Source organism: Primulina tabacum, chromosome 3 (assembly GCF_025594145.1).
Source record: "Primulina tabacum isolate GXHZ01 chromosome 3, ASM2559414v2, whole genome shotgun sequence".
NCBI lineage: Eukaryota > Viridiplantae > Streptophyta > Magnoliopsida > Lamiales > Gesneriaceae > Primulina > Primulina tabacum.
Genome location: NC_134552.1, coordinates 9,199,518 through 9,429,148, shown reverse-complemented (window position 1 = coordinate 9,429,148; position 229,631 = coordinate 9,199,518). Strand labels below are relative to the sequence as shown.

General features: G+C 41.2%; 12 protein-coding genes, 2 long non-coding RNA genes and 1 pseudogene across 33 annotated transcripts; 11 read left to right on the top strand and 4 right to left on the bottom strand.

Moving 5' to 3' along the window:
- The first annotated feature begins 2,858 nt into the window (after positions 1-2,858).
- On the top strand, positions 2,859-7,571 carry LOC142538379 (uncharacterized). Its single transcript, XM_075643710.1, has 6 exons — positions 2,859-3,297; positions 3,520-4,142; positions 4,242-4,478; positions 4,589-4,643; positions 4,690-6,560; positions 7,125-7,571. Exons 1-6 carry the CDS (start codon positions 2,859-2,861, stop codon positions 7,569-7,571), a joined length of 3,672 nt encoding a protein of 1,223 aa, XP_075499825.1.
- A 4,349-nt stretch (positions 7,572-11,920) lies between these two features.
- Positions 11,921-15,448, top strand: LOC142538378 (uncharacterized). Its single transcript, XM_075643709.1, has 2 exons — positions 11,921-14,935; positions 15,125-15,448. The coding sequence occupies exons 1-2, from the start codon at positions 11,921-11,923 to the stop codon at positions 15,446-15,448; spliced, it is 3,339 nt and encodes a 1,112-aa protein (XP_075499824.1).
- A 55,200-nt stretch (positions 15,449-70,648) lies between these two features.
- On the top strand, positions 70,649-75,425 carry LOC142538376 (uncharacterized). Its single transcript, XM_075643708.1, has 8 exons — positions 70,649-71,087; positions 71,310-71,423; positions 71,531-71,919; positions 72,019-72,255; positions 72,366-72,420; positions 72,467-74,337; positions 74,896-75,006; positions 75,117-75,425. Exons 1-8 carry the CDS (start codon positions 70,649-70,651, stop codon positions 75,423-75,425), a joined length of 3,525 nt encoding a protein of 1,174 aa, XP_075499823.1.
- A 3,091-nt stretch (positions 75,426-78,516) lies between these two features.
- Positions 78,517-81,638, top strand: LOC142538375 (uncharacterized). Its single transcript, XM_075643707.1, has 5 exons — positions 78,517-79,031; positions 79,284-79,482; positions 79,588-80,819; positions 80,914-81,013; positions 81,120-81,638. Exons 1-5 carry the CDS (start codon positions 78,517-78,519, stop codon positions 81,636-81,638), a joined length of 2,565 nt encoding a protein of 854 aa, XP_075499822.1.
- A 17,655-nt stretch (positions 81,639-99,293) lies between these two features.
- LOC142540037 (uncharacterized) lies at positions 99,294-106,058 on the top strand. Of its 4 annotated transcripts, none has more exons than XR_012819012.1 (9): positions 99,294-99,607; positions 100,855-100,942; positions 101,959-102,072; positions 102,424-102,506; positions 103,614-103,728; positions 103,932-104,023; positions 104,411-104,476; positions 104,824-104,957; positions 105,736-106,058. XR_012819012.1 is itself a non-coding variant. In XM_075645894.1 (9 exons), the coding sequence occupies exons 1-9, from the start codon at positions 99,303-99,305 to the stop codon at positions 105,844-105,846; spliced, it is 1,047 nt and encodes a 348-aa protein (XP_075502009.1). In that variant the 5' UTR covers positions 99,294-99,302; the 3' UTR covers positions 105,847-106,058. The 4 variants fall into 4 exon arrangements, 3 of the variants coding, with proteins under 3 accessions (XP_075502009.1, XP_075502008.1, XP_075502010.1); XM_075645894.1 differs by having other exon boundaries at positions 101,980-102,072; positions 104,864-104,957; XM_075645893.1 differs by having other exon boundaries at positions 104,864-104,957.
- A 2,309-nt stretch (positions 106,059-108,367) lies between these two features.
- Positions 108,368-143,914, bottom strand: LOC142540036 (mediator of RNA polymerase II transcription subunit 14-like). Of its 3 annotated transcripts, none has more exons than XM_075645889.1 (8): positions 143,559-143,914; positions 139,838-140,917; positions 133,835-133,932; positions 131,803-131,977; positions 130,175-131,054; positions 129,061-130,073; positions 110,307-111,388; positions 108,368-109,360 (listed from the first exon to the last, which is right to left on the bottom strand). In XM_075645889.1, exons 1-8 carry the CDS (start codon positions 143,766-143,768, stop codon positions 108,580-108,582), a joined length of 5,319 nt encoding a protein of 1,772 aa, XP_075502004.1. In that variant the 5' UTR covers positions 143,769-143,914; the 3' UTR covers positions 108,368-108,579. The 3 variants fall into 3 exon arrangements, with proteins under 3 accessions (XP_075502004.1, XP_075502007.1, XP_075502005.1); XM_075645892.1 differs by lacking the exon at positions 143,559-143,914 and adding an exon at positions 143,465-143,485; XM_075645890.1 differs by lacking the exon at positions 143,559-143,914 and adding an exon at positions 141,022-141,359.
- Positions 143,915-147,147: 3,233 nt separating this feature from the next.
- LOC142540035 (uncharacterized) lies at positions 147,148-148,704 on the top strand. 3 transcript variants are annotated; one of them, XR_012819011.1, is made up of 3 exons: positions 147,148-147,181; positions 147,262-147,385; positions 147,911-148,704. It is a non-coding gene; the product is annotated as an uncharacterized LOC142540035 (long non-coding RNA). The 3 variants fall into 3 exon arrangements; XR_012819010.1 differs by having other exon boundaries at positions 147,239-147,385; XR_012819009.1 differs by lacking the exon at positions 147,148-147,181 and having other exon boundaries at positions 147,188-147,385.
- Positions 148,705-148,925: 221 nt separating this feature from the next.
- On the bottom strand, positions 148,926-158,949 carry LOC142540033 (protein LONG AFTER FAR-RED 3). Of its 4 annotated transcripts, XM_075645885.1 has the most exons (16): positions 158,778-158,928; positions 158,550-158,701; positions 158,184-158,285; positions 157,962-158,031; positions 157,651-157,757; positions 157,454-157,577; positions 156,404-156,598; positions 156,095-156,180; positions 154,645-154,752; positions 154,393-154,488; positions 154,203-154,301; positions 150,988-151,062; positions 150,305-150,436; positions 150,097-150,212; positions 149,662-149,881; positions 148,926-148,972 (listed from the first exon to the last, which is right to left on the bottom strand). In XM_075645885.1, the coding sequence occupies exons 1-15, from the start codon at positions 158,860-158,862 to the stop codon at positions 149,686-149,688; spliced, it is 1,743 nt and encodes a 580-aa protein (XP_075502000.1). In that variant the 5' UTR covers positions 158,863-158,928; the 3' UTR covers positions 148,926-148,972; positions 149,662-149,685. The 4 variants fall into 4 exon arrangements, with proteins under 4 accessions (XP_075502000.1, XP_075502003.1, XP_075501999.1 ...); XM_075645888.1 differs by lacking the exon at positions 148,926-148,972 and having other exon boundaries at positions 149,632-149,881; positions 158,839-158,949; XM_075645884.1 differs by lacking the exon at positions 148,926-148,972 and having other exon boundaries at positions 149,632-149,881.
- A 9,255-nt stretch (positions 158,950-168,204) lies between these two features.
- On the bottom strand, positions 168,205-178,275 carry LOC142540032 (uncharacterized). Its single transcript, XM_075645883.1, has 4 exons — positions 177,762-178,275; positions 177,565-177,658; positions 177,285-177,389; positions 168,205-168,718 (listed from the first exon to the last, which is right to left on the bottom strand). Exons 1-4 carry the CDS (start codon positions 177,962-177,964, stop codon positions 168,449-168,451), a joined length of 672 nt encoding a protein of 223 aa, XP_075501998.1. The 5' UTR covers positions 177,965-178,275; the 3' UTR covers positions 168,205-168,448.
- Positions 178,276-178,806: 531 nt separating this feature from the next.
- LOC142540031 (uncharacterized) lies at positions 178,807-191,516 on the top strand. Of its 3 annotated transcripts, none has more exons than XM_075645881.1 (3): positions 178,807-178,947; positions 179,018-179,095; positions 179,499-189,895. In XM_075645881.1, exon 3 carries the CDS (start codon positions 179,852-179,854, stop codon positions 181,250-181,252), a length of 1,401 nt encoding a protein of 466 aa, XP_075501996.1. In that variant the 5' UTR covers positions 178,807-178,947; positions 179,018-179,095; positions 179,499-179,851; the 3' UTR covers positions 181,253-189,895. The 3 variants fall into 3 exon arrangements, 2 of the variants coding, with proteins under 2 accessions (XP_075501996.1, XP_075501997.1); XR_012819008.1 differs by lacking the exon at positions 178,807-178,947 and adding an exon at positions 190,728-191,516 and having other exon boundaries at positions 179,025-179,095; positions 179,499-182,372; XM_075645882.1 differs by lacking the exon at positions 178,807-178,947 and having other exon boundaries at positions 179,025-179,095; positions 179,499-180,695; positions 180,986-189,895.
- Positions 189,811-198,133, top strand: LOC142538374 (phospholipid-transporting ATPase 1-like; annotated as a pseudogene).
- Positions 198,134-199,709: 1,576 nt separating this feature from the next.
- LOC142540029 (histidinol dehydrogenase, chloroplastic) lies at positions 199,710-205,263 on the top strand. 4 transcript variants are annotated; one of them, XM_075645876.1, is made up of 15 exons: positions 199,710-199,785; positions 199,879-199,973; positions 200,909-201,030; positions 201,186-201,238; positions 202,129-202,201; positions 202,306-202,407; positions 202,493-202,594; positions 202,693-202,764; positions 202,840-202,902; positions 202,994-203,035; positions 203,251-203,310; positions 203,411-203,521; positions 203,874-204,044; positions 204,317-204,407; positions 204,741-205,263. In XM_075645876.1, exons 2-15 carry the CDS (start codon positions 199,889-199,891, stop codon positions 205,022-205,024), a joined length of 1,431 nt encoding a protein of 476 aa, XP_075501991.1. In that variant the 5' UTR covers positions 199,710-199,785; positions 199,879-199,888; the 3' UTR covers positions 205,025-205,263. The 4 variants fall into 4 exon arrangements, with proteins under 4 accessions (XP_075501991.1, XP_075501993.1, XP_075501992.1 ...); XM_075645878.1 differs by having other exon boundaries at positions 199,738-199,785; positions 199,879-199,955; XM_075645877.1 differs by lacking the exon at positions 199,710-199,785 and having other exon boundaries at positions 199,792-199,955.
- A 73-nt stretch (positions 205,264-205,336) lies between these two features.
- Positions 205,337-206,709, top strand: LOC142540030 (uncharacterized). The gene is made up of 2 exons (XR_012819007.1): positions 205,337-205,772; positions 206,356-206,709. It is a non-coding gene; the product is annotated as an uncharacterized LOC142540030 (long non-coding RNA).
- Positions 206,389-210,674, bottom strand: LOC142540027 (putative inactive leucine-rich repeat receptor-like protein kinase At3g03770). The gene is made up of 7 exons (XM_075645875.1): positions 209,022-210,674; positions 208,184-208,317; positions 207,721-207,961; positions 207,437-207,642; positions 207,219-207,268; positions 207,011-207,122; positions 206,389-206,757 (listed from the first exon to the last, which is right to left on the bottom strand). The coding sequence occupies exons 1-7, from the start codon at positions 210,430-210,432 to the stop codon at positions 206,521-206,523; spliced, it is 2,391 nt and encodes a 796-aa protein (XP_075501990.1). The 5' UTR covers positions 210,433-210,674; the 3' UTR covers positions 206,389-206,520.
- A 5,196-nt stretch (positions 210,675-215,870) lies between these two features.
- LOC142540026 (flowering locus K homology domain-like) lies at positions 215,871-227,837 on the top strand. Of its 5 annotated transcripts, XM_075645874.1 has the most exons (8): positions 215,914-215,992; positions 216,981-217,007; positions 217,279-217,676; positions 223,328-223,580; positions 225,062-225,210; positions 225,303-225,581; positions 226,192-226,386; positions 227,327-227,837. In XM_075645874.1, the coding sequence occupies exons 3-8, from the start codon at positions 217,284-217,286 to the stop codon at positions 227,501-227,503; spliced, it is 1,446 nt and encodes a 481-aa protein (XP_075501989.1). In that variant the 5' UTR covers positions 215,914-215,992; positions 216,981-217,007; positions 217,279-217,283; the 3' UTR covers positions 227,504-227,837. The 5 variants fall into 5 exon arrangements, with proteins under 5 accessions (XP_075501986.1, XP_075501985.1, XP_075501987.1 ...); XM_075645871.1 differs by lacking the exon at positions 216,981-217,007 and having other exon boundaries at positions 215,871-215,992; XM_075645870.1 differs by lacking the exon at positions 216,981-217,007 and having other exon boundaries at positions 215,871-215,992; positions 217,274-217,676.
- The last annotated feature ends 1,794 nt before the right edge of the window (positions 227,838-229,631 follow it).

The window sequence follows — 229,631 nt, the reverse complement described above, 5'->3', positions numbered from 1 at the left end:
ACCCTAAACCCTAAACCTAAACCCTAAACCCTAAACCCTAAACCCTAACCTACACCCTAAACCCTAAACCCTAAACCCTAACCCCTAACCATAAACCCTTAAACCCTAACCCCTAAACCCTAAACCCTAACCCCTAACCCTAAACCCTAAACCCTAAAACCCTAAAACCCTAAACCCCTAAACCCTCAACCCTAACCCTAAACCCTAAACCACTAAACCCTAAACCCTAAAAACCCAAACTAAAACCCTAAACCCCTAAAACCCTAAACACCTAAACCCTAAACCCTAAACCTAAACCCTAACCCTAAACCCTAACCTAACCCTAAACCTAAACCCCAAACCCCAAACCCTAAACCCTAAACCCCTAAACCCTAAACCCTAAACCCTAAACCCTAAACCCTAAACCAATTGCCCCCAAAAAAATTTTCTCTGAAAAAACACACAGTAAAAGGTGAGAAAAACACACACTAAACCCGTCACTATTCACGCCATACCCGCGCCATGCCACCGCCGCGGATCCCGGCCGGCAAACCACCCCATCCGAACCGCCACCTCACGACGACCCTCCCTACCAAATTTCAGCTCAAATGGAGTCCGATTACCCACTCATTTCTCCGGTCAAAATCGCGGCGGTTTCTTCACCGTCGTCGGCGCCGGCAACCGTCGCTCCTCCTGGTACGGGCCATACATCATTCTCTTCGCCTCACCCTCCCCTTTCATTTCCGGCACCTGCGCGACCGTCCAGTTTCCCCGTTCCGGCGTCATCTCCGTTCAAAGCTCCGCAGTTACTGTTCACTGCGCAGCCGTCGCTTGTTTCGTCGATTCCGGCCAACTCCGACATCCAATGTTCCATCCCGACCCCGATCTGTGACCCTCTCGTCCAGACGATTCCAATGGTTCAGGAATCACTCCAATCGGAGTTCAAATCAGCCGTGGATTTCAGATCTAAGAACACGCCGTTCGACGCCTCACTGCCGTCTTTCTCACCGCCGATTTCAGGCACTATTCCGGCTTCTTTCTTCAATTCCTCTTTAGGGGTTGATCGTCCAGGTATGGGTCGCATTTTGCCATCTTCAATTTCTGGTTTCCGGCCACCGGTCGGAAACGCCCAATTCGTAGGGCAAAATCGAGTTTCTTCACATCCTTTGGTTAAATCGGACCCTCCAATGCCCGAGTCTGCACGAATTGGTCCCGGTTCTGGACTCCCCTCACCGTCGCCGGTCCATGGTGGTGCTCCGGTAGGTGACTCACGAGTCAACTCGGTCGAGTCGAATCACCGTGAAGGACGAGTTGACTCGGCAGTCAACCCTTGTGCTGAAACGGTCAAACCAGGTACGCGTGTTCCTATTCCGCTTACTGTCTCATTTCGTGATATCCTGACTCCACCATCCCCTCGGACGGCCAAAAAAAGCTTTGATGAGTTGCACAACTCTATGAATGACATGCCTGTGCCGACTCTTCGAAATGGAAAAACCGGGTATTCTCTTCCCGGATGAGGTTATTTCTACCCTCGCAGAACCTTTCAAATTTGCTTTGGTTGGAAAAATTTCAGGGAATCGATCTCTAGTTCCAAATTCTGGTATTTCTGCGGCTTTTGCTAAATTGGGACTAGTTAGATCTTTTGACTTAAAGTTCATGCCTCGGGGTTTTCTTGTTCTCACTCTTGCTTGTGAAGAAGACTATGCGTTCTTTTGGACCAAGGGGGTTATGCAGGTTGGACCTCTGTCGGTCCGCTTCTCTAAGTGGACGCCAGAGTTTAATCTTCAGGAGGAGTCACCCATTGCCCCAGTTTGGATCCGCTTCCCGGGTCTTCCCCTTCATTTGTTTTCTAAGCAAAGTCTCTTTGCTTTGGCCAAAATTGTGGGGAAACCGGTGAAGATGGATGATCATACTGCAGATTCTTCTCGAGGCGCTTTTGCTCTCGTATGTGTTGAAATTAATGTGCTCGAACCGCCGGTCAAAGAGATTTGGGTGGGTTGGGGTGATCATGCTCAAGAAATTGAAGTCATTTATGAGCGAATCCCCGGGTACTGCATGGATTGCAAAATGCTGGGTCATTCGACCAGTGTTTGTTATTCCCATGGAAAAAATCCCAAACCTGTTCGTCCTAAGCCTGCTGACCGTGCTTCTGGCCAGTCTCCCCCATCTACAGAGTCTGCCCCTCCAGGGGGTGTTAATTCTGGTTTTAATCTGGGGACCCAGCCTCAGCTTCAGAAAACTGGCACGGGTCCCAGACGTAGAGGGAGAAAGAGGCCAGTTCGGCAGGTTCTTCCAAGAAAGAATCCTCTTGAGTTGAATCCTTTTGAGGTGCTCTCGCATGGGCAGGATGCGGAGCCTGATCCTGTTGGATTAGATTGTGTTGATATGGACCCTCCATGTGGTCATCTGGAGGATGCCGGTGTTGGGTCTTCTGGAAAGGATCCTTTGGAGTCTGTTCTTGTTGAGGGTGTGATCCTCAGTGATGAGGTTATTGATGGAGGGTTACAGTTGGATGATTGTGTGGATGGTATTGGGGTCCCGTCTACTAGTGAGTTGCCTGTGTTTGGCTCTCTGGGGCCTTGTACTTTGAATCACAGTAGTCATTCCATCCCCTCTGTTCCTTTGTCTCCTGATGATGCTTCCTCTACGGTAGAGGAATTGGTTGCTAGGCAGGGTCCTTCTGTCAGTGAGCTGGTCTTCCGGCTGGAATCTGCTGGAGATACTGATCAGGAATTCGATCGGCATTCTGAGTCGGGTGATGGCTGTAGGTCTGAAGGTCGTATTCTGGATGCTGATATGGGGGATATTAAGAAAAGGAAGGAGAATGCTTTTCATAGGTCGCGTAAAAAGCGACAGGGCGGTTCTGGTGCCCATTCTCCATGAATTTTCTCATATGGAATGTCAGGGGGCTCCGGAGCTCGGAGTCTCAACAAAGGCTACATGCCCACGTTAAAGATAAGAGAGTCAAGATCTTGGCTATTTTGGAACCCATGATTGATCTGGATGTTCGTTTTATGACTCGTCGTTTTGGTTTTTCTCGAGTTATATCGAACTCCTCGGGTCATATCTGGGTTTTCTTTGCTGAGGATGTCACGGTTGAGTGTCTTTTTGATCACACTCAATTCCTTCACTTCCGGGTTTCTGCTACTTTTTTGCCGACCACTGTCTTTTGTTCCTTTGTTTATGCTAAGTGTGACTACATTGAGCGCAGACAGCTTTGGAATTCTTTGCTTCAGGTTAAGCCTGCTCAGGGTCCTTGGCTTGTTGGTGGCGACTTTAATGTAGTCAGGAATTCGTCGGAGTGTTTGGGTTCTTCTGGTGGGCGGTTGCTTCCCATGGAAGAATTTAATCACTTTATTTTGGATTCTGGGTTAGTAGATGCTGGTTTTGAGGGGTCTTCGTTCACGTGGACGAACAAGACCATTTGGAAGCGTCTTGATCGGGTTTTTGTGTCTGTTGATTGGGGGGACCATTTTCACTCTATTCGTGTGGAGCACCTCATTCGTACGGTCTCTGACCATTGTCCTCTTTTTGTGTCAGTCCCGGTCTTTGCTAGTGGGCCGAGTTCTTTTCGCTTTCAGAGCATGTGGCTCAAGCACCATGGTTTTTTGCAGACGGTGAGGCTTAATTGGAATTTACCGTGTCATTTGAACGGTATGCCCCGTCTTTTTGTGAAGTTGAAGCGCCTCAAAAGCCATCTGAAGTGGTGGAATAAGAGTGTTTTTGGTGATCTTTTTGCCAAACTTGCTGAGGCGGAGCAGGCTGTCCGGATTGCTGAGGCAGATTGCGAGGCTGCTCCTTCGGATTTGCATTGGACTAGTTTGTCCAATTGCAATGCTGATCTTGCTAGGGTTACCGCCATGGAGGCGGATTTTTGGCGGCAAAAAGCCGCTTGTAGGTGGTTAGAGGATGGTGAGAGGAACACCAAACTCTTCCACAATATGGTCAAGAAAAAAAGGGTGGCTAATAAAATCTTTCGTATTTGGGATAATGGCTCTTGCATTACTTCCCCTGAGCTTATTCAGCAGTCTGGGGCCGCCTTTTTTCAAAACCTGCTTACTGGGGATCCTTTTGTGCTTTCTTGCCCGGATTTTTCTGATTTCCCCTTGGTGATCTCGGATTTGGAGAACGCAAATATTGCTGCCCCTCCTTCTTTGGAGGAGGTGCGGGCGACTGTTTTCTCCATTCACCGTGATAGTGTGGCGGGGCCTGATGGATTCTCTTCGGCCTTCTTTCAGCATTGCTGGGAGATTGTCCATCAGGATGTTTTTGATGCGGTCCTGGATTTCTTTCGGGGTAGTCCCTTGCCACAGGGGTTTACTGCCACCACGATCACATTGATTCCCAAAGTCATGGGAGCTCAGGCTTGGTCGGACTTTCGTCCTATCAGCTTGTGTAATGTGACTAATAAGATAATTTCCAAACTTTTATATTCTCGGCTGAAGGAGGTGGCGGAGAGGCTGGTTTCGTGGAATCAGAGTGGCTTTGTTCCAGGGCGGGTGATTTCGGATAATATCCTCCTTGCTCAAGAGCTCACTCATAGTCTTTCTCTCCCCACCCGTGGTGGCAATGTTATTTTGAAACTGGATATGGCGAAAGCTTATGATAGGGTCCAATGGTCTTTTCTGTTGGATGTCTTGAGGCATTATGGCTTTTCAGAGCAGGTAGTGTCGATGATATCTGCCTGCATTTCTCATTGCCAATTTTCAGTTAATATCAATGGTTCACTCACTGGATTCTTTGGATCCACTAGGGGTCTCCGGCAGGGCGACCCTTTGTCCCCACTTCTTTTCATTTTGGGGGCAGAGTACCTTTCGCGTGGTCTTGATCGTCTTTATCGTCAGTATCCTGCGATTAGGTACCGATCTGGTTGTGATCTCCTTCTTTCCCACCTGGCCTATGCTGATGATATCATTATTTTTGCCAATGGTGGGAATCGTGAGATGAACAGTCTCATGGATTTTTTGCATCACTATGAAAACTGCTCGGGGCAGTTGGTGAATGCAGTTAAGAGTGTCATTATTTTGCCTCCGAGGTGTTCTGGTCGTACTCGTTCCCGTCTCCTTCGTATCACTGGGTTTGGGGAGGGTTGTTTTCCTATCAAATACCTCGGAGTTCCTTTGTTTCGTGGGAATAGAGTTTGCTCTCTTTTTGATCCCCTTGTGCAGATGGTGAGTAAGAAGTTGGAGGGTTGGGAGCTTAAAACTCTTTCCCCGGGGAGCCGTATGACTCTCCTTAGGAGTGTCCTCCTTTCGGTTCCCATTTACATGTTCCAGGTAGTCCAGCCACCTCTGGCAGTTATGGAGAGGCTTGAGAATGTTTTCAATGGTTTCCTGTGGGGATCCAGATCCTTGGATAAGAAATGGCATTGGGCGAGGTGGTCTCGTGCATGTCTTCCTGTCTCTGAAGGGGGTCTTGGATTTCGCAGGCTCAAAGATATTGTGGATAGCTTCTCCATTAAATTATGGTTTCGTTTTCGTCAAGGTTCATCCCTATGGGCCAAATTCATGATGAGAAAATACTGCCAGTTGGTGCATCCAGCTTATGTTTCATCTGCTGGGTTCATTTCTCCCACTTGGCGTCGTTTGCTTAAGATTAGGGCTCGTGCTGAATCTGGCATTCGATGGAGAATTGGGGTGGGAGATGTTGCTTTTTGGGATGACATCTGGTGTGGGGATGTTCCCTTGTTTAGTCAGGTCCTGCTTAGGGGGGATCGGGGTGTCCGTGTTTCTCACTTTCTTTCAGATGGGGCTTGGGATTTTGACCTTCTCTGCTCAGTTGTCCCACCCTCTGTTGCTGAGACTATTACTCTGATCCCTATTGCATCGGGGGAGCCCGATTCGGCTATTTGGGTGCATAGTTCTGACGGTGTTTTTTCGCTGAAATCCGCATGGGAGCTTGTCCGCTTGAGAGACCAAGTTTCTGATATCTTCACTCCTTGCTGGGGCAGTTGGCTGAGGCCTACTATGTCTTTCTTCCTCTGGAGGTTTTGGCATCAATGGCTTCCAGTTGACGATGTGCTCCAGCGTCGTGGTTTCGAGCTGGCGTCTAAATGTCAGTGTTGTGAGATGCCTGAGACATTCACGCACATTTTCATTGATAGCCCTCTTGCCAGGTCTGTATGGCATTACTTTGGGGCTGTTTTTCATGTCCGTATTCCCCTTACCAGTGATTTCAGACTCTTCCTCAGTGCTTGGAAGAGGCATCCGGGGTGGACTCCTAGGGGCCACGTGAAGGAGTTTTTGCCTTTCATTGTTTTATGGTTTCTCTGGACGGCTCGTAACGATGCGAAACACCGTCATTTGCACATTTCCGCGGAGACTGTTAAGTCTCAGATTTTGTCTTATTTGCGCCTCGCTCACGCTGCGTCTACTGTTAAGCCCATGCACTGGCGGGGTGTTTTGCAGGCTGCGAGGGCTATGGGGATTTTTGTTCAGTTGCGTAGGGCTCGTAAACTGACGATTGTTCGTTGGTTGCGGCCGCCGTTCGGGTGTTTTAAATTGAATGTAGATGGGAGTTCGAGAGGTAGTCCTGGGGACTCTACTGTTGGTGGGGTTGTTCGTGACTCTTCTGGGCATGTGGTGGTTTCTTTCAGTGAGTTCATTGGAGTTGGGACCAATGTCCGGGCAGAATTATGGGCTATTTGGAGGGGTCTTCTCATTTCTTCTGATCTTCATCTCTTCCCTCTTTGGATTGAGACTGACTCTTGGATTTCCATTCTTTTACTTCGTTCTCGTCGGTGCTGCTGGGATCTTGAACATTTTGTTACACGGATTCTTTTGTTGATGAGGGGGCGATCTGTTCATTTATCGCATATTTACCGGGAAGGGAATTCTGTGGCGGATGCCTTGGCGGCGAGGGCTCATACTTTTAGGCAGTACACCTTAGAGTTAGGTCCTTCCCTACCTCCAGACATCTCCACCCTTGCTAGATCTGATCATTCTGGGCTTCCATACCTCAGAAACAGATCCTCTTAGCCATTTGCAGCCCCTTCTTCTTTTTTGGATCTCTTTCTTTATGGTCTCTGGCTCTATATCTATTTATATCTATATACATATATATATATATATATATATATTTTATTGCAGGTTAGTGTACTTGGAGGTTGTTTTTCACTTCCGTATGGTCTGTGCAAGTGGGTCCAGACACTTGCACATGATGTGTGTATTCTTGTTTGTTCTGAGTGGGTCTCTGCCCTATTTCTGTTGGTGCTTTCCTTTGGCACATTCATGGTTCCTGGAGGGCGTTTACTGCTGGTTCTCCTTGGCCGCCGTATCAGTTATTGTAGAGGTGTTTGCTGGATGTCATGGTGGATTCATGGGGTGCTTTCTAAAGGATCCTCTGCTTCGTATGACATGTTCGTCAGACTCCTACTTCATGGGATCGAGATCTCTGCTCTTTTGATTCAGATGCTAGATATCTTTTGTTCTGGCGGGATTGCGATCTATATATTACTCTGTGATCGCCATTATTGGACTCTCCAGGATGATAGCTCCGGGATGAGAGCTTTTGCATGGACTCTGCGATCATCTCGCCATTATCATTTTGTCTTCCTCAGCATGCGGTTCATAGCGCTTCTCCTTTTTGATTAGTTGTTGCCGCTTATTTGGTAGTCTTCTAGGGTTCGTTTTGCTTTTGTAATTCCTTCCCTAGGTTGCTTTGTATTTATGTTTCTACTGCTTTAGCCTTTTTGAGGAGGTTATGGTTTTATCCACCTCCTCTTTTAGGTTTTTTTTCTGTATTCTGTATTTTATTACTGTTTATTTTGTGGATATATACAGGTAGGGGTCTGCCTAACCCCCCCGCATCCGGCGGTGTTTTCCGGAAAAAAAAAAAAAAAAAAAAAAAAAACCCTAAACCCTAAACCCTAAACCCTAAACCCTAAACCCTAAACCCTAAACCCTAAACCCTAAACCCTAAACCCTAAACCCTAAACCCTAAACCCTAAACCCTAAACCCTAAACCCTAAACCCTAAACCCTAAACCCTAAACCCTAAACCCTAAACCCTAAACCACCAAACCATTCGCCCCCAAAACATTTTCTCTCAAAGTGAATAGTGAAATAAAAAGCCAAAAAATCTCCAAATTTTCGCCTCACATGCCGGAGCCGGTTCCCGGCCGGTTCACCGGACCATCTGAACCGCCACGACGAGGCGATGCTGCTGTCAAACTTTCAAAGCAAACGGAGTCCGATTGCCCGACCAAAAGCTCATCCGAAAATCTGCAAATTCCGGCCAAAATCTCCTCTCCGGCGATTTCAACTCCGTTTTTTACAAATGAGGTACCGTTGGATTCGTCTCGTCAAGGCGAGGCTACTGTGAAAATTTCAAGTCATTCAGAGTTGATTTGCCCGTCCGATTTCACCACGAAAGTTCCGCCTGCACTGTTCACGCAGGAGCCGTCCGCGTTTTGCTCGATTCCGGTCAGTTCCGACGTCCTTTCTCCGATCCAAGCCCCGATCTGGAATGCCCGTCCTCAGACGAATAAGTTCGTCCATGGCCCGTTGCCCGAATCGTTCACATTCACCGGGAATTTTAGATCTACTCCGGCACCGCCTGTAACCCTCGTCGCGCCTGCTTCTTCTGTCAATTCCGCCGGCGTCCGAGCTCCTTTGGGAAATTCCTCTTCAGGTTATGTTCGTCCGGTCTTGGGTAATATTTCCCCACCGTCAATTGCAGGTTCACAGCCGTCGGTCGGAAACGCCCAATTTGGCGAGTTGCGGCCGAGTCAACCAACGATTTCCGTCAAATTATCTCCTGTTTTGGCCGATTCTTCTCGTTCTCTCACCGGTTCCATGCTCCTCCCTTCTTCGCCGGCCGACGGTGGTCCTCCGGTGGTACCGTTCCGGGTTGACTCGGTCGAGTCACCCATTCAACCCTTGCGGGTTGACTCGGCAGCAAGTCAATTGCCTTCTCCTAATCCCGTTGCTCCGGCAGTTGTTTTTCCTCGCTCTGTCCCTCCTGCGGTGTCTTTCAGGGATGTTTTGCGTCGTTCATCTCCACCGTCGCAGGCTCAGAGTTTTGCTGATGTTGCTGCATCGATGGATGAGGTGCCCGCTCCGATTGTTCGAGATGGGATTCCCGGAATTTTGTTCCCGGATCAGGTTATTTCGTCCCTCTCTGCTTCTTTTAAGTTTGCTCTGGTAGGGCGTATCACTGGGAACCGGGGTTTGACTCCCAATTCTGATATATTATCTGCTTTCTCTTGTATTGGTTTGTTGGGTTCTCATACTGTTCGTTTTCTTCCTCGTGGGTATATGGTTCTCACCCTTTCCTGTGAGGAGGATTATTTGAGGTTTTGGACTCAGCCTCTTGTTTCGATTCGGTCTGTAGTGATTCGTTTTTCGAAATGGACTCCCGAATTCAAGTTTGAGGCGGATTCTCCTATTGCTCCTGTTTGGGTCAGATTTATTGATTTGCCATTGCATCTTTATGCTAAACAGAGCTTGTTTCCTATTGCTAAGATTTTAGGTAATCCAGTTAAGATTGATGAGATTACCGCTGATGGGACTAGAGGATCTTTTGCTAGAGTTTGTGTTGAGATTGATGTTCTTCAGGCTCGTCCGGAGCGTATCTGGGTGGGTTGGGGTGATCATAGTCAGGTTGTGGAGGTGGTCTATGAGCAAGTTCCCCATTATTGTTCTCATTGCCAGTTGTTGGGCCATTCACTTGATTTTTGCTCTCGTAATGGAAAGTCTTCTCGCCCGCGCCGGACCCGACCTCATGGTAAGGGTGTTGCATCGGATTCCCCGCTTCCGCCTCCTTCCGAGCAGCCTCAGGGTGTTGCGTCTGACCCGCCACAGTCCGATGATACTGATTTTATAGGACATGTTTCCAAGCGTCCCCGACGCCGACCTGTTGTGAGGAAAGATCCGGCTCGGCCCATTTCGACGAAGAATTACTATGAGATACTGCAAGATTTACCCACTGCTTCAGGTCCTGGTGCTTGTGGGTAAGCCTGTTAAGATGGACGACCACACCGCTGATGTCTCTCGAGGCGCTTTCGCCCGAGTATGTGTGGAAATTGATGTTTTACAGCCTCCCATTCAGCAGGTTTGGGTTGGTTGGGGTGATCACACACAGGTTATTGATGTCATTTATGAGAAGATCCCCGCATATTGCATTGACTGCAAGATGCTGGGACATTCAGTTACCGTGTGTTATTCTCACGGGAAGAATCCTAGGCCGTCGAGGCCTAAACCCGTTTTTCAAAAATCTCAAGATCCAGTTCCTCCCAAAGCACAAACACCCCAAGAGGGTGCTGTTCCTGTCTTTAATCCTGGACCACAGCCTCAGCTTCATTTAAATGGCGATGGCCCTAGACGTAGACGGAGGAGGCGGCCTGTGCACAGGGGTCATCCTGCTGGAGCCCCCCCTACAGTTCCTGATGTTCCGCATCAAGTTACTTCCTCAAATGCCTTTGAGGTTTTGTCACCCTGGCATGATGAGGCTCAGCGTTGCGACGCTACTGAGTTGGTTGGTCTTAATCCTGATCTTGGATCCCACTTGGAGGTTGTGGGTGATGGTTTACTTGGAGATGCTCCTTTGGATCAGGCCCCTGTTGTTGATGTTGACCCGATTAGTTTGGGTCTGCCCATTGTTGACGCCTTACCTTCGGGTACGGCTTGTGTGTCTGTTCAGTCTTTGGTTCATCAGTTTGAGGAGGGGGGTTTTGGCACTTCTGTTCAGTGCATGGAGAATCACAGCTGCCATTCGATTCCTTCCATTCCTTCTTCTCCAGATGTTTCCTCTCATCTTGAGGAACTTGTTGCTCAACAGGGGTCTCCTGTTTGTGAGCGGATTGTCGAGCGTATGTCTGCTGATGACCTCGACACGGGGTTTGATCGACATTCTGATTCTGGTGCTCAGGATACTGATATGTCGAACGTGAATAAAAGGAAAAAGGAAGCGTTGGGAGTTTCGTTTAAGCGGCGGCCGGGTGCTTCTGCTCATCGATCTCCATGAATTCCCTCATTTGGAATGTTCGGGGACTTCGGAGTTCGGAGTCCCAACAGCGGCTTCATGCTTATGTGAAGGCGCATCAGATTAAGATTTTGGCCATTTTGGAGCCGATGATCATGTTGGACCAGAGATTCATGACTCGCCGTTTTGGTTTTTCTAGAGTCATTTCGAATCTTTCTGGTAATATTTGGGTTTTTTCATCCGCGGATGTGCAGACTGAGTGTGTTTTCGATCATGCTCAGTTCCTGCACATCAAGGTGTCCGCCTCTTTTTTACCGACTGAGGTGTTTTGTTCATTTGTTTATGCCAGCTGCGGCTACGTTGAGCGCAGAGATCTTTGGTCTTCCCTTCTTCAGGTCAAGCCTGCTCTGGGTCCTTGGCTTGTTGGGGGTGATTTTAATGTAGTCAGAGATGCATCTGAGTGTTTGGGCACCCGTGGTGGTAGGCTTCTACCCATGGAGGAGTTCAATACTTTCATTTTGGATTCTGGTCTGGTTGATGCCGGTTTTGAGGGCTCTTCGTTCACCTGGACGAATAAGACCATTTGGAAGCGGTTGGACAGGGTTATGGTCTCCGTTGATTGGGGTGATCATTTCAGCTCCATTCGTGTTGAACATCTTCCCCGTACTTTCTCTGACCACTGTCCGCTTTTGGTCACCGCTCCGGTTTTTGCCCGTGGGCCGAGCTCGTTTCGCTTCCAGCGTATGTGGCTTCGGCATCATGGTTTTTTGCAGACTGTTCGGCTTAATTGGTTTCTGCCTTGTAGTTTGAGTGGTATGCCTCGCCTTTTTGCTAAGCTTAAGCGCCTCAAACATCACCTCAAGTGGTGGAATCAGGATGTTTTTGGGAACCTTTTCGATAAAATCATTGAGGCTGAGAGGGCTGTTCGGTCCGCTGAGGTTGTCTGTGAGGCTGATCCTTCTGAGTTGAATTGGACTTCTCTGTCTGATCGCAATGAGGATCTGGCCCGTGTCACCGCCATGGAGGCGGATTTTTGGAGACAGAAAGCTGCTTGCCACTGGTTAGAGGATGGTGAGAGGAACACCAAACTCTTTCACAACATGGTGAAGAAGAAAAGGGTGGCGAATAAGATTTTCCGCATCTGGGATAATGGGGTATGCCTGACGTCTCCTGAGTTGATTCAGCAGTCGGGAGCCTCGTTTTTCCAGCATTTGCTTACTGGTGACCCCTCTGCGCTTGCGAGTCCTGATTTTTCGGGCTTCCCCTCCGTTATCTCTGCTGTGGAGAATGAGGGTATTGTTGCGACCCCTTCTTTGGAGGAGGTTCGTGCGACCGTCTTCTCCATACATCCTGATAGTGTGGCTGGGCCTGATGGCTTCTCCTCGGCGTTCTTTCAGCATTGTTGGGAGATTGTTCATCAGGATGTTTTTGATGCTGTCCTGGATTTTTTCAGGGGTTCTCCCCTCCCCCAGGGTTTTACCGCCACCACAATCACTCTGATCCCCAAAGTCGCGGGTGCTCATGCTTGGTCGGACTTCCGTCCGATTAGTCTGTGCAATGTCACTAATAAGATCATCTCTAAGCTGTTGTACTCTCGGCTGAGGGTTGTGGCGGAGAGACTTATTTCACCGAATCAGAGTGGCTTTGTTCCGGGTCGGATGATCTCCGATAATATTCTCCTAGCCCAGGAGCTCACTCACAGTCTCACTCTCCCCACTCGTGGCGGTAATGTTATCCTGAAGTTGGATATGGCCAAGGCCTATGACAGGGTCCAGTGGCCTTTCCTCTTCGAGGTTTTGAGACACTTTGGTTTCTCGGAGCGGGTTGTGGAGATGGTCTCGGCTTGCATATCTCATTGTCATTTCTCCGTGAACATCAATGGCTCTCTCTCGGGGTTCTTTGGTTCCACTAGAGGCCTCAGACAGGGCGATCCCTTGTCCCCCATGCTTTTCATTTTGGGGGCGGAGTACCTATCGCGCGGCCTTGACCGCCTCTACCTGCAGCATCCTGAGCTCAGGTACCGCTCTGGTTGTGATATCCTGATTTCCCATCTGGCTTATGCTGATGATGTCATTATTTTCGCCAATGGTGGGTCTCGTAGTTTGCGGCGCCTTATGGGTTTACTGCATCATTATGAGAATTGTTCGGGTCAGCTGGTGAACGCTGTCAAAAGTTCTGTTATCTTGCCTCCGAGGTGCTCTGAGCGACTTCGCTCTCGGATTTTGCGCATCACCAGGTTTGCGGAGGGTCATTTGCCCCTCAAGTACCTCGGAGTCCCCTTGTTTAGGGGTAACCGAGTATGTTCCCTTTTTGAGCACCTCCTACAATCTGTTCGTAGGAAGTTAGAGGGTTGGGAGATCCGGACGCTCTCTCCGGGTAGCCGCATAACCCTTATCCGCAGTGTGCTCCTCTCCATGCCGATTTATCTGTTTCAGGTGGTACAGCCACCGCTTGCTGTCATGGAGAAGCTTGAGCTGGTTTTCAACGCTTTTCTCTGGGGGTCGCGGACACTGGAGAAGAAATGGCACTGGGCCAAGTGGTCTCGAGCCTGTCTCCCAGTGATGGAGGGTGGTCTTGGCTTCCGCAGATTGAAAGATCTGGTGGATAGCTTTTCTATTAAGTTGTGGTTCCGGTTTCGGCAGGGCTCCTCTCTCTGGGCGAGATTCCTTTTACGGAAGTATTGCCAGATGGATGCTCCTGCCTCTGTTCTCCCTCGTGGTTTAATATCCCCCACCTGGCGTCGTCTCCTACGGATCAGACCTCGCGCCGAGCCCGGCATTCGCTGGCGCATTGGCCTTGGAGACGTGTCCTTTTGGGATGACATATGGTTTGGGGATACTGCTCTGTCCAGCCAGTGTGAGGTCCGTGGGGGCCGTGATGTTCGGGTTTTTCACTTTTTGTCTGAGGGGGCTTGGGATTTCGATCTTCTTTGTGCTGTGGTGGCCCCTTCTGTTGCTGAGGCGATTACTTTGACCCCGATTGCCTTTGGCGAGCCTGATTTGGCGCTTTGGATTCACAGTTCTGACGGTGCTTTTTCGATTAGGTCTGCTTGGGAGCTTGTCCGATTGAGAGACCCTGTTTCTGATATCTTGACTCCTTGTTGGGGCCGTTGGTTGAGGCCCACGATGTCTTTTTTTCTTTGGAGATTTTGGCATCAGTGGCTCCCGTTGGATGATATGCTCCAACGTCGTGGCTTTGAGTTGGCTTCTCGATGCCAGTGTTGTGATATGTCGGAGACATTTACACATGTCTTCATTGATGGCCCGATAGCCCGTTATGTCTGGCATTTCTTTGGGGCCATATTTCGTGTCCGGATCCCCTGCACAGGGGATCTCAGGTTGTTCCTTAGCGCTTGGAAGAGAAATCTTCATTGGGCACCTGGGGGCCACGTCAAGGAGTTTCTGCCCTTCATTGTTTTGTGGTTTCTCTGGATGGCTCGTAATGATGCGAAGCACCGTCAGTTGCGTATTTCTGGGGAGACTGTGAAGTCTCAGATTTTGTCTTATCTGCGTCTTGCCCATGCTGCTTTCATTGTTAAGCCCAAGCACTGGCTTGGTGCCTTTGAGGCGGCGAGATCGCTGGGAATTTTTGTTGCCTTTCAGCGGACCCATAGGTTAGCGATTGTCCGGTGGCTCTGTCCACCACCTGGGTGCTTTAAGCTGAATGTTGATGGGAGTTCGAGGGGCAATCCTGGGGAGTCGTCTGTCGGTGGTGTTGTGCGTGATTCTTCTGGCAGGGTGGTGCTCTCCTTCAGCGAGTTTATCGGAGTCGGGACCAATGTCCGGGCGGAGCTTTGGGCGGTTTGGAGGGGCCTTCTTATCTGTTCCGATCTCGGTCTTTTTCCCCTTTGGGTTGAGACCGATTCTCAGATTTCTCTTCAGATCCTGCGTTCTCGTCGGTGTCATTGGGACCTTCATCATACAGTCACTCGGATTCTGTTTCTTTTGAGGGGGCGGGCGGTTCATTTTTCACATATTTTTCGGGAGGGAAATTCGGTGGCGGATGCGTTGGCGGCGAGGGCTCATACCATTAGGGTTTATACCTTAGAGTTAGGTCCTTCACTACCCAGACACATATCCATACTGACCCGCTCGGATATCTCCGGGCTTCCCTACCTTAGATACAGATGTTCTTAGCTATTTGCAGCCCCTTCCTTTATTTGGATCTATTTCTATATATATATATATATTTATATATATCTATATGTATTTTTTCCTTTGCAGGTACTGTCTCTTTGGAGTGCTTTGTTTCTTTGGATCTGGGTGGACTCTCGCACCTTCTCCATTGGTGCTTTTATTTGGACCACCCTGTTCTCTGGCGGTCGCTCTCTGCAGGCTTCTCCTTGGCCGCCGCTTTCTATATTTTGTGTTCTCTTGCCGGGTTTTATGGTGGCTTTGGATGATCTCTCTCAGTGGTTTCTCTGGCCCAGAGCTCCATTCATGTCGGGATTTATATGTTCTCTGCTTTTGCTACGTGCATTGGTGGCTCTCCATGTTATCTCTTGGCTACCTCTTATATCAACGTTCCAGTCACGCTTGGATTTATGACGTTATGAGCTCCATACGTTTTCACCTTCTTCTGGGGATTTGAAGTTTCTCTTACTTCAGCTGGATTGCGACCGATCTCGGACTAGGACGTCATTTTCATGTTGGACTTACAGCGACAGACGGCTCAGAGATGGGTACAATTGGTTGTCTTTTGCACCTACATCTGAGTCGGATCTTTACAGTTTAGACATGTTTCGATTTGTTTTGATGTATTTAGCGCTGCTCTTATATGTTCATTTTTATTAAAAAAAAAAAAAAAAAAAAAAAAAAAAACCCTAAACCCTAAACCCTAAACCCTAAACCCTAAACCCTAAACCCTAAACCTCTCTGGGGGTCGCGGACACTGGAGAAGAAATGGCACTGGGCCAAGTGGTCTCGAGCCTGTCTCCCAGTGATGGAGGGTGGTCTTGGCTTCCGCAGATTGAAAGATCTGGTGGATAGCTTTTCTATTAAGTTGTGGTTCCGGTTTCGGCAGGGCTCCTCTCTCTGGGCGAGATTCCTTTTACGGAAGTATTGCCAGATGGATGCTCCTGCCTCTGTTCTCCCTCGTGGTTTAATATCCCCCACCTGGCGTCGTCTCCTACGGATCAGACCTCGCGCCGAGCCCGGCATTCGCTGGCGCATTGGCCTTGGAGACGTGTCCTTTTGGGATGACATATGGTTTGGGGATACTGCTCTGTCCAGCCAGTGTGAGGTCCGTGGGGGCCGTGATGTTCGGGTTTTTCACTTTTTGTCTGAGGGGGCTTGGGATTTCGATCTTCTTTGTGCTGTGGTGGCCCCTTCTGTTGCTGAGGCGATTACTTTGACCCCGATTGCCTTTGGCGAGCCTGATTTGGCGCTTTGGATTCACAGTTCTGACGGTGCTTTTTCGATTAGGTCTGCTTGGGAGCTTGTCCGATTGAGAGACCCTGTTTCTGATATCTTGACTCCTTGTTGGGGCCGTTGGTTGAGGCCCACGATGTCTTTTTTTCTTTGGAGATTTTGGCATCAGTGGCTCCCGTTGGATGATATGCTCCAACGTCGTGGCTTTGAGTTGGCTTCTCGATGCCAGTGTTGTGATATGTCGGAGACATTTACACATGTCTTCATTGATGGCCCGATAGCCCGTTATGTCTGGCATTTCTTTGGGGCCATATTTCGTGTCCGGATCCCCTGCACAGGGGATCTCAGGTTGTTCCTTAGCGCTTGGAAGAGAAATCTTCATTGGGCACCTGGGGGCCACGTCAAGGAGTTTCTGCCCTTCATTGTTTTGTGGTTTCTCTGGATGGCTCGTAATGATGCGAAGCACCGTCAGTTGCGTATTTCTGGGGAGACTGTGAAGTCTCAGATTTTGTCTTATCTGCGTCTTGCCCATGCTGCTTTCATTGTTAAGCCCAAGCACTGGCTTGGTGCCTTTGAGGCGGCGAGATCGCTGGGAATTTTTGTTGCCTTTCAGCGGACCCATAGGTTAGCGATTGTCCGGTGGCTCTGTCCACCACCTGGGTGCTTTAAGCTGAATGTTGATGGGAGTTCGAGGGGCAATCCTGGGGAGTCGTCTGTCGGTGGTGTTGTGCGTGATTCTTCTGGCAGGGTGGTGCTCTCCTTCAGCGAGTTTATCGGAGTCGGGACCAATGTCCGGGCGGAGCTTTGGGCGGTTTGGAGGGGCCTTCTTATCTGTTCCGATCTCGGTCTTTTTCCCCTTTGGGTTGAGACCGATTCTCAGATTTCTCTTCAGATCCTGCGTTCTCGTCGGTGTCATTGGGACCTTCATCATACAGTCACTCGGATTCTGTTTCTTTTGAGGGGGCGGGCGGTTCATTTTTCACATATTTTTCGGGAGGGAAATTCGGTGGCGGATGCGTTGGCGGCGAGGGCTCATACCATTAGGGTTTATACCTTAGAGTTAGGTCCTTCACTACCCAGACACATATCCATACTGACCCGCTCGGATATCTCCGGGCTTCCCTACCTTAGATACAGATGTTCTTAGCTATTTGCAGCCCCTTCCTTTATTTGGATCTATTTCTATATATATATATATATTTATATATATCTATATGTATTTTTTCCTTTGCAGGTACTGTCTCTTTGGAGTGCTTTGTTTCTTTGGATCTGGGTGGACTCTCGCACCTTCTTCATTGGTGCTTTTATTTGGACCACCCTGTTCTCTGGCGGTCGCTCTCTGCAGGCTTCTCCTTGGCCGCCGCTTTCTATATTTTGTGTTCTCTTGCCGGGTTTTATGGTGGCTTTGGATGATCTCTCTCAGTGGTTTCTCTGGCCCAGAGCTCCATTCATGTCGGGATTTATATGTTCTCTGCTTTTGCTACGTGCATTGGTGGCTCTCCATGTTATCTCTTGGCTACCTCTTATATCAACGTTCCAGTCACGCTTGGATTTATGACGTTATGAGCTCCATACGTTTTCACCTTCTTCTGGGGATTTGAAGTTTCTCTTACTTCAGCTGGATTGCGACCGATCTCGGACTAGGACGTCATTTTCATGTTGGACTTACAGCGACAGACGGCTCAGAGATGGGTACAATTGGTTGTCTTTTGCACCTACATCTGAGTCGGATCTTTACAGTTTAGACATGTTTCGATTTGTTTTGATGTATTTAGCGCTGCTCTTATATGTTCATTTTTATTATGCGCTTTTCCTAGGGATTAGATTTTGGCACGTGTATTTGCCACCCTAGGTTTTATGTCTTTATGTTTTATGTGTTGTCAAACTCGCTTTTAGAGAGGTCTTGGTATACATCCCCTCTCTTTAGGCCTAAAAAAAAAAAAAAAAAAAAAAAAAAAAACCCTAAACCCTAAACCCTAAACCCTAAACCCTAAACCCTAAACCCTAAACCCTAAACCCTATTCGCATGGGAAGAATCCCCGCCCAGTCCGGACTAGACCTGCTGGTCCTGTTCCCCCGCTTCAGGTTGATACTGTGGGCATGACACACCAGGAGGGTGTGGCACCTAATGTTGCTCACCTCCTGCTGCGCATGTTGTCCCGGTGGGTACCTCGAACGCTTTTGATGTCTTGTCGCCTTGGCAGGCGGAGGCGGAGCGAGGTAGTGATTCCAAGGTAGTTGGTGACAGTCCTGATGATGTTCTTCCTTTTGGGGATGAGGGTGTTGGTTGTCATGGAGAGGCGCCCTTGGCGCCGAGTTCTCCTGTGGGTGTTGGTTTTGATCATTCGAGTACTTCCATTGTTGAGGTGCTCCCTTCGAGATCAGTTGGTGTGCCTGCTCAGTCTTATGGTCAGGTTCTGGAGGAGGATGAGTCTATCCCTTTTGAGGATTGTATGGATGAGTTGGGATCTTCAAAAGATGGGGTGGCTGTGTTGTTTGGTGATTCCGTTCTGTGCTTGGAAAATCACAGTAGCCATTCTATTCCTTCCCTCCCTGGTTCTCCGGAGGTTTCTTCCATGGTGGAGGAATTGTTTGTTAGACAGGGGCCCCCTGTTTGTGAGTTGGTTGCCAGACAGGTGTCTGAGGAGGATCCTGATTCGGGGTTCGATAGACACTCTGCGTCTGCTGTTCCGGACATTGGTATGTCTGATGTGAAGAAGAGGAAGCAGGACGATCTTGAGGATTCGTCCAAGAGGCGGCAGGGTGATCCTGATGCCCACCCTTTATGAATTGCATGATCTGGAATATCCGGGGACTTCGGGGTTCGGAGTCCCAGCAGAGGCTGCATGCCTTTGTGAAGGAGAAACAGGTTAAGGTTTTGGCTGTTTTGGAGCCGATGATCGATTTAGATCAGAGATTCATGACTCGTCGTCTTGGTTTTTCTCGAGTCATTTCGAATCTTTCTGGTCACATTTGGGTGTTTTTTGCTGCTGATGTGCAGGCTGAGTGTGTCCTTGATCATGCTCAGTTCCTTCACATTAAGGTTTCTGCCCCTTTTTTACCCACATCTGTTTTTTGTTCTTTTGTTTATGCCAGATGTGATTATATTGAGCGTCGGGACCTCTGGTCTTCCCTGCTTCACGTCAAGCCTGTTCTGGGTCCTTGGCTGGTTGGTGGGGATTTCAATGTTGTTCGTGATGCGTCTGAGTGTTTGGGCACCCGTGGTGGTAGGTTGCTACCCATGGAGGAGTTCAACACTTTCATTATGGATTCTGGTTTGATTGATGCTGGTTTTGAGGGGTCTTCGTTCACTTGGACGAATAAGACCGTTTGGAAGCGGTTGGACAGGGTTATGGTTTCTGTTGATTGGGGTGATCATTTCAGCTCCATTCGAGTTGAACATCTCCCCCGTACTGTTTCTGACCACTGTCCGCTTTTGGTTACCGCTCCGGTTTTTGCCCGTGGGCCGAGCTCGTTTCGCTTCCAGCGTATGTGGCTTCGGCATCATGGTTTTTTGCAGACTGTCAGGCTTAATTGGAATTTGCCTTGCAGTCTGATTGGTATGTCGCGTCTTTTTGTTAAGTTGAAGCGTCTTAAGAATCACCTCAAGTGGTGGAATCGGGATGTTTTTGGTAGCATCTTTGATAAAATCACCGAGGCTGAGAGCGCAGTTCGTTCCGCTGAGCTTGCTTGTGAGGCCGATCCTTCTGATTCGAATTGGACTGCCCTGTCCGATCGTAATGCGGATCTGGCCCGTGTCACCGCCATGGAGGCGGATTTTTGGAAACAAAAAGCTGCATGCAACTGGCTAGAGGATGGTGAGCGGAACACCAAACTCTTTCATAACATGGTTAAGAAGAAGCGTGTGGCTAATAAGATTTTCCGCATATGGGATGATGGGGTTTGCCTGACGTCTCCTGAGATGATTCAGCGGTCGGGTGCTTCATTTTTTCAGCACTTACTCACTGGGGATCCCTTTGTGCTTGATTGTCCTGATTTTTCGGGGTTTCCTTCGGTGATTTCTGATGAGGAGAATTATGGGATTACTGCTACCCCCTCCCTTGAGGAGGTGCGTGCGACTGTTTTCTCCATTTCTCCTGACAATGTGGCAGGCCCTGATGGCTTCTCTTCGGCGTTTTTCCAGCATTGCTGGGAGATCGTTCATCAGGATGTGTTGGATGCGGTTTTGGATTTTTTCCGAGGCTTTCCCCTGCCCCAGAGCTTTACTGCCACCACGATTACTTTGATCCCAAAAGTCGAGGGTGCTCGGGCTTGGTCGGATTTCCGTCCGATCAGCCTGTGTAATGTCACGAACAAAATCATTTCTAAGTTGTTGTACTCTCGTTTGCGGGCTGTGGCGGAGAGACTCATTTCTTTGAATCAGAGTGGTTTTGTTCCGGGACGGATGATTTCTGATAACATCCTCCTTGCTCAGGAGCTCACTCATAGTCTCACTCTTCCCACTCGTGGTGGTAATGTTATTTTGAAGTTGGATATGGCTAAGGCCTATGATCGGGTCCAATGGCCTTTCCTTTTTGCTGTTTTGCGCCATTTTGGTTTCTCTGAGCAGGTTGTGGCGTTGGTCTCGGCCTGTATTTCTCATTGTCATTTCTCCGTTAATATCAATGGTTCTCTTTCGGGGTTCTTCGGTTCTACCAGGGGCCTCAGGCAGGGAGACCCATTGTCCCCCCTTCTCTTCATCTTAGGGGCGGAGTATCTTTCGCGTGGCCTTGACAGACTCTACTTGCGTCATCCTGCTTTCAGGTACCGTTCTAGTTGTGATCTTTTGATTTCCCATCTGGCCTATGCTGATGATATCATTATTTTTGCCAATGGTGGGTCTCGTGGGATGCAGCGTCTTTTAGATTTTCTGCATCACTATGAGAACTGTTCGGGACAGCTGGTGAATGCTGTCAAGAGTTCCCTGATTCTTCCTCCGCGATGCTCTGAGCGCCTTCGCTCTAGACTTTTGCGTATCACTGGCTTTGCGGAGGGGCATCTGCCGATCAAGTACCTAGGAGTTCCCTTATTTCGAGGAAATAGGACGTGTTCTCATTTTGAGCCCCTCTTACAGTCTGTTAGGAGGCGGCTGGAGGGTTGGGAGATTCGTACTCTTTCTCCGGGGAGCCGCATGACCCTCATTCGTAGCGTGCTCCTCTCGATGCCCATATATTTGTTTCAGGTTGTTCAGCCTCCGTTGGCTGTCATGGAGAAACTTGAGAGAGCCTTTAATGCCTTTCTTTGGGGGTCTAGGCCCTTGGAGAAGAAATGGCATTGGGCTCGTTGGTCTCGGGCTTGCCTCCCCGTGGAAGAGGGGGGTCTTGGCTTCCGCAGATTGAAAGATCTCGTGGATAGCTTCTCCATAAAACTGTGGTTTCGGTTCAGGCAGGGATCTTCCCTCTGGGCCAAATTTTTGATGAGGAAATATTGCCTCTTGGCGCACCCAGCTTGTGTCTCTTCTCGTGGTTTTATCTCTCCCACTTGGCGGCGTTTGCTCCAGATCAGGCCTCGTGCGGAGAGTGGTATTCGCTGGCGTGTCGGCCATGGAGATCTTTCATTTTGGGATGATTGTTGGTTCAGGGATGTTCCCCTGTCCAGTCAGACTGAGGTCTGTGGAGATCGTGGTGCCCGGGTTTCCCATTTTCTTTCGGAGGGAACCTGGGATTTTGACCTCCTTTGTTCAGTAGTTGCTCCTTCTTTTGCGGAGCAGATTGTGTTGGTCCCGATTCTCTTGGGAGAGTTGGATTCGGCTCGATGGATTCATAGTTCCGATGGTGCTTTTTCTGTGAAGTCCGCTTGGGAGTTGATCCGTTTGCGCGCCCCGATCTCTGGCATTAATCGCCCCTGTTGGGGTAGCTGGTTGAGGCCTACGATGTCATTCTTTCTTTGGAGATTTTGGCATCAGTGGCTCCCAGTTGATGAGGTGCTTCAGCGCCGTGGCTTTGCGTTAGCGTCTCGTTGTCAGTGTTGTGATATGTCTGAGACATTCACGCATGTGTTTATTCGCAGCCCGGTGGCTCGCCCTGTTTGGCATTTTTTTGGTGCTGTCTTTGGGGTTCGTATCCCTGACACTGAGGATTTCAGGTTATTCCTTAGTGCGTGGAAGAGGGATCTGGTCTGGGCTCCAGGGGGCCATGTGAGGGAGTTTCTCCCTTTCATTATTTTGTGGTTTCTCTGGACGGCTCGGAATGATGCGAAGCACCGCTTGCTCTCCATTTCTGGAGAGACGGTGAAGTTCCAGATCTTGTCTTACCTGCGCCTCGCCCATTCTGCGCGTACTGTCAAACCCAAGCATTGGGTGGGTTATTTCCAGGTGGCGCGTTCGCTAGGGATTTCGGTTTGCTTTCACAGATATCATCGGACGGCGATTGTTCGTTGGCTTCGGCCGCCGTTCGGTTGTTTTAAGCTTAATGTGGATGGGAGTTCGAGAGGGAATCCTGGGGATTCTTCGGTTGGTGGCGTCGTTCGTGATCATTCTGGGCGGGTCTTGCTTTCGTTCAGTGAGTTCATTGGAGCTGGGTCTACTATCCGGGCGGAACTCTGGGCGGTCTGGAGGGGTCTTATCCTTTGTTCTGATCTTTCTCTTTTCCCTCTTTGGATTGAGGTTGATTCCCAGATTTCTATTCAGATCCTCCGATCTCGTCAGTGTTGTTGGGGGTTGGATCACATTATGTCTAGGATTTTGGTTCTCTTGAGGGGGCGTATGGTTCATATCTCGCACATATACAGGGAGGGTAATTCGGTGGCGGATGCTTTGGCGGCTAGGGCTCATGACCTTAGGCAGTTTACCTTAGAGTTAGGTCCTTCCTTACCCAGACACATCTCCATCCTTGCCCGTTCTGATCATTCAGGGCTTCCATACCTCAGATCCAGATATTCTTAGCCATTTGTAGCCCCTTCTTCCTTTTGGCTCTCTTTCTTTATCTATATATGTATATTTTTTTCTTGCAGGTCTTTTGTGCTTGGAGTTTGTTTTTTATATCACATTTGAGCGGTGCAAGTTGGCCCAGACACTTGCACTCTTCATATTTTGTTCCTTTGGATTTGGGTGGGTCCCAGCACTTTCTCCGTCGGTGCTTTTCTTTGGACCATTCCTGTTATTCGGCTGGCGCTCACTGCAGACTTCTACTTGACCGCCGCTTTCTTACTTTTATGCTCTCTTGTCGATTTTTATGGTGGCTCTGGATGATATATTTCGGTGGTCTCTTTAGCCCGGAGCCTCATTCATCTCGGGAGTTATATGGTTTCTACTTCTGCTCCGTGCATTGGTGGCTCTGGACGTTCACTATTGGTTGCCTCTTATTTCAGAGTTACAGTCATGCTTGGATTTCTGATTTTATGAGCTCCGTCAGTTGTCCCCCTCTCCTTGGGTCTTTGAGATTTTCTGACTTGAGCTGGATTACGGTCCTCCTTTTGTGTTTCGACCATTTTTGCACAGTATCTTTCCAGCTGCATATTATTTTGACGGCCAGATCGTGTATAGCTGCCCGTTCTTGGATTAGGATGTACTTTTCAGATTGGCATTACATCGACAGACGGCTCAGAGATGGGTACCATCGATGGTCTTTTGCACCTACTTCTGAGCTGGATCACTACTGTTTAGATATGTTTCGCTTTGTTTTCATATATTTAGCGCTGATCATTTGTGTTTATTTGTATTATGCATTTTACTTAGGGATTAGTTTTTGGCTTGTGTATTTGCCACCCTAGGTTTCTGTTTTTCTATTTGTATGACTAGCCTTTTGAGAGGTGTTGATTTTATCCTCCTCTCTTTGGGTTTTATCTTGTATTTTGTGTTTGATGATATATACAGGTAGGGGTCTGCCTAACCCCCCCGCTTCCGGCGGTGTTTATTATTAAAAAAAAAAAAAAAAAAAAAAAAAAAAAACCCTAAACCCTAAACCCTAAACCCTAAACCCTAAACCCTAAACCCTAAACCCTAAACCCTAAACCCGAAACCCCAAAACCCTAAACCCTAAACCCTAAACCCTAAACCCCAAACCCCAAACCCCTAACCCCTAACCCTAAACCCCTTACCCTAAACCCTAAACCCTAAACCCAAAACCCTAAACCCTAAACCGGGATGAAGGGATTTGCCTGACGTCTCCTGAGATGATTCAGCAGTCGGGTGCCTCATTTTTTCAGCACTTACTCACTGGGGATCCCTTTGTGCTTGATTGTCCTGATTTTTCGGGGTTTCCTTCGGTGATTTCTGATGAGGAGAATTATGGGATTACTGCTACCCCCTCCTTAGAGGAGGTGCGTGCGACTGTTTTCTCCATTTCTCCTGACAGTGTGGCTGGCCCTGATGGCTTCTCTTCGGCGTTTTTTCAGCATTGCTGGGAGATAGTTCATCAGGATGTGTTGGATGCGGTTTTGGATTTTTTCCGAGGCTCTCCCCTGCCTCAGAGCTTTACTGCCACCACGATTACTTTGATCCCAAAAGTCGAGGGTGCTCGGGCTTGGTCGGATTTCCGTCCGATCAGCCTGTGTAATGTCACGAACAAAATCATTTCTAAGTTGTTGTACTCTCGTTTGCGGGCTGTGGCGGAGAGACTTATTTCTTTGAATCAGAGTGGTTTTGTTCCGGGACGGATGATTTCTGATAACATCCTTCTTGCTCAGGAGCTCACTCATAGTCTCAATCTTCCCACTCGTGGTGGTAATGTTATTTTGAAGTTGGATATGGCTAAGGCCTATGATAGGGTCCAATGGCCTTTCCTTTTTGCTATTTTGCGCCATTTTGGTTTCTCTGAGCAGGTTGTGGCGTTGGTCTCGGCCTGTATCTCTCATTGTCATTTCTCCGTTAATATCAATGGTTCTCTTTCGGGGTTCTTTGGTTCTACCAGGGGACTCAGGCAGGGAGACCCATTGTCTCCCCTTCTCTTCATTTTAGGGGCGGAGTATCTTTCGCGTGGCCTTGACAGACTCTACTTGCGTCATCCTGCTATTAGGTATCATTCTAGTTGTGATCTTTTGATTTCCCACCTGGCCTATGCGGATGATATCATTATTTTTGCCAATGGTGGGTCTCGTGGGATGCAGCGTCTTTTAGACTTTCTGCATCACTATGAGAACTGTTCGGGACAGCTGGTGAACGCTTTCAAGAGTTCCCTGATTTTACCTTCGCGATGCTCAGAGCGCCTTCGCTCTAGACTTTTGCGTATCACTGGATTTGCGGAGGGTCATCTGCCGATCATGTACCTCGGAGTTCCCTTATTTCGGGGTAATAGGACGTGTTCCCTTTTTGAGCCCCTCTTACAGTCTGTTAGGAGGCGGCTGGAGGGTTGGGAGATTCGTACTCTTTCTCCGGGGAGCCGCATGACCCTCATTCGTAGTGTGCTCCTCTCGATGCCCATATATTTGTTTCAGGTTGTTCAGCCTCCGTTGGCTGTCATGGAAAATCTTGAGCGAGTCTTTAATGCCTTTCTTTGGGGGTCTAGGCCCTTGGAGAAGAAATGGCATTGGGCACGTTGGTCTCGGGCTTGCCTCCCCGTGGAAGAGGGGGGTCTTGGCTTCCGCAGATTGAAAGATCTCGTGGATAGCTTCTCCATAAAACTGTGGTTTCGGTTCAGGCAGGGATCTTCCCTCTGGGCCAAATTTTTGATGAGGAAATATTGTCTCTTGGCGCACCCAGCTTGTGTCTCTTCTCGTGGTTTTATCTCTCCCACTTGGCGGCGTTTGCTCCAGATCAGGCCTCGTGCGGAGAGTGGTATTCGCTGGCGTGTCGGCCATGGAGATGTTTCTTTTTGGGATGATTGTTGGTTCAGAGATGTTCCTCTGTCCAGTCAGACTGAAGTCTGTGGGGATCGTGGTGCTCGGGTTTCCCATTTTCTTTCGGAGGGAACCTGGGATTTTGACCTCCTCTGTTCAGTAGTTGCTCCTTCTATTGCGGAGCAGATTGTGTTGGTCCCGATTCTCTTGGGAGAGTTGGATTCGGCTCGTTGGATTCATAGCTCCGATGGTGCTTTTTCTGTCAAGTCCGCTTGGGAGTTGATCCGTTTGCGCGCTCCGATCTCTGGTATTAATCGCGCCTGTTGGGGTAACTGGTTGAGGCCTACGATGTCATTCTTTCTTTGGAGATTTTGGCATCAGTGGCTCCCAGTTGATGAGGTGCTTCAGCGCCGTGGCTTTGCGTTAGCGTCTCGTTGTCAGTGTTGTGATATGTCTGAGACATTCACGCATGTGTTTATTCGCAGCCCGGTGGCTAGGCCTGTTTGGCATTTTTTTGGTGCGGTCTTTGGGGTTCGTATCCCTGACACTGAGGATTTCAGGTTATTCCTTAGTGCGTGGAAGAGGAATCTGGTCTGGGCTCCAGGGGGCCATGTGAGGGAGTTTCTCCCTTTCATTATTTTGTGGTTTCTCTGGACTGCTCGGAATGATGCGAAGCATCGCCAGCTCTCCATATCTGGGGAGACGGTGAAGTTCCAGATTTTATCTTACCTGCGCCTCGCCCATTCTGCGCGTACTATCAAACCCAAGCATTGGATGGGTTTCTTCCACGTGGCGCACTTACTGGGGATTTCGGTTTGCTTACACAGATATCATCGGACGGCGATTGTTCGTTGGCTTAAGCCGCCGTCCGGTTGTTTTAAGCTTAATGTGGATGGGAGCTCGAGAGGGAATCCAGGGGATTCTACAGTTGGTGGCGTTGTTCGTGATCATTCTGGGCGGGTCTTGTTATCGTTCAGTGAGTTCATTGGAGCTGGATCCACTAGCCGAGCAGAACTTTGGGCAGTCTGGAGGGGTCTCCTTATTTGTTCTGATCTTTCTCTTTTCCCTCTTTGGATTGAGGTTGATTCCCAGATTTCTATTCAGATCCTCCGCTCTCGTCAGTGTCGTTGGGGATTGGATCACATTGTGTCTAGGATTTTGGTTCTCTTGAGGGGGCGGATGGTTCATATCTCGCATATATACCGGGAGGGTAACTCGGTGGCGGATGCTTTGGCGGTTAGGGCTCATGACCTTAGGCAGTTTTCCTTAGAGATAGGTCCTTCCTTACCCAGCCACATCTCCATCCTTGCCCGTTCTGATCGTTCAGGGCTTCCATACCTCAGATCCAGATATTCTTAGCCATTTGCAGCCCACTCTTCCTTTTGGCTCTCTTTCTTTTTATATATATATGTATTTATTTTTCTTGCAGGTCTTTTGTCCTTGGAGGTTGTTTTTTATATCTCATTTGAGATGTGCAAGTTGGCCCAGACACTTGCACTCTCCTTGTTTTGTTCTTTTGGATTTGGGCGGGTCCCAGCACTCTCCGCGTTAGTGCTTTTCTTTGGATCATTCTTGTTATCCGGCCGGCGCTCACTGCAGGCTTCTCCTTGCCCGCCGCTTTATTACTTTTATGCTCTCTGGCCGATTGTTATGGTGGCTCTGGATGATCTTTTTCTATGGTCTCTCTGGCCCGGAGTCTCATTCATGTCGGGATTTATATGGTTTCTACTTTCGTTCCGTGATTTGGTGGCTCTGGTTGTTCTCTATTGGTTGCATCTTCTTTCAGAGTTACAGTCATGCTTGGATTTCTGATTTTATGAGCTCCGTCAGTTTTCTCCCTCTCCTTGGGTCTTGGAGCTTTTCTGACTTTCGCTGGATTGCGGTCCTTCTTTTGTGCTTCGACCGTTTTAGCACAGTGACTTTCCAGCTGCATAATATTTTCATTGCCAGATCGTGTACAGTGGACCGATCTCGGATTAGGATGTATTTTTCAGTTTGGCATCACACTGGCAGATGGCTCAGAGATGGGTACCATCGGTGGCCTTTTGCACCTACTTCTGAGCCGGATTTCTACTGTTTAGATAGGTTTCGATTTATTTTCATGTATTTAGCGTCGCTTCTGGACGTTCATTTCTATTATGCTCCTTACCTAGGGATTAGTTTTTGGCTCTCATATTTGCCACCCTAGATTTTGTTTTCTGTGTGTTGTGTGGTAGCTTTTCGAGAGGTCTTGGTATAGTCCCCCTCTCGTTAGGTTTTATGATGTATTTTTGTTTTGATGATATATACAGGTAGGGGTCTGCCTAACCCCCCCGCTTCCAGCGGTGTTTTATTTAAAAAAAAAAAAAAAAAACCCTAAACCCTAAACCCTAAACCACCAAACCGACCCTTTTGCCCCCAAAAAATTTTCTCTGAAAAAACACATAGTAAAAGGTGAGAAAAAACACACTAAACCCGTCACTATTCACGCCTACACGCTGCCATGCCGCCGCCGCCGGATCCCGGCCGGCCAACCACCCCACCTGAACCGCCTCCTCACGGCGACCACCCTGTCCAAGTTTCAGTCCAAATGAAGTCCGGTAACCCCTCTAATTTCCCGACCGAAAACTCGCCATTTCCGTCCAAAATCGCGTCGTCGCCGTGCACTGTTCCTCCCGGCGCCAACTACCAACCATCTGACTCGCCTCGAGCAGACGGTTCCATTGGTACCAGCCCCACTATCAATAACTCAGTATTTTCACCGGAATCTTCATCACAAGTTGCGCCAGCACTGTTCCCCGCGGCGGCGAGTTCTTCTCTGCTTCGTCCGGCCGATTCTGGTCACCATTTTCCACAACAAGCCCCGATCTGGAATCGTGGGGTCCAGACGATTCCACTGCCACAGGCCCCGTCGTCAACGGTGTTCCCCTCCGGCGACAATTTCAGATCTACTGATTTCCACCCTCAAACCCTAGCTTCGTCGGAATGTTTCTCAAATTACTCCGGCGTGGCGGTTCCTTTGGCTAATTCCTCTCTACCGTATACTCCTCATTCCATGGGCTCTCCAATCCTTCCATCAATTTCAGAAAATCCGCCGCCGATCAAAAAAACCCAAATCGGTGAGTTTCCGTCCACTTCACCGCCGATTTCAGGTACTGTTCCGGCTTATTTCTTCGATTCCTCTTTAGGCTATAATCGTCCAGTCATGGGTCGAGTTTTGCCACCTTCAATTTCAGGTTTCCGACCACCGGTCGGAAACCCCCAATTTCTAGGTCAAAATCGATTTTCCTCCCCTTCTTTGGTTCAATCGACCCCTCTTATGCCCGGTTCTAGTGGATTGAAGACCGGTTCTATGACCTCCTCGCCGTCGCCGATCTTCGGTACATCTCCGGTGGTCAACTCGCCGGTCAACTCGCCGGTCAACTCGCCGGTCAACAACTCAGGTTCGGCTTCTAAATCTGATTCTCGGGCGACTAAGACGTTTCCGGTGTCATTTAGGGATGCTCTGGCTCCTACTTCACCTCGCTCGGGGAGGAATGGCTTTGGAGATGTAGTGAATGCTATGGATGAAATGCCTCTGCCGACTCTTAAGGATGGGAAACCGGGTATTTTATTCCCGGATGAGGTAATGTCTTCTCTGACCGAACCTTTTAAGTTTTCTTTAGTTGGGAAGATTTCTGGTAATAGATCCTTAGTCCCTAACTCGAGTATTTCTGCGGCATTTGCTCGTTTGGGATTGAAGCGATCTTTTGATTTGAGATTCTTGCCTAGGGGTTTTCTGATCCTGTCACTTCAGTGTGAGGAGGATTATGCGTTCTTTTGGACGCGTGGGCAGATGATGGTTGGACCTCTCGGGATCCGTTTTTCCAAATGGACCCCGGAATTTAATCTTCAGGAAGAATCTCCCATTGCCCCGGTTTGGGTGCGTTTCCCGGGTTTGCCCATTCACCTGTTTAACAAGAAAAGCCTTTTTGCCCTTGCCAAGATTTTGGGCAACCCGGTGAAAATGGATGACTTTACTGCTAACTCCTCTCGGAGCGCTTTTGCTCGTGTCTGTGTGGAGTTGAATGTGTTGGAATCACCCGTTAAGCAAATTTGGGTGGGCTGGGGTGATCATACTCAGGAGATTGATGTTGTCTATGAGAAAATCCCTGGGTATTGCTTGGATTGCAAAATGTTGGGTCATTCGACAGATGTTTGCTATTCACATGGGAAAAATCCAAAACCTGCTCGATCCAAGCCTACTGATCGAGACGCTCCTCAGCCACAGGCCCCTCCTGCTCCGGCACCTCCTCAGGGTGCTGTTCCTGTCATTGTCCCGGGACCACTGCCCCAGCTTCATGTCAATGGCCATGGTCCCCGACGTAGACAGAGGCGGAGGCCTGTTCGTCAGGCTCTCCCGAGGGATGATCCTCTTGCTTCGAACTCTTTTGGAGTTCTTTCCCATTTGCAGGAGACAGAGGTAGGCTCTGAGGAGCTTGGATTAGGTGTTCCTGATCCCTCTGTCGTTTTGAGTTCTCATCAGGAGGCCCCTATTTCTGACCGTCCTGAGGTCACGGTGGCTGAGGACGATGAGAGTGTTCCTTTTGTGGACTGCGTGGATGATCTTGGATCTCCACGCCCGGACGTGGTGCCTGTGTTTGCCTCCACGGAGGTATGTATTGAAAATCATAGCAGTCACTCGGTCCCATCTTTTCCTGCATCCCCTGCTGATGCCACTTCTATGCTGGACGAGTTGATTGCTCGACAGGGACCCCCTATTCTTGAGATGATTCCCAGTCACATGTCGGCTGATGATCCTGATCAGGATTTTGATCGACATTCTGTGTCTGGGGTTAGCTGTGGGTCTGAGTGTAGTATTCTGGACACTGACATGTCCAATCCCAGAAAAAGACCACAGGATGATGGTCGGCGATCGCGTAAAAAGCGATCGGAGCCTTCTTCCACCCGTTCCCCATGAATTGCTTAATCTGGAATATCCGGGGACTTCGAGGTTCGGAGTCCCAGCAGAGGCTTCATGCCTTTGTGAAGGAGAAACAGATTAAGGTTTTGGCTGTTTTGGAGCCCATGATTGATCTGGATCCGAGATTCATGACTCGCCGTTTGGGGTTTTCTGGAGTCATCTCTAATCTCTCCGGTCATATCTGGGTTTTTTTTGCTGCTGATGTGAGGGCGGAGTGTGTTTTTGATCATGCTCAGTTCCTTCACATCAAAGTCTCTGCCTCTTTCTTGCCGACAGAGATATTTTGTTCTTTTGTCTATGCTAGATGTGATTATGTTCAGCGTAGGGAGCTTTGGGCTTCTTTGCTTTTGGTTAAGCCTGTTTTGGGTCCCTGGCTGGTTGGGGGCGACTTTAATGTCGTTAGGGATGCGTCTGAGTGTTTGGGCTCCCGTGGTGGTAGGTTGCTACCCATGGAGGAGTTCAACACTTTTATTCTTGATTCTGGCCTGATCGATGCTGGTTTTGAGGGGTCTTCGTTCACTTGGACGAATAAGACCATTTGGAAGCGGTTGGACAGGATCTTGGTTTCTGTTGATTGGGGAGATCATTTCAGCTCGATTCGGGTTGAACATCTCGCTCGTACTGTCTCGGATCACTGTCCGCTTTTGGTTACCGCTCCTGTTTTTGCCCGTGGGCCGAGCTCGTTTCGCTTCCAGCGTATGTGGGTTAGGCACCATGGTTTTTTGCAGACTGTGAGGCTTAATTGGAATCTGCCTTGCAGTCTGAGCGGCATGCCTCGGCTTTTTGCCAAGATGAAGCGTCTCAAGCATCACCTCCGGTGGTGGAATCGGGATGTTTTTGGTAACATCTTTGATAGACTCACTGAGGCCGAGAGGGCTGTTCGTTCAGCCGAGGCTGTGTGTGAGACCGACCCTTCTGACGTGAATTGGACTTCGTTGTCCGATCGCAATGAGGATCTGGCCCGTATCACCGCCATGGAGGCGGATTTTTGGAAACAGAAAGCGGCTTGCCATTGGCTTGAGGATGGTGAGCGGAACACCAGACTCTTCCATAATATGGTGAGGAAAAAGCGCGTTGCGAATAAAATTTTCCGCATATGGGAGAATGGGGTCTGCCTGACGTCTCAGGATTTGATTCAGCAGTCAGGAGCCTTGTTTTTCCAGGATCTTCTTACCGGGGAGCCCTCTGCGCTCGATTGCCCTGATTTTTCGGGTTTTCCCTCGGTTATCTCTGACGTGGAGAATGATGGTTTTGCTGCGATTCCCTCTTTGGAGGAGGTCCGCGCGACCGTCTTCTCCATTCACCCTGATAGCGTTGCTGGCCCTGATGGATTTTCTTCGGCGTTCTTTCAGCATTGCTGGGAGATTGTCCATCAGGATGTTTTTGGTGCTGTTCTTGATTTTTTTCAGGGATCTCTTATGCCTCAGGGTTTTACCGCCACCACGATCACTCTAATTCCCAAAGTCGAGGGTGCACGCGCCTGGTCGGACTTCCGTCCGATCAGTCTGTGCAATGTCACGAACAAAATCATCTCGAAGCTGTTGTACTCTCGGTTGAGGGATGTGGTGGAGAGACTTGTTTCCCCGAATCAGAGTGGCTTCGTTCCGGGTCGGATGATCTCTGATAATATTCTTCTTGCCCAGGAGCTCACTCACAGCATTACTCTCCCCACTCGTGGTGGTAATGTCATCTTGAAGTTGGATATGGCCAAGGCTTATGATAGGGTCCAGTGGTCTTTCCTCTTTGATGTTTTGAGACATTTTGGTTTTTCTGAGCGTGTTGTGGCTTTGGTCTCGGCCTGTATTTCCCATTGTCATTTCTCCGTGAACATTAATGGCTCTCTATCGGGGTTTTTCGGTTCCACCAGAGGCCTCCGGCAGGGCGATCCATTGTCTCCCCTTCTTTTCATTTTGGGGGCGGAGTATCTTTCTCGTGGCCTTGACCGACTCTACCTGCAGCATCCTGCGATTAGGTATCGGTCTGATTGTGATATTTTGATTTCCCACCTGGCTTACGCTGATGATGTCATTATTTTTTCCAGTGGTGGGTCTCGTGGTATGCAGCGCCTTGTTGATTTTCTGCATCACTACGAGAATTGTTCGGGGCAGCGTGTGAATGCTGCTAAGAGCTCTTTGATTTTGCCTCCGAGGTGCTCTGGGCGCCTCCGCTCCCGGCTTTTGCGAATCACCGGGTTCGCCGAGGGTCATCTGCCCCTCAAGTACCTCGGAGTTCCCCTTTATCGGGGTAATCGCACGTGCTCCCTTTTTGAGCCCCTCCTACAGTCTGTTCGTAGGAAGTTAGAGGGTTGGGAGATTCGGACCCTCTCCCCGGGTAGCCGTATGACCCTGATACGTAGCGTGCTCCTCTCCATGCCGATTTATCTATTTCAGGTGGTTCAGCCACCTCTGGCTGTCATGGAGAAGCTTGAGCGAGCCTTCAATGCCTTCCTCTGGGGGTCGAGGCCCTTGGAAAGGAAGTGGCACTGGGCCCGGTGGTCCCGGGCTTGCCTCCCCGTGCTTGAGGGGGGCCTTGGATTCCGCAGATTGAAAGATCTCGTGGAATGTTTCTCTATAAAATTATGGTTCAGATTTCGGCAGGGCTCCTCTCTATGGGCGAGATTCCTTTTCCGGAAGTATTGCCGGCTGGATGCTCCTGCCTGTGTCCCCGCCCGTGCTTCTATTTCCCCCATTTGGCGTCGTCTCCTCAGGATCCGCCCTCGCGCGGAGCCTGGCATTCGTTGGCGTGTTGGTCTCGGAGATGTTTCCTTTTGGGATGACACTTGGTTTGGGGACGTTCCTTTGTCCTCCCGGTGTGTGGTCCGCGGGGGTCGTGATGTTCGGGTCTCTCATTTTCTGTCTGAGGGGTCCTGGGATTTTGATCGCCTTTGTGCGGTTGTTGCTCCTTCGGTTGCCGAGGAGATTGTTTTGATTCCTGTTCTTTCGGGAGACCCTGATATGGCACGATGGATCCATAGCTCCGATGGTGCTTTCTCTGTGAGATCTGCTTGGGAGCTGATTCGTCAGCGTGCTCCGTCTTCAGATATTTTCCGCCCGTGTTGGGGCAGTTGGTTGAGGCCTACCATGTCGTTCTTCCTTTGGAGATTCTGGCATCAGTGGCTCCCAGTTGATGAGGTGCTTCAGCGCCGGGGTTTTGCGTTAGCCTCGAGATGTCAGTGTTGTGATATGGCTGAGACATTCACACACATTTTTATTCGTAGCCCGGTTGCTCGGTCTGTCTGGCACTTCTTTGGTGCCGTGTTTCGGGTTCGTATTCCCGACACTGAGGATTTCAGTTTGTTCCTCAGTGCGTGGAAGAGAGATTTGGTCTGGTCCCGGGGGGGCCATGTGCGGGAGTTTCTCCCCTGCATCGTTCTGTGGTTCCTCTGGACTGCGCGGAACGATGCTAAGCACCGTCATCTCCCTGTTTCTGGGGAGACGGTGAAGTATCAGATTTTGTATTACCTGCGTCTTGCCCACTCTGCGCGTACTGTCAAGCCCAGACATTGGCTGGGTGTGTTTCATGTGGCGAGATTGCTGGGTATTTCGGTTGCTCTCCGCAGATTCCATAGGACGGGGATTGTTCGCTGGCTGCGACCGCCGTCCGGGTGTTTCAAGCTTAATGTGGATGAGAGCTCGCGTGGTACATCTGGGGACTCCTCTGCTGGTGGCGTTGTTCGGGATGATTCCGGGAGGGTTGTGCTCTCATTCAGCGAGTTCATCGGAGCTGGGTCTTCTCTCCGGGCTGAGCTTTGGGCGGTTTGGAGGGGTCTTCTCCTTTGTTCTGATCATTCTTTTTTCCCTCTTTGGATCGAGCTTGATTCTCTGACTTCTATTCAGCTCATTCGTTCCCGTCGATGTTGCTGGGGTCTTGATCACATGGTATCCAGGATTCTGGTCCTTTTGAGGGGGCGGTCTGTTCATATTTCGCATATATTCCGGGAGGGTAATTCGGTGGCTGATGCATTGGCGGCGAGGGCCCATACCCTTAGGCACTTTACCTTAGAGTTAGGTCCCTCCCTCCCTAGGCACATTTCCATACTTGTACGTTCGGATACCTCCGGACTCCCCTACCTGAGATATAGATGTTCTTAGCTGTTTGCAGCCCTTTCCTTCACTTGGATCCATTTCTTCGGTATATCTATATGTATATCTTTATTTTTTCTTTGCAGGTACTGTTCTGTTGGGGGTTTCTCTTTTTCCCCGGTTTGCCAGTCTGGTGTGAGTGGGCACAGACACTCGCACACTACATGTTTGGTCTCCTCGGGATTGTGTGGGCTCTTGCACTATCCCTATTGGTGTTTTTCTTGGCCCTCTCATATTCACTGGAGCGCTATCTCTATTTGTGCTTCTCTTTGGTCTATTTCTGGTCCCTGGCGGGCGTTTACTGCAGGCTCTCCTTGCCCGCCGTATCAGTTCTTTTACAGGAGTTTACTGGATGTCGTGGTGGTTCCAGGGATTATTTCCGGACGATCCTCTTCATTGTTATGATACCTTCGTCAGATTCATACTTCAGATGCTGGACCTTTTTTGTTCTGGCTGGATTGCGATCTTCATTTTGCCTTTTATCGTCATTGTACAGTGATTTCCAGGCCAGCTCTTATTTTGACTGCCGGGATTCATACAGTTATCCGGTCTCAGATTAGAGTCGTTTTGACAGATTGGATTCTTCAGGGTGATGGCTCAGAGATGAGAGTTTCTTCTTGGATACCGCACTCATCTCCCAGTTATCATTTGGTCTTCCTCGCCGTGTTGACTCTTAGCGCTGCTCGTATTTGATTAGTTTTTGGCTCACTTTTGGTCGTAGTCTAGGGTTTTTTCGCTTTTGTATTTAGGTCCCTAGGCTACTTTGCATTTATGTTTCTACTGCTTTAGCCTTTTTGAGGAGGTCTTGGTATAGTCCCCCTCCTCTTTTAGGATTTCTTTCTGCTGTTACTTTTTATTTTGTGGTTATATACAGGTAGGGGTCTGCCTAACCCCCCCGCATCCAGCGGTGTTTTCCGGAAAAAAAAAAAAAAAAAAAAAAAAAAAAAAAACCCTAAACCCTAAACCCTAAACCCTAAACCCTAAACCCAAACCATTCGCCCCCAAAACATTTTCTCTCAAAGTGAATAGTGAAATAAAAAGCCAAAAAATCTCCAAATTTTCGCCTCACATGCCGGAGCCGGTTCCCGGCCGGTTCACCGGACCATCTGAACCGCCACGACGAGGCGATGCTGCTGTCAAACTTTCAAAGCAAACGGAGTCCGATTGCCCGACCAAAAGCTCATCCGAAAATCTGCAAATTCCGGCCAAAATCTCATCTCCGGCGATTTCAACTCCGTTTTTTACAAATGAGGTACCGTTGGATTCGTCTCGTCAAGGCGAGGCTACTGTGAAAATTTCAAGTCATTCAGAGTTGATTTGCCCGTCCGATTTCACCACGAAAGTTCCGCCTGCACTGTTCACGCAGGAGCCGTCCGCGTTTTGCTCGATTCCGGTCAGTTCCGGCGTCCTTTCTCCGATCCAAGCCCCGATCTGGAATGCCCGTCCTCAGACGAATAAGTTCGTCCATGGCCCGTTGCCCGAATCGTTCACATTCACCGGGAATTTTAGATCTAGTCCGGCACCGCATGTAACCCTCGTCGCGCCTGCTTCTTCTGTCAATTCCGCCGGCGTCCGAGCTCCTTTGGGAAATTCCTCTTCAGGTTATGTTCGTCCGGTCTTGGGTAATATTTCCCCACCGTCAATTGCAGGTTCACAGCCGTCGGTCGGAAACGCCCAATTTGGCGAGTTGCGGCCGAGTCAACCAACGATTTCCGTCAAATTATCTCCTGTTTTGGCCGATTCTTCTCGTTCTCTCACCGGTTCCATGCTCCTCCCTTCTTCGCCGGCCGACGGTGGTCCTCCGGTGGTACCGTTCCGGGTTGACTCGGTCGAGTCACCCATTCAACCCTTGCGGGTTGACTCGGCAGCAAGTCAATTGCCTTCTCCTAATCCCGTTGCTCCGGCAGTTGTTTTTCCTCGCTCTGTCCCTCCTGCGGTGTCTTTCAGGGATGTTTTGCGTCGTTCATCTCCACCGTCGCAGGCTCAGAGTTTTGCTGATGTTGCTGCATCGATGGATGAGGTGCCCGCTCCGATTGTTCGAGATGGGATTCCCGGAATTTTGTTCCCGGATCAGGTTATTTCGTCCCTCTCTGCTTCTTTTAAGTTTGCTCTGGTAGGGCGTATCACTGGGAACCGGGGTTTGACTCCCAATTCTGATATATTATCTGCTTTCTCTTGTATTGGTTTGTTGGGTTCTCATACTGTTCGTTTTCTTCCTCGTGGGTATATGGTTCTCACCCTTTCCTGTGAGGAGGATTATTTGAGGTTTTGGACTCAGCCTCTTGTTTCGATTCGGTCTGTAGTGATTCGTTTTTCGAAATGGACTCCCGAATTCAAGTTTGAGGCGGATTCTCCTATTGCTCCTGTTTGGGTCAGATTTATTGATTTGCCATTGCATCTTTATGCTAAACAGAGCTTGTTTCCTATTGCTAAGATTTTAGGTAATCCAGTTAAGATTGATGAGATTACCGCTGATGGGACTAGAGGATCTTTTGCTAGAGTTTGTGTTGAGATTGATGTTCTTCAGGCTCGTCCGGAGCGTATCTGGGTGGGTTGGGGTGATCATAGTCAGGTTGTGGAGGTGGTCTATGAGCAAGTTCCCCATTATTGTTCTCATTGCCAGTTGTTGGGCCATTCACTTGATTTTTGCTCTCGTAATGGAAAGTCTTCTCGCCCGCGCCGGACCCGACCTCATGGTAAGGGTGTTGCATCGGATTCCCCTCCTCTCTTTGGGTTTTATCTTGTATTTTGTGTTTGATGATATATACAGGTAGGGGTCTGCCTAACCCCCCCGCTTCCGGCGGTGTTTATTATTAAAAAAAAAAAAAAAAAAAAAAAAAAAAAAACCCTAAACCCTAAACCCTAAACCCTAAACCCTAAACCCTAAACCCTAAACCCTAAACCCGAAACCCCAAAACCCTAAACCCTAAACCCTAAACCCTAAACCCCAAACCCCAAACCCCTAACCCCTAACCCTAAACCCCTTACCCTAAACCCTAAACCCTAAACCCAAAACCCTAAACCCTAAACCGGGATGAAGGGATTTGCCTGACGTCTCCTGAGATGATTCAGCAGTCGGGTGCCTCATTTTTTCAGCACTTACTCACTGGGGATCCCTTTGTGCTTGATTGTCCTGATTTTTCGGGGTTTCCTTCGGTGATTTCTGATGAGGAGAATTATGGGATTACTGCTACCCCCTCCTTAGAGGAGGTGCGTGCGACTGTTTTCTCCATTTCTCCTGACAGTGTGGCTGGCCCTGATGGCTTCTCTTCGGCGTTTTTTCAGCATTGCTGGGAGATAGTTCATCAGGATGTGTTGGATGCGGTTTTGGATTTTTTCCGAGGCTCTCCCCTGCCTCAGAGCTTTACTGCCACCACGATTACTTTGATCCCAAAAGTCGAGGGTGCTCGGGCTTGGTCGGATTTCCGTCCGATCAGCCTGTGTAATGTCACGAACAAAATCATTTCTAAGTTGTTGTACTCTCGTTTGCGGGCTGTGGCGGAGAGACTTATTTCTTTGAATCAGAGTGGTTTTGTTCCGGGACGGATGATTTCTGATAACATCCTTCTTGCTCAGGAGCTCACTCATAGTCTCAATCTTCCCACTCGTGGTGGTAATGTTATTTTGAAGTTGGATATGGCTAAGGCCTATGATAGGGTCCAATGGCCTTTCCTTTTTGCTATTTTGCGCCATTTTGGTTTCTCTGAGCAGGTTGTGGCGTTGGTCTCGGCCTGTATCTCTCATTGTCATTTCTCCGTTAATATCAATGGTTCTCTTTCGGGGTTCTTTGGTTCTACCAGGGGACTCAGGCAGGGAGACCCATTGTCTCCCCTTCTCTTCATTTTAGGGGCGGAGTATCTTTCGCGTGGCCTTGACAGACTCTACTTGCGTCATCCTGCTATTAGGTATCATTCTAGTTGTGATCTTTTGATTTCCCACCTGGCCTATGCGGATGATCTCATTATTTTTGCCAATGGTGGGTCTCGTGGGATGCAGCGTCTTTTAGACTTTCTGCATCACTATGAGAACTGTTCGGGACAGCTGGTGAACGCTTTCAAGAGTTCCCTGATTTTACCTTCGCGATGCTCAGAGCGCCTTCGCTCTAGACTTTTGCGTATCACTGGATTTGCGGAGGGTCATCTGCCGATCATGTACCTCGGAGTTCCCTTATTTCGGGGTAATAGGACGTGTTCCCTTTTTGAGCCCCTCTTACAGTCTGTTAGGAGGCGGCTGGAGGGTTGGGAGATTCGTACTCTTTCTCCGGGGAGCCGCATGACCCTCATTCGTAGTGTGCTCCTCTCGATGCCCATATATTTGTTTCAGGTTGTTCAGCCTCCGTTGGCTGTCATGGAAAATCTTGAGCGAGTCTTTAATGCCTTTCTTTGGGGGTCTAGGCCCTTGGAGAAGAAATGGCATTGGGCACGTTGGTCTCGGGCTTGCCTCCCCGTGGAAGAGGGGGGTCTTGGCTTCCGCAGATTGAAAGATCTCGTGGATAGCTTCTCCATAAAACTGTGGTTTCGGTTCAGGCAGGGATCTTCCCTCTGGGCCAAATTTTTGATGAGGAAATATTGTCTCTTGGCGCACCCAGCTTGTGTCTCTTCTCGTGGTTTTATCTCTCCCACTTGGCGGCGTTTGCTCCAGATCAGGCCTCGTGCGGAGAGTGGTATTCGCTGGCGTGTCGGCCATGGAGATGTTTCTTTTTGGGATGATTGTTGGTTCAGAGATGTTCCTCTGTCCAGTCAGACTGAAGTCTGTGGGGATCGTGGTGCTCGGGTTTCCCATTTTCTTTCGGAGGGAACCTGGGATTTTGACCTCCTCTGTTCAGTAGTTGCTCCTTCTATTGCGGAGCAGATTGTGTTGGTCCCGATTCTCTTGGGAGAGTTGGATTCGGCTCGTTGGATTCATAGCTCCGATGGTGCTTTTTCTGTCAAGTCCGCTTGGGAGTTGATCCGTTTGCGCGCTCCGATCTCTGGTATTAATCGCGCCTGTTGGGGTAACTGGTTGAGGCCTACGATGTCATTCTTTCTTTGGAGATTTTGGCATCAGTGGCTCCCAGTTGATGAGGTGCTTCAGCGCCGTGGCTTTGCGTTAGCGTCTCGTTGTCAGTGTTGTGATATGTCTGAGACATTCACGCATGTGTTTATTCGCAGCCCGGTGGCTAGGCCTGTTTGGCATTTTTTTGGTGCGGTCTTTGGGGTTCGTATCCCTGACACTGAGGATTTCAGGTTATTCCTTAGTGCGTGGAAGAGGAATCTGGTCTGGGCTCCAGGGGGCCATGTGAGGGAGTTTCTCCCTTTCATTATTTTGTGGTTTCTCTGGACTGCTCGTAATGATGCGAAGCATCGCCAGCTCTCCATATCTGGGGAGACGGTGAAGTTCCAGATTTTATCTTACCTGCGCCTCGCCCATTCTGCGCGTACTATCAAACCCAAGCATTGGATGGGTTTCTTCCACGTGGCGCACTTACTGGGGATTTCGGTTTGCTTACACAGATATCATCGGACGGCGATTGTTCGTTGGCTTAAGCCGCCGTCCGGTTGTTTTAAGCTTAATGTGGATGGGAGCTCGAGAGGGAATCCAGGGGATTCTACAGTTGGTGGCGTTGTTCGTGATCATTCTGGGCGGGTCTTGTTATCGTTCAGTGAGTTCATTGGAGCTGGATCCACTAGCCGAGCAGAACTTTGGGCAGTCTGGAGGGGTCTCCTTATTTGTTCTGATCTTTCTCTTTTCCCTCTTTGGATTGAGGTTGATTCCCAGATTTCTATTCAGATCCTCCGCTCTCGTCAGTGTCGTTGGGGATTGGATCACATTGTGTCTAGGATTTTGGTTCTCTTGAGGGGGCGGATGGTTCATATCTCGCATATATACCGGGAGGGTAACTCGGTGGCGGATGCTTTGGCGGTTAGGGCTCATGACCTTAGGCAGTTTTCCTTAGAGATAGGTCCTTCCTTACCCAGCCACATCTCCATCCTTGCCCGTTCTGATCGTTCAGGGCTTCCATACCTCAGATCCAGATATTCTTAGCCATTTGCAGCCCACTCTTCCTTTTGGCTCTCTTTCTTTTTATATATATATGTATTTATTTTTCTTGCAGGTCTTTTGTCCTTGGAGGTTGTTTTTTATATCTCATTTGAGATGTGCAAGTTGGCCCAGACACTTGCACTCTCCTTGTTTTGTTCTTTTGGATTTGGGCGGGTCCCAGCACTCTCCGCGTTGGTGCTTTTCTTTGGATCATTCTTGTTATCCGGCCGGCGCTCACTGCAGGCTTCTCCTTGCCCGCCGCTTTATTACTTTTATGCTCTCTGGCCGATTGTTATGGTGGCTCTGGATGATCTTTTTCTATGGTCTCTCTGGCCCGGAGTCTCATTCATGTCGGGATTTATATGGTTTCTACTTTCGTTCCGTGATTTGGTGGCTCTGGTTGTTCTCTATTGGTTGCATCTTCTTTCAGAGTTACAGTCATGCTTGGATTTCTGATTTTATGAGCTCCGTCAGTTTTCTCCCTCTCCTTGGGTCTTGGAGCTTTTCTGACTTTCGCTGGATTGCGGTCCTTCTTTTGTGCTTCGACCGTTTTAGCACAGTGACTTTCCAGCTGCATAATATTTTGCATTGCCAGATCGTGTACAGTGGACCGATCTCGGATTAGGATGTATTTTTCAGTTTGGCATCACACTGGCAGATGGCTCAGAGATGGGTACCATCGGTGGCCTTTTGCACCTACTTCTGAGCCGGATTTCTACTGTTTAGATAGGTTTCGATTTATTTTCATGTATTTAGCGTCGCTTCTGGACGTTCATTTCTATTATGCTCCTTACCTAGGGATTAGTTTTTGGCTCTCATATTTGCCACCCTAGATTTTGTTTTCTGTGTGTTGTGTGGTAGCTTTTCGAGAGGTCTTGGTATAGTCCCCCTCTCGTTAGGTTTTATGATGTATTTTTGTTTTGATGATATATACAGGTAGGGGTCTGCCTAACCCCCCCGCTTCCAGCGGTGTTTTATTTAAAAAAAAAAAAAAAAAAACCCTAACCCTAAACCCTAAACCCTAAACCTAACCAAACCGACCCTTTTGCCCCCAAAAAATTTTCTCTGAAAAAACACATAGTAAAAGGTGAGAAAAAACACACTAAACCCGTCACTATTCACGCCTACACGCTGCCATGCCGCCGCCGCCGGATTCCCGGCCGGCCAACCACCCCACCTGAACCGCCTCCTCACGGCGACCACCCTGTCCAAGTTTCAGTCCAAATGAAGTCCGGTAACCCCTCTAATTTCCCGACCGAAAACTCGCCATTTCCGTCCAAAATCGCGTCGTCGCCGTGCACTGTTCCTCCCGGCGCCAACTACCAACCATCTGACTCGCCTCGAGCAGACGGTTCCATTGGTACCAGCCCCACTATCAATAACTCAGTATTTTCACCGGAATCTTCATCACAAGTTGCGCCAGCACTGTTCCCCGCGGCGGCGAGTTCTTCTCTGCTTCGTCCGGCCGATTCTGGTCACCATTTTCCACAACAAGCCCCGATCTGGAATCGTGGGGTCCAGACGATTCCACTGCCACAGGCCCCGTCGTCAACGGTGTTCCCCTCCGGCGACAATTTCAGATCTACTGATTTCCACCCTCAAACCCTAGCTTCGTCGGAATGTTTCTCAAATTACTCCGGCGTGGCGGTTCCTTTGGCTAATTCCTCTCTACCGTATACTCCTCATTCCATGGGCTCTCCAATCCTTCCATCAATTTCAGAAAATCCGCCGCCGATCAAAAAACCCAAATCGGTGAGTTTCCGTCCACTTCACCGCCGATTTCAGGTACTGTTCCGGCTTATTTCTTCGATTCCTCTTTAGGCTATAATCGTCCAGTCATGGGTCGAGTTTTGCCACCTTCAATTTCAGGTTTCCGACCACCGGTCGGAAACCCCCAATTTCTAGGTCAAAATCGATTTTCCTCCCCTTCTTTGGTTCAATCGACCCCTCTTATGCCCGGTTCTAGTGGATTGAAGACCGGTTCTATGACCTCCTCGCCGTCGCCGATCTTCGGTACATCTCCGGTGGTCAACTCGCCGGTCAACTCGCCGGTCAACTCGCCGGTCAACAACTCAGGTTCGGCTTCTAAATCTGATTCTCGGGCGACTAAGACGTTTCCGGTGTCATTTAGGGATGCTCTGGCTCCTACTTCACCTCGCTCGGGGAGGAATGGCTTTGGAGATGTAGTGAATGCTATGGATGAAATGCCTCTGCCGACTCTTAAGGATGGGAAACCGGGTATTTTATTCCCGGATGAGGTAATGTCTTCTCTGACCGAACCTTTTAAGTTTTCTTTAGTTGGGAAGATTTCTGGTAATAGATCCTTAGTCCCTAACTCGAGTATTTCTGCGGCATTTGCTCGTTTGGGATTGAAGCGATCTTTTGATTTGAGATTCTTGCCTAGGGGTTTTCTGATCCTGTCACTTCAGTGTGAGGAGGATTATGCGTTCTTTTGGACGCGTGGGCAGATGATGGTTGGACCTCTCGGGATCCGTTTTTCCAAATGGACCCCGGAATTTAATCTTCAGGAAGAATCTCCCATTGCCCCGGTTTGGGTGCGTTTCCCGGGTTTGCCCATTCACCTGTTTAACAAGAAAAGCCTTTTTGCCCTTGCCAAGATTTTGGGCAACCCGGTGAAAATGGATGACTTTACTGCTAACTCCTCTCGGAGCGCTTTTGCTCGTGTCTGTGTGGAGTTGAATGTGTTGGAATCACCCGTTAAGCAAATTTGGGTGGGCTGGGGTGATCATACTCAGGAGATTGATGTTGTCTATGAGAAAATCCCTGGGTATTGCTTGGATTGCAAAATGTTGGGTCATTCGACAGATGTTTGCTATTCACATGGGAAAAATCCAAAACCTGCTCGATCCAAGCCTACTGATCGAGACCCTCCTCAGCCACAGGCCCCTCCTGCTCCGGCACCTCCTCAGGGTGCTGTTCCTGTCATTGTCCCGGGACCACTGCCCCAGCTTCATGTCAATGGCCATGGTCCCCGACGTAGACAGAGGCGGAGGCCTGTTCGTCAGGCTCTCCCGAGGGATGATCCTCTTGCTTCGAACTCTTTTGGAGTTCTTTCCCATTTGCAGGAGACAGAGGTAGGCTCTGAGGAGCTTGGATTAGGTGTTCCTGATCCCTCTGTCGTTTTGAGTTCTCATCAGGAGGCCCCTATTTCTGACCGTCCTGAGGTCACGGTGGCTGAGGACGATGAGAGTGTTCCTTTTGTGGACTGCGTGGATGATCTTGGATCTCCACGCCCGGACGTGGTGCCTGTGTTTGCCTCCACGGAGGTATGTATTGAAAATCATAGCAGTCACTCGGTCCCATCTTTTCCTGCATCCCCTGCTGATGCCACTTCTATGCTGGACGAGTTGATTGCTCGACAGGGACCCCCTATTCTTGAGATGATTCCCAGTCACATGTCGGCTGATGATCCTGATCAGGATTTTGATCGACATTCTGTGTCTGGGGTTAGCTGTGGGTCTGAGTGTAGTATTCTGGACACTGACATGTCCAATCCCAGAAAAAGACCACAGGATGATGGTCGGCGATCGCGTAAAAAGCGATCGGAGCCTTCTTCCACCCGTTCCCCATGAATTGCTTAATCTGGAATATCCGGGGACTTCGAGGTTCGGAGTCCCAGCAGAGGCTTCATGCCTTTGTGAAGGAGAAACAGATTAAGGTTTTGGCTGTTTTGGAGCCCATGATTGATCTGGATCCGAGATTCATGACTCGCCGTTTGGGGTTTTCTGGAGTCATCTCTAATCTCTCCGGTCATATCTGGGTTTTTTTTTGCTGCTGATGTGAGGGCGGAGTGTGTTTTTGATCATGCTCAGTTCCTTCACATCAAAGTCTCTGCCTCTTTCTTGCCGACAGAGATATTTTGTTCTTTTGTCTATGCTAGATGTGATTATGTTCAGCGTAGGGAGCTTTGGGCTTCTTTGCTTTTGGTTAAGCCTGTTTTGGGTCCCTGGCTGGTTGGGGGCGACTTTAATGTCGTTAGGGATGCGTCTGAGTGTTTGGGCTCCCGTGGTGGTAGGTTGCTACCCATGGAGGAGTTCAACACTTTTATTCTTGATTCTGGCCTGATCGATGCTGGTTTTGAGGGGTCTTCGTTCACTTGGACGAATAAGACCATTTGGAAGCGGTTGGACAGGATCTTGGTTTCTGTTGATTGGGGAGATCATTTCAGCTCGATTCGGGTTGAACATCTCGCTCGTACTGTCTCGGATCACTGTCCGCTTTTGGTTACCGCTCCTGTTTTTGCCCGTGGGCCGAGCTCGTTTCGCTTCCAGCGTATGTGGGTTAGGCACCATGGTTTTTTGCAGACTGTGAGGCTTAATTGGAATCTGCCTTGCAGTCTGAGCGGCATGCCTCGGCTTTTTGCCAAGATGAAGCGTCTCAAGCATCACCTCCGGTGGTGGAATCGGGATGTTTTTGGTAACATCTTTGATAGACTCACTGAGGCCGAGAGGGCTGTTCGTTCAGCCGAGGCTGTGTGTGAGACCGACCCTTCTGACGTGAATTGGACTTCGTTGTCCGATCGCAATGAGGATCTGGCCCGTATCACCGCCATGGAGGCGGATTTTTGGAAACAGAAAGCGGCTTGCCATTGGCTTGAGGATGGTGAGCGGAACACCAGACTCTTCCATAATATGGTGAGGAAAAAGCGCGTTGCGAATAAAATTTTCCGCATATGGGAGAATGGGGTCTGCCTGACGTCTCAGGATTTGATTCAGCAGTCAGGAGCCTTGTTTTTCCAGGATCTTCTTACCGGGGAGCCCTCTGCGCTCGATTGCCCTGATTTTTCGGGTTTTCCCTCGGTTATATCTGACGTGGAGAATGATGGTTTTGCTGCGATTCCCTCTTTGGAGGAGGTCCGCGCGACCGTCTTCTCCATTCACCCTGATAGCGTTGCTGGCCCTGATGGATTTTCTTCGGCGTTCTTTCAGCATTGCTGGGAGATTGTCCATCAGGATGTTTTTGGTGCTGTTCTTGATTTTTTTCAGGGATCTCTTATGCCTCAGGGTTTTACCGCCACCACGATCACTCTAATTCCCAAAGTCGAGGGTGCACGCGCCTGGTCGGACTTCCGTCCGATCAGTCTGTGCAATGTCACGAACAAAATCATCTCGAAGCTGTTGTACTCTCGGTTGAGGGATGTGGTGGAGAGACTTGTTTCCCCGAATCAGAGTGGCTTCGTTCCGGGTCGGATGATCTCTGATAATATTCTTCTTGCCCAGGAGCTCACTCACAGCATTACTCTCCCCACTCGTGGTGGTAATGTCATCTTGAAGTTGGATATGGCCAAGGCCTATGATAGGGTCCAGTGGTCTTTCCTCTTTGATGTTTTGAGACATTTTGGTTTTTCTGAGCGTGTTGTGGCTTTGGTCTCGGCCTGTATTTCCCATTGTCATTTCTCCGTGAACATTAATGGCTCTCTATCGGGGTTTTTTGGTTCCACCAGAGGCCTCCGGCAGGGCGATCCATTGTCTCCCCTTCTTTTCATTTTGGGGGCGGAGTATCTTTCTCGTGGCCTTGACCGACTCTACCTGCAGCATCCTGCGATTAGGTATCGGTCTGATTGTGATATTTTGATTTCCCACCTGGCTTACGCTGATGATGTCATTATTTTTTCCAGTGGTGGGTCTCGTGGTATGCAGCGCCTTGTTGATTTTCTGCATCACTACGAGAATTGTTCGGGGCAGCGTGTGAATGCTTGCTAAGAGCTCTTTGATTTTGCCTCCGAGGTGCTCTGGGCGCCTCCGCTCCCGGCTTTTGCGAATCACCGGGTTCGCCGAGGGTCATCTGCCCCTCAAGTACCTCGGAGTTCCCCTTTATCGGGGTAATCGCACGTGCTCCCTTTTTGAGCCCCTCCTACAGTCTGTTCGTAGGAAGTTAGAGGGTTGGGAGATTCGGACCCTCTCCCCGGGTAGCCGTATGACCCTGATACGTAGCGTGCTCCTCTCCATGCCGATTTATCTGTTTCAGGTGGTTCAGCCACCTCTGGCTGTCATGGAGAAGCTTGAGCGAGCCTTCAATGCCTTCCTCTGGGGGTCGAGGCCCTTGGAAAGGAAGTGGCACTGGGCCCGGTGGTCCCGGGCTTGCCTCCCCGTGCTTGAGGGGGGCCTTGGATTCCGCAGATTGAAAGATCTCGTGGAATGTTTCTCTATAAAATTATGGTTCAGATTTCGGCAGGGCTCCTCTCTATGGGCGAGATTCCTTTTCCGGAAGTATTGCCGGCTGGATGCTCCTGCCTGTGTCCCCGCCCGTGCTTCTATTTCCCCCATTTGGCGTCGTCTCCTCAGGATCCGCCCTCGCGCGGAGCCTGGCATTCGTTGGCGTGTTGGTCTCGGAGATGTTTCCTTTTGGGATGACACTTGGTTTGGGGACGTTCCTTTGTCCTCCCGGTGTGTGGTCCGCGGGGGTCGTGATGTTCGGGTCTCTCATTTTCTGTCTGAGGGGTCCTGGGATTTTGATCGCCTTTGTGCGGTTGTTGCTCCTTCGGTTGCCGAGGAGATTGTTTTGATTCCTGTTCTTTCGGGAGACCCTGATATGGCACGATGGATCCATAGCTCCGATGGTGCTTTCTCTGTGAGATCTGCTTGGGAGCTGATTCGTCAGCGTGCTCCGTCTTCAGATATTTTCCGCCCGTGTTGGGGCAGTTGGTTGAGGCCTACCATGTCGTTCTTCCTTTGGAGATTCTGGCATCAGTGGCTCCCAGTTGATGAGGTGCTTCAGCGCCGGGGTTTTGCGTTAGCCTCGAGATGTCAGTGTTGTGATATGGCTGAGACATTCACACACATTTTTATTCGTAGCCCGGTTGCTCGGTCTGTCTGGCACTTCTTTGGTGCCGTGTTTCGGGTTCGTATTCCCGACACTGAGGATTTCAGTTTGTTCCTCAGTGCGTGGAAGAGAGATTTGGTCTGGTCCCGGGGGGGCTATGTGCGGGAGTTTCTCCCCTGCATCGTTCTGTGGTTCCTCTGGACTGCGCGGAACGATGCTAAGCACCGTCATCTCCCTGTTTCTGGGGAGACGGTGAAGTATCAGATTTTGTATTACCTGCGTCTTGCCCACTCTGCGCGTACTGTCAAGCCCAGACATTGGCTGGGTGTGTTTCATGTGGCGAGATTGCTGGGTATTTCGGTTGCTCTCCGCAGATTCCATAGGACGGCGATTGTTCGCTGGCTGCGACCGCCGTCCGGGTGTTTCAAGCTTAATGTGGATGGGAGCTCGCGTGGTACATCTGGGGACTCCTCTGCTGGTGGCGTTGTTCGGGATGATTCCGGGAGGGTTGTGCTCTCATTCAGCGAGTTCATCGGAGCTGGGTCTTCTCTCCGGGCTGAGCTTTGGGCGGTTTGGAGGGGTCTTCTCCTTTGTTCTGATCATTCTTTTTTCCCTCTTTGGATCGAGCTTGATTCTCTGACTTCTATTCAGCTCATTCGTTCCCGTCGATGTTGCTGGGGTCTTGATCACATGGTATCCAGGATTCTGGTCCTTTTGAGGGGGCGGTCTGTTCATATTTCGCATATATTCCGGGAGGGTAATTCGGTGGCTGATGCATTGGCGGCGAGGGCCCATACCCTTAGGCACTTTACCTTAGAGTTAGGTCCCTCCCTCCCTAGGCACATTTCCATACTTGTACGTTCGGATACCTCCGGACTCCCCTACCTGAGATATAGATGTTCTTAGCTGTTTGCAGCCCTTTCCTTCACTTGGATCCATTTCTTCGGTATATCTATATGTATATCTTTATTTTTTCTTTGCAGGTACTGTTCTGTTGGGGGTTTCTCTTTTTCCCCGGTTTGCCAGTCTGGTGTGAGTGGGCACAGACACTCGCACACTACATGTTTGGTCTCCTCGGGATTGTGTGGGCTCTTGCACTATCCCTATTGGTGTTTTTCTTGGCCCTCTCATATTCACTGGAGCGCTATCTCTATTTGTGCTTCTCTTTGGTCTATTTCTGGTCCCTGGCGGGCGTTTACTGCAGGCTCTCCTTGCCCGCCGTATCAGTTCTTTTACAGGAGTTTACTGGATGTCGTGGTGGTTCCAGGGATTATTTCCGGACGATCCTCTTCATTGTTATGATACCTTCGTCAGATTCATACTTCAGATGCTGGACCTTTTTTGTTCTGGCTGGATTGCGATCTTCATTTTGCCTTTTATCGTCATTGTACAGTGATTTCCTGGCCAGCTCTTATTTTGACTGCCGGGATTCATACAGTTCTCCGGTCTCAGATTAGAGTCGTTTTGACAGATTGGATTCTTCAGGGTGATGGCTCAGAGATGAGAGTTTCTTCTTGGATACCGCACTCATCTCCCAGTTATCATTTGGTCTTCCTCGCCGTGTTGACTCTTAGCGCTGCTCGTATTTGATTAGTTTTTGGCTCACTTTTGGTCGTAGTCTAGGGTTTTTTCGCTTTTGTATTTAGGTCCCTAGGCTACTTTGCATTTATGTTTCTACTGCTTTAGCCTTTTTGAGGAGGTCTTGGTATAGTCCCCCTCCTCTTTTAGGATTTCTTTCTGCTGTTACTTTTTATTTTGTGGTTATATACAGGTAGGGGTCTGCCTAACCCCCCCGCATCCGGCGGTGTTTTTCGGAAAAAAAAAAAAAAAAAAAAAAAACCCTAAACCCTAAACCCTAAACCCTAAACCCTAAACCCTAAACCCTAAACCAAAAACCCTAAACCGCGAAACCAGCGAAAATGCTCTCTTCCAAAAAAAACCCCAAATTCACCCCAAAAATCGCCCTACAATGACCCTACCCTCGTCGCCGCCGCCGCCGCCGGTTCACGGCCGGTTCACTTTACCATCGGAACCGCCTCTCTTGGGCGACCATCATATCAAAAAATCAGCTCAATCGGAGTTCGGTAGCACCTCCAAATCGCAGATCGAATTTACGCCGCTACAGTGCTCTTCTTCGTCGCCGGCCACCGCGGCTCCTTCCGGTGCCGGACCTACTCAGGCAGACTCGCCTCAACTCTCTCGTCACTTTCCGACACCTGCGCGACCAGACAACTCAGCCGTTCAGGTGCCATCTCCGGTTGAAGTTACGGTAGCACTGTTCACCGAGGAGGCTACTGGTTTTTCCCAGATTCCGGCCACCTCCGGCAATGTTTGTTCAATCCAGACCCCGATCTATGATCCTATGGTCCAGACGATTCCAACCATCCATGAATCGGTCCGAACGCCGTTCATTCCCGCCGGGAATTTTAGATCTAAAATTCCGGCTGAAATCGTACCTTCTCCGTCAATTTCATCGTCGATTTCTAGCCCGAATCCGGCGTCTTTTGTCAATTCCTCTTCAGCGTCTGATCGTCTAGTCATGGGCAATTGTGTAACACCTTCAATTTCGGAAAAACCGCCGGTGATCGGAAATCCCCAAATTCCGGTTTTTCCTCAATTTTCGACCACTGTTTCAGTTGATTTCCCCTCTCTGCCGCCCGGTTCTGCCGTGTTTGGGTCCGGTTCCTTGCTCCCTGGGGCGTCACCGTTCACTGCTGGTTCATCGGTCGGAAAGTCAACGGGAAAGTCAACGGTCAACCATCATCAGTCAACTCTGCGGAATCGGCGTTTGAACTCAGTCAATACAGGTAATTTTGTGGGCTCTACTCGCACGATTGCACCTGTTACTCCTTCTCTGTCATTTCGTGATATTTTGGCCCCGTCGTCCTCTCGGACGACCAAGAACAGTTTCGAGGATGTTCTTGGGTCAATGGATGAGATGCCCGCACCGTCCTTTAGGGACGGTAAACCGGGCATTCGCTTTTCGGATGAGGTCATCTCATCTTTATCTGCACCATTTAAGTTTGCTTTGGTCGGTAAGATTTCTGGCAACCGATCGATTGTGCCCAATCATGCTATTTCTGCGGCTTTTGCCAATTTCGGGTTTGCGCGACCATATACCTTGAAATTCTTGCCACGGGGATTTCTGGTGATTGTTCTCTCTTGTGAGGAGGACTATGCCCGTCTCTGGACTAGGGGCAGTCTGTTTATTGGTCCACTGGGTATCAGACTCTCCAAGTGGACCCCGGAGTTCAATTTCCAGGCGGAGTCTCCTCTAGCCCCGGTTTGGGTCCGACTTCTGGAGTTACCGCTCCATCTTTATGACAAGAAGAGCCTTTGCGCTCTTGCTAAGCTTTTGGGCAATCCCATTAAAATTGATGATCACACAGCAGATGGCACTCGGGGGTCCTTTGCCCGCATTTGTGTTGAGATCAATGTCTTGGAGCCCCCTGTCCAGTCCATCTGGGTGTCATGGGGGGCTCACCTACAGGAGATTGAGGTAGTTTATGAGAAGATTCCAGCATATTGTACTGATTGCAAGATGCTGGGACATGCTACCAGTGTGTGTTATTCGCATGGGAAGAATCCCCGCCCAGTCCGGACTAGACCTGCTGGTCCTGTTCCCCCGCTTCAGGTAGATACTGTGGGCATGACACACCAGGAGGGTGTGGCACCTAATGTTGCTCAGGGTCCTCAGGACCAGAATCCTGATCAGTTCGTTGGCCCTAAGCGCAGGAGACGGAGGCGGGCTGCGCCTCGTGTTCCTCATGTGAGGGCACCTCCTGCTGCGCATGTTGTCCCGGTGGGTACCTCGAACGCTTTTGATGTCTTGTCGCCTTGGCAGGCGGAGGCGGAGCGAGGTAGTGATTCCAAGGTAGTTGGTGACAGTCCTGATGATGTTCTTCCTTTTGGGGATGAGGGTATTGGTTGTCATGGAGAGGCGCCCTTGGCGCCGAGTTCTCCTGTGGGTGTTGGTTTTGATCATTCGGGTACTTCCATTGTTGAGGTGCTCCCTTCGAGATCAGTTGGTGTGCCTGCTCAGTCTTATGGTCAGGTTCTGGAGGAGGATGAGTCTATCCCTTTTGAGGATTGTATGGATGAGTTGGGATCTTCAAAAGATGGGGTGGCTGTGTTGTTTGGTGATTCCGTTCTGTGCTTGGAAAATCACAGTAGCCATTCTATTCCTTCCCTCCCTGGTTCTCCGGAGGTTTCTTCCATGGTGGAGGAATTGTTTGTTAGACAGGGGCCCCCTGTTTGTGAGTTGGTTGCCAGACAGGTGTCTGAGGAGGATCCTGATTCGGGGTTCGATAGACACTCTGCGTCTGCTGTTCCGGACATTGGTATGTCTGATGTGAAGAAGAGGAAGCAGGACGATCTTGAGGATTCGTCCAAGAGGCGGCAGGGTGATCCTGATGCCCACCCTTTATGAATTGCATGATCTGGAATATCCGGGGACTTCGGGGTTCGGAGTCCCAGCAGAGGCTGCATGCCTTTGTGAAGGAGAAACAGGTTAAGGTTTTGGCTGTTTTGGAGCCGATGATCGATTTAGATCAGAGATTCATGACTCGTCGTCTTGGTTTTTCTCGAGTCATTTCGAATCTTTCTGGTCACATTTGGGTGTTTTTTGCTGCTGATGTGCAGGCTGAGTGTGTCCTTGATCATGCTCAGTTCCTTCACATTAAGGTTTCTGCCCCTTTTTTACCCACATCTGTTTTTTGTTCTTTTGTTTATGCCAGATGTGATTATATTGAGCGTCGGGACCTCTGGTCTTCCCTGCTTCACGTCAAGCCTGTTCTGGGTCCTTGGCTGGTTGGTGGGGATTTCAATGTTGTTCGTGATGCGTCTGAGTGTTTGGGCACCCGTGGTGGTAGGTTGCTACCCATGGAGGAGTTCAACACTTTCATTATGGATTCTGGTTTGATTGATGCTGGTTTTGAGGGGTCTTCGTTCACTTGGACGAATAAGACCGTTTGGAAGCGGTTGGACAGGGTTATGGTTTCTGTTGATTGGGGTGATCATTTCAGCTCCATTCGAGTTGAACATCTCCCCCGTACTGTTTCTGACCACTGTCCGCTTTTGGTTACCGCTCCGGTTTTTGCCCGTGGGCCGAGCTCGTTTCGCTTCCAGCGTATGTGGCTTCGGCATCATGGTTTTTTGCAGACTGTCAGGCTTAATTGGAATTTGCCTTGCAGTCTGATTGGTATGTCGCGTCTTTTTGTTAAGTTGAAGCGTCTTAAGAATCACCTCAAGTGGTGGAATCGAGATGTTTTTGGTAGCATCTTTGATAAAATCACCGAGGCTGAGAGTGCAGTTCGTTCCGCTGAGCTTGCCTGTGAGGCCGATCCTTCTGATTCGAATTGGACTGCCCTGTCCGATCGTAATGCGGATCTGGCCCGTGTCACCGCCATGGAGGCGGATTTTTGGAAACAAAAAGCTGCATGCAACTGGCTAGAGGATGGTGAGCGGAACACCAAACTCTTTTATAACATGGTTAAGAAGAAGCGTGTGGCTAATAAGATTTTCCGCATATGGGATGATGGGGTTTGCCTGACGTCTCCTGAGATGATTCAGCAGTCGGGTGCTTCATTTTTTCAGCACTTACTCACTGGGGATCCCTTTGTGCTTGATTGTCCTGATTTTTCGGGGTTTCCTTCGGTGATTTCTGATGAGGAGAATTATGGGATTACTGTTACCCCCTCCCTTGAGGAGGTGCGTGCGACTGTTTTCTCCATTTCTCCTGACAGTGTGGCAGGCCCTGATGGCTTCTCTTCGGCGTTTTTCCAGCATTGCTGGGAGATCGTTCATCAGGATGTGTTGGATGCGGTTTTGGATTTTTTCCGAGGCTCTCCCCTGCCCCAGAGCTTTACTGCCACCACGATTACTTTGATCCCAAAAGTCGAGGGTGCTCGGGCTTGGTCGGATTTCCGTCCGATCAGCCTGTGTAATGTCACGAACAAAATCATTTCTAAGTTGTTGTACTCTCGTTTGCGGGCTGTGGCGGAGAGACTCATTTCTTTGAATCAGAGTGGTTTTGTTCCGGGACGGATGATTTCTGATAACATCCTCCTTGCTCAGGAGCTCACTCATAGTCTCACTCTTCCCACTCGTGGTGGTAATGTTATTTTGAAGTTGGATATGGCTAAGGCCTATGATCGGGTCCAATGGCCTTTCCTTTTTGCTGTTTTGCGCCATTTTGGTTTCTCTGAGCAGGTTGTGGCGTTGGTCTCGGCCTGTATTTCTCATTGTCATTTCTCCGTTAATATCAATGGTTCTCTTTCGGGGTTCTTCGGTTCTACCAGGGGCCTCAGGCAGGGAGACCCATTGTCCCCCCTTCTCTTCATCTTAGGGGCGGAGTATCTTTCGCGTGGCCTTGACAGACTCTACTTGCGTCATCCTTCTTTCAGGTACCGTTCTAGTTGTGATCTTTTGATTTCCCATCTGGCCTATGCTGATGATATCATTATTTTTGCCAATGGTGGGTCTCGTGGGATGCAGCGTCTTTTAGATTTTCTGCATCACTATGAGAACTGTTCGGGACAGCTGGTGAATGCTGTCAAGAGTTCCCTGATTCTTCCTCCGCGATGCTCTGAGCGCCTTCGCTCTGGACTTTTGCGTATCACTGGCTTTGCGGAGGGGCATCTGCCGATCAAGTACCTAGGAGTTCCCTTATTTCGAGGAAATAGGACGTGTTCTCATTTTGAGCCCCTCTTACAGTCTGTTAGGAGGCGGCTGGAGGGTTGGGAGATTCGTACTCTTTCTCCGGGGAGCCGCATGACCCTCATTCGTAGCGTGCTCCTCTCGATGCCCATATATTTGTTTCAGGTTGTTCAGCCTCCGTTGGCTGTCATGGAGAAACTTGAGAGAGCCTTTAATGCCTTTCTTTGGGGGTCTAGGCCCTTGGAGAAGAAATGGCATTGGGCTCGTTGGTCTCGGGCTTGCCTCCCCGTGGAAGAGGGGGGTCTTGGCTTCCGCAGATTGAAAGATCTCGTGGATAGCTTCTCCATAAAACTGTGGTTTCGGTTCAGGCAGGGATCTTCCCTCTGGGCCAAATTTTTGATGAGGAAATATTGCCTCTTGGCGCACCCAGCTTGTGTCTCTTCTCGTGGTTTTATCTCTCCCACTTGGCGGCGTTTGCTCCAGATCAGGCCTCGTGCGGAGAGTGGTATTCGCTGGCGTGTCGGCCAGGGAGATGTTTCATTTTGGGATGATTGTTGGTTCAGGGATGTTCCCCTGTCCAGTCAGACTGAGGTCTGTGGAGATCGTGGTGCCCGGGTTTCCCATTTTCTTTCGGAGGGTACCTGGGATTTTGACCTCCTTTGTTCAGTAGTTGCTCCTTCTTTTGCGGAGCAGATTGTGTTGGTCCCGATTCTCTTGGGAGAGTTGGATTCGGCTCGTTGGATTCATAGCTCCGATGGTGATTTTTCTGTAAAGTCCGCTTGGGAGTTGATCCGTTTGCGCGCCCCGATCTCTGGCATTAATCGCCCCTGTTGGGGTAGCTGGTTGAGGCCTACGATGTCATTCTTTCTTTGGAGATTTTGGCATCAGTGGCTCCAAGTTGATGAGGTGCTCCAGCGCCGTGGCTTTGCGTTAGCGTCTCGTTGTCAGTGTTGTGATATGTCTGAGACATTCACGCATGTGTTTATTCGCAGCCCGGTGGCTCGCCCTGTTTGGCATTTTTTTGGTGCTGTCTTTGGGGTTCGTATCCCTGACACTGAGGATTTCAGGTTATTCCTTAGTGCGTGGAAGAGGGATCTGGTCTGGGCTCCAGGGGGCCATGTGAGGGAGTTTCTCCCTTTCATTATTTTGTGGTTTCTCTGGACGGCTCGGAATGATGCGAAGCACCGCTTGCTCTCCATTTCTGGAGAGACGGTGAAGTTCCAGATCTTGTCTTACCTGCGCCTCGCCCATTCTGCGCGTACTGTCAAACCCAAGCATTGGGTGGGTTATTTCCAGGTGGCGCGTTCGCTAGGGATTTCGGTTTGCTTTTACAGATATCATCGGACGGCGATTGTTCGTTGGCTTCGGCCGCCGTTCGGTTGTTTTAAGCTTAATGTGGATGGGAGTTCGAGAGGGAATCCTGGGGATTCTTCGGTTGGTGGCGTCGTTCGTGATCATTCTGGGCGGGTCTTGCTTTCGTTCAGTGAGTTCATTGGAGCTGGGTCTACTATCCGGGCGGAACTCTGGGCGGTCTGGAGGGGTCTTATCCTTTGTTCTGATCTTTCTCTTTTCCCTCTTTGGATTGAGGTTGATTCCCAGATTTCTATTCAGATCCTCCGATCTCGTCAGTGTTGTTGGGGGTTGGATCACATTATGTCTAGGATTTTGGTTCTCTTGAGGGGGCGTATGGTTCATATCTCGCACATATACAGGGAGGGTAATTCGGTGGCGGATGCTTTGGCGGCTAGGGCTCATGACCTTAGGCAGTTTACCTTAGAGTTAGGTCCTTCCTTACCCAGACACATCTCCATCCTTGCCCGTTCTGACCATTCAGGGCTTCCATACCTCAGATCCAGATATTCTTAGCCATTTGTAGCCCCTTCTTCCTTTTGGCTCTCTTTCTTTATCTATATATACGTATATTTTTTCTTGCAGGTCTTTTGTGCTTGGAGTTTGTTTTTTATATCACATTTGAGCGGTGCAAGTTGGCCCAGACACTTGCACTCTTCATATTTTGTTCCTTTGGATTTGGGTGGGTCCCAGCACTTTCTCCGTCGGTGCTTTTCTTTGGACCATTCCTGTTATCCGGCTGGCGCTCACTGCAGACTTCTACTTGACCGCCGCTTTCTTACTTTTATGCTCTCTTGTCGATTGTTATGGTGGCTCTGGATGATATATTTCGGTGGTCTCTTTCGCCCGGAGCCTCATTCATCTCGGGAGTTATATGGTTTCTACTTCTGCTCCGTGCATTGGTGGCTCTGGACGTTCACTATTGGTTGCCTCTTCTTTCAGAGCTACAGTCATGCTTGGATTTCTGATTTTAAGAGCTCCGTCAGTTGTCCCCCTCTCCTTGGGTCTTTGAGATTTTCTGACTTGAGCTGGATTACGGTCCTCCTTTTGTGTTTCGACCATTTTTGCACAGTATCTTTCCAGCTGCATATTATTTTGACGGCCAGATCGTGTATAGCTGCCCGTTCTTGGATTAGGATGTACTTTTCAGATTGGCATTACATCGACAGACGGCTCAGAGATGGGTACCATCGATGGTCTTTTGCACCTACTTCTGAGCTGGATCACTACTGTTTAGATATGTTTCGCTTTGTTTTCATATATTTAGCGCTGATCATTTGTGTTTATTTGTATTATGCATTTTACTTAGGGATTAGTTTTTGGCTTGTGTATTTGCCACCCTAGGTTTCTGTTTTTCTATTTGTATGACTAGCCTTTTGAGAGGTGTTGATTTTATCCTCCTCTCTTTAGGTTTTATCTTGTATTTTGTGTTTGATGATATATACAGGTAGGGGTCTGCCTAACCCCCCCGCTTCCGGCGGTGTTTTCCGGAAAAAAAAAAAAAAAAAAAAAACCCTAAACCCTAAACCCTAAACCCTAAACCCTAAACCCTAAACCCTAAACCCTAAACCCTAAACCCTCAACCCTCAACCCTCAACCCTAAACCCTAAACCCTAAACCCTAAACCCTCAACCCTAAACCCTCAACCCTAAACCCTCAACCCTAAACCCTAAACCCTCAACCCCGGAACCCGGAACCCTGAACCCTAAACCCTAACCCCTAACCCTGACCCCTAACCCCTAAACCCTAAACCCTAAACCCTAACCCCTAACCCCTAACCCCTAAACCCCTAACCCCTAACCCCTAAACCCTAAACCCTAAACCCGAAACCCTAACCCCCAAACCCCAAACCCCAAACCCCAAACCTAAAAAAAAAAAACCCTAAACCCTAAACCCTAAACCAAACGCTCTCAAGAAAAAAAAAATTCCAAAATTACCCCAATTTGGCACTATTCACGTCATTACCGCCGCCATGTCACCGCCGCCGGATACCGGCCGGCGACCACCCCTATTAGAACCGCCTCCCCTCGCCGATCAACATACCAAAATCTCAGACCGATTGGATTCCGGCAACGTCCCCGATTTTCAGATCGAAATTTCGCCTGTTTTTACTTCTTCTTCGTCGTCGGCGGCCGCTGCTCTTCCCGGCACCGGAGGTACTTCTCCTGTATCGGTTTTTAGTCAGCTTTCCAGTGATACCCATGCGCGACCGGATTATTCACCTCAGCCGCCGTGTTCTTCGTTTTTGTCCTCGGCGGCACTGTTCACGTCTGCGCCGTCTGGTTTTCTCCAAATTCCGGCCATCTCCGGCAACCTCGTTGCTAATGGAACCCCGATCTTGAATCCCCTCACCCAGACGATCAGTTTGCCTCTGGTATCAGCCCCAACGCCGTTCGTATGCGAGGGCAATTTCAGATCTACGATTTTCAGTCACTGTTCACCGATCGCGACGGCTTCCTTGCTCAATTCCTCCGGCGTCGCACCTCCATTTCTCAATTCCTCCATGGCGTTTACTCCCCCTGTCATGGGCAATATCCCGGTATCTTCAATTTCTGGTTTCAGTCCGGCAATCGGAAACGCCCAATTTCCGATTTCTTCACCGTTTCCGACTACTGTGTTTACCGAGTTCACCCCTCCGCCGCCCGGTTCTGCTGGTTCCGACACCGGTTTCATGTTCGCTGCTACGTCGCCGGTCCTCGGTGGTGGTCCGGTGGGTAAGGGCCGAGTCAACTCGGTTGAGTCTCTTAGTCAAGTGTCGTGGGTCAACTCGGCAGTCACATCTGGTGCTTCTGCGGTCAATGTAAGTTCGAAAGTTGTTTCTCCTCATGTGTCTTTTAAGGACGTTTTGGCTTCCCCGTCTCCTCGTACGTTGAAGAATAGCTTTGATGATGTTCTCAACTCGATGGAGGAGATTCTCGAGCCTTCTTTTTTGGATGGGAAACCGGGTATTTTATTCCCGGATAAGGTAATTTCATCCCTTATTGAGCCATTTAAATTTGCATTGGAGGGTAAAATTTCTGGGAATCGGTCTGTGGTGCCCAATTCGATGATTTCTGTTGCCTTTGGCAAAGTGGGTTTGGTCAGACCGTTCAATTTGAAATTTTTACCCCGGGGTTTCATGGTCATTAGTCTTTCTTGTGAAGAGGATTACGCACGGCTTTGGGCGCGTGGTAATATGATGGTTGGCTCACTTGGTATCCGTTTTTCTAAATGGACACCAGAATTCAAAATTCAGGCGAAGTCGCCAGTTGCGCCATTTTGGGCTCGACTTCCGGAATTACCTTTGCATTTATATGAGAAAAAAAGCCTTTGTGCTATTGCCAAGCTCTTGGGAAAGCCTATCAAAGTTGATGACCACACTGCTGAGGTGTCTCGTGGGGCCTATGCTCGCGTGTGTGTGGAAATTAATGTGTTGGAGCCTCCCGTAAAGCACATTTGGGTGGGCTGGGGTGATCACACTCAAGAGATTGAGGTTGTGTATGAGAGGATCCCGGCTTATTGCACTGATTGCAAAATGCTGGGACATGCGACGAGTGTTTGTTACTCTCATGGCAAGAATCCCCGGCCGATCCGGGCTAAGTCATTTGGTCCAGTCCCTCCATCTCAGACTGCTGCTTCGGGTCCGTCATCCCAGGAGGGTGTCATTTCTGGTGAGGTCTAGGGTCATCAGGACCCTAATGCTGAGACTTTTGTTGGCCCTAAGCGTCGTAGAAGGAGACGGCCTGCGCGTCGAGTTCCACCTGCTGCTGTTCCTCCTTCAGGGCAGGCTCCTTCACAGTCGAAGAGTACTTCGAATGCTTTTGATGTCCTTTCTCCTTGGCAGAAGGAGGCGCAGCTCTTTGATTCTAGTGCGTTAGTTGGTTCCACTTCTGAGTCTGGGCCTCGCTTTGGGGATGTGGGTGTTGATTTCACCGGAGGTCCTCCTTTGGAGCATGCTCCATCCGAGGGTATGGATACTGTTGGTTTGAGTTCACCCACCGTTGTTGTTTCCCCGTTGGCATTAGGTGGTGTGTCAGCCCAGTCTGGGGCTAAAGATTTGGAGGAGGAGGATGTTATTCCTTTTGTTGATTGTGTGGAAGTTTTGGGGTCTCCGCATGCTGGTATTGACACGGTGTTTTCTGAACCCGTCTATTGTTTGGAGAATCATAGTTGTCACTCGATCCCTTCAGGCCCTTCGTCCCTGCTGATGCGTCTTCTTTGTTTACTCAGCTGGTTGATAGACAGGGTTCTCCTATTTCTGAGAGGGTTGTCCGTGAGAGGTTTGTTGAGGATCTTGACCAGGTTTTTGATAGACTTTCTGAACCAGGTGATGGCCGTGCATCTGAGGACGGCGTCCTGGACTCAGATATGCCAGATGTTAAGAAAAAGAGGGGGAGGGATGATCCCCCTGGGTCGCTCAGGAAGCGATCGGGCATTTCTGCTGCCCGTTCATCATGAATTTCCTAATCTGGAATATCCGGGGACTCCGGGGTTCGGAGTCCCAACAGAGGCTTCATGCTTTTGTTAAGGAGAAACAGATTAAGATTTTGACTGATTTGGAGCCGATGATTGATTTAGATCAGAGATTCATGACTCGTCGTCTTGGTTTTTCTCGAGTCATTTCGAATCTCTCTGGTCACATTTGGGTGTTTTTTGCTGCTGATGTGCAGGCTGAGTGTGTCCTTGATCATGCTCAGTTCCTTCACATTAAGGTTTCTGCCCCTTTTTTACCCACATCTGTTTTTTGTTCTTTTGTTTATGCCAGATGTGATTATATTGAGCGTCGGGACCTCTGGTCTTCCCTGCTTCACGTCAAGCCTGTTCTGGGTCCTTGGCTGGTTGGTGGGGATTTCAATGTTGTTCGTGATGCGTCTGAGTGTTTGGGCACCCGTGGTGGTAGGTTGCTACCCATGGAGGAGTTCAACACTTTCATTATGGATTCTGGTTTGATTGATGCTGGTTTTGAGGGGTCTTCGTTCACTTGGACGAATAAGACCGTTTGGAAGCGGTTGGACAGGGTTATGGTTTCTGTTGATTGGGGTGATCATTTCAGCTCCATTCGAGTTGAACATCTCCCCCGTACTGTTTCTGACCACTGTCCGCTTTTGGTTACCGCTCCGGTTTTTGCCCGTGGGCCGAGGTCGTTTCGCTTCCAGCGTATGTGGCTTCGGCATCATGGTTTTTTGCAAACTGTCAGGCTTAATTGGAATTTGCCTTGCAGTCTGATTGGTATGTCGTGTCTTTTTGTTAAGTTGAAGCGTCTTAAGAATCACCTCAAGTGGTGGAATCGGGATGTTTTTGGTAACATCTTTGATAAAATCACCGAGGCTGAGAGTGCAGTTCGTTCCGCTGAGCTTGCTTGTGAGGCCGATCCTTCTGATTCGAATTGGACTGCCCTGTCCGATCGTAATGCGGATCTGGCCCGTGTCACCGCCATGGAGGCGGATTTTTGGAAACAAAAAGCTGCATGCAACTGGCTAGAGGATGGTGAGCGGAACACCAAACTCTTTCATAACATGGTTAAGAAGAAGCGTGTGGCTAATAAAATTTTCCGCATATGGGATGATGGGGTTTGCCTGACGTCTCCTGAGATGATTCAGCAGTCGGGTGCCTCATTTTTTCAGAACTTACTCACTGGGGATCCCTTTGTGCTTGATTGTCCTGATTTTTCGGGGTTTCCTTCGGTGATTTCTGATGAGGAGAATTATGGGATTACTGCTACCCCCTCCCTTGAGGAGGTGCGTGCGACTGTTTTCTCCATTTCTCCTGACAATGTGGCAGGCCCTGATGGCTTCTCTTCGGCGTTTTCCAGCATTGCTGGGAGATCGTTCATCAGGATGTGTTGGATGCGGTTTTGGATTTTTTCCGAGGCTCTCCCCTGCCCCAGAGCTTTACTGCCACCACGATTACTTTGATCCCAAAAGTCGAGGGTGCTCGGGCTTGGTCGGATTTCCGTCCGATCAGCCTGTGTAATGTCACGAACAAAATCATTTCTAAATTGTTGTACTATCGTTTGCGGGCTGTGGCGGAGAGACTTATTTCTTTGAATCAGAGTGGTTTTGTTCCGGGACGGATGATTTCTGATAACATCCTCCTTGCTCAGGAGCTCACTCATAGTCTCACTCTTCCCACTCGTGGTGGTAATGTCATTTTGAAGTTGGATATGGCTAAGGCCTATGATCGGGTCCAATGGCCTTTCCTTTTTGCTGTTTTGCGCCATTTTGGTTTCTCTGAGCAGGTTGTGGCGTTGGTCTCGGCCTGTATTTCTCATTGTCATTTCTCCGTTAATATCAATGGTTCTCTTTCGGGGTTCTTCGGTTCTACCAGGGGCCTCAGGCAGGGAGACCCATTGTCCCCCCTTCTCTTCATCTTAGGGGCGGAGTATCTTTTGCGTGGCCTTGACGGACTCTACTTGCGTCATCCTGCTATTAGGTACCGTTCGAGTTGTGATCTTTTGATTTCCCACCTGGCCTATGCTGATGATATCATTATTTTTGCCAATGGTGGGTCTCGTGGGATGCAGCGTCTTTTAGATTTTCTGCATCACTATGAGAACTGTTCGGGACAGCTGGTGAATGCTGTCAAGAGTTCCCTGATTCTTCCTCCGCGATGCTCTGAGCGCCTTCGCTCTAGACTTTTGCGTATCACTGGCTATGCGGAGGGGCATCTGCCTATCAAGTACCTAGGAGTTCCCTTATTTCGGGGAAATAGGACGTGTTCTCTTTTTGAGCCCCTCTTACAGTCTGTTAGGAGGCGGCTGGAGGGTTGGGAGATTCGTACTCTTTCTCCGGGGAGCCGCATGACCCTCATTCGTAGCGTGCTCCTCTCGATGCCCATATATTTGTTTCAGGTTGTTCAGCCTCCGTTGGCTGTCATGGAGAAACTTGAGAAAGCATTTAATGCCTTTCTTTGGGGGTCCAGGCCCTTGGACAAGAAATGGCATTGGGCTTGTTGGTCTCGGGCTTGCCTCCCCGTGGAAGAGGGGGGTCTTGGCTTCCGCAGATTGAAAGATCTCGTGGATAGCTTCTCCATAAAACTGTGGTTTCGGTTCAGGCAGGGATCTTCCCTCTGGGCCAAATTTTTGATGAGGAAATATTGTCTCTTGGCGCACCCAGCTTGTGTCTCTTCTCGTGGTTTTATCTCTCCCACTTGGCGGCGTTTGCTCCAGATCAGGCCTCGTGCGGAGAGTGGTATTTGCTGGCGTGTCGGCCATGGAGATGTTTCTTTTTGGGATGATTGTTGGTTCAGGGATGTTCTTCTGTCCAGTCAGACTGAAGTCTGTGGGGATCGTGGTGCTCGGGTTTCCCATTTTCTTTCGGAGGGAACCTGGGATTTTGACCTCCTCTGTTCAGTAGTTGCTCCTTCTATTGCGGAGCAGATTGTGTTGGTCCCGATTCTCTTGGGCGAGTTGGATTCGGCTCGTTGGATTCATAGCTCCGATGGTGCTTTTTCTGTCAAGTCCGCTTGGGAGTTGATCCGTTTGCGCGCCCCGATCTCTGGTATTAATCGCGCCTGTTGGGGTAGCTGGTTGAGGCCTACGATGTCATTCTTTCTTTGGAGATTTTGGCATCAGTGGCTCCCAGTTGATGAGGTGCTCCAGCGCCGTGGCTTTGCGTTAGCGTCTCGTTGTCAGTGTTGTGATATGTCTGAGACATTCACGCATGTGTTTATTCGCAGCCCGGTGGCTCGCCCTGTTTGGCATTTTTTTGGTGCTGTCTTTGGGGTTCGTATCCCTGACACTGAGGATTTCAGGTTATTCCTTAGTGCGTGGAAGAGGGATCTGGTCTGGGCTCCAGGGGGCCATGTGAGGGAGTTTCTCCCTTTCATTATTTTGTGGTTTGCTTTTACAGATATCATCGGACGGCGATTGTTCGTTGGCTTCGGCCGCCGTTCGGTTGTTTTAAGCTTAATGTGGATGGGAGTTCGAGAGGGAATCCTGGGGATTCTTCGGTTGGTGGCGTCGTTCGTGATCATTCTGGGCGGGTCTTGCTTTCGTTCAGTGAGTTCATTGGAGCTGGGTCTACTATCCGGGCGGAACTCTGGGCGGTCTGGAGGGGTCTTATCCTTTGTTCTGATCTTTCTCTTTTCCCTCTTTTGATTGAGGTTGATTCCCAGATTTCTATTCAGATCCTCTGTTCTCGTCAGTGTTGTTGGGGGTTGGATCACATTATGTCTAGGATTTTGGCTCTCTTGAGGGGGCGTATGGTTCATATCTCGCACATATACCGGGAGGGTAATTCGGTGGCGGATGCTTTGGCGGCTAGGGCTCATGACCTTAGGCAGTTTACCTTAGAGTTAGGTCCTTCCTTACCCAGACACATCTCCATCCTTGCCCGTTCTGATCATTCAGGGCTTCCATACCTCAGATCCAGATACTCTTAGCCATTTGCAGCCCCTTCTTCCTTTTGGCTCTCATTCTTTTTCTATATATATGTATATTTTTTTCTTGCAGGTCTTTTGTGCTTGGAGGTTGTTTTTTATATCACATTTGAGCGGTGCAAGTTGGCCCAGACACTTGCACTCTTCATATTTTGTTCCTTTGGATTTGGGTGGGTCCCAGCACTTTCTCCGTCGGTGCTTTTCTTTGGACCATTCCTGTTATCCGACTGGCGCTCACTGCAGACTTCTACTTGCCCGCCGCTTTCTTAATTTTATGCTCTCTTGTCGGTTTTTATGGTGGCCCTGGATGATTTATTTCGGTGGTCTCTTTGGCCCGGAGCCTCATTCATCTCGGGAGTTATATGGTTTCTACTTTTGCTCCGTGCATTGGTGGCTCTGGACGTTCTCTATTGGTTGCCTCTTTTTTCAGAGTTACAGTCATGCTTGGATTTTTAATTTTATGAGCTCCGTCAGTTGTCCCCCTCTCCTTGGGTCTTGGCGCTTTTCTGACTTGAGCTGGATTATGGTCCTCCTTTTGTGTTTCGACCATTTTTGCACAGTAACTTTCCAGCTGCATATTATTTTGACGGCCAGATCGTGTATAGCAGACCGATCTCGGATTAGGATGTATTCTTCAGTTTGGCATTACACTGGCAGATGGCTAAGAGATGGGTACCATCGGTGGTCTTTTGCACCTATTTCTGAGCCGGGTATCTACTGCTTAGAGAGGATTCGATTTATTTTCATGTATTTATCTTTGTTTCTTGCTGTTCATTTGTATTATGCGCTTTATCTAGGGATTATTTTTTGGCTCATATACTTGCCACCCTAGATTTTTGGTTTATGTGTGTTTTGTGGTAGCTTTTCGAGAGGTCTTGGTATAGTCCCCCTCTCGTTAGGTTTTATGTTGTATCTCTATTTTTGATGATATATACAGGTAGGGGTCTGCCTAACCCCCCCGTCTCCGGCGGTGTTTATATTAAAAAAAAAAAAAAACCCTAAACCCTAAACCCTAAACAGTCGGCGCCGGTTTTTGGCCGGCCAATGGTGCCATCAGGTGCGCCTCGAAGAGACGAGGCTACTGTCAAAATATCAGGTCAATCGGAGCAAGTTTGCTCGGCCAATTGCACGTCCAAAAGTTCGAAAATAGCGCAAATTCCGGCGAATTCGATCGCCCCGGCTACCGCTCATCGTCCGGCCTCGATTATTACACCATTGGAATTGCCTACTCAAGTCGCACCTTGTGTCCAATTTTCATCTCAATCGGAGTCCGACAGCCACCCCAAATCGACCCGTAAATTCGCGACGCCACTGTTCACCGCGCCGCCGTCTACGTTTTCGTCGATTCCGGCGGTTTCAGGTAATCTTTCTACGATCCAAGCCCCGATCTGTAATCCTCATGGAAAGGCGCTTCAACTGAACCAAGGCCCGTTACCTTTAAATCCCGGTAGTGGCCGGAATTTCAGATCTACTGATGGAGCTCATGTTGCGCCGGTTGTTTTCTCTAATTACTCCGGCGTTCGACCTCCGATATTCAATTCCTCTTTACCAAGTACTCAACAAACCATGGGCAATCTAATGGTTCAATCAATTTCTGGAAATTCCATGCCAATCGGAAACGCCCAAATTTGTGGTGTTCGGCCGAGTCAAGCGTCAAAAATCGTCAATTTCGCCCCGTGTTTGACCGATTCTAAGTGTTTGGCCACCGGTTCTGTGGTCTCCTCCTCGTTATCGACCTTCGGCATTGCTCCGGTCAGCCACTCGCAGGTGAACTCGGCCGAGTCCCCGAGTCAACTCAGCGGCAGTGACACGGCAGTTGCTTCTTCTTCTGATGCTGTTCCGTTTGTTCTGGCGGGATCGGTCGTTGCTCCGGTCTCCACTCATATCTCCACGACGCTTCCATTGGTGTCTGTCTCGTCGTCTATTTCTTCCCCAGTGACTGGGCAGTTTAGATCTCAGGTGCGTTCCACAGTTCGTTCGCCTTCTCAGATGAAACTGCCGGCTCATGTGGAACACTTAGGTACTATTATGCATAATGGAGTCGAAATACCTTTTGGTTTCTTTAAGTCGAGTGGATCACCATTGTCATCGACTGGTTCGTCTCCTTTGGTCACCAGTTCTGTGCTCCCATCGTCATCCCTGGTCGATAGTGGTGTTCAGGTGGTCACCTCGCCATCTTTGTCCGGTGGTCAAACCTTCTGGTTCTTCTGATCCTGCTGTTTCGACCACTGTTCCGGTTTCTACAGCCCCTTCTTTGGCTTCATTTCGAGATATCACTGCTCCTCCTCCAGCCAAACAGAGCTTTGCAGGGTTTGTTGACTTGTTGGGGGGGCCTGCTGAGGCGACTCTTGTTGATGGCATCCCGGGTATTTTATTCCCGGATCAGGTTATTTCTTCACTGTCAGTGCCTTTTAAATTTGCGTTGATTGGTCGTGTTACAGGGAACAGGGGTGTTACACCCAATAGTGCTATCCTGACTGCTTTTTCCCATTTTGGATTCATGGACTCGTTTACTGTGAAATTTCTTCCTCGAGGCTTTTTGGTTATTATTTTTTCTGTTGAGGAAGATTTTCTGAAGTTATGGTCTCAGAAGTTGGTTTCTATTGGGAAAGTTTCGATTCGTTTTTCCAAATGGACACCGGAGTTTATGTTTGAGGCCGAGTCATCGATTACTCCGGTTTGGGTTCGGATTCTTGATTTACCTCTGCATTTATATGACAAGCAGTGTCTTTATCAGATCGGTAAGATTCTAGAAAACCCTCTTATGGTGGATGAGATTACAGCTGATGGTTCTCGAGGTTCTTTTGCCCGCATTTGCATTGAGATTGATGTGTTGCAACCTCGTCCGGATCAGATCTGGGTGGGGTGGGGTAGTTACAGACAGACTTTGAGGGTGGTCTATGAGACAGTCCCCTATTTTTGTACGGAATGCCTGATGTTAGGTCATTCTGTGCAGCGCTGTTCTCGTTCCGGTTACAAGTTTTCTGACGGCCGTTCCAAAGCTCAGGGGAAGCGGCCTCAGACTTCTTCGACTACTGATCCAGGGTCTTCGGGTCAGCTTCAGGGTGTTCCGCATGGCTCGGTTCCTTCTAGTGGCCCTTGTTCTGGGAGTGCTGTGCCAGGATGGGTTCAGCAGAGACGTAGGCGCCGCCAGGCTTCTAGTCAGGTTACTCCTCAGGCACCTCCTTCGAGTAATCAGTTTGAGGTTCTTCACTCCATTACAGGAGATTCCTTCCAAGGCGATGGTTCTGGTGTTGGTTCATCTTCATGTCCATCATCTTCTTCTCATGCTTTAGAGGATATTGTTGAGGATGTTCCATTGGTGCCTCAGGTTGTCGTGGCTCCGATGCATATTCCTCCCGCTATCTCTGTGGTTTTTACTTCCGTTATTGCAGGTGATGCTCATGGGTCTAGTTCTGGGGCAAGCTCTTCTCCGGTTGAAGTTGTTCCAGTTGTGACAGACCCGATGATTGTTTCCACTTCTCCGGCACAGTTCGTTGTTCCTACAGCTTGTGGTCCCATTACTCCGTTTCAGATCGACCCTGGGAGTGGTTCTTGAGAGGCTAATTTGACTCTTCCTCCTACTACTGCTTGTCAGTCCTTGCCACTACCAGGTCGTACGCGCTCTCAGAAGCGCCGGTTTTACAGGACTCAGAAGAGTCAGGTGGGGTTACCTTACGGGCGACCGCCTGATTCAGGTTGATATGTATTGCTGATATATTCAGGGGTGCCCCGTTGGTCTTTGCGTGTTTTTTGTTGTTGTCTGGGCTCTCTGTTGTAGTGTGTCTTTATTTTGCTATGATGTGATTACTGAATAAGCTTTTCGGAGGTCTTGGTCTAGTCCCCCTCCGATAGGTTTTATTTGTACTGCTCTTTTTGTTGTATATAGACTGGTAGGGGTCCGCCTAACCCCCCGCTTTTGGAGGTGTTTCTGTTAAAAAATAAAAAAAAAAAAAAAAACCCTAAACCCTAAACCCCTAACCCCTAACCCCTAAACCTAAACCCTAAACCCTAAACCAAAACCGAAACCAAAACCAACCAGTTACAAACGCTCTCAAAAAAAAAATATTCCAAAAATTTCCTAAAATAGTACTATTCACGCTCAACCGCCGCCATGTCACTGCCGCCGGATCCCGGTCGGCCACTTACACCATTAGAACCGTCTTTCCCTGCCGATCATCATACTAAAATTTCAGAGTCATCGGAGTCCGGCAACCTTCCTATTTTACCGACTGAAATCGCGCAAATTCCGTTCAAATTCGCTACTTCGCCGTCCACTGTTCATATCGGCGTCGGGTACCTACGGTAGATGCGCCTCGACCAGACGAAGAGATTGGTACCAGCCTCACCTCAAACAACTCCGTAGAACCGCCGCAATCGGTGTTCAAAGTGCCGCCTGCACTGTTTTCAAACTCACCGGAATTTATTTCTTCGATTCCGGCCGATTCGTCCAACATAACGTCAATCCAAGGCCCGATCTGTAATCTACAATCCAAAGCGAGTTCAATGGCACCGGTTTCATCCAAAATGCCGTTCGTAATCGACGGCAATTTCAGATCTGAGATTTCCGCACCGGCCGACGCTGTTTCGTCACATTCATCTCCGATTTCCGGCGTCGTGCCACCGTCTTTCTTCAATTCCTCTGGCCATTGTGATCGTCCAGTCATGGGTCGGGTTCTACCCTGGTCAATTTCAGGTTTCCGGCCACCGGTCGGAAACCCCACAATTTCTTGAGCCAACTCGGTTTTCTTCATCTTTTGTAGTCCAATCGATCCCTCCATTGCCCGGTTCTAGCTCAATTGGTCCCGGTTCTGGGCTCCCCTCACCGTCACCGTTCCAGGGTGGTGCTCCGGTAGGTGACTCGCGAATCAACTCGGTGGGGTCAAACAGCCGAGTGGGGCGAGTTGACTCGGCAGTCAACACTTGTGATGTTTCGGTCAAACCAGGTACGCGTGTTCCAATTCCACTTTCTGTGTCATTTCGTGATATTCTGACTCCACCGTCCCCTCGAACGGCCAAAAAAAGTTTTGATGAGTTGCACAATTCGATGAATGACATGCCTGTGCCGACTCTTCGAAATGGAAAACCGGGTATTCTCTTCCCGGATGAGGTAATTTCTACCCTGGCAGAACCTTTCAAATTTGCTCTGGTTGGAAAAATTTCAGGTAATCGATCTCTAGTTCCAAATTCTGGTATTTCTTCTGCTTTTGCTAAATTGGGACTAGTCAGATCTTTTGACTTAAAGTTCATGCCTCGGGGTTTTCTTGTTCTCACTCTTGCTTGTGAAGAAGACTATGCGTTATTTTGGACCAAGGGGATTATGCAGGTGGGACCTCTGTCGATCCGCTTCTCTAAGTGGACGCCAGAGTTTAATCTTCAGGAGAAGTCACCCATTGCCCCTGTTTGGATCCGCTTCCCGGGTCTTCCCCTTCATTTGTCTTCTAAGCAAAGTCTCTTTGCTTTGGCCAAAATTGTGGGGAAACCGGTGAAGATGGATGATCATACTGCAGATTCTTCTCGGGGAGCCTTTGCTCGCGTCTGTGTTGAAATTAATGTGCTCGAACCGCCAGTCAAAGAGATTTGGGTGGGTTGGGGTGATCATGCTCAAGAAATTGAAGTCATTTATGAGCGAATCCCCGGGTACTGCATGGATTGCAAAATGCTGGGTCATTCGACCAGTGTTTGTTATTCCCATGGAAAAAATCCCAAACCTGTTCGTCCTAAGCCTGCTGACCGTGCTTCTGGCCAGTCTCCCCCATCTACAGAGCCTGCCCCTCCAGGGGGTGTTAATTCTGGTTTTAATTTGGGGACCCAGCCTCAGCTTCAGAAAACTGGCACGGGTCCCAGACGTAGAGGGAGAAAGAGGCCAGTTCGGCAGGTTCTTCCAAGAAAGAATCCTCTTGAGTTGAATCCTTTTGAGGTGCTCTCGCATGGGCAGGATGCGGAGCCTGATCCTGTTGGATTATATTGTGTTGATATGGACCCTCCATGTGGTCATCTGGAGGATGCCGGTGTTGGGTCTTCTGGAAAGGATCCTTTGGAGTCTTTTCTTGTTGAGGGTGTGATCCTCAGTGATGAGGTTATTGATGGAGGGTTACAGTTGGATGATTGTGTGGATGGTATTGGGGTCCCGTCTACTAGTGAGCTGCCTGTGTTTGGTTCTCTGGGGCCTTGTACTTTGAATCACAGTAGTCATTCCATCCCCTCTGTTCCTTTGTCTCCTGATGATGCTTCCTCTACGGTAGAGGAATTGGTTGCTAGGCAGGGTCCTTCTGTCAGTGAGCTGGTCTTCCGGCTGGAATCTGCTGGAGATACTGATCAGGAATTTGATCGGCATTCTGAGTCGGGTGATGGCTGTAGGTCTGAAGGTCGTATTCTGGATGCTGATATGGGGGATATTAAGAAAAGGAAGGAGAATGCTTTTCATAGGTCGCGTAAAAAGCGACAGGGCGGTTCTGGTGCCCATTCTCCATGAATTTTCTCATATGGAATGTCAGGGGGCTCCGGAGCTCGGAGTCTCAACAAAGGCTACATGCCCACGTTAAAGATAAGAGAGTCAAGATCTTGGCTATTTTGGAACCCATGATTGATCTGGATGTTCGTTTTATGACTCGTCGTTTTGGTTTTTCTCGAGTTATATCGAACTCCTCGGGTCATATCTGGGTTTTCTTTGCTGAGGATGTCATGGTTGAGTGTTTTTTTTATCACACTCAATTCCTTCACTTCCGGGTTTCTGCTACTTTTTTGCCGACCACTGTCTTTTGTTCCTTTGTTTATGCTAAGTGTGACTACATTGAGCGCAGACAGCTTTGGAATTCTTTGCTTCAGGTTAAGCCTGCTCAGGGTCCTTGGCTTGTTGGTGGCGACTTTAATGTAGTCAGAAATTCGTCGGAGTGTTTGGGTTCTTCTGGTGGGCGGTTGCTTCCCATGGAAGAATTTAATCACTTTATTTTGGATTCTGGGTTAGTGGATGCTGGTTTTGAGGGGTCTTCGTTCACGTGGACGAACAAGACAATTTGGAAGCGTCTTGATCGGGTTTTTGTGTCTGTTGATTGGGGTGACCATTTTCATTCTATTCGTGTGGAGCACCTCATTCGTACGGTCTCTGACCATTGTCCTCTTTTTGTGTCAGTCCCGGTCTTTGCTAGTGGGCCGAGTTCTTTTCGCTTTCAGAGCATGTGGCTCAGGCACCATGGTTTTTTGCAGACGGTGAGGCTTAATTGGAATTTACCGTGTCATTTGATCGGTATGCACCGTCTTTTCGTGAAATTGAAGCGCCTCAAAAGCCATCTGAAGTGGTGGAATAAGAGTGTTTTTGGTGATCTTTTTTCCAAACTTGCTGAGGCGGAGCAGGCTGTCCGGATTGCGAGGCTGCTCCTTCGGATTTGCATTGGACTAGTTTGTCCAATTGCAATGCAGATCTTGCTAGGGTTACCGCCACGGAGGCGGATTTTTGGCGGCAAAAAGCCGCTTGTAGGTGGTTAGAGGATGGTGAGAGGAACACCAAACTCTTCCACAATATGGTCAAGAAAAAAAGGGTGGCTAATAAAATCTTTCGTATTTGGGATAATGGCTCTTGCATTACTTCCCCTGAGCTTATTCAGCAGTCTGGGGCCGCCTTTTTTCAAAACCTGCTTACTGGGGATCCTTTTGTGCTTTCTTGCCCAGATTTTTCTGATTTCCCCTTGGTGATCTCGGATTTGGAGAACGCAAATATTGATGCCCCTCCTTCTTTGGAGGAGGTGCGGGCGACTGTTTTCTCCATTCATCGTGATAGTGTGGCGGGGCCTGATGGATTCTCTTCGGCCTTCTTTCAGCATTGCTGGGAGATTGTCCATCAGGATGTTTTTGATGCGGTCCTGGATTTCTTTCGGGGTAGTCCCTTGCCACAGGGGTTTATTGCCACCACGATCACATTGATTCCCAAAGTCATGGGTGCTCAGGCTTGGTCGGACTTTCGTCCTATCAGCTTGTGTAATGTGACTAATAAGATAATTTCCAAACTTTTATATTCTCGGCTAAAGGAGGTGGCGGAGAGGCTGGTTTCGTGGAATCAGAGTGGCTTTGTTCCAGGGCGGGTGATTTCGGATAATATCCTCCTTGCTCAAGAGCTCACTCATAGTCTTTCTCTCCCCACCCGTGGTGGCAATGTTATTTTGAAACTGGATATGGCTAAAGCTTATGATAGGGTCCAATGGTCTTTTCTGTTGGATGTCTTGAGGCATTATGGCTTTTCAGAGCAGGTAGTGTCGATGATATCTGCCTGCATTTCTCATTGCCAATTTTCAGTTAATATCAATGGTTCACTCACTGGATTCTTTGGATCCACTAGGGGTCTCCGGCAGGGCGACCCTTTGTCCCCACTTCTTTTCATTTTGGGGGCAGAGTACCTTTCGCGTGGTCTTGATCGTCTTTATCGTCACTATACTGCGATTAGGTACCGATCTGGTTGTGATCTCCTTCTTTCCCACCTGGCCTATGCTGATGATATCATTATTTTTGCCAATGGTGGGACTCGTGAGATGAACAGTCTCATGGATTTTTTGCATCACTATGAAAACTGCTCGGGGCAGTTGGTGAATGCAGTTAAGAGTGTCATTATTTTGCCTCCGAGGTGTTCTGGACGTACTCGTTCCCGTCTCCTTCGTATCACTGGGTTTGGGGAGGGTTGTTTTCCTATCAAATACCTCGGAGTTCCTTTGTTTTGTGGGAATAGAGTTTTCTCTCTTTTTGATCCCCTTGTGCAGATGGTGAGTAAGAAGTTGGAGGGTTGGGAGCTTAAAACTCTTTCCCCGGGGAGCCGTATGACTCTCCTTAGGAGTGTCCTCCTTTCGGTTCCCATTTACATGTTCCAGGTAGTCCAGCCACCTCTGGCAGTTATGGAGAGGCTTGAGAATGTTTTCAATGGTTTCCTGTGGGGATCCAGATCCTTGGATAAGAAATGGCATTGGGCGAGGTGGTCTCGTGCATGTCTTCCTGTCTCTGAGGGGGGTCTTGGATTTCGCAGGCTCAAAGATATTGTGGATAGCTTCTCCATTAAATTATGGTTTCGTTTTCGTCAAGGTTCATCCCTATGGGCCAAATTCATGATGAGAAAATACTGCCAGTTGGTGCATCCAGCTTATGTTTCATCTGCTGGGTTCATTTCTCCCACTTGGCGTCGTTTGCTTAAGATTAGGGCTCGTGCTGAATCTGGCATTCGATGGAGAATTGGGGTGGGAGATGTTGCTTTTTGGGATGACATCTGGTGTGGGGATGTTCCCTTGTCTAGTCAGGTCCTGCTTAGGGGGGATCGGGGTGTCCGTGTTTGTCACTTTCTTTCAGATGGGGCTTGGGATTTTGACCTCCTCTGCTCAGTTGTCCCACCCTCTGTTGCTGAGACTATTACTCTGATCCCTATTGCATCGGGGGAGCACGATTCGGCTATTTGGGTGCATAGTTCTGATGGTGTTTTTTCGCTGAAATCCGCATGGGAGCTTGTCCGCTTGAGAGACCAAGTTTCTGATATCTTCACTCCTTGCTGGGGCAGTTGGCTGAGGCCTACTATGTCTTTCTTCCTCTGGAGGTTTTGGCATCAATGGCTTCCAGTTGACGATGTGCTCCAGCGTCGTGGTTTCGAGCTGGCGTCTAAATGTCAGTGTTGTGAGATGCCTGAGACATTCACGCACATTTTCATTGATAGCCCTCTTTCCAGGTCTGTATGGCATTACTTTGGGGCTGTTTTTCATGTCCGTATTCCCCTTACCAGTGATTTCAGACTCTTCCTCAGTGCTTGGAAGAGGCATCCGGGGTGGACTCCTAGGGGCCACGTGAAGGAGTTTTTGCCTTTCATTGTTTTATGGTTTCTCTGGACGGCTCGTAACGATGCGAAACACCGTCATTTGCACATTTCCGCGGAGACTGTTAAGTCTCAGATTTTGTCTTATTTGCGCCTCGCTCACGCTGCGTCTACTGTTAAGCCCATGCACTGGCGGGGTGTTTTGCAGGCTGCGAGGGCTATGGGGATTTTTGTTCAGTTGCGTAGGGCTCGTAAACTGACGATTGTTCGTTGGTTGCGGCCGCCGTTCGGGTGTTTTAAATTGAATGTAGATGGGAGTTCGAGAGGTAGTCCTGGGGCCTCTACTGTTGGTGGTGTTGTTCGTGACTCTTTTGGGCATGTGGTGGTTTCTTTCAGTGAGTTCATTGGAGTTGGGACCAATGTCCGGGCAGAATTATGGGCTATTTGGAGGGGTCTTCTCATTTCTTCTGATCTTCATCTCTTCCCTCTTTGGATTGAGACTGACTCTTGGATTTCCATTCTTTTACTTCGTTCTCGTCGGTGCTGCTCGGATCTTGAACATTTTGTTACACGGATTCTTTTGTTGATGAGGGGGCGATCTGTTCATTTATCGCATATTTATCGGGAAGGGAATTCTGTGGCGGATGCCTTGGCGGCGAGGGCTCATACTTTTAGGCAGTATACCTTAGAGTTAGGTCCTTCCCTACCTCCAGACATCTCCACCCTTGCTAGATCTGATCATTCTGGGCTTCCATACCTCAGAAACATATCCTCTTAGCCATTTGCAGCCCCTTCTTCTTTTTTGGATCTCTTTCTTTATGGTCTCTGGCTCTATATCTATTTATATCTATATACATATATATATATATATATTTTATTGCAGGTTAGTGTACTTGGAGGTTGTTTTTCACTTCCGTATGGTCTGTGCAAGTGGGTCCAGACACTTGCACATGATGTGTGTATTCTTGTTTGTTCTGAGTGGGTTTCTGCCCTATTTCTGTTGGTGCTTTCCTTTGGCACATTCATGGTTCCTGGAGGGCGTTTACTGCTGGTTCTCCTTGGCCGCCGTATCAGTTATTGTAGAGGTGTTTGCTGGATGTCATGGTGGATTCATGGGGTGCTTTCTAAAGGATCCTCTGCTTTTTATGACATGTTCGTCAGACTCCTACTTCATGGGATCGAGATCTCTGCTCTTTTGATTCAGATGCTAGATATCTTTGTTCTGGCGGGATTGCGATCTATATATTACTCTGTGATCGCCATTGTATAGTGGCTTCCTGGCCAGATTTTATTTTGACTAGTGGGTTTGGTACAGTTGACAGCTACCAGATTATATTTATATTGACAGATTGGACTCTCCAGGATGATAGCTCCGGGATGAGAGCTTTTGCATGGACTCTGCGATCATCTCGCCGTTATCATTTTGTCTTCCTCATCATGTGGTTCATAGCGCTTCTCCTTTTTGATTAGTTGTTGCCGCTTATTTGGTAGTCTTCTAGGGTTCGTTTTACTTTTGTAATTCCTTCCCTAGGTTGCTTTGTATTTATGTTTCTACTGCTTTAGCCTTTTTGAGGAGGTTATGGTTTTATCCACCTCCTCTTTTAGGTTTTTTTTCTGTATTCTGTATTTTGTTACTGTTTATTTTGTGGGTATATACAGGTAGGGGTCTGCCTAACCTCCCCCCCCCCCCCCCCCCCGCCTCCGGCGGTGTTTTCCGGAAAAAAAAAAAAAAAACCCTAAACCCTGAACCCTGAACCCTCAACCCTCAACCCTGAACCCCCAACCCTGAACCCCAAACCCCAAACCCCAAACCCCAAACCCTAAACCTTAACCCCTAAACCCTAAACCCTAACCCCCAAACCCCCAAACCCCTAAACCCTAAACCCTAACCCCCAAACCCCGAACCCCCAAACCCCTAAACCCCAAACCCCTAAACCCCAAACCCTAAACCCTAAACCCGAAACCCCAAACCCGAAACCCCAAACCCCTAACCCCTAACCCCGAAACCCCTAAACCCCCAAACCTAAACCCCTCGCATCCGGCGGTGTTTTCTGGAAAAAAAAAAACCCTAAACCCTAAACCCTAAACCAAAACCCTAAACCAAACCAGACCCAACTTGCAAAAATGCTCTCTACTAAAAAAAACCCAAAAATTAACCCCAAAATCGCCTAATTTTCTTGCCCCCATCGCCATGTCGCCGCCGTCGGTTTCTGGCCGGTTCACCACATCATCGGAATCGCCTCAACTTGGAAAACAACATATCCAAAAATCAGCCTCATCGGAGAATGTTTGCCCGTCCAAATCGCCTCTTCAAATTCCGCAATTTCCGGCCATATCTACGTCGCCGAAATCCACTGCTCCGATCGGCGCCGTTTCTACTTCAAAAGATTCTTCTCTTTCAGGCAATCCTTGTGCTAAAATATCAGCTCGATCGGAGTCTATTTGCTCGGCCGATTTAAGCTCCAAAGTCTCGCCTCTACTGTTCACGGCGAACCCATCCACGATTTTGTCCACGGCGGGCGATTCCGGCAACCTCATTTCAATCGGGACCCCATCTGGAAAGCCCATGACCAGACGATTCCAATGCTTCAAGCCCCGTCGTCATCGGTGTTAAGTGCCGACGGGAATTTCAGATCTACGTTTTCCCCTGCAGAAACCCTAACGCCGACAGATTTCTTCCTCAATTCCGGCGCCGTCGCCACTCCGTTGGTCAATTTCTCTGGACCGTATACTCCATTTGTCATGGGTAAACCAACGATATCTTCAATTTCAGATAATTTATCGCCTATCGGAAACTCCCAAATTTGCGATTTTCAATCGATTTCATCTAATTCTCGTCTTCAATCGGCCCCTCCGACGTCCGATTCTCGTTCTTTGGACACCGGTTCTGTGCTCCCCAAGGCGTCGCCGGCGATCGCTGCTACTCCGACCGGTAACTCGCGGGTCAACTCGGGCAAGTCAAACCGTCGTGTTGACCGAGTTGACTCGGCATTCAATGGTTCTGACTCAGCGGTCAAACCCGTCCTTCGTGCTGCGGTTCGGCCTACAGTTTCTTTTCGTGACGCTTTGGCACCTCCGTCTCCTCGAACGGTGCAGAAAAGTTTCGATGATGTGAGCGAGTCGATGGAGGAGATGCCTGAGCCGTCTTTTCTGGATGGTAAGCCGGGTATACGATTCCCTGTTGAGGTAATTTCTTCACTGATCGAACCTTTTAAATATGCTCTAGTCGGTAAAATTTCGGGGAACCGGTCCTTAGTCCCTAATTCTTCGATTTCTGTGGCTTTCGCAAAAATGGGACTAGTGCGATCGTTTGACTTGAAATTCTTACCCAGAGGTTTTTTGGTCATTTCTCTCTCCTGTGAAGTAGATTATGCGCGTGTTTGGTCGAGAGGGAATATTTTTGTGGGACCACTTGGGATCCGTTTTTCTAAGTGGACCCCCGAATTTAATCTGCATGAGGAATCCCCCATTGCGCCAGTCTGGATCCGTTTTCCAGGCTTACCCTTGCATCTGTTCAACAAGCGTACTCTTTTTGCTCTTGCGAGTCTTGTAGGTAAGCCTGTTAAAATGGACGACCACACCGCTGATGTCTCTCGAGGCGCTTTCGCCCGAGTATGTGTGGAAATTAATGTTTTACAGCCTCCCATTCAGCAGGTCTGGGTTGGTTGGGGTGATCACACACAGGTTATTGATGTCATATATGAGAAGATCCCCGCATATTGCATTGACTGCAAGATGCTGGGACATTTAGTTACCGTGTGTTATTCTCACGGGAAGAATCCTAGGCCGTCGAGGCCTAAGCCCGTTTTTCAAAAATCTCATGATCCTGTTCCTCCCAAAGCACAACCACCCCTGGAGGGTGCTGTTCCTGTCTTTAATCCTGGACCAGAGCCTCAGCTTCATTTAAATGGCGATGGCCCTAGACGTAGACGGAGGAGGCGGCCTGTGCAGAGGGGTCCTCCTGCTGGAGCCCCCCCTACAGTTACTGATGTTCCGCAGCAAGTTACTTCCTCAAATGACTTTGAGGTTTTGTCACCCTGGCATGATGAGGCTCGGCGTTGCAACGCTACTGAGTTGGTTGGTCCCAATCCTGATCTTGGATCCCACTTGGAGGTTGTGGGTGATGGTTTACTTGGAGATGCTCCTTTGGATCAGGATCCCGTTGTTTGTGTTGACCCGATTAGTTTGGGTTTGCCCATCATTGACGCTTTACCTTCGGGTACGGCTTGTGTGTCTGTTCAGTCTTTGGTCCATCAGTTTGAGGAGGGGGTATTGGCACTTCTGTTCAGTGCATGGAGAATCACAACTGCCATTCGATCCCCTCCATTCCTTCTTCCCCAGATGTTTCCTCTCATCTCGAGGAACTTGTTGCTCAACAGGGGTCTCCTGTTTGTGAGCGATTTTTCGAGCGGATGTCTGCTGATGACCTCGATACGGGGTTTGATCGGCATTCTGATTCTGGTGTTCAGGACACTGATATGTCGAACGTGAATAAAAGGAAAAATGAAGTGTTGGGAGATTCGTTTAAGCGGCGGCCGGGTGCTTCTGCTCATCGTTCTCCATGAATTCCCTCATTTGGAATGTTCGGGGACTTCGGAGTTCGGAGTCCCAACAGCGGCTTCATGCTTATGTGAAGGCGCATCAGATTAAGATTTTGGCCATTTTGGAGCCGATGATCATGTTGGACCAGAGATTCATGACTCGCCGTTTTGGTTTTTCCAGGGTCATTTCGAATCTTTCTGGTCATATTTGGGTTTTTTCCTCTGCGGATGTGAAGACTGAGTGTGTTTTTGATCATGCTCAGTTCTTGCACATCAACGTGTCCGCCTCTTTTTTACCGACTGAGGTGTTTTGTTCATTTGTTTATGCCAGCTGCAGCTACATTGAGCGCAGAGATCTTTGGTCTTCCCTTCTTCAGGTCAAGCCTGCTCTGGGTCCTTGGCTTGTTGGGGATGATTTTAATGTAGTCAGATATGCATCTGAGTGTTTGGGCTCCCGTGGTGGTAGGCTTCTACCCATGGAGGAGTTCAACACTTTCATTTTGGATTCTGGTCTGGTTGATGCCGGTTTTGAGGGGTCTTCGTTCACCTGGACGAATAAGACCATTTGGAAGCGGTTGGACAGGGTTATGGTCTCCGTTGATTGGGGTGATCGTTTCAGCTCCATTCGTGTTGAACATCTTCCCCGTACTGTCTCTGACCACTGTCAGCTTTTGGTTACCGCTCCGGTTTTTGCCCGTGGGCCGAGCTCGTTTCGCTTCCAGCGTATGTGGCTTCGGAATCAAGGTTTTTTGCAGACTGTTCGACTGAATTGGTTTCTGCCTTGCAGTTTGAGTGGTATGCCTCGCCTTTTTGCTAAGATGAAGCGCCTCAAACATCACCTCAAGTGGTGGAATCAAGATGTTTTTGGGAACCTTTTCGATAAAATCATTGAGGCTGAGAGGGCTGTTCGGTCCGCTGAGGTTGTCTGTGAGGCTGATCCTTCTGAGTTGAATTGGACATCTCTGTCTGATCGCAATGAGGATCTGGCACGTGTCACCGCCATGGAGGCGGATTTTTGGAGACAGAAAGCTGCTTGCCACTGGTTAGAGGATGGTGAGAGGAACACCAAACTCTTTCACAACATGGTGAAGGAGAAAAGGGTGGCGAATAAGATTTTCCGCATATGGGACAATGGGGTCTGCCTGACGTCTCCTGCGTTGATTCAACAGTCAGGAGCCTCGTTTTTCCAGCATTTGCTTACTGGGGACCCCTCTGCGCTTGCGTGTCCTGATTTTTCGGGCTTCCCCTCGGTTATTTCTGCTGTGGAGAATGAGGGTATTGTTGCGACCCCTTCTTTGGAGGAGGTCAGTGCGACCGTCTTCTCCATACATCCTTATAGTGTGGCTGGGCCTGATGGCTTCTCCTCAGCGTTCTTTCAGCATTGTTGGGAGATTGTTCATCAGGATGTTTTTGATGATGTCCTGGATTTCTTCCAGGGTTCCCCCCTCCCCCAGGGTTTTACCGCCACCACAATTACTCTGATCCCCAAAGTCGTGGGTGCTCATGCTTGGTCGGACTTCCGTCCGATCAGTCTCTGCAATGTCACGAATAAGATCATCTCTAAGCTATTGTACTCTCGGATGAGGGTTGTGGTGGAGAGACTTATTTCACCGAATCAGAGTGGCTTCGTTCCGGGTCGGATGATCTCCGATAATATTCTCCTCGCCCAGGAGCTCACTCACAGTCTCACTCTTCCCAATCGTGGCGGTAATGTTATCCTGAAGTTGGATATGGCCAAGTTCTATGACAGGGTCCAATGGCCTTTCCTTTTCGAGGTTTTGAGACACTTTGGTTTCTCGGAGCGGGTTGTGGAGATGGTCTCGGCTTGCATATCTCATTGCCATTTCTCTGTGAACATCAATGGCTCTCTCTCGGGGTTCTTTGGTTCCACCAGAGGCCTCAGACAGGGTGATCCCTTGTCCAACCTCCTCTTCATATTGGGGGCGGAGTATCTCTCGAGAGGCCTTGACCGTCTTTACCTGCAGCATCCTGCGCTCAGGTATCTCTCCGGATGTGATATTTTAATTTCCCACCTGGCTTATGCTGATGATGTCATTATTTTTGCCAATGGTGGGTCTTGTGGTTTGAAAATTCTTATGGATTTTTTGAATCATTATGAGAATTGCACGGGGCAGCTGGTGAATGTTGTTAAAAGCTCTGTGATCTTGCCTCCGAGGTGCTCTGCGCACCTCCGCTCTCGGATTTTGTGCATCACCAGGTTTGCGGAGGGTCACTTGCCCCTCAAGTACCTTGGAGTCCCCTTGTTTAGGGGTAATCGGGTCTGTTCTCTTTTTGAGCCCCTCCTACAGGCTGTTCGTAGGAAGTTGGAGGGTTGGGAGATCCGGACACTCTCTCCGGGTAGCCGCATGACCCTTATCCGTAGTGTCCTCCTCTCCATGCCGATTTATCTGTTTCAGGTGGTCCAACCACCGCTTGCTGTCAGGAGAAGCTGGAGCTGATCTTCAATGCCTTTCTCTGGGGGTCGCGGCCCTTGGAGAAGAAATGGCATTGGGCCAGGTGGTCTCGGGCTTGCCTTCCAGTGTTGGAAGGTGGTCTTGGCTTCCGCAGATTGAAAGATCTGGTGAAAAGCTTTTCTATTAAGTTGTGGTTCCGGTTTCGGCAGGGCTCCTCTCTCTGGGCGAGATTTCTTTTACGGAAGTATTGCCAGATGGATGCTCCTGCCTGTGTTCTCCCTCGTGGTTATATATCTCCCACCTGGCGTCGTCTCCTACGGATCCGCCCTCGTGCGGAGGCTGGTATTCGCTGGCGCGTTGGTCTTGGAGACGTGTCATTTTGGGATGACATTTGGTTTGGGGACACACCTCTGTCCAGCCAGTGTGAGGTCCGTGGGGGCCGTGATGTTCGGGTATCTCACTTTTTGTCTGAGGGGGCTTGGGATTTTGATCTTCTTTGTGCTGTGGTGGCCCCCTTTGTTGCTGAGTCGATTACTCTGACCCCGATCGCCTTGGGTGAGCCTGATCTGGCTATTTGGATTTATAGTTCTGATGGTTCTTTCTCGCTTCGATCTGCTTGGGAGCTTGTCCGATTGAGAGACCCGGTTTCTGATATTTTGACTCCTTGCTGGGGCCGTTGGTTACGACCGACTATGTCTTTCTTCCTTTGGAGGCTTTGGCATCAATGACTCCCGGTGGATGACGTGCTCCAGAGTCGTGGCTTTCATTTGGCTTCTCGATGTCAGTGTTGTGATATGTCGGAGACTTTCACACACATCTTTATTGATGGCCCGATTGCTCGTACTGTTTGGCATTTTTTTGGGGCGATCTTTCGTGTCCAAATACCCTGCACTGGGGATCTCAGATTATTTCTCAGTGCGTGGAAGAGAAATCTTCATTGGGCACCTGGGGGCCACGTCACGTTTTGTGGTTTCTCTGGATGGCCCGTAATGATGCGAAGCACCGTCAGTTACATATTTCAGGCGAGACTGTGAAGTCTCAGATTTTGTCCTACTTGCGTCTCGCTCAGGCTGCTTTCATTGTTAAGCCCAAGCATTGGCTTGGTGTCTTTGAGGCGGCGAGATCGCTGGGTTTTTTTGTTAGCTTTCAGCGCTCCCATAGGTTAGCGATTGTCCGGTGGCTCTGTCCACCTCCGGGGTGCTTTAAGCTGAATGTTGATGGGAGTTCGAGGGGCAATCCTGGGGAGTCTTCTGTTGGTGGTGTTGTTCGCGATTCTGCTGGCCGGGTGGTGCTCTCTTTCAGCGAGTTTATCGGAGTTGGGACCAATGTTCGGGCGGAGCTTTGGGCGGTTTGGAGGGGCCTTCTTATCTGTTCCGATCTCGGTCTTTTTCCCCTTTGGGTTGAGACTGATTCTCAGATTTCTCTTCAGATCCTTCGATTGCGTCGGTGCCATTGGGATCTTCATCATACAGTCACTCGCATTCTGGTTCTTTTGAGAGGGCGGGCTGTTTATTTATCACATATTTTCCGGGAGGGAAATTCGGTGGCGGATGCGTTGGCGACGAGGGCTCATACCGTTCGGGTTTATACCTTAGAGTTAGGTCCTTCCCTACCTAGCCATATATCCATCCTGACCCGCTCGGATATCTCCGGGCTTCCCTACCTCAGATATAGATGTTCTTAGCTATTTGCAGCCCCTTCTTATTTGGATCTATTTCTTTTTATATCTATATATATATGTTTTTTTTCCTTTGCAGGTACTGTCTCCTTGGGGGATTGCTTTTTATTCTTGATTCTGGCTTGATCGATGCTGGTTTTGAGGGGTCTTCGTTCACTTGGACGAATAAGACCATTTGGAAGCGGTTGGACAGGGTCTTGGTTTCTGTTGATTGGGGAGATCATTTCAGCTCGATTCGGGTTGAACATCTCGCTCGTACTGTCTCGGATCACTGTCCGCTTTTGGTCACCGCTCCTGTTTTTGCCCGTGGGCCGAGCTCGTTTCGCTTCCAGCGTATGTGGGTTAGGCACCATGGTTTTCTGCAGACTGTGAGGCTTAATTGGAATCTGCCTTGCACTCTGAGCGGCATGCCTCGGCTTTTTGCCAAGATGAAGCGTCTCAAGCATCACCTCCGGTGGTGGAATCGGGATGTTTTTGGTAACATCTTTGATAGACTCACTGAGGCTGAGAGGGCTGTTCGTTCAGCCGAGGCTGTCTGTGAGGCCGACCCTTCTGACGCGAATTGGACTTCGCTGTCCGATCGCAATGAGGATCTGGCCCGATCACCGCCATGGAGGCGGATTTTTGGAAACAGAAAGCGGCTTGCCATTGGCTTGAGGATGGTGAGCGGAACACCAGACTATTCCATAATATGGTGAGGAAAAAGCGCGTGGCGAATAAAATTTTCCACATATGGGAGAATGGGGTCTGCCTGACTTCTCAGGATTTGATTCAACAGTCAGGAGCCTTGTTTTTCCAGGATCTTCTTACCGGGGAGCCCTCTGCGCTAGATTGCCCTATTTTTCGGGTTTTCCCTCGGTTATATCTGCAGTGGAGAATGATGGTATTGCTGCGATTCCCTCTTTGGAGGAGGTCCGCGCGACCATCTTCTCCATTCACCCTGATAGCGTTGCTGGCCCTGATGGCTTCTCTTCGGCGTTCTTTCAGCATTGCTGGGAGATTGTCCATCAAGATGTTTTTGGTGCTGTTCTTGATTTTTTCCAGGGTTCTCATATGCCTCAGGGTTTTACCGCCACCACAATCACTCTGATTCCCAAAGTCGAGGGTGCACGCGCCTGGTCGGACTTCCGTCCGATCAGTCTGTGCAATGTCAGGAACAAAATCATCTCCAAGCTGTTGTACTCTCGGTTGAGGGATGTGGTGGAGAGACTTGTTTCCCCGAATCAGAGTGGCTTCGTTCCGGGTCGGATGATCTCAGATAATATTCTCCTTGCCCAGGAGCTCACTCACAGCATTACTCTCCCCACTCGTGGTGGTAATGTCATCTTGAAGTTGGATATGGCCAAGGCCTATGATATGGTCCAGTGGCGGTTCTTATTTGACGTTTTGAGACATTTTGGATTTTCAGAGCGTGTTGTGGCTTTGGTCTCGGCCTGTATTTCCCATTGTCATTTCTCCGTGAACATCAATGGTTCTCTATCGGGGTTTTTTGGTTCCACCAGGGGCCTCCGGCAGGGTGATCCATTGTCTCCCCTTCTCTTCATTTTTGGGGCGGAGTATCTTTCTCGTGGCCTAGACCGCCTCTACCTGCAGCATCCTGCGCTCAGGTGCCGTTCTGATTGTGATATTTTGATCTCCCACCTGGCTTATACTAATGATGTCATTATTTTTGCCAGTGGTGGGTCTCGTGGTATGCAGCGCCTTGTAGACTTTCTGCATCACTACGAGAACTGTTCGGGGCAGCGTGTGAATGCTGCCAAGAGTTCTGTGATTTTGCCTCCGAGGTTCTCCAGGCGCCTCCGCTCCCGGCTTTTGCGCATCACCAGGTTCGCCGAGGGTCATCTGCCCCTCAAGTACCTCGGAGTTCCCCTTTATCGGGGTAATCGCACATGCTTTCTTTTCGAGCCCCTCCTACAGTCTGTTCGTAAGAAGTTAGAGAGTTGGGAGATTCGGACCCTCTCTCTGGGTAGCCGCATGACCCTGATTCGCAGCGTGCTCCTCTCCATGCCGATTTATCTGTTTCAGGTGGTTCAGTCACCTCTGGCTGTCATGGAGAAGCTTGAGCGGGCCTTTAATGCCTTTCTCTGGGGGTCGAGGCCCTTGGAAAGGAAGTGGCACTGGGCCCGGTGGTCCCGGGCTTGCCTCCCCGTGCTTGAGGGGGGCATTGGATTCCGCAGATTGAAAGATCTCGTGAAATGTTTCTCTATAAAATTATGGTTCAGATTTCGGCAGGGCTCCTCTCTATGGGCGAGATTCCTTTTCCGGAAGTATTGCCGGCTGGATGCTCCTGCCTGTGTCCCCGCCCGTGCTTCTATTTCCCCCATTTGGCGTCGTCTCCTCAGGACCCGCCCTCGTGCGGAGCCTGGAATTCGCTGGCGAGTTGGTTTCGGAGATGTTTCCTTTGGGGATGACACTTGGTTTGGGGACGTTCCTTTGTCCTCCCGGTGTATGGTCCGCGGGGGCCGTGATGTTCGGGTCTCTCATTTTCTTTCTGAGGGGTCCTGGGATTTTGATCGCCTTTGTGCGGTTGTTGCTCCTTCGGTTGCAGAGGAGATTGTTTTGATTCCTGTTCTTTCAGGAGACCTTGATCTGGCACGATGGATCCATAGCTCCGATGGTGCTTTCTCTGTGAGATCTGCTTGGGAGCTGATCCGTCAGCGTGCTCCGTCTTCAGATATATTCCGCCCGTGTTGGGGGAGTTGGTTGAGGCCTACCATGTCATTCTTCCTTTGGAGGTTCTGGCATCAGTGGCTCCCAATTGATGAGGTGCTCCAGCGCCGGGATTTTGCGTTAGCCTCGAGATGTCAGTGTTGTGATATGGCTGAGACATTCACACACATATTCATTCGCAGCCCGGTTGCTCGGTCTGTCTGGCACTTCTTTGGCGCCGTGTTTCGGGTTCATATTCCCGACACTGAGGATTTCAGTTTGTTCCTCAGTGCGTGGAAGAGAGATTTGGTCTGGTCCCGGGGGGGCCATGTGCGGGATTTTATCCCCTGCATCATCCTGTGGTTCCTCTGGACTGCACGGAACGATGCTAAGCACCGTCATCTCCCTGTTTCTGGGGAGACGGTGAAGTATCAGATTTTGAATTACCTGCGTCTTGCCCACTCTGTGCGTACTGTCAAGCCCAGACATTGGCTGGGTGTGTTTCATGTGGCGAGATTGCTAGGTATTTCGGTTGCTCTCCGCAGATTCCATAGGACGGCGATTGTTCGCTGGCTGCGACCGCCGTCCGGGTGTTTCAAGCTTAATGTGGATGGGAGCTCGCGTGGTATATCTGGGGACTCCTCTGCTGGTGGCGTTGTTCGGGATGATTCCGGGAGGGTTGTGCTCTCATTCAGCGAGTTCATCGGAGCTGGGTCTTCTCTCCGGGCTGAGATTTGGGCGGTTTGGAGGGGTCTTCTCCTTTGTTCTGATCATTCTTTTTTCCCTCTTTGGATTGAGCTTGACTCTCTGACTTCTATTCAGCTCATTCGTTCTCGTCGATGTTGCTGGGGTCTTGACCACATTGTATCCAGGATTCTGGTCCTTTTGAGAGGGCGGTCTGTTCACATTTCTCATATATTCCGGGAGGATAATTCAGTGGCTGATGCATTGGCGGCGAGGGCCCATACCCTTAGGCACTTTACCTTAGAGTTAGGTCCCTCCCTCCCTAGGCACATTTCCATACTTGCTCGTTCGGATACCTCCGGACTTCCCTACCTGAGATATAGATGTTCTTAGCTTTTTGCAGCCCATTCCTTCACTTGGACCCATTTCTTCGGTCTTTCTATATGTATATGTATATTTTTTCTTTGCAGGTACTGTTCTTTTGGGGGTTTCTCTTTTCCCCCGTTTTGCCAGTCTGGTGTGAGTGGGCCCAGACACTCGCACGCTACATGTTTGGTCTCCTCGGGATTGGGTGGGCTCTTGCACTTACCCTATTGGTGTTTTTCTTTGGCCCTCTCATATTACCTTGAGCGTTTTTTCTGTTTGTGCCTCTCTTTGGTCCATTTCTGGTCCCTGGCGGGCGTTTACTGCAGGTTCTCCTTGCCCCCGTGTCAGTTCTTTTACAGGAGTTTACTGGATGTCGTGGTGGTTCCAGGGATTATTTCCGGACGATCCTCTTCATTGTTATGATACCTTCGTCAGATTTATACTTCAGATGCTGGCTCTTTTTTGTTCTGGCTGGATTGCGATCGTCATTTTGCCTTTTTATCGTCATTGTACAGTGATTTCCTGGCCAGATCTTACTTTGACTGCGGGGATTCATACAGTTACCCGGTCTCAGATTAGAGTCGTTTTGAAAGATTGGATTCTTCAGGGTGATGGCTCAGAGATGAGAGTTTCTTCATGGATTCCGCACTCATCTTCCAGTTTTCATTTGGTCTTCTTCGGCGTGTTGACTCTTAGCGCTGCTCGTATTTGATTAGTTACTGGCGCACTTTTTGTTGTAGTCTAGGGTTATTTTTGCTCATGTATTTATGTCCCTAGGCTACGTTGTCTTTATGTTTCTACTGCTTTAGCCTTTTTGAGGAGGTCTTGGTATAGTCTCCCTCCTCTTTTAGGTTTTCTTTCTGCTGTTACTTTTTATTTTGTGGATATATACAGGTAGGGGTCTGCCTAACCCCCCCGCATCCGGCGGTGTTTTACGGAAAAAAAAAAAAAAAAAACCCTAAACCCTAAACCCCAAAAACCCTAAACCCTAAACCCCAAACCCAAAAACCCTAAACCCTAAACCCTAAAAAAAACCTAAACCCTAAACCCTCTAAACCCTAAACCCTAAACCCCCTAAACCCCAAACCCCAAACCCCAAACCCTAACCCCTAACCCGAAAACCCAAACCCTAACCCCTAACCCGAAACCCTAAACCCTAAACCCTAAAGATGTACCGTCACCCCGATTGGGAGGGTAAGTGGCAGACTGTGACGTCTTATTCACACCGGGATCCCTAGAGTTAGATACGAGTCGAGTCCAAGATCTGAATTGATTTCAGTTGCATGCTTATATTGATTTGGTTTCATAGATTATGGAACCTGTTACTATTGATTTTATTCATGATGGTATGTTTCATGATTTATATTGTGTATATACTTGTATACCATGCTTTATACTGGATTTGTTCTCACCGGAGTTTCCGGCTGTTGTTGTGTCTGTATGTGTGCATAACGACAGCTGGGATAGGATCTGGGTCGCGACAGAGATGAGAGATCGATATCGCGTGGAGATTACGGGCCAAGAAGAAGGACTAGTGATGTAATACTAGACATGTATTAGATCATAAACACTAGTAGAATACTTGTAGTTGAACATGTGAATGTTATTTGGAGTTCAATAATATGACAACATTATGTATGGTGTATGATTTATATACATTAGTTTATAATGTTTAAAAGAAATTTTTTTATGACCCACATTTTCTAGCAAAGATCCAATTAATCCCAAAAAGGAATTGAGTTAGAGCCCGGGTCCCCACAACAGGTGGTATCAGAGCGATAGATCCTTTAGAATGAGATATAGTAGAATGAGCGGGGTAGATCGAATTTTCTTCCTTGGTTTTGTGGTGCTAGCATGATTTATTGCTTTCCCTATTACATGTTGTCTCGTTATCTGAGTTGATTTACAGCATGTTCGCAAAGACTGAATCAGAACCGATTCTGGATCAAAGGTATATGATCAGAGGAGTGCTGAGACAGATTATATAGATTGTGTACTAATCTGTTTGATAATCATATATGCCGCCTCGACGAGTACCGCAACCAGCAGCAGGTCGAGCACCAGAACAGGGCAGTACATCCAATGATCCGATGGATGTGACCGCTACACCGATGGAGACCTTGCTGAAAAGGTTTCAGTCATTTCGACCACCGACACTGAAGGGCACAGAAAATTCAGTTGAGTGTGAAAGTTGGCTCGATGATATAGAGATGTTATTTGAATCTCTCGACTACCCCCGACGAGCGACGAGTGAAATTGGTTGGACATCAACTGCAAGAAGTAGCAAAGAATTGGTGGTTGACTACGAAAAGAGCATTGGAGCACCGTGGCACGCAGATTACTTGGAAGGTGTTCAAGACTGAGTTTTATCAGCGATTTTTCCCCGTGTCCTACCGAAAAGACAAAGGTGCTGAATTTGCCAATTTGAGACAGGGACAGCTGAACATTGAGGAGTATGTTTCTAAGTTCTCTGCATTGCTCCGATTTGCTCCTCATGTTGCAGAAAATGATGAAGTCGTTGCTGATCAGTTTATCAATGGCGTGAATCCAGAAATCTTTACCTTGGTGAATACCGGTAGGCCCAATAATTTTGCAAAAGCATTGAATCGAGCCAAGGGGGCAGAAGCTGGATTGCTTAGGCAACGAAGCACTTCCTATATCGCTCCTACTCCGAGACCGCCACAACCCTCAGTTCAACCCCCTCCCAGATTTGAGAGCGGTGGTAGCAGCAGCGGAAGGAAAGACCAGTTGAAAGCAAAGGGAAAAAAATTTAAGAGATCAGGGAGCAGTTCGTCGAGCTCCAGTGGGTCTCGACAGAGAGGTCCTGGCCAGAGTACAGAGTATACAGGTGTATATTGCAGTTCCTGTGGAGGCCGACATGCCACCTAGCAGTGTTAGGGTGTTATGGGTCGCTGCAACATCTGCAAACATCAGTGACACTTTGCCAGAGTTTGTCCCCAGAGAGGTGTACAGCAGGCTCAGAGTGTAGGAGCATCTGGTTCAGTAGCTCAGCCTGAGAGGCAAGCTTCATCTGTCCATTCCTTTCAGCCCACTCCTACACAGACACAACCCAGAGCCAGAGGTAGCCAGACTGTGAGCCAACCTCCCAGACAGCAGGCTCGAGTATTTGCACTTACTGAAGAACAGACCCAAGATGCACCAGATGATGTGATTGCAGGTAACTGTTTTCTTTGCGGTTATCCTGCCTATGTATTGATAGACACGGGTGCATCTCATACTTTCATATCTGAGCATTTTGCATTGTTGCATTCATTGCATGTCGAGTCATTATCTGCTGTAGTGTCTATTTCTTCTCCGTTGGGAAGTGGTCTTATATCTGTGACTTCAGTTAGACATTGTATACTACAGTTTGAGGGTCACGAGATTGATTTAGATTGTATTGTGCTTGGGTTAGCTGATTTTGACTGTATTGTCGGTATCGATATGTTAACCAAGTACAGAGCTACTGTAGATTGTTTCCAGAAGATTGTCAGGTTCAGACCAGAGATGGCTGATGAGTCGAAATTCTTCGGTAAGGGTTCCAGATCTCGGATTCTCTTAGTATCTGTTTTGACGATGACTAGATTATTGCAGAAAGGAGCAGAGGGGTTCCTTATATATTCAGTAGATCTACTGAAACCGAGTCCGTCATTGGCAGATCTGCCAGTGGTACCTGACTTTGCGGATGTATTCCCAGACGAGATTACAGGGTTACCTCCAGCCCGAGAGGTTGATTTCAGCAATGATCTTATACCAGGTACAGTCCCTATATCTCGAGCTCCCTATAGAATGGCGCCTATTGAATTGAAAGAATTGAAAGAACAGCTCGAAGATTTATTGGCCAAGGGTTACATCAGACCGAGTGTATCTCCTTGGGGTGCTCCGGTATTATTTGTTCGAAAGAAAGACGGTTCGATGAGATTGTGTATTGATTACCGACAACTGAACAAGGCAACAGTGAAAAACAAATATCCATTGCCTCGTATCGACGACTTATTTGATCAGTTGCAGGGATCCTCTGTCTATTCCAAGATCGATCTGAGATCTGGATATCACCAGCTGAGAGTCCGAGATGTTGATATACCGAAGACAGCGCTCCGAACCAGGTATGGACATTACAAATTTATTGTCATGCCCTTTGGTTTAACGAATGCTCCAGCGGTGTTTATGAGTTTGATGAACCGTATCTTTCAGAAGTATCTAGATGAGTATGTTATTGTTTTTATTGATGATATTTTGGTATATTCCAAGAGTGAGACAGATCATGCCGAGCATTTAAAAATTGTGTTGCAGACACTGAGAACAGAGAAATTGTATGCTAAACTGTCAAAGTGTGAGTTTTGGTTGAGACAGGTTGTCTTTTTAGGTCATATCATATCTGGAGACGGTATTTCTGTGGATCCGAGTAAAGTTGAAGCTGTGATCAGTTGGCCTAGACCGACTTTTGTACCAGAGATATGCAATTTCATGGGTCTAGCACGATACTACCGACGATTTATCAGAGATTTCTCCAGTATTGCAAAACCGATTACCCAGTTGACGCAGAAGAATGCGTCATTTGTGTGGTCTGAAGCTTGTGAGTCTAGCTTCTTGGAGTTGAAGAAACGACTGACTACCTTCAGGTACTGGTGATTTCGTCGTATATTGTGATGCATCTCACAGGGGGCTAGGATGTGTTCTTATGCAGCGAGGACATGTGATTGTGTATGCCTCGAGGCAGCTGAAGCCACACGAGATTCGTTATCCAATTCATGATCTTGAATTGGCGGCCATCGTATTTGCTCTGAAGATATGGCGACACTATCTCTATGACGAGAAGTTTGAAATCTACTCTGATCACAAAAGCCTGAAATATCTGTTTTCTCAGTCAGAGTTAAACATGAGACAGCGTAGATGGCTCGATTTGTTAAAGGACTTTGATTGCGAGATCAAATACTATCCAGGAAAGTCAAATGCAGCAGCGAATGCCTTGAGTCGAAAGATATGTTCCCTATCTTTATCAACGATAGGTGTTTCGAATATGATTGAAGATTGATGTTTGTCTGGATTAGCGTTTGATACAGATAGTAGACCACTATGACTTGCTACGATTCAAGTTGAGCCAGATTTGATTTTGAGAATTAAAGCAGCACAAAGAACTGATCAGAATATTCAGAAGTCGATTCAGATGGTCAGATCAGGACATCAGTCAGAATATCAGGTACATGATCATAGTTTGTATGTGAATAACTGTCTTGTAGTGCCAGATGTTTCAGATTTGAAACAACAGATATTGTCAGAAGCGCACTGTAGTCGGTTCAGTATTCATCTTGGTGGCAGGAAGATGTACAACGATTTGAAGACACAATTTTGGTGGAAACAGATGAAGTCAGATATTGCAGAGTTTGTGTCTAAGTGCTTGAATTGCCAACAGGTGAAGGCCGAGAGGAAGAAGCTCGGAGGTTTACTTCAGAGTTTATCTATTCCTGAATGGAAATGGGATCACATTTCCATGGATTTCGTTACGAAGTTACCACGATCATCCCGGGGCTGTGATGCGATTTGGGTCATTATTGACAGATTGACCAAATCTGCATGCTTTATTCCGTACAGAATGACATATCGACATGATCAGATGGCCGAGATATATATCAGAGAGGTGGTCAGATTGCATGGTGTGCCGAAGTCGATCGTATCAGATCGTGATCCACGATCCACTTCTCATTTCTGGCACAGTCTGCAGCAGGCTTTAGGTACGACATTGCATCTGAGCACTGGTTATCATCCCCAGACAGGACTATCCAAACATTAGAGGATATGTTGAGAGCTGTAGTGCTAGATTTTGGCACTAGTTGGAAAGATTCACTACCACTTTGTGAATTCTCGTACAACAACAGCTATCAGACGAGCATCGAGATGGCACCGTTTGAGGCGTTATATGGCAAGAAGTGCAGATCTCCTCTGTATTGGGATGATGTATCTGAGGTACCAGAACTTGGACCTGATATGATTCGTGAAATGACTGAGAAGGTGAAGATCATTCAGAAGAGAATGAAGACGGCGCAGAATAGACAAGCCAAATATGCAAACATAAGACGTAGACCGTTAGTATTTGAACAAGGAGACAGAGTATTTTTGAAGATTTCTCTTTTCCGAGGCGTTGTCAGATTTGGCAAACGCGGGAAGTTATCTCTTAGATACATCGGTCCGTACGAGATTCTTGAGAAGATTGGCGATCGAGCATATCGACTTTCTCTTCCCCCTTCTTTATATGGGATACATGACGTTTTTCATGTATCGATGCTGCGTAGATACATGCCTGATGCTTCTCATGTCATTCAGCCTGATGAGGCCGAGCTTGACGATACACTGAGTTATTTTGAGCAACCATTACAGATTTTGGATCGAAAAGAAAAGCAGCTCAGAACGAAGACTATTCCACTAGTGAAAGTCCAGTGGAGTCGGCATGGCATTGAAGAAGCGACTTGGGAGACAGAATCAGAGATGAGACAGAGATATCCCGAGCTATTTTCATGATGTGAGTATTTATTCAGCTTTTGATTATAATGCTGCTTTTACACGCTTTGATTGATTGATTTCAAGTTCGAGGACGAACTTATATCTAAGAGGGGGAGAAATGTAATGCCCGAGATTCTTGTTGATACATTTGAATTGATATATAGTATGAATAAGGAATTCAAGAACAGACGGGGAGAAATGACGTTGCAAAACTTGAATATATTGATAAAGAGAGATCGCACTCGCGCCTAGTATTCTACCGCACCCGCGGTTGTGGCTCATGAAATGGGGAAGAGTTACAGTAGGGTGAACGCACCCGTGGTGAAAACAGGACCGCACCCGCGGTCGTCGATTTTGAAAATTTAGAAGGGGATGCAGTGAGCTGACTGCACCCGCGGTCAAGAAGGAGTGCACCCGCGGTGCTCTGTGCGAGAAATCCACCTTTGATTCTTATGTTGACACATGGCATGATATATATATACTTAGTGCATGATTCATTTCTTCCTCATTCAGCAGATCAGCAACGAAAGAATCTCCTTCAAGCTTCAAGCTTTTCCTCTTCCTCTTCAACACTTGGTTGTGACAAATCCGTTTTACCAAATTGCGATCCGAGACTAGATTTGTGCTCCTCTCACCCAAGGCTACAAGAGGATGTAAGTTTGGTTACGTTTCAGCATGATTTAGATTCCATGTGTTGAAAAAATTATGATATGATGGTTAGTATGTGTTCTTGATATGTTGAACATAGGGTAATTGAAACCGGAACGAAAAAATGAGACCGTATGCGATTCGTGTGAAATTTCACCATATAATTGATTGAGCATATACATGTTTCAGAGCTTAGAATGTGTTATGATGAGAATGGTGAGTTGTTGATATTGATTATGTTGTGTTGATATGACCGGTATCGAGAATCCGCCGTTATGCCGTCAAAATGACTTGAAATGAAATATTGATTCCTATGTGTAGTGTTGTGTACTAGAGATTGATAGAATGCACATTGACTATGCCATTTCAGATTTGTATTGGCAACTTTGACATCGAGACTTCGACATCGACAAAGATTGAACGACAAGAGAGGTATAATTCATGTGAATTCGGGAAGATACAACTCGAATTAGATTTGATTTGAGTTTCCCAAAATCACATACTAGATTGTTGTTTATATCTTGTTATGCCTTGTTTATAGATGTATATTCAAGCATTTAAGATAGGAGAGTCATTGGCAGATTTGCCAAATTTCTAGATGTTCGGTAGTATCGGCGCATAGGAGCAGATTTACTCCGATTGTAGACATTCGATACAGACAGGACCGAAGTCTAGGAATAAGATGTACCGTCACCTCGATTGGGAGGGTAGGTGGCAGACTGTGACGTCTTATTCACACCGGGATCCCTAGAGTTAGATACGAGTCGAGTCCAAGATCTGAATTGATTTCAGTTGCATGCTTATATTGATTTGGTTTCATAGATTATGGAACCTATTACTATTGATTTTATTCATGATGGTATGTTTCATGATTTATATTGTGTATATACATGTATACCATGTTTTATACTGGGATTTGTTCTCACCGGAGTTTCCGGCTGTTGTTATGTCTGTATGTGTGCATAACGACAGGTGGGACAGGATCTGAGTCGCGACAGAGATGAGAGATCGAGATAGCATGGAGATTACGGGCCAAGAAGAAGGACTAGTGATGTAATACTAGACATGTATTAGATCCTAAACACTAGTAGAATACTTGTAGTTGAACATGTGAATGTTATTTGGAGTTCAATAATATGACAACATTATGTATGATGTATGATTTATATACATTAGTTTATAATGTTTAAAAGAAATTTTTTTATGACCCACATTTTCTAGCAAAGATCCAATTAATCCCAAAAAGGAATTGAGTTAGAGCCCGGATCCCCACAACAGGTGGTATCAGAGCGATAGATCCTTTAGACTGAGATAGAGTAGAATGAGCGGGGTAGATTGAATTTTCTTTTTTGCTTTTGTGGTGCTAGCATGATTTATTGCTTTCCCTATTACATGTTCGTTATCTAAGTTGATTTACAGCATGTATTCGCAAAGATTGAATCAGAATCGATTCTGGATCAGAGGTATATGATCAGAAGAGGGCTGAGACAGATTATATAGATTGTGTACTAATCTGTTTGATAATCAGATAAAATCCATACTTACAGTCGAATTTAGAAAATATCTTTGCATTGCGTATGCAGCTAATAAGATGTTCTCTACTAGGTATGAAGTACCTATCAAACTCCAGAATCTTATTAATTTCTTGATAATTAATAACTAATCTAAATTTGTTCCTTTTAATTTCATCATGATTTCTTACAAGAAATCCTGGACTGCTGTATGGTGGAATTCCTGCTTTGATCAAACCAAGGTCCAAATGTTCCTTGATTATAATCTGCATATCCCTTTGATCAATTATGTTCATTGGAATAGGCTTGCATCAGACAAATTCATAATCTTTTTCTTTCTTAATTTTCAGGCAGGCTTTGAGTTGATTCTTATCCCACCATGCCAAGAGATCTTCATTTTAATTTTCTTTGATCCTTTTCTTGACATCCTCTAAGGATACCTTTGATTCAAACCCTACCTCCTTCTGATGTAGAGCTATCTTAAGGCATTCTATTTCTTCTGGTTGGAGCTCTTTATCTGCTCTTAGCTGGAGCATTGTTTCTCCAAACCATCTAGAATCCTTCGTTTTTGGGTTCAGAAGTTTTCCTTCATCACCACGCTTTCTGCAAAATTGGATTGACAATTTCTGTAAAATGCCTCTCTGAGTCTCTGGACTATGATTTTATGATCACAAAGTGTTGTGAACATTAATCGTCTATTATCATTTTCTTGCGTATAGGACTTAAACATTTGTAGGAAATTGTTTCCTATCAAAATTTCAGCACATGTATCATGAAAATAAATCGGTGGTATAAGGTGTTTGTCCAGCACCTCCGATCACAATTTCAGTCATCTTAATCCATTTGCATAAGATTAAGATTCTTCTGGATAAATCTCTTCCAGCAATATTTGGTAGTTATTCTTCCAAATTATTTGGAAAAACTCCTCTTTTTTCTGTGCAGATTTCAGCACCTGAATCAATATAAGCAGCAAAATACTCTGCCTTATATTGTTCGTATAACATTCCTACTGGAATGTATATTGAGAAATGACTTGTGGTCATTGGATTTTCCACATCCATTCCATATTCTAGACGTTTCCAATGTTTATGTTCCTCGAGAAACTCTAGTCCAAGAACAAGTCGATCTGGTTCTTTTCCTGGAATTCCTTTGATATGAATTTACAATTCTCCGATATTGAACATTCCTTGGTAAGTTCCTATCGTAGGTTGTTCTAAATATTATATGGTATTACAAGGAAATTGATTCCTTTGTTTTGTAATATCAAATACTATTTCTACTTCCTTCCACCCTTCTGGGCATCTAAGCTTTCCTATTGTGGAAAAAAATTTAGCTCATGTTGGGTTTCTTGGACATATGATTTTCCTCAATTGTAACTTGTAATTGTTTCTGTACTAAAGGAAACTCAACTCTTTCTGGATAAATTGTCTGAGAAACTTTTCCAAATATCTCAGGTATTTCAATGAACTCATTTCTAATAAACAATTCTGAATGATGTGTATTAGATATAGCATATGAAATTTGATAGGTAATAGAATATGTCATATTACATTCTTTCATCAGTCTTTTTTCATCGAAGTTCTGATGCAATGTCAAGGCTTGAATGAAATCTCGATCTGCTAAGTTGCAGGCAATTCTCGGATAGATTACTCCTACAATCTTTCATGCACAGAGATTTCCTAAAATAGTTCCCAGTACTGAATCTTGAAGGTTACCCATTCTTTTATCCCATATAGCAATATCAATTGGGTGAATCTATTCCGTCTTTGAAAGTAGCTTTTATCATAATCTGGATTGCCCCGATATGAATCCAGGACATAGTTTGTGCTACTTCTATCTTGAGTTTTTGTAATTCCTCCTTAATTTCTTCAAAAGAAATTAATTGCATCTCCATTCTATTTCATGTAAGTTCCATTAGAATTGCCATTTCTTTTCTGAAACCTTATTGATTAGAATATGCTTTTTGTTTTTTAGGCCAAGACTTCGTAAGAATTTTTTCTACATGTCCTACAGAGAATCCTTGATATCTTTGTATATTAGGATTTTATCTCATGATCCTTTGGACCATGTTATGAGATATATTTGTCTGGCTAAAGAAACCAGACAAATCTCCACGTGTTTCGTGTCGAAACACACCGTCTTCAGTCAAATTCCAATTCAGTTCCATCATATTCTTCTTGACTCGAGACTTCTTCTTCTTCATATATACTCTCATCTGAGGCAATATCCTCAAATCGGTATATCTGAATAAGATCTTGGTAATAAACTGCTTCTTCAATATCCGGGGTTGGATCGAAGCGTTTAATACCTCTTTTTTCATTTTTTGGACAGTTGGTTGAGATATGACCTCTTGCTCCACATGTCCAACAATTACAATCCTTGAAACTTTCATTAGCTCGAGTATGAGATCTTCTGAAAGTTTTCTTCGTAGGTGTTCTTCCTGTGCTTCGGGATGTACTCGAGGCTTGGGATGATATCCTACTTCTTGATGGTCCACTTCTTTGCCCAGATTTATAAGATCTGACCTTTTGTCTAGACCAAATTGTTCTTGGTTTCCAATAACTTCTTCCCCCTATAGCATAAGGGTGAGCCCTAAAATTTTTCCTCTTATGCTTCTGTGGTTTACTTCTAATAATTGTTGGAAGATCATTTTCCTTACAACACAATGGAGTACGTTTATTAATACCCCTTAAATGTTTGTAATTCTTTTGTAATGCTGCCAAATTTCACCATTCTGCTAGTTTTCCTTTAAGGAAAGAGGTTTTTCGTGCCAATGTATCTGGATTGCCAGTGAATATATTCCCTTATTAGCATTTCTCTCTAGGGACTTGGCATCTTGGTGAAGAAGAGTTGCATTGCTATATCTTCCTCGACCCCTGAGTTTCATCTATATTTAGTGAATAACATAATATATTCATCCACTAAACATAAATCAAGTAATTCAAATCTATACAGAGCTTGAGTATATTTCTTCCTCTTCTCTGTATCTTGATTGTTAAAATAGTCTACCCCTACAAATTGTGCTTTAAATAGGGTAGCCACTTTTCCGACTATCTCGCTAAGAGATTCTCTGGCTAGAACTGACTCTTTGGTTTCTACAGAAGTCATGTCCCGAGCAATTTTAACCGATCTCATAAGACTCATTTCCAGAAGTTTAATGAATCCTTCTCTATTGAGATCTAGTGTTCCTGCTGCGATTTTCATAGCGGATGTTCAATCATCTATGAGATCTTCTCTGTTTTTGAAATCTAATGCATTTAGGTTAAGCATAACCCCATGAGGATGTATATATTCTAAAACAGATTTCTCATAGGGTATTTGGTGCAAAAAAATTTGATTCTTCCTTGACCTTGTTCCCGCTGGGTGATCTTCACCACCAGTATAAAAGTCTGGTTGGGATTCTCTCATATTTATATTCTGAGATCCAACACTTTCTCTTGGTGGTTCCTGCGAAGATGACCAGGTTATGGTAGGTTGTTCACCCTCAGTCGTGTTCATCTTTAGATCTACAACTTTAAGATTTGCAAAAGATTCTGCAAGCTCATGTAGATCCTCTAGACCAATTCTTTTTAAAGTTGTCATTAGATTAATTTCTTTTCTGAGACGGTTTTGATCAGATTGATCATCTTTTTTTCTTCAGTTAAAGGTTTGGGCATCACTTTGGCATTCTGTAATAAGGGTTCAGTACCAAATGATGAAGGTAACCTTCCTTCTGAAGTCTAATTACTAGAACTTGGTTGTTGTTCTAGATTCTGAATTCTTGCTCGAATATCCTTTAATATTCCAAGAATTTCTTCCTGCTTTCAAGGATTTTCTCCACATTATGTGGTACATAATACAGCATATTGCCATGGATTTGTACCGTTTTTTGAATTTCTCTAAGATCTCCAGAGATTTTAGAGGAATCTGGTACTATTTCTAAGAACATGTTATTTTGAGTCATAAGTTTACCTTAGGATTCTGATAAGTTCATTCTTGATATCTAACCTTAGTTAGCTCTTCCTGTTGCAAATATTCCAGAGTTCTGAAATAAATCCTGTAAATAGTTATCTCGAACCTGGGTTCGGATTCATGTAATTTGAGAAAATTCTCCTCCTCAAACATTTAATTACTCATAATAATAAATTTGTACATTTAAAATAATTTTACATTAGCTCTAATACCATTTTCTCCCAGGAAAATCAATCATTAAAATATGTAAGGATATTTTTGTCAACTTCAAACTTTTTAGGGAATTTGAGCAAAGATTAACTTTCTTTTCTTGAATCTGATTACACCAATATCATTTACATTTTTGCCCTCGGAAAATGACCTTATCGTGGGACTCATTTATTGGTTGAACGAAGCTCTCATGATTGATGTTATCCCTCCAAAGCAAAGGCGGGGAGATTGCTCTCTGGGTGTGCTTGAAATCAAGCAGAGCGAATATGGCTTCCGCATATTTAAACCTCGCTGGATTCGTTGCTTTTGTTCCCAAATTACCCACCACTGCCCATTTTCCTACATATCTGTTTCGTTCAAGAACTTGCTGGTTCGATGGGATTACGGTTTCCACTTCAAGATGTCAAGCCAAGTTTGAGGAATTCCAAGAAAATATCAAGGATGATGACGTACAGCAACTGTTGATTCCAGAACCCAATGATGCAGAGGAAGAAGATGACAGGTGAAAAAATAATAAATTTTACTGTCCTTAAATGGGCCTAGGTAGATGGGAAGGGGGTGAATTAGTGCTTTTATCGCCCAAAATTGACTTTGTATACTAGATTATACAATTAGTTCAAGTACATAGCAAGGAGCCGTTACTATTAAATCCTTAATTTAAAATGCTTGTAAGCTGTATCTGAGCATCTGACATGTTATAGTTTCGAGGCATTACAACTCAACCCTCTATCAAAAAGGATTCCGTCCCAGAAATCTAAACAATGGTGCTTAGCCCAAATAAAAATATCTTAAATATCTTACACATTTTCCGCTTACAATCGTACACATATTAGCAGTACCTAGAAAATAAAAGTATTGCTTGATAACATACTATACATGTCAGCTGTGTGTGCATAGCTTCTATCACAAACTGCTCCCTTTAATTCCAAGAGTCATATAATTAATTCTCACAACATTTCTTTAATGCCATGTTATGGTCCCAAATAATGGATCTCGTTATGGTGATTTTTGGGTGAAAAGTGAGGGATTGGAGGCTTTTTGAAGAGAGAACCGTACAATCTCTCTTGGTCTTGAGGCTTATTAGGAGTAGAACCTGATATCTCGTGGCAAGTGACAACTATTGTTATGGGGAAAAAATCTCATGCTTTACTTCATCAAAGAGTGCTGAATAAATACAAAAAGTTCCTGCGTGCAAAATAAAAGATGAACACAATCTCCTAAGACCTCTTCCTATCTAGAACCCTATCCCTTTATTAAAAAATTCAAACAAATCAAAAGATAAACTGATTAAATTAAACAGACTAAAAGATAAACACAAAATGAAATTATTGTCAAGATATCAATCAGCTTGGGCTAGCCATGGGCTTCGTGGCCCATTACACGTGTGTGAGCATCTATTGGTTTGTCTCAGTTTAGCCCTGGCCTAAGTTTATTGAGAGAATATGCAAGTAATACAAAGTAATAGTATGAGATTAGATATAACCACAAGAAAATAATTCATGTTGTTATATATGCACAACTTAGATATAATTAGAATAGGTTGAATTTGTTCTTATTGGATCCTTGTTTTGTCATACCAAAATTTTTACTTGTATTCTTAGGTTGAGTAGTTTCATTCGTAAAGAAATCTATTTCATGCTAATGTAATTAACTGAAAGCTACTGTCTACTAGATTCACGTCATATTTGTAGCCTTACGTGCAAGGAGATGTAAAGACGTGACATTTGTTTCATTTAAATTTTGTTTCAGTTGCTTGCCTTCTGATTTGGAGGGTGCGGTTCAGCAGTCTGGCCAAGCAAGCGCTGAGTTTGTTTCTTCGGGAGGAACAAGAGCTATAGTATGGATATTAGGACGTGTCAATTCTGTTAGAGTTGTTTTTTCCTTTTTGAAATATTTTATGGGTTTTTTAGTTGACTTCAGTTAATCGCGTTTTTGTTAGTGTGTGTGTCTTGGTTTGGGGGGTAGGGGGGATCATGCACTTAATTTATGCTATTCCATGGTCTTACTAATTATGAAACTGTTAGTTTCAAAAAGATTTGATGCTATGATATTATTAGGGAGATTTTCTTAAATAGACTTCACACAGTTACTATAATCAATTTTAGTCTTCAGTTAAATTAATTTACCAAAATAGTCTTTTTATCATATCAAATTACATAGATATCCTCTATCATTTAAACTCTATTCACCATCAATTTCTTTATCTCAAACTCTTTATCTCGAATAATCTTATGAATTTCATGCTTTTGGACATAGAGTGGTGATAATTCTTTTGTCGAGTATCATTTTTATGCATTTTATTTTTTTGAAGGTTTGTTGTGCATACTCATAAACTGTTAGCATGGAATAAAATAGAGACTTAATTGAGACCATCAGATTTTTTGTTTATATTTGTATAAACTCACATTGATATAATTATTATGTTTCATAACCATGGTAATTGGTGATTTGTTCATATTATTTTAGATGAGCAACAATCGTAATTAAAATATTATAATCTTGATAGTTTCGTATGCACTAATTCAAACTAACAATTCATAATTTTATTAAAATATGTTTATTGATATAAGTAAGTAGTACTAAAAAAATTAATATATTATAAATTAAATAAAACAGAACAAATGTTAAATCAACTCTTAAAGAGAAATAATAGATAATTAAACAAATGAATCACGAAAATGGAACATGTGTGTTCATAGAAAAAGGGTATTTTAGGATTTTTTAATTAAATAAGACATAATGCAAAATGTGTAATAAAGAATGTCATTTTTGAAATTATGACTTTGAAATAGACTAGAATAATCAATTTCTCTATTATTATTTTTTACTTCTATTCTTTCTTTCTTTCTTTAGGTTGAATTATTAATTCCACAGTTGCAGTTTCTTGATGATGAAGGGGCACAAATTGAACTTTGGGAACTGTCAAAGATATTCTTGGATACTCTTATGGAAGAAACAAGATGCCAGGTTTGTTTCCTTTTTGTAGTACTTGCAGGGAGGCTCTTTAGGGATGAACATCACCATCAGCACTTCCGAGGGTTGAAAGATAGTATTTTGAAAGCTAGATCATTTTGAAGACTTGAGAAACTGGGTGGTGATTAATAACGTGCATCGATGTTGTACCTGAGTATTTTTTTCTTCTTATGTTTATTTAGTTCAATTTGGTTATATAGGAATGTGAGGGTTAGCTTATTCTATCAAATGTAATCAAGAAGATCATGATGTAGTATGTAGCTCCTGCTTTGGAATATATATTTTTTATTGTAGTAAGTTCAAATATAATTTAGGCTATTTATAGTTAAAAGCTCTTGGTTGTAGAGGGTTAAAGCTATATTTCCAGATGCCGGTGCTGCTGCTTTGCTAAAGTATAAGTGGAAAGATGCTAAATTTGGTTTCTCCAGGTAAATCTTTACCTAAATTTCATTTCTCTTTCAAGAATAGTTCCAATTATAATTTTATTATGAATTTCATATAATCATTAATTCTATTTGTGACTTGAGGTTATTCTAGCATAATTGTTTCTGTTGAGTGCTAGCTTAGACTAAGGTAAGGAGATCGAGTATTTCGTTGAGAGTGGGGCAGGGTAGAGGAATATTTTCTTCTTCCTTGTTTTAATGTTCATTATAATCGCGTTTCTTATAAAAAAAAAGATCATAATCTTTTTTTAAAGAATTTAATATCAACATCCTTCATATTTTTCTTTACTGCCTATTTTGTGGTCGTATCAACTTCCCTCTACCCTGTGGTCATATATAGATACATCATCTGCATGTATAAGTTAGCATATGATGTACGATGAATTTCCAAAGTATTACCACTTATCTCCAAATTAATATTTTTGAACTCTATCCCAGTGAAGTCCTTTGTGAAAATAGCAATCATGGTTTAAGGATTATTCAATCAATTGCACCAAACAAATTATGGTTTACCCCGTAACTACTGTTTTTTTCTTAATGTTTTCAACCAAATTTTATATGCAAAAGTGCTCTCGAAACCAGAATAAAAAAAGCCTAATTAGGTCTTGCTGCTGTAGCTTATCGATAAACTGAATTACTTGCTTTAATGGCCTAAATACTATTGGTACTATAAAAAAGGCTCATATTTATCTTTACTAGGAAAGTGCATGTGTATCGCACGTTGGTGACTAACAATTGAAAATATGGTTACAAAATGGGAAAATTGCAATTTTAGTCCTGTAAGTTGGCCTGATTTGGGTTTTAGTTCTGTAACTTGTCAATGTTTGGTTTTCGTTCAATAATTCGGATTTTTTTGGTTTTGATTCTTTTTTTGCCAAAAAACCATAAACCCCATCGAATATTGTTTATTTGACACTTTGGATATTTCAGTTTTCCCGAATCAGTATTCATCTAACATTTCATCTCCAGATTTGTGCAAGTGATTGCTACTAAGTTGCTGCATGTATTTCTGAAATTTTTTGCCAAGAACCCGGCTACCTAACATAAAATATTCTAACTGTTTTGTAATTCTTCATCATCTGTACTATCCAGTTTAGGTGATAGGAAACCTGTAGATAATGAAGATGAGATTGTTGTGATGGTTGTTCCTGATTATCAGATGTTGGAATATGTTGAAAGAATTGCATCCGACATCTCAAATGTTTCGGTACGACTTCATTATCATTTTTCAATTGTATTTGTGAATGAATTTGTATGTAAATTAGTGACATTAACAATTGTTGTTGGGCAACCTTATTATGTGGGAGTATATTTTGTTGTAATTTCTTATTTTTTGAGGTGTTTTTTCGAAATATAAAGAATATATTACTGAGACCTTGTGTTGGAATACTTTTTAAACTATATTGTTAGCCTAGGCCTCTGATCATGTGGAATCCACGCCTTATTAGTGAGGATGTTGGAGTCGGAATTAATGTTCGCCGGTTACGAAGGGACTTTTTAAGGTATTTAAGTTCTTGACTCTAAATTTATATTATAAAGCAGTAGATTGGTTCACGTGGAATTTTTACTCAAATCTTGAGAAATAAATAATCTATTGTGTTTTTTCTACCTCATTTTTGCTTTTGAATTCCATTTCTTATTCAGCATCTATTGTTGCTATTATGTATTAAAATTGTTTTACAAGCTGAGAAGGTCTCACCAAAATCAGTTCATTATAAAAGGCCGAGTCGGTTATAATATTCAGATGAAATTCTTGTCTTTTATTTTCATTTTTCATAGTTTTCTACGATTGTGCATTTGTGGTGGTAGAGATGCAATTTTTTTGGGTTATAAACTTATAAAGCATGTAATATATTGTGTTCATATTAATGTATTATATCATTTTGCAGCACTTTTACTGTAGTCTACTCAATGAAACCTCTTCCATCTGGTGCTGTGTTTCGATGTTATCCAGGGTAAGTATGTACTTCAATTTAACTATTTAGGAATTCCCATCGACATTCAAGAATTTTGGTCCTCACTTCTATGAAAATCCTCCGTTGGAACTTTTATGGAGACTTTTAGAGTTATATTGAAACTATCCTATGGTGGTTTTGTTCAATGTCAGACGAGCCACCCAAATATTACAAATTTACGATGGCCGTTTAGTTATTATCTTCATTTTCTTCTTTCAAAATTAGTAAATCGAACTAATTTACAGAATCATTTTATAATGTAATTTGCTATATAACCTAAAATTTTGGTATGCAGAGTATGAGACAACTCATACCTTCATAATACATAGGACTTATTAGTCTTTTAGTTTGATAGATTTTCGTGATGATTGGGCTCTCTCCCATCAGATCATGGAAGGTCTTTTTTGATGATAAAGACCGACCCAACAGATATCTTCTCGCAAAGGAACAGATAAGCCGTCCTGATATAGAAGATCTCGAGGTTGGTTCTCCTTTGAGTTGTACTCTCAATTAAATCAGTGTTATGTTCTTAGCAAAAGGATACAGCAGCATAGATTAGGCCGGCTTGAAAAGCACAATTTCATGTGTATGAACGACGACAACCTTACGTTAACAGAAGTTAAGAAAATGCTATTACTTACAAGGAGGAAAGTAACAAGAAATATAATAATCTCAAGCTTCTTTAGAAAAGATTAAGATTAAGAGTCTATGTTTTCCATTCATTTTTTTGGTGATACGAGGGTGCGAGGAGACAAAAGCAATAGTTGACGAACAAAACGAAATGAGTCCTAACAAATTAACCATCCTATGTGAAGGAGCTGACTTCCGGATGAGCTCCTATGTTTTACAATCGTATTCCGTCTCTCATTTCTTATGAAACACATGGATTACGTGTTTGTTACTACCTCCTTTCTAATTGAATGAGCTTCTTTTCCTTTTTCGGTTGTCCCAAATATATAATTCAATTTCTATATTTAGTTGCATTTTTTCTTGGTTTACTAGTATACTCCTATATAAATTAAATAGAGATAAAATAAGAAGTTCGTATATAAATTGGTTTTTCCAATGATTTTCTTAATCTATATGAAAATAAATAACTCTATATATTTGAGATGGAAGTAGTAAATAAATTTTAATATTATCTTTCAGACGCATGTCTATATTCATTTTCACATGCACGAAACATTTGGTTTAGATCGAGATTCATTAGACATACACTAAAATAAGTTTTTTGTTGCTTTTGTTTTGTGTCTATGCAGATAATATTTGGAGGAGGAGGAGAGCCAGAAAATGGGACATCATCCCTTTTTAATCATGCAGCAGGCATCTTCTCCTCAATAAATAGATTTATGAAAGTGATTTCGAGATAATTTTATCTTCTTATCTTCAGTTGTCACATTTGCTACTGATTGAAGGCAGTTTCACAACGCCATATTAGCTCCATGTGTATCTCTCGGCAAAGTTTAGCCAAAGTTCTATCGTGTTTATGCACAATTTTCTTGATTCAGTTCCAAAATCTTTATGTACAATTTAACAACAGTTTTACCGTGTTTATGTTACATTTTCTTGTTTGAGTTCCAAATTTGTAGTTCACGTCTGTTAGTGGAGCTACACAAGTAATATTAGAATTTGGTCAGTAGTTGTATAACCTAATTCTTTTCGGATTTATTTGACATAAATTCTCTACCTACTTATGAACTAAGACTCTCTGTAATGGAAATGTGAAACTTGCACATAGTGTACTGGATTTGATCCACGTAGACATTTGTGACCCGTTAAGTGTTAGCACAAAATATGGGCAATCTTACTTCGTTATCTTTACTGATGACTATTTGAGGTATGAGTATGTTTATTTGATGAGACACAAATCTGAAGCGTTTGAAAAATTCAGATCAGAAGTGGAAAAACAATTAAAAAAGAGTATTAAGACACTTTGATCTGATTGAAGTAGAGAATATTTGTGTATTGAATTCTTGGATTATCTAAAAGAGAATGAAATTCTCTCACAGTGGACTTCACCTGCAACATCAAAATTGAATGGTGTTTCTGAACATCATAATCGAACTTTGATGGACATAGTTCGATCTATGATGGGATTTACTGAATTGCCTACATCGTTTTGGGGCTTTGCACTTGAAACTACGACAATATTGTACAAAAGCAGTGGATAAAACACCATATGAGAAATGGATGGAAAAAACTCACAAATATTCTTACTTGAAAATATAGGGATGTCATGCTTAAGTAAAACAGATTGTGAGAGACAAATTGGATAGTATATCTATTTTGTGTTACTTTGTGAGATAACTAATAATTCTATTGGATACTATTTCTTTCATCCCTAAGAAGAAAAAATGTTTGTTTCAAGTAATGTCACTTTTTTAGAGAATGAATTTCGATTAGATAGAAAATGTAAGTTGATAGAACTTGAAAAAATTCAAGATACTCTCTCAACTGTAGAAGTTGAACCTAATATCCATCACTAAGTAGTTGAAGTTCACGCACTTAGAAGGTCTGATAGGATTATTACTCCACCTACTAGATATACGCTTCTTCATAAACAAGGCCATGATAAGCCTTGTGATGGATGTGATCCGATGAACTTCAAATAAGTGATATCTGATAGTGATTCATCCAAATTGAAGTCATGCAGTCTGAAATAGACTATATGCATTCAAACCAAGCCTGGAAATTAGTATATCCACATGAGGAAATTGTTATCATATGATGCAAATGGATCTACAAAAGAAAGCTTGGGGCGAATGAAAAGGTTTGACCTTCAAGGCAAGGCTGGTTGCAAAAGGTTACATTCAAAGGCAAGTAATTGACTATGAGGAAACTTTTTAATCAGTTGCTATGTTTAAGTCCATTAGAATGTTAGTAGCCATAGCAGCATGGTATGACTATGAAATATGAAAATGGATGTAAAGACATCATTACTCAATGGAAACATTAAAGAAGATATTTATACGTCACAACCTGAGGTATACACATCAGTAGGAAGTGATCATAAGGTATGCAAACTTCAGATATCAATATATGGTCTCATGCAGGCGTCAAGAAGTTGGAATCTTGATGGCTCTATCAAAGAATTTGGTTTTGCTAAAAATCTGGAGGAACCATGTGTGTACAAACATGGAAGAAAATGAAAACTTGAAAAGAATTTCAAATGTAAGGACTTGAAAGTTAATTGTATTTATGTTTATAAATATAAAGAAATAATATACTCGATCATAGAAATTTTAAACATTGGAGAGGGGCGGATGGACCGTCCCACTGCCACCCCTATGCTCTCGATTTGGAAGCATTATATCTTGATAATTAAAACAAAAAGGATAGTTTGCATTCTAGCTTTTTCCAGTCTTATTCTTGTGTGTAGGGTATTAACTCGATACACTTGTAGGCGGCAAAAGAATTCAAAACAGAATTGAAGAAGGATGGCGACAACTCTTCTGCAGAGCAACCTACAGAGGAAGCTGCAAGTGCCCGTGAAGAAGAAAAGGATAAGGCACTCAAATTTAGAGCCTAAAAAATAGAGTTCTTAAAGTTTTAGTAGTTTTGAAACTTCTCATTCAATCACGTTTTGAGTTTGATGTTGAACTCTGGTGAGGAACTTTACTCCCACTTTTTATTTTGCTCTCTTTCATGTGCCTAATTTTATTTTACTTTATTTTTTCTTGATCTTCTGCTATGACTAACTTTAGACATTGAAGTCATTATAGTTTTATACGTCTTATTAAGTTAGTTTGTAAGAACTTATTTTAAGTGTTCTCAAGTTTTTAGCCCAATGAAATATTTGAAAATTGTTTGTAGAAATTGGAAAACACTTAAAATAAGTTTTTCTAAACAATACATAATCTCATTTGTAAGTACATTTTCAAGGATAAAGTATAAGACCTCAAACCATTTATCTTAGTTGTGAAGAAAAAATATTTTAAATATTTATTCATCCGAACATAAATATTTAATATAACTACACCTATGCTAGCAAGCTCAACGCACCTATAACACTTTCCACCAATAACCCATGTCAGTATCTGTGAGTCCAAAACTTTATATAACATTTGTCGACGCTAAGCAACACAGGCTTTTAAGTCCACAAATCACAACATTCCAAGGCCGTCTCGAAGTCCTTGAAGGCATAGATTCAGTGTTTTCTGTACACTATCAGCGAGAACTCTCAATCTTCCCTGATTACCATCCCCTGAGGAAGACCCAATCGATTCCACGGTTCTGGATATTCTCTGTCGACATTTATCCCATTCATCGACCTGCAACCAGCATGCACGGCCACCATGGCTTCCCTCCATTCCAAGAAAAGTTACGGAAGGATTTTCACCGAAAGAATATTTCAATATCAAGGAAACACAGTATGGCAACCAAGCAGCACCACCTGCAGCATTTACGTGAGGTATGTGGGCCTGATCAAGAACCACCGTCAAAGCAAAATCGACAGAGTTCAGTGCCCTATCGTAAATAATATTGCTTTTGGGTAAAGATGAATTTGCAGAGTTCACGTCCCTATTAAGTCCCATATGATTCTCGAGACAGAGCTCGATTCGAGATTTTTGAGCAGGGGATACATCAGCTCCTTGCCCTTGAGCCAATCCTTTCTTCCACGCAATGAGTTTCAGAAATTCTCTCAAAACTGATATTGGTAGAGTCAATAGAGTAATGAATGAAGCTACCCGAGAAGCATCATATGGCTCCGATGCAACACGACGACTAAAGTAGTCGCATATCTCCCCTATTTCAGATTGAGTTAATTCCTCTTGCGCAGTGACAGAGTTTGGCTGCTGTTGTTGAGAATGATGAAACCGTTTGACACTGATGACTTGGAGGAGGAGTTGAACTCTGTGGACACTGACGGCAAACACATAACCTCTGCAAAAATATTTTATCAAAACTAGAAACCTCTTCAACAATTCATAAACTTATTTAACTAACACTGAAAATAAACTTTATAATGCTTCAGGCAACGTTTTCTTCTCTGCTAACTTTTGTGTGTCGAATGTCTGCGTTATAAATATGTAGGGTTCCACAGAGTAATTCTTAAAAGTTAAAACACGTCATTTTATAATCAAAAACCTGAAATTGTAACATATTAGGACCGAAACTTAGGTTACCTATGGAATGAAAATACTTGGATTACTCGCAAGAGCTAAAAGAAATTAGTGGTTAACCAATCAATGGTTTCCCAAACTAATGTGTCAACCACCAGGAACATCGGATGCTGTAAAATGTATTTTCAACATGATGAAGAAAAACTACATCAGACAAGTTGGGCATGTTATTCAAACAATGACAAATGATACTGTCACGACCTCCACATCGGGCCAGCAAGGGAATCCGAATGTACATGTCTACAAGAGGCACACGCATGGCAGATTCAAGGGCAAAGATTAGGATTCTGTTCTTATCGGTTTATTTTTTTAAGTTATTAGGATTGGGTAGATAGGATCTGGTTTGTTAGGATTTGGAATATGGTTATCATCTCTAGGATGAGATAAACTAGGACTCCTTTGTATTTATTTGCATCTTACGTTTAATGAAAGGCATTCAGAAAATTCCAACCAAAGTGTTACGAGATCGTGAGGTTCTCTCTATCGAGCCTCATACTCATCATCTTTACCATAGGTCGTCAAGGCCGGAAGTCTAACAAAACTAAGGGGAATCTGGACTCCAAGTTTTCCTTTCCCAATAGACCCGTTACTCGATCATTAACGCGGGAACGCGACAGATACAAGGGACATTTTTAAGAAGCTTCTCTTCCATTTCATATTTTTATGTAGTATGTATAGTTGGGAAGACAAAATATAACTTATCTTACCCAACAAAAAAGCGTAGGGCTGGTTGTTCCTGGTCCAAATTCAACAATGCACCTTCATTATCCTTCAAAATTGACCCGAGGATCTCTTTCAAAAGGTCTGGTAACTGTGCAAACAGCCACAGGACTCCAAGATACTTAAGAATACCCCTAAGAACTTTTTTAAGTGCCACAAGTGGAACCCATCCACCACCATATCCTCCATCATCACCAAGTCCAATTATTGCAGTATTCAGCTCTCCTCTAACATGAGCCGGTACGCCAGAACCAGGTGACCTACGTAAAGGGTTAAGCACAGATAAATTCGATTGTCCCGGAAGAGCGTTCCCAATGCGGTTCAGAGCAGCTATTCCATTTCCTGTTCGAGAAATTATCGCAGTATTTGTGAGGTTGGTTCTGTTTGCAGGTGAAGCTGGAAGTTGCGGACCAGAAATGGGATGGGGATTATTTGAATTTAAAATCCCAAGTGCCTGTTGAGCACCAGGAAAATTAGAATCTATGCCATTCAGTTCCTGAGCAACATGCTCCATGATAAACGGTCGAAACTGGGGACATGGAAGTGATCCTCCGACCGGTTGACCAACTTTTGGAGGAGTAGCTGGTTGCAACCAGACCTGATCTCCGGCAAAACACCGCATATCAACTGAAAATTTTTTACGATATATGATCCTGATCCAGTATGGGCCTCGCAGAACCACGGAAACATCGATAGGTAAAAGCGAACTAGGAACAATGCCAGGACCACCTCTCCCAGCAGCAGCAGCAGCAGCTGCTGCTGCCAACATAGCAGCTGCATGGCAGTTTTGAGTTCCAACAGGACCTGATGGTGTGGGTACGCCGGGATTACTGCCAAGCCCAGGTGAAGATTGATTTGTATTTATATTAGAACTGCTAGGCAGTCCCAAAGAAGGCACATAACCACTTTGCTTTGTAGAAGTAGATGGTGCAACAGTGGGAACCCCAGAAACTGAAGCAGCTCGTGCAGGCCTCGTAGCAGCAGCAAGGGCATTCAATGGTCCGGCGGTGAGCCGAATGCAATCCAAAAGGGATGCAACTTCCCCACCATTTACAAAATCTTCTAGAAACTGTGGAAAAATAAAGTTAATTGAGAATGCACAGTAATTAGGGCCAAAGAAAGTGATCCGTTAGATATCTTGACATGGATTAAATATGACAGTATGAAAAAATATCAAGCATTTCAGTAAGCCTCAAAAAACGTTTGGCTAACTTAGCATCCGAGCAAACGGGTCATATTCAAAGAAACATTTACATCAGTTTCAATATCACATGCAAACCTCCCAAAAGTGATAGCAATTGCAAAAATGCCTTCAAGAATATTTCATCTCCTCTAGTTTCTACAACATCTAGCTCTTTGTTCTTTTTGTTTATAAATTTATATTCATCCCCTTTCCATTAGTTATTGTCTCTTATCACCTTTAATCATTCAGTACATTTTCTTTCACGTGAACATATTCAGATTCATTCCATTTCCTTTAGCCCTTGTATCTTTGTATCCTTAAATCATTATATTAGATTTCCGGTTTCAATTTAACTCAATACTTTCAATCATTATCAAAACACCTAATTCAATCTTGTACAGTGAACCTCAGAAATGTCAAAAATAAAATTGTTAGGAAGTTTGCAAATGATAAAAGACCGAAGTTGGTGATAGGACTGTAAATGAAATGGGCCATAAAAATAATGAGAGGGATTATATGTAATGTATATTCTAGAAGAGGGAGTAAAGAAGCACATGGGGCGAGAATATAAGGAGTGGAGTGAGAAGTTAGTTGTTCATGTTTTCTGCATAATTTGGTGACTAGCATGAGCTATAGGGTATCTGCATATTTGTCACAAAGCTTGCTTCTGGGTATTAAGTCATTTTTCATATTAATATATATCCTTTGATTTCAACTAAAATCTCATCGCAATCAAATTAATCTAGTGTGGTTTTTCTTGATTCATAACTGTCCATGACACATTGGTCCAACCTGCCGGATTTCCACCCCGGCGATCATGGCATCAAAACGTTTGGAAGCTAAACTAGAAGCTCTGAAGCGGATGGTGGTGGTAGACGGATTCACCAAGTATGGGCATTTTATCTAGTGAAGCACCCTTTTTCTGCCAGAGTTGTGGCTGAAATATTCATCATAAAGAAGTGGTGCGTCTTCATGGAACCCCTCAATCTATAGTAAGCGGCAGGGATCCGTTGTTTATTAGTCATTTTTGGACCGAATTTTCAGACTACAGTGTACTAAACTCAAAATGAGTTCTGCCTATCACACGGAAACGGATGGGCAAACTGAAGTATTAAATCGATGCATCGAGACATTCTTGCGATGTTTTGCAGGACAACAACCTCATAGATGACTTCATTGGTCCGAGTTTTGGTACAATACCTCGTACCAATCAGCCACAGGTATGACTCCCTTCGAGACAGTTTATGGGAGGAAGCCTCCGACGATAGTTCAAATTGTGCCAGGAGAATCGCTAGTGGCGGCTGTGGCACAAGATTTGAATGATAGAGATGAGCTGATACAACAATTGAAACACAACTTAAACAGAGCACAACATTGGTTAAACACGCAATGTCCATCGAAAGGAATTGTCATTTTAGGTTGGTGATATAGTTTATGTGAAACTTCGTCCGCATCGACAGCAATCTGTCTGTAAGAGGAAATATCAAAAGTAGGCTGCCCGCTATTGGGCCATTCCGAGTTCTTCATAAGGTGAGAGCAGTGACATATAAATTAGAATTGCCAACAGGTTCCAAAGTCCACCTGGTATTCCATGTCTCATGCTTAAAGGGGGCTAGGGGAAAACAAAGTGAGGCGATCAAGTCACCAACTGAGATGGAGGTTGATCTGGCCATTGACTATGAGCCTGAGAAGATCATGGCAAGAAGGTACAAAAAAAAGGCCAATGAGCAAGTTCAGCAGGTTTTGGTGAAATGGAAAGGAAAGACCGTCGAAAAGGCAACTATATATATATCAATGATACACAAAAGCCCAATCTCTCAATAAATCTGAGATTGACACATTCTGAAAATCTTCATAAGCCCAAATCCATGTAGCAATTTTGATTTTGATTTTATCTCAGCACTCGACACTGTTTTCTTCCGTATTTTAAAAAATTCTTCGATTTCTCTCTAACCTCACCGACCAACATATGTCGTGAACCACAACTTGCCAAAAAATTCTTCCCCTGTTGCCAAGTAGTCGTCCCAGATCCATAGCGAATAAATCTTTCGTTGACTTCGGCACCACCCAAACCAAATCCAATTCTTTTAAAACTCTAGCCCACAAGCCGTTCGTGAATGCACAGTGAATGAGCTTATGGTCCAATGTTTCCCTCTCATTCCGACATAACACACCAATTTGGGCACATGAGGGCAACTTCTTTTGCATCATCTCCAAGGTCGGCAACTTACCCAAAATCGGTATCCGCGAGAATAACTGGATCTTTGTTGGAACTAGAACCTTCCAAATAATATAGAAATAGGGAAAATATGGGAAACTAATGTCGTCAAAGAATGACACAAAGAAGTATTTAACTCAGAAAAGACCATAAGGATCCCCACTCCACACTCGGATATCATCTACCTCTTTACTCAACTTTATCCTATCTGTCTAACCTTAATCCTCACTAATTGTTGAAAAGTCAGGTAAGATCGGGAAATAAACTTCCATGGGCATCTCAATGTCACATTTCTTGCTAAACCCGTATCTCAATCATTCTCTTGTAACCCGTATTTACTCACTATGATCTTCTTCCACAACGTCCCACCTTCTTCATAAAACAATTTTTTAGTCTATTCTTCCAATTCAAAGGATGAAGAAAATAAAAGAAATATTGTTTGTCCAAAAAAAGAGCTCATATAGTCCGTGTTCCAGATACTCGGATAAATATCCGACGAAGTAGAAGCATCTCTATTAAGGTGACAGACCAATTCTCTGTACTCCTAACCCCACAAGGTTCCGAGACGGAGCTTATAAAAGGCATTATTTTTTTTCTTTTCAAAAAATACCTCCACCACCATTTCCCCGACATAGCCTAGTTTCTCAAAACAACATTCCCAATACTTAATCCTCCCTTATCTTTAGGTTTGCACACATGTTCCTAGGCAACCAAATGACTACGTGCATCACCATCAGCTCCATCTCAAAGGAATTTCCTTGAAATTTTCTCCATCGCATCCGCAATTCCCTTTGGTACCCTAAAAAGAGATATTGTTTACCAAGGCTATTCAATTTCCAACTTTCAGCCTCGAAGACAAGGCTGTTTGGGAGAGGGAGGATATTGATAGGCTGTAAATGAAATGGGATATAAAAATAATGAGAGGTCCATTATAGGTAATGTATATTCTAGAATAGGGAGTAAAGATATGCATGGGGCTGGAATATAAGGAGTGGAGTGAGAAGTTAGTTGTTCACGTTTTCTGCATATTGGCTCTTTGGTGACGGGTATCTGCATATTTGTTACAGAGATTGCCCTTGGATATTAAGTCATTTATCATATTTAATTAATTCAATATATATCCATTGATTTCAGCTAAAATCTCCTTGAATCTAATTTATCTAGTGTGGTTTGTTCTTCATTCATAACTGTCGCTGACAGTTGGACTTTTCTGAACTTCGACAAATAGAGGCTTGATGTAGACGGAAATTTTTGTTGTTTTTTTATAATTAAAAAAACGATATTATATTAAGATTAGAAAAAATAATAGTTACAAAGACGGACAAGATATCCGCAGATACATAAAAGATAATTGAAACTCTGATTACAACAGCAGCATATAAAGTTCTAATCCTTAACTGAATCTGAAATGGAGAAGTTGTTAAATTTTGAATGCTTCTTAATCCAAACCGAAGCCCTAAATCCGATCTTTTCCCAACACTCTTTAGCTTACTCTGCTATATCGTCGAAGATCCTACTGTTTCGCTCCAACCAGATTGACCAAAATATACAATTGACCGCCACACTCCCAACAAATATTGTCTTCCTTGCCAATATCATGACCAATATCTAAAACAAACAATTCGTACGCTGATCTTGGAGCAACCCATGCCAAACTCAACTCCAAGTCGTGAATGGACAATGCATAAACATATGATCTTGAGTCTCCTCTTTTTTCTGGCATAGTACACACCAATTCGGACAGAGTGCACAAGTTGGCCATCTCTTTTGCAACATATTACAAGTTGGCAATTTACCCAAAACCACAGTCCACAAGAATACTTAAACCTGATGTGGGATTGATAATTTACCAATAGCTTGAAAAGAAAGAAATAGCAGAAAGGCACTGATCGGGAGGAAAGACTCATAAAAAGATTTGACAGAAAAAGACCATGAAGAATCTCCTTCCCAAACCCTGATGTCTACACCACATCGTCCACATCCAACCTAACATTACCTAAATACTCTAACAAAGAAAACTAATTCACTTCCTCGTCACGCAAATCCCCACGGAAGTGCAAGACCCAGGATAAAAAAGAACGAGATCCTTTTCTTGAGTGAACTCAATAATAGACTTGTTATGAAGGGAAGAAATCTGAAATGAAGATAAGTAAAAGTCTTTGAAAGATAATCTCCCCACCACTTATCCTCCCAAAATCTAATGATATTCCCCTTTTAGCCACTACTCTCACTAATTGATGAAAAGCCGGGAAAGTTCGAGGAATAAATTTACAAGCGCTTCAGCATGTAACATTCCTTGCTAAACCCGCATCCGATCCATTTCTTGCATCCCATATTTGCTGACAATAACCTTATTTCATAACGACTCCCCTTCGACAGAGCATCTCTACCACCATTTCCCCAAAAGTGACTTATTCCTCAAACATATGTTCCCAATACCCAAGCCTTCTCTTTCTTTTGGTTTGCAAACATGCCCCACGCAAGACAATGCGAGTCTCCATCAGATCCATCCAATAAAAAATCCCTTGTGATCTTCTCCATAACCTCCGCTATCCCTTTTGGTACCCTAAAAAGAGACAAAGTACATTGGAAGAGCATTCAAAACTGAAAAAATCAAACTTAAACGACCCCCGGATAGAAAGGCTTTATTCCGTCTCGCTAACTTCTTCGACATCTTAGACAAGACATGTTCCCAAAATTCAGTTTTCAAAGAGCTGCCACCTAATGGAACCCCTAGGTGTTTAATAGGCCACTCCTCCCTCCCACACCCAATCTCTCTAGCTAGCACTTCCATTTCTATTTCTGTAATATTTGATTCCCAACAATGGGCTCTTTTCCAAATTGATCTTTAATCCCAACATTCGGCATAATGAGTTCAGAATCTCCATCAAAAAATGCATATGACTCTCAATGTATCGTCCGCAAATTGAATATGTGATACCTCAACTTTCTCTCTACCAACTTCCATTCCTAGGATCCGGTTCATTGCCTTAGCCTTATCCATCAATCTACCCAACACATCTATTACGAGATTAAAGAGGAAAGGAAAAAGTGGATCATTTTGCCGTAGACCTCTCTCCCCCTTAAACTTGCCACTCGGTCTACCATTAACAAGGATTGAAGAAGAAACAGTCGAGATGCATCTCTTTATCCACTTTCTCCATCTGTCCAAACCCTTTATTTTGTAACACAAACTCCAAAAGTCTCTAGTCCACGTAATCATAAGCCTTCTCCAAATCTACCATAAACGCCCATCCTTTTTTTCTTTTTGCATCTTATCTCATCCACCACTTCATTGGCTATAAGGCAACAATCAAGAATTTTGTCTCCCTTGGATGAAAGCACATTGATTCTGTGTTATGGTGGTACTAAAAACTTTCTTCGTTAGACTTTAGACTAGTTATCAAACTGATACCTAAAATCCTTAACCTTAATCTTGTTTCTTCAGGATTAGGAATATGAATGTCTCATTGGTGATACCATTTACAACACCCCCTTCAAAAAATTCTTTGAACACTTGCAACAATTCTCCTTTGACAGTATCCCAACATTTTTGATAAAATGTCACTGTAAAACAATCTAGATCTGGAGCCTTCGATTCATCACACTCAAACACTGCCTTTTTTTTATCTTCTCCTATGAGAAAGGTTTCTCAAATTCATCTTCAGAGTCCAACCTCACTATCAATAGGACTCCAATCCACTCTTTCGATGCCCCATCCCCCACCATCAGGTTTACTGTATAAATTACTGAAAAACCTTATTATTGAAGCTTCAATCTGCATATCATCTGAACCATCGACCCATCATCCAATTCCAACTTATTTATCAAGGACCTGCTCCTGGACTGATTTAGCAATGAATGAAAAAAATTTGTGTTTTTGTCCCCTTCCCTCAACCACCCACTTTTGCTTTTTGACTATCAATCTGATTCCTTCGAAACAACAACTCTTCCAATTCACACTTTGCTTCCTTTTTTTCCTTTGTTAATTCATATGTCCAATTGCCCCCCATTCTCGGTCATCCAACAGTCTGATTTTATTTTCTAACTCCGCATGTCTCCCATCCACATCTCCAAAAACCTTTTTATTCCATTTCAGAGACGTCATTTTTTATGCATTTGAGTTTCCACATGAATTTGTACCTCTCTCACCCCTGAGAATCTATATTGCTCCACCAAAATTCTAATGATGATTTAAAGCTTTTATGACTCAACCACACATTCTCAAATCTAAAAGGTGAAGGTCCCCACTTTACCTTTGAACTATTTAACATAACAGGAAAGTGATATGAGGTATTCTGGGTAAAACTGTTTGTATGTAGAAAGGAAAAAATCAGCCCAACCCCAAAAGAACAAATAATTGTCTAATCTACAGCAAATAAATGTATCCCTGAAGTTATACCAAGTATATTTTAGCATTCAATAAAGGTGGATCGTGCAACTCCAATTGATATCCCATTCATTTCAATTTCGATTGAAACTGAAAACTCCCCAATCAAATTATCCTTGACCGAAACCATTCTCGAATCCCACATCACCAAGATTCCTCCTGACCCCTCCTTATAGCCGGTAAAAATACCCATTCAAGAAATCTAGTTTTCCACAAATTTGCAACAAATCTACTATCCAGCGACTTTTTTTTTTTATAAGAAACGATATTTTATTAATAATTTAATAGATGTTAATAACAATCAGTGGACTAGTGATTCACTGTCAACAAAAGCTACATAAGATCAATACTCTATCATTGATACACATAAGCCCAATCTCTCAATACATCTGAGATCGACACATTCTAAAATTCTTCATGAGTAACAATTCATGTAGCAACTTTGACAAAAATTCTTCGATTTCTCTCTAACCACACTGACCAACATATGATGTGAATCACCACCCGCCAATAAATTCTTCCACTCTTTCCAATTAGCCGTTAACTAGTAACATTACAATGTCTGATAAAAAAACAAAACAAAAAAAACAAAAAAAAAAACATTACAATGTCTGGTCTCTCCTTCTGCAAAACTATACAAATTAATCTCCTTGGTCTGCTCGACCCGCCTCCCCTAATGTTCCAAGAGAAAATCTTCAATTAATCATTACGTAGCCCTTACGAGACGATCATTTCTAATAATTTATCCTGAAATTCAAATTTTTTAATTCTCTGTATTTATTAATTCTTGACCCACTCCCCTCTTTATTCACTAGAGTCACTTTCTCAACCCCGAACTTCGATAGGCAATCAACATTACCTCCCACTTATACTGCGCGCACTCCCGACTCCTTTTTGTCAACTTGAGACATTCTACCCGATTCATCCTCCCTGAAATTATCTCCCTCATTACTGCCTTAACACCCAACAGCCACCATCCTCTTTGACCTAATATACCTTTAGACGATTGATACATTTCCTCAAAACAATATCTTTTTAAGTCATTAAGAATTATGTCTTCCGATTCACCCAAACATTCACCACCCGACATTTGATCCTCCTGATTCATGGGACCTCTCTTTGATGAAAATTCATCCGAGTACCTGATGTTGTCAACATTTGTAAAATATTACCTTCTACGGTAGGTCTTCTCGAAGGTGAGCACTATCTTTTTTATCCCCTTCTTTAATCTAAAGATGTCTACCCCCTTAATATCTTGCATATTCATAGTTTGAATAAATGATCTTCGAAATTAATTGACCCCTTTAGGAATGTTCCTCTTTAAAATCAAGATATGTTTGCCTCCTGATAATGGTGCCGGCATAAAGAAATTACTTATTGGACTGTGCTCCTCCTCCTTAAAACTGTCAAGCTTTTGTTTATCATTCACATCCTCCTCAAAATTCCAATACCCATTTGTTTTCTCATTGTCTTCTTTATCTGACCTCGGCTCTTGATCTGTGCCAACGTTTGTACAAATGCTAGAACCCACTCCATTTTCTTTTCTACAACTATTTGAGTTCCCCCGCCCCGCCCAGCCATCACCCTCACCCCATTTGACCACAACTTGGGCATAAGACTGATGTTCACAAATCTCATAAGCTACAATGTCAAAGGAATCAACCACTAATCGGATCTATATCATGTCAACTTGCGATGGAACTTGCATCACACTGTTAATGAAGCCACCTTCAGGTCCTCTCACTTTAATCTTAGTTGTCAATAAATCCTTAAACCATGCAGTTCCAACAAGCCACCACATTGGTCCCTGATAGTCTTGAACGTATATGTCGCCCACAAGTTCCAAGGTAGTCCAAAAATTCTAACACAACTATTACAGTATTCACACACCAACTTTTTCCTATTAATTTCCTGCTTCCATGTCTCAAAAGACAGAGTAACCCTCCTTTCAAAACATCTCCACAATTTCAAGTAGAAATTAGAATCTTCTACATTGTTCGGCCACCACACTGCCTTGTTAGCTTGGAATGGAAAATTTTCAATCCTCCTTTTGACTGCTTTACCAAGAACAACCTGAACTAACTCCCACATAATGTTAACGTGCTCCTTGGTAATAATAAGTGCTTCATTCCAATTCTTATCCTTACAATGAATAATGTTGTCCTTAGCTTCACCATTCCCTAACAAATGCATCTTCTATGTTTGATTATCTTTCTGAAGTGCATAATTGCTTTCGCTCCATCGATACCGTGTTGCATCGACATTTGTTTCTTCCCGCTCACGAAGTTGGACATATGATTTGCTAAATGTTGCCAGCCTCACAAGTTGTGTCCACTAAGCAAAATGATGTGTTGTTTACTAACATGCTGGATGAATTTAGTCACATATAGAAAGCCGCCTCGCTTGTTGGTAACCTTTGAATGGAGAACACTACATTTTCACCCCTAAAATGACTAAAAGCCGAACATGTGACGTGGTTGTTGATATAGTACCGTAGTTTCGAACAAATCCATTGTGCACTACCAAAGTCTGCTTCTAGCAAAAAACTCGCATTTCTGGTTCTTTCTGTCAAACAAATCGAGTTCACCTCAAAGCTCAGTCTTATCATAAACAGTTTATGTTCAATCTTAACTTATTCCTCCTATCGAGCATGATATTAGTCATGATACGACCTCCAAGGCAAGCGAAACACCCTACTCGGAACACTCATTTCAGTTCCGACTACTGTGGTACGTGACTGAATAAAGCGCGCAGCAATCAAACGGTATGAAAAACTATCTGATGTGGCTAAGTTAAGGGTCCGACGAGGGTTAAGTGTTGGCTAAGGTAATACGCGGCTAGGGCGATCTCGTCTTGAAGAAGGGAGTTAACTTCATAGAAGCCGTCCAGAGACGACGATGGGTAAGGAAAAGGGTTGGTCGGCGAAGTGTTTTGGGCGAAAAAGGGCGACGAAGATGGATGAATTGAAAGGCGAATAAGGGGGTTGACTAGAAGTCGTCCAAAGACAACGACGGGGAAGGAAAAGGGTTGGTCGGTGAACTGGTATAGGCGGAGATGGATGAATGGAAAGGCAAGGATATACTATTTCACCATTGCTCGAGCGAGGGTGGGAAGAACATTTTTTAAAATTCGCTCAGTGAAGAATTTACTAAAAATGAAAATTTTTACTATTTTTATTTCAGTTTGCTAAGACTTGTGGTTCCCTTGTACTGTCTAAGAATTGTGAGGTGAAAAAGCCAAGGAGACAAAAGTTGAACCAGAAGGTATTATTGGCATAGTGCTACCAATGAATTATCTTCTATATAAAAGTGATCCAAGAGTTCATCAGAATCAACTAAAGAGAGGTTGTGCTAATAACAGTTGATTCAAAGCAATAAGAGTGCTAGTTTGAAGACATCAAGTCCTGAAACAGACTAAGCCCTAGAGAGAAATTTTTCAAAAATGCTCTCCCTCGCCCGTCTCCCATTCTATCGGCAATCTTACATCTTTAGTCACTGTCTTCTGCTCCTAATCACCGTCAACCATACCCTCCCTTTGCCTCCGGCGCCGACCACCGGCCGCCGGCAGCCTGCTTCATCCCCACCATATATCGGCTTTTTTCAGCTCGCCCTATCTTTCTTCTCCTGTTGCTTTCTCCTCTCTCCGGTTCGGGTCGTCGATGGAGCTTTTTCTCGCGGGCGGTTTTCAGTTTTCTCTGTAGCCATCAGTCCACCTTCTTTCCAGCGTCCGGTTCTTCCTTGTCAATGGCGTTTTCTGACCTCAGGCTGCACTGAGATTTTTCACTGTTATCTCTTGACTCCAGTTCGCCGTTTTCTTAATTATTTCGAGGTAATGCACGCTCGGATAAGTAGGACATCGCCGCCTGCCTTTAGGCCAGCAGCTAGGGACGAAGTTATTAAGATTGAGTTTAAAGTGTTTACATTGAGGTTGGGTAATAGGGGCTCCTCGATATGGTGGTCTGGTAGAACCAGAAACGCGAGCTATATGCTGGACCTAGATCGAGACGAGGCACGCTGGATCTGTTTAAAACTCAAGGATTTCATTAATATATTCCCTCTTCGTGCTCGGATTTTCATCGCTATAGGGGAAACGCGATTTGTACCCTAGAGAGAATTACAAACAAGCAAGGCCGGTTTCTAGAGATATCCAAATTTAATTTGCTGCGTAGAAAGCATATTATCATTTTGCCTAGTTGTTACAGCTCGGGAGGGTGGAAAAGCATATCCAACATCTTGATCAAGTTACTGTCAGCGTACCCTCTGAGGAAGGATCAACCTATCCTAGATGATGGAAAAGCGCCAGTGAGAATTAACTTCATTCACCAGCTAGATAGAAACAGTGAGGAATTTTCGCCAAGGGAAGCCGAAGGGCATGGAGGACAGTGGTAGGAAAAGGGTGGACAGGAGTTGGCATGAAGCACTTGTTGTCACCAAAGGAAGGGTTCAACATCTCGTGGGAGCAGATTCAGATTGTTCTTGGCGATTCTGTCAATAGGAGGGTTGATTTATTTTCGTTCCAAGCTAATAAAGTTGTATGGTGGCCTTCCAATTCAGCTGAATTCTCATATTATCTAAATCTGAAAAGAGGATTCTTCAATAGAAGGGCGCCTTTGGTCTTTGAGGAGTGGCGGCTAGATATCAACTCGTCGGACGCGGTTTATAATTGTTGCAACAGTTGAGTTAGGATCTTTGGATTACCTTGGAACTTATGGTCACATGACAATTTCAAAGTTATTGGGGATCATTGCGGGGGTTTGAAGGATATTAGCGCTGATACATTATTCTTCAGAGATCTTGGGGCGGCTAAGATCAAGGTGAAAGGAACCAAAGGAGGGTTTATCCAAAGTAGAATGAAGATTCCGTTGAACGGGTGACTACGAAGATTCGAATTGGGGTTGATTCCTTCGACTTACCAGCATATGAGAACTATGAACAGCAATCTTATGCCCAAGTCGTGGTTATGGTGAGCGGATTTTGGCGGGGTGGGGCAACTCAAATATTCGCAGAAAACATGAGGGTAATGTGGACTCTAATAGCTGTCCCATTGAAGGGACAAATGGTTTGGGGGTTTTATCAAAGCAAGCTCTAATCATGGAAGATAGGAGGAAGGGCTTCGGATCGGACATTAGAGAGGAAAGGATGAAAGATGTGCAGGGTCCTGCGCCTCCGAAGAAAATACAAGAACGGGCAGCAGAGAAGGGCGTGATGGCGGCTCCCCCATTGGAGGTAAAGGTGACTAAGATATTACGAAGAATTGTACCAAAAGAAGCCAAAGAATTCAGAAGCTCACCCATTCAATCCGTGACTACCAGAGAAGTCGAGGAGAAAGATAACAGTTTGGGTGATGCTGGAACAAAGACTCTACTGTCTACCCATGGAAAAATTTATAGTAGAAGACAAAATATGAGCATCAACGAGGATACGACAGTCCCTGAAGACGGCGGGTTACCAAATGCTGGTTCTTGGAATCGGGAGGACTTGAGCAAGTTGGGGGAATTTGATTTAGATGACAGAAAAGAACTAGTATTCAATGGATCACAAGACGACATTTTGGAGTATGGATTTTGTAAGGCCCGAGAATTTGATTATCATAATCAGACATGTTTTGGTGGATAATTAAGGTGATTGTAGACGCATTGTATCGGACCGGAAGAGACGAGAAAGTAGATGCAAATTGTGTGCGAGACGAGCTCTCGCGCATATGCGCCACCAGCCCGGCGCATATGCGCGCAATTTCCAGAACCATTGGCGCACATGCGCGAGTAGATACGCGAACATGCACGAGGGGTCCAGAAGACCTCGCGCACATGCGCGAGATGAGGCGCGCATATGCGCGAGGTGTTGAAATGAACATTGCCGAGACCCGTAGGTCTCGCGCATATGCGCGGGAGGTGTCACGCATATGCGCGAGACGTGTAGTCCAAAAAAATAGGACACTTGTCCCTTGCCATGCATATATAGTGTATGTGTCTTCCTTTCCTCATGAATTCAGCAGGCAAGAACCGAGAGCATTCCATAGAAATTCTCAAGTTTCATTCCATCTTTGAATTGTGATTACTCAAGATCTAGCCATCCAATTTTTAATTCAAGTTTATATTTGTGCTCCTTGCATCAAAGGCTACAAGAGGATGTAAGTTTTATTCAATTCCTAGATAGTTTGAAGTTTACATGTTGGGGAAATTCTGATATGCTTGTAGTTATGTGTTCTTGAGATCATAGACATCGTAGAAACGTAAACGGATCGAGAAAATGATAGCATATGACATGATTATGATTTTCAGCATGTATTGAGTTGAGATATGCAGATTTTAAGATGATAATGAGTATATTGTGCTGATTATGAGTTGAGGATTATGAATTGTTGATATATGTTGAGATTTGAGTTGATCGGTATCGAGAAAGTACGTCGTTATGCCGTCGAAATATACCGAGAATGAATATTGCTACGTACATGTATTGGTTGAGTTGAATGTTGATCTTGTATCTATTGAACATTGCCATTTCAGATTCATCGTGCCTCACTTCGACTTCGAGACCTCGACATCGATAAAGGTTTAACAAGAAAGGTATAATTCATGTTTGATTTGGGAAGACACAACTCAAATGAGATCCAATTTGAGTTTCCCAACAAAATCACATACTAGATTGTTGTTTATACTTTGATATGTTGTGCATTGTTTATAGATTCATATTCAAGCCTTTAAGATAGGTGAGTCATTTGGTAGATTCTCCAAATAACTAGACGTTCGGTGGTATCGACGCTTCGGATCAGAATCACTCTGATTGTAGATATTCGATACAGTCAGGACCGAAGTCTAAGAATAAGATGTAACGCCACCCCGAATGGGAGAGTAGGTGGGAGATCTGTTATATCTTATTCACACCGGGATCCCTAGAGTTAGACAAGAATCAAGTCCAAGATATGAGTTGGATTTTTAGTTGATTGTTTTCTATTGCTCATGTTTCATAGACTGTGTGGAACATGTTATTATTGATTTCATTGCATGATAGTATGTTCATGTTTTATTTTGTATATTCATGTATTATGGTTTGTATTCCCTTGCATGATATGCATGTATACGTGTTTTATACTGGGATTTATTCTCACCGGAGTATCCGGCTGTTGTTGTGTCTGTATGTATGCATAACGACAGGTGGGACAGGATCTGGGTCGAGACAGAGATGAGAGGACGAGATAGCGTGGAGATCACGGGCCAAGAAGAGGAACTAGGAATGTTTACTTTTAATATGTAGTATGTTGTGAACTCTAGTTTGTATGATGGAAATAGAACAAGACTTGTATCTATTTATGCTAGAATGAATAAAGATGTTGTTGTGTATGATATATGTACATTTGATACAATGTTTAAAAGAAATTTTTTTTTTACGACCCACATTTTCTCGCAAATATCCAGTTAATCCCAAAAAGAATCGAGTTAGAGCCCGGGTCCCCACAGATTTGATTCCCCCCAGTCTGGTAGCCAGTTCTGTTGTCATTCGGAGTCTTCAGCTCATACCGATAAAGAGGTAGCGGATCTTGAGGGGCTGTTCTCACCATCACAACAAATGTTGCCTCTCAACTTGAAAACGCGAAACCTTTAGTGGGAGAGGTACTACTGTTTCCATTCATCGATTCTTAATCACTCATTCAAACTTCATTCTATTCTACCTGCGTCGTTCTCTGTGTTGGGGCTGTCTAGTGGGTTCTTAGAAGGAGGGCAAAGAATGGTGGATGACAAGTTGGGTTCCAAGAGAGAAATTTCCATAGGGGATGAAGTGGAGATCAAATTAAGTGCCGAAAGAGAGATACCGGATGTGAACCCAGAATATAAATGTTGGGAAGGAGTCAAGAAATCAACTAGTGTCTCAAGCAGAAAGTAAACAGGTTGAAGTGTGGGATTAATTACGAGAAAGGATCGACTTCGAAGGGTCCAAATGCGTTGTTATGAAAATTTACTCTTGGAACATTAGGGGTGGAGGGGCAGCAAGGAGGGAACTAGTTCGCACTGTTATACACAATGAAAAACCGGACATCGTGGTGCTTTTAGAAAGTAAGAAACAAGCGGTGGATCAGCATTTCGTTGCAAGCTTGTGGGAGTCCAGATTCGTTGATTGGATCAGTTTACCTGCAATAGGGAGATCGGGGGGTATTTTAGTGATGTGGGATCCTAGAGTTGTCTGGTCGTGTTCAGCGATAATCTGATTGGGGATTTTTCGGTTTCGATTGAGATTCGGTGGAATGACGAGATCAAATGGTGGTTCTCAGCCATTCACTGACCATGTAATCCAAGAGATAGAGAATTCTTTTGGGATGAATTAACGGGTTTTAACTCTATCTGTGGTGACAAGTGGTGCTTGGGAAGAGACTTTAATGTGGTCAGAAACACATGCGAAAAGATGAATAGCACCTCAAATACCACGAGCATGTCATGTTTTGATAATCTGATTGGGAAATGGGTTTTCCATGACCCACTTTTATTGAATGCAAAGTAAACGTGGTCAAATTTTAGGGCCAACCCGAGCTGCTGCCGCTTAGACAGATTCTTTATTTCCGGGGATTGGATGGATATTTTCCCCACGTTCAGACTTCCCAAAATTACATCGGATCATTACCCAGTAATGTTTGATACCACTAGGTTGAGATAGGGTCCTGCTCCGTTCAGATTTGAGAATGCTTGGTTGTCTCACCGTAAGTTAAAAGAATCACTTTTGTCTTGGTGGAACAATGGGGTTAGTCAGGGGTGGGAATGATATAAGTTTATGAAGAAACTCAATGGAATCAAAGTTGAGGTGTCCAAATGGAATAGAGAGGTCTTCGGAGATGTGGATGTCAAATACACGGAATTGGTTAACAAAATCAAACAGTTAGATGAGTTAGGGGCTTGGGGAACTTGGTCGGATATTTTTCATAAAGAATAAAAGGCGGCAAGGTATGAACTGGAAGTTTTGTCGATTAGAAGGTTCCAGATGGAAAGCCAAAAAGCAAAAGTGAGATGGTTGAGGGATGGGGATCAGATTTCCAAATTTTTCCACGCTTTACTGAATAATGGAGGGAATAGATCAATGATAGACAAGGTGGAGATGGAGGACGAGTCTGTGGTTACAGAGGAGAAAAAGATTGAAGAGACCATTAGCAGTTTCACCAGGAATCTTTATAGGAAATCGGATGGTGATGGGGGGTTTTGACGTGTGGCAAAACAAATAGAAAATTAATGTGGGATTTTCTGTGGGACGGAGCCGATGAAGAGGCGCATTGCCATGTCGTTGCTTGGGATCAAGTTTGTAAAACTAAAGACAGGGGAGGTCTGGGCTTGGGGAATATTCGTTTGAGGAACAAGGCACTTCTAGGGATATGGTGGTGGAGATGCTTAGTGGAAAGGGATTCTTTGTGGAAAAAAGTTATCAAGAGCATTTGTGGTCTTCAAGATAATGGGTGAGACGTGGGGTTGGCTAGGAACTCGACCTTTAGAAGTCCTTGGAAATTTATCTCTCGCTCTTACCCGGCTTGTCATCAGTTGATTATGGTGGTGCTCAAAGGGGAGAATCACATTCATTTTTGAGAGGATAGTTGGGAGGGGGGCTTTGTCGTTGAAAGAACGTTTTCCATCTCTATTTTAGATTTCCTCTTCTATTAACAAACCGATTAGCCACTTCTTCTCTGTCGTTGAACTTCCGGGTAATTCCAACATTTTTTTTTTATCGGAAACTATCATTTTATTATAATATTAATAATTTTGGTTACAAATCCAGTGGAAGAGCGATCCACAATCCACCACTAAAACACTGTGAAATCTTCAAAGTTGAACATTATAAAAAAGACATGGTTCTAAAATTCGTTAGGCGCGCCTAGAGCCTAGACGGGAACTAGGCGCCGCTAGGCGGATTATACGATATCGAGAGACTTGTAATGGTTTTTAGACTAAATTTCAGCCCAAACTTTGTGAAAATCCAATTGACACCTGGTTCATTCCATTTGCTTCTTCTGCTTAAGGAGGATCAGAATAATAGGCAATGCAAAAGAAATCAAAATAAACAAAAAAATTACTTTTTAAGGTCTGGTTCGATTTTCTTATGTGTGACAGACAAAGAAGATGAGAATGACGTGTTAGGGTAAGCGCAAGCCAACAAGTCAAGGTTTTAATTGGGCTTTCGATCCCAAAAAATTAAAAGCACGAGCCTATAATTCTTTCTTTATGTCATTTTCTAGTTTAATTCGGCTTCCAAAAATTAAAAGCCCAAAAAAATTTGCCAAAAAACTTCAAATGCCTAGGCTCGCCTGGAACCGCGTAGGACCGCCTAAGAGCACCTAGGCGCCCTTGCCGCATAGGCTGGCCGCCTAGAACCTTTTCGATGCGGTCAAGCGGCTGCCTAGCCCGAGTTTTCGAACATTGGAAAAAGGTCAACCTAAACGCAAACAAAGTATACTAATACCCAGTTGAAAATTTAATTCCACATATTATTTAGTTAACAACAGTTAGTGTGTTGAAAGACATGTTTGAAAACAAAGATAAAATATGTCCACAAATATAGCCTTCCAAAAGCGTCTCGATTTTAAAATTAAAAAAAATACTCCCCAGATAACTTTTCTCAGAAATATAATCATATTTTTTCAGCATAAGCGACAATAAGTTTGCCTTCAGCGTATAATGTGCACTGCTGTCATTTACTTTTCCTACTCCTATTTATTTTCATTATTTCATCATTAACATAAGGTGTCTAGTTTTCATTGGGTCACCGAACTTAAGAGTTCAAGAAAACATATAGGCAGTGAGAGAACAGCAATTGCACTACCTTGTGCATATTTTACAGCTCTTTGGACCCACAAAATTAGTAACAGTATATTCTGGCATTATTCTAAAACATCAAAATATACATGCATTACAGAGGAAAAAGAAAAACAGCAGGCAAGTAAAATTATATACCAACCATCCAAACAAAAACAGAAACAAACCTTAGTATGAGGCCAATGTTGATCAGGAGAAACATGCATCGTGCAGCCTTCTTTGTTAGACTCCCATTCAACAACAAATCGAGCAAGGACACCAGATCCAAAACTAAACCACAAACTCATTAGTCCGACAGCTTCAATCCTAAATGTTCTTCTTGTCATGTCTGAAAACTTCTCAGAACCCTCCATTAAAGTTTTCATTCCAGAAGGAGCTTTGACTTCTATGTTTGTAATGCTCTCATCAAATTTCTCACCAGTCCTTGCACCCAGTAATTTTCGCATTCCAAGGGCAAAATTTTTAGCATTTGAAAGCCTTTGTATATCAGCAACTAATTTCTTAACACTATCAGGCTCTACTGAATTGTAAATCAACACTACACCTTCTGAATCATAACGAATGTGAGAATCCACATCAGATGTATTAGCGATTCGAACGCCATGACCCCATGTAGTATTATCATTGCCTTGTTGAAGCTCCCACAAATTTTTAAAGTGTGGGTCAATAATTTTGACATCCCAATACAAGCTTCCAGGTTTACCCAGCCGTAAGCATATGCATTGCCAAGTGTCACTTCTAGCAAATGGCAGGCGAAACCACAAGTTTGAGGATGCACTCCTCAGACCCACTTCTTCAACATAGGGAATGTCCAGAGCATCCATCTGACTAGTCAATCGGGCATGTTTTATACATAGTGAGCAATGCCTCACTATTTGAAGGAGAATTGATACATAAACACTAGGGGAGGCATTGCCCTTATGTGCTTCTGCTATAAGATTTGCAAAACTGTATCCTTCAGTTTTACTGGGATGGACACATGATATGAGAGGCTGTCTTGGAGGCAACTGTGGATGAGAGAGTCCCATGGTTTTCCTTCTTTTGTTAGACCCTTCAAGATATTGAAGTGAAGGTACAGATTGCATCATACCTGAGATAGTACGCGTTCTATGTGTTTTCTCATGCCGACGAACGCTTTGCAGATTTGAGTTTGCAAGAACAGCGGACTCCACAATTGGAGCTGAGAAATAAGATGTGTTTATATAACAAGATGTAGAATCCAATTATGCCACCGAGTTAAGAGCAAAGGAAAAAAAAAGAAAAACAAAGTTAGAATCTTACATACTGGAGAAGCAACCCATGAGTTGGATCCAGAAACTAAAAAGTTTCCAGACACTCTGTGCTCATTAGATTTGGAACTTGATACAGAAACTGGATGGACAGAGTGCCGAGGTGGAGATAAAAGTTGAGCAGAGCGTTGTCCAGACACAGTCACCTGATCCTCATCCAGGGAATAAGCACCCAAGACACCAGAGTGCGTAGACCTGAGAGCAGGTAAATCCTGATCAGACTTTGAGACTGGTAATTTCTTCACAACCTGGCTTCTTCCCAAATTTGTACTCATTAAATTTATTGAACCAGACTGCACAGAGTTCTTAAAGTTGGTGGCACTGATTTGTGCGATCGATGCTCCATCCCAACTAGGGGAAGACATTGCAGCTTTAATACCGTAAGGATTTTTAATACCCGATACAAAATGGGATGCTGGCGGAAGACCAAATGTCGAATAAGGGTCTTGTCCATTTGACCCTTTTTCAAGCTCAAAAACCTCATCGACAATAGAGGAGAAAGTTATGGGATGATTGGACCTAAGCATGGAGCCATGCAACGTAGAATCAGAGAGAAGACCATGTATAGCAGTACCATTGACATTAACATCATTCTCAATGAGGCTCAAACTGAGCTCATCAAAACACATGTTCATCTGACAAACATCCAAACTTTTAACACGAGTAACATCGCTCATATCACCAAATGCCTCAGTTTTCCCTGTAGAATCCAATTGCGCTTCTATTAACTTGAGACAAGGTTTGAATTCCTTGTCGAGTTGCATTAACAAGAAGTAAGAACTACCACATTCTGGGAATCCCATGAATAATGAATTTTTACCATCCAATATATTGCTAGGCAATTTCACAGAATTAAAACCATGTTCAAATACCTACAAGAATAAGTCAACATGCTAAAGTTAGCCATATCACATTCAAGCTGCTCTAAAGTACCAAACAGTGAAAGAAGTATCCATGTGATTGCTTCTCCTTGCAATTTGCAGCACAATATATCTTGAAGCATAGTTATTAAGGCTCAAGGTGCAATAAAACGCACAGGTGTCCTGAGCCCTAGGCGCAAGAAGAGGCATGTTCCATATCGAAGAAAGGAACACGATATATGATTTTTCACAATGTATTTCATAATAATAAAATATATTTTCTAGACAATTAAAAAATAATGTAGGAGGATTTTGAGTGATTTTGGAATGGGGGTTTTAGTGTTTAGGGGGATTTACTGTTGACGAACTAGGGGCGTGAACCTGGGGAAGGAAGAGAAGACTCTTTGATTTTACAAAGAAATTAGGATTTTATTGTTGCAAAGAAAAAAGAGGTGTGCTAGAAAAAAAGAAAGACATCAAGCTGGTTTATAATTTAATTGTTTTAAAAAAATCAACAAGAGGAAACCACGAAGTAAGACATGTGCAGAAATTACACCCTCCAGAGCCGGAGATATGTGGTAACGACTAGTTACGAGACAACAGGTTCCTTAAATTATCGCATGAAAACAAGGGAATACATATCAAGTCAAAGTTGAAATAGAGAACTTTGGCAACTTCCTTACAAGTGATTTGGCATTCCATATTGCATGACCAATATAGAAAAGGAAATCCTTTTTAGAAAGGGAAAGTTTAATAATACCTCAAGGCCCAAAATCCTGCCAATGCATGCAAATAAGTGTAAAATACTATTGCTTCTCAAGTTGATAAAAGTTTTTGCTGCAGTCATACTTCCCTGGTTCAGTGCTTCTTCACACTCCATTAGAGCCTTTGGCGATATAATATTTTTTGACGAGTGAAAAAGAAAGCGACCATTCCTGCAAGGAAAAGGTACAATCTAGGACTTTACTTTTATAAAGGAAAACACCAACAAAACCGTATCGATCAGATTTAATAAATGTGTAGTCTTTCTAAGTCTAATTAATACATCACCAAGGGAAACAACACCCATAAGGGAATACTCAACAGCGAAATGCATCACATAGAAATGAAGATTGCTGTGAATTATAAAGAACATTAACATCTTAATTACTCCAATACAATTGCAAAAACAAACTTCAAACCTCATATGCAGTGTTTTAAAATCTGGCCTAGACGCTAGGCCCCGGCCGACCGCACCGAAAAACCGCTAGTCGGCCAACCTAGGCAGCAGAGACGCCTAGGAGGCCCTAGGCGCCGACTAATCGGCCTATGCGTCCTAGGCGCTGCGGAGTTTTTTGAAAAGTTTTTTGGCTTTTAAATTAAAGCCCGATTAAAAAAAAGAAAGGTAATTTTTTTAAGCCCTAACCAAAGTCCAACAAGAAAAGTCATTTGTTCGTTTGCCCTAATACATCAAACTTCATCTTCATTTGTGATCTAGAGTGAGAGAACTTCACGAGAATGTTTAGCACTCAAAGAAGATGATAATCACAATTATGATATTGAGTTTGTGTCCAATAAAGAACAACTTGCATAAAACTATGGAAAAGAAGAAGTGGAGTAAATTTGTAATATTCCATTAGTTGTGTAATTTTGAGCGCATTTTAAATTTGATATTATTTTGTTGGAGTTATAGTATGTGATTTATTATGTTGATATCGTGGAATCTGCCTAGGCGGCCGAAGCTCGATTAGCGCCTAGCAAATTTTAGAACCTTGTCCAAATTACATATTTCTTACTGTAGAAAGAGGATGATTTGGTAGGAATGAACAAATTGATTGTTCTTGATGAAGTCACTATTCAGTAGTAAGGCTCTTCAAATTGTGGTTCCATGGTGTTCACTTTTCAGCCAACAAAATGATACAACTCTCTGTTAGTGATAGATTCTCTAAACAGCTCATCTAATGGCGCAGAACGTATTGGAGTGCAAAAGCACTAGACATCAAAAGACATGAGAGTAGTGAGAACTGAATCCAAAAAATTGAATGATACAAATCTTCACAATGGGAGGTGAACTTAAGGTTAAAAGAAAATTGAAATCTGCCGCCGCAATTAGCAAATTCTTAACTACGTCTAACCTAATCACATATATTGATAGTTTATTAATATATTAATATTAATATTAAAAAAATGAGTTGTGGTCGTTCATTGTGTATGTCGGCCAGTTTTGTTGAAGAGGAATAGAAGGGTTTTTGACAATCAAGAAGATTCGCTTGAAGATTGTTGGGACAAGATAAAACTTAGGTTCCATGGTGGATTTCGAAGAATGTGGAGTTTAAACTTTTTTCATTTCCATATTTATATGAAGATCGGAGTCTAATATTATGTTAATATGATTTTGGTTTTCACCTTATCATGTGTGGACCTTTGGGTCCGCTTTTGTAACTAAAATCTTTTATTAGTATAATATTGTTTCTTATTTAAAAATAATAAAATGAGCCAGCAAAATCAAGCCATAATTCGAGCTCTAACTTGAAAGAGCTTGACATTTAGCTCTAAAACAACCAACCAAGCTTGATATTAAATTCCAGATCAAGCCAAATACGACAAGAAAATTTCCATCATAGTAAATTATAATTAACTGTGGAAAAAAGGCACCCAATAGGAAAACATAAGATTAAAGTCCATAAAAAATTAACATCTAAAATTCCAAGGAGAAAATATCACAAGGCAAAGATGTTCTTTAATTAACAAAGTCCTAAAAGAGAAAAAAATACACATATAAGGATATAACTTCAAGGGCAGAAATACAAAACCTTATGTTTATTCCAAGGGTGAAATATGAAGAACCATATGCACGTACACGAAGAACTTCCGGACAATCATGCATTCGCACATCAGATGCTTTATTTTGCTGTCAAAAAAGGCGATATAATGTTCCAGTATTCATAAGAATAAAGATATGTCAAATGGACAACATCGGTAACAAAGCAAACAAAAAAACAGAAACCTCACCGTCGGTGAACAGTTTATGTCGGAGTTCGATATGTGAGCACAAAAGAAAGAAAAATACAAGGTAGGAAACTCACGTGAGATTTAATAGATGCCAATAAATAAACTGGCTGTTGTTCGCAACACACAAATCAGTATTTTCAAAATACAGAATAAATGCATGACCTATCACTTGACACTGACCTTATAACACAATACAGAAAATATTTTAAGGGTGCTGCAAAATAAGAACAGAAAATAGAAAATAAATTGCTCAGTTGTCAAAAAACATGGCATGAAACTAGATTGCATGGTTGTCAAAAAAATGGCATGAAACCAAGTTCGAAAAACTTAGAACAAAATGCTAATGTTTGTTGTGCAAGATCAACCCATCAATATGTAATAGCCCAATAACACAATATGACTCGGGAACGGTTTAAGCACTCAAAAGGATTTAATAACATGAGGTTTAGATACTTCTACTTACCCTAATATCACCCTTATTGCCCTACCAATCAGACCTTGTTCTGTTCTTTGTTGACCCTCCGAAAAGATGGAAAAGATCAAAAGAACTTTTAAATAAAATAATTAATAATATTACAGAATTTCAGGTAACAGTTCCCGATCAACTGAACATTTAGGTTATGTTGTGAATACCATTCAATTCCCATACTTATTCATGCCAAAATTGATCTCGTTCCTACTTTATTCAATTACGGCATACAAATCATGCGATGATGTTGTGAATGGAATGAGCATTTCCAGCATAGTTGTAATAACAATTCTTACAATATTAACAATAGCAACAACAGGAACAATAATAAAAATTATGTCCGAATCCAACCGACTCAGGGAACATAGACGCCTATGAAAACTTTCGGTCGTGCTAGGTTAAGAATTGGAATAAAGCACTTATTATCACAAGGGAGTTTGTTAATATATCGTGGGAATTGGTGTGTGTGACTCTTGGGAAGCAGTTAAGAGAAATAATGAAATATTTCCATTTCAAGCCAACAAAGCAATCTGGTGGCCAAACAACGAAGAGGATGCATCCTTTTATTTTACATTGAAGAGATGTTTTCTGAAGAATAGGGTTACCTTGTCCTTCGATGCTGGAGGCAACAAATTAACAGGGAAGAAGAGGTGTTTGAGTGTTGTAATAGTTGGGTGAGGATATTTGGGATACTTTGGGACTTGTGGTCGACTGATCTTTTCAAAAGTATAGGAGAGCAATGTAGAGAGGGCTGTTGAACATTAGCCAAGACACCATGCTACTAAAATATTTGTCGGCAGTCAAAATCAAAGTTGTGGGACTTGAAGGTGGATTCATCAATAGTTCCATGTAGATCCTAACCAGATAGTTATCCGCATTGTTGTCGATTTGGTCAACATAGCAACGTACGACATTTATGAAAAAAGATCTTACACACAAGTGGTGGTCGATGGAGCTAGAGTGATTGCGGGTTGGGGAAGAGTGAAAGGTCCCATTGGTGTGGATAGTGATCTTGCACCGAGCGTTGATACTCACAAGACAAATAGCAGATCCAAAAAATTATAAACCACAAGACGACGAAAGAATTACTGGACACAATCAGAAATGTCAAGACTTGAATATGGAGAACGAGTGTGACTCGAAAGTTTCTTCTGAGGAAGTTAAGTTTGGTAAAACATGTTGTTGAGGTGTATCAATAATGTACAAGAACGTGCCAAGACCGTAACAGAGCAAAAGAGAGTGCAAGAAAATGACATCGGGAGAACGAACTTGTGAATCGGAAACTTCGTTTGGAGGTCGACAAGTTAAGATTCTTAAAAAGCTAAGTCCTAAAGGTGTCGCTGATTTCAAGAAAGTTGATATCGAATCAATGAATAAAATTGCGACGAAAGTGGTACAATGTTCCAATCAAGAGAAGGAGAGTAGGAAGAATGGACGGAAGTTTGAGATTGTTTATAGCAGGAAAAAGTTGAAAGAACGTAGTGGTACAGTTCTTTCAAGAGATGGAGATGTTCCAAAGAATAATTCCTTGAGGAAAAGAATAGAGATGCTAGATGGAGACGCGGTAAATGGGAGGATCAACTAATCAAGGATGTGATTGATGATGATTCAGATGAAAGTGGTGACTCTAGTGAATTGGAGTAACATTTCAGTAAGTTCGGATGAGTCGACACCAATCTCTTGGGATTCGAGTACCTAGGAGGCATTTTTGTTTCATCTCCGAGCAAGGTATGCACTTTACCTAATCCTTCTTATTTTGATCATTCTTCATTCCCTTCTGTTGTCAGTCTCGTCGGCGGGTATGGCGGGAGGGGAAGAGGTTATAGAGGAAAGTGGTATACTACATTGGGTGAAGAGTCAGATTTATCGGGAAACATTTTCTTAGAGCCTGAATATAGGACGATCTTAAAAGGGGAAGGGTGGGTCTGGAGTTGCGGAAGATGGGCGTAGAGAAAGTGGAGTTATTGAATGGAAAAGAAAGCAGGAATGATGGTAGGAAGGAACAATTTTGAGAAATGATCGTCAAAATCGGATGGTACAGTGAATAGATGAAAATATTTTCATGGAATATTAGGGGTGGAGGTGCAGCTACGCGTAAGGGATTGATACGTGCAGTTTTAGTTAAGGAGATGCCAAATTTGGTTGTTTTGCAAGAAATCAAAAGAGAGATGGTGGACATGAGATTTATTGCTAGTGTGTGGAAATCAAGGTTTGTTGAGTGGGTTATTTTACCAGCAGTTGGTCGGTCAGGGTGTATTTTGGTTGTGGGATCCAAGGGTGATTTCGGTTCATGACAATTTGATTGGGGAATTCTCGGTCTCGGCCCGCATTCAAAAGGATAATAATAACGATTGGTGGTTTACGTTGGTGTACGGTACATGCAACCAACGGTTGAGACAATTTTTGGGATGAATTGGCTGGATTGAGAGTCTAGTGTAGAGATAGTGCTTGGGGAGAGATTTTAATGTTGTGAGATCATTGAGAAAAAAATTGAATAGCCGATCCCATACATCGAATATGTCTTGCTTTGATTCCTTGATACAAGAATTGGAATTGTGAGATCCATCTTTACCGAATGAAAAATTCACCTGGTCAAATATGAGGGACTCACCCATCTGGTGCAGATTGGATAAGTTCTTGTTCATGGGAGATGGGCTGAAATTTACCCATGTTATAGACAAACGATTCTTCCAAGAATTACCTCGGATCACTATCCAGTTATTTTGGATTCGGAAGAGATTAAGTGAGGACCATTGCCTTTTAGATTTGAGAACGTGTGGTTGATGCACAAAAGCTTTAAACCATCAGTTTTGTCGTGGTGGAATAATGCAGAAAACTCAAGGCCGTGAAAGAAGACATTCAAAGATGGAATGAAGAGGTTTTTGGGTTGGTGGAAGTGAAATTGACAGAGTTGAGAGAAAAAATCAGAAGGTTGGATTAATCAATGAGTGAGGGGCGAGGATTGGAAGAAGTATCAAATGAAAGCAATGAAGCAAAATGGTTGTCAAAAAAATGATGTATCGAAAGAATCAAATTAATAACCAAAAAAGCAAGGTTAAATGGATTAAGGAAGAGGATCATAATACAAATTTTTTCCGCTCGTTTTTTAACCAACTGATGGTGATGCACATAGTCATTTGGTTGCCTGGGAACATGTGTGCCAACCTAAAGATAAGAAAGGATTGGGTATTTGAATAGTGGTTTGAGAATCAAGGTTATGTTGGGGAAATGGTTGTGGAGATTTTATGTGGAAAATGGGACGTTGGGGAAGAAGATCATAGTGAGTAAATACGGGTTACAAGAGAATGGTTGAGAATTGAGATGCGGGTTTAGCAAGAAATGTGACATTCAGATGCCCATGGAAGTATATTTCCGGATCTTACCTGAATTTTCAACAATTAGTGAACATTAAGGTTAGAGAAGGTAACAAAGCTAGGTTCTGGGAAGACAGATGGTGGGTGATTCTTCCTTTAGAGATCTTTACCCTTCTTTATTTCAGCTTTCCGCAGTTCATAATATGTCTACATCATATTTTGCTCACTTTGACAATTTGTCGTCTTCCCAATCAAGGGACTTGCATTTTCGAAGGGTTTTGAGGGATGAGGAGTTATTAAAGTTGACTACGTTATTAGATGAGTTAGATATGACAAAGTTGACTGAAGGGGTATATGATATCCAAGTGTGGAGTGGGGATCCTTCTAGTCTTTTCTCAGTTAAATCTTTCTCTGTGTCATTATTTCCCCACAGTAGTTTTCCCGATTTTCCCTATTTCTATGTTATTTGGAAGGTTCTAGTTCCAACAAAGATCCAGGTATTTTCGTGGACAGCGATTCTGGGTAAGTTGCCGACCTCGAAGATGATGCAAAAAAAGTGGCCCTCATGTGCCCAAATTGGTGTGTGTTATGTCGGAATGAGAGGGAAACACAGGACCATATGCTCATTCACTGCGCATTCACGAATGGCTTATGGGCTAGAGCTTTAAAAGAATTGGATTTGGTTTGGGTGGTGCCGAAGTCAACGAAAGATTTATTCACTATGGATCTGGGACGGCAACTTGGCAAAAGAGGAAGAATTTTTTGGAAAATGGTGGTTAACGGCATATGTTGGTCGTTGTGATTAGAGAGAAATCGAAGAATTTTTGAAAAAAACGGAAAAAAACAATGTAGAGTGCTGGGATAAAATCTAAATTGCTACATGGATTGGTGCTATGAAGATTTTCAGAATGTGTCGGTCTCAGATTTATTGAGAGATTGAGCTTTTGTGTGTCATTGATAGAGCAACGATCTTATGTAGTTTTTGTTGACAGTGTACCACTAGTCCACTCATTGTAATTAACATCTTTTAAATTATTAATAAAATATTTTTCTTATTAAAAAATATCATTATAATGATGATTATCGTCGTCATCGTCGTCATAATCATTTTAAAAAAAATAGTTATTGAGTTATAAAAATTATTAATAATTATTACTTCAAGTTTTTCACTAAATACTTATTTAATCATTAAAATAGTTAGATTCCATTCCTAGCATCTACTTTCAAATATCACTTATTAGACTGGAATCGAGGAAGAACAAGTGTTCCTTCTTTCTCGTTCTTTATGATACAATCATCAGAAATGGTGAAATAGTAAATTTCTACCTTTGATTTCTTATCCTCATTTTCATTCCAAATCTAATTTCATTCCTACGTTATTACATTCCTACATATCTATCCAGGCTTAAGTCTCCCTAGCCATCGAACTAAGCCAGCAGTTATCACATGGTTAAGGACACAACCACTATGGAACACTGGAATCCAAACTATTGGTTCCTATCAACTAAGGACATATTCAGGTCCAAATGGAGGTACCTATCGTTTGTTAACCATGTTCAAATCTTTATCAGAATAACATGCTCAGCTGCCAAATTTTAAAGGTGGGTAGTGCCTCGAGATTCTATGCTTTCAATTGAATTGATATCCTTTTACTGTATAATAAGTCCAAAAAAACTAATAGAGAATTATAAAATGATGCTGCAACAAGAGAACTTATATTAAACTAATAGATTTATCGTAAAACGCTGAAACTTATGCACTGACCAGATATATCACACAAATGTGTTGCTTACCATAGTGACACTAAGATATGATAGGTTCAACAGTTTAAACATCAGCTTATTTTGTTCCTGTAATGGCGGGAATTTATCACTTCAACAATAATGGTCCTTCAGTCGTAATTAATTCCAAACATACAGGTCCTCTTTCGTGCAAGAAAGAAGTGATGAAAAAAACATTGACAACTCAATTTATAATACAGATATATTTCGATTAGAAAATATTTTGCTCGTATATATTACCTTTTCATAGCCAATTTGATTTATATTCACATGATATTGAAGTTGGACATCTCCTGGAGTTTGATTGATCCTGTTATCCTTATCCAGTTCCTTAAATATCTCAAGCAATCGAGTATATCTATGACAACTAATAGCTCTAAGCAGCAACATCTCAACATCAATGCAACTTTGATCAAGAGAAAAATCTGCTTCATTGCCAGTTAGAGGATCGATCACAAATACACTATGCAGACATTTTATCTGCAAATCAGGACCAGGTTCGATTTTCAAGAACGGGCATGTTCCGCCATCACATGTTCCAGAGTTTTTATCAAGTTCTAACCAGTATAAAACTTTCAAGCCAGGAGTGCGTAAACCAGCCGAATCAGCTTCTCCATCTAGAGTAATCTGAGAGGAGGTGGCACTCCCTCCCTGTCCAAAAGTACCATCAGATATGAGCTCAAAGCGAATTGCATCCTTCCACCGGTCTTGCCGAAGTGCTTGCACTTGCCTTATAACAGTGTCCATAACGAGAGCAACACAGAGCTCATGAAGAATTGAATATAATGTTGAGAATGGATTTTCTGTTGCAGCCATTCTGCGTTCCAAATCAGCTCCAAGGGCATGCCGTCGTGATTCTTCCAGCTTTACAACCCCATTTCTCTCGCCAACAAGAAGCTCCAAATGTAAAATCCTCCACATTGACAAGTGCCCCCGATAACCAAGTGTTACAAGGACTTTAAATTCACCATCAACACAAAGCAAGGCCACACCGTCAGAGACCTTGACTTTGGTGATTTCTTTAGGAACTGAAATCCCTAACAACTTAGACCTGACAAGCATATCGAGTTTCTTCAGTGCTGGAGCTTGCTGATCCTCGTTCAATATGCTCTGGGTACCCATATCTTCTACGCATTTTGGTAAATGCTGATAGGTTCCAGTGAGAAGAACCTCAACGGCAGAGGGTATATCATAAATTGGAGCACGAGCTTGTTGAAGCCCCTCATGCATGAAAAACAGTGAATCAGCAGCTTGAGTGAAGCAAGTATCATGACTTGACAGAGTTGATGCAAGTTGTTGACAATATTGTATCAAAGGAATCTGCATTGAACAGAAGGAACAAATACATGAAGAAAAGTTTTTCAACATACTTTTACTTTTCCTTCGTTAAAGAATAAAAGAAGAATGTATCACCGGAAGAGTGCCTATGATGAGATGACCATATAGCACTGCTACTTGAAATGCGGAAAGGAGCGGGCACCATTAATTATGGGGAAAAACTTTAACTTAACTTTCATATCAGTAAAAGAATAAATGGCCTTCTAACAAAAAAGATGTTAAGGTCATAAACCAAGTAAGCACAGTCCCAATAATAAATCTGTTCTTCATATAATATAAGTTTAGTGGCCGCCAAAGTCTTCTTGGTGTGTTAAATATAAAATTCTAGAAATACGCACTACTTTTATGTCTTTGGCCAAAAAACCATTCCTTATGTGTGTATGTTTCCCTCATTGTGGCACTTATCCATTTCAAAAATTCTCATAAAAAATAAAGACAAGTTCTCTCCCTAGCCTGGCTTTAATATAATTTCTCCATATCCTAACTCGTAATTGATAATCAGAAGAAATTTTTTTTTTTTTTTTTTTGAGAAGAAACTATTTTTATTGATAGGAATAGTATTACATAATAAGCGGATGAGTAATCCGCACAATCGATTACCAACTAAAAGAAAACACTACACTACTAATGTCATGCCAAAACAAGTTTCCAATCCCTAATCAAAGATTCAAATCTGAAACAGACAAATGATTGAAATCTTTAACATTAGCTGTCCAAATAGCCACCCTGAACTTGATCTTGTCCAAAACTTGGTCACCGTTCTTTTATTTTCTTTTTATCAGTGTCAGTTGTCAATTTATGTATCGATTCAATATTAAATATATTTTCATCAATCACATTCATTAATTTAAGCAATTATGCACTAACCTATTTTGAACAGGATATGTTGCCAAAGAGTCCTGAGCTTGGAGTTTATTATCGCTTGAGCTATGTAGTGCTCTTAAAAAACATTTTTCTGAAGTATCGGAAATGGATACGACACACCGATATGTGTGTCGGATATGCCAAAATCCGTGTTATTGACTTTTTATAGGTTTGACCAGTTGGATACGTCCAAGACACGGCTAGGCTTCTGGATACATTTCGGAAAAAAATGATTTTTTTTGTTTTTTCTTCTTAAATCACTCATCTGAAGTTGTACTTCTTATATATTTACATAAATATATATATATATATATACACACACACAATATATATATAAATATATATATCTCTACAATTTTAATTTTTAATACTAAATTTATTTATATCTTTTAATGATTGTCGTATCCCAGCCGTATTTTGTATTATATTTTCAAAATTTGTCGTATTCATATCGTATTCGATACAATACCCATATCTGTATCAATGCAATTGTATTATATTTTCAAAATTTGTCGTATCCATATCGTATTCGATACAATACCCATATCTGTATCAATGCAACATAGCGCTTGAGTTTTGTTCGGATTTCGAAGTTCTCTTTGATTAATCGTAAAGCTAATTAAAGAAAATATTCATATTTGGAACCCAATTTTTTCCTAAAATTAAAAGTTTTTTTTATAAGAAACTTGATAATATTATTAAAAAAAAAAAAGTGTTTCTTTTACATGAAGTGGACTAGTGGTCCACTACTAAGAAAGATAAAAACATGAAATTAGCAATAAACATAAGTCCAATCTCCTAAAATTAAAAGTTATCTCATTTTATAATATTTTATATTGAACAAAACTGCTTATGAATTTCTTCAACCCATCCAAAAGTTTTTCATCACCATTCTTATTGCCTGCCTTCTTTTTGCTAACTTCTTTTACTTTTACCGCTGTGGTTCTTCACCCTTCTTTCATAAGAGCAATCATCAATTGCTTCACATCGTATACTCGGTATATTCTAAAGTTTTTCTATAGGAAACTATATTATATTAATTAATTAGAAGCAATAATAAAGAAAGCGGACAAGTTATCCGCATAGAAAGAGAGAAAAAAGACAAGCTCTGGTCAAATCAACAACATATATAACTACAAATCCTCACTATATTCTAAAGCTCGTCCCTTGTTTAATGATTCAAGTGCCCAAGACCAAGACTGCCTATTTCCCAGAAAGTTGCTCTTAGAGGTTTAAGGGACGATGAACAGCAAGGATGTTTTACAGCAATTGACATCCAAAGTGCAAACACAAATCAAATTCACAACCTCAGAAGAAGAACTTCACCGAGGTTGGAAGCCAGAGATTATTTAAAACTCAACAATCTAAGTAGCATAAACAAAATTTATGCTCAAAAGATGGGTCAGATCAGAAGCATCCCTTATTTTTTCGTTTGTCTTATTGTCTGTATTAATGAATTTGAATTCTTGACCTGAAAAAGCTAAGATATAAAATCTAAAGATGTACTTTTAACTACTAGAACCAAAATCTAGCATACCATAGCAGACCCCCATACTTGATATATATGACCATACTTTCAACTGACCTTAACAGAAATAACTAATCTCCACAGAATAGAATAAAATGCAATTCTAAAGGAAAAAAATAGAAGCAAGAACATCAAACCTACAAGAACACCAGTCCACGAATTCAATTGAACTATTGCATATCTTCGACGAGAACGTATAAAAAACACATGAAGTGAGACTATATGAACAACCTGTTGACACCACTTGGAGAGGACATTGAGACGAAGCATTCGCTGCTGCGTTTTAACAATGTATTTGAGGATCATTATCTTCTTCTCGGAGTCAAAGAGCTCCGAGGATTTAGATTTATCCACCAATTCCTTGAGCGACATGTACGACTCCTCGGCAGCACGTCCAACCAACGAGGCGAAATCTACCGTCTCTTGCCCTATCTCCGCCATCGTATTTTAATCCTCGCTGAACCAAAACTAACTGATCGAATTCATTTTCCAATCGGAGTTAGGTTTTCCCAGGTTGTGGAATTTGAACCAGGGTGACGTTCGGCTGGTTGGTTTTTATTCGGTTTCCGTGCCGTGAGCAATATTATATTACTAAATAACAAAATATATTTTAGAGAAATAGTAGATAAATACAAAGTGGGATTTTTGAAGAAATGAAAAATAAATACAAGATTCCTCTCTCTTTTATCTTTGTCTTACTTCTATTCATTTATTTTCGTAAAATTAAATTAAATATATATTCATTCTATCTTTACTAATTTATAAAAGTTTAGCATCACGGTATAAGGAAAATAATTTTTCACGACGCAACATCGATGATGTATATTAAAAGTGTGTCGTTCATGTTATTATCAACTGTGTAATGTTAATATATGCAATAGAAATAAAATATTTTTGGGTAGTGCAACATTAACGGTGCATATTAAAAAAAATTCGTTAATACTATTATTAATGTTGTGCTATAAAAGCATGTTGTAATATATAATAATTTATCACAACATTAACGGCGTATTTAAAATGAACGTTCTTAATATATTATAATAGTCACAACAACACTGTGGAAGAATACGCATGTAGTTAATATATCAAATAACGGCTAGCAAGGAAACGCACGCGATTTCATCTCTGCTTCGTGAGTCCAACCCTTCATCTCCGAATTTACTCACAACACTTTAAGTGGCATGATTGCAAATCTATGGTGACTCCACAACGAACAATTGGGAGCGCATATAAGAAAATTCATGGCATGTAATCGTTTGATGTTTTTATCTAATGTGTGTGACACACTGTTGATGCTATTATTTGCGGTGTGCGGCACACTGTCGATTCTATTATCCACGGCATACAATGCGCACTATCGATGATGTTATCAACAGCGTACAATGCACGATGTCGATGCACTTTTCCACAGCGTGCATTGCACTCTGTTAATACCAGTGACTTTCAAAAACTTTTAATTTATAGTGTGAATACTGCAAAAAGTTGATTTCTGCGTTGCAAAAAGTCATGCGCTGCAAAAAGCTGATTTGTACATTGGAAAAAGTTATTTTTGTTGTAGTGCTATCAAATTTCTTTTTGTCCGTCCTGATTACACCAATATCAGTTTACATTTTTGCCCTTGGAAAATGACCTTATCTTCTATGATTATGGGGCAAAATCCATCCAATGTCTACAATCAAACTGACGATAGTGATCTTCAATAAATATTCACTCCGCAATAATCTCCCAACTCACACTCCATAAAATTCATTGTTTTTTGATATTTTCCCTTCACATGAAAATTGCACTACTTCATCCGTAAATTTATTTTTTTGTAATTCTTCTGCAATGTTTGATCGTGGCTTCAAAATATTGTTCAAATCCCAAATTCTCCGATTAACATAAACCGAATCGTACTTCATTTCTCCTGCATTCTGGGCTCTGGATTTTTACGGTCTACCTATAGCAAAAGGTAAGGTTTTCATCCGGTTTTCTTCGGAATGCTTTTGGATAGAGAATCAGCTCGATGCTCAAGAAGAAGGAAGCTGTAAGGACCGTGTATCGTATTATCGTAAATCCTATGTTGATTATCGATAAATTATGAAATTGTCATGTGATTATGTATATGATGTATATCATGACAATGAAAATGAGAAAATAAGTATTGGATATGAATTGACGTTGTAAAAGCTCGAGTGAAGAAGTCGGACGCCAATAAGTACAAAACCAATATTTTGTACAGAACGTATGGCGCTCGAGCGGTAGAAAATGACCGCCCGAGCGCCAGTGTGGAAAAAAATTGAGGCTCGGACAGAACATTCCGCACTCGAGCGGTAGTTTGTGACCGCCCGAGCGCGGTACAAAGCATACTCGGGGGCAGAACATCTCGTGCTCGGGCGCGAGAATTCTACCGCCCGAGCGCGATAGCGGTGAGGATAAAAGTAACTTTTTTCCTCTTTTCTTCTTCAGTTTTTATTCGATACTTCGAGAGAAAAGTTGGAAATTCGATTTCTTTCGTCCGAATCGACTTCGAAACGTTGTCCAAACGCGAAACAAATTATAGATTCGGAATCTTTGCTTCGAGAGCTTCCTTTAGAGGTAAATTTCTTCTAGTTTCAGCAGCTCTAAATATGAAAGTGCTGGAATAGCATGTATTTGAAGTCGAGATTCCTATATGTGGTAGAATAACCGACAAGAAACTAAGTTTTGAAGTCGGAATTGAATTATGTTATGAATTGGATTTGATATGAATTTTCAAAGTTTTAAAAGATATTTGGAACTTATATTATTATTTTGGATCATGTTATTGATTGAAATGAATATGTTATTGATGTAGATAGATTATTATACTGATATCTTTAAGCTACATCAACTGGAACGAAGAATTGAGGTATGTTACGACCGGGTAACATACGACAGGTATCTGTATTATATGATATATGTTGGATTGGTTTGATTGTTTTTTTCTGAGAATACATGTCTATATGCCTTATTTGTTGAGTTTATGTGACATACATGACATTGTGATTTAAATATCGATGTATAAAATAAATGTTTTGTTAACACACATCGTTTGATGCATACATCGATACATGACATGCACGTTGAGCTATGATCCTTGGATACCCTGATATGATTTGATTGGATTCTGGGGTTTGTGAACACAATGCTATGTTTGGTATTACATGACCCTTAAAACATAGACATTTGTGGCCCCGACGATTTATTGAGATTTGGGACTTGATGGCGCTTTGTCGACGCTATCATACGAGTATCCCTAATTGAGGCCTGTGTGCCAGCTCGAGCATTGATTTGATAGCGATTCGTTTGATTCTGACATGTGCTCAGTGGATGGGCATTTGACCTGATACCTCCACGACATACATGCATTGCATACCATATATCATTGTTTAGATACTTGTGGTATATATGATGGTTGTTCCATACGGAGCTTCGCTCACCCTCAAGGGGGGTTGTTGTTGTCTTTGTGTGTGGACAATGGCAGGTACTCCAGGATATCAGGAGGCCGGAGATGGTACTTCTGGAGGGAGTCACAGTTTGGGCTGAGGTTTTATGTTTTGTTCCCAGTATATATATATATATATATATGTATCTATATACCGGGGCATGTCCCGAGGATATGAGTTGTTTGTATATGATTGGTTTTGATTATGTGTGGGCGAGTTTTATGATATGAGATAAAATACTATTTTTAGTATTCAAATTATAGAATAAATATTTTGGGCTCATTGTAAAGAAAAATTAAACAAGTTTTCCGCTGTAATTAATTAACCCTAATCAGATTGTGTTGTAATAACAATTAGGAGCTAAGGACCCCACAGAAGCAGGCCCATTTGACCGAGCTTTAGACACAGGTATGTGTTACTGTGATGCAAATTTTTACAATTATCTCCCTCTAATTCTCTAGTTAGATCTTGGGTTTGCGTCTCCAAAGGTTAGTCAGATAAGAGTTAAAAACTCGTCTTTACTGAAGCGCCTTGCAAACATAAGCCAGAGTACGATGAAGCAGCTGTTGACATTAGAGTTCTGAAAGCTGATGTTGAGACATTGGAGCAAAGGTAAGTTAATAATTAGTGTCTAAGATGTTGACTTGCATGGAAGATCGGGTCACTTGATGTGAGATTGCTAAAATTCTAAAAAAATTCCATGAGCTCATGGGATTAAGTATTGTTTCCAAGTATTAAAAGATGTTCAAAATAAACTTCCTATAACACTAGGCTCTTCAAATACTTCCACCATTTGGCTGATCTTGAGCTGGCTTGCAAGCATGAATTCCTTCAGTTTAGAAAGTCTTGAATTGAAGATCTCTCTTATTGCAACAACTCAGATAAGCCTTGACAACTTCACTGGACATGTAAAAACTTACGCCTATATAAACCAGAGTTTTGCTTTATCACTTACCTCAGCCTTTATAATGACTTGCCCTATATCCATGAGTATTGGAATTGGTACTTAATTTATTCCCTTGAGTCCTGGTCTTCAAATTTATCGATCATTTTGTTATCGTGGTCAACTCGGCGTTGGGGATTTAGCAGAAACGTTCGGATAAATGTAGATTTCATTGGACTTGTTTTGTCTGGCAGGTGAAAATGGCGGTAGAAACGGTCAAAAGAGTTACTGGATTGAACCCAGTATTACAAGCTATATCTGAAATGTCTACAATTGGCATACCATCGTTTTCTGGTAGTCCATCTGATGCATCAGCTGATGCAGCTGTGCCAGTTCAAGACAATCCAAGACAGCATTATTGTCATCATGCCTCTTCTAGTAATCACTTAATTACACAAGATTGTTTTATTCCAACAGCAGAGAGTTGCTGATGCTATCATCAGTTGAGGATTGGAAGAAGTGTTCCTATGCAGAGAGCAAATAGTTTGGAACATCTGCAGAAGCGGATTCGTGGGGGAGCAGGTTCTTCTGGAAGTCAAGGGGCCGGTGTGGTTTTTAGTTATTTAAATATTTTCATATATTTGGATTCCTAGTTTGTCTTAAAACACTTGGTGAATTAAACCCACAATCTTACCTTGACGATGTTGGTGACATCATTTATTTATGTTGACAACTGTAACCATAACCAAAAAAAAAATGTATGCAAGCACTCAACTACTAGCATTATTATTAAGCATCCAATTACGAGGGGAAACCAAAAACTCCCTTTCAGACTATTTTTGTTTAAAATCAAATATCAAGAAACACAAGTTTTTCAAACAAACTGACGCACCACATCCCTTGACTTGCTACTGTCGTTTCTTTGACTTCTTCACCGGAGGGGTCGCAGAAATATCTTCTTGACCTTCGTCGGAGGATGAAGAGACTTCAGGAGGAATGTTGTGTGTGGTTATGAAGTCCTTGAGTATGGTCATGCTGCGTTCCTTGATGGAAACTAACTGGTCGGAGACGAGTCCCCCCGTGTTGGCCCGAGCAAAGTATGTCTCTGACCCAAGTTGAAAATGGACTTGAATGCATGGGGTGGGGATAGTTTCAGCATCTACCACTTGAGCTTCCATATCTTTGAAAATATATTTTTTGAGAAAATGAATCTCACGACCAAATCATTCATAAATAATAAAATTTCTGGAGAAAAAGAAGGATCGATACCTTTGCACTTGCAGAGAGCAGAGCGAACCACTTCGATCAAACGGCGCCTGCTCAAGCCAAAAGACGAACAAGGGTTTGTTTCATTTATAGTTGCTGTAAGCCCAACTAAATCGGCCCAATCTTTTTTTCAAAAATTAGCGAGTAAATGATCGTTTTAAAAAAGAAAAAAAAAGGAGAAGCTACAATTAACACACCAACACCTTTGCCTGAGTAAATGATTTTTTTTCAAAGGAAGAAGCTAGAATTAACATACCAACACCTTCGCCTTTTCTAATCTAAGCAGAAGAATGACCGAATCTCTGCCATTATGGTCTTTCCATGTTCATCATTTTCAAGGTTGGGTGAGAAAATTCCGCTCGTAATACTAATAATTGGAAGGTTTATGTTAATATTTTATGGGTTTTTAACTTTTTTGTATCATTAATATGTTCTTCTCAAGTATCTAATCACGTCGATGACTGGAATGAGAAACTCTACGTTGGAATGGAATTTAATTCAGAATAATCTGCCAAGAACTGCTATGATAGCTATGCTAAGCGAGTTGGTTTCAGCTCACATGTTGGTCAACACACTCGTACTAAGCCTGAAGGTGTTGGGGGGAATGGGTTTAATTTTGAAATATTATCATAGTGATAGGTAAGGTAGAAGATCAAATTAAAGCATGGTCACTATCATACAAGACTAATAAAAAATTCATTTATGATACCAAATTACATCAAACAGCAGGTCAAATTACGCGCTTGAAGATTTAATTGCTGCTTTACATATCCTCCGCGTGGTTCCTGGAGTAGGCTGCTAACCCACCCACATATGTTGCCTCAATAGAAGCAGAAGCTTCCACAGCAAATTCATCCCATGACTTCACAGATAAAACCACAAAATCTGCCATTTTACCAGGAGAGAGCGACCCAACATCTTCATCAAGGAAGCAAGCCCGGGCAGCTGAGATTGTGTACCTGATAGGAGATTATCATACACGAACGGATTAACCCGGCAAATATAAGTATGACCGAAATTTCATTTGCTGTTGATTAAATGAAATGGCCAGTGTTGTTGACTTGTGGGGGCTGATTCCAATTGACATTTCTAAAAGGTCTTATGGCACATAATCAAAAGTGGATAATTAAAGTTACATCTGACCTGATTAACTTAAGCAAAACCTAGGACTCACCCGTTCAACGCATCATTCAAACTAATGCGTTCCGATGAAATCCAAGCATTCTCCCAACCAGGAGGAACTCTTTTCATTGCCGTCTGTATGCTCCTCAAAGGGTTGATGTCTGCAACCTGAAATAAAAGAGACCTACTGTTGGAATCTAATTTATTTATCACAAACAACATATGGAGGACACAAAAACGAAATGGGTAATAATCCTTACTGGCCAGTCAGAGCCAAGCGCCAATTGCCCATTGCCAGTAAGGAGAGAATGAAATAAATATGATCCTCCATTAGCTCTATCAACTCCAAGTTTTTTTCTCGCAGAATCAGCATCATCCAACAAGTGATCCGGCTGTCATATTTAAGAATCAGGAGGCGCGCTATAGAAGTATCCACCAACATATCAGGAAACAAACTTCTCATTTTGGGGGACAGACAGGAGCTGGGAGACAGGATCAAGGTAGGGAAGGTGGGCAGCATGAAATTGACTCCCGAGGTCTCAAAACATTTTTTAATGTTTGCAAATTAGGTTCTGTGTTCGCAACTAATTTATCAACTGGTGCTTGGTCTGATAAGTAAGAAAGCCGAGAGGTATCACAAAATGAGTGCACTTCACATTTCTTGTAAATGATAAATAATATTTTGAAATTGTGTGCAGGGACAAAGCCACTAAAGGTTCAAACGCTATAACAAATAGTATGACATTTAAACTCCATTTTATGCATTTGAAATCCTTACTCCTCCATCCCTATTTTTGATCCAATGCAACTTATATTTGGATTAAAACTGGCAACTTTCAAATAGCAGATCATTGCATGCTTGGGATACAACCACAGAACAAAATAAGCAAGCTTCTCTGATATTGAGTTATAATGTCACAAAGCAATCCAGGAGAAATAGAACCTGCACTGAAGCAACAACTTTTTGATCGCCAAACTTGGCAGCTGTTCCAGGTGCCAAATGTTGGGCATGCTCAATCTGAAATAATTACTCGCAGTCACCATACCCAGCACTCAAACCACAACCAACATAAAAGCAAGAATTAAAAGCATCAAGCTAAGAGGAAGACGAGTTTCAACTCATGAGAACTTTAAGACAGCAGTAAATTGAATTCCACTAAGGTTTGGATTTTGTTTGGACGCCACTTGTAAGGCCCGAGAATTTGATTATCATAATCTGAAATGATTTGGGATAAATTGATGTGATTATGGACGGAAAGGATTAGACCGAAAAGACGAAAGAAAAACACGAATTATGTGCGAGGACAGTACACCTCACGCATATGCGCGACACAGATGCGCGCATATGCGCGAGGTCGAGGAGTATGCGCGCATATGCGCGAGTTGTGTTAAAGGTATTATGCGTGACCAGTAGCTAATCTTATTGTGTGCGCGCATATGCGCGAGCAGTCCAGTAGCTAATCTTATGGATAGAACTTTCGGCGCATATGCGCGGGGCTTGGGCGCGCATATGCGTGCGGCATGCAAAACAAAGATGAGCCACTTGGTCTCCCGTATGCAACGTGTGTATATATATATATATATATATAAGGAACTCCAAGTTCCTTACGTGCGAGAATTTGAACGTTACACAAAATCCGTCCGTCTGATTTGTAACCTGACTTCGGTACCGAGTTCCTAACGACGACAGCTACAACAGGACGTAAGTTTTATTAAGTTTTGATATGATTTGAAAGTATGGCTCTGTCAGAATCAGATATGATTAATATATGTTGTTCTTACGATATCAGACATACTGGTTATGTAATTATTATGAATTTTCAGAGTTGATTTGTTTGAGATTAGACCGATTTGATATCAGAATTGTGTTGTCATCAATTATGAGATGTTGGGATCGATATCTAATTTATACTGTATCGCTGGGTATATTGATATTATTCATACTTGGATCAGATGAGTTGTTGATTCGTATATACTGATATTGTATTGCCGGTATTGCGAGATTGTACAGATTTGCGATTATAATCCGTTACTATTGAAGATTATGATTTGTAGTAATATTGATCATGAGCCGTGTTATTATATATGTGATGTGAAATTGACGGGGTTATTGAGATTGTATTGTATGCCGTCGAAACATCAGTAGATTGATATTGATCAGATTCAATATTGATTGAAATTGTATCGTTGATATTGATCAGATTATGTCTTGATTTGAGTATTGATCAGAGCAAGTCTTGAATTGAGTGGTATATTGACACAGTCTATTCGATATTGTCATTTCAGATTTGATATGGACAGATTTGACTTCGAGACTTCGACTTCGTCAGATCGAGAAGACAAAGGTATAAGTCAATGTGGTATTGGGAGATCGACTCAAGTAGGATATACTTGAGTTTCCCTAAATCACATACTTATTGTTATTATATGCATTGATTTGATTTGATATGCTTGTTCTATTGATTTATAGAAAGCACGTATTAGATGAGTATTAGACGAGTGATCTTGTGACAGAAATGCCTGATAGTGGTGGGATCGCCACGGGCACATTGCACGATGTCACAGGATAGTTGAATTGGCGATAGTGCCACAGTCTGTGACGGATAGGTCAAGACACTGGATGTTTGGTTATATCGAAGTGGATAGAATTGGAGTTTCTTCTATTACTGATGTTCGATATAGGAATACCAACGTCTAGAACCGGGATCCCTAGACTAGGATTGAGTTTAGTCTGAGACGTGGAGTCACGAATATGATTGGCAGTTTATATTGATTATGTTCTCAGATTTGATACATGTTACTGATATCTGTTACATGTTTTACATGCTTTTACATTATTTATATAACTGCATGTTTCGTTGATTTATACTGGGATTTATTTCTCACCAGAGTTATCCGGCTGTTGTCGTGTTTGTATGTGTGCATGACAACAGGTGGGACAGGTTCAGGGTCGAGGAGATGAAGAGAGATCGTGATTAGAGTGGAGACTACGGACTTTGATCTGAGATAGAGTTTGGAACACTTGATATGTAGTTATTAAACCTTAGCTCGAATGATTGTATATAGTACCAGACTTGTACTTTTAATATATTGATATGTATGTTTGCATGTATTCCATTACGTTCCGCAATTTAAAAAAAAAATTTAGACCCTGTTTATTATAATTGATTAAATTGTCCTAATGATGATTAAGAACATGATTAGCGTTCGGGTCCTTACACCACTTGAACACCACAATAACAAATCTTGATTGGTTTGATATGTTTGCAAAACTTAGAATTTCTCATAAGTTTTGTCTGAAGACTTACGTATCTATTAATGGAAATGTCTAATTCTTGTATAAATTCATTGTATATGAATGGGGGTAACAAAAACAACACAACGGACTTAAAATATGCCTGGATTAGCCCATAAAAACTGAACAAAAAATTAAATATGATGGCTAAAAAAGTTTCAAAAAAAATATCAAGGCCAATATAAATTTCCAAACAAAATATATCCAACGACTTGATAATTTAATTTGGAACTTGATTTAAGTTAATTTTTTGAAATTAAGTTAATTCACTTGAACTTCCAAACAAAATCTTTCCATTGTTGGCTTCTGTTGAAATTATTTATAACTCGATTTTCAATAATATTGTTTTTTCCGATTGTTGAGTGTCAAAGCTTTTGAATTGTTTTCCATCGCATTGCCTGTGGATCATAGTGAGGGTCGCGTCATTAAGTCCCCACACCCATCTCTCAAGTCACCCTCCCTGTATGCGACTGGCCAGTCAATGGAACACCTAACGTGTCAGCCCTCAATGCTACACCCGCCTGTCCCACCATATGTGATTTTCCTCCCCATCATGGTGGCAACAAACTGCTTGTTTTGTGTTCTCCTCCCTACAATCTTCCCTCCCAGCCAGTTGAGATTCGACCCAATACTCATCCAGCCGTGTAAAAACTATGCCTCCTTCCCAAAGAGAAAAATGTTACTAGTGTACCAAACCACCCCCCCAACAACCCCCAACCCCCTCTTACTCGCCACCATGTCATGTCCCCTAGCTTTGCTGGCTCACCCCCACTCTTCCCCTCCTCCTCTCCCTTATCCACAGCCCCTGTCGCCTAAACCCCCATGTTCTAACAAGAAAAGAAAAAGATTACAGTAGAATTTACCCTAAATCTTCGATCCCTCATTCCATTCTTAGATGATACTGACTTGTACATGTCTAAGATCAAGCCATTGGCCCTATCACCTATGGCATGAACGGCCACCTGAATGAGACAAAAACTCATCATTAGAGCGTGAATATCTTTATGATAAACTCTGGGGAGAATGACATTAATACAACAATTGAGAAAACACCTGAAGGCCATATTTATCAGAAGAGAGTGTCATGTTTTGTAGGACATCAACATCTACCACTTGTAGGCCATAATTGAGTGGTTCATCAATGTATGGCTACAGAAACATAAGAACATTCTGAAAATTATGCTCGTAAAAAAAGAAGAAGCTCGGTGCCTGGCTGCACAGTCTAAGAAAAGTACTTCAGTGATGAAAAAGTTTTGAGTTCAAGATTTCAATACAGATTTTGCAAATGAAAGTTATCACTCTCACCTCATAAAACAGTGCACTATTAGATCCCAAAGATCCATCAGCAAACGACTTCAAACCACCCAAGTAAATCCATTGGCTGAGCTTATGACCTGCTTTCTTTACAAGTTCCTTCAAAGAACGGCAGCCTCGGTAATAATATCGAAATAAGATGTGCCATTTGATTAAGGAGATCAGAAAAACCATACACCCTTCAACAGTGCTTGATGCTATAAGCATTCATAGTTAAACTACAAATACTTCATATGGTAAAAACTACTACTAAAAAATTTGAAGTAATAAATTTGGTTGTGCAATGAGTGCAACTCATGGTTTAACGGTAACCTATACTTTCTTGCTTTTGTAATTCCTTCGTTCCAATTATGCTCCAAGGCAACATTAAATTAATATGTATAGCTTAATATCTGGTGGTGTATATTGTATACCATAACAAAAGTAATAAAGACTGGTAGACATTTCATGAAAGTAAAGCTTGAGAGTGCTTGACATGCACACCATATGTTTCGATATACTTAACGAAGGACTCAAGAATCCATGACTTCATTCAATTTTGACCTAACCATGAATGGATAATATTATTCACCGATTTAAGAGGAAGTGTTTAAATGAATATCATTGAATTTATGCAGTTTTAAATGGATGATCTAACTCGATTAGATTAGCACATTGTTGGGAAAAATTATAATAGTTATTTCCATGTAAATAGGTACTCCCTCTAGCATCTAAACCCCTTCTTGAGGATGAATGAAATGAATACAATTATCTGACTCTTCAGTCTTCACAAAGCTTATTTAACCATATTATGATTAAAAGTTCGTGCCACATCCTAGAACACTAGAATCGACCCACTTTGAATATAAACATCCTTGTCTCAAATCTTTCAAGTTATAGAACTAAGCCATTACAAATAGGAGCCAAGATCTAAATGTACCAGTCTATCGCATCCAGGCCCACATACAAGGCTACAAGCAGGTCACCGATTCCATGGATTCACTTCAAGCTCATTTTAATTTGCAAAAATTGTTAACCTAAACTTGTTAGAGAAGCTTATTACACACACTTAGGTGCTAACATTATGTCAAACTATTATTTACAAAAGCAGTGTGGATTAATTACATAAAACAAGTTTCTACAGGGACATTGAAATAGTGGCACTTCAAACTTTGGTACAAGCCAACCTAATGAATTCTCAGACTCAAATCTGATAGATAGTTAGATACAAACATTAAATCCCAAGGTCTATTTGAACATTGTTTCTACACTTTAGATAACATCTAAATGAAAAGCAAACGCCAAAATCTTGTGCCTACCTCTCAACTCTTAAGTTCATATCCAGTACAACATAGCAAATATCAAGGATAAATTCAATTATTTAACGTGCCAAACTACAGGTTTGTCGCCATGCTAATTAAAGAAAATCAACCAACAGAAACTTTAATCAATAGATAATTACTTGTAACTGTGTCCACGTCTCCATTGGGAAATACAAGCAAACTCTGATCTGCATCTTTCCTAATGAATCAGCCCATATGTAGACATCTGTCGTACAATAGAACAAAAAAAAAAACCAATGCAACGCCGAAAACAATTCGATATATCTTCTGCAAAACAGGCACAGGGCTGTATCAATTCATTCTCCTTTGCATCAAAATAAATACTGATTTAACTTTAAAGCCTTATATTTCAATAAATTTTATCTGAAAGACCCATTTATACTTGCTGATACAAGAAAACAAAAATCTTAACAAATCATAAGTGAAACCTGACAAATCTTCCCATGAGAGCTCTGGTGATGCACCTGGAAAATATCGCCCAAAATCAACAACTGTGGTCACACCTCTCATTAAGGCATAATTGCTAGCTCTCAACAGAGCTTCCCTCCTCTCCACTGTTGAGACTTCAGGGATGCAGGAAAGAACAAGCTTCATCGCAGAATCAATCAATAAACCAGTCGGTTCTGCAATTCATGATAAAGTGGCATGAGAATCCAATAAAAATCATTTCGTTGTTCCAACAATCCAAGATGGAAATGGAAGTTTCAGAAGTAAGAGGGAAAGATGTTCTCAGAATAACATTTAAGGTCTTGTCAATTATATTACCAAAGCTTTCATTAGAGAGACATGTAGAAGAGAGCCATACGCCACAGTGAATTTCTTGATCATGTTGGATGGGAACACACACACACCAACTAAAAAACCTCTTGTGCACTACAAGTTGAAAATATTGTAATTTTATTTTTAACTCAAGGTATTATCCACAAGCCCATATGCTACAGAAATTGATAAAGCAAAATGAAGGACTCAGAGTCACAAAACCACGCAACAGGCAAATACCCAGAATATTCACAATGATAAAAGTTTACCAAGTAAGATAATTCAATTGCTCTACTCTTTTCAGCTGCCTCGCAAAGGGACAAAACAAATATATATTTGATATGCAACTGTTACAGCTTTATGTGCATGCTACTCTAGTATGTTTTCTTTCTCTTTGTCCGTCTCTTTCTCAAAATTTAATCTTGCAAAGTTACAAACCATTAAACTAGATTGCAGAATTAACAAACAGACCATTTCTGAGGAGCAGGGTCAAAAATAATTGGTTTTCACCAGTATCCAGTATGTTTGTTGTTCTATAGACCTAATGAACTCCAACGTAGAAGTTGGACCCATCAGTAAAAAGGCTGACAGCCAGTTCAGCTGAGGCTTCACTGGTAGCGCTACTCAAAAATAATAAAATACGTGACATAAATACTGTTCCCTGAAACATGACTCAAATCAGGAATTTTTGGTGGAGTTTCAGAGGCTAAAAGGATTACCTCCAAAACTCTTTCTAATAACAGCACCACCATCTGGATCCAATGTGCTATTGGATATTCCGGCAATTTTTAGTGCTAGAGAGTTAGCCAGGCCCATGTGACCATCCATTCTTGTCAGCCACACCTGCACAAAAAATTATCTAAAACTACTTCGAAGTTCACCGAAGCACAAGAAGGATGTGATTCAAACTTCTCACAGGATTGTGAGGAGTAATGTCATCAATCCAGGAGGTCATTGGCAACTCTCCTCCCCATAGATCATTGTTCCAACCACCACCCAGCAACCATGAGCCGCGTTGCATATCTAGTATATTTCAAACCACCATATCAGAAATGTGCTCAAAATCTAATACATCAAAAAGTACCAAAAAGCTGTATAGGTGGAAATAAAAGATAGTTAAGCCGATGTCTTAGGTAGGAAGTACCAGAGTGCTATCAATTTCAATGGTTAGGGATTATTGATGTCAAGAAAAATCAGATTAAATGAGCAAAAAAAGAAGCAGCTTACTTGATAATGCCTCTTTGATCTTATTGACAAAATCTCTTTTATTGACCCCACGGAGTTCCACTCGAGCCATCTGTTTCAATTTTCTAAATCAAATTCAGCACAAAGATATGATCAAGAAACACCATATAAGTTATGGTATTATGACAATGTATGCTGGAGAGCAACACTAAGCTTCTTTAAAGCCAAAGGTGGAACCACGTCGAAAGGCAAAAGAGTGAAAACCTGTAAGCCTCCAAAAATCAAGTGCACATGTGAGTCGATAAATCCAGGCAACACCACCTTCCCCTCCAGATTCAATGTTCTAGTCTTCAATCCAGCCAAAGCCTGCATTCAAACATATCAAATAATGAGACAAAAAACTCAGAAGAATGGTTTACCTCCATCACGAGAGTTCAAATAATGTTGAGAAAAGAATGGTACAGTGGAAAAGCCAACGAGTTGGAAACTCGGGGATGGAAAGGTTGACTCACAGGATTAGAAAGAGCATTAACAGTTGAATAAAATATATGAAGAGAAGCACAGCCCATAAGACCTTGATAGCTAGAATGAAATTCGTGAGACCATGGTTACTGCAAACAGAAAATAAACCTTAAGGGAGGAATAGTTCCCGGTTCTGAGAATCCGACCGTTGGCAATGGCCATCGAATCGGTAAAAGGCAAAAGAAAGTCGCTGGTGTATATGGTCCCATTGGTGACCAACAAATCCGCCACCTCTCTCCGACGCAAGTGCAACCCGAATCCTGCAACACCCTAGGAATAAATAAATAATCTCCGAAAAAAGAAACACAGAAATTTCAAATCAAAATTGACATTAACTAGGCAGAAAGAAGTAGCGGTTGAGTAGAGGAAGAAGCACGGCGGAAAAGAGAACCACTACCACCGCCGCTCGTAGATTGTTCATGACGAAGATTCGTTCTCCTGATACTTTTTTGGGAATTCAGATTTCTATTTCTCTATTTTGAATTTATTTTTTCAATTTAAACCAAAATCTGACCATTCTCAGTTAGATGAGTATTTTATGACATATACATATATATATATATATATACTAGAAATAATGTACGTAAATATATTCTGAAGTAATTAGAATTTGAAATAAAATTAGTTAACTCAATTAAAGATAATGATAATAGTATTGTAAATTTTGACAATTCGTGTTAATTAGCATATGTAACTAATTTGGAAAAAAACATATTTTTTTAGTTTTAAAAAAATATTTGAACTACTAAAATTTTTCTCATATCTTTTTTATCATATTGTTTTCTTTTGTTTTTTGTCATATTCTCTCAATAATGCATATATTTTATTACAATCTTTATTGGCAGTCAATGATATGCAATTTTTTATTTACAATATTGTTTGATTATTATTTTCTTTCATGTAAATTGACAATAATTTCTGTTGGATGTTGTAGGATTGAGCGCTTACCGCTTTATCAAAAGCTATAGCTAGTAGTAATGGTGCAACTCAAATATTTAAAACTGCAGAGCAGCTCAAGCACCACGGTTCGATCGCTCTACCAATCAGGGACAATTATTGCACCCAACAACAATCTCCCTCCCAATAATTGCACTCCTTGCAATCAATGAGAATCGAACCCGTGACCTTGGCTCTGATACCAATGGTAGGACTGAGCGCTTACCGCTTTACCAAAAGCTATAGCTAGTAGTAATAGTGCAACTCAAATCTTTTAAACCGCACAGCAGCTCAAGCACCACGGTTCGATCGCTCTACCAAGCATGAACAATTATTGCACCCAACAATCTCCCTCCCAATAATTGCACTCCTTGCAATCAATGGGAATCGAACCCGTGACCTTGGCTCTGATACCGATTGTAGGACCGAGCGCTTACCACTTTACCAAAAGCTATAGCTAGTAGTAATGGTGCAACTCAAATCTTTTAAACCGCACAGCAGCTTAAGCACCACGGTTCGATCGCTCTACCAAACAGGGACAATTATTGCACCTAACAGATGTTTTTATTTTCCTAGTAACCTTTAATTTATTAAACACTTACACTTGATAATATATAAAATTATTATTAATTGCTTACTTTAAATGTGTCTTTTCTTTCTCCTTATTCATATTTTAAATATGTGTGATTCGTAGTATTTAACTTTTTATGTCTACCAACATTATAATATTTTATTTTTATCCAATGATATCTTTTCGTTATGTAAATTAGTATTTGATTTTTTATGTCTACCCACATTATAATATATTATTTTAATCCAATGATTTAGATTTATTTATTTATCTTTTCATTATGTAAATTAAATTAATTAAAGTTTAGAAATAACTCATTATCGAATTGTGAATTTTTTGTTGTCTTATTAATTTTTTTTCATGTTCTTATGTGACAGTTTGCTAGAATTTATGTGTTTAAATTAAATTCTTTTGCAACCGAAATTTTTTTGCGGTTTATATTTGTAAATTATTTGAATAAAACACGGTAAAAGATCGTTGTGATTTGAGCCGTCAATTTGGGTTGGGTCTGTCGGTTTTCATCGATTATGGAAATTAATTCAGTCGGTTCGGTTATTGCTAATATTTCGGTTCGGTCCGATTATGACTAATTCGATTCGATCGGTAACCGAACCGAGTGAATACTCACCCCTATTTATTATAACAATCTATCATCACATAAAAAGTATTGATGATTGATTTAAAAAAATATTGATTAAATGTTGTCATTTATTTTCAATTTATAATAATAATATTTTTGTCAATAAATCATCTTTTTATTGACTCTTATGACACTTATTTTAATATTTCATATTAATTCATGAGTATAATTAGCACAATCAAATTATTAATTTCATATTGGTATTACCTCCAAAAAAATAATATATTTAATTTTTCTAATTGTTTATATATCTTAACGGGATCATTTGTGTACACTTATCCTGAGAAAAATTCATTGCATTATAAAGTTTGAACGGTAAATATAAATTTATAGTATATATTTAATTTGAAAACTGAATTCATTGTATGACAAACACTTCTTCCATTTCTATTTTTTTGTGTAACCCAAAAGAGTTAATATTTTTTCTCTTTTAGCTTCTCCAACTCACCGTAAAAAGTTAAAAAAATATTTATATCCAGAAAAATATTTTTTTACTGTTTTTCTTATCTATATATTTTGTTAAATGTGAACATATATTATACTTCATTGTCTTAATTGTCATATATATTTACTATATAATTTGTATATATTGAAGATGAATAAGTTCATTTTGTAGTTTTTTATTACCTGGACTTAGGTTGATATATTAATATGTGATATACATAGATATAAGAATTTTCAAATTCAATTTATTTACAATGATTTTTCATAATAAAGGCCAACTCAAAATAATAAAAATTAGAATTCATAATTATTTTATTAAATATGATATAAAAATAATATGTAGAATTTTTTTTTGACATTTTAGTTGCAAAATACAGTGATAAATACTTATAGGTGCACTATTTCATTGTGGCAATTATAAATTTATTTAAATATCTTATTTCTCACTCAATGATCAAAATTTGTTTATTTCTTATTTGGATTATCGACAAATACAATATTTCATTTAAATGTTTTTGTTAATAATATTTATATGAGTTTTATTGTATATTTATCCAATTTGAAAGGGATAAATTATAATTCAATATATAATAATATTTGAAAACCGTAGAATGCTTCTAAATTTAAAAATCGAGTAACATGTAAGGGATCCATTCAAAACTAAAAGTTGGTGCAACATGTTTTTTTTAGCTTTACAATCGAATAATATAGGATAAAGCGTTTGTCGTTTTACCAAAAGTTATAACTGATTGTAACTATGCAAGTCAAATCTTTAAATCATATAACAGCTCAAGTGCGTATCCATCGTGGATAATTATTGTACCAGACAATCTATCTCCTAATAATTGCACCAATTGCAATCAATGAAAATCAAAGTCGCGATCTTGACTCTGATACCAATTGTAAGCTCAAACGTTTACTATTTTATCAAAACCTATAGATTATTATAACGGTGCAAATCAAATATTTTAAATAGTACAACAGCTCAAGCGCAATATTTCAATTACCCTACCCAACATGATCAATTATTGTACCCAACAAATAAATTTATGAAAATAACCTTTTACTATATAATATGAATTTATAAGACAACTGAATAGAATATATATTTGATATTCTACATAAGTAGTAGAGAAAAAAAATCATTTTTCATCTATTTGAAAATTTATATTTTAAAATAAAAGAAAAATATAAAAAAATAAATATATATATAAATATATATAGCATGTTAACAAAATCCCGAAACCCAAATTGAAAGTTGAATTAATACATTCATATTCATTATTAAATTCTACTATTTAATTTTAATAGATTTAACATGTTTATCCACTAAAAATATTGAAAGAATTGTTTATACAATTTAATATAAAAAGTCAAAGTATATAATTTTCTGATTCCAAATAACGATCACATTATTATTACGTTACAATGATAAATAAATTATTATTTTTAGTTTATCATCACAGTCTTTACCTCATAAACACATTTTCGAATGTAGGATATTAAATTTAAAATTGACATTAGATACTTATAGTATTAATTATAACATTCTTTTTTTATTCTTCTAAATACATTACTTTTTATATCTTCAAATATATTAATCTATTTATTGTTGTATACAAAGTATAATAATTATTTGATTAATTGATCACATTTAAGATTAGATGTTTAGAAAAAATTCTAATATATCTTTAAAGATCAATAGATGATGAAATTAAATTTGAAATCAAGAGAAAATTTAAGAAAATGTAGAACACTACAGTGCATGAACTTTCGCTTTGTACATTGACAAAACATAAGATGAGACCAAGTGAGATACTTATATATATAAGTCTAATTCAACTTAGCCCATTAATATTTTTATTAACTCACTTTGTCCTTCGTTTTTACTTCACTAACTTAGTAATGTGACTCATTCAAGCATTAACTTTTTATTTTTTTAGTACATAGTGGCCTCCACTATCACCGAATTCAATATTTAGAAATCGGTATTAGTAGTTTATAGGTAATAGACAATTATTTAGTTTTTATTTTCTGTCTTTGATTAATTTTGTAATTTTTTTATGTTCTACCTAATTCGTTTTTAGAATTTTTATTAAAATTTTATAATCATGATTAGAACTGTTGCACGCGTACAATATAAAATTAATATATTTTAAAATTTTAATATTAAAGTGTCGAATAAATGTATTAAATCATTATTTAAGAACTTTTAGAAAAACAATATACATCATAATTAAGATTTAAATATTAACATACAAATAAAAATTGCGATGAATATCTTCTAAAATAAATGGTGTTAGTCTAAAAAGATTAAATATGATTATTGTAAATAAATTTTTCTTAATTAATTAGAAAATTTCAGCAAATGCGCTGAATTAATTAGCATGTTTTCAATATAGTATGTCGATAAATATTTTTTCATATGAGTTAGTGATTGAGTCCTTACAAACATTTAAAAAAAATGTGTTTTTAGTTATAGTAAAAGTGTCTTATAATTTAAAATATTAAATGAAACAAATTATCAAGATAAAAAATTAATTAGGAAATTCAAAAATATGTGACTACACAATTAATTTAATTGACACGCTATTTAGTTTGCTGATTTAATAGATGTTAAATCCACAATAACTGAGTTTGATAAGAATTCTTGTAGAATAAAATACAATTATAATAAATTACTTGATTGTATATGCACTAAAATTTTGTATATTTCATATATGTTTGATTTATTTCATTTATAAGGTTGAAATTTCATATATTATGATATAAGATTTGTGATACATCTTAACATCGATAAATTCATTAAAAATTTATATATTAATTTTCACTACCATATAATTCTGGTTTCGCCTCAGACCTTTTTGTATTTGTTTGTTTGAATTTATTGTTCTTCATTTTACCAAGACTCATAATATGTCAAACATGAAAGTGAATATTAACTTAAAGATATGATAATATTTATATATTGTAATAAATATATCTACCCCTCACGATAATAATAAAACTAACTTAAAAATAATATGTTGACGAATATATTGTCAGGAATCCAAAAATACAACTCAAATGTCAACTTTGACACTTAATTTTGAGCGACTGCCAAAATGTCTCGACCCACAATTTTGGACAAGATAGTAACATCACAATTTTGAAATCAAAATAATATTTTCTATTTTATAACAAGAATTCATGATTGAAAATCGATAATATTAGATATATAGATATTTAATATAAACTCGTGCAAGCTCATTTAGGCTCACCTTTAAATGAGTCGACAAAATTTCAACCCAACTCACTTAAACTGTTTAGCGGTACAGGCCAACCCGATAGACCCAACCAAATTGACGGCTCAAATCACAACGATCTTTTACCGTGTTTTATTTAAATAAATTATAAATATAAACCGCAAAAAAATTTCGGTTGCAAAAAACTTTAATTTAAACACATAAATTCTAGCAAAACTGTCTCATGAGGACATGAAAAGAACTAATAAGACACCAAAGAAAATTCACAATTCGATAATGAGTTATTTCTAAACTTTAATTAATTTAATTTACATAATGAAAAGATAAATACAAAATATAAATCAATGAATTAAAAATAACATATTATAATGTGAGTATGCATAAAAAACCAAATAATAATTTATATATTGAAAAGATATCATTGGATAAAAATAACATATTATAATATGGGTAGACATAAAAAAATTAAATACTAATAATCACACGTATTTAAAATATGAATAAAGAGAAAGAAAAAACACATTTTACGTAATGAAAAGATAAATACAAAATCTAAATCATTGAATTAAAAATAACATATTATAATGTGGATATCCATAAAAAAATCAAATACTAATTTATATAATGAAAATATATCATCGGATAAAAATAACATATTATAATGTGGGAAGACATAAAATATTAAATACTAATAATAACACATATTTAAAATATGAATAAGGAGAAAGAAAAGACATATTTAAAGTAAACAATTAATGTAAAGCAAGCAATTAATTAATGTAAAGTAAGTAATAAATAAGGAGATACATGTAAATTCACATATAAAGTCACATATTTATATATATAATAGATATACTAGAAAAGTGCATGTGCGTTGCACGTTAACAACTAAATTGTTGAAAATATATGAATGAAAATTTGATAATATTTAAATGAATTAAAATATGGATAGTAGCATTTATAAATTGAAACAAATCAAACCACAAAAAATAAAAATCATGATCATAGACGGTATATGAATCGGAAAAATTATCTTATCCACACGACACATTTTTCAATATGCTTCTAGGTTGATTTTTACAACTCAGCAACTCTTTGTCGTAGTTTTTATAATATGCGTATAACCATTTTGGTATACTCAACAAGTATATGATCATCTTTAACACTTAGTATGTTATTTAGAATACTAATCGGGGATCTGACATGTTTGTAGTTTGCTTCTCTATCACGACATTTTTTCAGTTTTCTACATTATTTTTATCCGGTAATCTTATATTTCGACTATTTGTTTTTTTTGTTGAATGCTTTTTCAGTTTATGACAATCATCAACTGTAACTTCTAAGAAAAAATTCTTTTAGTCGTGATAGATTTTCACTTGTGAGTAAAAGTATGTATAACCTATATATCCTTCAACAACATAACCAATGAATGATGTAATTTCTTCAAATATCGTGATATTTGTAATATCAATTTTATATATTTAATATCAATATTATTAACATATAGCTATAAGATTAATAAATTTTTAACAATTATTTCTCAATCACTGTAAGTAATAATACTTGAAATCTATTCAACTTACTATAAATTAGAATTGTTTCCTCGTTTAATTTGACGCAATTCAGGAAAGTCATCTCGTTAGTTATTTTTTTAGAAGCTTTGGAATAATGATTGCGTTCATCATATCATGAGGATAATATAGTTTCAATCTCGTTTGTTGTGTCTAGAACATAATATTATATTATTCATTGAAACAAAACAAATTTTCTTCTATCGAGTTTACATTTTTTTTATAATATTTTATATCTTGTGAAACCACATACAAAATTAATTATTGTATTTTAAAAATTTTGAGAAGAGACGTGAATAACGTAATTAAGATATGCAAATGAGATAATAGATATCATTCAAATATATATAAAATTATTTTTTTATTCAATATCTCATCTAATAATACAATTGTTTAGATTTCATAAGCATTTTATGATAAACAAAATTAATTTGATGAAATAATGTAGAATTATATTTGTATTTCACTATTTGGCTAAGTGAATGTATTTGGCGAGAAGTTTTCGATGCTACCATCTTATATCTTATGAATTAGCTGATTAGCCACTTTGCCTAAAAAGAGACAAAAACAACCTCTTAGCCACCTCGGAATATATCGCGTTGATATTGGATGAAATAAAGTGCAACTGGCTCAATGTCTCAATTTACTAAAAACGATTTTATTCTTTGATAAATATTGACATTTTATATGACATTCATACAACATAATCAACACAAGTGACATATAACAATAAAACATGTTAACGCTAGGGTAAAAAACTCATCTAACTGCAAGAACACTAAATGATCAAATGAAGCATATTATTTAGTAATATTTGTTTAGCAGCATATATAAAAAATTGACCAAAGTTTTATTGAACTTAATATTTATTAATAATTTATTTTTATTCAATTCGTCTCATCTCCCTTCGTCTTCCCATTATTATCTATCATTAATATGTTAGAGATTTTTATGAATTTGTATGCAATGTATAAATTTAAGAAATTAAAATTAAATTAAATGAATAATTATTTCGATTGAGTTAAGTACACTATTAATGATCATTTTAAACTAACATAAAAAATTGACTTAAATAACAACATGAATATGACGAATTGGAAAACCAAAAAATGGTAAATAGTAAGCTCACAATTGAAAGTTATTATTAATGATCATTTTAAAATAACATAAAAATGACTTAAATAACATCATGATTACGACGAATTGTAAAACAAAAATATGATAAAATAGTAAGTTCACAATTGAAAGTCATATATTTAATAAATATTATTATTAATAGATAATATATTATTTAGGGATATTTTTTCAGTATTATATATCGAAATTGACTAAATGCTTAAATATTTGTATTGAAATAACTTACATACAAACATTTTCTCTCAATCATGCATCTATGTTAATACATAAATAGTCTAAAAATATATCTATTTTAAATGAAAAAAGATGTTTTATATTATCTTAATATTTATTAATAATTTAATTTTATTCAACCTCGCTCATCCATATATTTAATAGATAATATATTAATTAGGGATATTTTTTTAGCATCATATATCAAAATTGACTAAATGCTTAAATAGTAAGTTTACAAATGAAAATAATATATTTATAAAAGTAAAATAAAATAGATGTTATTAATATTAGAAATTTTTTTAAATATGTAACATGTAATTAATAATTAAATTTAAAAGTAAAATCAAATTAATAATTATCTTGATTGAATTGAATTAAGTACACTATTAATGACAATATTAAACTAACATAGAAAATGACATAAAGAGTCTCATAAACATAACAAATTGTAAAAATAAATGAAAGGATAAAATAGTAAGCTCACAATTCAAACTCATATATTTATAATAGCGTGTATATATATATATATGTGTGTGTGTGTGTGTGTGTGTGTGTGTGTGTGTGTGGGGGGGGATATTATATGTTAAAGGAAAAACAATAGTATCATTGTCTTTTCGTTTTTTAAATGATGATGATGATAATAATGATATTTATTTATTGATTTCCATGTCACCAAATAAATATCAAAATCTCTATTTTAATTTCTTCAGTTACGTCCTTCTAACACTGTTCTCTTTATAATAGTAATTATTTAGCAAGTAGCGGTTGTATACTTGTATTGTACTTTATTTTTCGATTATGTAAAACCATTGCTAACAACACTAAATGTAAAATGAAATCAATAGTCAGTTTAATGAATATGTAAAGCTATGCTGTATTTCCGTTTTTAGTTTTTTTTAAAAAATATTAAAATTTAAAGGTTATTTTTCTCTTGGTCAGCTATGAGCGGCATAAAAATAATTTCAAGCTTCATAGAGAAAGCTACATTCTGCGGAACACAGCATTGGGATGTACCAACCATTTACCTTTGGTTTCAGTTGATAATAAAACTTTGGCCAATGCCTTCAACAAGAAAATCACATAAACAAATGTCACAAACTGTATTATCCTTCGAAATCTACCTTCCAACAAGACTAAAAGAACAGATTGAAATTGCAACCGATATTTGTACATAGGCTGCTGCGGTATTTAGAGGCCTCAAGGCAGTTTCTTCCCTTTCACCATATATGCAACCCATGGAAGAAAAGTTATTCGGCTTCAAGGCCTGCGATTTCATACCTGATTTCTTCCAAGCATTCATTTATGGAAACCACAGCATCTTGAACTCCTCTGATCGCTTTCTTGAGAGAATTATCATACTCGGCATCAGCCTCAGCCTCTTCCGTCCCAGAAGCTTCGGTTATTTTCTGAATATGCACACATTCGTGTTCTGTCGACTGCCTAAACCTGCAATTCGCATGGCTTACCAATCGTTCTGATGGACAACCAGCCTTCTTCAGCACTTGAATTAGAGCTGTCTGTAAGCAAAACACGTCAGAGAATATTTGCAAAAACATGAGTATCCTTGCATGGTAACTGGTAAGACAAGTGCTCAATATATATGTAAAAATATTAATCAGAGTTTCACCATCCGAAGATAGGAAATGTGTCTGGGAATATCAACCGTTAAAGATACACATGGATGACAAGAAAGCAACCAAAGTTGAAAGACAAAAGCTCAAACTCAGGATTATGTTCTATTATTTTCAGTTCATGATAAGGAGGGTAGGTAATGCGTCTTTAACATGTGGTCTTCAAGATATATAATCACTTGACTTTCCAGATCGTGTTAATGTAATTCAAACTGTGATGTCCTGCATCCAGTGAGGGATACATGTTCTAAGAGATTTACATTTGGGTTAACATAGACTAGTCTAGCAATTATATTGATCATTCCTTTAAAGCAAAACATACATGAAAAATAGTACCTAGCGGATGACACTGATGTCAAGTCTTGCTTGCATGCACACCACTAGGCTAACCTTGATGAGCTAACTTTGAGGTATCCGAATTATCAACATGACGATTGTTTATTTAGTCCGAAAGGAAATCAATTTTTTATCAAGTAATGGGTCAAACTTCTAGATGACTAATGGGCTACAAGGATGTAAATGAACCAAACCGTTTGTGAGCTATTCGAAGCTCGATTTGATAAAAACTCGTTTGAGCTCGTTTAATGAGACTCGTTAAGATAAACGAACCAAGCTCAAGCTCTACGATATTCGGCTCGTTAGCTCGTGAACATGTTCGTTAATAAATTCACAAATAATATTTTAAATGAAAAATAATAATTTTGATATTTAATTTATTGATTTAACACATTAATTATGAAATATATAAAAAAATCTATTAAATTTATTTATTATAATAAATTGACAAATTTTAATAAGAATATTATATTTTTTTCTAAATGTATAATTTATTTTTTAATGAATTTAATAAATATTTAAATGTACAATTCATATTTATTGAGCTCGTTTAGGTTCGATAAAAGTTTGAATAAGCTCGTGAGCCATGAATATATTCGTTAAATAAAGCTCGAGCTCGGCTCGATTATAAACAAGTCAAGCTCAAACATTCAAGAGTTCGGCTCGGCTCAACTCGATTACATCCCTAATGGGCTAATGGCATAATTGACCATTGACCTAAATTTATTTATTTTTACATAATTTTCAAGTTTAGTAGTCAGCGTCTTATAACGGGCCATGGGCTCGAATTTAATTATTTTAGCCTGTCTTGTTACGTGTAGCAAGGTTTTCCTATATGTACACATATACAGGCGAGATTTAGTATCCTGTCCATGTATTCTTGAATTTTAAAAAGATTTTGTGAGTTTCCTTAATATATCTTATACCTCCTATGTGGTCACGAACTTATTGCGGGAAAGTCCTCCTACTATTTGAAATTTAACTTATCAGCTCGTGTATCCACAATTGTGGGTTGTAGCATCCACAATCAACACCAAGGTTCTTACAACTTTAAGTAAAGGGTTAATGTCCATTTTAATGCATGGGCTTAGGTTCTTACTCATTATGCAAGTAAAAATTCAAAACTTTCTTTACCTGGTGACGGGTTCGAGCATATACTATCTCAAGGCGTTAGTTACATGAATTATTGATGTGTCCCTTCAAAATATTGCTAGGTTTGCATCACTCAGGGATCCTGGACAACCCGGATTTTAAAAAATCTTAAAGCATAGAGACGTGTTTTCTAAATCTATGAAAATTTTATGTACGTGTTTCCATATGAACATAGCATTTTGGAAAATGGGCATGTTCTCCCGGTTTTAAGATCTATAGAATTTATTAACTATGCAACTAGAATGAATTATCGACCTTCCATGCACTCCACCATAGGCGCTATCAAACGAGAGGCATTTTTTTTTATCAGAAACTATCATTTATTATTATAAAATTAAGTTAGGTTACATAACATCGTGGATGAGCAATCCACAAAAGAACTCATGAAATACAATCTAGAAACTCTTCAAAAGTGAATAAAACACCAATCCCTAGCTAGGTCGGATAAATGCAAATGATGATACATTGGTACGATCAGCGTCCATCTCGCTACTCTGAATCTGATTTTCTCCCATAAATCCTCCCAAGATTCTACCATGTCGTTGAAAATTCTGTTATTTCGCTCCGTCCATATCGACCAAAATATACAGTGAATAATAATGCACCAGAAACTCCTGAGGCACTTGCCATTGAGATATCCGTGCTCCATAACAAACAAATCTCTCGAATGTTGTGGAAAAGTCCACTCGAAACCCAAATGTTGCATAACCTTGATCCAAATGCGTCTCATGAATGAACAATGAATCAATAGATGATCTTGGTTCTCCTCGTTTTCCTTGCACAAAACGCACCGCTGCGGACATAAAGCATAACCCGGTTTCCTTCTCTGCAATTTATCATTTGTTTGCAATTTTTCCAGCGCAACAATCCAAGAGAACACCTTCACCTTTTGTGGGATTGATACTTTCCAAATGTTAGACAAAAAGGGGAAGTTGGGAGTAATAACATTCTGGAAAAAAGAGGAGTAAAGTGATTTAACAGAAAAGACACCAGATGGATCGCCTAACCAAAAGACACACGATGGATCGCCTAACCAAACCCTAACGCCCGACAAACACACACTCAAAGATGACGATTCTAATACAGCCATAAGAGATGCGAACTCTCCCAACTCGAAGTTATCCAATCCCCTTCTGAACCGCACATCCCACTGAACGACAGAAAGACCTTGACTAACGGAGACCGAATAGAAATGATTAATAGGTTTGTTTTTTGACAGAGAGAGTAGAAATAAACGAGGAAAACACTATTGGAAAGGACACAGACCCACCCACATATCCTCCCAAAATCGAATAAGATTCCGTCCCTTAAGAACAGACCCAATCAAGTGCCGACAATGAGGATGAGACCGAGAGATAAACTTCCAAGGGCTTTTAAAAGTGGAGTTCCTTGCCATCCTTATATCCCATCCATTATCATGAAATCCATAAATACTACCCAAGACTCTTTTCCACAGAGTTTTTTTCTACCGCACATCTCCACCACCATTTCCCTAACAGTGCCGCATTCCTAAGATGGATATATCCCAATCCTAAACCTACCATTTCTTTCGGTTTGCACACGGACTCCAATTAACAACGTGACAATGCGTCTCAGCATCTGGTCCGTCCCATAGAAAATTTCTCATCAATGTTTCCATTTGCTTCGCCACTCGTCTTGGGACCATAAAAAGTGACATGTAGTAAGTTGGTAGTGCGCTTAACATCGATTGAATCAGTGTCATTCTACTGCCTCGGGAGAGGAATCCCATTTTCCAACTTGCTAGTTTTGTGGACATCTTAGAAACCACCGGTGCCCAAAATTCCATCTTTGAGGGGTTTCCTCCAAGAGGAGCTCCAAGGTATTTAATCGGCCATATTTCTTTCTTGCACCCAACTTCTGCCGCCAAACCGTCAACTACGTTATCCGACTGATTCAATCCCAACAAAGAACTTTTTTCAAAATTTATTTTCAATCCCGACTTAGAACAGAACATTTTGAGGAGGTCTACAACGGCCTTCAAGTCTTGCTCAGATTGAACAAGGAAGAGAATGTCATCCACAAATTGAATGTGTGAAATTTCTATTTTATCTCTCCCAACCTCAAGTCCTCTCACGGCATTTGATGTCTTTGCCATATCAACCAATCTCCCTAACCCGTCAATCACTAAATTAAACAGAAAAGAGGATAACAGGTCTTCTTGTCTTAGGCCCCTTTCCCTCTTGAACTTCCCTCTTGGTCTCCCATTGATGAAAATCGAGTAAGAAACATTAGAAACGCAACCCTTGATCCATCTCCTCCACTTTACCCCAAATCCCTTCTTTAGAAACACAAAATCTAAAAATCTCCAATCCACATTATCATAAGCCTTTTCCAGATCAACTTTCATTACCCATCATTTCTTCTTTTTTTTTTCTATACTCCTCCACGACTTCGTTGGCCATCAGGCAACAATCTGTTATTTGCCTTCCTCGAATGAAAGCGCATTGATTCTCCGCCACCGTCTTGGTCATTACTTTTTTCAGTCTGTTCGTCAATACTTTTGCCAAAATTTTGTACAAGCTCGTGATTAGACTGATAGGTCTAAAGTCCTTAACTTTCGTGGCATCTTGTTTCTTTGGGATAAGACAAATGTAAGTCTCATTCGTGATTCCGTTGACAATGCCGTCTTCAAAGAATTCAGCAAACACTTTGAAGAGATCATGTTTGACCGTATCCCAACTCTTTTGATAGAACGCTAAAGTGAAACCATCCGGCCCCGGAGCTTTATCACCATCACATTGAAACACAGCACCTCTAATCTCCTCTTCCGAGAATGGCTCTTCCAACTGTTCTGCCTCGCTCGTATGTAATGACATCCACTCCAACCCAACTAGACCCGATCCATCTTCTTCCGATTTTTTGTATAACCGTTTGTAGTAACCGATAATCGCGTTCTCAATCTCTACCTCCTCTGAAATTAGTGACACATCCTCCAACTCAATCTTGTCTATCATAGATTTGTTTCTTCTGTTCTTCAGTAGGGAATGGAAAAACTTAGAGTTATGGTCCCCATCTTTCAGCCACTTAACTTTTGCTTTTTGACTTTCCATCTGTAATCTTCGAATGGTCATAGTTTCCAGCTCACATCTTGCCTCCCGACGCTCTTCTTTTAAGTACTCGGACCAAATTCCTTCCGCTTCTTTCGCATCCAACCGAGATACTTTGTTTCGTAGCTCAGTAATTTTGACATTAAGATCTCCAAAGACCTCTTTATTCCAGTTTGATACCTTATTTTTCGTTTCTTTGAGTTTCTTCATGAACTTATATCTTTCCCAACCCCGGGTATCCCCGCTGCTCCACCATTCTGCAAGTGACACGTTAAACTTTTTGTGCTTCAACCATACATTCTCGAATCTGAACGGATATGGGCCCCATTTCAGCTTCGTAGTGTCCAATACGATCGGGTAATGATCCAATGTAATTCTCGGCAGCACCGTCTGTCTGAACGTGGGGAAAAGGTCCTTCCACCCCTCAGAGATAAGAAACTTGTCTAGTCTGCAACAAATCGGGGTAGCCCTGAGGTTCGACCAAGTGAACTTTGCATTTAGTAAAAGGGGGTCGTGTAGACCCAATTCCTCGATCAGACTATCAAAGCATTGCATACTTGTTGTGTAGGAATTGCTATTCAACTTTTCGCTCAAATTCCTAACAACGTTAAAGTCTCCACCGACACATCATCTATCCCTACAAATGAAGTGCAAACCTGCTAATTCATCTCAAAATAAATCTCGCGTCCTTGGGTTACATGGGCCGTAAATTGCAGAGAACCACCAAGTAGTGCCGTCTTTCCCCTGGATATTTACCGAAACCGAAAAATTCCCAATCAGATTATCACTCACCAGTACAACTCGAGGATCCCACATCACTAGAATGCCACCTGATCTGCCGTCCGCTGGTAAACACACCCAATCAACAAATCTAGATTTCCACAAACTTGCAACGAAACGACGATCCACTGCAAAGTTCTTAGTCTTTAAAATCACAGCAATGTCCGGATTTTCTTTGCGGATAATAGTACGCACTAAAACCCGTCTTCTCGTCGACCCTCCCCCCTAATATTCCAAGAACAAATCTTCATAAAAATCGAATGGAACCCTTTGAAGTCGACCCTTCTCATAATTGATCCCACACCTCAACCTGACAAGCTCTCTGCTTAACTTACCCGTTGATTTGGACATTTACTTTTCAGAAATAGGATGAATGCCGCCCTCCAGATTAATTCTTAGGCCATTTGATTTTTCTTCCCTAACATCTCCTTGCGAAGTTATACCCTCGGAACCATTATTGTCAAAAGCACTTGATTGACCCCCTCCTAAGAACCCACTAGACAGCCCCAAAGCTGAAAAAGACGCAGGTAGAATTGAATGAAGTGTAAAAGAATGATTGAGACTCGATGATTGAAAACAAGAAAGTACCTTTCCCACTAAAGGGTTGGTGTTACCGAGAATAGTAGGATCTTTGTAAGTCGGGATTTCATCCTCTTGTGAGAACAGCCCTTGTAAATCAACTTCTTCCGCATCATTATTAGCCAAGAGGTCCGACTGAGAAGATACTATGCTGCCCGATTCAGTGGAGTCCAGTCCATGGTCCAGTAAGTCGTCTTCTGAATGATCGAGTTCAATATCATCAATGTCGTCCCGATCGATCTCCCCTGTATTGATTAAATCCTCCCTAATTTAGTCATCAGCTATCGCCCTGCCTCTGTCTTCGGAAAATACCAGAACCTCTTTGTGAGCTTTGTTGCGTTTTCTGCAGTAACTCTGCCCGAAGGTTTTCACAGCCGAATGTGGTCCACCGTCACTCTTTCTTAAGTCCCTGTCATCATCTTATTTATTTGCTAACGAGTGGATGGGAGATCTTCTAAATTCCTCAATATGTTTAGGTGAAATTCTTTGTAGGATTTTTTCCACCTTTCTTTCCATCGGTTGGATTATCGGCAACAACTTTTCTGGAATATCTTCAACTGTTCTGATCGAAGGCTTCGAACCCTGCACATCTTCAATCCTTGCGTTATTACAGAGAGTTGACACTACGTTTTCCTCCAGCTGTTACAGCACTTGAGGACAGTGTCCGCTGAGTTAGTATCTGGCCTCCATCCCTCAAAATCTAATGCCACTCCACCGTCGAAGAAGCCTCTTTTCAAGTTCAGATAATACTCCATTTCCTCCGGAGATGCAGGCTACCAAACCGCTTTGTTAGTTTGGAACGGGTGTTCGATCCTCCTCTTAACATCTTTTCCTACTACCCTAACAACCCAATCCCACGATACACTAACCCTTCCTCTAGAGACAATAAGGGCTTCATTCCAGTTTTTCTCTGTTGATTTCCAAACACTGGACTCCTTGACCATCTTTAATCCTTGGTTGAAAGCTCGTTCTTCCAATTTATCTGACTGATGAATGCGAATACTTGAGTTTGAGGCTTTTCCATACTGAGGAGGTTTTTGTTCCATCTTCGTAATATTCCTTGACAGTAGATTAATGAGGATATCTGATATCCTTTTCCATCCTTGTAGCTTTATACCACTTGGCATGATTATGTTCTGTTTCTTTCCGGTAGTGCTGAATCTTGAGATCTCTAGGAACCGACCTCTGCTGTTGATAAATCGTTGTGCGATGATTGTCGCATTACTGCCCCCGTAACGGTAAAAGTCCAAGCATGCTAGGGGGGGGTTAAGAATGAGATTTCTGAGTTTAGAGCTGAGCCAAACGGCCTCAACTCGATCTAATTCCAGGAAATAGCTCGCATTCCTTGTTTTTTCAGACCACCGAATCATTGAACCTCCTTTAATCATTTTTAACGAGAACAGCTTAAACTCGATCTTAATCACTTCTTCTCTATTCATTGGCTTAAACGCGTGAGGGCAAAACCCGCTGGACCTGGTTTGCATTTCGAAGAACACAGACCCAGAAGCATAGCTTTGCAAGGAGAAAAGAAAACTGTCGAACAGGGGTCGCCGAAGGCTGAAGAAGGGCCTGAATTAATAACAAGCGAAGGCTTAGAGTTTAAAAGCTCTAAAACGAAAACACCCAGACGCAGAAAGAAGGAGTTTCGAGGAGGAAGACCGAGAAAAAGACCAAACGGAGCCCTAGAAACGACGACCGGAGAACGGCGCGGACCCGGAGGGCCTGTGCGTTCAAAGAAGAAAGGTAATGAGGTGCATTACTGAAGTTGAAGGAAAATCGGAGGGAAAAAAAACTAAGGAAGAAGGGAGCATTTTTTGAAAAATTCTCTCTCTACACTGGGGCACATTGAAGTTTTATAGAAGAGAGGCATTTGGCTTTCATTAGTTACACAAACAGCCTTTCCTTTGCCCTAGAGAACATAAAAGAGCGATTGGACCATTCTCAAAATAAGTTCCATTAAGTTTATGTCAGGTCATTTGAAGATGGGATGTGTTTTGTGTTTGAAAATGACATCGCCGTGCCCTCGAGGGAATTTGGCATGGTCTGAGTCTGAGCAAAGAGTGCGAAAGATAATTCTCCTCTCAAGTTTTTGTGGATGAAGATGTAGAAAATATACAGGCAGGATCTTCCCTTACTTTTGGAAGAAACATTACAAAGAATGAAATAATCCCTATAACGACTTTTTAGCATAGAGTGCAAGGATACAAATTAAAATGTGTAACTAAAAGGTGTAAAAGCATCATTGCAAGCACGCATATACATGCTTGACATAAAATGTATGCAAAGCACATTCAAATAAAATTGGTCCATATTTTCCCCGCAAAAAGCAAATGCACTCAACGCCAGCATATCACATAAAGCCACCATCCATAACAGTGGATGGCTTAAATAAAAGGTATTATTGGTTTCCATATGCTAAGTTTTCCTTCACTTAATACGTGAACTCACTCAAATAACCATAACTGTCTGGCTTTAAAAACGAGTCGAATAATTAATCAACAAAATAATAAAAGTCAATTGCAGTGATGAAGACATACTGAATGCAGCTTATCTTTTTCTTGTGCTTGAACAGATCTGAGCAATTGAGCTAGATCTTCTCTGCAGCAATCTGGGCTCATAAATAGATATTCTATTTCAAGAACCTGCATAAAGCAAGCAGCTTTACAAAAATAAATTGTGCCGACGACATCAAGAAACTGAAATAAAACATTTCCCATATGGGTTGGAACAATTTAATCGGTAAAGTTAGATCTTTTACGCAACACTATGGGCTGAATCACAAAATTCTTGAGCATTCCTTATCATACGATCACTGACCTGTTTTGAGCAATCGTTGAATTCAACAGTAATCTCACTGCAAAGATGTTGATAAGCTAATTCACCCCCTGAAAGCATATAATCTTCGAAACCCCTGCCATTCAACAGTAATATGTATATAAAACCTGCTTTCATAGCAGATAAATTATTTTAAAAAAGAGAGACTCCCTGGTTAGGGATTTCGTGCGGTAGAATACCGTTTGAGGCGCGTGTAGGCAAGGGCTCGGCGGTGCTGAACAGCGAGGAATCTGCGGAGCAAGGCAACAATTGAGTTGGAAGCTTGTTCGGCAATCTGAATCTTGTGGCTCTCTTGCTCTTGTTCTTGTTCTTGTTCTGGTTCTGGTTCTGGTTCTGGTAGGGGGGATATACGCACCTTCCTCTCGAAATCAAAATCCTCCATTGAATTTGAAGGCGAGCAAACACATTTGGATGTTTATAATTTTCTTGAGAGAATATATATATTTTTTGTATAGTAGCCTCACGCTAGTGCTTGTATATTATATCTATACCGATGTTAAATAGCTCACAAACCCAATCGTTTGCAACGAACCCATCAGCAAATCGCAGAACACATAGCCTTCGTTACCTGGTCACCAGCCACAAACAAAGAAAATCACACAATCACCGACGACCATTCTTCGACCTTTTACATACTTACTTACAAAGCTATTATGATTTTATGAATATGAAATACTCATGTGTCGACTACCCCCCTGTCATCAAAATGTGGCCCATCAATACTCATGTAATTTATGAAACTTCCCGATAATTTGCATACATGTATGATATGATTAGACTTATCAAAATGAGTTAGGTTCATTGGATAGATGGATAATATAAAATAAATGGATTGATTTATATCAAGTTGTTTGAGAGCTTGATTAATTATTTTTAAAATTTTTTAATAAAAAAAATTATTTGACATCTTATAAGTTGTTCAGAATGAAATATAAGTTGTTTAAGAGCTCCTAAGCTCTTCAAACTTGTTTGATCAGTTATATTTTTTTTAAAAATATGAAGTATCTCAATTCCAAAATAAAATTATTTGAATGACACCATATGTCCAACACTTTCAAAGAAATAGCTGGCTTCCAATCATCGTCCTCCCTTTGACCCCTCATGTCTGTCTTTTTTTTTGGGATTATGCATCGATTTCCAATCACATCGGACCAAATTTTACGCCACCTCGAGCCTAAAATCTGCTCCAGTCGCCTTGTTATTTATTTCTTATACATCCTTCAAGTAAAGTACAAGCGCGCCAAACTTAAATCCATGCGAGTTCTAGTTTAAGAATTATAAAAATAAGGGAATACATTCTCAGGGGCCATTTTGTACGGAAGTTAAGCTTTCCATCTTTTGGGGCGGTGATAGATAATACCATGTGTGAGTTGTTTAATTTATTTGGTGGAATTCGGATTTTATGTATTTAACGGGCTGTTCTTGAATTTTTCAGAGTTATGGAGATTGTGACGGAGATTGCCACCTGGGTTTGTTTGGATTTTCCGGTTTTAGATACGTTTGTTTTATTCTGGTGATTATTTTGGGATTCACACTTGGGGTTATCTCGTGAATTTTATGCCTTTCGTTTGTTACATGCTGGAGTGGTCTTTGATAATCAGATCATGGCTTCTCCAGTATTGATTCACGCACCTTGAATCTTTAATATTCCTTCTCTTATTGATTTTCTACTGACCACAAACCTTCTTTGGAATGAATTCGAATTCCCTGGTCGAAATAAATGAATATTCTATTGAGATATATTCTATTCATGGCATATATTCTGAGATCATGTATTTTTGGAATATATATTGTTGTATATGTTTAGGCATGAGTTTAGGAATTAATTTATAGTTTCCTCCTTTCTCTGGTTTGTATATATACATGTAAGGTATATCAATAAAAGCGGGAGATTAACCATTTCTTCATGGTATCAGAGCAACACGGCTAAGATACATGACCGTCATGGCCGACGACACCGATAAGTGTAATGCTCCACCTCCACCTTCATCTTCTCGAAATGACCATACTTCTCCTTTTTTTCTTGGCTCGCAAGACAGACCTGGAGATCTCATCACTCTGGTCCGTCTTCGACACGACAATTATGATGAATGGGCAAGGTCCGTGCGTCTTGCTCTGCTATCTCGCCGGAAATTCGGCTTCATCGATGGCACAATTATGGAACCTAAAGGACATTTTACAACGGAGGATTGGCTTTCCATTCATTCGATGCTTGTTTCCTGGCTAATGAACACTATGGATCAGGAGGTTAAGTCCACTATCTCCTTTTATGATGATGCAGCTCTTGTGGAATGAAATGCAGGCACGCTTCTCTGTCGTTAATGGGCCCCGAATTCAAGAGTTAAAAACTGATTTAGCTAAGTGTGAGCAATCCAAGAACATGACTGTTTCTACGTATTTTGGGAAGCTTAAAGTTTTGTGGGATGAATTGGCTAATCATGAACCCATTATTACGTGTAAATGTGAATGTAATTTGGGTAAGGCACATGAAAATCGACGAAATCATGAGCGTTTTCATCAATTTGTGATGAGTTTAAATTCTGATTATTATGCTCAACTACGTACTACTTTGTTGTCTCAAGAACCTTTACCCTCTCTTGATCGTGCCTATCAACAAATTACTCGAGAAGAACGTGTTCGTGGAATTACTCGTACTCGAGAATCTCCACCGGAAGTGGTGGGTTTCGCCATTCGTTTGGAAAGACGTGGCCGAGCGAAACCAGAGAAGATTGACAAGTCCGGTCTAATGTGTTCTCACTGTCACCGGCCCGGACATGACATTGTTACCTGTTTTCAGCTTCTTGGGTATCCAGAATGGTGGGGAGATAGACCTCGCACTCAAGGAGCCACTTATGCTCGTGGCAAAGGTGGTGGTCGTCGTGACATAGACCCACTCGTGGCTGGTCGGGGCAGAGGAGCCATTGTGCGTGCGGTGGCGGTACACAGGTGTAACAACATGGTTGAAGCTTCGGTTGATGGGCAGAAAAATTCTTCCAATGCTATAGCTAGCACGTCAAACACTAAAGCTTCTCTTCCAAATCTGAGTGCGGAACAATTGCAGACAATAGCAGCTATGTTTGGTATTTCTCAGTCCTTTACCGATTGTCTACATGGTGAGTTTTCTAAAACCTCTTGGATTATCGATACTGGTGCTTCTAATCATGTGACGGGGGATGAATCATATTTGTTTGATGTTCATGATATTGCTGCATGTCCCGTTGGACTCCCTGATGGACAGAAAATAATTGCTACTAAAGAAGGAAGTGTGAGGCTCTTGAAAGGATTATATCTTAAAAATGTGCTTTATGTCCCTAAATTGCACTGCAACTTAATTTCAGTTACACAACTCATTGATGACATACACTGTTGTGTTCAGTTCACTTCTGATATGTGTGTTATTCAGGACCGTCATACGAGGAAGCTGATTGGAACGGGTGAACGGAGAGATGGTCTTTACTACTTCCGGCAACCGTCTACAGTGCAAGCTATTTCGGTGGATGGTCCGTCATCTTCGTTGGAACTTTGGCATCAACGTCTTGGACAACCTTCGGAGAAAATAGTAAAAGCATTACCTTTCTTTCCTAATTCTAGTGATACATTAAATAAGACATGTGATGTGTGCCCTCGTGCCAAACAATCTAGAAATTCTTTTTCCCTTAGTGATAATTAAGCCTCTCGAATTTTTGAATTGGTTCATTGTGATCTATGGGGACCTTACAGTACAATTTCCTCTTGTGGGGCTCGTTATTTTTTAACTATTGTGGATGATTTTTCCCGAGCTGTATGGGTTTATTTGTTGACTGATAAATTGGAGGTATTTAAAATGTTTATGTCGTTATTTGCAATGGTTGATCGACAATTTGGTCAAAAGGTTAAGGTTGTTCGGAGTGATAATGGGACAAAGTTTAACTGTTTGACGGATTACTTCCTTTCAAATGGGATTTTATTTCAAACCTCTTGTGTAGGGACTCCATAACAAAATGGTAGGGTTGAACGTAAACATCGTCATATTTTAATGGTGGCAAGGGCATTGCGTTTTCAAATCCATCTTCCTCTTTATTTTTGGGGTGAATGTGTCTTGGCAGCTTCTCATTTGATCAATCGAACACCCTCTCATGTTCTACAGAATAAAACACCATATGAAATTTTATTTAATACTCTATCTGGTTTTGATGAATTGCGTGTGTTTGGATCATTATGTTATGCTCATAATCAACGAGCTAAGAATGATAAATTTGCAAGTCGAAGTCGCAAATGTGTATTTGTTGGGTATCCCTTTGGTAAGAAAGGGTGGCGGCTTTTTTATCTCGAAAATAGAAGTTTCTTTGTTTCTCGGGATGTTAAGTTTTTTGAAAATCATTTTCCTTTCGCTGAAAATGCTCATGCTACTATTAGCTCTAAATCTAGTTTTGGAAACCTGAATTTGGCTGATGATGATTTTTTGGGAGACCCTACATCGTTGCCTAATGAACTTGAGGCCATAGACGACTCCTCCCCACTTCACGCCGCCAACCCAAGTCCAACAACTACCACTATAGAGAATGCTCCCATTTTGAATCCCGCAGCTATTCCTGAACCACAGTCTGGCCCTGACGAAGATCTGGACTCATCTCAGCCCACATCTCCACTCCAACGTTTATCTACAGGGGGCAGCAGGGTCTGCTATGGATTCCACCAATGAGACTCCCATGGGTCGTGGCTTACGTGAAATGACTATGTTGTTGACATTGTTATCACACCAAGTCCATCTACTCTCTCTCCCATTTCACCCGCGCTACGAGTTTCCTCAGGTGCGCCCTTTCCTATAACACATTATATTAATTGTGGAAATTTTTCTGTTGGCCATCGGAAATTTCTTGCCGCTGTTACTACAGGTCGTGAACCGAAATCATTTAAAGAGGCTATGATAGATGTAGGATGGCGTCAAGCTATGCAAACAGAAATTCGTGCTTTAGAGGATAATGGTACTTGGACTATGGAAAAATTACCACATGGTAAACGCGCTCTTGGCAGTCAATGGGTCTATAAAATCAAGTACAACTCTGATGGCAGTGTTGAACGACTTAAAGCTTGTTTGGTCGTTTTTGGTAATCATCAAATTGTCGGGATCGATTATAACGAAACCTTTGCACCAGTTGCAAAGTTGGTCACGGTTCGTGCTTTCTTAGCCATTGCAGCATCTAAAAATTGGGAGCTGCATCAGTTGGACGTGCATAATGCCTTTTTGCACGGGGATCTCAATGAGGAAGTTTATATGAAGCTTCCTCCTTGTTTTGGGTCCTCTCAACCTCATATGGTGTGCCGTCTTCGAAAGTCATTATATGGCTTGAAACAGGCACCACGGTGTTGGTTTTCCAAACTTGTTAATGCTTTTATGGTTTTCTCCAATCCTATGCTGATTATTCCCTTTTACTTTTACTAAGGGTGCTATTCAAATCAACGTTTTGGTGTATGTTGATGATTTAATTATTTCTGGGAATAATTTCACTGTTTTGCAAGTATTTAAGAACTATTTGAGCACGTGTTTTCATATGAAGGATCTCGGAGTTCTTAAATACTTCATCGGGATTGAGGTGGCACGAAGTTCTGCTGGTATATTTCTTTGTCAATGGAAGTATTCTCTCGACATCATTTCTGAGACTGGTCTTCTAGGTGCCAAGCCTGTCACTTTTCCCATTGAGCAAAACCATGGGCTTGCACATGCTTCAGGAGCACCTTTGTCTAATCCGAAACCTTATCGGCGTTTGGTTGGTCGTTTGATTTACTTAACAGTCACTCGTCTTAATTTGGCATCTCTGTCCATGTAGTATCTCAGTTCCTACAGGAACCAAAACAGGAACATTGGGAAGCTGCCTTGCGTGTTGTCCGCTATTTGAAGGGGCTCTCCTGGACAAGGAATCTTACTTCGTGCTGATAGCTCTCTCTCTCTGACAGGTTGGTGTGATTTTGATTGGGCCGCTTGTCCTCTTACACATTGCTCTCTCACGGGTTGGCTTGTGTTTCTTGGTCATTCCCCAATTTCCTGGAAAACCAAGAAACAACCTACTGTGGCACGTTCTTCGGCAGAGGCTGAATATCGCTCTATGGCTTCCCTTACTTGTGAATTTAAATGGTTAAAGGGTCTTCTTCTAAGCCTGGGGATTCAACACCCCACTGCTATTGGTCTTTATTGTGATAGCCAGTCGGCTCTACATATTGCACAGAATCCTGTCTTTCATGAATGAACAAACACATTGAAGCTGATTGTCACTTTGTTCGTGATGCTATCCAAGATGGTACTATTCTTCCTTCTTATGTTCCTACCACAGCTCGCAGACATATTTACCAAGCCTTTGGTAACACGTCAATTTCAGTTTCTGCTTTCCAAATTGGGAATTTTTTATCCTTATGCTCCAACTTGAGGAGGGGTATTGAAATATATTCTATTCATGACATATATTCTGAGATAATGTATTTTGGAATATATATTGTTATATATGTTTAGGCGCGAGTTTAGGAATTAATTTATAGTTTTCTTCTTTCTCTGGTGTGTATATATACGTGTAAGGTATATCAATAAAGGCGGGGGATTAACCATTTCTTCATATTCTGACCAAGTTCCTAACTTTTTACAATATTTATCCTCCCACCGAAGTATATAATCTATTCAGTCGATTCACTCGAGGATATCAGATGGCCGCTCTGTCAGGGATATGAACTTTAGTGATCTTAGATCACAGTCGGCAGCAAGACACATGTCGAGGGGTGTTGGTTCTGATTTTTTTATTATTAAACCATAACGGGATTGGTCCCAAGTGGGTTTAGCACCTCCTATAAAGAGATTAATGATGATGATGCCAGATTAATTTATACAAATGATCCTGGGAAAACCAATGAGAAGTTTGAATATGCGGGGAACTTCATTATGACTGGGAAATATTTTATCTTGACTTTTTTGCCCCGGAATGTGTTTGAACAATTAAAGGCAAGCGCGCGCGCGACTGCGCACAGACACGCGCGCAGGCGCGCCTGCTACTGTTCACGAAGCAAATTTTTTTTGCTTTTCCTCAGTTTTCGTCCCTTACAAGTTCCGACTACTCGTTTGAGTATCATTCAGAACCACCGAACTTAATATTCGTTCATTAAGCTTCGTTCTTCGTTTCGAATTTTTTCAAATCAAACATATTGATTTATTTGCTTAATTTTCATTCATTAAGCATCAAAATTCCAACAATCCCCCACATGAATGAAATTAATGCATGAATGCTCGTGATGCATAAGAGAGAGTATATACGAAAAATTATCACATCGGGAGAGGTAGCTTTTGGCTTTGAACCTGCCCTAGTAGAATACAATCGGATTTACTAGGCCACGAAGTGAACTTGATGTCTTGAACTTCTTGGCGGTTCATGTAAAACCAGACAACTGTACCCACATGATAACCTTCCTTCCATTTCCATTTTGTTTTATCGGTTGTGGCCGTTTTGGCCATGGAACACATCTTGGCTTCATACGTGTTTCATCGAGGCAGCCCGTCCTTACACGTACATAGGTGATCTCCTTGTAAAAGGGTATCCTACTTACGCCGCTTTTTTAATCTACGGAATCATTAAAAATACAATACTTAACCTCACTACCATTGTAGGCAACTTCACTCATCGTCTTAGGAATGAGGAGTTATTCCCCAAGTTCTCATAATTTAGTTGTCCCATTGAACCAAGATCTTGGGATCTCCAATCTACAAGGTTGGGTTGCCACTATGAAAACTTTATTTGGTAGGTTTTAAACCCATTCCTCTTGACAGACAGTACATTTGATCTCTATTTAATGCTTTTGTAAACGGATCCGCTAAGTTATCCTTTGTTTTGATATAATCAACATATATAAATCCATTAGAGATCAACTGTCGCACAGTATTATGTCTTCGACGAATGTGTCGAGACTTGCCATTGTACATACTGTTTTGTGCTCTTGCAATTGCCGACTGACTGTCGCAATGTATCAAGATTGCTGGCACTGGACTTGTCCAACATGGAATGTCCTCTAAAAAGTTGCGAAGCCATTCAGCTTCTTCTGCAGCTTTATCTAGCGCTATGAACTCTGATTCCATGGTAGATCTAGCAATGCAAGTTTGTTTCGATAACCTCCAAGAGACTGCTCCTCCACCAATGCTAAATACATAGCCGCTGGTGGATTTGGAGTCATTGGTATCAAAAATCCAATTTGCATCACAGTATCCTTCAAGTACTGCAGGATACCTTGTGTAATTTAGTCAATATTCTGAGGTGTGCTTTAAATATCTAAGCACCCTTATTAATGCCTTCCAGTGTGCATTACTAGGATTACTTGTAAACCGACTTAACTTGTTAACCGCACAAGCGATGTCAGGTTTAGTACAATTAGTGATGTACATAAGGCTTCCAATAATTTTGGAGTATTCCAGTTGAGAAACTGATTCTCCACGATTCTTCGCCAAATGGACATTCACGTCTAATGGCGTTTTTACTGGGGTAGAGTCATAAGCGTTAAACTTCTTTAACACTGTTTCTACATAATGAGATTGAGATAGGACTATTGCTTCTGGAGTTCTAAAGATTTTAATCCCTAGAATTACATCAGCAATACCCATATCTTTCATATCAAAATGTTTTGTCAACATTTTCTTTGTACTCTTAATCAACTCTTGGCTATTCCCCATTATTAGCATGTCATCCACATATAGACATACTATCACATAAGATTCTCGAGTGCCTTTAATGTAAACACATTTGTCACACTCATTAATCCAAAAAACGGCCAAATAAAATGCGTCCCATGCCGAAATATCACAAGTGCCCCCTCGTCCCGGGCCATCGCACGGAAAACTATAACCAAAATCAAAAATACTTCTCTTTTTAATTATTACAGGTCCCAATTGATTCAACAATTGGATTATTGGAGTTATCGGGTTATTAGTCTAGGATTTATCTTTTTAACCATATGAATTCATTCTGGAGCAGTATGGGCTAACGAAGCATGGGGATCTTATTGGAGTTGGGATCCAAAAGAAACTTGGGCTTTTATTACTTGGATCGTATTCGCGAATATATTCGTAAACCAGGTCGGCCAATCCGTTTTAAATTTAAAAAATTTCTATAGGGTCTTTTCCTATTCCTTCTATGTCGCAGGGTTAAAACCAAAAAATAAGATTTGTACAAATTATACGTTTCGTCACCACTTTGTGGAAAATCGTTAGGTATGAATATGTTAGATACATGTGACTCGATTGGTGAAATAGTATCTCTCCCCCCAAAAACATGTTCTTTTTTACCGACGCACAAAGAAAATATTTTGTTGCGAATGAACAAGATATTGATTAAATCCATTTGACAATACTACCTTGTCAAATTTTTCGTGTCACTGCTTGGGCGCTTGTTTAAGTCCGTATAGTGACTTAATTAAACGACAGACATTTTTTTCTTGTTCTTTAATAATGAAGCCTTCAGGTTGCTCCATATATATTTCTTCTTCAAGTTCACCATTTAAGAATGCCGTTTTGACATCCATTTGATGTATCTCAAGGTTATGCAAAGCTGCAATAGCAATGAGCACACGAATGGATGTTATTCTTGAAACTGGTGAATACGTGTCGAAGAAATCATGACCTTCTCTTTGTCTATAGCCTTTGGCCACAAGCCTGGCTTTGTATTTTTCAATACTTCCATCAACTCTCATTTTTTTTTTCAATATCCATTTGCAACCCAATGGCTTGGTACCTGGTGAAAGATCCACTAGTTTCCAAGTATGGTTTTGCAAAATAGAATCCATTTCAGAGTTGATGGCTTCTTTCCAATAGGGAACTTCAGGGCTAGCCATAGCATCTTGTATGTTCTTTGGTTCATTCTCCAACATAAAAGTATGGAAGTCTGAACCAAAGGACTTTGAGATTCTAGCCCTTTTGCTTCTTCTTACCTCTTGCTCCTTTGAAGAACCTTATAATGGTATAGCATTTTCATTTAGAGTTGGATCATGTGTAGGTACTTGACCTTCATGCTCCATCTCAAATTTTCGCTTGCTAGAACCATTTTCTTTCTTCTCTTTACAAGGAAATATATTTTCAAAAAATACTGCATTTCTTGACTCAATTGTCATGCCCGTATTCATTTCTGCATTTTCAGATTTGTGCATTATAAACCTATAGGCAATACTATTATGTGCATATCCGATGAATATGCAGTCGACCGTCTTTGGTCCAATTCGCTCTTGTTTAGGCTTTGGTATTTCAACCTTAGCTAGACACCCCCACACTTTGAGATACTTGTCGGAAGGTTTGTGACATTTCCACAATTCATAAGGTGACTTGTCATTTTTCTTGTGGGATATCTTGTTCAGGATGTGATTAGCCGATAGTATTGCTTCCCCCCACAAGTTTTGGGGTAGTCCTGAATTTATTAACATAGCATTCATCATATCTTTCAGAGTTCGATTCTTTCTTTCGGCAATGCCATTCGATTGTGGTGAATAAGGAGCAATCGTTTCATGAATTATACCCACAGATGTGCAGAATTCATCAAATGGTGCTCCGTATTCGCCCCCTCTATCGCTTCGAACCCTCTTTATTTGTTTGCCTAGTTGATTCTCAACTTCGGTCTTATAACATTTGAATGCTTCAAGAGCTTTATCTTTCGACCTCAAAAGATATACGTAACAGTACCTTGTATTATCATCAATGAATGTCACGTAGTATCTTTTCCCTCCTCTAGTTTGTACAAACTTTAAATCACCAAGATCGGTGTGTATTATTTCTAGAAGAGTTGTACATCTTTCAATCGAGTGGTAAGGCGCTTTGGTCATTTTTGCTTCAACACATATCTCGCATTTTTGTGTTGGATCGACATTGTGTTTAGGCAATAATTCAAGTTTCATTAAACGTTGCAAGGTATTAAAATTTACGTGTCCTAAACGAACATGCCATAAATGAGAACACTCAAGCAATTAGTAAATAGAACTTTTGTCTTTATTACTTTCAACAACATTTTGGCGCATAGCCATTACATTCAACTTGAAAAGGTTCTCATCGAGATATCCTTTTCCAATAAAATTATCATTCTTAGTCAATACAAACTTGTTAGACCAAATACTAGTCTAAACCCATGTTTGACCAACAGAGACCCCGACACGAGGTTCTTTCTTATGTCCGGTACATGAAGTGCATCAACAAGGGTTACTTCCAAACCCGATGTCATCTTCAGTACAACATTTCCGGTGCCCACCACCTCAGATGTAGCGGAGTTCCCCATGTAAAGTTTTCTCCCGGTCGATGGAGTGTATGTGGAGAACATCCTCTTGTTTGAGCTTATGTGTCGAGTTGCTCCAGTATCAACCAACCACTCATTTGGGTTTTCCACCATATTGGCTTCCAAAATAACTGCAAACAAATCGAGTTGAGAAAAATCAAATGGTACCGACCTTTCTTGAACTACGTTGGCTTGAGGATTTCCCTTCTTTGGCCTCCTACAATCCTTAGCCATGTGATTCGGTTTTCCGCAGTTATAACAAGTGCCTTTGAACTTCTTCTTGTTTGGTGGTTGTTGGCCTTGTTGTGGTTGCTTCTCAAACTTCCTCTTCTTCCCTTGAAAACTTGATTCAACAATGTTCACACTTGCTGCCATTTTACTTGCCTTGGCCTCGGTGCTCTTGTTGTCCTCTTCTATCCTCAATCTCACAATGAGATCCTCCAATCCCATCTCCTTTCTTTTATGCTTCAAATAATTTTTGAAATCCTTCCACAATGGAGGGAGTTTCTCGATCAACGCAGCAACTTGGAAAGATTCGCTTAAACTCATTCCTTTCGCATGAATCTCGTGCAAGATAAGTTGTAGTTCTTGCACTTGACTCATCACAGATTTTGAGTCCACCATCTTGAAGTCCAAAAATCTCCCAACAATGAAATTCTTCAAGCCCGCATCCTCCGCCCTGTATTTCTTATCAAGCATATCCCAAAGTTCCTTGGCGGTCTTGACTTGACAATACACATTGTACAATGCATTGTCAAGTCCATTTAGGATGTAGTTCTTGCACAAGAAGTCACTTTGGTTCCATGCATCCAAAGCGGCCCTCATGTTGGTATCAGTCTCGTTTTCAGCTACGGTGGGAGGATCCTCTTTCAAGAACCTTGACAAACTCAATGTTGTGAGATAGAAAAGCATCTTTTGTTGCCATCTTTTGAAGTCCGCACCGGAAAACTTCTCCGGTTTCTCTCCTTGTGCAATGCTTGCATGTGGTGTTGTAGATGTTGATGCCATTGAAATTCTTCTTGCAAATGATCAAAAAACCAAAATTCTTCTTAAGATTGTTGTTTGTGGTATTCAAATATGGATTGTTGTTTGGGGTATTCAAATATGAGAGGAAAGCAAGAAGAAAACAAATAATATGGCTTGTAGAGGCAAGTGTTGAACACTTTCTCCTTAAGAAGAATTTGCCCCTCACAATGTGCTAGAGGTTTGTGGCAATCTTCTCCCAAGATACAACTACAACACTTGAATAATGAGCACTCAAATATTCAAGTTCTATCACAAAGAAATGAAGAAACTCTCTCTTGTTGAAGTAGGAAGAAGAACAATATGCTTATGATATGTGTAATGTGTTTTTGATTTTCAAAAATCAAGCATTTAATGTTTTTCATGTGAAAGGACATGATCTTTCATTCATAGGGAGTGTCCCTTGGCCATTGTAACTGATCACAAGCATCAAACAATGCCAAAAGAATGAAAAAATGTCAGAAAAACTCGAAGGGACGCGTCTGTGCGCGCAGGTGCGCGCTGCCGAGCCCTCTCGGCAGCGCCTGCGCGCAGATCTCGCGCAGGCGCGCGCCTGCTTCTGTCTCGGCAGACGCGCGCGCGGCTGTGCGCAGACCCGCACGGCTGCCTCTGTCATAGGCGCGGCTGCGCACAGACACACGCGCAGGCGCGCCTGCTACTGTTCACGAAGCAAATTTTTTTTTCTTCGGTTTTCGTCCCTTACAAGTTCTGACTACTCGTTTGAGTATCATTTAGAACCACTGAACTTAATATTCGTTCATTAAGCTTCGTTCTTCGTTTCGAATTTTTCCAAATCAAACACATTGATTTATTTACTTAATTTTCATTCATTAAGCATCAAAATTCCAACAGTTCTGCTGGTTACAGCCATTAAGGATGCATATGAAGACTATAGGCGGCACCGATCAAACAAGATTGAGAACAACTGATTGGCCTGGGTGCTTGCAAATGAACAGTTTCAGCAGAAAAAATGGAAGGACATATGGCTTGATGATATCATCAAAATTTATAGGAATGAAAGTATTCCATGTGACATGGTACTACTTTCCACGAGTGACTCTACTTGAATTGCTTACATTCAGACTACAAATTTGGACAGGGAGTCAAATTTGAAGACACAATATGCAAAGCAAGAGACACTGACGAAAATACTTGGGGAGGAAAGGATTAGTGGGTTGATCAAGTGTGAAAAACTCAATGGGAGCATTTATGGATTCCATTCGAATGTGGATCTCGATGGAAAGTGTATTTCTATTGGGCTGTCAAATATAATACTATGGGGGTGTCAGCCGAAGAACACTGATTGGACCCTTGGTGTTGCAGTTTATGCTAGTGGAGAGACCAAAGCTATGCTCAACAACTCTTTAGATCCATCAAAGAAAAGAAGCCGTCTGGAGTCACGTATGAACCCGGAAATACTTTTGCTTTTTCAATTTTCCTTGTTTTGTTGTGTACCATAGGATGTGTTGGCCATGGTTTTTGGATAAGAAGACATGAAGATGAGTTGGATCTAATGCAATTTTACCAGGAAAAGGACTATTCAAAACCTGAAGTTGATAATTACGAATACTATGGTTGGGGAATGGAGATATTCTTTATTTTTCTCATGTCAGTTATTGTGTTCCAAATCATGATTCCCATGTCGTTGTACATATCCATGGAGCTTGTACGTGTTGGTCAGGCGTATTTTATGATCCGTGATGATAGGGTGGTTGATCAGTCCTTAAACTCTAGCTTTCAGTGCAGGACTTTGAATATAAATGAAGATTTGGGACATATAAAAAATGTTTTCTCTGACAAAACTGGTACTCTCACTGAGAATAAAATGGAATTTCAATGTGCCAGTGTTGGGGGTTTAGACTTTAGCAATGGGGAAACAGACTCTGAAAATGGGCAAATAGAATGTTTAGTTCAAGGTATTATATAAACAAATCGCGTCCATGATCTTCGCTCATGTACATTTCTCTCACTCCTTTTCTTTTTATTCCGTGACAATATTCTGTATCATAATATGCCAACTAGTTTTGTTATGACCATATTTTCTGTTCTTTCGTCATTTGGTTTCAGTTGATGGGATTGTTTTGAGGCCAAAGTTGAAGGTTAAGATTGATTTGGAGCTCCTGAAATCATTAAAAAGGAAATGCACGAATGAGGGAAGGCTTGTTTATGACTTTTCGTGGCATCGGCAGCTTGTAACACCATTGTGTCTCTAACTATGGAGACATCTGATCCTGCTGTTATGGTCGTAGAATACCAATGGGAGTCTCCAGATGAACAGGCATTGGTCTATGCTGCTGCATCCTATGGTTTTATGCTCATTGAAAGAACTTCAGGGCACATAGGTATTGGTATTCGAGGGGAAAGGCAAAGGTAAATCAAAATTATTTCACAATTATTTTTTCCCACTGTATTTGCTATTGCAATCATGGGTTTCCCTTTTGTTTATAACCGTGACATCTATGGGTATGTTTGCTTATGTTTCAGGTATTTTTGAAAATTCTTACTGAACATGTATTTTTGGGAAATGTGATGTATGCTGGTCATGTTTTCTGATGGAGTCCTTGTCTACTGTAGATGTTTATGCCATGTTAAAGTTTATTGTGTTTATTTAATTTTTAAATTTTAAGCATATATTTTAAAATATTAAATTATAGTGTTTTGGGTTAGAATTAGAATATAATATAATAACAGAATTATTGCTCAGGTTGTGAAAAATTGATTAAAATAACGATTATACTGGAAAGCTGAAAGTTTATTGAATATGTATTCATGATTAAAAGTTTGAAATGATGTGTGTACTTTTGTTTATGTTTTCTGGAAATGAAGAAATTCCTGGAAATGGTAGACAACATAAGTATTCTTTTCAATTTTCAGCAAAGGAGTATGTGTCATATTGTCGGAAGCTTAGTGTCTTTGAGATGAGAAGTTGCTAATTGACTGAGAAACAAATAATTATTTGAAATTACATTGTAAAGCCTATGAGATAGGGAGATACTATAAAAAAAATACATTCCATCATATATGAACTAGTCTACTGTGAGAGTTTTAATTGTGCTTTTCATACCATGATCTTCATTTGTAGCATTCCTGTTTGAGCTCGTATCATGTTTTAATATTTTTGTTTAGTTTTTCATTTTTTTTTATCTTTGATTGTTTGCTTTTCCTATTCATTTTGTTACATTAAACATTTTAAGTATATATTTATTTTAATTGTGCTGCAGTTTCAGTGTCTTGGGTTGGCATGAGTTTGACAGTGATTGAAAAAGAATGTCAGTTATATTAGTTTTCCCTGATAAGACAGTAAAGGTGTTTGTAAAAGGAGCTGATACCTCCATGTACATTATCATAGATAGGTCGTTGAACTTGAACATGGTAAAAGTGACTGAAGGGCATCTGCACTCTTATTCCTCAAAGGGCTTGAGAACACTTGTTATAGGAATGCGGGGTATGAGTGCATCTGAATTTGAGCAGTGGCAATCATCTTATGAATTGGCAAACACGACCTTGATAGGGAGGTCAGCTTTAATTCGCAGAGTTGCCAACAACATAAAAAATAATCTTAGTATTTAGGTGCATCGGAATCGAAGACAAATTGCAGCAAGGTGTGCCAGAAGCAATCATGTATTTGAGAACTGCTGGTGTAAAAGTCTGGGTTTTGACCGGAGACAAGCAAGAAACAGCAATTTCAACCGGTTACTCTTCTAAGCTCTTAACAAGTAAGTGGCACAGATACTAATAAAAAATAACAATAAGGACTCGTGTAGAAAGAGCTTAGAAGATGCTTTAGTTATCTGTAGGAAGTTCAAAATTGATTCAGATGCCGCGTGTAGGAGTCCAGTAACCGGTGGAAGTCAACTTGCATTAATTATTGATGGTACAAGCCTCGTCTATGTTCTGGATACGGAACTTGAAGAACAAGTAGTGATTTGAAGAATGCACTAATCTCTTCTCCCTTTCCATGTTCTAAACTGCATTGCCATTCTTTCCTCTCTCCCCCTCTCTCACTCACTTCCACATGTAGAAAATAAATATCCTTTTGCCATCTGATTTATTTACATTAATTTGTCTGCTGCTTTTTGAATTATCAAGCAAATGCGCTGTTGTATTGTGTGGTCGGGTGGCTCCATTGCAAAAGGCTGGAATTGTTGTCGTGATAAAGAATAGAACGCCTGACATGACCCTTACCATTGGTGATGGTAAGCATCATTATATATCTGCTTTAGGTGAAACAAGCAGTTTGGAAACGGGCATAGAGAAAGAAAGTTACTTAGTGTGCCATATGGTTGAGATTCAATGATTTAGACTTTTTCTTGACACAATGATTAGGTGCAAATGATGTTTCAATGATCCAAATAGCTGATTTGGGCATTGGAATTAGCGGACAAGAGCTGTCATGGCGTCTGATTTTGCAATGGATAAGTTCAGATTGTTGGTCCCATTGTTGGTTCATGGACATAGGAATTATCAGCGGATGAGCTCTATGATATTGTACAACTTCTACAGGAATGCTATTTTTGTGCTCGTCTTATTCTAGTGAGTATCCTTTGGAAGATCAATTGTCTCTTTCGCAGTTGTTAAATTATTTATGAATATATTCAGTGAGTATATGGATAGCAGTTACATATTATCTGGGATCAGGTTTTATCTGATCTTGAATTTAGCTTCTAAAATTGAGTTACGTCAAAGAACTAATGTAAATGAAATTGACAAAGTGACGATTGATTACATTTTGAGTTCCTATTATCATCTTGTAATGAGTAGAAAATGTTGATCCCCCACCTGTATCAAAGTCTTAATTAATTTTTTTTTGTTGATTGTTCAATTATATTGATGTTAATACATGAATATAGTAAGAACCATTTACAAAAAGATTGGAACTACCCTAGCATAAAAAGAAAATTTCCTAGAAATATTGGTTTTTAACCAACACCACCTCAATTTTTTTTTCTCTTCACAGGTTTCACATTGACAACTGCAATCACCGATTGGAGCAATGTCTGTTCAGTTATATGTACATCTTTTCCGACAGTCCTTGTTGGAATTCTTGATAAGTATTTAAATAGAACCACTCTGCGGAAGTACCCTCAACTTTATACGGCTAGACAAAGACAAGAAAGTTAGAGTGGAAAATTATTCTGGGTAACAATATTGGACACGTTGTGGCAAAGCGTGGCTGCCTTCTTCGTGCCTCTCTGGTTTATTGGGGTTGCGACGTGGATGGTTCAAGAATAAGTGATCTTTGGACCATTGGAGTGGTAATATTGGTGAATGTACACTTGGCCATGGATGTAATCCGGTGGTATTGGGTAACTCACGCGGCCATTTGGGGATCTATAATTGCTACCTTCATTTGTGTCAATTGTTATCGACGCACTGCCGTTTCTTCCTGGATATCGCTAAATCTACTTTACTACATCAGTATCGTGTAGATATTTCCATGATGCTTAGATAAGATGAATTGTGGATGTTGAAGGGTTCTTTTGCTTGCCATATTGTGCATTCTTGCATATTTGACTAATCACTAAACGTTTGATTATAATTTGTTTTCAATCAAGTCAATATATGACATATAATTGGCATGATGAGCACTTTTTGTTTGGCCTAAAGCTTCGAGGGTGGGTTTTTTAGCAAGTTCACATGTAGTTTGAGTTTGCATTGCACAAAATTTGAATCCATTTGCGGACCTTGCACTGCCTAGGGGAATGGATGGTATTAATGGAAGCTCTTTATTTGGTTCCAAACATCAGCAAAAGAGTGGCTATTCGAGTTTTGGGTAATTTAATTTCCCCTGACGATTGTGTGACAAAAAACTTGGCTATGTTTAACCTTAAACCTTAGGGCCAACCATTCATGAGTTGGCACTGAGCATATTCAGATCTTTATGTTCCTTTAGATATATCAAGTTCTCTCAGTATTTAATAATATTTCTGTTATTTACTTGATTTATCATGATACTGCAACATATATGACATCTCCATAAAGAAGCATATAGGCAACATCAAAATTTCATGATCATCAGCCACCTGCAAGAGCCGTTGAAGATTTTGAATAAATTTTGTTGCCATGAAAGAGGAAATTGAGTACTGTTCTCTATCATTTGCAGGGCCTTCTTTCATTTTGCCAATACTAAATTGTTTTGGGCGTGCTTGGTTGGGGTCACGATAAGTGCACTGGTTCCTCGTTTCGTTGTATAATTATTTGTTCAGAATTACAGATCCAATGACTTTCAAATCGCCAGAGAAGCCGATAAAAATGAAACTTGAAAGGGAGGAATCACACGATGCACAGATCTAGATGAGCCAGATTTTTTTTGACCAGGTAGATGGGCTGTATTCACTTTTTGTTGTAAGATAGCTTCAATTCTTTAGGCCACTGTTGAGATGATCTCCAGCTTGCCTGCCAAGTTTTCCTTGTTTGTTGTAGTAAAAAGGATATGGATAGTGTGGTCTCTTGCAACGGAGGCTATAATTGTACATGTATCTATGCTTTCAATAGAGAAATAGTGTTAGTTATTTGTAAAGGAAAAAAGGAGTAAATAACAAAATGTACATTTTTTTTCCTTTTTGAAATAACTAGTGATGCCAAAAGTTGCAAGTCATAATGTGAACCCACGAAATGGGACTAGAAGAAGAGATGAGTGAGTGAGTTTTTTGGGATGGCCGATTTAATTTCTTAAATATAGTCACATACCTCTCCATTTTTGTTTTGTCATTCGACTATCAAATTTTTATTATTATTTTTATTATTATAATTTTATTACAACAAGTCTTGAACGCGAGAGCTGTGTTACTATTTGATAAACTTCGTGAGATTTAATTTGGACAAAGACCAATGTGACTACTATCAGTTTAGTTATAAATAAAAGTTACTAATTCGATGGATGCTGTTATAATATATTTTATGAATAAAATAATCATGACGTGGAATTTTGCTCTTGGATTGCAAGTACTTCGATTTTTATTCACTTTGTTTGTATATGTTCGACATTTTTTTGATCGAAGTCTATTTGTATCTTTGTTGTTTGTTAACTCGAGTTCCATTGAAATTTTGATGAATAGGGGAGTTGAGTTACCAACTACTTAGATCAACAATTTCCTTATATTTGATGCTGTTGGCATCAGTTGATAATCTTGTCAAGGTAAAATTACTTCAATTTTCCTATCACTTTCGTTGAATCTCCTATCATTCCGGTATACAAAACCATTTTGTGATCTTAGGAAATCTGGGAGAGTTCTCCGCAAAGGATGATATTTTTTGCTATGAGAAATGCGTGGCTTAGATTGTTGATTTAAGTTTGTACATAGGTCCTCTGATTGGATCTGTTTATCGGTCTCTGATTTGTTTACATGATTTAACTTGTACTTGGTGATGGTAAGCATCATTATATATCTGCTTTAGGTGAAACAAGCAGTTTGGAAACGGGCATAGAGAAAGAAAGTTACTTAGTGTGCCATATGGTTGAGATTCAATGAATTAGACTTTTTCTTGACACAATGATTAGGTGCAAATGATGTTTCAATGATCCAAATGGCTGATTTGGGCATTGGAATTAGCGGACAAGGGCTGTCATGGCGTCTGATTTTGCAATGGATAAGTTCAGATTGTTGGTCCCATTGTTGGTTCATGGACATAGGAATTATCAGCGGATGAGCTATATGATATTGTACAACTTCTACAGGAATGCTATTTTTGTGCTCATCTTATTCTAGTGAGTATCCTTTGGAAGATCAATTGTCTCTTTCGCAGGTTGTTAAATTATTTATGAATATATTCAGTGAGTATATGTGTAACGTTCCCAGGAGGTTACCCATCCCAAAATTTCCCTAAGTCAAGCACGCTTAACTTTGGAGTTCTTATGTGATGAGCTATCGAAAAGAAGATGCACCTTCGTGATATGAGTAGTACAAATCAAATCTTTTAAGCCCTCTTCAACTATACAGTCCATTACATTGAACAGTCTTGGAATCCCTCACATTTCGGTGTGGGATCGGTTCATTCATGTTCCCTCCACCTAGAAGCCTGCCGGGAGCCGCTCATTGTCCGTGCAACCTCATGGCACCGGCGATCACCCCCCGTCCTCTTCGGCCCCGGGCCTCACAATATGGATTGCAGTTACCTATTATCTAGGATCAGATTTTATCTGATCTTGAATTTAGCTTCTGAATTTGAGTTACGTCAAAGAACTAATGTAAATGAAATTGACAAAGTGACGATTGATTACATTTTGAGTTCCTATTTTCATCTTGTAATGAGTAGAAAATGTTAATCCCCTACCTGTATCAAAGTCTTAATTAATTTTTTTTGTTGATTGTTCAATTATATTGATGTTAATACATGAATATATTAAGAACCATTTACAAAAAGATTGAAACTACCCTAGCATAAAAAGAAAATTTCCTAGAAATATTCGTTTTTAACCAACACCACCTCAATTTTTTTTCTCTTCACAAGTTTCACATTGACAACTGCAATCACCGATTGGAACAATATCTATTCAGTTATATGTACATCTTTTCCGACCGCCCTTGTTGGAATTCTTGATAAGGATTTAAGTAGAACCACTCTGCGGAAGTATCCACAACTTTATACGGCTAGACAAAGACAAGAAAGTTAGAGTGGAAAATTATTCTGGGTAACAATATTGGACACGTTGTGGCAAAGCGTGGCTGCCTTCTTCGTGCCTCTCTGGTTTATTGGGGTTGCGACGTGGTTGGTTCAAGAATAGGTGATCTTTGGACCATTGGAGTGGTAATATTGGTGAATGTACACTTGGCCATGGATGTAATCCGGTGGTATTGGGTAACTCATGCGGCCATTTGGGGATCTATAATTGCTACCTTCATTTGTGTCAATTGTTATCGATGCACTGCCGTTTCTTTCTGGATATCGCTAAATCTACTTTACTACATCAGTATCGTGTAGATATTTCCATGATGCATAGATAAGATGAATTGTGGATGTTGAAGGGTTCTTTCGCTTGCCATATTGTGCATTCTTGCATATTTGACTAATCACTAAACGTTTGATTATAATTTGTTTTCAATCAACTCAATATATGACATATAATTGGCATGATGAGCACTTTTTTGTTTGGCCTGAAGCTTCGAGGGTGGGTTTTTTAGCAAGTTCACATGTAGTTTGAGTTTGCATTGCACAAAATTTGAATCCATTTGCGGACTAATTTTATGAACCAAAATTAATCCTGAAACTCTCATTTTTATTTTAGCTTTAAATTCTTTCCCAAATTTTAATATAAAAAATCATTAATATTTTATTTTAAAAATAATTTTCATTACTTCATTTAAAAATAATATCCTAACATCATAATTTTAATAAGTTTGAAGTTCTAGTAATCTGGTCTTAAAAAAATAATATTCTTACATTAATATTTAAGAAAAATCATAATTATATTTATAAAGAAAATCTAAACTTTAGTACATGAAATAACAAAGTTTAATCATGATTTTTTTTAATTCAAAATGATTTATTGTATAATTTTTAATTAAAAATTTTAACTAATTTTGAAATGTTTATCTAAGTTTTCTTTGTGCTAATAATTTATATAAAAAATTAATATAAAATTTTTTCATATATAATTAAAATATATTTATATTGTAAGATTCTTTATCTTTGTTAAATTTTATTTTTTTATCTTTTTTAAAAAAAATTGGGGCCCTAAAATATAATAAATATGATAATCTAGTCCTTACCATTATATTTAAACATAAGATTAAAAGTGATGACTAATTTTGTTATATTTTAAAAATTTTAAGGATTAAAAATATGAAGTTGAAATGTTTAATAATCAAAAGTGTTTTAGTAAGAAAGTACAAGGATTAAAATGTATTTTTCCCGCTAAATTCGTTTCTTTTTCTTCTTCCTTCTTAAATTTTCTTTCCCGGTGGTCCTCCTCCTCTTCGCCAAGGTTAGCTTCAGGCTAAAACCCTAGCAAAAGTTTGATTTTCATTGTTTCAATTCGTTACATGTATCAGCAGTAATTCGATTAATCGTATTGAAGGTGGTTGTTAATGGACTGTAGACTTATCTCTTTGCGTCAGACCTTTATCCCCTCCAAGATTACTCGATCTCGTCCAAGTAAGTTCCCTACAAATGGTATGTGTTCTGGGTTAATATACATTTTACTTTAATTTCGACTCCTTTGACTTTGAACGTTTGAAAGTTGTACCGACCAATTGAACTGCTCGGAATATGTTGAATTTGCTTTTTACAGGTGAATTTGCTCTAACTATGCTGCAGGAAACTCAGGGGCTAGATTGGTTGACAAACCGCGTATTTTTTTCCTTAAAATTCCAATCTTTTGCATTTGTTGAATTCGGAATCCCCATCTACCTGCTGGTAGCGGGTTCATAATTATTATGGTAGCAGTACTTGGCATTTATATCGTCACTTCATAGATATGTTTTTTTAAAATCTCAATTCAAGCTTGATTCTGCAATATTTCATTGTTGTTTTTGGGTCGATGTGTTCCTTTTTTATTTTTTATGTTTACACACACTTCCAGTCAATGACTTCATGCATCTCGTCATTCCCCCTTTTTGTATCAGGGATTGATTGTTGAAGTTAGGAAACTGGATTTTGTATATGAAATCGCTCTCTGCTTAAGTGGCATCCTTGTTGTTATCTCTCGAGTTAATGCCCTGATGACCTCATACTAACGAATATAAGACACAATCATGAAATAATCTTCGTATCCTTGATGGTGTCCATGATGCACATGTGCGTTGAACCATTCTTTGGACGAGAAAAGACTGTAATCTGAGAGGGCTATATTTCTGGATTGGTGGACGTTATTATATACTGTTTGGAGTAACATGGACTAAGTGTATCCCATATAATATTATAACATGCAGATTGTGCAATTTTTTATAAATTTTCTCTGTGATAAAATGCATTTTTCAATCAAGGGTATAAGTTTTCTCGTATGTATGATATTGACATAGCTGTATAAGATTGTGATTTTACATCGTACTTTCAGTTATATGATCTGTATCCCATTTCTCTTTTATCTCTTTTTGCACTTACTACAGGATTATTCTCACCCACTTTGAATTGTTCGATGAAGACTTATAAGCTGTCAGATCTGACTAGGACAGAGGTTGATTGCCTCAAAACTCGTCCTCGAATTGATTTTTCTTCTATTTTCGGTGTGGTGAGTCCTGATGTTGCTGCGCAAGTTGGCAACTCTTTCATTGAAATGTATTTTCCTGTTCTTCAGATTTTTCTGGGGAAAACGTGTTTCATAAATATCATGTTAACCTTCTTAGCTGCTAAACTTGAATTTCTCTGACGTGGCTGCTAAATCAGGTTCAGCCCATTGTTGATGACATCCGAAGCAGAGGCGATGCAGCTGTCAAGGAGTTAGTGCTTCTTTACTCCTTCATTCTGATATTGCTTTATTTTTGTTGTCAGAAAATTGGCCATGCAACATACCATTTGAAACTTCCATCAGAGTAGTTTTGGGGGGACGAGATATTTGAGGGCTCATTATGGTTGGAGAAAAATTTCTAGCATACATTTTTTGATTGGGTAGTAGACTAGTAGCATAAAGAGTCGCTTTGATTTGACTTCGTTTATAGAGTGAATGATTTCTAAGCTGCCTCAGTTTCATAGGGAAACAATAATTATAGTGTATTATTTTACGTGTGTTCTACAACCAATGACAGGTTAAACTATCTAGATCATGGAGTTGTTTTTAATTATTGAGGCTAATCTCTGAATTTTATTGAGATTTTGAAAGAAATATTAGAATGAAAATTTTACGTAAATCCTACCTAATTAACTTAACACAATTATCATTCTGGTACAAGATGCTTAATGGGTATCTGTGCAAGAGGCAAGAGTTTATAACATTTTGTTTTCCTGTGTTGATAATCTATACTTCTAGGACCGATAGTTTGATCTTGGAAAAGCAATATTTTCTATAAAATAAAAAATTGGTTTATCCTAATTAGCTCTAGGATCCTTGTTCTGCTAAGAGTGCAAAAATGAATAATAAAGATCCTGATAAGAACTGTTTGTAGCCTCGGAACCAAGTGCCTCCTCATGTGTATGTTCCCATGGGTTCTTTAGTAGAGGATTGTGGCTCTTGCCAACTCCTATTCTGGTTTTCTTTTCTTTTTACTCTGCATCTTTGTGCCTTTTGAAAGAAGTCATGGAATAAAATTGTTTCTGCCTTTTTTAAAATGAGATATTTGGCACACTTTGAACAATTGCAATGATAATTAAATTGCTTATATATTTTTGACAGCTATACAATTCAGTTTGACAAAGTAAAACTAGACAGTGTAATAGAGAATGTCAATGATCTTCCAAATCCAGTGGTACATATCTTCTCAATGTGTTCAAAAATGGATCATGCTACTCTTTTGTGTTGTTGATTGTGAATTCACATTGTGCTAGTACTAACAGTTGCTTCTATAATTAGCTTGATCCAGCTGTTCGAGAAGCTTTTGATGTGGCCTATGATAACATTTTTGCTTTTCATGCTGCACAAAAGCCAGTTGAAAAAATTGTTGAGAACATGCAAGTAAGCCACGCGTGAGTGAGAATGTTGTTCCACCATGATGGTGTTCTTGGAACATTTGGGGCATAACTGAGTACAATTTTTACAGGGTGTTAGATGCAAAAGGGTGGCACGAAGCATTTCATCTGTGGGTCTTTATGTTCCTGGTGGCACCGCCGTATTACCTTCGACTGCTTTGATGCTTTCAGTTGTATGTAACTTCATTTACTACATCTGTTTCATATGCAAGTTTCTCGAACTATTGTTGTGATTGTATCCACTTTGCTGATATGGTTTTCCCTAAACCAGCCTGCTCAGATCGCTGGATGCAAGACCATTGTGCTTGCAACTCCCCCTGCTCAAGATGGCAGCGTTTGTAAAGTAATTGGTCTCATCTTAAAGTATTATAAGGTTGCTATATATTGCTCACTAGCCATGGCTTGTCTTGTCTTGTAGGAGGTTGTTTATTGTGCTAAGAAAGCTGGTGTAACTCACATTCTTAAAGCTGGGGGTGCTCAGGTCAGAAGCAGTATATATTTTAGCTGTATGTATTATGTATTCACACTAAATACGCTTTGTGATGCTTTGAAATTTGATGTATTGCGTTCAGGCAATCTCTGCCATGGCATGGGGGACTGAATCTTGTCCCAAGGTACCACATTACTATATTCATTTTATTAATATCACATTCTTTACTTTAGTGAACACGGAGAAAGATATACGGGCCTGGAAATCAGTTTATCACAGCTTTGAAAGTAGGTTGAGAAGAAATACATGCCTGGGAGTTTACTACTAGCGGTTTTACAACAATTTTATTTTACTTTGTTTCAATGTTTATATGATTATTCAGCACCACTTTTTATGTAGGTTGAGAAGATATACGGGCCTGGAAATCAGTATGTCACAGCTGCAAAAATGCTTCTGCAGGTATTCTTTGATTTTGATGGCTAAAAAATTGTTGTGTTGAACATTTTTTTGTACATTATATTACTTACAAAGTTGTTAAACTATCATCCTTGCTCAATAGAACAGTGAGGCTATGATTTCAATAGACATGCCAGCTGGACCATCAGAAGTGCTCGTCATTGCTGATAAACATGCCAGTCCTGTTTACATAGCAGCAGATTTACTATCACAGGTGCTTGGCAATTTATAAAATACAACATTCTTTGATTTTACTTATTATTATATCTGAATATTCATTATAAATTTTTGCTGCCTCAATTATGGTTATTTTTTTTTTTTTAGTGAAAAACATAATAGTTTTGTTTATATGTTGGCCAAAGAAAAGATTCAAATAAGTTAGAGATGTTACCTAAAACATGTTATGATAGCAAATTCAAGGTAGAGTAACAAGGGAATTTCACTTTTTTTGTTGCCATTTATGATGTTTCAAGGTAATTACATAGGAGATCATTTTGTTAACTGCTTAACTATGATATGCTGTTATGTTTTTCTGATTGTTCAAAAGATGATGCTCTCAATTGTAGGCTGAGCACGGGCCTGACAGCCAAGTCGTTCTTGTAGTTGCTGGAAATGATGTGGATCTAACTGCTATCCTGGATGAAATTAACAAGCAATGCCAAAGCCTTCCTCGGGGAGACTTTGCTTCAAAAGCACTAGATCATAGCTTCACTGTTTTTGCACGCGATATGGTTGAGGTTTGCCTGGGCCTTTTTGAATATATATTCTTACTGTACAAAATTGTCCTTAAAATATTCATACATCATCGGCTGTATAAAGTTTGAACATGATAGGTCAAATTTTTATCGAAAAAAAGTTAAGGCTGTCAATTCCACAGGTTTTAGGAATTATAGATAGTGCATGGCAAATTATTTTGTTGATGTTTTACTTAATTCTGTAAGGTTAGGCCTTCATACTTTTTTAGTCCAAATTTTACTAGGGCTAAATTGCACCCCTTTGCTGCACTCAGGCAATTGGCTTTTCTAACTTGTATGCACCGGAGCATTTGATCATCAATGTGAAAGATGCTGAAAAGTGGGAAAGTTTCGTCGAGAATGCAGGTTATTGCTATGCATGTCCTTTGTTCTATGTCTTCTGGTTTTTGCTGGTTGTATCATTTGCATGGTACTTCTATTACTTCTATTGCTGCCATTCTAATTTGTTATTGGTGCATAAGTATTGGGTACATGTTACAAAGGTAGATCAAATTTGATGTTATCTTTGTTGTGATAAATTTGTGATGGTTTTATTGTGATTGTGATTGATGAATACCATATAAGATTTCCAAGACTATATAATCATAAATGTGTGCTTTCCATGTTCTAGATTGATATCTCACCAACAATTTTTTAGACGAGAACTTATTGAATTTACATGGTTTATAATCCATGCAGGTTCTGTATTTTTGGGTCCATGGACGCCCGAGAGCGTGGGAGATTATGCAAGTGGTACCAATCATGTTCTTCCAACTTATGGTTATGCACGGATGTATGGTGGAGTATCATTAGATGCCTTCTTGAAGTACATCACAGTACAATCGCTGACAGAAGAAGGGTTAAGGAAGCTCGGGCCTTATGTAGCAACCATGGCTGAGGTCGAGGGTCTGGATGCGCACAAGAGAGCCGTGACCCTCAGGCTGCAGGACATTGAAGCTAGACAATTATCAAATCTGAGATAAGTATGTCAAATTCCTTCTGCTTCTCTGTACGATTATCAGCTCAGGACAAACATCTTTAAATTGTCTGATTGTGTGTGTGTATATATATATATATTATCTTGATGGTGGATAACAATGCCGTATCTTACCGGGTAGAAATTAATTCACCCGAGAAACAAAATGTTGACAAAAATTTGAACGATGGTAAGAACAATATGTAGTAAACCATTGGGGAACTCCATATTTTCAGGTTACTTTCATTGCTTTGATTGCGCTGTTATGAGATCACTTTTTTTTAATCAAGAATTTTTTAAATTATGGTATAGTTATATACTAAGAAAATAATAATGGTTGAGGAATTAATCTTGCAGGCATAGATCAATTTAATAATGATTTGGGTGTTTACAATGCACGTGTAATAATGCTGCTCTCTTGTGAAATGAAGATTAAGAAAAACCATGTAGTGAGGATACAAGAAACACACTAACCCTGAAGAGGGAAACACGTTATATTTTGTAGCTGAACCTGTAGGATGATATTTTGTTTAAAAAAATTATGGTCGGAAAATCTCAATATTTTTATAAAGAGTTTAAATATATTTTCACCGATGTATTTTTTCGGTATTACATTTACATAAAAGTAGAACTTTTAAAGCTATTTCTGGTAGTTTAAGAAATGATTTGTTATGGAACATCTGTGGGGAAATTTGTCTCAAAACCCAAACTAATATAAATATGAAGTATAAAAACGATTTGTCACTCCCCATCAAGTAGGGGTGTTAAAATGCGACACGACCCGTAAACCCGATACGATCCAACAAGAAAAAAATCAGGTTCGGGTTGGGTTGATTCGGGTTAGTGCCATGTTAGGCGGGTTTCGGGTTGGGTCGCGGGTTGACCCGCGAACTTTTTTTTTGAAAATATTACCTATATTTTTATATATGGTATGTTTATATGATATATTTTCATAATCTAATATTTATTTTGCATATTTTTATTTTTAAATAATTTTTTATTTGATTTAGTAAATATACTTTTAATTTTCTACGATTAAACTTCCAAATTTAAATCGGAAATTTTGTTATTATGTGTTTAAATTAAAATAATAATATTATTTTTTATTTTTTTGAATTTTTTTCATTAATTTTTTTTAAAAAAATTAAAATAAATAAATAAAATTCGAGTTAGGCGGGTTAGACGGTTTGAGTCGGGTTATACGGGTTCGTGTTCGGGTTGAGGGTTTTCGGGTTGCTTCGGGTTCGGGTTGGGTTCGGCTTGAAAAAAAATAAAAAAAACTCGCGGGTTGACCCGAAACCCGACCCAACCCACTCGATTGACACCCCTACCATTAAGCTTTGATTTTTTAAACTAGCAAAAATTGGAAATATTCAAAGGCAAGTGTATAACTTTTTTATGACTAATATCTTATATTATAATTGCATAAAACACTAACATCGCACGACATAATTAGTTACATTGATGTCTACTACAAGTTTACAAACCCAAATACATAGATATTCATAGTACATGAAGTGGGGTTTCTTGATTGTTATTAGACTCTTGTTGAAGCTGTGCTGCAAACTGCAAGTTCCATATCACATCTTCAAGGGAAGGCCTGTCACATTCTTCATTCGATAGGCATCTCACACAAACCTCCATTACAGTCTTCAGTGAATCGTCTGAACATTCCTTGCTAACCGAAGGGTCGACCACACTCTTCCGACCCATCGCATCCGCTGTTAGGCTCACTGATAACTGCAGAATTTACGTTTTCAGAAAAGCTAGACATCTCTACATTTGCTTCGATATTAGCTTAAAATATAATTGTTTTTAGTTCAGGGGGCGCCGCTTTATTGCCTGCCACTCACATAGGATTGAAAATTGAAGCATGTTCGTTAATATATGATACATATTTCAAGAATTCTATCTCTATATGTTTCTCCTAACTCCGAGGTAACGAAGATGTTAGTTTACTCTGTCTACCCAATTTTAAGGCAAATAAACTTACAATGTCTTTCGAAATATGCACATCTTTTATGGAAACAATTGCTCGTCCAACTACCATTTCAAGCAATATTACTCCGAAGTCGTAAACATCATTTCTGGCCTCACAGTTCAATCTGCGGAAAAAAGAAAACGTCCACAATAAAGCTTCGCTTGTGCTTAGAAAAAGGGGACAACAGCAGAAGACTAGTGAACTAATAACAGAAACTTACATTGATCCCATATTTTCTTTCGATCCACAGGGCGAAATTCCAATCTCATCCTAAAAGCAGAAAAAGGAAAGAAATAAAAAAATAAAAAGAAGAAGCAAACAACTCAAGCCACAATTTTTCACAGTTGATGCAGAATATACTTGCGAAATTGATTTAGCTCTTTAGTGATGAAACATAGTGATACGTGATTATTATATCAGAAACACATCTAGACCTACCGATTTTCGATTCTCTGCCAATAATGGTAAATTGTATTTACTGATCTTCACATGGAGATTATGGTCCAACAGAATATCTGTTATCTTCAGTTGATTCAAATATACACCAGGTGTAATCCCTGTATGAAGAAACTGGATACCCCCTGCAACCTCTATTGCAGCAGCTATTCGTTGTGTCCATGTGAACTTTTGTCTTGATTGTACCTCTATTGAATGGGTAGTAATCAGAACGATGGTTTGTCTGATTTAGAAAATGCATTTTATTTCAGATTAGCTTATGTTACCTGAGACATATCTTCTTAATGTACCATCTGGCACGTACTCGAACACAAGAAATATTCTGCTGAAACTTGAGTCATTTTGACAGCAGTCAAAGCAGTGGCCTATTGCACTGACTAGATGGCAGTGTCTAAGTTTCTGAACCAACTCAAGTTGGTTTGTATAGCTCTGAACACTATGTCTTTTTTTCACTTTCAAAGTTCTTATGGCGACAGTAGTCCCATCTGTCAGCCATCCTTTGTATACCTGATTTCAGGCAAAAACAGATGAGGCACGTTGTACTGATCCCCTCGTCCCAATTAGTGTGTAACATGAGTCGTGAAAAACATAACTAACTCGCTAACAAAATATACGCTTCACTTGATGCATTAACAATGCTAATGGTAACGGGAGTAACCAAGGGATGTATCCCATAAGAGATACATATGACGAGAGCAAGAGAGGAACATTACTGGAATAAAGAGGTACCTGCCCTTTAGGACCCTCCCCGATAATATTCGTTGCATTGAAGTTATTTGTAGCCTCCTTAAGCTCATCCAGAACGAAAGTTCTATAAGGTGGGATGCCTAGTGCTCCCAACTTCATTGTTTCAGAAATGTATCCTGTCAACAAATTAATAGTATATTTGACGTCCTTGTGAAAAACGCCCATATGTATATTATTTTAAATAAAAGTGGAAATCATGGGATGATTGCCACTACATTGATACCCACCCCAATCAAACAGTGGTCTGTGGGAAGAAAGGCGTATAAGGCTAAACAACATATTACTTTTGCAATTTGTGCTGATTACTCTTGTAAAATAAAGGATAAATATAAAGTTACTGTAGCAAAACCCATAGTAAAGAATGTCGCTTGCACAAGCCTATGAAAACAGGGCATGATAAAAAAAACGTTATTAGAACACAGCTGCCTCTAAAAACTTGCGGGCCAGTGTGCTCATGCACAGGAGGAGCCACCTCATCTTTTGCAAGCCACCTTTGGAATTCCACCTTTGGTGAATTAATTTATCAGATCGTGAAGAGGACTCCATATTTTGCAGGAGGTGAAGGTACTACCTCTCTTGTGTTGGTTTGTGGAGAGAGCTTTCTAGCAAACTCATGTTAGATAATCTCGTTTGCAATCCCATGGGTCCGGGTGTGGCATGTGCAGCCCCCCTCTTCTCCCTGCCCATGAACTTGAATTCCGTATACACCAAATTTTTCACAACAATAGCGATGATATCAAAGCTGCTTTATAATGTTAAAAGGATGGTATCTGATAAACGAGGGGAAAACATTATAAAAGAAAGAAAACACTTCACTCACTTGCATCGTTGAGCAGCTGAAGCGTATTTCCAGGCAGTATCCTATCTACCATCGATCTTGTGTGTGAAATCTTATTCAAATTCCTGTGTAAAGCTTCCCTTTTCACAAGCAAAAAAGCCACACCAAAAATTGCCATTGTCCCAACAACCCCTCCAACCATACTCGATGCAAGAACCACTCTACTGTACGGCCTTTTTTCCTCTTTTTTATGAGGTAAAATTCTTACTGCCAAAGCTTCAGTATGACAGAAGGGTTCAACATGCTGCTGTCTATATTTTCTGGATAAACAATTCCCACCATACAAAACAACACTTTCTTTAGAATCATATCCCAGACAATCTGGTAATTCCCCTGTTAGACGATTTTCGGACAAATTCAAGAATTTGAGTTGTGCATTGCAAGGCATGTCGTGTAAGAGTTTTCCAGTGAATCTATTTCCACCGATGTTTAAATAAGTTAACGATGGCACTGTCAAAAGTGATAGCGGAAATGGCCCTACAAATTCATTCAAAGAGATATCCAACTTTTGTAACTGATAACAAGAACTCAATTCATCTGATACTGGAAACTGAAACTTATTTTTCTTGAGTACTAAAGAAACCAACTTTTTGGGAAAACTAGCGGATTCAGGCCCAAGAAAGTTGTCTTCTAAATCAAGAACTTGAAGATTTACCAACTTGTGAAGTTTTGGCACAAGCCCAGACAGATTATTCTCAGATAACACCAAAATCCTCAGATTTACCAAAGCAGACAGTGCATTTGGGAATGATCCATTTAATGAATTGTTCCTTAAATTCAAAACACTCAATGCTGGTAAAAATCCTAGCCATTCAGGTACTTTACCAGAGAACCTGTTGTTATCCATGACAAGGGTCTGTAGGCCTTTTAAGAATGAAATCTCTGCAGGAATGGGGCCATCAAAAGAATTTGAACTAATGTTAAGAATTTCCAGGGAAGATAATCTCCCGATTTCTGAAGGTAATGGCCCTCTTAGACCTAAAGATACTACAGACAACACTTTCAAACTGGGGAAACCAGCTAGATTTGAAAACAAGGTGGAAGTAGAAAAATCTTCAACCAGATTTGGGAACCATCTGTTTCCAGTTAAATGGAACTGCGTTATATTGTCTTCATAGCAAGAAAGAGTGAGAATTTGGGTTGGTTCTGAGTTGCAAAACTCTGGATTATCATTCCACCCGCTTAAATCTGGTGGGAAGTTGAATTGATTCTTGATTTTCAAAAGGGTCTCAAATTGTGAAGGTTGCAACTGCTCTGAGTAACGGAATATCAAGAAGAGTAGGAAGAGGAAAGGTAAGGCAAAACGTCTCGGTTTATCCATTGATGCTACGCATGAAATGGACAAAGTAGCATTTCTTGATACTTGAATCCACCGATTTTCTTGATTGAACATTTATAAGTGCAACATATATCATTTGATGTCCAAAATGATATTAAAAAATTGTTTATCTGATGAGGACTTTCTTAATGGTCCCAACTAATAATTCTCATCAAAAACTAGAAAGAAAATGGCTGAATTGCTAAGCAACCTCTCTCATTGGCTTGCATAGAAAATTGTTTGCATAAGGTTTTCTGATAAAATCATGTGAAATCAAACCAAAACTTATTCCCAGCCTACGTATTATGATGTATAACAGTTATATGGGATGAAACGAGGCACTCATAATCTGTCCATGAGCTTATAGTTAAGCATTCAGTAGTTAAGTACGTGTATGCAAAGTAGTAATCAGATGTCAGTTTCTATGAAAGGGACATTTGCTCTGAAAAGTATTTTCCCGAGGAACAAGATTGAATGAATATATATACAAGAGTCCAAAACAAATTCACATGCAGGATCTCCTTTACATTGCATGTTGGGCTGACTAAATATTTTGTTTGTTAGTAACAAAGAAAATAAGGTATGTACTGTTTTGTGATTATTTTTCTATATTATAGATTCAGTTTTCCAAGTGTTTTAAAAATATCGAAAATTAATTTTTAAAGTGGTTTATGTTGAGCAATAAAACTTGTACATTCGGCTACAAACAAATGTGTCACGGGTGTCCTTTTTCATGGCCCGAATTGCCTACTGAAATTATTCACCGTAAAAGAGGGTGCTACTTTAACTTCTTAATTAATGTATTGCCTTCTTATTTATTGTTTACTTTTAAATATGTTTATTTATCTTCTTATTCATATTTTTAAATATATGTGGTTATTAGTATTTGATCTTTTATTATGCTTACATATTTTACAATATGTTATTTTTTATCTAATTATTTAGATTTTTTTATTTAGCTTTTCACTATTTGAATTAAATTAATTAAAGTTTATAAATAACTTACTATTGAATTTTGTGAATTTTTTTGGTGTCTTGTTAATTGTTTTTTCATGCCCTCATTAATTATTCTATGCATTATTTAATTTTTTTGTCATCACACTTTATCTTAATTTATATTGATTATTTTCAAAATAAAGATATAACTTATGTGTTTAAATAAAATTTATATGCAACCAATTTTTTTTTGTGGTTTATATTTATAAATTAATTGAATAAAATATGGTAAAAGATCATTGTTATATGCTTTTTTTAGAGTTTCTAATTTTCTAATATATAATCACTTTGTAATGTTTGTAGAACTTATGTGTTTAAAAAATATTTTTTGCAACCAAAATTTTTCATATTTACATTTACAAATTACTTGAATAAAACAAGGTAAAAGATCGTTATGATTAGAGTCGTCAATTTGGTTGGGTCTGTCAGGTTGACCTACTCCGCCAAACAATTTAAATGAGTTTTGTGTTTTTTTAGTGAAAACTGTGAATTTTTGTGTTAATTATTTTGTCTAAAATATACACATGTGAATTCAATAATTTTATTTACGAAATGATATATTTGATTAATTGTAAAGATTTTTTATATTTATTTATTTATTTTGATATATTTGATTAATTGTAAAGATCTTTCATATTTATTTATTTATTTCGTGGGTCGGTCTTCTAATCCCGCAACTCACCTTTTCACCGGCCGAGATAGCGACCAACCCGACCTCCCCAGCCAAATGGCGGGTTTTTGGTGGGCCAACCAGCTTCTCATGGGTTGCCTCGTCTTATAGCTCTAATTGTGATATGTTTTTTAGAATTTTTAGTTTTTTAATCTATAATTCATTTGCTTTTGATGTTGATTAGAACTTATATGTTTAAATCAATGTTTTTTGCAATCAATATATTTTTTTGGTTTACATTTATATGTTTCTTGAATAAAATACGGTAAAAAATCGTTATGATATGTCTTTTTTTTCATGATCATTAATCGTAAATTGTATTTTTAAATAAAAGTTATGCATGCCTTTTTTTAGAATTTGTAATTTTTTAGTATATTTATTCTATTTTGACCATTATTAAGGTACTTACATGATTATATTTAATTTATTTATTATTTCTCAATAAACCTATAGAAAATTAAAAAAAGTTGTATTGATATCGTTAACCGTTTATCATGATATGTTTATGAGCATGAAATATTTTTTATTGCATTAATTGTTCATTTAACATTATCAAGAACAATCCACTGTTAAAAAGGATTATGTCTCTTGTGAAGTATCTATATCTATGAGATGAGATGGTCCAACCCGATCCAATTTAATCATAAAAAATAATAATTTTTGTATAAAAAATAATATATTTTCATGAGTTGGAGGATTAGATTGGATATTTATCTCACGAAATTAATCCGTAAAAAAGTTTCACATAAATTTTTGCCTTAAAAAAATAACAATGAGATTTAAGTTTTTTCTATTGCATTCATATAATTGAAGAATAAAATTTTGATCAATAGCATAATATTTATTTCTAAAAATAATATGATTAAGAACATTGATTTATTTGTCTAATCTATTATCATCGAGGGGAATGTTATTTGGACTTCATAATTTGTTTGCCATTTTATCTAATTGATTGTCAACATTACCCTTCCTAAATGTTAGTTAATTCTTGTAAGGTCCGAGAAATTTATCCTGTTAATCTGAAACGATTTAATGATTAATTGATGTGATTATAGACGGAATGAATCAGATCGGGAAAGACAAGAAAAGACGCGAAATATGTGCGAGGGAGATGCCATCCGCGCACATTCACGATCTGGTGCGCACACATGCGCGGATTTGGCAGAAGACCCCGCGCATATGCGCGGCGTGAGGGCGCGCATATGCGCGAGGTGTCCAGTAGCCAAGGAGCTGGAACAAAACATTGCGCGCACATGCACGACGTGAGCCGCGCACATGAGCGAAATGTCCAGAGAAGTTGGCGCATATGCGACGGATGGAGGCGCGCATATGTACGAGTTGCATTGCACGAGACAGTAGGTCTCGCACATATGCGCGACGATGGGGTGCGCATATGCGCGAGCTGCCGTGAGTCAAACGCGCCGAGACATATTGTCTCGCGCATATGCGCCAAGTGATGTCGCGCATATGTGCGAGACGTGCAGGTTGAAGGATTAGCCACATGTACCTTACCATGCAATATAATATGAAAATGATTCATTTTCCTCCACCTTTCTTCTGAGAAAACCGAGAAGAGCTCCAAAGATTGATAAGTCCTCTCGAAGACTAGAAATCGATTTGTTCAAAGATCCGTCCGTTCGATTTTGAATCCGACTTCAGTACTGTGATCCTATCGTTGAAAGCTACTACAGGCCGTAAGTTTGATTAATTTCTGATATCATTTGAAATTATGCTATTGTCAGATTTGTATAGGATTCATTTATGATGTTCTTGACATGTTAGATATCGTAGAAGCGAAGTCAGATTGAGAAACAGATTGATTATGAAATTGTTATGATTTTCAGAGTTGAATTGATTGACAACTGATATCAGAATTGGATTATTATAGATTATGAGATGTTGTGATTAATATTTGATTGATGTTGTATCGCTGGGTATATTGAAACTGCGCCGTTATGCCGTTGAAACAGAATTTGATTGAGTTCTGATTATATCCAGTATTGATTGAGTAGTGTATTGATATTATACTCCTTAATATTGTCATTGCCAGATTGAGTGTTGACAGATTCGAATCAGAGACTTCGACAGAAGCAGATTTACAGAAAGAAAGGTATAAGTCAATGTGGTACCGGGAGATCGACTCGAGTATAGTTTGATATACTTGAGTTTCCCTAAATCACATACTTATTATTATGATTGTGTTTATTGATTTGATTTGATATGATTGTTCTATTGATTTATATGAAGCATGTATTCGACGAGTATTAGACGAGTGATCTTGTGACAGAAGCGCCTGATAGTGGTGGGATCGCCACGGGCACATTGCACGATGTCACAAGATAGGAAATTGGTGAAAACGCCAAAGTCTGTGACGGTTAGGTCAAGACACCGGACGTTTGGCTATATCGGAGTGGATAGAATTGGAGTTTCTTCTATTACTGGTGTTCGATATGGAAAGAGCCAAAGTCCGTGAATAAGAACATGCCACCACCCCGATCAGGAGTGTAGGTGGGTGTATGTTCTTATTCCGATCGGGATCCCTAGATTAGGACTGAGTCGAGTCTGAGAATCACGGAGAGTGATTCATTGCTTGATATGGAATTATGTTCCTGATGATGGTATATGTTTATAATATAATTTATTCTTGATATTGATTCATGTTTAGGATTATAATACATGTGATGAATATTTGATTCATGTTCTGATTTTGATACATGTTATGAATGTTTAATTCATGCTTTTATATTGTTTATATGAAAGGCATGTATACATGATTTATACTAGGAATATAATTCTCACCGGAGTTATCCGGCTGTTGTCTTGTTTGTATATGTGCATGACAACGGGTGGGACATGGTCAGGGTCAAGACAAGAAGAGAGAGAGATCATGATTAGAGTGGAGACTACGGACTTGGATTAAAGATAGGGTTGAACACTTGATAATTAGTTGTTAAACCTTAGTTTTTATTGAATGTAGATTGTACAGGACTTGTACTTTATTTATTCGAATTTGTATATTAGTTAGATTCCATTACGTTCCGCAATTAAAGAAAATTTTTTTTATGACCCAAATTACTTGAATTAATAAATTGATCCTAATGATGATTAAGAATTGAATTAGCGTCCGGGTCCCCACAATTCTCAAAACTTGACATTCATTTTTTTTCACATTAAGTATTGTAAATATTGCATTTTTGTTAATTATCAAAACTTGACATTCATTTTTTTCACGTCAAGTATTATAATTATTGCATTTTAAATTTTAATCATAATTATTTCGTATATAATAATAATTTATTATTTATTTCTATTATAAATTGAGTTTGAATTGTAAAATCTTGGTATTATGTGCTTAAGTTGATAAAATAAATGATATCTTATCTTATATGTTACAAATATCCAATAATTTGTTTAATCATGTAACTTTCTATTAAGTAATAACCAGCATTTGAACCATGATTTTTGATATGCATAATAGCAAAAAAAACATGAGTTTATTATTATAATTAATAATAGGAAAAAAAAAATATAGAGTATGTTTTATTTGAGACGGTATGTTTATGATTATAGTAAAAATATATTATTTTTGAGTCGAATATTATTCCACAAAATTGACCCGTAAGACGATAGTAGAAAGGTTTTTATGAAACAATTATAATAGTCCGCATAATAATTTTGATCTGTAAACTTAAATAATAATACACGAGCCAATATCCAAAATGGAAAGTAAGGATTCAATTTGTAATATATTTTTAGAGAGAAAAAGTGATTATTATTTTTATATATTATAAAATATGTATTTCTCCGGTTGATGTGGTTAACTTGGTCATAAGTCGTAGTTCGGAGGGTCAAATGCTAATTTAAAATAAACCAAATATATCTGAACCGAAAAGAAAACCCTTGACAAAATCTATAGCACAGCCAGGTTATTCTCATTATCATTCTCCCCTCCGGAGTGATAGAATTCGTGTAAGTTTTTCTTCAATTCAATTTCTGTTCTCGCTTGCTGCCCCGTTGGTTCTTTTTAATTGTGTCCGGGTTTTTGATTACTAGGTTGAACTCCTTATCCAATGATGAATTTGCTTCCTTGATAAAGTTTAAATTGGTAGTAGCTTCACATTATTTCAGCTCTTTTCTTTATCTCTTCGTCTTGTTGATTTTTTTTGGCGCGTGTGTTTATTACGAAAATTAGTTAATTGGGGACTGAGAGATTTTTTGGTTTCGTATAAATTTGATGGCCTAATCCGGACGTGGGCACTTGATGTTTATTTATCCATCTTTGGGTTGAATTTGTAGCATCAATTCCTAAGAGATTTTTTATTGGATCAAGAATAAAAAAAATTCAGACATTGGAGGAGTTTATAAAATTGGATACTTTATTCCATATATGTGTATGAATGAATTTGGAGTACCATAGAAGTTAGAAACCGACATTTTCTAAAAAGTGTTGGTTGTACTAGCCCCATCCTTGCTAAACACTTGATGAACAACATATGATATCTGGACTATATGTAACCTGCGCTTATTATAAGTTTCTTGAATCCAAATAATGCTCTAGGTGGTTGCCGAAAGCCATAAAACCTTATTGGCTATAAAATTCTGTTGTGGTCACTTTTACTATTTAGGTTATTTAAATCCTCCCCATAACTCTTGAGTGGTATCCTTTTAAGTTATTTCATTTAATTCTATACCCCTAAAAGGATTTGTCTGCTTTATATTTTACTGTGTAAATCCACCTACATCTCACATTTCTTTTCTTCTGGTCTAAAAATGTTTTACATGTCTTATTTTTACCAGTGCAGGCATTTCTTGTTTCACTGGGTGTGTTCAATCTGGATCTAATTTTTGTTGTACAGTCTCAGGTGTCTCAATTAAGTCTAGGGTTGTGAGGAAAATTTATTTGCAAACTGTGAAACTGCATTGATTTCTAACTGCACATTTTTTGTTTTTCTATCAGAAATCGTGTGTGGGTCTAAGTCTTGAGGTAATGGTTTACAAAGTTGCTTTCTAAATTGTGCGATTGATATTTCCTAGCTGTCTACCTCTGTGGCCGTTACATCTTTATGCAGCCTGTTGCATAGGTCACTGTTGATTTTTTATCCCACGGGCATTGGAACTACTGCATATTACATTTGTACAGTTTCCATAAAGAAAAACACTATTTTCAGGCTGCAACTTATAGCTTTTGGATGGATGTGATAAATATTAATTGTTTGGGAGTGCTCACATATTTTTAGTCTATATTTCCAGCACAGATACTATGGCTGATCTTGATGAGAACTTTTCCGAAGTTGAACATGCACATGAAAGCGGATATCAGCATGAAGATGAACATGTAGACAAATATGAACATGAATTTGTGCCTGTGCATGAGCTACATGAAAATGAAGAACACAAAAATGAATCCATAGAAGGTATACCAGAGAACTTAGAATCTGATGAAAAGCAGGATCATGAAGATATTTCATTAGCCGGAGGAGGTACTGAAAAATGGCCAGGGTGGCCTGGGGAGAGTGTTTTCAGGATGCTAGTGCCTGCCCAAAAGGTTGGTAGCATAATTGGACGTAAGGGAGAGTACATAAAGAAAACATGTGAAGAAACAAAAGCTCGGATTAAGATTCTTGATGGTCCTCCAGGAACAAGAGAAAGAGCTGTAAGTAAATCGATTATTAATGTGGTTAAAAATTTCGCTGTCTTGCATTTATGCGCATGCTTAACTCTCAATTGTATTTGTGTTTATTGCTTTTCTGTATGCAATTTTTCCCTGCATACATGCATAAAAGTCAAGTTCTATTGAAATTCATTTGGTTAAAAAATGTTACCATCTTGCTTCTTCACTGAAAAGTAAGATTCACATTTATTTTTGGTTTCATGTTTATTTTAAGGCTTATGAGCCAACCCTGATGCCTGGTATCTCTGTATGACATCCGATGTTATTTGTGTGACTGCTTCGGATATTCCTGCTGTTGAACAACTGTATAGTTTATAATGAGATATTTTAGTGAGACAGGCGAAAGAGAGGTCCTAGGTAGTCTTAAAGCCTCAATTTCTTTAGGCACGTAACAAGCGATACAATTTGTAGCTTTTTTATCACAATAGCTGCATGTAAAATATCAAGGCAAGATTCGCACAAGTTATTGAGTAATACCTAACCATCACTTGAAGGAGAAGATGCAAATAATCAGACGATTATTTCCGATTGCATAATAACAACTTGTAACATAAGTTTTTGGCCAAATTAGCTCCGACTACACCTATGTCCTGTACATGTTTTAAATCTAATTATTTAGGTAAATTAGATGTATAACCTTCTTTGCCATTTGCTTTTGTTTTTTTACCTTCTTTACCTTAATTTTTTTTAAATTAACCTTCAATTAGAATTCTAATCTTATTTTTTCCAAAATCCTAATTCTTTTCCTCCGTCCCACCCCAGTTCTCTCTTATCCTTATGAACAATTTTTAATCATTATCCTCTGTCATAAAAAGAAATTTGCTATCAAAATCTTCCACTGTAAGTTATATGCTAAACCGTGTTCATCTTTTCTTATACTTCTTGTTTCCGCAGCATTGACGTGTTGCTTTTCTGTCTCTAGTATGTATTGTTTTTGGCAATCTATTTTTCCAGCCAAAAATTTATTCTTTTATTCATTAATAGCATGAAGATGAAACAAAAAATAATAAAAATATATAAGAGATTAAATGTTCATAAATGATAATGCATGGATTTAAGAATTTGGATAGAGAGATAATTTAAAGCAAATAATTAAAATCTTTTTTATAATTCCCTTTAAATGAATAATTCTTAACGCATGCATACAGGGGTAGCTCAATTTGGTAATGTTGTTAAAGTTCGTAAAGGCATAGCAAAGAAAAAAGGATTGCTTCGACTAGAAAATTGACAAGCAAAAAGAGAAAATTAATTATTTAACAATTAACATAGATATTTGTGTTAAATTTTTTTCATAATTAGTCAAGCTCTTATGCTATAATATTTTTACTTTTGGATGATGTTGGTTATTTCTAGGATTTTGTCTTTTTTTGAGTTGAGAATGAATTTATTACAATTGAGTCTCTCAAACTCGAGACCTCGTTTTAAACTTGAGCCCTTTGTGTCAAATGGACTGTGAGTTTTGATATAGATTATTGTTTACTGGGATTACTGATGAATTCTGAATGATATGCATTTATGATGCGTTAAGTATTAGCATTGTCCTTTTATTTGAAATGCATGATCCATGCTAAAAAATATTGAATGCACAAATGTGAAGCTTATTGTTCACTATGTCTATGAGGCTTCTCTTGTAACGTGTATACTTTTCAAAGTAATTAAATAAATTAGTATCCAGTTCATCATTTAAAAATAATTAATTTTTTTTTAAAAAAAGAAGAATTAAGAAACAGATCTCATGTCTGTAAAGCAAGATGTACATATTAGTCTACAATGTTGTAGTATCGATGAATGGTTGGGGAGGTTGCAGTGTCAGGGAATGTTGGAAATTTGTTTTTACGAAAAATGATATTTGTTGACAGTTCGTGAGTTAGATGAATTGGGGGATATATGGTTAAATTTGTGATCTTGAAGTTTTTTTACATCTTAGGATTCATGGTAATGATCAGATTTTCATTAATGATATTCTAATATAAAGGTCATAGACTTGATTTTAACATACTGATTGGGATAAGATGCAAGGGTGAACTATGATTTTGAGTTTATCATTGAGGAATTTTCACAGTGGAATATGTGTTAGCATGTATAATTGATTGTGTAGATGCCCGTATTTCGTATTCGAAATTTTGCGGAATTATTTAAAAATTTTCTCTTTAAATAAATAACATGCATCATTCATAAAATAAACTGATAAATAGATTTAATTTTAAAATAACAGCGGAATTAATTATTGTTTTTTTCAAAACAACCAGTTAAAAATAATTCAACATAATAAAACCGAGTTTGAACATAAAAAGATCAATAAACTGAAACATCAGGTCATCGGGTTCCTACTACTGCTGACCCAAGCTAGCTCACTGGTCCCCGCCCTCGGTCTTGACTTTATCAGTACCTACAATAATCAAGTCTAGTGAGTCTAAAGACTCAGCATGCATATATTGTGAATAACAAGTAAATATATCATAAAATTTCGTGTAACGTAAAAATATCGTATCGTGAAGGGTAAGGTGAAAATCGTGTCATGAGTAATTATAAATACGTGCATATCTAAAAATCATACGTAAAAGATTTGCTCGATAGAGCCCTGTCATAAAATATCATAATGAGATTTTTCTGGTAGAGATAATGTTTCAACGCAAGTGGTCCGTAACATAACATGTACGTCTGATCAGACTAAACCACAGTATACTGGGCGGTATAGATCACCACAACCCTTGGACTGGATGTCCGTACCCATACATAAACATAAACCGGTCGTAAGTCACCGGGTGGAGATCCCATAAGTGTGAGGTGGTCACAAGACATATCACATATATCTCAAAATAAACATTTTATATTTTATGCACGTAATATAATTATAACCCTGCTTTTACCGAATGAGTTGGATCGTTCCCAGGCTTGCTGCGACCTAATTCTAATATGAGACACTTGCAAATATTTTTATCTTGAGAACAACTTCGTAATCGAACCAAAAATGGGGCCAACGAGACCAACAACTAAATTTCTAACCGTGACTCCGTACCAACCCGAACCATCGTTTAGTCATGATTAAAATACGCTTAACATGATGAAATAATAACCCTAAGAATTGTAATCCACGAAAATTAGTGAATGGAGGCCAAAACCTTGAAACGCTCTTTCGAGAGTCACTTTGGCACATTGCACCGTAAATTATCGTACGACCTCTAAACTTAACCGAATCACGAACGGCCAAAAACATGACCTTCCCAACTCATTAAGGTACTGTCCAGTCTAATGCCATAGGCTAAAAGCCAACCAAGAACTCGCACACCACCTCTGAACCGCAGCAAAGCTGCTGTCAAAAGCCGTGACAGCAGCCGTGCTTCCCTTGCGTGGTTTGTGAAACCAATGGCCATTGGGGCTTGAACCACCGACCAAAGTCTCTTACCAACATCCTAAGGCGTGGCTTGAACCATGGCTAAGGGCTAAAAGTCAACCAAAATCCAAGCACACACCTATGACAACTCAAAGCTCCAACCGAGAGCACCAAGAATTCTGTACTGTGATGTATTGAATTATCTTGCTGTCTTGCATCGTTCCAGTGGCCATATGATCGACCATGGCTCGATCTAGACTTGACTCAGTATTGTGTGAACCATGGCTAAGGGCTAAAAGCCAACCAAGATCCACCCAAACCCCCAAAAGCCGAAACCAACTCACACAAAAATCAGAAATGAAAACCGTGGGGCACTTGTTTTGTTGTTGAAAAATATTGATGGATCCGAGAACCATGGCTACGGTCCCTAGGACAGCCATGGATCGAACACACCTTCATCAACCAGAAAGCAAGAACCGTGGCCAAATGTTGCAACTAAGAAAATGTTTGCTGTCATGTATTTGTCTTGAGTGCATGGGCTTATATTAATGAACCAACACCTTCCTAACACACTCTAAACCATGCCTAGATGCAGCCTTGAGTGCCTGGAACCGAGCCAACCTCCTTAAATCACAAAAACAATCCAAACCGTGAAGCATGAAATCAACCAAGAAGGAGCCGAGAAGGGGCTGCACAGATTTTTTTGTAAAGTTGCTGTCAAAAATCGGTTTTGCTCCTTAAATCATGAACATATAATGTTTTTAAATATTTATAGGACTTGATTGAAGAGAAATGAACAATATATACATGCCTGGAAATCGGTTTTGAAAGAAACAAACCAATACGACGAACACGGCGCGGCGGAGACGGTGTTTTCTTTTCTCTCTTGTTTTCTTGCTGCTACTCACGATTTTGCTGCTGGTTTCTACTGATATTCTCGAATGTGAGGGTGGAGGGAATGTTAAGTGGTGAAGGGGAAGGTTACCAAGATGTATAATGAGTCAAGGAATGCATTAAGGTAGAAGCTACAAGTGAGGGATTTGAATGGCACAAGAATTGTTTCCATCCTTCTTGTTGCTCGAAAATTGTGGGATTGGTAGGCTAGATTAGTGGTTTGATTAGGTGCATGATGATGCTTAAATTATTAATCATAGGTGATTTAAAGGTGAGGGAATCAATATACCATGAAGGGTTATGGAAGGGTAGTTAAAATGGAGAGTTGCCAATCCTACATGAATTGATCTAAGGGGGCCGAAATTTACTAGAATATGTAAGGGAAAATATTGTTTCAAATCTTGTATTTTAAGTCCGTAAAGTTTTAAACACCCATTATATATTTTAGTGAATTAACAATTAAATTAGGATAAAGATTTCTTGCATGGCATGGCTTGGTCTAACAATTTATTATTAAAATGTTAGGTTTTAATTTCTTGAATATATTAGGCTTAGATAAAGTTTATCCCAATTGGTTACGCATTTTAATTTAGGATTTAATTAACTATTGAACATAAAAGAACTTACTTAATAACTTTTATCCAATTAATTTAAATAAATCTTAAAAACCTTCTTTCTCATTAAAATAAATTATTCCTTGGCTTAAATTAAATTTATGAATATTTTCTTATTATAAATTTTATCTCAATTCTCCATCTCCAGTCCGGCCTCGCGTATTTATCCGAAAAGATAAAACTAAACTCTTGCGATTAAAATAAATAACCATAACCTAACAAATTTTGAAATGAATTAAACACTCCATGAATGCATAAAAATCATTTTTATTTTTAAATAATAGTAATTATGCATGGCTTATACGTAATCTGATTTTTCGGGTTCTACAGATTGTCCCATCAGTTTATTGCCATATTAGATATCCTTCGGTAAATCAGTTGTCTTTTTGGTTATTTATCTTGTAGGTTGGCCTTTTGATTTCCTTTTTTCACCTTCATCAAAATAATGTTATCTTATTTTGTAAATACCAGCTATATATATGAGCCTGTGCCTTCTTTTTGGTTCAATTTTGTGAACTAGAAGTAATTAAATTACAGTGACGACCATCCAACAATCGAGTTTTTGATGGTTAAATGGTGGCTCTTTCTTTTGTCATATACATTTTGATGAGACTATTTTATTAATGCCAACACGTGAAACTTGTCTTAGATAAATTTGTTCATCATTGGTTCGGATGCTGTAGACTATTTACGTTAAGATGCATCTTTGTTGTCTGATTATTTATTCAAATGTTGCGGTCTAAGTGTTTTTTGCTGTTGGTTTGTTACTGATACTGGCCTTTCTTGGACAGGTTATGATATCTGCTAAGGAAGAACCAGAAGCTTTTCTTCCACCTGCGGTGGATGGTCTTCTCAAGGTTCACAAGCGTCTAGTGGATGGTATGGAGAATGATCCTTCTAATCCTGCACCAGGTTTAGGAGGCAAACTCTCGACAAGACTGCTCGTTCCAGCAGCACAAGCAGGGAGTTTGATCGGAAAACAAGGCACAACAGTCAAGTCAATCCAAGAAGAATCTAATTGTATTGTTAGAGTTCTCGGAACAGGTTTTCACTTGGCCGTACTGTCTATTACCTGCCTAAAATTTGGTGATTTGAATTGCACTTGTGAATTAGCTCTTTTTCTTGTGTTGCTACTGTTGTCTTTTCATGTCTATATATGCCAGCCTGTGAGGGAGTTCTTCATAATATCTTGATGATAATTTCATGGTTCATTGATATTATATCATCGATCCTGATTCGCCCAAATTTGCAGTATTTCTTTTCCTTTTCTGTTTGAAAGTATTTGCACGCCTTCATTAATTTGGAAATAATCAGGTTTTCATGTTTGATACTTAATTTGTTTGTGTTCTGACTTTTTAAATGCGTAAACATATGCCTTTACTTTTAAATGGTTGGTCTCCATTGGTTCAGTGCTATCGTGCTGTTCTTTCGCCATATAAAATCTTCCAAGTGTTGAGTTTCATACTGAAACCTAATTTTTTAACAAAGTCATTCACCCAATTCTTCACGGTCCATCAACCGAGGAATTCAAAGCGAATTTTTAGTTATGTCAACATGCTACCGCTTCCAGGCTCAAGATAACCGAATTCTTAACTGTACCTTTGAACTTGACTGCATACCTGAGATGAGATTATATATCTCCCCAGGGCCTGAAATGGTGGAGTGAGGGGACAACGAACCATATGGTGATTCATGGAATAGATATATTAACTTGCATCTGGTAGATTCATGATATGACCTTCGGTGAAACAAGATACTGATCAAATGTAGCTGGAAGTAATTGCAAGTAATGAGATGAAATGAACTGGAATTATATTGAACGAAAAAGATCCAGAGTTGTCTTTGTATAATATTCCTCCACTATCCCTAGCACTAGGCTAGTCTATTCGTAAAAGCAAACAATCAAGAAAACCAAATTTCAACTCAAACTGAGTGCACACATTTGACTGAAAGCTTGGCAGAATACTTCAATTAAGTAATGGCCAAAAGTTAGTGGAGGTAAGAGTTCATAACTCATTGGAACATTATTTGTTCTTAAATGCAACGCAATGGAAAACTAATTTAGAAAATGAGTTAATTCATTATAAAACTTGTGTGGTATTATCAAATTCAGTTCCTAAAAGTGTCAGAATATGAGAACCAAAATCAAACTCATATTACCCCAAGTTCATCAGGTTAAGTTTTTTAAGTGTCATCAAACATTGGAAGTTCATATATGTCAAATGTCGTAACCATGTTTAGGCCGTTTTTAATTGTTATGTTGGCTCAGTGAGCTTATACTATAAATATTACTCCAGTAGAACCCTGAGTTTTGGACAACCCGAGCTTGGGGAAGAAATTATTGCACAAATCCAACCTGCCTGCATATTGAATTATGTGGTTATTCGGGTGGATGTATTTCTCTCGTTTTTTTTATATGCACAAAGCCACCAACGCTTGTGGATTATTTCAACCCTTTCAAATATATATTTATGCAACTATGTCAGAAATCTTATATATTCTACATTTGGCATTATTATCTGCAGAAGATCTGCCACTTTTTGCTCTTCAAGATGATAGGATTGTAGAGGTAGTAGGGGAGCCTGCAGGCATACATAAAGCGATCGAATTGATTGCTAGTCATCTGAGAAAATTTTTAGTTGATAGAAGCATAATACATGTATTGGAAATGCATGTAAGCTTTCTTTTCCGTAGAAGTCAATTTGGCACAAATTTTTGTTCAATGTATTATATTTGTTGGATCTGGCTAACTGTTGGTGGTGTTAGATGCAAATGCCTAATTCTCAGATGGACCACATGCCTCCTGCCCATTCTTGGGGTCCGCCTCCTCAAGGTTTTCAGCAAAATGCACCTGCAGGTCCAGGATATGGAGCTAACCATAATTTCATGCCACCGCCTAGGCAGTTTGATAATTATTATACCCCCTCCAACATACCGCCTCCCCCAGAAAAACAATCTCATCAAGGAGTTTCTGCCTACGGAAGAGAAGCGTTGGTGCCAGCACATTCGTCAACCACCCAGACGGCTCAGTCAATAATAACTCAGGTTATCATTTTCCTTCTAGTATTTAGTTTTATCACCATATATTCAGGGAAGTAAACTTCGAAGCCTCGAGATAGCAGTAGTGCCTTGAATGACAAGCTTTTATTTTTGAAATTGAATCTAGGTATGATTTGCAGATTCTCTCTCATCTACGATTCAGCTAGACATTTCTAATTTACTCCTTCAATGTTAGCTTGTGTTCATTAGAATTAGGTAAGTTCTACGCGAGAGAGGAAAGAGAACCTGCCAATCTAAGAATGTGCCTGGTGTCTTGGTTATGGCTGACTGGGTATTTTTTAGAGAAACTAGATTTTCATGATCTTTCCTTTGGACCTCCACAAGGAGCGTATATATCATAACTTTGCCCTGTTGCAAATACATTAAGATGGCCTATCAACAATCAAATTTCAGCATGCAAATTACTTGTGCGAGTGTTTTAATTGTTCCCTTTGACAATAATCTCAACGCACTTCGTCCTAATGTGAAATCCTTGATTCAGAGGCAAAAACATGGATATCTCAATGTGCACAATCTGGGATGAGAACGAGAATGCTTATGCCAAGGTGATTGTGTAACTATTAAATGAATAATTTAAAGCTTTGTATGCTTGCAGATTACGCAGCAAATGCAAATCCCATTAGCTTATGCCGATGCTGTGATTGGCACACAAGGTGCAAATATTAGCTATATCCGACGGGTTAGTGGGGCCACAGTTACTATACAAGAAACAAGGGGTGTTCCTGGGGAGATGACAGTTGAGATTAGCGGAACTGCTTCTCAAGTCCAAACAGCTCAGCAAATGATTCAGGTTGCACTGTAACACATCCTTTAGGGATTGACCTTCTGAACCTTCTTTGTTCTTTCATATTTTGGTTATCTTTCCCTTTCAAGTTTGTAGCATACACAACTTTTCTGGCTTTGCTTTTTTTTTTTTTTTTTGCCTTTTTGACATTTTATTTTTTTAAAAAGCTTTTGACTTGATATTTAAGTATTCAATGAATTGCAATATTTTAGCTTGAAAATATATCCTAGCCTTGTCTGTTTGGGGGAGAAAATTGAAATGGAGAATTTATCATGTGTAGTATGATTCAGATGCTTATTTGTTTTTAGTTGGAATTTCGCGAGTTTGGTGGCAATGGAATTTACAGGTAATGTAGAACAGTAGATGATGTCACCACCTTGGGGAGCTGCTGCATTTATTTTTTCTCCTCTGTTTTTTTTTTTTTTTTTTTTTTGTGTCAGGGCCTTAACTTTTTGTTGACATTTAAGACGTAGTTTATAGCTGTCCTGACAAATGACCTAGACCTCTAAGCTGTTTATTGGTACAAAAGTGAATTTGAAAACTCATTTTTCTTTTCTTCCATATTTATAAAGAAAAAGACTTCGCACTTCGCAGTATTGCATAAACAATGTCACTTTTAGTTCCATAGACTGTAAGAAATTTTTTGAATGATTCCAAGACTGTTGTTATGGAGAGACTCTTTAAAATGATACAACCTTTTGAAAGATTGTATCTAGTGAGAATGGCACGTTCTGCTATTCCTAATTAAATTATCTTGTCCCGCTTGGGCTGGTCTCACATTGGGCCAGTTGTATAGTGATGCACAGATCACGTCTCAATAACATTTTGACAAAATCATATTAGGTGCTGCTTTATCTGTTCTTTCTTCTGCATGGTCACTTAGTCTGCACATTTGACTGAGTTAATGAGGTCAATGGGGTTGACTAGTTAAATAATTGCATTGCAGAATTTCATGGCAGAGGTTTCAGGTTCAGCCCAGACACAATACGCATCATCGGCTGATCAGGCCTTCAATTCTTATGCGGCTCATGGTTCGGTATACACGTCTCCCCCTTCGAATGCTAGTGTTGGTGGGCAAACCGGAGGGTATAGCTCAGTATATGGTGCTAATTATGGATACTGAATTTGGCGAGGTTCTAGTCGATGCGAGTGAGACTGACTTGTGCCATTTAGAAACTAATAATCAAAGTACTATAACTTGCAATATTGTACCTTTTTTTCCCTCTCTTAGGAATTTGAATTATGTTAAAAAAGGCACACATGTTGCAGGCACAGGTTACTTACTGCCAACGATATACTTTCATTATTTTCCCATTAAGAGCCCTTCTCACAATCGGTAGAATCTCAGTATTCTTTTTTGTTGACAGATATCATATTGGTTTTTTGACGGATGTTCTGCACTGCTTGTAAGTTGTATGTATTTCGTATTGCGATCTATTGCCGCTTCAAATTTCCAACATATTCGTATTTTAATTTTGTGGAATCCTTGCGCTTTTTATATCACCCACAAGTCTTCTTCGGTCGCCTCGCTTTATTCATACTTCCACTCCCCATGATAGGTTTGTATAGAGAAGTTTGTTGGAAAAAGGGGTGAGTCCGATATGTTCAATAGTCTGGGCATAACTTTTTCATATGATCCAAATTAAGTGATTTTTATGTCAAATGGATGTTTCCAAGTTTTTTACATAAAAATAGGTATACAAAAATCTGTCACAAGTGTATAATATAACGTGAGGGATAATTTTTTTTTTGTTGAAAATATGTGCACGAGATTATTAGTGTGTATATATAATATAATCATTAGATGGATGACACAATTAGGTTAAGGAGACACACAATTATTCGGACATTATTAAGGTAAACGAATCAAGTCGCTCGCGAGTTACTCGGAGTTCGGCTCGGTAAAAAATTCGTTTGAGATTGTTCGTTAAGCTTATTGACCCGAATTTGGGTTCGATTTCGAGCTCGACAATTTATCGAGTTGAGCTCGAGCTTAAGGATATTCTGCTCGTTAGCTTGCAAGTCTGTTCATGATCTCGTGCTCGAGCTCGGCTCATTTATGAGTTTGAGATCGAATAATTTGTTGGGCATTAAATGTACAATAATAACTTTCATTGTCTTACATCAAAATTTGAGTACGAGAGAAATGATTGAAATGCTATAAAATGAGAATCACACCCCTTTAAATTCTCATATCTTAATTGACCTTTTGGTTAAAAATGTTCGACGAGTTCAAAAATGTTTTTGCTTAACGAACTAGAGCCAGACTCGTTAAACATAATAAATGAGCTATTAATGAGCTCGAGTTATTCGCAAGCTTAATAATTTTAAAACGAGCTAAGCTCGAGCCATATATATATATATATATATATATATATATATATATATATAATGAAATTTAAAATAATTAGTAATAATCTGTTTTAAAAAAACTTATATCTTTAATGAATTTCAAAATGATAACAATAATAAATATATCTTTTTTGTATGTATTTTATTAGTTATTATTATTCCGACTATAAATATATGAGTTTTCTTATATATTAATAAATTTCAAAATAAATTGAAAAACAATGAAATTTAGTTATCATTTTTTAGAATGAAATTTGAATTTATCTTCCACGTTTTGGAATGAAAGAATTTACATCTATGTCCTTATCTTCATTAAATAATATTCATTAATATATGCCATTAATTAAATGAATCTAAACTAAATTGAAAAAAAAAATTAATTTAGCATCCATTTTTTGTGATGAAATTTGCGATCCATTTTTTAAAAAAACTTATATCTATAATGAAATTCAAAATGATAATAATAATAAATATATGTTTTTGTTTATTTTTTCCTAGCTATTAATTAATTCTAAAATAAATTGAAAAATAATGAAATTTAGCTACAATTTTTAGAATTAAAAATTTAGCTACCATTTTTTAAAATGAAATTTAAATTTATCTTCCATTTTTTTTGGAATGATATTTGTACTCCATTTAAAATATAAATATATATCTTTAATAAAATTTAAAATAATAGTAATAATCCGTTTTTAAAAAAAACATATGTCTTTAATGAATTTCAAAATGATAACAATAATAAATATATGTTTTTTGCATGTTTTTTTGTAGTTATTATTATTACGACTATAAATATATGATTTTTCTTAACTATTAAGGAATTCTAAAATAAATTGAAGAAAAATGAAATTTAGTTCTCATTTATCTTCCATTTTTCGGAATAAAATGTGCACTAATTT

Bases quoted from the DNA above. Each gene is read 5' to 3' on its own strand.
- LOC142538379 (XM_075643710.1), top strand. From the start codon at position 2,859: ATGAATTTTCTCATATGGAATGTCAGGGGGCTCCGGAGCTCGGAGTCT. The intron at 3,298-3,519 runs GTGGGCGGTTGC...TTTTTGTGTCAG, and splicing joins GGAGTGTTTGGGTTCTTCTG to TCCCGGTCTTTGCTAGTGGG. The intron at 4,143-4,241 runs GTGCGGGCGACT...ATTGTCCATCAG, and splicing joins CCCCTCCTTCTTTGGAGGAG to GATGTTTTTGATGCGGTCCT.
- LOC142538378 (XM_075643709.1), top strand. From the start codon at position 11,921: ATGGAGGCGGATTTTTGGAGACAGAAAGCTGCTTGCCACTGGTTAGAG. The intron at 14,936-15,124 runs GTTTATACCTTA...TTTCCTTTGCAG, and splicing joins CGAGGGCTCATACCATTAGG to GTACTGTCTCTTTGGAGTGC.
- LOC142538376 (XM_075643708.1), top strand. From the start codon at position 70,649: ATGAATTTTCTCATATGGAATGTCAGGGGGCTCCGGAGCTCGGAGTCT. The intron at 71,424-71,530 runs GTATGCACCGTC...GAGGCGGAGCAG, and splicing joins TTTACCGTGTCATTTGATCG to GCTGTCCGGATTGCGAGGCT. The intron at 71,920-72,018 runs GTGCGGGCGACT...ATTGTCCATCAG, and splicing joins CCCCTCCTTCTTTGGAGGAG to GATGTTTTTGATGCGGTCCT.
- LOC142538375 (XM_075643707.1), top strand. From the start codon at position 78,517: ATGAATTCCCTCATTTGGAATGTTCGGGGACTTCGGAGTTCGGAGTCC. The intron at 79,483-79,587 runs GCACGTGTCACC...AACATGGTGAAG, and splicing joins CTGATCGCAATGAGGATCTG to GAGAAAAGGGTGGCGAATAA. The intron at 81,014-81,119 runs GTGGTCTCGGGC...CGGTTTCGGCAG, and splicing joins AAGAAATGGCATTGGGCCAG to GGCTCCTCTCTCTGGGCGAG.
- LOC142540037 (XM_075645893.1), top strand. From the start codon at position 99,303: ATGTTATCCCTCCAAAGCAAAGGCGGGGAGATTGCTCTCTGGGTGTGC. The intron at 102,073-102,423 runs GTTTGTTTCCTT...TCTTGGTTGTAG, and splicing joins TGGAAGAAACAAGATGCCAG to AGGGTTAAAGCTATATTTCC. The intron at 102,507-103,613 runs GTAAATCTTTAC...TGTACTATCCAG, and splicing joins GCTAAATTTGGTTTCTCCAG to TTTAGGTGATAGGAAACCTG.
- LOC142540036 (XM_075645889.1), bottom strand. From the start codon at position 143,768: ATGGCGGAGATAGGGCAAGAGACGGTAGATTTCGCCTCGTTGGTTGGA. The intron at 130,074-130,174 runs GTAAGATTCTAA...CTTATTTCTCAG, and splicing joins ATGGGTTGCTTCTCCAGTAT to CTCCAATTGTGGAGTCCGCT. The intron at 109,361-110,306 runs GTAAGATAAGTT...ATATTTTTGCAG, and splicing joins GCCCTACGCTTTTTTGTTGG to AGGTTATGTGTTTGCCGTCA.
- LOC142540033 (XM_075645885.1), bottom strand. From the start codon at position 158,862: ATGAACAATCTACGAGCGGCGGTGGTAGTGGTTCTCTTTTCCGCCGTG. The intron at 150,213-150,304 runs GTAAGGATTATT...CTTTTATTTCAG, and splicing joins CGCTTGGCTCTGACTGGCCA to GTTGCAGACATCAACCCTTT. The intron at 149,882-150,096 runs GTGAGTCCTAGG...ATCTCCTATCAG, and splicing joins TTGAATGATGCGTTGAACGG to GTACACAATCTCAGCTGCCC.
- LOC142540032 (XM_075645883.1), bottom strand. From the start codon at position 177,964: ATGGAGGATTTTGATTTCGAGAGGAAGGTGCGTATATCCCCCCTACCA. The intron at 177,390-177,564 runs GTCAGTGATCGT...TGCTTTATGCAG, and splicing joins TCAACGATTGCTCAAAACAG to GTTCTTGAAATAGAATATCT. The intron at 168,719-177,284 runs GTATGTCTTCAT...TTTTGCTTACAG, and splicing joins AAAAAGATAAGCTGCATTCA to ACAGCTCTAATTCAAGTGCT.
- LOC142540031 (XM_075645881.1), top strand. From the start codon at position 179,852: ATGATGATGCAGCTCTTGTGGAATGAAATGCAGGCACGCTTCTCTGTC.
- LOC142540029 (XM_075645876.1), top strand. From the start codon at position 199,889: ATGGACTGTAGACTTATCTCTTTGCGTCAGACCTTTATCCCCTCCAAG. The intron at 202,408-202,492 runs GTAAGCCACGCG...CAATTTTTACAG, and splicing joins AAATTGTTGAGAACATGCAA to GGTGTTAGATGCAAAAGGGT. The intron at 202,765-202,839 runs GTAATTGGTCTC...CTTGTCTTGTAG, and splicing joins AAGATGGCAGCGTTTGTAAA to GAGGTTGTTTATTGTGCTAA.
- LOC142540027 (XM_075645875.1), bottom strand. From the start codon at position 210,432: ATGTTCAATCAAGAAAATCGGTGGATTCAAGTATCAAGAAATGCTACT. The intron at 207,643-207,720 runs GTAACATAAGCT...CCCATTCAATAG, and splicing joins ATTAAGAAGATATGTCTCAG to AGGTACAATCAAGACAAAAG. The intron at 207,123-207,218 runs GTAAGTTTCTGT...TTTTTTCCGCAG, and splicing joins AAAGAAAATATGGGATCAAT to ATTGAACTGTGAGGCCAGAA.
- LOC142540026 (XM_075645871.1), top strand. From the start codon at position 217,284: ATGGCTGATCTTGATGAGAACTTTTCCGAAGTTGAACATGCACATGAA. The intron at 223,581-225,061 runs GTTTTCACTTGG...TATTATCTGCAG, and splicing joins TGTTAGAGTTCTCGGAACAG to AAGATCTGCCACTTTTTGCT. The intron at 225,211-225,302 runs GTAAGCTTTCTT...TGGTGGTGTTAG, and splicing joins TACATGTATTGGAAATGCAT to ATGCAAATGCCTAATTCTCA.